This window comes from Galleria mellonella, unplaced genomic scaffold, assembly GCF_026898425.1.
Source record: "Galleria mellonella isolate WM207_F2 unplaced genomic scaffold, CSIRO_AGI_GalMel_v1 utg40, whole genome shotgun sequence".
NCBI classification, from domain to species: domain Eukaryota; kingdom Metazoa; phylum Arthropoda; class Insecta; order Lepidoptera; family Pyralidae; genus Galleria; species Galleria mellonella.
The window spans coordinates 2,977,201-3,250,163 of record NW_026442094.1 but is presented as its reverse complement, the minus strand read 5'-3'; the positions used below and the strand labels follow the sequence as shown (position 1 = coordinate 3,250,163).

The 272,963-nt window shown below is 32.4% G+C and overlaps 8 protein-coding genes across 17 annotated transcripts; 4 read left to right on the top strand and 4 right to left on the bottom strand.

Moving 5' to 3' along the window:
- Window positions 1-1,468: 1,468 nt before the first annotated feature.
- Window positions 1,469-7,997, bottom strand: LOC113520384 (uncharacterized). The gene is made up of 6 exons (XM_026905711.3): window positions 7,919-7,997; window positions 7,513-7,731; window positions 6,639-6,706; window positions 4,654-4,773; window positions 3,887-3,937; window positions 1,469-2,908 (listed from the first exon to the last, which is right to left on the bottom strand). Exons 2-6 carry the CDS (start codon window positions 7,697-7,699, stop codon window positions 2,822-2,824), a joined length of 513 nt encoding a protein of 170 aa, XP_026761512.2. The 5' UTR covers window positions 7,700-7,731; window positions 7,919-7,997; the 3' UTR covers window positions 1,469-2,821.
- Window positions 7,998-38,503: 30,506 nt separating this feature from the next.
- On the top strand, window positions 38,504-48,701 carry LOC113520391 (uncharacterized). Its single transcript, XM_026905716.3, has 2 exons — window positions 38,504-38,704; window positions 44,705-48,701. Exons 1-2 carry the CDS (start codon window positions 38,671-38,673, stop codon window positions 45,118-45,120), a joined length of 450 nt encoding a protein of 149 aa, XP_026761517.2. The 5' UTR covers window positions 38,504-38,670; the 3' UTR covers window positions 45,121-48,701.
- Window positions 48,702-50,388: 1,687 nt separating this feature from the next.
- Window positions 50,389-52,961, top strand: LOC113520394 (D-aminoacyl-tRNA deacylase). Its single transcript, XM_026905720.3, has 5 exons — window positions 50,389-50,600; window positions 51,046-51,136; window positions 51,555-51,681; window positions 52,079-52,187; window positions 52,688-52,961. The coding sequence occupies exons 1-5, from the start codon at window positions 50,558-50,560 to the stop codon at window positions 52,861-52,863; spliced, it is 546 nt and encodes a 181-aa protein (XP_026761521.2). The 5' UTR covers window positions 50,389-50,557; the 3' UTR covers window positions 52,864-52,961.
- A 2,462-nt stretch (window positions 52,962-55,423) lies between these two features.
- Window positions 55,424-221,578, bottom strand: LOC113520306 (microtubule-associated protein Jupiter). 7 transcript variants are annotated; one of them, XM_031914644.2, is made up of 5 exons: window positions 221,329-221,578; window positions 60,897-61,047; window positions 59,096-59,267; window positions 58,306-58,398; window positions 55,424-56,915 (listed from the first exon to the last, which is right to left on the bottom strand). In XM_031914644.2, the coding sequence occupies exons 1-5, from the start codon at window positions 221,385-221,387 to the stop codon at window positions 56,782-56,784; spliced, it is 609 nt and encodes a 202-aa protein (XP_031770504.1). In that variant the 5' UTR covers window positions 221,388-221,578; the 3' UTR covers window positions 55,424-56,781. The 7 variants fall into 7 exon arrangements, with proteins under 7 accessions (XP_031770504.1, XP_031770505.1, XP_031770507.1 ...); XM_031914645.2 differs by lacking the exon at window positions 221,329-221,578 and adding an exon at window positions 140,776-140,848; XM_031914647.2 differs by lacking the exon at window positions 221,329-221,578 and adding an exon at window positions 132,432-132,636 and having other exon boundaries at window positions 59,096-59,195.
- A 1,639-nt stretch (window positions 221,579-223,217) lies between these two features.
- On the top strand, window positions 223,218-227,199 carry LOC113520323 (inhibitor of growth protein 2). The gene is made up of 5 exons (XM_026905626.3): window positions 223,218-223,484; window positions 224,157-224,363; window positions 224,585-224,773; window positions 225,183-225,302; window positions 225,461-227,199. Exons 1-5 carry the CDS (start codon window positions 223,349-223,351, stop codon window positions 225,781-225,783), a joined length of 975 nt encoding a protein of 324 aa, XP_026761427.2. The 5' UTR covers window positions 223,218-223,348; the 3' UTR covers window positions 225,784-227,199.
- Window positions 227,200-227,315: 116 nt separating this feature from the next.
- Window positions 227,316-232,419, bottom strand: LOC113520304 (ras association domain-containing protein 8). Of its 2 annotated transcripts, none has more exons than XM_026905596.3 (10): window positions 232,153-232,419; window positions 231,924-232,034; window positions 231,713-231,834; window positions 231,264-231,458; window positions 230,141-230,372; window positions 229,768-229,884; window positions 229,401-229,603; window positions 228,995-229,109; window positions 228,574-228,700; window positions 227,316-228,358 (listed from the first exon to the last, which is right to left on the bottom strand). In XM_026905596.3, exons 1-10 carry the CDS (start codon window positions 232,222-232,224, stop codon window positions 228,258-228,260), a joined length of 1,395 nt encoding a protein of 464 aa, XP_026761397.1. In that variant the 5' UTR covers window positions 232,225-232,419; the 3' UTR covers window positions 227,316-228,257. The 2 variants fall into 2 exon arrangements, with proteins under 2 accessions (XP_026761397.1, XP_026761398.1); XM_026905597.3 differs by having other exon boundaries at window positions 231,264-231,455.
- Window positions 232,420-239,203: 6,784 nt separating this feature from the next.
- Window positions 239,204-241,904, top strand: LOC113520446 (dynein light chain Tctex-type 1-like). 2 transcript variants are annotated; one of them, XM_052898071.1, is made up of 3 exons: window positions 239,204-239,324; window positions 240,177-240,345; window positions 240,986-241,904. In XM_052898071.1, the coding sequence occupies exons 1-3, from the start codon at window positions 239,280-239,282 to the stop codon at window positions 241,138-241,140; spliced, it is 369 nt and encodes a 122-aa protein (XP_052754031.1). In that variant the 5' UTR covers window positions 239,204-239,279; the 3' UTR covers window positions 241,141-241,904. The 2 variants fall into 2 exon arrangements, with proteins under 2 accessions (XP_052754031.1, XP_026761582.1); XM_026905781.3 differs by lacking the exon at window positions 239,204-239,324 and adding an exon at window positions 239,597-239,768.
- Window positions 241,905-244,637: 2,733 nt separating this feature from the next.
- LOC113520307 (histone-lysine N-methyltransferase trithorax) lies at window positions 244,638-270,662 on the bottom strand. 2 transcript variants are annotated; one of them, XM_031914652.2, is made up of 13 exons: window positions 269,875-270,662; window positions 264,173-265,385; window positions 263,219-263,410; window positions 262,406-262,767; window positions 261,761-262,327; window positions 261,510-261,683; window positions 260,134-260,361; window positions 258,828-258,989; window positions 249,136-258,705; window positions 248,834-249,057; window positions 248,615-248,742; window positions 248,268-248,458; window positions 244,638-247,831 (listed from the first exon to the last, which is right to left on the bottom strand). In XM_031914652.2, exons 2-13 carry the CDS (start codon window positions 265,230-265,232, stop codon window positions 247,658-247,660), a joined length of 13,032 nt encoding a protein of 4,343 aa, XP_031770512.2. In that variant the 5' UTR covers window positions 265,233-265,385; window positions 269,875-270,662; the 3' UTR covers window positions 244,638-247,657. The 2 variants fall into 2 exon arrangements, with proteins under 2 accessions (XP_031770512.2, XP_026761405.2); XM_026905604.3 differs by lacking the exon at window positions 269,875-270,662 and adding an exon at window positions 267,811-268,628.
- Window positions 270,663-272,963: the final 2,301 nt, after the last annotated feature.

The window sequence follows — 272,963 nt, the reverse complement described above, 5'->3', positions numbered from 1 at the left end:
CGACAAAAATTCAATATCAGTAAAAAGACATGAGTTATAAAAAAAGAACTAAATATATTTTAAAAATTATATCAATATACACATAACTTTATATAAGACACAGTCAATATATAAAACGATCATACAAAAAAATAAATAAATAAAAGAACATGATTAATCGAAATACAATATAAATCTCTATGTAAATTTCACTAAGTATAAAAATGCAACTTTACAAGATGGACGGAATATTTCAATAGTAATATATCTAATAAATATACATTTTAAAAATTGTTACAAAAGAGATTGCTTCAAATTGCATTACCTATCAAATAACAAATAAAATTAATGAAATTTAATTACATCTAAATGTTTACCTAGATACATTTAATTTTGAATAGTTAATGCTTACTTTAATCACTAGGTGGCGTCGTCTTTACTAAAATATTATTTTTAATGTGCATTAAGTAATTTTTTATTTTTTATTTTAAAAATACAGTGCAAGCGTACTGAAATATGGAACTGAATGTTTTTCGCAAAGAAACATAGATCGAATGACTACACTAATTTTGAGCGCCTCATTGTAACAGGGCGCCTTCAGCTATCATGTTAATAATGGAAGCCTAAAACCTGCAAAGTTTTACCCTCCTTGTACTTTATTTATATCAACATTAACATTTTAGAATTTTCTCTTAGTTCTTCTTAGCTTCTCTTTTTAGAGAAAAAAAAAGATCATGAATGAAACATTCAAAAAATATTTTTAATAGAATATTTTTTCGATCCCAAATGATGGATTAAAAAAAATAACCTTCAATCCATACGCGGATCAAGACTAGGGTTTCAGGTGAACTGGGACAATTGTTTTATCGCCTTTCGACTAGTGTTTCTTTGCGGAATAAATATGAACACTCCTTTAGTGGTATGCCAGTAATTTTGATTTCACTTGTATAGACTTTGATTAAAGCTAGAGAAATCAATTTTCTTTCAAATATGACAGACAATGCAAATTATGACACTCTTAACTCAATTCTATCGCATTACCATAATGTTTTAATTATAACTACGGTGGGTATCGAGATATCAAATCTATTTAGACGTCTGTCAAATGCATGCGCATTAAAAAAAAATAATACAGACAACTAGAGTAAAATGTAGATGCTAAAGGATTATATCATACATTATTCTAAACATACAAAATACCCGAGAACTAACATCTTGATGACTACAAAAGTCGGCTATCAATTTCTGACAAAACAATTTAAACTTTACTGCTTTTAATATACAGCATTATTTTAAATGTCGTATGCATATTCGTTTAACAAAAATAATTTTGTCTATGACATATTGCCTTTAGGAATGTAAAAAATCCTTCTACACTTATATTAACCTTAATCGAATGTTTATAAAAATCAATGCAACATCAAGTTCAATATATAAACCGAGTCGAAACTTTTTTTAGATGTTACAAAACTTTTTTTTTTTTTTTTTTTAATTTAGATAGTTTAGTAAGTAGTTGCAGCATACAAAACTAATTACAAAAAAAATCCACTATTAAAACCATTCATGGGAGATAATTTGAGATAGCAATTAGAAGTCTCTAATTAATTAAAAAAGTAAGTAATGGTAATTTTTACATAGTATTAAAATAAAATAAGAATTCGTTTAATAAAAATAGGTACCACTTATTAAATAGATGAATTACAACTACGAGATATTATTTGCAATAACTTGAGACAATTATAAAAAAAAATACTGTTATAAAAACATTTAATGAGATGGTCAAGCTTATTTATAAGTGTATTACTCTAACAACATTTACACACGACGGTTTATAAGATTGGCATTTCAGGTCGACCTACACGCGATCGATCTAGAAACCATCGCGATTTATTTCATTAACTCGAGAGAACCCGTTACAATAGGCTAACTGACGTGATTTAATCCTTAACATTTCATCACATTCTCATCATCTTAACATTTCAGCACTTTATATATTTCAGTCTAGATGATATATAATTAATTACAATATGGTCAAAACTAAAATCAGATCATATTAAGAACTGTATACATATCATTGACTATAAAATATGACTGTATAAGGAGACTCTGAAACCAAATGAACCTAACTTTTAACTGACAGTTTTTTTTTTTTTATGTAGACTTACCCTCTTATCACACGTCAAAGGTCTCATAAATCTATTTTAGTTATTAAACTGTTTTGTCCTTTTCTTTTGTGTTAAATTCTCAATTTGAAAGAAAGTGACAAAACCGTATAATAATTAAAATAGGTTTGTAGAAGGTTTTAAAAGGAGATACCCAGATATTGATACAAAACAGTATAAACTACTATTCAAGAAGTTTCTACAATCACACAAATAAAAAAGAAATTTAATACTACTTAATTATTGCTTAATAAATACATGACTGGAAGAACAAAACGTATTCAGTGCCATTTATATAGCAAATAACAAGAGAGCAAAAAAAAAACCAAATGATATTAGGTAATACAGCAAATGTCCGATATAGTAAAACAGTTAATATCATATATTTGCATTTTTTATAAATAATTTAAAAACAACAACAAGTTGTGAAGAGTATAAACTAAAGAAATGTTTCTTATTTGAATAAATCATCACCAACTGTTCTCAATACTGTTTTTAAATATGCATTTGACACAGAATAAAAAACAATTCCATGCTACATATATACACATAATATATAACTCAATATCAGCTAGTGGCATTCTAGGCACTTATTTTTCCAGCATAGATATGTATAAATTTACATTGTTAGGTACATGATAAGTTCATTTTACGTCATGTTTACTAAAACTACTTCACTACTAATATTCCACTAAGATTTCTATATTTGGTGATTGCATTTCCAAAATTATTTGATACTGAGAAAACACACACAGCCAGCAGTAGATCTGAAGAAAGAAAACAGTTTATTTTCATTAACATTATAAATGGATATTTTATGTGTATTAATAGCGACTTATAATGATTAAATGGCTTACTCAATCACTATGAAATTTAATACACATGTATTATATGAGATGGAGAAGGACGTAAGGAGACTTTGTACAAAAGTTGATTGCTTGGGTACCTCTGTCCATTCGTGTTTTAACCGTTAAGCTGTTGTGTTTGCATGGTGTTTCGGTTTGAAGGGTGGGATATAGGATATAAGGAATAACACCCGAGTCCTCATACTTTTATGGCCATGGTATTGCTCATGTCTATAGGCGACGTAAACAAATTCTAAGTTGTATAAAAAAAAACTATTTATACCGGAAATATATACTGGCCACGCGAACAAAGTCGTGGGTAAAATCCAGTCCTTTATAATATCTTATCTGTTGTGTGTCAACAATCCATTCAACATTATTAACAAATTACTAAACTGACTTAGATGGTAAACAGATTAATTGCCTGTTTTGGTAATAGTAATGGAAAAAACTTCCTGTATCGATTAAATTTATGAAGTTTGTAAATTGTTAATTAATCATATTTAAACACTCAACCGATTTTAATAAAATTTGATAAATGACTAGGTTATATATTAACTAAAATAAAATGATATTATATAATTGGCAACCAATGTGACTCAAAAGTAAAAACATTGCTTTACAACCTGACCTCTTTAGGTTCCGAGTTCGATTCTCAGTCGAGAGCTAATTTAGAAAAGGAATTTTTCTATATTGCTTCAGGTTTAGGTGTGCTGGATTGTGCACCTAGATATCGCCTGGTTCCTTATTACACAGGAAATAAATACTCTAGGAACGAGTGATTAATCCAATTATGTGACACTTATATTATTTTTAATGATGTATACGGGCAAAGACATGGGAAATGTTTAGTAAATAAAAATAATAGATTGTTAATGAGGAATTAATATAAATACTAACATTATATGCCATCCACACGAAATCTATAAGTGCAGCAAACGTGGCATCCAACTGAAAAAAAATTGTAAAACAGCTCTCATTAGATTATCATAAATATATATATATATATATATATATATATATATATATATATATATATATATATATATATATATATATATATATATATACAAATTTATCTACAAAAATTTTGAAGACTGACTGACCCATATATCAATACACAGCCGAAACCATTGTATCTAGGATCTTGAAACTTTGCAGATCTATAAAGCGTAAATGGACAATATTTTGAAAATTCAACCTCTAAGAAGATAAAACAGGGTTGGAAAATTTGTATGGAATTGCATAAGTTTAAAAGTTACGAGTAAATACGTGAAATTTTAGATTTGGGCTCTCTTAAGACGAAATTTTAAACTTAGTGCCATTATCATCTTTTCTTAACAAAATTAAGAAAAATATAAAGTATTTGCAATATAAACAAACTTCATGCAGACAAAGAACCATTTAACTATCACACCTACAGCCTTTCTTTACTTACAAAAGATAATCTGAACAGTGCATCAACTAATCAGTTATTGTAATTTAATTACAAGTATTTGTAAAGATTCTTCACTATTAAATTTTAACTTCACTATTATATGTCAACTATAACTGCAACATAAATTGCAACATAACTGCTTGTTTATATAGTTCTATAGAACTTTAAAAAAAATTATCAATTTTAAATTCACATAAATAATAAATATAATAATATATAATTTACTTACATAAATGTAGTATCCACCAAGAAGCCACAAACCAAATATAAGTTGAAATGATATAATCAGGCCCATGATGATCATCCATGGCAACATCATACCTCGCATCCATATATTTATTCCAATCACCTGAAATTGAGAATATTTTTTTTAATAGAATAGAAATAATCTTTATTGAAATAGAAAACCAGAGAGAAACTTTGTACAATAGCAATTTGCTTGAGTATCTCTGTACAATTCATGTTTCAACCATGAATCAGTTGTATTTGCATGGTTGTTTCAATTCAAAAGATGGGATATGGCAGTGAATTTACAGAGTACAGAGGAATAACACCTTATTCCTAGGAATAGCAATGCATGGGGGGTATCATGGGCGAAAGAGTACACAGTTATGTCCATGGTACTGCTTATGTTTATAGGTGATGGTTACCACTTTCCATCAGGTGGACTATCAGCTTGTTTGTCATATTAAGTTGCATAAAAAAAAGAGACTACAAAATCTATATTTTATGTAGTCCTTTTTTATAACTCTACAGCTGGGTTCAGAATGTTGTTATCTATTGAGAAATATCCACAAGAAAATCGACATTTACTGAATAATTTATTCAGATTTTCATCCCAACAATCACTTTCCTAGGTAATAAATCATTTCAAGTATAAGTCATATCAAGAGGTAATGAGACTTGCCAAGTTATTATGAGGCAAGAGCTCCACTGACAAGAATACAGCTCTTAAATAAAGATCATAGAGTGGTTAATCAGTAACCAAATAAATTTATTTGGCTTCAATAAGTATGTATAAATGTAATAATAACCAATAATAAGTCTACTTGCCTTTAACTATTTAAACTTTTATTATAAAGAAAAAAATAAGTAATTAAAATTAAATAAAAATAATTAAAAAAAATAGTAGATAATACAGTATTAAGCCAATAATTAATATATAATTATGTCTTGAATCACAATCATATAAATAAAGTTGCCCTCTTTTCCAAGGAACTCAATATTCAACTAAACAAAATACTCAAAAATGCAATAATATAAATTACATGGAGTCTTTTCTAATCCTGACATTGGCAGTAAATCAATGTTGTTTTTATGGTGGAAGCCATATAAAAAAAAGCTATGAAGAAGTCATACTGAATTTTGACAAGTGAATTTTAAAATATTATATATTTCTACCATTCACTTTAATAAAATGTAATATTTAAACTAATATTGTGAAAATGAGTTTGTTTGTTACCTTATAGTGCTTTAACAGCTTAATCAATCACTGTGAAATTTAGTATATACAAACTATATGTGATAAAAATGGATATACTTTTTATATATACTGACCAGGACAGTAAACATATCCCTGACATGTGGACAAAGTCATGGGTAAAAGTGTATAATTATCTATACTTATAATAAATCTGTAGAGAGGTCAATTCTGTACATGAAATATATTTCCAAAATAACTATCAGGGGGTGATTAATGATCGATACTGATGCCAAAAATGCAATCAGTAAAATTTTTGTCTGCCTGTCTGTGTGTTTGTTATAGAAACAAAAACTACTTGACAGATTTTAACGAAAGTTGGTACAATTATTCTTATACTATAACCTGCCCAGGAATATGTTCCTGGGCAAGTTATAGTATACTTTTCATCACGCTACAATCAATTGGAGCTGAGCAGTGAAGGAAAATGTGTTTTTTTACATCAAAACCACTGAACCGTGAGGAAGGACATAGGCTACTTATTTTATGAAAAACGATGGATATGCAAACTAAGTCGCGGGTAATAGCTAGTCTATATTTATTTTTATTTGTAAATTTATTTTGTTAGACCCAATTCACCACCAATTACTCTATTTAGGGTTATGATTGACTGGTATAGTATTCCATCAAGCATTAAGCCCTTCCTGTAGACATATTTTACTGTATGCAAAAGTATAAATAAATAAAAGCTATACATAAATAGATACTTATTATCTAAATATATTGTAACTTACCATCAGAACCGAAGACACAATAAATGCCACAAATATAATAATGAAAATTATCCCAAATATTTGAAGTGCTGAAATTAAAGAGAATTTATATTATTAATATCATGTTGGCTGTACTTGTAATATAGGCTTAAGACAATTGTTACAGGGAAGAGATCATCTATGTCAAGCATAGAAATGAATAAATAAATCACATAAGTAACATTTTTTTTTGTATTCAACTTAGAATGGCAAACAAGCTGATGGCCCACCTGATGGAAAGTGGTAACCGTCGCCTATAGACATAAGCAGTACCATGGACATAACAGAGTATACTGTTTCACCCATGATACCCCCCATGCATTGCCATTCCTGAGGACTCAGGTGTTATTCCTCCGTACCCAGTAAATTCACGCCATATCCTACCCTTCAAACTGAAACACAGCCATGCAAACACAACTGCTTTACGGTTGAAACACGAATGGGACAGAAGTACCCAAGCAATCGACTTTTGTACAAAGTCTCCTCTGGTAAAAACATCCAAAAATAACACAGTATAAATCATTAAAAGTATTATACTACTGTCTTAACCTGAAAAATAAGGCAGGAGGATTGTTAATAAGGTTTACAAGCTGTAGTTTTATCAATATACACAGTCAGGTTGACCTCCAGACAATACTCTCTAAAAAGATTCTTTCTTGATGAATTTGTTATAACGAACCAATATATTCATCAGCATCATTTATTGATACCCCACTAATAGATAAACTTACTATTTCCGCTGTAAAGAAAAACTGAAATAACAATACTACTATTTGTATTGCCTAGACTGTAACATAGGACTGTAGTTTTATAGGTTAATTTACAATACAAAACTGAAAATCCAGTTAAAACTTACATTCTCTAACATCGGCTTCAAATAATGGATTCCATAGCTGCGTGGAGTCTCCTCCATCCATCTGGTAAGCTATAAACGTAATGAGAATGACACTCATAGCGGCGGTGTAGACTGCCACTGCGCGACTGCCCGTCTTCACATCGGAAGACCAGATACATGGTGACCAACAAGATTCCAATAAAGGCATCTTTGTGACTTAATTTCAAATTACTGTAGTATCTGTAAATGAATACTTCTATATATTATGCCTAAAAATAACAGCCACACCTAAATTTTTGGGAAGTATTATTAATTAAATTTTAAATTAAATCTTAGCATTGAGAATATACTGAACACTTCTCGTACAAAATAACGATTGTCAATCATATTTAAAAAATAATAAACATAAAATAAATGTAAAAAATACCAAAATTCAAGAAGACGTTATTTTGTTGTACCAACTCTGTTTGAGTAGGTAATTATGACATTGACAAGACAGATAGGCTGAGTCGTTTGACAACTGTTTGAACTAAATTTTTATTGCCAGCATTGCGTTGTCTTTACTTAGATAAATTATAGTAATTTACCTGAGGAGATCTTTACAAACAAATTCATGTAGACAAATTCCAAAAAAATCTTTTTTGTAAAATATTTATATAAATATATTATATAAAAATTTATCAACTTTAGTTTGCCATCTATCATGAAATAGAGTAACAAATAGCTACTCCATTCCGCTACCGCTATTCATATACAGATGTCACTATAAATCAAATGATTTGTTCCGAATGTTGTTTTTAAACAAATAATTGTGTATTATAGATATATAATTACTTATAAAATTGTCTTTAAAAGATTGCTTTCAGCAATAGAACCGCTTTATTTTACTAATACGAGCGGGGGTAGGGATTGTTAATAATGGGGACTAACGACTCCATTGTTGACAATATACCCTATCAAGTCGACCACCATTCAGTTCTCCCTGGAAACCATCATAGTTAATTTTTACTGAAACTAATGTCTAATTGGACTAGTCTAGTTTGTCTAATTAGACTACTATAGGTAATGTCGCATTACTAACAATCCCTACCCCCCCCCCCCCCCTCCTTCCTACCCTTATCCCAACTAATTATTGGGGGACGGCCTAATTATTATTATAGCCATTATACTTTTTTCGCAGTCATTTTCCGATTTACCCCTTTTCTGACCATATCAGCTTTAACACAGTTCATCCATGCCAATTATACTTTCTTAAAATAATAAATATCATAATTAAAGTTATTAATTATTATTTACTGCTGAATATAGACACTTCACATTTCCTATAATTTACAATATGAAACCTGAGGCAATACTTGCATCCACTTATTGCAACGTACTATCTGTGCGTTATCAACGAGAAATAATTTTAGCAATAATGACACGAGTATAGGCCACGTGTACGAATATCAGAATCTTGCGAGTGTCGACACAGCAACGTGATTATGCAGTCGCATTGCACTGTTTTTAGGGTTCTGTACCAAAAAGATACAAAGAACCCTTATGGTGCGTGTTTATCCGTCTGTCTGTCGGTCACAGCGTTATATCTTAGCAACTACTAATGTTATTGATTTTAAATTTGGAATAATTTTACATCTCGTGGACCCGCACATATTGCAATGGAAATAACACTTACTAGTATTATAAATGTGAAAGAGAATTTGCTTGTTGGTTGATTACCTTATAGCGCCTTAACGACTTAACCAATCAGTATGAATTTTAGTAAACACATCTAGATTGGGTAGAGAAAGCTACTTTTTATTCTGATCAGTGAACATATTCAGATCGTGCGGACGAAATCACGGATAAAAGGTAGAAAAATATTTTTAATTTCTATGCTAGGGTGTCCCAAACGAATACTCAGAATTCCAAAATTAACTTACTAGTCTAAGTAGGATATAAAAGGGCTTCATTTTTATAGTTTATACTGAATTTTATATATTTTTTTGCTATGTAATTTTTTTTATTTATTACTGAAAATTAATATCTAAAAAATTGGACGAAAATAACAAAAATGTGAAAAAATCCGTATCTCTGAAGTGTCTAAAGCGAAAAAGCTGATATTTTTCCTGTAATATTAAAAAATAAAACGATGTTTCTAACTAGCATCGTTTTTGAAAAATTATCAAAAATCTACCTAAAGCAAACTTAGTTTTGTGGTCCAATTTTTAAACATAATTATAGCCAAAAATAAGAAATTACAAATTATAGTATAAATAATAATAACTATTAGGCGTCTATGTCATATGGAAAATACAATAGAGGTCACTTTTATGTACTCATGTACGGAACACTCGGCGCGTAAATTCAACTCTCTCTTGACTGGTTCTTTTTAATGATGAAATTGAAATTATAGCTTAATTAATGCTGTTGATTTATATTACTAGGATACCAGTAATAGATGATAGGTGAAACTCATTAATATTATTCATGAATCTCTATTGTCCCTAAGAAGCATGATATAATTAAAATTAAATCAGAGATTTTAACACATATGTACTAAGTAAATACTCGTACGTATTTACGTGGTATTCTACTCTTTGGAGTAAGTTACTTAATTTCATAGACTTCGTCTGTGTAAACGGGACATATTTATTTTATTTATTTTACACTTTATTGCACCAAGTAAAAAGAAAAATAACAAATACAGTAAATATTAATGAGAAGTGATATAAAAGGCGGCAGGCGGCTAATCAATCTCGTCCATACAACCTTTAGGTAAAGACATACTGACTGACTAAGATAAAAATGTTCTGTCTTTTTCATAGTTAGGGATATTATATATATAGGGAGGTTAGCCTCCATTGCTATTAATATACCCTATCAGGTTGAACTGACTTGTTTTTTGACTCGTTTTCTCCCCTTATCACCCCTCACTGGTGCTCTGCCAACTTAAACTGTTAGCACAAGCATGATTATTACCATTCCATTATCATCCATAAAAAAAAACTTCATGACATTAATAATAAATAATTTAAATAATAACAAAATATTACGTAAAATAAATTGTCGAAATTCTACACGTGAATCACAATTGTAAACAAATCATCAAGCATCACCTGTATATACACACACACTTGAAATTAATAAAACTACGTAAATTAAACTCAATCTACTAATACTATTAAACAATTTGAAACAACCAAATATTCACTAATATGCGATGTATCCTGTAAGTGCGATGTATCCTATAAGCAACGCACATTTTTTTTAATGGGTGATAATAGAATGGTAACCCCACCCGCGTTATCGGTATACACCGGCGGGGCACCAGTGAAGGATGATAGGTGAGGATGAAGTAGGTCAGTTAGCCCATCGTGATGAATTCAACAAGAATTGCTCACGATGGTTTCCAGGGGGAAACACGTGGAGGTCGACCTAATGGGGCATATTGCTAGCAATGGGGATGTCAAACTCCCTTGCTAACTATCCCTTTCCCCCCAGCAACGCACATTAGGCTCCGATTTAAAAGAACTTGAGTTTTATTTAAAAAAAAAATCTTCTTGACGTTGAATACGTCACAATGGGCTAATTGACCTACTGCCATCCTCACATATCATCTATCACTGGTGCCTCGCTTGTGTATATCAATAGCGCAGGCGGGGCTATCATTCCATCATCACCCTTTAAAAATACACTTCACGACGGTTAAGAGGAAGGAAAGAGGTAAATAAACAGACATTTACATTTATTATAATTATATATTACACAAATTAACAGTAGGTACATAAAATACATGCCCAATTTTGGATACGTAAATCTATTATGTGATACGAATGACCGGGCCGGTCACGTTTTCTACAACGTGAATATGCGCGGGCGTCGCCTGACTGGAGGTCAACTCGCAAGTCAGCAAGGATCTTCCGTTTAAAAACATTACACTGTTGTAATAGTAATTTAATACTTGAATACCGTATTTGAAGTGGAGCAGTCACAAACATAGTCGAATGTTATCTTATTTCTATAATAAGACCTATATTATAAATACTTATTGCACATACATATATACATATTGTTTTATCTACTTACTTGTCTAACATACTGGGTACATAATTGATAAATAATTTTGTGTGTGAAACTTACAACCTACTCGCTCTCAAACCTAAAGACATTCTTGTTTCTTAAAAATATAAAGTAAATTTACATAAGTATAAACAAAGTTAAATTAACTCATTTAAGTAACTTTTAATTTTATTTTTTTACTAGCCGTATTGTTTGCAAGAACTAGGATATAAGTTACCAATCCTACGTATAGTCTTGAATAATATCTATGGTCAGTCCAAGTAAGTAGATCCAGATTCAAGTTCTACAGTAAACTAAACATGTTTATGTGTAAATCATTCTAACATCTTTACCAATCCTCACATTTATTACAATACACATATACGATTTCTTATCAAAAAACGCATATGAAATTCTACACAATTATTTATTACAATAGTTACTTACTACACCATGTCAAATTTCAAAAAATTTTACTAAGTAACTAGTTATCTCGTCATATTTGCACAGACTCATTGACAACATACTTTAATATGAGTATTTATCACGTGTAGTAAACAATAATATTAGATTATTTTAAGGCAAAATTACAGTAGACACACGCAATGCAATAAATAAACAACTCGTATCGCGTTTTATCAAATCATATTATTTTTTGACGTACTTATGTACTGTAAATTGGAGATAACTAGGTTGATATATAGGTAGTAATAATGTTGTACAATATACGTAATACTATACAGGTTGAAACAATATGGGTTGCATCTATTTTTAACCGATTTAAAAAAACAGAAAGTTCTCAATTTGGTTGTATTTTTAAATTTTGTTTGTTACCTCAAAACACCGTAATTTTTAAACTGATTAATTTTTTTTTTTAGTCTGAAAGGATACGCTTGCGGATTGATTTCACATAATTTTCATCAAAATTGGTTTAGTTGTTTGGTTTTTAGATCAAAATAATTGGTATTACCACGACTGAAGTCGGTGTTTTTTATGAAAAAGCTACTCGTTTCAAACTTTTACTCTTTTATCAGAAAATGAACATTTTTTAGAAAGAAAAAAACTATCAGAAATTCCGTACTAAACATTTTGAGCATGTTTCCAAACTAACTTGGCAGAAAGACTCGCTGCTTAGAATGGCAAACAAGCTGACGGCCCACCTGATGGAAAGTGGTTACCGTCACCTATAGACATGAGCAGTATCATGGACATAACAGAGTGTACTGTTTCGCCCATAATACCCTCCATGCGTTGCCATTTCTAAGGACTCAGGTGTTATTCCTCTGTACCCTGTAAATATACACGTGTCATGATTAAACCTCAAATTTCGTAGCTTTAGTTTCCCGATATATATTTTAGAAAATTATTTATGTTTTTAATGAATTTTTTATGTGTCTTAAAATGGCAAAGAAGTCGACGGCTTCTCTGATGGAAAGTGGTAACCGTAGCTTATAGATATGAACAATAAATACCACGAGCATCCGTTGTGTTGCCCTTAATACTCCACGTTGTCATTCTTTATGATTAACTCAGTAATTTAAATACTATATCTACTTAAAACATAACAATACAGAGACAACTGTTTGGGAGCAGATACAAATGGGGTTAGAGGTACCCAAACAGAGGACTTTGGTATAAGTGTTCCTGTGTTTCTTAATATGAATAAAAATTTAAAAGCTGAACGTATTCAAATTAAATTTGTATAATAAATAACTAAAGACCTGCCCCGCCTTCCCACAGGTGCACATTACATCACATCACCTCTACAACCTCTAAAATTATAAGTGTTTCTTTACTGTATTATGCATGTATTATACATATAAACCTTCCTCTTGAATCACTTTATTTATTAAAAAAAACCGCATCAAAATCCGTTGCATAGTTTTAAAGATCTAAGCATACATAGGAACAGATAGACGGGAAGCGACTTTGTTTTATACTATGTAGTAGTAGTAATATTAATATGGTAATATTTTTAAATCAATCGAGAAAAGCCGCGGGAAACTAATACTTAATATTGATAAATTTAAAATCTTTATATCATTTCTATTATAAATACACCTTGTACATATATTATTATGCTCTTTGTTTAGGCATGCCATATATAACAAATAAAACGTGGCATTCAACGTGACCAATTTAGTGCACTATGTAAGCAAACATTTTCGTCAATCTATATATATAGGTATATATATAATACGTACCTACATATGTGACCTTGGCGGTAGTTTAACTATGGACAAAAACAAGTAATGTTTTATCTAACACACATTTAACACACTCATTCCTATGTTTACTTGTTCGATCATTTTGAATTAATCTGGATCTTTTCTAGATATAATATTTCTATATATAATAAGTATATTTTTACAAAATAGCAGATATTTTAGTCTATAGTATCCATATCACTTATCATAGCATACTGTAACACTGTTTTTGTCAAATCAATAAATTAAACCTATTAAGAAGTAGGCCGTGTGAGCCGTGCCTATCCAAGAATCGTCTGGTGCCCACTGCAGGATGCGAGTGAAGCTTCTCAAAAAAATGTCTAAAAGTATATATGAGTATTTTTTAAAAAACCACGCCCTAGAAAATAATCTTAATTAATTATGCACCTAATTTAAGGCTACAAATTAATACGTAAAGTAACTAACATTTGTGATATCTGTCTATGAATATTTTTAGTTTTTCGTTTATTTTCTTACCTTCAGAGCAGCAGTCTTAAAAGTAAAAAATACCGATGCTGTCATGCTGATAAAGCACTATTTTATATCTATACAAAATGTCATCTAATCACTATTAATTTGGATTCCCAAATTACCGTAAGAGATGGACTACGACAATGAAGCAAAATGCATCATAATTTATCATAACCATAACGAGAAAGAGAACTGCATCCTTGGGGCTTGGATTTGTAGGGAAGCCTGACTATCCACTCCAAGGCCACTGGAATGCAATACACTAAAGATGGCCGACCTTACTAGACCCCAGATCTACTGTTTACTAACGAAACCCTGTGCGATCTACCAATTACATACTTCTTGAAATCTCAAATGAAACATCATAGTTCAGTACACAATTATAATAGTGCGCCACCTACTCTTTCTCTTTTTCTTAATGTCCTCTACCCAAAGGTTGTCTGGAAGAGATTGCTTAATAAGGCCGCCTTTTGTATCACTTCTCATTAATATTTACTGTATTTGTTATTTCTCTTTTTACTTGGTGCAATAAAGTGTAAATAAATAAATAAATTATGTAGTATTGTAATATTTTTTATTTTATTAAGAGGGAAGACATAGAACTGAAAATTTTTCTTAGTAACTACTTATTCATATTAGTGTGAGCATTGCGTCTGAGCATCTTCCGCTAGATTAGCAAAATATATTTTTGCCTTGCCATGATCAACTGGACTAATAGCCGCAATCGACCGGTTGGCCACCTATTCTATACAATACACTATTATGAATCCAGTGCAGCTGGAGATGGGCAGAGACTCCTATATGATTGAAAACATAACATTTTACCAGCATAGTTTTCTTAATCTTGTACTAATAAGATATGGATTTTGATCCGAATAAAGAAATTATTGTGACATAAAATATTCGCTGTGTTGTTCCGCCATAGAATGAGTGGCCCTTTCCTTTACCTGTGTTGTAAGAGGTGACTAAGGAAACTTAAATGCCTAAGGACGGGCAACAGGCCCTCTTCAAACAATACCAACGTTTATTAACCCGCCTGCCAAGTGTGGCAACTACTGGCAAAACTCCTCTTATGAGGGAGGCCTATGTTCAGCAGCGAACAATTAATAGCCTACTTTTGAATATCATACATATGAAGTTGCGAGAAAGCTAGTAAGTACATTCATATTTCAATCTTAAGGCTAAGATCTAGTTTACATTTATTTAGGACGGGGTAACGTCCTGAAACCAAACGAAACGTTTTGTTTCAAGTAGATTAGCAGTGAGTTTAATTATTGTATAATAATTTACTTTGTCATAAGTATTTATATAATTTAAATATTGCTTATAGTCGACTCCATATAATAACTAAATTAAAAAAAAATATTTCAATTGTGATAAAACTAGTTATTTTGATTGAAAAACTAAACTACAGAATCGATTTTGATTTTGATAACATTTGTATAAGACCAATCTAGTAAGTATAACCTTACAGATAAAAAAAAAGAATTTTCCAAATAGGTTTATGACTAACGAAGTTGTGAGATAACAAAACATAAAAAAATACAATTAAACCTTATTTTTGAAATCCGTTGAAAACAAATTTACAATTACAAACAACGATATTAGTTTGTAAACCTGTAAATAATACTAAGGATAGTCACGTCACGCGTTTGTTTGTTTCTCCATTTACTACGTCTAAATTACACAATATGCTACAGTACAGGTTTCATTGACGTTGAAGATTTATTTATATACGTATATTAAAAGCATTATTAATATGAAACTTTGTGATGTTCAATTCAATTCAATTCCATTTATTTATTGCAATTTTTTTTATACAACTTAGAATGGCAAACAAGCTGACGGCCCACCTGATGGAAAGTAGCAACCGTCGCCTATAGACATGAGCAGTACCATGGACATAACAGAGTATACTGTTTCAAGTTTAAAAATCGATTGCTTGGGTACCTCTGTCCCATTCGTGTTTCAACCGTGAAGCAGTTGTGTTTGCATGGTTGTGTTTCGGTTTAAAGGGTGGGATATGGCGTGAATTTACTGGGTACAGACTAACACCTGAGTCCTCGAAACAACAATGGGGGGGCCATGCGTACACAATCGATTTTTAAACTGAAACACGATATGGGTCCATGGTACTGCTCATGTCTATAGGCGACGGTTATCACTTTCCATCAGGTGGGCCGTCAGCTTATTTGCCATTCTAAGTTGTATAAAAAAAAAGGTCAGTTAGCCTATCGTGACGAATTCAACAATAAATCAATCACGATGATTTCCAGGGGGAACAACGAGGAAGTCGACCTGATAGGGTATATTGCTAGCAATAGGGTTGCTTATCCCCATTAGTAACAATTCCTCCCGTATGTGTCTTCAATTATTTTATATTATTTATGTATATATTACTTATTGTGTATAGGTATAAATTAAAAACTGTTATTTTTTTACCTATTTCAATAATGAAGTACCGCGTTCGTGATTCATTGTTCATCCCAAACCTTGATCTTGACTTGAAATGCTACTAGCATTAAGTCCGCCTTTTGTACCATATTTTCTTTTGATCAATAAAGTTATTTAAATAAGAAAACTAAATAAAAACAATGTGATAGGTTCTGCTATAAATAACACTTAGCTTACATCATGCTTAATTTAACATTATCTTATCGAACTTCCAAATAAACAGCAGTTGACTATTCGGGTACACGTGCCAGTTACAGTACTGACATGGGAATACATCAGTTTATAACAGAGTTAGTTTTATTTCAAGGTAATAAATTTGTTGTTTGTTTATACAGTAAAATATAGTCTGTGTAGGTGTGGAGACCCTAGAGCATAAGTTCTTGACGTGAGTGATAACGCCCCCTTGATGTCAGGGGGGAGAAGGCAGTAGAAGACCCAGATAAATATAATATTACACGTTAAAATATAATTGTGGCAATAGCTGTACTAAATTCGCGACAGACGGTAAGTAAAATTGAGATGGGACTCTAGGAAAAATCATATTGGCAAAATAAGCGATGGGCAAAATAAAGTTGAAAATCTTTGCTCTAACTAGAGAGTCTAATAATTATATTTACTCAATAATTATGTTTTTACAATCTCCCAGTTATACATTGCGGTTTATCTCGAAACTATAGAGAAATTACAGAACATAGAAGTGTAATAGACTTCAAAATAAATGTGGTGCATGCAATAGGCTGTTATTATAATTACCTACATAGACTGTGATTGATCACATGACACGCCAATATGTCATGAAATTTAAAATAAAACAAAAAAAAAATTAATTAGGTATTTACTTTTTCACCTACACTACTAATTACTAACCGACTTTCAAACGGGCTATATACTTGTTTGCTAGCTTAGTGTAAACAAAATTAAAGTTGGGTTTTTTTTTGTGAAACACAGCAATACTCCAATTTGGTTCTTAATTCGGTTGTATTTTTTTTTATGTTTATTTTATGTGAAAAATTCTTTTTTTATCTGAAAGCATGTAGAAATTTTATCAAAATCGATTCAGTAGATTGGTCCCAAAGAAATTTTATCAAAATCGATTTTTTAAGAGTTTAACTTTTAGAAATATATATATATATATATATATATATATATATATATATATATATATATATATATATATATATATATATATATATATATATATATATATATATATATATATATATATATATATATATATATATATATATCTAACTTTTGACCTCAAGGGTCAACTTTCTGATGGACCGTCAACCTATTCACCGTTTAAAATCTTATAAAAAAGCATATTTATTCCAAATCTTCACTATCGTTTTATTTGTCTCAATTTCTGTAATTCACTCTATATCTTTATAACGGAAGATTCAAATCTGCTTGGCAATATTCATTTTTACGAGAATCCCGTTATATAAGTAAGTATACTATTCTGCAGTGCCCTATTTATATTACCTAGTAGCCTGTTGCCCGCTACATTGTGCACGTGAATTACAGAAACAGAAAAACCAACGAGATTAATTCTAGATAGCGTATCAAGATAAAATTATACCAACTTTTAAGTTAGACGTCCAAAACACAACTATGAAAACTGCATTCAATTTAGTGCAGTAGTTTTTGCATGATACCGGAACAAACATATATACAGACAAACAAAATTTCTAAAACTTATTGTTTTGAGCCCTCATATAAGTTTTTCTTAAATGCCTCCTATGTACAGATATTATCTAGTTACAATTTTATTATTAATTTAATTATGATTTGGTGGAAATTTGTAAACTTTTTACAATACTTAGAATGAAAAATAAGGTGGTGAAAGTAGTAGCTATCACCTATAGACATGAACAATGCAATGGACATCACATATATTTATTTATGTACTTATTTTTTTTTCTCATCTCTAAGGATTATGCTATTCGCCATGTGGTCCCAGCATAGAACGGACCACCCCTTCCTTTGTAGTGGATGTCGTAAGAGGCAACTAAGAAAACTACATGGTCGAGGAATGGACAACAGCCTCCCTTTTAAAATATTATCAAAGTCTAACTGCAGTTGCCAACCCGCCTGCCAAACGCAGCAACTACTGGCAAATAATAGGAGAAAGCCTATGTTCAGTGGACAGTTAATGGCTGAAATAATAATGATGATGATGATGCTATTATGATTCTGTAACCTGTAATTTCAGTACTCTTTTGTAACATCTCATTAAGCTGCAAAAGTTACCCACAAACGTTATATAAGAACATGGATATATAATTTATTTGCATTATTTACAGTATACAAATAACAACAGAGGGTAAATGTATTATTAGTAATGGGGTCTAACTGACCCATTGCCAGCAATACACCTTATCAGGTCGACCTTCACGTGGTTCCCAATGGAAACCATCCTGGTTAATTCTAGTGGAATTCGTCACAATGGGCTAACTGACCTGCTTTGATCGTCACCTATCATCCCTCACTGATGCCCCGTTAGCGTATTATCACCCATTAAAAAAATAACAACAGACATAAAAAAACATACACAAAAAAAGAGATAAAAGTATACATTGTATACATTTTGCATGCCATTGTTTTGGCAAAACACGCCTGTTTCTACCATATTATTACTACAATCTGTATACCGTGTTTTTCAACAAATAAATATTATTATTATTACATGTACATTTAAAAAGGAAAATACGTAAAAGAAGAAACACATTTTTCCTTTCGTGCGTATGCCATAGCGACACAAAATGGTCACAACTCAGTTTATTGCTTCGCTCTCAAAAGAGCAAAACATTGATATTCTGTTGTAGCCATAAGTAATTCGTGTTTTTCTATTGCCTATGGAATCTTAAAAATAAATATTAGCCTAGACGATCGGGCTAGGATGTTTGTGCATTAACGGTACACGATTATGGTTAGTATCTAATGGTGACACGTGCAGGCCGGTCACGTGCTCAACACCGCAGCTCCTATCATCTCATTGATAATCAATATAATATTTTAAAGTCAATTTGGTTAATGTAACGTGATTCACAAGTTCAATTCAATAAATGGACATTATTAAGTGATACGAGAGTCTTGGGTCATGTTTTTAAATTATACTGTAAATGTATAGAGTGAAATGGAATTATTTATTTAGGCGTATTTAAAGTGGGCCGGGGTGAGCTGTACCCATCCCAGAATTATCTGGTAGGTACCCAGCCGTAGATGCGAACGGAGCTCAGCAAATATCAGGAACCAGCCCACTCTCCCTTGCCCTGGAAATAATTTTAAATAGGCTACTGCGAAATAGTAAACTGGTTGAACCACAAACGTAAATAAATATAATCAACCTTTGTGGTCGAAAATGACAAAAAAATATTCTCTCATTATAATTACGAACTTAACGTGTTCAGGTATTAATTTAGTGTGGAAAGCTCCAAATTTTTATCGTTCTTCTACCCATGGTTTCAATTTCTAGTTAACTTTTTGGTGAAATAAAACGAAGCGTAATTCAATGATTAAAAAATACTTTACGTACGTTTAATTTACCGATTTGAGAATATTCTCATAACCTGTAGATAATACATTACTATCCTGTGTCAACATCATCTTTCACTCCTATTATGAATGCATTTATTTTTTCCTTATCAGTATTAATTTACCACAATTATCGAGATTGGTTCTCTTGTCTCAGGTTTTAGTAAATACTATCAAGAGACGTTGGTTTTTTACGCTAAGTTAGACCATGCCTAATATCAATACCACTCCAATATCTATTTACTGGGGGAAAGAATCCCAGTTGTATATCAATGGTCGACCTCCACGCGGTTCACCCTGGAAACCATCATCATTAATTCTTGTTGAATTCGTCACGATGGGCTAACTGGTCTGCTTCATCCTCACCTATCATCTTTCACTGGTGCCCCGCCGGTGTACACCGATAGCGCGGGTGGGGTTATCATTCCATTATCACCCATAAAAAAAATCTTTTTACTAGATTTCTCTAGACACTGACGGTGGAAAAGTAATCATCCATTTCATTATTGTCCATATCAGTCCGATATCTATACTCATTTTCATTCGATATTATATATTGGATAACCGATATCTAATATATTGATCAAATATATGAATATTGTAACTACAACTACAAGTACTTGATATTGCTAAGCATTATCCTCCCTTACTATGAACGTCTATAAAGTAGCTATTAACCAAGCCAAAAACAATAATAGGTTCTTTATGGAATAATAAAATTTCTTTTTTGTGTATTTTTTTTTTATAAATTACAAAGTTTCTATCGACATTCAAAGTCTCGTTCGGTTTCTTTTAATGTTTCTGAAACTCGGTTCGCGCGTAATTACGCTTTATCTTTTTCAGCGAAGAATTACAATATTGTTTGTGCCGTTTGAAAATACCAATTAAAACATCATTAAGTGCTCTCTGTTACGCTGTTTTCAAATCGTCTTGGAGTATTCCGTTCATCACAATGACAATAGATAATCACAAACGCTTCTGACTACCCTTACCCCTTTGGAAATTATAATCGTATTCTTTTTTTTTATTTATTTGTTATATGTATGACAACAACCGGAGGAATATAGGATGCCATGCAGGATAGATGCGGCATAGTATTGTTTGCAGACGATACTTCATTGATTTTTAAAGTTAATAGAATGACTAATAATTATGACGATGTAAATAGTGCTGAACCAGAAGTCTCCCTATATCTAATTATACAACTAACAATCTTATGTTAAACGCTGGAAACAAAATGTGTTATTTTCTCTATCTAAAAGTTTTAATACTAATTGCAATATTAAATTAAATGACGTCTACATTTATAGAATCTAGTTTTTCTACGAATCACACTGATAATAAAACACAATGGTGACTCACTATATAACGTTACTGTATATGTATATATGATATTTATGTGTCTATATATGTGTGTGTGTGTGTGATACTGTGATTAGTCTATTGTGTTATTTTCATGTGCTCTCTTTGTGTTTATTACTATGTGTGTGTGTCTAGATATGTAAGAATATATTCATATATATTAAAACGTACATCTTGAATTATCCACTACTCATGAAATCGTCTTATTAAGAGAGAAATTAAAGAGGCAAATATTCTCACCGTTGCTTCTCAATTTATATATTCAAATATTCTATATGTTCATAAAAATCTATGACTTATTTCCAAAAAACAGCAATATTCATAATATTAATACTAGATTTAAAGACAAACTTGCTGTCCCCATCACTATCATTTAGAAAAAGTTATAGGTCTTTTATGGGAATAGGTATAAAAATTTACAATAAGATACCAAAGGATATGTTCATTGCGGCCAAATAAATTCAAAACATCTGTTAAATCATATTTACTGAGCAAAGCCTATTACACAAACGATTACTTGAATGACGAGTGTGCAATGGCAATTTTTCATCATTCAATTTTCATTAATATGTTAAAAATAATTCAATATATAAATATACATTGTAAATAAACATTGAGCAAAAAAAAAAAATACGTAATTCAATCTGAGTAAATCTTAATGGTATATTTTTTTCATGAATGATAATGGAATATATACCGAACTGGACGGTATGTAAAAATTTGACGTTCATAAGCGGCTAAAATGTCCTACATGAATAAATGATTTTTGAATTTGAATTTGAATTTGAATAAAAAAAAAACGAAATTTTGTTAAAACTAATTTAATTCTAAAAGTTACAGTATAAAATTCTTATGTCTAATTATAAATAAAATCACTGCCCAGTTAGAAGTGTGAACCAGAAGTGCAAACCCTATATCTAATTATAACTAAAATGACTGTCTGGTTCGAAGTGTGAACCAGAAGTGATTTTTTAAGTCGTCACGTTATCCAGCCTCGTGCTGCAGTGTCAGCAATTACCTAGTTACATTTACCCGAGTTTTGGATACGATGCGGTGTCAGCGGTCTCGATGGTGACTCACTATATAACGTTACTGTATCTGTATATATCATATTTATGTGTCTATGCGTGTGTGTGTGTGTGTGTGTGTGTGTGTGCGCGTGCGTGTGTGAACGTGTGCGTGCGTGTTTGTGTATGTGTGTGTGTCTATGTATATGTAACAAATAAATACGAATATATATTAACACTACATCTTGAATTATCCACTTTCATAAATCGTCTTATGTACCAGTTTATACATGACCAATCTAAATAGATTTTAACAATTTTAAAGTAAATTTTCAATTTACCTCAATAATAATAATGATAAGTAACACAGTATTTGTGAGGTCGGAACATCAGTTTACATTCGACTTTGTTCATTGCGGCCAGTCACGTGTACCTATGGCTCTCACGTGCGGTGCCAGCCCTGACACACATACTGTGCCAACGAGCACCGATCAATGCTTAAATTTTTCCTCATTCACTTCTCATTAATATTACTTCAAAAATAATTCGAATAATAATAAATTCTCTAACTCGTGTTATCGAAACATTGAGCAAAACAAAAAGTGTAGTAATACGAATACGTAGGGCCATATCTAGATAAATCTATAATGGTATATTTTTTTAATGAATGATAATGGAATGATAACCCCTCCTGCACTATCGGAATACACTGGCGGGCACCAGTGAGGAGTGATCGGTGAGAATGAAGCAGGTCAGTTAGCCCACCGTGACAAATCTAACAATAAATCAATCACGATGGTTTCCAGAGGGAACCACGAGGAGGTCGACCTGATTATATTGCTAGCAATGGGGCTACTAATCTCCATTACTAACAATCCTTCATTGTTCCATCCATAACAATACATTGCTTCATCCTCATCTATCATCCCTCACTGGTGCCTCGTCAATGTATACCGATAGCGCAGGCGTGTTACCATTCCATTATCATCTCTTACTAATATTATGCACACAATATTATACACACCTGCACCTCTGATGTTGCTGGTGCTCATGGGTGGCAGTAGTCACTTACCATCAGGTGAGCCGCATGCTTGTTTATCTCTGTGTTATAAAAGTAATAAATATGAAAATTTTTGTGACATTTCATGTCATTAAAATGGATATACATGTACTAAATAGAAGACTGTTTATATCGGTCAATAAACATATCCAGGCTACGTAGATGAAATCGCGTGTAAAAGCTAATTTGCAAATAAACACTAATCTAGCGATCAGGAATCTTATATTAGGATAAAGGTTCTTGGTTGAAAAATTTCATCTCCCGGGAACAGTTCCATGGGATTTGGATTCCTTCAGATCAGAGTAAACTTTGATTTTGAATATACTGCTAATAGCCTATTTTAGCAAACCTTTTTTTCCGTCTAACTCCACCTACTGGGCCTATATTTTCTTATCGGATTAAATACTATACTGTCTATCAGGTTGGAACAAACGATACATATTTACAAAATTTTATTAAAATCGGTTGGGCATTTTTGGAGATTAACGTGGAAGCGACATCGAATTTTCTATACTTTCTTCTACCCACCCAGACTACACAAAATTTTCGAAAAAAAAATTATGCCCAAATTATACGCCAATAATAAAGTTTCATATATATGAAAGAATTTTTAAAATCGGTTATGTATTTTTTTAGTTTATCCATTACAGAATAAAATATCTAATTGTTCCTTTTTATGATATTAGAGTAGAATAAGATTGATATGGCTTGTATAGCGTCCTACTAGCAATAAACTCACACATGATACTCATACATACTACTTTTCTCACTAAGAGACTAACATGCGCTGAATTTATGTATCATCATCATCATATCAGCCTTTAACTGTCCACTGTTGAACATAAGCCTCCTCTTTGGGACGTGTTGCCAGTAGTTACCACGTTTGACAGGCGGATTGGCAACCGCAGTCAGGGCTTTAAAGATGTTTTAAGAGGGACGCTGCTGCCCATCCCTCGCCCTCCCTTAATCGATTTTTACGACACCCACGGGAAAGGAAGGGGTGGCCTATTCTATGCCGGGACCACACGGCAATTTATGTATATAACACCATAAATATACATGTAACGGAAATACAATTAATACACTCATACTCGGAAACTCGATGACTGATGGGGGAAAAATATTAATTAATTCATGTTTGTTCTCTTAATTGTCATCTAATTAATTTAATGGAACGAGGAAACTTTATACCACGTGTTAGATTTTTTATTTATAATGATAAAATGAATATATAATTAATATACACAATTTTGTTAAATACTACTATAATTTTTATTATCGTATACAATGTATGCAATAAATTAAAAAATACCTAATACTACATATACAAATATATGACACTAACAAGTAATTACGTTTTTTTCTGGTATCTACGTCTTCGTTAGCAAATGGTATTTTATTAAAAAAACGTCTTTATCTAAAAGTTTCCTTGTGAAGATTATTTTCAAAAATAAGATAACAAATAACTTAACAAAAAAGTCGTTTGTACGTATACCGTATACGTACCTCTGTCCCATTCGTGTTTCTACTGTAAAGCAGTTGTGTTTGCATGGCTGTGTTTCGGTTTAAAGGGTGGGATATGGCGTGAATTTACAGGGTACAGAGGAATAACACCTGAGTCCTCAGGAATGGCAACGCATGGGGGGTATCATGGGCGAAACAGTATACTTTATTATGTCCATGGTACTGCTCATGTCTATAGGCGACGGTTACCATTTTCCATCAGGTGGGCCGTCAGCTTGTTTGCCATTCTAAGTTGTATAAAAAAAAAACTTAGGAAAATGGAATAATATTACTGTGGGAAATTTTGGATAATTGAGTTCAGACGTTTACTATTTGTAAACCATATATATAATCATATAATATATGTAGGATTGTAGGTAGTATCATTTTGGAAAAAAATCGTTGTAAATTTGGGAAAACTGAAAAACATCACATCTCGAAACGTTGAAGATATTTTTGTACTTAATATAAAAGCATTTGGTATTTTGTACTTGATATAAGGCTACGACCTAAAACACTTATTTTATCTTATCCAAATTACGTAATGTGTAGCGTAACTAAAGCATTCTCCTTCTGTCTCTCTCTTTTATAAACAAAACTTACTTAGTTTACATGGTTCATTCAGCTATTAAGCACATTAACTCTAGTTTTTTTTTTTTCCTTTTTCATCCCAAGTTTCTGTGAAAAAGTCTTTAATTGTACAATTAAAACAAGTTTTTTTTAATGGATGATAATGGAATGGGAATCCCTCCTGCGGTACGGTATACGCTGGCGGGGCACCAGTGAGGGATAATAGATGAAAATGTAAAGGCAGATTAGCTAGCCCATAGTGATAAATACACCAGGAATTCAGCACGATGGTTTCCAAGCGGGCCCACATGGAGGTTGAACTGGTAGGGTATATTGCTAGCAATGGATTGGTAGTCTGTACTACTAACAATCCCTTCCCCTCCAATTAGAACAAGTTAGAGCACCCTCTTAAAAGGATGTTTATGATTTACATTTTCTAGAACAACTATAGCAAAATGCAACATTGCAAAAAATTACCAGAAAAATATAAGGATTATGTTCTTACTTACGAAGGGCAGAACGAAAAGGCTATGCTATCTTTACAAGAAAATAATGTTTGGAAAATAGTAGATAAAACTGAACGAAAGGACACTTTCTAATAAATGGGTGTTCAGAATTAACAAAGCACGTGTATTTATGATGATATATTTAGTCCAGTTGCATCTCAAAATGCTATTAAAACTTTGATAACAAAGTGACCTGCTATTTTCTACTCTGTATTATTATTAAATATGATAATATCATTATTATTTAATATTATTACATATTATTTGGTTAAATATTAATTCTGTTTAATCTAGATATGCCTGAAACTATTTTATATCTTAGATAAATATAAGTTTTTAATATGTCGTTATGTATAATATCTAGTTTTGGGATAAAAGGGATTTTTAATTTTTTAATTAATAAGGTTCACCTACAACATTACATTTTACATGCTACTTAATCAATACCACAAAAAATAATTTTGCCTAATGTAAAAGTCTTTTACAGGCGACTTTATAAATTTATTTTACATTTTTAAAATAAGTTTATAAAGTCGTGTTATAAATAATTACGTAACAAAAACGTCTATTCGAAGTCATTTTGAAAAATATTTGCACTATGATTTTTAAATTAAAGAAAATGTTACAAATAGTAAAAAAATTGTCACATCATTCATACATGATCCACATTGAAACTATGCTAAATAAAATAAAATGTTTTATAAAAATAACATATAATGTTCAAATATATTAATTTGAGTATACATTTATATCAGTTTCAGTGGTGTTATTTATATCTGGGTTAAATATAGAATATAAAAAGAACGAAGTTTTAATTAAAAGGATGAAGTATGCAACGCCTACACAGAAGTTATGAAAATAACTGATCACTAACTACTAACGGTAAAACTAAATGTAGATTCTCAATTTAAACTTTCAATGTTTAATTTTATACTATGGATTTACTATGATATCTTTCCGTTTATCCAAAAGAGGTTTTTGTCTATAAATCCTCTTCTTTAACTGACAACTCAGTGGTTTTATGACAGCGAATCTCTTCTTACTATGTATGTGTTTGCCACCTATTGCTTGCTTGAATTTGTAACTATCTAGTTTCGATAGCACATGGTAAACACAATTTCCCGTAATTTTAGGTAATTCGTATAGCTTCGTATTATATCGCAATCTTCCGCCACCATTGCGTGCTAAAATACAATAAATACTTTTAACAAACATTATAAAGAATATTTACTAAACAAACAAATACCTATTTATTACTTATCTTTCTGTCCCTCACAGTCAGCGAGACTGTGAGTTAATAGATTTTTGATGGGGCGGAGCTGACCTATATGACTTTAGGGATTTCATTTGTATATTCATACACGTAGAATGGTTATATTTAATTTATTGATCTGCAAGCGATCTCACTTATTTCTTATCTTTTTAACTATTGTTTTTTTTGTGTGTATTTTTTTTTATTATTGTTTTAAAACTGTAAATTACCTACATCGTAATCATCAATGAAATCTTTGTGTGGCTTGTACAGAAAAACAGCGCTATGGCAGTAAATAAACTGTCATGGCATAATGCTGAGTGTTGGCCACGTGGGCAATTAATTGTATCAAATTAATATTATTGTCTTTATTTTGTAAATGTAATTGGATGTCAATAAAGCTTTTCTTTTTTCGTAATAGCGTCATAATTTAGACGTTTCCTAGAAAATCCGTGAGTGGTTTACCATACCAATATCTTCATTATAGAAAAACTAAAGATTATAGAAAGGATCTCATCGAGTTAATGAAAATATTTCAATTCTTCGACTATATTTTCAAAAAAGAAAGTCGTTGTGGCAAAGATGAGTTGAAGGCAAACGGTCTCGGGAGCGTTGTCCCATATCGCTGCACTGACCTTATTAAGTCGATCACCCACTTGAGCATCTGAACTCTAGTCGCATAATGTACAGACGCATCTCTACATAGGCAATCCAAGGCAAAGTGACCAATAATGAATTTATTACACCATTTATTTATCCACAATCACTGTTATGCAATAGGTAAAATAGTTTACCTGATAAATATTATGAAAGATTATCCTTAAATTTTTATAAGAATAAGCGAAGGAGCGACGGCTATCGAATGGTTAAATGAAAACATTACAAAACCGTAACATCTTTTTGTAATTCGCCCCTATCAAAGAAGGAAACTGTTTTGCTAACCCGATGACCTGGAGTCAGTGCGTTTGTTATTAAAATAGGGATAATGTCAACTGTTCCGTATTTCAGAACATACATTATTTATAACAACGTGCGCACACAAGGCCGCTGTTAAGTTTCATGACATGCGCGTGTGCGCATGGTGTAAACAATGTGATTGAATTACATTTAAACATTTAAAATTTTGCTCGACAAAAAAGGAATGACTTCTATCGTGAGAAAATTAATACGGGATTAACACAAAATAAATTATATCGATTGTATAAATAATAATCAAATTCAGTTTAGACAGATGCAAAGAGAGACTTTGTTTTATAAGTGTACTATTTAGAAAGAATGAAAGAAATATATATTAATTACAAAAATATTTAACAATAAACAAAAACGTTTGCTGGAACAAATCTCTTATTAGGTTTTTCCAAGAGACTACAGCATGGAGTTCTTCAAAAGGGGGGTAAAGAGGTTTCTTCAGGGTCGGCAACGCGCGCGTAATACCTTTGGTATTGCAGGCGTTCATAGGCTACGGTAACGGCTTACCATCAGGTGGGCCGTATGCTTGTTTGCCACCTCAGTGGTATAAAAAAAAACTCGCCTTTGTATATTATGTTTAAAATAAATAGTCATTCAGCTATAAGCCATGTTCTTTCGAACATGACGCTGATTCACAGTGAGACTGATTTCTTGGAGAGAGAGTACCACTTAAAATCAAACAACAAAAACAAAATACAGGACTGAGCTGCTAATAACAAATGGTATGCAAAGTACGTACAGAATTAATAACAGGAACTCTATTTCAGGAGGATCTTGGATAAACGTGATGCATGTGGTGAGATTTAGAAATCAATATTCCCACTATGTGTGTGTACCTAACGAAGAAAATGAGATCAAATCTTTCCTTTACAAATTCGAATACAAATCACCTTTATGGAAATAGACTATAAAGTACGACCATGTAATAGATACTGAACGTCAATCTGTCAAATCTATTAATATTTTTGGAGATCTTCATACTATTTTCTGTTTCACTCACTCACTGATTCTCTTTTGTATATGGAAATTTTTTAATCCACATTTTTTTTTTTTTTTGCTTTTTAGGATTATTCACAAAGAAAATCTTTCACACAAATCTTGTCCAGACAATTTAAAGAAAAAAAAATAACCAAATATGTGCAGCCATTCTGAAATTTGGCATTTGGCAATTTATTTTTATTTATATAAATTATATTAGCTTTTCTCCCTCTACTTTGTGCGCATAGTTTCCATAAGAAGGAACATTAATGAAATAGATCACTTCTGGACAGTGTATCATGATAAAATATATACCAGAATTTAAGTTAAAGTTTATGGAACACAACTCTAAAATCGCATCCAATTTGACGCAGTAAGTTTCGCGTGATGCCGGATTAAATATACAAACAGACAGATAAACAGACATTCAAAGTTTAAAAAAAAAAATATTGCTCTGGCTTCTATTGCCTTTATTTAATAATTTACTAATAGACTATTATTAAATATATCCCATATACAAACACCCACTGGCTACAATTTTATTAAATTACTAAAATTAGTTAATATACAAATTACGTAATAATTATCTAAAGAGTATTATTTTTTATAAAGGTAAATAAGTTATATTTTAATATAAGGAAAAAAGGTCAACAGTTTACTATTACATCAACTATTACTCATATTAATATTGTAATAAATAAGGCCCGATATCGTCTGAAAGTTCTGGATTTTTCTTTACTATTGAATGGTCCCACGATTGATCACGATCTCACCTGATGGTAAGCAATTATGTGATGATATAATTTTAGTAAACTTTTAAAAATTAACATTAGTAAAGATAGGCAAAGTATTAGAAATAAAATAAAAAAAATTATAAATACCATCTCCCACCTTTAATAAAAATTAATTTTGCAACAAAATGTATACCTCGAAAAAACCATTATATTCTTTATGATTTTTCGTTAATACCTACATACCTAGCTAAATAGTTATATATTATTAATTGTTAGTAATGGTGTTTGTAGATATTAATTTCCTTATTAAATTATATAATAACATGGTTTTAACATATTATATCCTTATATAAATTATGTTGACGCTATCTAAAGACACAGAGTAAAAAAAATATCCTTACCACGTGACTTACTCAATAATGTATCATTCTTCACGCCACGTGGGACTGTGGGGCAAATATTGGCGCCTCAGTGTACACAATGTAAGTACAAATATCATTGTCAACGTGAGGCGTGAACGGCCATGTGCACTTCCGAATCGTAGACACAACGTGATCTAGGGTTGTCACTCTAGATACAAATTCAAATGCATATTACATAACATTAATGTTGTGGTCTAGCTGAATGTTGATCGTTACAACCTACTTCTCTTCAATTTTTGGGTAGAGACAAGGGATATAAAATTTATGTCGAAAAATTTAATTTAAAATTAAATGCCCTTCTTTATTAACTAAATTTAAATATAAAGAAAAAATAAACGAAGGGCACAATGGGGGCAGTTTCTCCTATTGAATTGCCTTTGGGTGTACTAGAGCTTATATCACGGATTGTGATCAGATAATTTGCTCAAAATGATGCCCACAGCTACCTTTTCATCATCAACATCATCGCACTGCTCATCATTAACATGGAATTCATCCTCTCACGTTAGAACCTAAATAGTCACGTATAGTGCGGTTTCAGAAGTATTTCTTCCCGCGAATGCTTTAGGCTGTGGAATGAGCTCCCTGCCGAGGTTTTCCTTAGAGAAAACAGTCTGGGGTTCTTCAAAAAGGTGTAATAAGGTTTCTTTAGGGTCGACAACGCGCACGTGGCTCACCTAGTGTTGCAAGTGTCCATAGGCTACAGTGATTATTTACAAACAGACGAGCTATATGTTTGTTAAACACCTTTATTTTTTATACCATAAAAAAAAGAAACTTACCTATAAAAGTTATTTCCACAAATCAAACTTTGTATGAAAAGGTCCATTACCTTAAGGTTGTCTTGAAAAGATTGCTCTCAGCAATAAGACTGCCTTACTGTACTTATACAATTGTATCGTTGTATGAAAAGGGCTTATTTTCTAATTTGATAATCTAGTAAAAATTGTAACTAATGTACCTAATCGTATATAATGTTTAGACGATACTGAAACCAAATTAAAGTTTGACCATCAACAGTACATAAGGGAATTCGCTATTAGTCAAATCAGTGACTTTTGTAATTAAGAATTTAGTTTACCACTGACTTGTTTGTTGAGATTATCTGCTTATTTGTATAAGGTTTTTACCAATCATCTCTTCCAAAATCACATTAGAAAATTATAATATACTATATTGAAATCATAATATACCATATAATATAATACCATAAATACAAAAATTTGTAAGGTTCAGTATTTGGATGGATGTTTGTCATTTAAAAACTACTTAACGGATTTGAATGAAATTTGGTATACGAGTGGGTTATATCCTTACTTACCATAAAGGATACTTTATGTATTGATTTATGTGAGCAAAGCAGCAGAATACAGATATGTATAAAGGTGAAAAACAAAGATGAATGAAATTATGTAGTCAAGAAACTTAATAATTTTCCCCGTGGACATAATAAGACAGTTTTTATTTTGTGACCCTTATCATTACGGTCAATAGAGACAACCCTGTACAAATCATATTGCATATATTATATAACGAAGGTTTATTTACTTTATCACAAATCATTAGGCAATTTATGTATTAAAAATATAAGGGAATTTTCCAATACTCACTTATCGAACTTTAATTGAATCGAGTCAAGCTATACTTATGATTCGTAAGTCACAAGAGACCTTACTTCTTGGAATTAGGAAGTTGCTGAAAATGACATATCAGAGGAAAATTTTGTATAAACATGTCAACATAGACCTCCGCTCCTTTCATGTTTCTGCCGCAATATTGCTGCGCTTCTTTGGATGTGTTTCGGTTGGAAGGGCGTGATATGGTGGCGAATATACAGAGTGTGATAGTGTACTATTCGAGTAAGGATATCTCTAAAAGTTTCTAGACTGGCTTCGTTATACACAAAAATTACCGGTCCACGGCTTTACATGCTGTAAAAACAATTTAGGTTGAAAATCAATCTTGGAACGCCGGATCAGAATCAAGTATTGTCCAATTGAGATATATGATAGCACAGCATCAAAATACTAGGAAACTTCCATTCTTGAGTACTCAAATATTATCTTACTGTATTATACTTTAATCCCGATTATGGTAACGTATGAGGAGTACCATGAGAATCATAATGTGTTCAATGTTATTTTTTGGCAGCTTAAAATGGCAATATCAATGCCAGATCCTACCCTTCAAACCGAAACACAGTCGTGCAAACACAACAGCTTCACACCCGTGTAGCAGTTGTGTTTTCAACTGAAACACAAATGGGACAGATGTAACCAAGCAAACGACTTTTGCATAGTCTCCCTCTAGTGATGATGCCCATGGTACTGTTCATATCAATAAGCGACACAAAGACAGTATTTCCATTAAATGAATTATCAACTTGTTTGCTAGCATAGAATGCTACGTATCATAATAAAAGTTTAGATATATTCATTTATGCGCCAATCTGCGAGTTATATAAAATATACAAGAAGTTCAGAGGAGCATATAGTTATATGTCCACGTGGAACGCGTATTATCAACAGTCACTAATGTCACCAACAGCGCGATGGTGCCAACACGCGTGACGATCTGGTTGTTAACCTCGCATACATATGCAATATTATGCATTTGTGTGCACTTGGCTTGTAGTGACGCACCGTACTCCACATGCAAGAAAACGTGCACCGTCGGACGCAACGTGTGCGCCGTGACCTACCCCAACCTCGTAGTTGTACACGACACTATGCTATTTTATGGGGCATAGATGATAGAGCAGCAGAATAGATATTGGTTACTTCACTTCATAATTTTACCTATACACGTGTTTACCAAAGTACATTTGCATAAAGAACAGACATGGCGTCGATCAACTACCAATACCTCTTGACATTTATAAAGTAGACTTTAACTTACCTATCTCATTTTTTATATTCCATAGAGAATTAATATAAAAACAATATTTGCGATTAATGCATTTGTAATTATATATACATTATTAATAGGACTCTTCCTATTTTTTGACACTTTTTTTCGATTTTTTTTTTTTATTTTTAAGCAATTTTAAAAATAGGTTTTCTAAATGAACATTATAATACACCTCCATGTTACATAACATGTGTACATTATTTTTTGATAGAGTTATACTCTATCATGGGAAGAGAATGCTATAGAATTGCTATGAGCGTGTGCATTATGAAATAGCTATAGAATGGTGTAATGACACTTTTATTTACTTGTTTACTCAATGGAGTAAACAAGTAAATAAAAAACGTACCTTAATAACTGTATCCCTATTTCTGATTATTCGCGAATTTGAACGAGTACTAAGTACAGAAAAACTCGATTTTCGTCAATCCTTGGTTAAAATTTATAGAGATATCATGTATTATGTTTATGTATTATATGTGCATTTCTATATTGTGTATTGCCTTAATGTGTTACTATAATTGTCACATATTTTTCACCACATCTGCCCTTCATACGCTTTCTGTTTTTGACCAATGGTTAGCTGGTAGAGAATGCCACATGACATTAAGCTCGCCATTTGTACAAAATTTTATTGTGCAATAAAGAATAAATAAATAAATATCATGTTTTTTCTAAAATTCACCATATTACTTCTCATTAAATTTAACTATATTTATTATTTTATAAATGCTGCAATAAAGTGTAAAATAAATAAATATAATGTAAAATACTAAGCATTTTTAATCAATATAAATAAATTTTAATCGAATATATACTCGCATACAATAAGTCAAATAGCAGCTGATTGATTTGTATGATTGCCAAATAATTAGCGTCATCCAAAAATAAAAGCGAGCAAAGCAAGACAAAAAACATTTCCGATCTTCCTCATACTTCTGTTTGGTTTTACTTATAAAAATGTCTCGTTCTAATCTGTAATCCTATAAGACTAATCTATGCGTCTTATCAGTTGCAAAAAAAAAAAAATGTTAATACGGAACCAATATTTTGTACGAAAAAGAAAAACAAAGTTACGTACCAACCCATTCTGAAGATAACCCTGGTAAAATTTTTGAGAACAAAAAGAATTTGATCTTCCTATGACGTCTATTTTAGACCTTGGCACCCCATTTGAATCTCGACGTCCCCGGACGCCGCCCGACCTTCCCCCACCCTACTTCCCATTCCTAAGGACGATACTGAGCCCCGGTCTACCCTACATGTATATAAATAAAATTAATTCTAAAATGTGTTGCTAAGCACAAAACTCGAGAACATTTGGACCGACTCGGCTTATTTTTTTTTTTAATATTTGTTAAGGGAAAGTATTCAAGGAAGATTCTTATGAAGGAGAAAAGATAAAAATCCTTTTTTTTTTCATATAAAGCTTATAAAAGTTTTTGGTAAAAATATACAAACAATAATATTTTTTATACAATATAGAATGGCAAGCAAGCTGGCGCTTCACTTGATGGAAAGTGGTAATGGTCACCTATAGACATGAACATGGACATAACAGAGTATACTGTTTCGCCCATGATACCCTCCATGCGTTGCCATTCCTGAGGATTAAGGTGGTTTTCAAACCGAAACACAGCCATGCAAAGTGAACTGCGTCACGGTAGAAACACAAATCGGACAGGTACCCAAGCAAACGACTTTTTTTTACAAATTCTTGCTCTGCTATATATAAAAATACAAACTTATTTGGTATTCCTTAATTTATATCTCCTCTAAAATATTATATGAAATACTGTTTCTATGAATATATATATCGTGTTTTAATTGTGCATTTATTCCTCTTCAATTTTCCAATAATATTCATAAACAGCTCTTACGTAATGTGACGAGTAGGTAGGTGCTTAATACCCGTGCATACGCAACATAATAAGTCACGTTGCTATCAAAACCAATTAAAAAATTAATAAAAGTCTATACTTACCTACTTGTTATTTACTCATAATATTAATATTATATTTACTCGGTTATATTAAAATGTAGAATTAATAGGCTTTTAATCATTTCAGCCGTTACCTGTTCACTGCTGAACATAAGCTTTCCCCATAAGGAAAGTTTTGCCAGTAGTTGCCACACTTGACTGGCGGGTTACGAGGTTTTCAGGCGGGATTAAATGAATATCGACATAATCATTGCTAGCAATATATCCTATATTGCTAGCAATGGGACTGGTAGTCCGCATTTCTAACAATCCCTTTTCTTATTCCTTATTTATTTATTTTAACTTTAATGCAATAATAAAATACAATAAATACACACATACATAAATAAATACATAAAATATTACTATATAAAACAAATAAAACAACTGCAATAGAAGAGCAAATAGTAATCTATGACTTATGTATGAATAAAATAATATTACGCTAACTCCATAATTAGGAAAGGGCGGGAAAATAATGTGCTTATTTGTCATTCTAAATTGCATAAATAAAAAAAAAAGATGAATTTGTACACGTCTCATTTATAATTCTTTTACCGAACTTAAGCTTTAAACTTTGTAGTTTTCCTATAATAATTATTACGTAAATTTACAAGCAGTTTATAATCACAATACACAGAACAACAATCAACTTACAGGAGTAATTTTTCATAGTAAGTCATATATATGCAATAAGATTAGATAAACACGTTTCAAAATGTAGTAGGTATATGTAGTGCATGTCGATTGTGTTGAATATTGATAATGTTGATTGTTAACACTTAGTGGAATTTCAATTATGCAAGTAACACCTGTCACGATATGTTGTAGATGAAAATGACATAAGGTTAATGTGATTACATATAGAATAGAATAGAAAATAATAAAATAACATTTATTCGGCGTTCCACATAGAAATGCAAAATAAAAAAACATTTATGGTATTAACCATATCTTACTATTACATGGGAGATATTTGAGAATAAAATATATTAGAGGTCTTAATATAATCAATATAAGTAAGTAAGTAAGAAAACAAACATTTTTGAAATTTTTGTAAGTCTGTTTGTCTGTACGTTTGTTCTAACATCACGAAAAAGCTTCTAAATCAAATTCTTTTCTATATTACCCTTTAACTGTCCGCTGATGAACATAAGCCTCCCCCTTGGTTGGGGTTGGGTTTATTTGGGGTTTTTGCCAGTAGTTGTTACGTTTGGCAGACGGATTGGCAACCGCAGTCAGGCTTTACAGATGTTTTAAGAGAGATGCTTTCCATCCCTCGCCCTCCCTTAGTCGGCTCTTACGACCTTAAGGAAGAGGTAAAGTAAGGTAAATATTTAAATAAATAGGTAAATAATTAATTCATTTTATAATTAATATTAAATTTTGGTTACATGAATAAATAATTAACTTTAAAATTATTTACATAGACATGCACTGACATGGGCAAAAAAAATATTTTAATTTGGTAGATAGTTGTACGTAATCATTTGTGACGCGAGAGATCATTAGTCATTCAGATACGAGTCATATATATAACTGCACGTTGAAGATATTTACTTAACCACAGAGAGGAGACATCATGCATTTTATAGATATGACAAAAATACACACCAGATACACACGAAAATAAAAACATACAGACGAAGTAATATTTGTCTCATTTTGGAAATCGCTTATAAATTTCGTGTAACATAATAACATTCCATTAACATACATATATCTCCTAATGAAAGAAGAGGAATTAGAAAAAGATAAACACATGATAAAAATACTTTAAAAAAAATAAATAGGTACATCCGAATATTGTTTTACTTTGGTCTGCGTATAATTTGTAACTCTATGGAAGACAGATAAGGGGCAAACAATTTGCTGGCTTCAACACGTGTTGGAGCATGCAAGGCGTGTCCTATTACGTTGCAATGTGATTGCCAAATAAAAATTTTACAAACAATACGGTAAAAAATTGTATTTAATACTTTTTAAATTATTGTAATATGGAGCGATTTTACGTTATAATTGCACAGACTTTTAAATATTTATAACAGCTTTATTCAATAAATTAAATTAGTCGGGCATCCCCAAATTTTACATGTAAGCAAATCTGATATAAATAACTATAATACATCTCAAGATAGTTATTGTTTAACAACTGCATAGATTTTTTTATTTTCTCACGCCGACATCAATTCGCTTACCTTTTCAATCAATTTCCTTATTTCTTCTATATAAATGTACTTAATTACTTCCTTAAAGCTTTATTTGATCTCTAACTGAAATGGTCTAGTCTGGCATGATGGGTTACTTTTTAAATTGAATATATTCTTGTTTTTAAAATTTCGTTTAAAGAAAGTAATCGTTATGTGAAAATTAAATATACTAAGACAAAAACGCAGTATACTACAGAATTTCATTTTAGAACCGTTGCTTTACTACAGGGAAATTATAATATTGCTCTAACTTTTACAGATGATAGTGGGAACGATTCTAAAGCGTCATTTACCAACACGTATTTTTTTAAATAATATTTTAGTATCGAATTAAAATTAAAGTTTCGCAAAATATTGTTTTATGAACTATTAAAAAACAAAAATTATAATAATTTTGATTAAAAACTATTAAAAAATTAATTTATACTTATCCATAGAATAATAATTTCGCCGTGATATCAAATCGAAATTTTAATTTTAGAGATTTTTTTACAAGAAATGGTGCCTCAGAATCCATCACAATGCTGTATTACTTTTGACTACAATTGTCTTTTACTAAGCGAGCCACATTAAAATGGGATGCCTCAAATGGTATATATATATATATATATATATATATATATATATATATATATATATATATATATATATATATATATATATATATATATATATATATATAAACATTTCATAGACACAAAAATAATGACTACATCTCCATAGAGTCTGAATCTATATAAAGGACACTTGCTTTGTTATGGGGTAATAAATAGAACAGTATGACAACACTAGTCTGTCTCGCTTTGTAAACTCGCGACGGCGCTACGAGTTTTGTCTGCGTCCTGCGCATTCGATTTTCAAACACCATTCCATTCCACGATTGAATGTCGTCTAGTTCGCACACGTAAACACGTAATACAAATATTGTGATAACCGTTCGATTATTTTTTGTGTTTTGTTAATAACAACCTGTGTTTATACAAGATGTGTGAAAAAAGAACAAGAAAGATCAAAAAAGGTAATAATTTGCAAGTTTATTTGCTGTATTGAAATTTGTGTTAAAACAATTAAAATGCTTAATATGTCTATATCACAAACATTGACCTACCCCAAGCTGATAGTCCCGCTTGTCCACAATTTCAGCAGTGTACATTGTATATGTGCATACATTACATAGAGATGGAAAACAAAAAATAAGGTCATGTGGGAAGATATTCCATTCTTAATTTTTATTTATCTTCCTTTATTTTTTTTAATACCATTATTTTATATCTAGGCATTGCAACTTCATAAATATACCTACGTATTTTCTACATTATAAATTATAATCAATTTTCAAACTAAAGTATTATAAAGGACTTACTTTTTATTATTATAATATATAAGTCCTTTATAAAAAAAAATTAAGGATTATTAATATAATAATAATTTATAAAGGACTTACGTATACCGTTATAAAAACTGGATAACGTTTACCTTTACCTTATCCCAAAGCATAAAAAATTTAACTGACCTGTATAATTCTGAGGTGAATGTACATACTAAACGTGATCACCGCTTGAGTTTTCAAATTTAAAAAACATTTATTCAATGTTGCATACATCTACTTATACTTTTGATCCTGTAACAGCTAATCTTCTGAATTTATTAAATATTATTTCAATGTGTTTTTTTTTTTTTGTTATTTTCCTCTTTTTTTTTCTTTTTCTTTATAGATATAATTTAGGCAAGTACTTACTATCTTAGATCATAATGGTATTTAACAGGTAGGTCGTACGCACTCCAAAGTTGTTTGGTGGCCGTCTCGTAATGAGAGCTGAGCTTTCAGTTACGCGCAAAATGGGGCCAGATCCCCCTAGGTAATAATTATAAATACGCCAAGCATTATTGTAATCTGTGTAGTACAAAAGCAATATCTTTTTTTCTACTAAATTGTCTAATTATTTATGATTAAATTATTGATATCCGACTCTTTTCGCGCCAAATTGATTCTAAATTTTTTTTTAGTATGTTTGTTCCATTGTGGAACAGGCTAAGGTCGGAGACCATGCTGCCTAGTCTTCAATATGATAATTTGTCTGGAATTTGATTCTACATATTTTTATCACTTTTTTTTTTATTTTAACAGAATGACAAAGTGTCTATCTACCTATCTATCGGTCGCCCTGATAAATTAGACATCGTTGTTTTCATGTTCTTTTAATTAAAATTTATTTAGTTCAATATTCTAGTTAATCATGAGTTCTCGTTGTATTTTATTACTCCTATTTCATCCAGTGTCTATAGAATGTCCAGGTTTTACGTTTTATAATGACCATATTTGTTAATAATTCGTAATATACCACATTACCTATTACGAGAACCCATTCACGTGTTCGTAACATATGTAGGTATTCACATGTTTGATTAGCATTTGAATACAGGTTTTGTGAACCTATCAAATATATACATTATAAACTTATATTAACATACATTTGGCTTTTTTTACAAATGTATATACATCCTACTAATACCTATATGACTTCATCTTTACGTAGGTATCATCACTGAATTCACATGTCACGTCACACAACACAGTAAATTAAATGGTAGCCATTCCTTTTACCCCATAAATATGCAATCGTCCGTTGTATTTTAATAAATGCCTATTCTTTAGAAAATTTAAAAATATATTTTCATCTCATTGAAAGTACCTAATATTTTTTGCGTATAAACACGGAAATTGGTTAACAAAAATTATTTTTAAAATTGCTATACTTTTGCGGTGATTACTTCCAATCAGATGAATGGGTATTATTGATTTCTATCCAATACCTCCGTTGTTTACGTTCTTAAATACGGTTTATTTTCTTGAGCGTCATATTTCAACAGCCTTTATCTACGGTCTGAGTTATTTCATTTATTCGAAATGGCTGCGTGTTAAAGTTGTTTAATAAATAGTAATAATGTTTAAAATTATACAAAAATATATATATATATATATAAAGAAAAATCAATCCAAGAACGAGCATTAATAAAGTTGTATCGTTTACCAAGATATTTTAAAAAAAAAATAATAATAAATACTCAACTCATGTAAAGACCATATATAAAGGCAATTTTATAAATCACATATTTGAAATAAAGTTATAATTACTTATTAAATGGAGTGATTGACACAATTTTAATGTACGCTTTGAATTCTCTGTATTACCATATGGAAAACATTTCCGGCATCGTAATGTTAATACCTATAGAAAGATGGTAGATGGAAATTCTCACGGTAACAATTCATTATGTATGGCAATTTAATTTAGTCCTTATCGCCATCACGATTGATAATAATATAGATTGGTTTGATATGACGGTGGTTCTACTTAGGCTGAACAATATAGGTGATGACGAAACAAATTCATGGGTTGATGAACTCTCGCCGCCTACGCCGACTCCGTTGCACACAGAGCGATGCGAATTTTTTATCAAGGTTTAAGATAAAGGTGTTGCAATTTACTTCGATTTAACATTATATATCTAATGAGTTTATCATTACATACCGTGTTTATTTTAATGATATCATTTCTTGAGTAAATACCTATAGTACATTGTCATATCTCAACACCCTTCAAACTGGAACGCAATATGCATACAAGCTATTTGGTGGCTTTATGATAAAAATGAGTAGGTCAAACAATTGATTCTCTACGAACTCAAAGTCTGTAAAAAAAATTAAAAGTAGATAATTAAAAAAAATATCCTGAGAAGCACTGGACAGACCAGATATTACAAACAATTACTCTACCTGGATGAGCATCAGTCTCTGTCAATGATATTATGGCCATAAATATTAAATATAAGAATTTAATCTCATTATGCTTTTATAATTTATTGCTATATTCTATGCTTGCTACGAAGCATAGAATGATTGTAAAGAAAAATAAAATTAATAAATAATAAAAGCAAATTGCAAGAGGAAACTTTTAAATAAAAAGAAAGAAAGTAAGCAAAATGTAAACATATATAAATATTGCGATGTTTTTTTAATTTTCCGTCGACAATAACGTCATGTCTCATGATAAGGTAGACATGCACGGAAAATTAAAAAAAAAACCTAATAAGTACTTTAATTCTGATATGGTCTTAGGCGTTTACATTATAGCTCCTCTACCACAAGAATGATTAAAAATTTAATTAAGTATGTCATCACATTTAATTAATTTGAACACATTAATATCAATTTTGAGGTAATCATTTATTCATGTTTCTTGAAACATCTAAGTATTATATTAAATACTAGCGGCCCGTCCCGGCGTCGCACGGGTGGACAATTTAACATTTTAAAAAGTGGCCATTAAGGCTGCACATGTGACGGAAGCTTAAAAATGGAGTAACTTCTCCCGTTTTCCCAACATTTCCCTTTATTGCTCTGCTCCATTGATCCATCTTCATTGATCGTAACGTAAAGAAAAGGCCCTATAACCTGCCCAGGAGTATGAAGAAATAATTGTACCAAGTTTCATTAAAATCCGTTGAGTAGTTTTTGTTTCTATAACAAACATATAGACAGACAGACAAAAATTTTACTCATTGCATTTTTGGCATCAGTGTCGACCACTAATCACCCCCTGATAGTTATTTTGGAAATATGTTTCATGTACAGAATTGACTTTCTCTACAGATTTGTTATAAGTACAGATACATAAATACATACGTATAAATCATAATCATTCTCAATAAAATGTCATTATACTAACATATATGAAATTCAATATAATACTTTATTTTAATTACAATGACTAGGTCTTTTGTTAATTTATGCGAGGACATCACGTTTAACGGTTAGTCCATAAACTGAAATGGTACCGCGGCTCGGAGACTCACGTGGCACAGACACGCGCGTTACGTTTTTGTTGGCAGCTTTTTGAACGCACGCTCTGTTTTAACGTGACTATGACTATATTACATTGCATTCCGCAATTTGCTTACGAAACTCAATCTCTGCATACACATAATTTAGTGCAGTATCGAGTATTGAATTTGTTAATTTAAATAGATTCGCCACATTCAATAGTTCAACGACCGAAATTCAAACATTTTTATCTGACATTGCTATAAGAACGAAACTATATAATGATGTTAGTAATGGAGACTGAGAATCCCATTGCTAGCAATATACCCAACCAGGTCGACCTCCTCGCGGTTCCCCCTGGAAACTATCATGGTTAATTCCTGATGAATTCATCATGATGGGCTGACTGGCTTGTTTTCATTCTCATCGATCACCCTTTACTGGTGCTCCGCCAGCGTATCCCGTTAGCGCAGGCGCCCCGCCTGCCATACCATACCATTTTCACCCATTAAAAAAAAACTATATAATGAACACATTTGTCGTGAATTCGAATGTTCTAGATTGTCCTTCTAAATGTTCGTTAACTCACTATTAACATAACACTTGCTTGAGGAGAATTTTTTTAAATATATTTCTAAATGTGATAGTAACGAGTTGACACTTGTTTATAATTTTAAAACTTGATTAGATCCTTGGTAACACAATTTTCTTGGATAGTGATAAATTAAATGTTGTTTATAACAAATTGTCAGAATACGAGGTCGATGTGGCACACATGTATGTACGAATATGTACTCATAGTATATGAGTTATCAATATTACGTCTGGCCATTACGTGAAATGAGATATCACAGCACACGCGCTTCATAAATGTGAATAGTGGTATAATTAGGGTAATCGGTATAACTAATTACCTATTATCCTACTAGTCTAAGATGATAACTAATTTATTCATTATATTTTTTACTAGATGTTTCAACTGATCGGTTATTTTATAGCATTTCATTTGTAATTCTTTAGATTGATATATATAACTTTTTTTTTTATTAATGGATTGAAATAAAACAAACACTAAATGTTAAGTGGCGCAAACCGCAACGCATTAGTGAAAACCGCATTCAAATCGGTTAAACCTTTTTTTTATACAACTTAAAATGACAAACAAGCTAACGGCCCACCTAATGAAAATTGGTAACTCTTTTTCTTAGATTAACGTGCACAAACGTACAGACAAAAATTCAAAAAATTTTGGATTCTATTGCGTTTTTAATACCCCCTATAAAAAAATTTCCTCCATATCTTTTATGTACAGACAGCGATCAGTTACGATTTTATTTTATATATTGATATTCCAAACAAAAATAGCACAAATTGATTGACTAACAGAAATATTTCTTTATACTATATTATATTTCTTTATACTATATTATATTTCTTTATACTATATTATACTATATATATTTTTTCTATATACTAACAGAAATATTATCTATTTATCCCTAAATTAAGATATTTTAATGAAATTATTTTTCTTATACTTACAATCGAATAAATAGAATCAACCTACTATTAATAATCGTATATCACTCGTTTGGTGTTGTAAAGTTTAGTGACAATTGGTAAACTGATATTTATTACAGGAAACACTTGTGTAAACGCCGACAAGCACGTCTATTAATACAAATACTGTTTCTTCACTTTCCTTAGTAATATTTATTATGAAAATTTCTAGATAATATAAATTTCAAATTTATGTAAATAAACATAGTCATATTTCGAATAATTATGAATAGATCTACGATACTACGAGTACTATTATCAATTTAGCAAACATATCTATTAAAACCATTTCATTGATAATAACTGGATGTTCATTAAATGTATAAAAAAAAATCTTTATTGCACTTGTAAATTACATGTAATATAATGCATTTATAAATGTTGTAAGCAAGGGTAGACTTATCTCTGATAGAGATCTCTTCCAGTCAACCCAATACAGTTAGAAAGCATGTCGTTAGCGGGCAGCTGAAGTGCTACAACTATTAATAATTCGAATACATAAACAAATATACAAATTATGTACTATTGAATATTACAACAGCATACAATTCATGTAATGTATTACCATCATTACTTGATCTGTTACCAAATGGATACTATTCTTGTTATTATTATAAGATTGTATTTTTTCAGGTTCACACCTAGCACGTTTGCGCGAAGCCAGGCGTCTGGAAAGACTCCATCGGCAACCATCTCCGCCGACCAGCGAAGAGAACACTACGCCATGCCCACAACCACAACTACAACCTCAAGCACAACCTAAAGCCATAGTTGATAAAACAGCACAGAATCGTGTCATTTTAGAGTTAGCATGGCGAACTATTGGGCTTATGCATAAAAATAGACTAATCCAACAGAAAATAATTGAATTGCAAAAAGAAACATCTGAATTTATCACATCTGTAATGAGTAACCCAGAAAACCGAAGGCGGTACATCGAATACGTTCGCTTGTATGGTATACCACCGGAATTGAAAATACAATTTCAAAATATAAAGAAGAGCGATACGCCAACGAAAGTTGAACCTCAAACTCCGACAAATGAATAATCTGCGACTTATTGAATGAATTGATTGAGTGTGTACGTTGATTTATCTATTATAGTATCTAATCAACTTAATATCGGTCACACTTCCTTTTTGTGTGCACGCTATGTGTTTGCTTGCCTAGTTATAAGTATATAAGTTCTTGAAAGTGAATGATTTCAATGAATTTTTTGTCAGAAGATCTAATTTTCACAGCCAATAATGGAATATTGCCATATAATAATGGCACTTTATGCCATAATACTGTATTACACAAAAGTATTTTTTTTTTTTTTTTAATAATATGTTAATGCATTGTGGTATTAAATTTTTAACGTTATTTATATTGCGATATATTTCTCTTTTGAATATATTTTTTTACTCGACATATTAATGAGGTTATTTTATAAATTTGATCGGACAATACAAAAATGGAATTTACAATCATAAACTAAAAAAATAATAATTAAAGATCTCTTAAATACTTATCTATATGAAACTGAATATTTTACATGATGATAGATAAGTTTTCATACACAAAATTTCACTTACGGTCTCTTTCGCTCCTTTAGGTATCTGTTTCTTGAGTAACTATATTGTCAACCCCCCAAAAGAAGTGGCAAACGGATCTACATATGTGTTCAGTACCGTATGCATAAGATAGAACGAGATAGCATTGTCTAACGTCTTGTTCTTTTTTACGCACGCAGTTAAAAATTGTATTAAAAACTTTATATTGGTCAAATTAATTTGTATCCTTTTGCTGCTTGTCTAGGGGGCAAAATTCTATGATAATATTAAAAAATAACATTACGTTTTTTTAGCTTTTATTATTATTTGTAAAATAAAGAGAAAAAACTAGATATTCAGAGAGACTGGATTCGAATCTAATGCGCCATTTCTCTCCAAAATTATAATGTCAATTTGACATTACAGCGAAATGTTTATGCTAAGGATCAATATGAACTTTATTTCTAAAAGATTGGAGTCTAAAATAAAATGGCCCATAAAATAGTAGTATAGTAGTAACTCAAATTATTAGGTTATGAGATAGGTTTAGAGAAATCGCACCTTATAATCGAACCCGTTGAGTTTTGAAATAGGCCGTAAGGTTTGATTTTGTACTTATTTTATCTTTCAGCAATAATTATGTTGAATGCTGTGTCTTAAACAAAAACGTTGTGGTAACTGTAGGAAATCTGTTATTTATAAGTAAGCTATTCAGAGGTTGTAATGTAATGAGGCTGTTAATGTTTCTAAGATATTAATCTTCGTACCTGCCGTTTTCGTTGCGTAAATTTTCCAATTGGTAGATATGTCTTCGAAAGGTATTCTTTCATTCTGTAGCCTCTCTTTCTCTACCATCAAGAACAATCTAAAAATACTTATTCAAAATGTTTTTTACTCTTTAATATCACTTATTGTAAGTGATATTAGCAGTTGTTACAATTAAGACAAATCTAAACATCTAGATGCAATTTCTAATTTTTTTCATGTAATTTGAGTAAATATGGAACTTGTTTCAATTCAACAATTCTTTTAATCTTTCTCAATGTGAAAATCGATTTGAAAAATGTTTATAAGATTTTAACGATGGTACGGAGATAAAAGCGAAAATGTTGAAATACTCTCAAATTATAAATTAAGTTTGTTAAAAATTTGTTATTAAGCATGTGATTTTTCTTCACATTATTAAGCTAGGTGTGCACCTATGTAATTTGAACCAAGTTTAAGAAAAAAAAAGTAATAAGTTTAGATTAAAATTTTTAAAAATACTTATTGAGATCATCGCGTGACGCCGTATTATACCAACAGAGTTTTGTATTTAATTTTTTTTTTGCTTGTTTTTCTTTTAAGTTTTTTTTTTTACTTTCCTAATATATGCGAATTAGATTGTCAAACTTCCTCTTATATACTCATTCTCGATCTTATCCATCTTGTCACACTACACTTTCGTCTCGACATTCGCATCTCAATTATGTGAAGTTATTACCATCTCTTCGTAATTTGGTCATACGACTAATTCTTATAGTTTAAGTCAAAATGGAGATTTTTTTATACAACTTAGAATGGCAAACAAGCTAACGGCCCACCTGATGGAAAATGCCTATAGACATGAGCAGTACCATGGACATAACAGAGTATACTGTTTCGCCCATGATACCCCTATGCTTTGCCATTCCTGAGGTCTCAGGTGTTATTCCTCTGTACCCAGTAAATTGACGCCAGTATACCTAATATAATAAACTACTTACTAAAATGTTGTAAAATATTTTTGTGGGTAACATTTGTGGTAGAATTGGTTCATAATTACTATTGTGTAGACCGGGCTTAAATGAATAAGTAGTTTGCATTTAATAGAATGTAGCTGTAATTATCAATAAAAGCACAGATCTACCAAACACTGTGTTCATTTTAAAGCTAGTTTATATTTGCGGAATATTTATCACAAAACAATTAAGTGTTGCTCATATGCAAAACAGCTAATCTGTACACATGTCTCTGGATAATTTTCTTAACATAGATTTTTAAAATTCCTGCCTATTAATTAAGTTTTATCATAAGTTTTTCCTTTGCCATTAGACATAAGTGACTATTTAGTATCTAATTGATAGACAGTAGTCTTATTTACGAATAATTGTATGATATAGTGACATATTATTTCTAACAAATTTTTAGTATTTCTGAATAATTTGTTTTTAAAATACTTATTAGTACTTAATCCTATCTCTATATAAAAGTACTAGCTAACGTTGTTTTGCCTTCTTACCGCCGTTAACTTGGTCTATTTTTCTTAAGATAACTATCCTATCCTAATATGGGAACAATGTGTATATATTAAAATTTGTTAACCGGTTTCAGAAGTTGACTGTAAACAAACGTGGTGTCATGGGATTTTTATATATAGAAATGTAATTTAAGATCTGTGACTGAAAAAAAAAGAGCGGTTACTCATGCTCTTAGCTTTTTAATTTTCTCTAAGCTCCAAAAAAAAGAAACCTTTGCCCTAAAATTAAAATTAAGTCACTATATCATAAGTGTTTAATAAAAATAAAATGAAAGTCGAAAAAAATATTAAAATGTATAAAAAAAAGTAAGTATTATTTTAAATATGTTACCTACCTTTTATTAAAATATATTTTATCAATTATATGCACAATGCTCCCTGTTCAAGTATTTAAGATTATTCATACCAAAGCTTAGCAGTGTGACAATAACGGAATCGTCTAACAATTTCGAAAATACCAAATTCAGTAATTATCATTGAATAAAGTGTACAGAAACCCATTCGTAAAAGTTTTGCAATGCACCTACTTCATATTTTGTTACGTAAGTTTTAAATTATTTTATTGCAAAAATCCACATTTTAAACGTCAGCTTTATAATGATCTTGTTGCCTTGTTAATATTTTAATTCTCTAGCAATGTACAATTTAATCAATCTGATATATTGAAATTGTAAATTGACAGTTTTGGTATTACCCTCTTAAATAGGTAGGTGCAAAATGAGTTTTGGTTTATTATAATATATGAAAATCTTTATTTCCACGCATTGTCAACTCTAGTTATTAAGTATTTCTTAAAAATAAACTAGACTTTCTTTAATACCTATTTTTTATTTATTTTCTACGTAGCACCGCTTCGTATCTTTGTCCAGATGCAACGTGTAAACCACTGTCAAACGAATTTATCAATAGATATGTATTCGCCAAGTCAGTGGGTACCGATGGCTCGGGACCGTTCCTTATGACAATCTATGGAGGCGATCTATGTTCGGTAGTGAACAAATAACGATTGTTATGAAGTAGAGTTCGAACTTAGTAAATTTAAATTAGTTCAAAATTTATTAAAAGTTAAAAAAAATATATAGTTCGTATTTATAATAATAGAAATATTCTTAACATTTGGAATACGTAGTTAGATACCTACATTAGAACAAAAAACTATCTTATAGTAATAGCTATCTGTTTTGTAATATTTTTCATAAATATAATAAATAATAAATTTCTATTTCAACATAAATTATTCATGTATAATCGGTTTTAGTCATAGACTTAGTATAACGTACTAAGATTTTGGTAGACCATAAAAACAATAACTAAAATATCGTATAGAACCTATTAGCACATTCTTTTCACTTATTAGACAAACTATAGCTTCAAATCTACTCAATTTTACCAGCGAATAGGTAGTTTGATTGATCAGCCATCTAGTGTTGAGTAGCTATTACTAAATTGACATTTAATTATCTTTTTTGTTCATGTTGTAGGTAAATGCTCCGTAGATGACCAGAGGGCCTACCATGAAACATTTTCCGAAATTTCGGGGACGAACGAAAAAGAAATTTGATGTTAAAATTACATAATACATGCCATTTAAAATTATTAAAAATGTTTAAATATCGTTCCTCTGGACTATTAGGATAGGATTTATGATGAACGAAATGTTAAGCTCCATTTACTGGGTCGATTTCGGTACGAACAAAAACACGAAATTGAGCCCGAAATTTCGGAATTTCATTTCATGGTAGACCACCAGTTCAGTAAATAAAAAGCACGCTACTAAATTGTCTTATCAATATTGCTATTTGTAAGATCATAACAAAAGAGTGCAGCACCGTTCTCCGTAGTAATACTTAAAATTATTCTGTACGTAAAATTTTGACAAAATGAAAATATTAGTTATTAATAATACAAAAAATGAAAAATTGCCGGCAAATATGACGTAATTTTCTTGTAATTGAATTTAAGCCAGGTCACACTGACAGTGACATTCTGATAAGGCGATTGCGAATTGAATATTAATAATTGAATATCAGAGTTTCCAATTTACCAGTACTTCCACTTAATATAGGAAAAAAATCTGCACTACAAAATTTAGTAAATAAATTCATAAAAAAATCATTTTACACCAAATTATTTATTATTAATAATATTAAAATTACCACTTATGCAAGAATAATTTACATTACACTATTACGTGATTTATATATTTACTTACATATATTCAGTATTCCATCTGTTTTAAAATGTCCAATAATAAATAGATACGTAGAAATAGATTAATATCAAAATATTACTTAATTTACTGATATATTTTGCATTTTTATTGCAATTTTTCTTTGGTAATAATACACTGATATTATTATAATAAAATTGATCTTTTATCATATCACTATAAATTTATTCTAAAAGATTTATGTATAATAAAAATATCTAATTAAATAAATAATTAGTATAATCAATCACTGCTAATTATCGCTTTCTTAATATTTCTTGATTAAAATTTAGGGGTAAATATTTTTAAAGATGGTATCCTGAATTAACAGCTGTGTTTTCAATTTATCTATCCAACAAATTAATCTAAATAAACTATACATAAATATTTATTAATAACTTACCCATATAATTCTTTATTTGTATCTGTAATACTTATTTAGTTTACAGTATAAGTTGTTAAAAATGAAAGCACTAATACAACGAGTCATGAACGCTAGCGTAACCGGTAAGGAAGTATATATTTATATTCTGAAATAAATTACTATTTAAATTAATTGCTATATTAAAAATTTGTAGAATCTACGCTGAAGCGTGCTTTGCATTGTTTAGGTCCGATTAGATTCTCTTCTCAATCTGATCAATTTAGAATACGAATTTTCTAAGCCAGCTCAATTACCTGTACTGATACTTCATGACACAGGGTATCTTGATTTGATAACTAGGCAATCTGTACGGTTGTGTTTCTCTTAGTACAAACGTATTTTATTTTTGGAATTTTTGGAATTTATATTTGGAATTTGTAAATTTTTGTTTGAAAAGAGTACAGCCTTTTCAAACAAAAATTGTTTACTTTTTGAATTAAGTTATTTAATAAAAACAATATAAAAATAATAATACATATACTTATATGAGAAATGTTATTAAATACTTATCATTTAATATTTTTTTAGTAAATGGTCAAATTATTAGCAGTATTGGACAAGGAATATGTGTTTTAATTGGCATATCAAGTAATGATACTATAAAAGACATAGAATATATGTAAGTATATGGACTACCTGTAATGATTGAGTAGATAATTAACTCAGATTTTTAATAATAATTTATTAAATCTAATTAGGAATCAAACTATTACTTAATATTGATTTTCCTAAATTCAAAATATTCCAGCATTCATATACATTACAAAAAATATTTCTCCACAGTATTATGTATATAATAGAAATATATTTGTATTATTAAACAAATTTCTTTGTTTTACTGTAGGTATATAATGGTTTACCTCAATAAAAAATATTCTATTTGTTAAATCAGGTATTGATTTATTATCACATCAAATTTTACAAATAATTTTACCATTATGTATCTATGCATTGTAAATGCATAGACACATAATGTTATTGTTATCATACATGAAATGTTTATATTTAGAGAAATGTTATCTATTTCTGTATTGCAGCATCCGTAAAATTTTAAGTATAAAAATATTTGATGATGAATCAAACAAGAGGTGGAAGAAAAGTGTTGTAGACAAACAACTCGAGGTGCTGTGTGTGAGCCAGTTTACTTTATATAATACTTGGAAGGTTGGTTGAAACTATTACATTTTAGCAAATTAATAACTGTTCTAAAACTTAAATACATGTGTAAAAGGTTATAAGTGAACTCACTATGTTTTTGTTACTTCCGTCAATTGTGAAAACTTGAAACTTATCTTCGGCTGTGACAATTATTTCTCATCCAACATTTTTAATTTTTTATTTTTCTCCATGTATCGAATCCTATTATTATAGTTATTTGTCACCCAATCACAAATAATTAAAGAATTTTTAATTAAATTTATACTTCATATATATTAATACATGTGAGCAAAGTCACAGAATAAATATACTGAAAAGGCTTCAATTCAATTTTTATTGATAGAAAAATCTTTATAGTTGTTAGATAAGTAAATATTAAAAATATTTAAAAATAATATTACAGGGCACAAAACCAGATTTCCATAATGCTATGCCAGGAGAAAAATCTAAGGAATTCTATGAAAAATTCCTTCAAATGTTGAGAAATCAGTACATTCCTGATAAAGTGAAGGGTAAGATTTAAAATTAATATGATAAATAATATGATTTTATTTACTAAATCTTTTTGAAAGTAGTTAAAATATTTAATTATTAAATATTTGTACAACATCTGTAACAACATATGTAGTGTAGTCAGATGAATTAATTTTACAGAAATAGTTTTCTTTTTTAATTCTAAATGATGTACTGAAGGAGGTAAAGGATCCTACCATTTATTAAATAATTCAGCTTTTTAAAGTATCTAAATTTAATAATAAATTGTTCTTTTTAAAACAATTTTTTTATTAGTATTGGTTGTTATATGGGGTCAATTATGTTTACAGATTAATTCTTCATTGAACCATAGCCATATAAGGTATGGCGATTTTAGAATATTAATGTAATGTAATGTAAATATATATTTAATTCACTCACAAAATAACAACATAATAAAACTTACAGCTACATAGGTTACAAATTTTAGAATATTCTATATTTTAAATATTACATAGGTACATCTGCTTATTTTCAGATGGTGAATTTGGAGCCTATATGCAAGTGTCAATCCAAAATGATGGACCAGTAACGTTTGAAATTGAATCACCAATGACATTACCAAATAAAACAAAAGGAAATACAATCAAAGGGGAGAATAGCAATATATCTGAAGTCCAGTCGAGTAGAGACAAAGAAAATATATTAGATTAATAATTTAGATACTTATATAATTGTATATAAATTGTAAAGTATATTGTTGAATAGTGTATATGTAATAAGTATGAAATTATACTTTACAAATACACAAACTGAAGTTTTATACTGATTTGATATAATTATTATCATCCAAATCCAAGTCGCTTTTATCCATACTTTATTAGAACATTTTATTCTCTTACCTCACTATTCATAAAAACTATAACTTTCTACAAATCGATTTATTACACTGTTTTGCCACTTTCTTCCAAATTGCGTAAAAGAAAGAAAACAGTTTTCTTTTGTGGGATGACAATGGAATGGTAGCCCCGCCTACACTATCGGTATACACTGGCAGGGCACCAGTGAGGGATGATAGGTAAGAATGAAAGCTGGTCAGTTAACCCATCGTGATAAGTTCCACAAGAATTAACCACGATGGTTTCCATGGGAAACCATGTGGAAATCGACCCGATAGGGTATATCGCTAGTAATGGAGCTGGCAAATCCCCATTACTAACAATTCCTTTCCCTCCAGATAAAACAGTTCAATAGCTATAATAGGTTTATAAGACATTTACCGTTTTTATAAATAAGGGGTATTATACTTGCATGGCTGTTTTGGTTTAAAAGATGGGGTAAAATTACAAACTACAAAGGCGTAACATCTTACTTCTCAGCAATGACAATGCTTGATAGCTAGCATTTGCATTACTATGTATTTATTTATATAATGTCTATGGTGCTGTTTATGTCTAGGCAACAATAATTGTCTACAATCAGGTGGACCGTCAGCTCATTTCAGCTATTCCACATCCAAAATTCACATTGTTCTCCAGCAGCAGCATCTTTTCTTGTATCTTGTGCCTTTATCTTATATGAAGCATCTTCTTTAAATGCATTATCCCCATAAAATATAATCTAATAGGGTTGCCAGCTTCGCAAATTCCAAGTCCCTTGTTTTTATTTAATAAAAAAATTAATGTTACGTAACGAACCCCTCTCCCGCCCCTCCCTGTAACACATCGTAACGTTTTACAATAATGCTCTCCCCACCGCTACCCAAATTGCGTTACGTAATACTTGAACCTACTCTTGTTCATATCATCATAATATTACAACAGATGCCGATTGAGATATTATCAATAGAATTATGATCTTTGTTAGTTGTAGCAAGTAACAGTGGCTATAATAAATTTTTAATATACCTTTTTTACGTACACACGTACATGTATACAACATATATTGTTTCATTCTACTCATTACGTCTGACACCTCTTTGTAGACTCCTCTGAAGTGCTCCTTCTATCTAATTGATAGCTTAGCGAAAATATTGTGGTTTCGATGGACCACTAAAACTTAAATTCAAATTAGTTATTTTTCTCTCCTAAACTTAATCAAAAATTTTTTTTTCTCGTTTCTAGTGTTTTAAAGATAGAAAATAGCATTTCAAAATAATTACTGGATGCGATAAGAATGTATTAGATTTTCCTTCAAGTTCGTATACTCTATCTCTTTAGGGATTAATTTAAAAGTAAATTCCTTCTTCTAAATTCAAAGTTTTTTTTTTCTTTCAATCGATTTAATAATTTTGTCTCGGAAACTAAGAAAAAATACAAAGTTAATACTAGAAGGAAACTTTGTACAAAAGTCGTTTGCTTGGGTACCTCTGTCCCATTCGTGTTTCAATCGTGAAGCAGTTGTGTTTACGTGGATGTGTTTCGGTTTGAAGAGTTTTTTTTAATGGGTGATAATGGAATGGCAACCCCACCCGCGCTATCGGTTTACACCGGCGGGGCACCAGTGAAGGATGAGAATGAAACAGATCAGTTAGCCCATCGTGACGAATTCGACAAAAATTATTCACGATGGTTTCCAGGGGGAACCACGACCTAATATTGTTAGCAATGGGGCTGTCAAGCTCCATTGCCCACAATCCCTTTCCCCCTCGGTTTGAAGGGTGGCAAGAATATGGCAGTGAATTTACAATATATAAGCATAACATCTTAGTCCTCAGGAATGGCAACGCATGAGGGTGTCATGGGCGAAATAGTATACTCTGTTATGTCCATGGTCCTGCTCATGTCTATAGACGACGATTACCACTTTCCATCAAGTGAGCTATCTGCTTATTTACCATTCTAAGATCATACGTAAAGACTGGTGAAACTGGAGCATGAATGAGAATTTATTTACATTTACTGCCGTGTGATCTCAATTTAAAATGATCCATCTTCCTTTCCCATGAGTGTCGTAAAAGGGGACTAAGACAATTTAATTGCCGAGGGATGGCAACAACGTCCCTCTTAAAACATCATCAAAGCATAACTGCAGTTGCCAACCCGCTTGCCAAGCGTGGAAACTATAGGCAAAATCCCTCCAAAGTGTAGGTTTATATTCAGCAGTGGACTGTAATATGTGTGATGATGATGATGATGGGGTGTGATATGACGGTGATGAATTTATACATAATATTTTTCACTGTATCGTAATGTTATACCTTATGTTTTCTGTACAAACAATAAAAACAAATTTAACGGGAAAATACGAGGTAGAAGAATTATAAAAGACAAAGTTCAATAAAAAAACTTTATTTTGAAATAATGGGTTATTATCTATTAACAGTTTGTTACAGTTAGGCCTGTGATTATGCACTGTCATGTTAGAATATTAAAAAACATTTTTACAAAGATGATATGCCTAGGTTAATGCTAGACGAAAACTAACTACCTACTCATAGAAACGTTATCATTTACCTATTAGTAATCTATAACACACTATGGTCCGATATAATGTTAACAGATAATCTACCAAAATTCAAATCCATTTTTACAATTACGTCTAAACGAGTAGAAAATAAACTAAAAAAGAAATAAACTTGTATAAAAAGACAAAATAAATGCATTTCTATAAACCCTTTATTTTTAAACTATGATAATGAAATTCAACAAACGAGAAAAGACTTATATAGTGTTGAATATAATTATATTATAATTTTTATCATTAATTGTATCAATTAGCCCGTGTGCCGCATGATTACTATTTCTATACCGTGAAATATATAGACATATAATCACTTTCATAACGCTTAGACAACCGTACATCGAACCTACTTGAATTTTTCATCATCACCAATCAAGGCACTATCATTTTGGTATATTGCTGATACGTTTCCTCACTCCTAATTCTCAATATCCATGCGTTAACATATTCGTAAAAGTGTGAAAGAGTACATTTTTTCAATTTCTTATTATAATTATAGCTAACATGCATGAGTGACATTTGTCATCGTGACAATTTCAGCTTTTATATTGTCCATTTGTATGTATATGGATATATAGTTGCACGTTACGGATATAATAAAACAATAGGTATATACATATCCACAAACTTGATAAGTGTCTAATTTGTCATGATGACATTTGTCACTCATGCATAATAGCTCTTAGTAGTGGACCTTAGAAATATTTAAAGAAAGAGAGACACTTCCATAATCTAAGCGTCTGTAATTACATTCCATTAATCAATATCAAAGATCCACAAGATTCGATCGTCTTATAGATTTATAACTATCGAAATATTACTATTATAAAAATATCTATAATAATCTATTCTAAATTATTCGAATAAACTGTTACTGGGATAGGCTAAGGAATTAACAACATATACCCTTCATTTTATAATGGACGTTGAGTTCAGATGGTGCAATTTGCGTTACTAAAAATTTAACAATGCTACTTTATTTTAGTTAACAAAATGGTAGTTGAAATAAATGCATAGTCATAACACAAATAATACTTCATGGTGTTAAAATATCATAGAGTACTATTGGTGTTTAGGCGATTGGATAGGCTGGTCACTCGCCGGTTTTTAAATTTATTGTTTATGGTCCGGTGAGGTGGCATGGTGGGAAGTCGATCGAAGTGGGTTGGTCTACCAAAGACCTGATGAATAACCGCCAGGCGGCACGCGGTTGTGATGGATGCTGTTGGAGCCATTTAGTGATGTTACTGTGTTGATTTGGCCATTCATCGACTTGTAGCCATCACCGGTGATCGGGTTGCCTTCTGGAATGTCCATAATTAATTAATTAATATGTGACTAATGAAGGTTTATATTATCTAGGAAGTAAAGCATGTATCGTTGGATGAAAGCTACACTGTAAATGATTTAATTACAGGATATGATAAAATCCTATCATGCGAATTTCTAGTAAAATACTAAGTACTGGATATGATTAATAATTTTTTAATAATAAAAACCTATGTATATGTCAATAAAAAATATTTAAAAATTCTCTTTCTTCGCACAAGAATTTCATTAACTACGTGACAAAATACTATTATATGATGAACCTAACGATTAAAAGAGTATTCTAACTACAGTATAATATAATAAGGCAGGATATCTATTAATACACTGAAAAGATAGAATTGCGTGCTACAAGTACAGAAGACAACAATATAATTAAACAGATAAGAAATAAGAAACAACAGAAAATAATTAGAACTTACAAACACCACAAGAAGCATTTACAATAATGTTTCTTAATGTCTTTAAAGTCTATTTCATACACAAAAACGACATTTAAATACCTAACAATTGATAAAGCAGCAAATAATAAAACGGCAATGAGTGCTCAATTTGGTAATTTGAAGGAATCGTCTTATGGTTCTTCAAATAGTAAGTGAAAATACCCTACTGTAGTTGCGATACACAAGCTTTTATCTGATAAAAATATTCAGTACAGTCATTAGGGCAACTAGTGCAATGATAAAAGCATTCCTTCAATCTAAATTGAACACCCACCCATCTCTCTTCGGCGAACATAGTCTACATAGTACGTCTTAGGTCGGAAGTCCTCAGCATGCCGATTTCGATCAAATATGTACCCTGGGATGTATTTATGGAATATAGGTGGGAAACCTGTTAAAGTATGTGGACCAGGTATAACTTGAGTTGCCAATGGAGTGAGATCAGGTATTGGACAATCACGTTCATATTTAAATAGTGTTGGCGGAGGATCAGTATGAGTCACGAGAAAAGGATCGACGGGTCCGTCTAAAGTTGGCACAGGGTCATATTTATAATCAGGTTTAGGCCTGTCACCGAGGGCTGAAGTCATGCCAACAAACGCGTAAGGAAGCAAAGGATGATAAGGGACTTTATGGTCAGACGGTTCGAGGTAGTGTTGAGCAGGAAACGGAGGCCAATGCTTGTCAAGAACTGGCTGAGGGGAAAATGAATCGTTGTCTATTATTGGATGGATTTTTTGTGGGTCATCAGTTTTAAGACCGAGTAGAGTATAAGGATTTTTTGGGATGTTGGGAACTGGTTTTGTAGTTGACTCAACATAGTAATGAGCAGGACGAGGAGGCCAATCACGAGTGAAATAACGGTGAGTGGGTTGTGGTTCAAGGATGGATTCGTCGAGGCACTCGAGGTTTGTGTTGGCACCTCGCAGGCTGGCACCCGGGTGGCGACGGCGCGGCGGTGGCACCATAACTCCGTCCCCGGTCACTGGATTCCTCTTCGGTGGGGAGTACGTTGCTGATCATTTACAGAATACACGGTTTTCATTCGAACCTCTTACAGAATAACTATCCCTATTTATAAAATTTCTTGGATCGAATCCTAACTTAATGGAGTATAAAAATAAGTATGTAAGATAAATACATATTATATGAACGTGCATTCATTGTTAAACATTATTGTTTTAAATCACATGAGAGTAAGTACTATGTTATTTCAGTTAAATATATTTTTGTATAATCATGCTTCATTCTAAGCAAAGCACGGCTTAATATTACACTTCAATTTCTCTTCGTGATTTTTCAATTTACGTAAGTAGATTATATCACTCAAGTTATTATAATGACTCCTAGGATACATTTGTTAACTGTTATTATTGTAATTATTCAAATCTTTATATGACAGGTGAAAGAAATTGATTTTAGAGATTTATTTGTTCAGAAGCATGTAATCTTTGCGTGCACAAGTGCCAGATTAAGATTTAGAAACGCGAGCGCCATATTATGTAAGATCATATGTACCATAGAAACAATATATTTCTAGAGAGTTTATAAGCAAGATATTTTATATACAGTTTAAAACCTTTTCTAAAACAGCACATTTAAGATTTCCTTTAAAATCTCCTTGATCTACGTCACTTGAAATCGAACGCTCACGTTTCTCCCATTGCATTATTAGCAGTGCTCTTTTCGTGCCTACATTTAAATGAACTCACAGTGTTCCGCGAAGTCCCTCTCACCTCGACTGGGCGTCGACGAGGCGCTTCCATTGGTCAGATGTTTGGAGGGTGAGTGGATGGGGCTGCCGCCGTTCATCTGCGAATCCCCGAACTGGATGTTACTGCGTATGGTGTCCGTGATCATCGGAGTTACAGAAGTATTTACAGCCTGAAAGCATTTAAAGCAGTCTTCTTAAGCGGAGGCGAGCGTGTATATTGACAAAGCGTATGTGTATTTATTACAAGTTGTAATTAATTGCATTATAAATAGTACTGGCCGTATCTCACAGCTTCAGCCGTAGTGGTATCGTGATTTTAAATTATCTATAAGCGTCTTCAAGTAATGAATTATCATATGCAAAAAGAATATTTTAATTCCAACTGATAGTTTCAGAGTTTAGTTCAAATAAATAAATAATTTCTTACGCTTTATTATATAGATTAAGTAAGTTAGCGTCGCATACAGATGGCATTTGTCACTATGGCAATTTCATCACTATTATAAAATCCTTGTGTTATTGATTCTTACTTGATGTATATAGATATTGAAATATTTATTTAAATTTTGGCATATATAAAAGGCATTATTTGACATTATTAATTTGGCTTAATTAATATATAAATAACTAGCGACCCGCCCCAGCTTCGCACAGGTGCAATATTTGTTTGTGCAACTTTTTAACTGTTCAATATATTTTAATAAGACTAGTATTTATCAAAATAGACTGACTATATCTCCATGAAATTTCTATATTAATTTAGCTATTTGTTTTTATAAGAATTTGTAAATTATACGTCAAATCTGTATCCAAATTTAATCTTGTATATATTTATTTTACTTTTAACATAAAACCTGTTTTTGGCTGAGATATTAAACTTAGATATATGTTGTCGCGGACTTTTTTGTAAAGCTAAATGTAATTAATATTTTTGCTTTACATTTTATTTCTTTATTTCAAACCGTTCAGGCAGCGTACGCCACATTATACAATTTCTGCTGACTTCAATTACATTTATTGTAATTATATATATTTGCGTACGGTAATTTTTACAGATACATAAGCTATAATGTATTAAATTAAAAGTAACCTATTGCGTAAATAATAATAAAATAAAAGCTTGATTGTGATGCAGCATTAATTGCCAATATTGCACGATCATTTCGTAATGACCAGCTGTGGGATATTATAAGCGTCAATTGAAAGACTTCAGGTGAGCACGCAAGCTTGTTTTCGATCTCAATTCGAAAAATTTTCATATAAAATACACAAAACAAAATAGCATTGCATTATGTGATTTTCCAATATTTTTTTATCGACTTATTATAATTAAATGTGTTGTAGAGTTTGCATGGTGCATTGTGAGTTCTGAACACAGTTTCGAAACCATGTCGTGTCAAACTGCGTTTTCAATTATTATAAACTGAATTTCTTAAACAAATATATGATTAATGTTACAATGAAAGTGTTTAACATATATTTACATGCGTTTAAAGTGTTGATGTAAATTTAGTATTAAAAATTACAAGTTTATAATGTTATAGTAGCAGTTATCGATCATCAATATAGAGATTCGCAGTCACATTATTTTAAGCAAATCTTAAATTCATCAGAATACCAGAACAAACGTCCTTGTTTTACTAAACAAATAACGCGATATCTTTTTAGACGCTGACTGTAATTCTTATTATTAATCAAAGTGTTCGTATAGGTTTAAAAATATTAAAATAAGTCGATAAGAAATTATGATTATAGTGATGAATAATGATGTAAATATTTTGCTAAAATATTGAACTCACCTGTCCAAAAAGTCTGGAGTGTGTGTCGCGGGGGCGAGTCGGTGTATCGCGCACCACACGCGGGCGCACGGTGCCGTTTTTCACTGGGCTACTGTCTGTAACATCCGAGCTGAAGATCTCGGCGATGCAGCTCTTGGGAGCATTTGGCACCCTGGAAATTAAAAAACAAAAATTAAGGAACTTGCAGTAGAAAATAATAGATTTCAATTGTTGCGACAAAAATTACTTAGTTCATTTATCTATTAATCGAAATAATTAGTCTGATTTAGATTAAATAAACACAAGTACTCAGAACAATAGCTAGAAGAGAGAACTAAGTCGCGAATGTAAAAATGTGATCTTGAAACGTTTATACTAAACAAAAATTTAAGCGTGTATGGGTAAAAGTGAACATTCATTCAGACCCCCTAGCGAATCTAGCTAAATTTAAATTCAGCCTTTCTAATTATTTACGGGCCATGTTATCATGATATAATCAAAATAATTCATTTAGGTCACTTGTACGTAAGTAATATATTACGCTTACTATTAAGCTTATTTGGCTGTTATAAATTCCTTTTCATCATTGTTACAGCCTTTCATATACGTCTCCATAGTTTATCTACCATAAAACGAAAAGTCCTAATATCGATTGGCATTAAAATAATGTAAATAAAATTAAGACTTCATCTAATTTGAATAAGAAAGATGAACTGCATATATTAAAAAAAAAAGTATGACGATATAAATAATTTGATTTCAATCATAAAGACCAAGTCATATTACATGTTTACTTATCAACTTAAACCTGCAATTGAAATATAAAATTTTGTGGTTTTCCAAATGGTTTGCGTTACCTACGTACACCAATCGATTGTGGTTTGTTGACCACTCTCCCCTACCGGAAATGTGCATGTAATGATGTCCGTGCATGTCCATTTATGCATGTAGGGGGCGACGTAGTGTTGTCTTGCATTTCAATTAATATTGTATAAATATTGGATTACTTAATGTAAATTTCGTGTAACTTCTAAACGTATGTGGGGGTAATAAATCCTGATTAAAATTCGCTTATGACTTGAAATACACATTGAATTTTAAACGAAACCCATTTGATAGGTAAATACCTACACACGTTATTAAAGGATTTAGGTACAAGCAATATTTGGCGACCGTGATAATGATGTACCAATTTGACACTGTCCCATCGTCCGATGGTCGCGGGTGCAATTCCCGCATAATACAAATATATGTATGTATTCATGAATATGTTTATATTTATCAGGGTGATTTCTATGGTATTTCTTTAGTTGAATATACTTTACTCTTTCAGTATTCTATATCTGATCTTAAAATACATAACGAAATATTAAAATTAAAAAGGCAAAACCGGTAAGAATTTGTGTTTTGTCCATATTGTAAACAATATATTTATACCTAGATAAACATCAGGACGGAAAGGACGATTTGCAGATCTAATGAATCATGCTCAAAGCTGCAATATAGGTGATCCATTTGAGGCTGGTAAGTAATAGCAACTTGTCCCAGCTAACTCGATAATTCAGCAAGCTTGCAAGATGTTTCGATAATGATTTTGAAGCGCAAACATGTGGTTTGTATACTGGGTGTAGATAAGCAAGTGTGGTAATTGCAGTTACTATAAACATGTCAAATGGTGCTACATGCAATAACAACTTTGCTGGTCATACTCTAGCACTTATGTCTAAGTAAATAAAGACTAAAATTTAATAATATATTGAATGTTAAATTCGCTAGAGTTGCCTAATAGGTAATTGTTAGCGCCAAGTGCCATGTTAAAGGATTATCGCCTGGAGTTTAACTCGCGATGTATGTTAGATAGGTACAAAATAGGCAGTTGTTGTAAATCTAATATTTTATATACACCTTAGTCCTCAGGACGTGAGGTATCGTAGGCGTCACAGTGTTTCTATGATGACCATGGTGCAATTTTTGTCTATAGGCCGTACCACTTTTCATCAGGGGCGTCACAGTGTTTCTATGATGACCATGGTGCAGTTTTTATATATAGGCCGTTACCACTTTTCATCAGGTTGGCCGTCAGCTTGTTAGGTATTTCAAGTAGTATAAAAAAAGTATCTACTATCTTTACATGATTTATGTCGCGCATATAAAATACTTTCTACAACTACTACTTTATAATTTTAACAAATCTTAGGTAAGTACAGATTCTCAAGCTCATTGCAAGATTTTGAAGAGATATTGAGTCCACTCTGGATGATATACCCAATTAATAAATGGACTCAACTGGAAATAAGTCAATCAATACTTAGAAACTAAATAGGTTGCAAAGTAGGAGTAATAAGTAATTGAATTTTAAATATTTGTAATTATCTATTCACAATAACCCACTAACGCCTCACTGCCAGACACAAGTCCTTATATTTACCTATTAAACGCCTACGCGCTTTTAATAGGTAATTAAAAGAAAGAGTTCAAGAAAGGAAGGAGTTCAAGTTTCCCTTGCACTAGTGTATTACCTACATATTGCTTTTCTAGTCGTCTGTTACCACATTCTGAAGAAAAAATAACTCGCTGTTACCGTGTTCTTACTTCCACATGGAGATCACATCTACTATCCAATGTTTATATTAAACTAGAAACAACGGTAGAAATGCTTTTCTTTAAACCCCGATCTCCGTAATTTCTGCAAATTAGTCGCGGCCTTGAATTTCCTTTAAAGCCTATTGTTTAATACAAGAAATGTAGGCCTTCTATTGTTTGAGGACAACAATTCTATAACATTAGTAGCAGCAAGTATGGCCCGCAACCCAGATAAATGAATCGATACAGCGGCACTGCGTCATCTGTCTCGAAACTGTGACACAGCTGAGACGTTAACAATAACTTAGTAGTGCCTACCTATATATATAATACTAGCTATATATTTCCAGCGTAAATTTTTTGGTGTATAATTTATTCTATGTATAAATTTAGGTTATAATTTACCCATGTACCAAATTTTATTCATATCTATTCAGCCATTTAAGTGTGATTGAGTACCAAACATCCATACATCTAAACATCCAAACATTTTTACAAACTCTCACATTTATGATATATTAGAAAAATATATATGTCTTAGTACTCGTAGTTGACTATCATTCTACTATGCTACTAGTTCTCCTTATTTGTATATTTTGGTACCTAATTATTCCTTAATTAGTAATTTTGCTAGAATTTTTTTTTTTAACAAATGCTACTTAAGAAATAAGGTTAATATGCCAGTTGACAATCATTTAGTGCTCTTATGTTATTTGTAAATTCATCTTTTGAAAATAATAAACGAAAATTTAAAAAATATAATCTAAGGCAAAGTAAATACAAATTAAATAATCCCATTGATATCGAAAAGTAGAAAGAGAATAAAAATAACAGTGTTCTGTCAGCTATAGATAACATTTTAAAGACCAATCTTTACATTTGTCCGACAGATAAAATAATAGGAAACAATTACATGGTAATTCGAAATCAAATCTCTTATTTTACCCCGCAGGCCACAATCACATCGTGGGCGCGAATCGAATTGCACTTAGATACGAATTATAAAACAGAATACATTTTCCTAAGCGCGTGTAAACGAGTATAATTACGAATCTTTAAAACAAACCGTTTATTCGACCGCTCCTATAATTAGTTACGGGAAGAAAGTGTGTGAGAGTAAATTGTTTAATTGTATTATCCATAGCATTTGCTGCGTATGCGCCACACGCAACAAACACGGCGTCGACTGCTACGAAAATAAACAGCTGTCAAACGATTGAGAAAACAGCCGGAAGATATATAAACACAATATTCAAAAAGGAAATGTTATGGGAAGGAAGTTTTCGTTCGCTACAGTTAGATAGTCAATATCACATCTGGTTTCCATACGGCAACGTTCCCTTTGAAAGCGCAACAAAGGGCTCGATTCAATTAATTAATATTTTTTTACAACTTAAAAAAAAAGATTTAACGTTGATTGGGTAATTCCGGACCTTGCAACGTGTAAATTAAACGGCTTAATAAATTCAATAAGTAAGATGTTGCTAAAGTGCCATATGATAGGCTAAAATATGATGAATAGTTTATTTTTTTTTTTTTATTTAACTTTATTCTCAAGCAAAAGCTTCTTATTAAGATAAGAAGTAACCAAATAAGTATCCTCAGTCATACCAAACAGGTACCTACTAGCATTTACCTATACCAAAATTTTAGGTAGAGCTATTAAGACACCATGAAGTACTTAATAAATACACTCACTTCAACATATGCAGTATATTTTTAATATAGTAAATGATTGAATATTTCACATGATGTTATTTAATTACATATTTACACTCGTATATAATATGTAAATGATAATGATATTAACAAACGACACTTACATGTCGTTTGATAAATTGCAGTAAAATCTTTTAAGTTCTCCGTGTGTAATATCAAAAGTATTCAACCACTTAATGGTTTTACGCTTTGCAAATGTGCGGTGAGTTTGCTCTACAAACACCATATAATGAGACCATGTTAATGATATCTACAGTAATAAGAACCCACGTAACTTTATCATACGTGGAGCGACAAGAGAAAACTTCATTTTCGAACGAAAGGCGAGTAACGATTGTGCACTTTCACGATAGTTTACATTTAATAGCATCAATGACAAACTGACGACAATTTGCTGTAAAAGACATTTACTATCTAAATTTCATTATATTTATAGCCGGATAACGGTTTTCCTTTGTTTTATTAATTATTGGTAATAAAACAAGCACGGTTTTATAGATAAAATCAATTCAACGTATTAATTAAAAGCCCACGTTTCACGTACGTACCATCAAAGATTATATTTATGATATATTTATTTACTGTCAATAAAAAGTTTATTGAAACAAAGAATGCAAGCAGATTGAAAGCCGCAAAGATTAAATAGAAACATAAGATACTGAAATATAAAATTTCTTTATAAATCAACAAATTATCACCGTATATGTACTGAGACATAAAATTTCTACATAAATAAACAAATTATAACCGTAAAAAAAGATAATAATGAAAGCCACATTTCCTTCCGACATCACCGCTTGTGTCTCTACCGGACATTATCCAATGCGACATGAAAAAGTGATTAAAAACTGTTTCTGAAATTAAATTAAGAATACTCGTTTGTTATAAGAAACTAGACAATAAACATCTAAACCACAAAATAGAAGCCCCTGGAAAGCATTTTGCTTAACTCTTCTAGAATTCGTTACGATGGGCTAAGTATGGCTTTCATCCTCACCCATCATTTCTCACTGATGCCCCGCCAGCGTGCATCAGGAACAACTATTCCATTGTCATATTTATCACCCATTAAAAAAACCCCTCCAATGCAAACGTACTAATCCGTTATATATATATATATATATATTTTTTTTGATGGGTGAAAATGGTATGGTAGCCCCGCCTGCACTAACAGGATACGCTGGCGGAGCACCAGTGAAGGGTGATAGATGAGAATGAAAACAGGCCAGTTAGCACATCATGATGAATTCGTTAGGAATTAACCATGATAGTTTCCAGGGAGAACCGAGAGGAGGTCGACCTGGTTGGATATATTGCTAGCAATGGGATTCTCAGTCTCCATTACTAACAATCCCTTTCCCCCGATCCGTTATATTACATCTTTAACGTGGGAGGCCTATAAGACTCGACGGATTAAACATATCAAATCATATTATGGTTCGTGTTACCACTTAAGCATAGGTAAAATCGGTAACGCCACGACATCTATATATTAGGTTCCTCTGCACATTGCTGGCGGACAAAAAAGTCATTTTGATATCGCACGTATTAGTCGGATATCTATATTCATTAAGATCAGGTTCTTCATTTCTATATTATGTATTGGATAATCAATATTTAATATACCCGATACTGGACCAATATATAGATATTATAACTACAATATATAGATTGTGCTATATATTAGGCACCCCTAGTATAAATTTCCATCGTCCCCTATCTTTAACAAGCAGGTACAAGGTACCTAAATGAAACTTTACGATGTGTCTGTTATCATTTCCGAATTGTTTTAAGATATCGGCTCTAACTTAACGCTTTTGTTCCTTGAAATCACATAGCGAGTAAATCACAGTAACGAGTTACCGTGTCGACATTACTTTCATAAATAACAACTAACTACAGTGTCAGTAAACAATATGTAAGTATATATATATATATATATATATATATATATATATATATATATATATATATATATATATATATATATATATATATATATCACTGCAAAGCAACTTTGTTCACCCCATAGCAACTGTAAGCTGTAAGCTTGTTTGTAAGCATTCTAAGTTGCATAAAAAAAATACAATTCATCCTTGCATTATTCACTATTACTATCTTAATAATTGATACAAGCTTTTATATACTGTTTATTGACAGGGATAAAAAGCACACTATGTCCTTCTTCATCCCGAATAGTACGTATATATCAAATTCCATAAACGATTGGGTACGCCAAAAACGCTCTTTTATTATGTAATATTGAAAGGATAATGTTATATCTTGTTTAAGGGTAAGCACTTAACACACAAGTAATTTAATTTCAGCAACAATCAGTTAATCGAGTGACATGCATATAAATAATAACATTATATGAAATTCTACAGACCGTGCAAGATACGAGAATATCGCAATAAATTGAGGATAATATAAAGTCTCATATAACGACATATAATAATGTTATTTCCTGTGAAGATATTTATGTTTCAAGTAAAATAGCAACCTCCAATGGGATATAGATAATAAACATTCTATGTTATGTTGTATTCATTTGTCGCTAATATATAGAAAGGCTTTAATATTAAATAGTAGTTGCCTATTTGTATATCTTAAAAACTTTGTTGCCTGTTTTGGAAAAAATAATATTTTATAATAATATTTTAAAATCAATTAAATATTATTTGAATTTATTCATTACAAACAAACAATCAAATCTTAGTCTTTATAATATTATTTTAGATATACCTACTTAATATAAAATGTATGTAAAAGTATTAACCATATGTAACTCTAATCACCTCGTTTTACTCTAATAAATCAACCTTGACCATTATTACTTCATGTATAAAACGAAGTCAAGAAAAGTTATACGGTCACTGGTTAATAAATAATTAAATATTTTCTTGCGTTCACAGTTAACTAAAGAAGAACTAACTAGTTAAATGTTACTCGTCTACTTTACTGATGAATAAAATGTGTGGCCCAAAAAGCAGAGACGCTATAGACATTGTCTACCAGAACATTTTAGAGATGTTTGAGATACTTAATCGCGGCTCAGATATTTTATAGGTATTTTGAAAGTTTTCTATAATCAAATAGAATTGTCATTACTTTGTAATGATCTATAGTAGATATATTTAACAAAAACCTTTTTACCACTTTTAAGCACACAAATACGCCTACACATAAATGGTTACATTAAAAGTTTCTCCATGAGATATTAATTTTTATCATTCGAAACACTTAATTTTTAAATTTAGTAGATTACTTAGATTTCTAGTTCTAGCTATATGGCCTTTGTAAAAAAAATGTCTTATCTTATATACAGTATGGAATAACAAGATTATCAAGTGGAATGCCCATTCCAATCTGGTAGCATCGGTATACATATCTATCTACACGATAAATCTCTACTAATTTGTCAGCTGTGATACTAAGAAAACTGAAGACTGTGATTTATAATAGCCAATGTGACTTTTACTAGTAATTTAAGTCAGTCAAGACTAAATGAGATTATTTTTATGAATGAAATGCGAGGAACAAATACTTCCTTTGTATAGATTTTGTTGTTACCACAGAAAAGTATTATCGGGGTTAAAAATGGGATGTACACACAATTCATGTGTATACATAGCTGGTAAGCATGTAGTTTACGTACTTATGTTTTGTGTCAAAATTAGATTTAAATCAGTTTCGAACTTTTAGCGTCCCACTTTCTTGCTAAATCCAATTTCATTACTCGTTTTATTTATCCATACCATATCAGAAGACTCTTGTAAGTAGATAATTACATATTGATAAATATTGGTAACAAGATACAAGATGTTTCGTTAGTATATATTATATTTTGATATAATAGCTACCGGTTATTAGTCAGGCTCTCGCCGCGTCACAGATGCTCATGATTAAGGACCACGAATTGATTCCGAAACAAGTCAAACTGTTTCGATCTAATTACACATAAGATAAACCGGTAGTTATAACATTAAAATATACAAAAAGCTATCGCTGCTTTTAAGTAAATTAGAACAAAACAAGCATTGAGATGCGTGTTGTTGTTTCATTTATACGGAATACAAACATTAACAGCTTCGCACACCATTTATCATACCAGGTTACAGAAACGGACGCGTGAATAACAGCAATTTCATAATTAACCGATCTCTTCACAATGGCCTTTCGACTAAACAGCAGAAAGAACACGTTTCTAATCCGGCACTTGATAAAAAAACAATAAATTGGACGAAATTACACATTCTCTCTGTCCAGCTCTTAAATTACAAGCATCTCTGACCGCCATTTTTGGAGATCCACAGACAATGGATAAAACGATACTGTAACATTATTTTGTCATATCTGTCTAATAACGAGTGTAAATGTTACAAGATCACATTTCGGTCCTTCAAGAAAAATTTAATAATTAAAGAGTGTGTCCAACAACTAAACCGATTTTGATATTTTTTTTATGGAACCAATTTGTAAGTATTAGGTACCTTTCATATAAAAAAAGAATTTTCTAAATCGGTTTAAAACCGACAATGTTATGAGGTAACAAATATTAAAAAAAAATACAACTGAATTAAGAAACTCTTTCTTTTTTAAATCTATTGAAAATATAAAATTCCGAGACTCGCAAAGAAGAGTAATGAACAATTTTGTTTTTTTATGAAACCTCCCATTACTATCTAAATGTTCGGATTAAAAAAAATCTTAAATCAATTGAATTGTTAAAGATATTTTTAAACATAATCTATAATATATTTGTTTTCAATCTTGACAATTTACATAGATCAATCTGGTTTTTCTTATGTTAAAATGAAAAACATTTAAATATTATTACAGAACCCAACACTCTTTGGCTAATTATATTTAAATCGCTAAACAAAGACAAAGATACAATTCGACAAATAAAGATTTAGAATCATGTATAAACAGAAGAGACGTACTCGGCCGCAAATATATATTTGTTATGTTACATTTTGACATGATATGGTCGTTTCGTGACAATAATATATCATATTTCGCCATTCTAAAATGTAGGTGAGTTTAAGCAAAAAGCGATCATTATTGAACTTTCTAGAGAATTGTCTATTTTAATCCTACTACCTGCATGTTGTAAATTTTATTCCATTATAATTTCGTTTGATAGATTTGAGTGTTTACCATTAATAATATTCATTTATCTTACACATTTAAATTATTACCTGTGTGATTTATAAATCATTTTTGGAAAATTATTGTTCCAAAAAAATTGCGTGCCAATTTTAATTTCCGGTGATAGTCAAAACACTTTGAGTTATTGTAAAAATATGCTCGGAAGGCTTTGTTCCCACTGCTTTAGATTAGATTTGAATAGGCTTGGAAAAATGTAGATACAGACTGGGCAATTGAATAATAAATCTTTTCGGACATTCCGTGGCAATGGGCAAGTCGAATACTACATTCATTTGTACATTTATATGGAATTAAAGTGATATTTGTTTTTTTATAGGTTTTATTCATCTGTTAATATTAGGATAATATAAGGTAATAAGTACAAATGCTTTCCATACTAACTTGATGATGAACGCAGTGTAGTAGGGAGGGTACATTTTTTACCATTTTAGGTTGAAAAACGACAAAAAATCCTTCAGAAAAATGTGTAGCTTCATTAATAGAACTTTTTTTTTTAAAATATGCTAATTAATTTGATTTCACCCGTTAGGTACATAGGTGAAAGCATACAAACAATATCTTGCATTTTCTACAGAAACAACGCGCACATACAAATTTACCCTTTTTATACTGACAGGCAGGTGTTAAACTGCTGCCTTCTACCCATTCTTTGTTCCTACAGAATTTTCGCGCATTCATATTTCGCACCTGGTTCAGGCATTTATTCATTCATACAACAAAGAATTTTATAACCTGATTAATAAAGCTCAAAATGCAAAGAAACATTAATGTTTAGTCATTTCTTTAAGAAACAAAAGGTTTTGTCTTGAACATTAAGCATTTGCTAATGAAATCTAGTTGGTGAAAAGGCACCCATAACGAAGATAATTGTTGCATGAAATTATGGAGTAGCAATTTGCTAGTTAACAAGGTGTTAGGAAGTGGAAAATGTTTCTTAATGATAACTAAAAGAAACCAAAAATAGATATAGCGTTGGTCTTTACTCCACGTCTCTATATATGGTCCTAGTTATTGTTACTCATTTATTTACTTGAACTTAACTAAATTTCTATTGGGAGTTCCTATATAATATGTTCGAACTAGTAAGTAAAGAGGATAGACGAAAATGGAATTATAGATTACATATTTGAAAAGGCAAATTGCGATATGGTAACATCTGTAATACAAGAACAAGTAGCCAGGCCTGAGTTTGTGTTATGGCCACTAAATATGGATCCCAAATGGTCTCGAAACCAGTACGTTCTAGACATAAATACTTGTTTAGTAGTAGCATGCTATTTTCATATAGATTGAAGTACTTATTTTACATCGTTTGCGTTTTTTGTCTGTGTGTCTCAGGGACACCGATAATATCTATGTGTTGAAAGCTATTTGGCAAAATTAATGTAGTACAAACTTAATAAAAAAATCATAATCAATTTCGTATAAAACAAGTAAGTATAACTTCTTATATTTGTAACATGCGACAGAGCTACTAGGGTTCAATCACCCCTATTTATTCCACCCCTAATATTAAAAGTTTGTAACACATCAGCCGTATTACTGAGGTTTTTGATTCGTACCTTGAATTTATAACCTTGAAACATTAATTCCTGTAGTTTGCTATATAGATATATATTTATTATTACTTTATACATTTTAAACTAGTTAACTATAAGTTTTTATAACTATAGTTTATATAACTTTTACTTACTGCTATCTAACTATCATAGTACCTATATTATTTGTGATGGTAACAAATAAAAGATGAGATGATAAAATCGATTAACTTTTGAAATACAGCCGTTCTAGGAAGGTACTGATCGATTCTTTAAAAAAATATTCTACAAGAATGGAAGTATCTTCATGTTGAAACGTAATAAGGAAGTAGGATTGATTATCGTAGCTTTGTACAAAGTCTTTGCCCGTGTGTGCTGGTAAGAACTTTTATTTTAGTTTTATTTTTCATATTCAGTTTACATAAAATAGGTCATTTTAAAAACCAACTGCGAATTAACCTATTTTTTTACAAATATAAATAAGCAAGTAAACCTGATTATAAAACTGTTCAACACTACTAACTAATCTTCAATGTTCAATAACACCGCTTAAAGTATTAAGTTCATTCGTATATCTAGATACTTAGATCTACCTACTTTAGGCATGAAATGCGGTTATTAACCCGTCCGTCTGGGAGGCGTCTACGACCCTACCGCACTATAGTCACAAAGAACATTTAACTTCGACGTTGTTGTCCATTGCTTCTTGACATGAGCTATCGAAAAACGTTTTTTGAAGAAGGCGTAATGTACGTAAGCTTTTTCGATACAATTGCTGTATTTTCATTTGATTCATCAACTAGTGGGCGGCAGTGTAATGTGTGTGTATCAATCAATATGTTTACTCAGTGCATTATGGTGAGCAAATTTGTATTGTCGCGTTCGAAACGATGTTATGAAATTAAAGCTACTCAAATAAATACAACGTAAAAACGAAAATATTAACATCCTTTCTGCCAATAAGGCAGTGACAGTTTTATTTTAGACATATGGGTCGAAAAGTACCAAAAAATCTAAAGCCAAATATAAAGAGAAACTGAGGGACGGTTTCCCCATATTCATAGGACGCACTGTTTTAATATGAGAAGCACAAACATTTTTATCGTTTTTCTAACATGTTTCTTATCCAGCATATTATCATATTTTGACTGATACTATTATATTATATTTCTTTATTAACCAATGTAACAGTTTTCGTCGCACAATGGGAAGTCAATATTTACAATACAATTTACATTTAATATTATAAATATGAGCATATAAAAAAGTGTGCTATTCAATCACTCTGAAGCAGCTAAGTGGATTTAAATAAATTTAGTACCTACACTAATGGACCGTACCCCGTATTAACACAGAATATTTATAATAATTCACGAATGTAAAGTCACGGCTTAAAACCAGTTCATCGCATCATTGTAACAGTAAAATTAATAAACACTACAGATAATACTAGAATTAACTGTACCTGAGACATGATAACATTTCTATACAAACAACGGCTTATCTTGTTGTACTAATCTGCGCATTGAATTAGTTACTCCATTTTCTAACGTTAACTAAATGTATTTGAATACGAGTTAAGGAAACGCAAGCTTCGATTGCTTTGAAATAATTAGATTCAATTTCTAAATAGTCACATGTAGAGGTAAATTTTATATGAAGAAAAATATTATTAACCAATTTCAGACAAGATAAATTTCTTTCTAATATGTAAAAGTCAGCTTATTTATTTGTTACCCCTTGGTACCTTAACGACTCAATCAATTCTCACGAAATTTAATATACCTACACGTAATGTTTGGGAAGGAAAAGGACATTAGCTATTTTTTTCTCAGTCTACCAATATATTCCGGTCTCGCGGGTAAAAATTAGTTTGACTGTTTTTATCCTATGGTAATCGTTGTCTATAAGGTATGTATTTTATTACCATAAAACTGAAACTTTTACGTTACTTGAATTTAAAAATAGAAGTTTAATACCAAAATAAATTTTCCTCAACCACAATATATGCAAATCAATCAATGTCAATCAAAAATTTAGGACAAATTTTGAATCTAAGTAGATATAAGAGAGATACATGACGAATTTTTATGTAGGTAGATACCTACATGCGTTTTTGCAATGCTGATTAATCTATTATTGAATTGAAAACGGTATCTTATCTACCCACAACATTATACATGGCAATATTAGTAAGCTGATAGGCAAATCGAATATAATATGTAAGTAAGCTAGAATTTTTTATTATAATAAGTAAATATATAAAACAAAAAAAAAACAAATACATATGACCATATCTATTATCCGATAATATAATGTTTGTAAATAAAGTACAAAAGGAAGCTTATGGTAAATATGACATGATTTATTCATATAGCAAATAGTTGGACATTTGCTAAAGCTTCCAAAGCTTCACTTTATAGTCAAATTGCATCTAACAATGTTCGCCTCCATTTCTCTTATTTCCTCGCATTTGTGAATAATTTTGTGCCTTTTTTTCTTCTACTTTATCTAGATTAATTAATCTTATGTCTTGTCTCTTGTTATACAGATGGGATAATATTATTCACACATAAAACATCATTATATCAGCCGTCTACTATTCACTATTGAACATAGGCCAAATGATACTTTTATTCTAAATAACGCAGGCAAAGCCGCAAGATACAATTACTTATCAAATATTATACAAGGCGTTTAAGGATCTTATCGTTACAATGCCATGTTCTTATAGCATTTAGCTAATTTATAGTAACCGTATTTATTTTATTTTCGTCACTTTATATTGATTTTTTTACACCCATCAAGCTATTTAGGCTATAAGTTGCATCTAAGAGTCGAACATATCTACACATATAGCATACAATTTGAAAAAAATAATTTTAATCAGCAATCAACTGAGAATTAATTTGCATATTTTCTTTTTCTTACCCATTTAAAAAAAATAATGTACTTAGTTTATGCTGCCATATCCGTGTGCAAATTATACTTATATATTTAGAATACATTACCAAAATGGTTACAAATTATACCTTTTTCAATGCAAATAGCGGGCTATTTTTATTTTATTGATCCACAATAAGAACATAACGATCGCGTAGGAAGTTAAATAATCGCAACCGATACAATCGAGCAATCGATTTTATTCGATTAAGACTCGATTGTGACACTAATTGATCGCTGTTACATTAAACGGCCTTAATTAATTTATACACTCATCGGTATGTTCGGATGTCCGTATTTCATAAAAAGTAACGATAGTGGACGTCGAAAAGGCTTTCTATTGAGTTAGCTCGTGTCCAATTTAATTAGATAATATTTCATCTAATGCTTCCGTTGACAAACCGCGCTCCTTGGTGTCGCAAAATCGATATAATCGCAAGAGAACAAGATTTATGACGTTACAACTAACGTTTAAATTCGAAAGCGACAAAGAAAGGATGATGGAGTGTCTCTATTAGTTTATTAATTAACCTCATTCCCGTTTTTAAACTGATTAATTGACATTTTAATTTGTGGGCAATCTTTAACATCTTAATACATAGAGAAAGCTTATTGAGGGAACGTTTGTGAATAAATCACATTTCTTCCTTTTTTTATCAATAAAATTAATGTATAAGTAAATATTTGTAGAAAAAGGTCCAATATTTTTTATGTAACATCAAATAGTGATCAAGATGACAATCCACCTGATGGAAAGCTGTAACCTTTAAATATAGTACCCCTCAAGTGTTGCTATTCCCAAGAACAAAGATATTACGCCTGTATTATGTTAACCTTCAATTTCACTACTAAATTCCACCCTTTTTCTGTGTGGTCCCGGCATAGAATAGGCCACCCCTTCATTTCGTGGATGTCGTAAGAGGTAACTAAGGGAACATAAAGGTTGAGGGAGAGGAAGCATCCTTTTAAAACGTCATCAAAGCCTAACTGCTACCCGTTGCCTACCCGTTTGACAAGCGTGGCAACTACAGGCAAAACTCCCTTATGCGGAAAGCTTATCTTCAGCAGTGGACAGTTAACAGTTGCCATAATGATGATGATGGTCCCACCCTTCAAACCGAATTCCGGAACACAGCCACACACCTGCTTAATGGCATTTTTCATGGTTTTTAGTGAGTTTTTATATAACATCGATATCAATAAACTATAAATATTGTTTGCATAATATCTTTCCAATTCTAACAGTATCAGTAGGCTCTGTGGCTATGGCCATTTATTATTTATAAGTTCCTCATTAATGTCCCACTCAATAATGCTCCATGACAACTTCCGCTTATTAAGTACTTTATACGAACATAAATATTGCGAAACCGTGAAAAGTGCTTAATGTACTCCTAAATTAAATCAAGGGACCTTTTAATTAAGTAAATCGATACACTGGATTGTGTTAAAAGATCTTATCTCCGTGCAGTTCTTAATTAGTTGTAACAGTTACTTAAATATTTACTTAAACGTATTAAGGCGGTTGTTACATCGTATCAGTAATAAAATGACAATTTTGTTTCCTTTAAATTGAAGTAGAACGGATTTCCTATAAATAATTATTGACTATATACGACATACATTAATTATTAACTATATATATAATATATGGCCGTTTATCCCCGGAATAGTGCCACCCTTTCCTTTCCCGTGGATGTCGTAAGAGCCGACTAAGGGAGGGCAAGGAATAGGCAGAAGCGTCTCTCTTAAAACATCTCTAAAGCCTAACTGCAGTTGCCGGCTAAGCATGGCAACTACTGGCAAACCCCCTAAGGAGGTTTATGTTCAGCAGTGGACAGTTAAAGGTTAATATGATGATGATATAGATAGAGTTCTAGACATTTAAATATAAATAAATTTATACATATTTTAGGCGACTAATTGACTAAAACACAATGCCTATATCTGATCATGAGAAGAAAAGTAAGTTTTATTAACCTGGATGACACATGATGTGAAGATATACAGACAGATAAATAACGTTTTATTACTTTAGTATTATTACTTATACTGTGATATTATATTACTTTTAAATAAATAACTAAAATTAGATATAAAATAATTTATTATAATTCATTTGTGTCCTCAATTTAGTTATTATACATCCATTATAATTACAGAAAAGAAAACTTTTCAATTTAATTCACTTTTGTTTTAGAAATCTAAATCAAGATGAAGGAAAAACATTAATTATTTTAAAATAATTTATAACAGTTGTCGACTTTACTGATGTATACTCGAAATTGCCCAATTAATTTCAGTCTCGATAGAAACTCTCATTCATAAAGTCACACGATTCGAAACTAGTCCGGCTATTCCGAAAATAAAATGAATGAAATCATTTCAAATTAGTGTAAATTAGTATAATTTAACTCAGTTATTGCTCAACAAGAATTTGTTCTTTAGGACATTTTCAATAGTGGTATACGGTATTGTATGCATCTCTCAAGATAGATGCATGCATTCTCAAGAGGTCAAGATTCTAACCACATTATCCACCGGCACGTAATTTACAGTTCTACGATTCGCATTTGTTTGTCGGTCCGTCTGTCAGCGGGCCGTCACCTATGCCCCGGCTCGCGGCGTGATTAACACGTAGAAATAGACACGTCAGCGTAGGAAATTACTCGCGAATTGCATAGACGGGCGGGCACGCTCGAAAGATGGGCAGATCTGTAAAAGTTACGTAAATAGTAGAGGGTTTAGTGTCTGTCAATGGCCCTCGGATAAAACGTTATGTTATAAACATTTAGTACCTAATAATAAAATAAAATTAATTAGTGCAATTTATTCATCCGACTTTGGCTTTGCATCGAACCGAACTCATATCGATTCATCACGCTTACATAAGAATAATGGACTATTCCGTAAAAAAGTAAAAAAAAAATACAGAATGATGGATTTTGAAATGAAATGGGATGAAAGTTAGTATGGAAAGTCTAATATTTTTTATATTTCATCTCTAAAATTTCGTATATACTTATTAAATAGATTTAACACCTATTTGCTTATTAATTTCGATCCAAATTACATTAAAAGTCAATCTGGTGATTAAAAATGAGTCAGTTATTAGTATAAGATACTAATCAGAAAACAAAGATGGGAACCAGTAAACAAAACAACAACGCATGGTAACAAATTGCTAACGCAACAAGCACCGTGTAGTGAGTGAATTATGTTCGACCTATGACATCGATGTACTCAGTTTCTTCTCAATGGTAATAAAGTTCAACAAACATTGCATAAAACTCTTGGATTTTTAAGTTCTACTTTAAAATATGACTTTGAAAGTTTGTAAAGATTTAGGTGTCATTTCCTTGATCACGCTTAAACGGTTGGACAATATTATAAGATAGGAATATACAAGTTGTAACCCGTGACTTTACCTGCACATATTATACAAATTATCCTATGTTACATGTGACTAATTACTTATTATGCCTTATGTGCTAATACATATATAATCCACAGATAGTTTTATAATACCTTTGTAAAACTTTGTCACTTTTTGTTTATTTCTATGCTGCGGTCTTCAAGTTTTAATAAGAGCCATTAAATTTTAAAAAACCCTCGACAGTTACATAAATTATTTCCAGGCGACAGAAATCACGAGGACCAATTATTTCTACTGAATTGAAAAATTTAAATTTGTATTTATTTTTAAATGAAACTGGCATCTATATACTTATTATATCTAGCAAGAATCCTCCCAAGAATAGTCTATTTTTGTTCCCCATTGACAGTGATAGACATGTGTCATTAACTTACTGCTTTCAAAAAGTGTGAGAAAAGACGAGTGAGGTGAAAGTGCAAAATAGTTCTATGTCAGTTATAAATATCTACTTTTAAAACGCAATCGCGTACTAGCACCATCTTAATTTGTGTCTGTGTACTGGTAGGGTTGTCAATTTTATTACAAGTCACTGAAAATTTAATTCCACAATAAAATACAATTTTTAATCTTTAATACAGTTAGCATGAACATAACATCAATAATTAATAAAACCGATACCAGTACTTCCGTGTTGATTTTACCAATTATATTTTACTAAAACAATGTCATAATCGTTACGTATAGCGGTTATCATTGTAAAGAATTACCACAAACTTTTTGGACTAAACTATAAATTTTAACAATACAAATATATTTAAAATTTCAGATACAATGTATGATATCCTAATTTCGATCCAAATAAAGATGATAGTTATTAGGTATGTCAAACGTACCTATATATTTTTACCAGATTTAATAGACTTTGACAATGCCTTTTCCCTCTACATTCAATATATCCTAAATATGTGCATACTATAAAATCAAATATTAAATATATCTACTGACAACCCTAAAAGAAGTTACAATTCGTGGGCAGAGCTAAATTTACGAGTTCGATTGAGACCTACTACTGTGATATCGCAAATTAAACGCCAGCTATTAATTTAAGACATCGAAATAGCCGCGAGCTACGTGGGAATATACCCTGTTACATATGCACCACTCCCACGGCAGTTTTCCTACGAAACTTTCTACGTACCGAAAAGATATTTGATTCACTGGTTATCGTTTTTATACATACCTGAAAAAGAAAAAAAAACATGATTAAAATTTATATTGTTTATGTGCAGTCAATAAGTTGAAAAAAAATATTTATACTTTATTGTACTAATATACACAAAAACATGGCAGTGGAATGCACAAAGACGGGCTTAAGCTTAGCTTAGCTTAGAATTATGTCTATAGGTGTAATTAATCGTATGTATTTATTTAGAATGAAAAGGTAAACTCCTCGGTTTCTGGTGCTCATATAAACAACATTATTATATAAATGATCGGAATAGAGTTAATCATTACGACCTCTAATATCAATAGACATGTTATTAGACAAGTTGGTCAGTTAATTAACCATTTAAAGATAAAACAATAAAATAAGACATACTAATGTCAATTAATACACTTTTATATTAATAACAAAAAAAAAATTATCTTATACAAATTATGATAATAAGAAAGCAATAACCTAATAAATGTCATATAATTTCTGTCGTACTAATAAAAAACGACGTAATTCATGACAATTAATTTAAAGAAATAAACTGCGTGTATCGAAAATTAATTATACGGCACGGCTTTGCCGTAGTTGTATCGTAATGTCTAATAACCCTCTTTTTGTCTTCATAACCCTCTTTATGAAATGTGCTTTCAAATGCAAAATATATTTTTCAAATCTGAATTAGCGCGTTTAAACCACGTCTAAAATATAAAAAAAATGACAGACCCATATATCTATACCGCCGAAATCGCTGAAACTAAAATTTTGAAATTTTGTAGATAAGTTCTTTATATAGCGTAAGTAAACAATAAGAAAAGAAATTTAATAATTCAGCGCCTTAGGGGATAGAACGGGGTTTAATATTTGCATTTAATTTGATCACTTTAAAAGTTAGACACGTGAAATTTTATAGAACGAGAAATCGAATACCACAAGTGAACGAAGCCGCACGAAAAAGCTAGTATTAATACAGATATGATATCGAAGCGCATGTGCATCTAAATAGTTATATCCAGTTGCATACAATAACTAATTATCGTCGTCACGGCCGCTCGCTGCCGTCTAATCGGCCCGCTGTGAGCAGCCACTGAGCAAGAAACAAGAAACGGTACCACACCGTCGCGCTCTGAAAGATACCCGGCGAAAACCGAGCAAAAACTGGAGGCGTTGACCGAAAACTATAGCCAACTAAATATAACGCCCGTTGATAAAAACCGAAAGTTTTTAAGGAATAACAACTTAGTTATTGATAATAGGTTGAAACACTACGTTCCGATGAATCGATCCGATGGAATTCAAACCTATATCCCTCTGTTATGTGGGTTCAGTGTGTTCTCAATTACACCACGGAAAAAAATCTACCAAATGGAAAACTTTCAATCCCTTTCTTTCAAACGTCATTACCCTTGGATAGCAGACAGATGTGTGTTCGAATCCCATTGAATCTAGTTGTCTTTTGGTATTTTCTTAACCTAATAATTACTACGACCTATGATAAGCGACATGACCCTACATGGTTGCTCATATGTAAAAGCTTCAAGTCACTCACCGAGCTATGCTCAGAGTTTCTTTGCGTGACAAAATGCGAAATGAGGATATCTTCAAAACAACCAAAGTGACAGACATAGCTCGAAGGATAAACACATTGAAGTGATAGCCTGGTTACATAGCTCGAAGAATTGACAACCGCTATGAAAGAAAGGTTTTGAGTGGCGACCTCATACGGGTAAATAATAAAATGTAGGACGACCTCTCACTAGAGGAAGTAATGACCTTAAATGCATGCATATGCAATGAAGTTGCATAAAAAAAAATGCAGGGAGTCAGTGGATACGGGTGGCTCAGGAACATTTCTTATGGTAGTCTATGGGGGAGGCCTATGTTCAGTAGTCGATGGATAAAGGCTAATATGAATAATTATTAACCTATTAATAATTTTAGATTCTCAATAATTGTAAGGAACAGCAACGCATGTGGGACATCATAAGGTCGTAGGGTATCCTGTGATGTCTATGCTTTTGTTGTTTAATAGGCAATAGTTATTACTTTCCATTTTTATATCCTATTTCAAATTGCATAAAAAATCGCTAATAAATTAGTAAAACAATTGTTTAAACACTGCATTAGGTTATATTGATACAGATGGTGATACGGTCTTGGTATAAAATTTTTTAGAATTAGGCCACTGTCTATTTTACAAATAAAATATTACCTTCATTATTCAATTACTAACTTGTGAAATTTAGAAATATCTTTTATGCAACTTACGAGTGGCAAACAAGCTAACGGCCCACTTGATGGAAAGTGGTAGCGGTATAGACATGAGTAGTACCATAGACATACTCGTAACAGAGTACACTGTTTCGCCCATGATACCCCCCATGCGTTGCCATTCCTGAGGACTTAGGTGTTATTCCTCTATACCCTGTAAGTTCGCTGCCATATCCCACCCTTGAAACATAGCGATACAAACATAACTACTTCACAGTAGAAACACGAATGGGACAGAGGTGCCTAAGCAAACAATGGTATTCTATGTTTAACGTTAACTAAAATTATAAGTAATCCCTGTATATATATATGTATATATAGACATATATATTATAACTATGTAGTTAAGGTATAAGCTATCCCCATCACCCATAACAGGTAAGAGAGAATGCAAGATACCATTGCAGATGCAGACGCGATAGACTGGATCTCTCTATCGGCCATTGTAAAATGCAAAGGAAATCGTCGATTGTATTATACAAAACCCATTGTTCGAAAACGAGGTGGCATATTTAATCGAGGGTTTTAGTCAGCAAAAAGCGTCCAAGTGCGGCAACATTGAGCAACTACGATATTATCGAGACGAGTCTTATTATTGTTTACACGTCAAATAGTGGCTGTTACTTGCTTCAAAGAGGTACAATTATTTTTATTATCCCGTGAAGACATATTGGAATAGAATGTTCTTCCCCATCTCAAATCTAGCTATGTGCCAAATTTCATTATTATTAATTGTGTTAACATATTTCAAAGGAAAAAAGACAAACTTATTTTTGATTTAAAAATGTCATAAGAGTCAAGAAAATATTTCAATGCAAGAGAATAAAAACTCAAAACCTTATACTGCCTGGCCAACCTCAAAATAATTATAGGGACAATAACGGGTCATTGTCCATTAAGCAAACATTTATACATAATAGGAGCCACAGACAGCCCTCTATGTCGAGTCTGTTTCGACGCCGAAGAAACGGCTGCTCACGTAATCCTGGAATGTGAAGCTGTGGCCCATCAACGTTTAGAAATCCTCGGAACGGTGAGGTCGCTCCGTGAGGCCTGTGAAGATCCCAGGAAGCTTCTGTGCTTCTGGGCGGAGCTAGGTTGGCTGTACTAGCCACGACTCATACGCACAACGGCTCAAATGAGGGGCTAAGCGCGGAAAATAGAGTCCTTTTCACATTTCATATACTGCCTGATCAGCGTGCTGATTGTAAGCCCAGTAGTGGAGGATATTGATTTTCCACTCTACTACTGTATCTTTCACCATAAATTATTTTCAACAGAGACTTCGAAAGGGAACTGAAAAATTCTTATGCAGTAACGCTTTTTTGGAATTTTAATATACGATTACGATTTTTTAATATTACGAAGGTGGCAAATAATCATACAGCCTATCTGTTGGTAAACAGTCACTGTAGCATATGGACGCTAAGGGTGTCACGTGTGCGTTGCCGACCCTGTAGAAACATTAATACATCCTTTTTGAAGAAAGAAAGTAAGAATGAAAGATATGACTTATATATCTTGATATTGCCATATTCGTCATCGTCATCATTACAGCCATTCTCCACTGTTGAACATAAACTTCCCCATAAGGGCCATCCGTCAGGAGTTGAAGCGCTTGGTAGGCACATTAGCAACCGCAGTTATCGCTATATTAGTTACGTCAAAATAAACATTTTGAATAAGCAATCAAAGTAACTAAAGTACGCATTTCGATTTGAAAGTTCATCTCAAATAATATTTTATTAATCCATGTGAATACAAAGTGATGATGGACATTCATCATTGTATAGAATGTATTAAAAGAGTGCGTGGTGCATTTCTACAGAAATCCAAAGAAAGACATCAATTCACGCAGTCCTTTTATGTTACATCTTTTCCGCGTCCAAATAAGGAAGTCATCTAGCATGAGTCCATTGTAATTTCAGACACGTACCATGGTCGCATCCCGATGCATACGAAACCAGAGCGAAATCATTAGCTGATGTCAAATAAAGAGATGGAAAAAAGAAAAAAAGGGTGTTTGCGGATGCGGCGTAGTGGTTGGCAACATAGCAACACGAATTGCGTCCCACTGCGAATAATTGTAGGGTTGGCGTCTTGGTGAAATACATTTATGTAATTGTATTCAATCGTGACTGTATTAGATTTCAATGGGAAAGCGAAAAAAAGTATAATCAACTTTACTATTATGGTATTCGATATAATAAAAACTAAAAGCAGAGATGTTAGAAAAATAATTCTACTTTGACAAAACTACTTATCTGCAAAATAATTCAAAATTAATGAAATGTTTAAAAATGCTATAATATTTTTAAAAGTTAAAAAAAAATATACTACTTGTATTATATTATTTTATTTTTTTTCATAACTAAAACATTATTGAAATTATCTTCTGTGAATTTGTATTTGTTTGACAAAAAAAAAAACATAAAACATTTGCTTTTATCGACAAAGAAAATAATTTAATTTAAATATCAAGTACATAAGCTATATATATTATAGTTATTTCTATTATGAAGTAAATAAAAATGTGAAAATTACTACCAGTAAATCTGCGGTAACCCTTTTCATCGAGGCGCGGTATGTCAAAGCGTACCGCGTCGTATATGTATGTACGTGTAGGGTCGTCGCGATGTCGCACTAGGAAATGTCCAATTATACCATCACCGTAAGGGCATGCTCTCAAAACCCGCGACACAAATGTCTGAACAACTCGTCTGTAATAATTGCCCCAAAACAATCTGCCATTTTAATAAAAAAAAAACCTACTTTGCTTTCAAAACATTTTTTAAAATTAATATTAAAAAATCTCATTTAAAAAATGTTGAAATTAAAATAAAAATGCTCCGCTTTAATTTGTGTTATAAAAAATATATCATCATCTTCATTTCAGCCATTATCCGTCCACAGCTGGACATAGACCTCTCCTATAGACTGCTATAAGGAACGGTCCTGAACTTGCATTTACTGACTCCCTGCAATGCATTTGAGGTCGTCACTCTATCTAGAGGGGATCGTCCTAGACCGCGTTTACCCGTACGTGATCGCCACTCAAGAACTTTTCTTCCCCATCAGTTATGAAGAAAAATATAAACATAAAATTTCATATAACATGTGTATCTAAATACCAACATATTTTATTACTAAGTAGCAGGCAAGTTTTAAATAATCACGAACACATATTTTTTTAATGGTGTAATTAAGTGAAAATATCAGCAAATAACTTATGTAATAACTGAAATTCTCAGTTACGACACACCTTGTCTGGGAACGAGTGCCATCTAATTAGACACATACCCTGCTATAAATGACAACATTATATTGCGGAGCTACACGCCTGGTTCGTATCACCAGTATTAACTTTTACGTAGACACTAGATTTATATCGTCTAAATTGATATCTTGGCACCTGCGATTAATTACAAATGTCTCACATTTTTTTCATTCAAAATACTATCTATAATATTACTTACCTTAGTGCTCTAATATGTATAAATATAACGTAGAAAATGTAAGGTAATAAATTATTATTATTATGTCGAATAATTTGACGTATTTTAGTTGCAAACTTATACAGTAAATTGCAAATACAAGTATATAGGAGGGAAAGGGCTTGTTAGTAATGGAGTCAAATAGCCCCATTACTAGCAATATATCCTGTTAGATCGACCTCCACGTGGTTCCCCCTAGAAACCATCGTGAACAATTCTTGTCGAATTCGTCACGATGGGCTAACTGGCCTGCTTCATCCTCACCTATCATCCTTCACTGGTGTCCCGCTGGTGTATACCGATAGCGCGGGTGGGATTACCATTCCATTATCACCCATTAAAAAAAAATACAAGTATATAGTAGGAACCTTTCTACACTAAAATAGATAAAAAACAATATTAAAAACATTTTAACGTTCTTGATCAGAACTTTTAATGATTTCTGAACCAGATAATAAGTGTTTTAGAAATGACAACATACTAGGGGTATCATATAATCAGTAGTACTAGTATCTGTCTAGTATTAGATTTAGATTTATTATTTAGAGTACTTAGATTAGTAATGAACATTACCAATCCCCTTGCTAGCAATATATCTTGTCAGGTCGGCTTCCACGTGGTCCACCCTGGAAACCATCAGGCTGAATTCCAGGTATATTCATCACGATGTGCTAACTGACCTGCATTTTCATGCTCATCTATCATCCCTTACTGGTATCCCGTCAGCGTATACCGTTAACGCAGGCGGGGCTACCATTTCACTATTATCCATTAAAAAAAAATACCTATCTATGCCATAGACTATTGTAAACAGCATTATTCATTTCCAAAGGCACTAATTTAGTACTTTCCATTAAACCTCAAACTAGATTACCGTATATTTATACTTAATGTATTCTATTTAGCTGAATAAATTGCTTTTGTATAACAATTTTATTCGTTTCAAATGTAGAAAGCTTCGCCTCAATAATTCATTCAATAGGCAGGTAATGGTTATAAAACAGCAATAAAAATAAGAAACAGCAGCAAATTCATATTTACTTTGGTTTCATCTAGAGTATATTAAATTATAATTAATAATAGAAAACATAATAGTATATAACAAGAAGTAAAACACAATACATCAGAACAAGGGAAGAAAGGGATTGTTAGTAATGCGGACTATAAGTTCCATTGCTAGCAATATACCCTATCAAGTCGACCTCCACGTGGTCCCCCCTGGAAACCATCGTGCTGAATTCCAGGTATACTTATCATGACGGGCTAACTGATCTGCCCTTACATCTCACCTATCAACCCTCACTGGAGCCCCGTCAGCGTATACCGTTAGCGCTGACGTTACCATTCCATTATCATCCATTGAAAAAAAAATACATCAGAACAAGGAAAAAAAAACCTGTACCAAGCTGTTTAGTCAGTAGGCAATGTTCTTATTTCTGATGTTTTTAACTAGCGACTCACACGACTTCAAACGGTTTTTTGAAAATAAAATACAGCCCAATTTACTCGCTGATAATATAGCTTTCTGTAGGTGAAAGAAATTTTAAAATCTTTTAAGTATTTTTTGTAATTTACCCATTACAAATAAAAAAAAAACAAACATTTCCTCTTTATAACATTAATTTAGATAACTTTTTTAATTTTACAACAAAATATTTTATATAACAAAAAAAAATTATAGTAAAAATGTCTGAACTATGTCATAGAATTGTTGAACCCATAATTCAATGTACAATGACATAAAATTATTGTTCTCATTCTTTCACTACTCCGAATTATGTTCAATACTAGTTTCTACATTTGGCATTGAATTTCGTTTCCATTATGTTCGAGCGTGCCTGCCGATGCTCATGTAAAGGGTTTGCGGTTTTTACAGCATTTTTCAGCGGCGGGGACAACGGGGCCAGGCACGAGCCGCCTCGCGACCACGTTTTGTCAATAAGGGCCATCAAATCCGATCATGCTAACGGCTTATCAAATTCTCATGCTCGGTAAACTTAAACGCAAACTCGAAGGCCAGTTTTTGTAGACTATAATACAAAATAGATTGATGGATAATGAATAAATAAATCTATCCTACTTATAAATGTGAAAGTCTGTAAAGCTATTTAAACACGCATAAATGGCTGAATAGATTTAAATAAAAATTTGATGTACATATATCTGCGTAGAAACAGCAAATCCTAGATTTACATAAGTTACTTCTAATCTTTACACCTCTCAAACCATGGGCGATAGCTAGTTGAACGATATTACTTGTACTTACTACATTTTTTACATTATACATTATTTAATGGCGAAAAAATTGATAATGGGTCCAACATGAAAGTAAATTCTGGATATTAACTGTAAAAAAAATATACAGATAAATAGAGAACAACTTTTTGAAATCACTAAAGTAAAAAGTATGTTTTTTTTTTATAATATTTTTATCCCATTTTTCGATTTGATATACAATCACACAATTATGGAAAGCCATTAAAACGCATGTTAAGTAATAAAATTTTCTATAACTACAGAAAAAGTTGCATGACACCGACTTTTTCTTTATATAAATACTCGTACGTATCATTAGTTATTACATATAGGCTCTAATTGGCGTTATCGCTACAAAATAATTTTCTCGTATAATTTGTTCACTTTACTGCGATAATAAAATGATACGAAGTGCATATTTATGTAATATGAAGAAAATAAAAAGAGAAAAAGTGTCAAGAAAAACAAGATAAAAATGCTCCCTGTGGCCACTTTTGCTTTCAAATGCCACGGTTTTGTCACTCGTTATGCAAGGTGTTATGTTTATTATGGAAAGCAGTTATAAACTACAAATAGTACAATAAAAAATAGCGGTTATATCACGATTTTTGCTGCAATCGATCACGATTCACGATTCGATTATTCGATTTCATCGTCGCTTTTCTCGTGGACTTCGAGTAAATATTATGTAACTAAATTTTAATGTTTTTTTTTGTGATCACATTGAATATCTATTACTTATTATTACCCAATAACGAAATTGGGACTAAATAATGGAAGGTAATGTCGTTCAATTTAGAAAATAAACGTTTTAATGCATCTTACTACTCGCACTTGAAATGCAAAACAAGCTGACGGTTTATAAGTAGGACAGATTCTAAATACAGATGAATCCAATTAAACATACAAGAGGAGACATAAAGCTAGTTAAATGCAATATCCTGTAATGTTAGTTTTATTGCAGGATTGCAAATATTAATATATAAATTTACTAACGTAGCTACTCGCAACATGTGGTCGCCAGATGCGAATGGCGGGTGTCGAAAGCGAAACATAAAAGCAATAACTGCTAAAATTTCCGCTACAAGATACCAATATGTGTATATTAGATTCAGGATTTTGAAATTACAAAACTTACCCAAAAATAACAATTATAAAAGCTACTAGTAAGGTCACTATCTCGAATCCAAAACCTTGTTCATCAAAATTTGAAACAAAACATTTGATAATGTAAAATTAACGACCAACACTCAAATGATAGTGAATCTCTAGGCGATATCCCTAGCGGATGTTTCACCATAATAGGCTGGATTTAATTTTTTGCTCGGTGAAATATAGATAAATGTATTGTTAATTTCACAACAAAGCCAACTATTGATAAAACATCTACAATTGTATTTTTTTATACTTATTACAAAATTTTAAACAGTATCCATAATTTCATCTGCATAACCAGGACTTGATAAATAATAAAGTACATGTATGACAATTTTGAACAAATATTTAACAAGTATAAAAAATCTGCTTCTTAATTTATATCTAATAGTAGACGTGGCCCACGGCTTCATTAAAAAAATAACAAAATTAACAATAAATAATCGATAAGATAATTATAATAACCGTTTTGTTATAGATAGTACTAACAAGATTTTTACGCTCTCTTAATCTTAAGCACTTAATTTTTATGTTTCAACAGTATTAATAAATATTTTTATAGCCATTTCGCTTTAAAATGTTTACATACAAATGCCCGGAAATGTTATGAGTTACGAAACAACACAAATATCTACTTACTTTGAAACTATTGGAAAAGTGATTGCGTTACGTCACGAGCATCGGATGAATAATCAAGTAAATACATTAAGCCCACACAAAAAAATAATTAATTACCCGTATAATCGAAGATTAAAAATAAGACTCTAGTTATGTATGGTAGGTTTGAATAAAAATTCTGACATGTGTATATAAGTAAAAATTATTATGTTTCACAGCGATTTTCTACACTGATTTATTCGAATTATGCGTTGAAGAGACGACGTTTCTCAATTCGACTTAATTTTTTATGTTATGCTGTATCTTTACCATTTTTGAATAGTTTTAATTTTATTTTTTTTTTTACAATCTAGAAGGTTTTCTCTCTTGTTGGTACTAATAATTAAAAAAAAAATATTCAAACATATATTAGAATTGACAAAATTATCACGTACATACAAAAAAAAAATCTCAAGAGTACTTTCTGAACTGACTTCAATGTGTGGATTTTTAAAATCACTTAAGAAAATCACAAAATAAATATTTTTACACAGAATATAATATAATTAATATTTTCGAATTATACGCAAACAATAACTGACCTAACTCATCTAACACATCGTTAGATTTGTACTTCAACCAGATGCATATTATTTTATGTGGTGCACGAGATCCAAATTAAAAACTTAATGAGTGTAACATGTAGACTGTTTATTAACAGGTCACTATAATTGGATAACGTCTAAGATCGACGTCTATTTCTGATGGTGTTGACGACCCCGGCGCACGCGCACATGGCCGACCCATTATATCTTCCAAACAGCCCTACGCACGTTTACGGGTGATAAAAATATACACCAGATAAGGTTATTCATAACTTCCGTGACTTGAAACATGGTTAACAACATTAGAAGTAGTTCTAAACGGTTTTCCAATGAGAAGAAGATAGTAAAAGATAGGATTATTGTAATACTCTTATTGAAAAGGAAACTGAAATGTAATCGATGTTATTTATCCTTATGTTGTGTCTGTTAAAATGACTCAGCGTAAAATTGGAGGAATGATTTGAACATGTAATGTATGTAGTATTATTGATTAATTGGTGAATTGTTCTTGCAAAATAAACTTATTTATTTATCTACTGAGTTAGTTTTTATACAAAATCACTATAAAAGTTTTATATGTTACGATTAAAATTTTGTTTCATAATAATAACAATTATGTATGTCAATCGTAAAAAAATAATGTAAGGCCAACACGGAAATAAGCTCTATATAGTGCAATAGGAATAGCTGTTTCGACGCTGAAGAAACGGCTGCTCACGTAATCCTGGAATGTGAGGCTGTGGCCCATCAACGTTTAGAAATCCTCGGAACGGTGAGGTCGCTCCGTGAGGCCTGTAAAGAACCCAGGAAGCTTCTGCGCTTCTGGGCGGAGCTAGGTTGGCTGTACTAGCCACGACTCATACGCACAACGGCCCAAATGAGAGGCTAAGCGCGAAAAACAGAGTCTTTCTCACATTCACATTCACATAGTGCAATAGGAATTATTAACATGTAAAAAAATTGGCAAAAATATTGTATAAGTATATAACCCCTTCTGGAATTCACAAGCAACAAAAAAAGACAAATGTTCGAATTATAGCTAATGTAACGATTAACAATATGTGGTAGCTGTTAGTATTTTATTTATTACAGACTCAAAATTGGCAAAATTTTCTTATAATCACATACTTATAGCCTCTATATCATATACAGGCGATTTAATTATATAAACTTAACACTATGCTGCGAGTACTATGTTATTTAACATATACATTTAACACTTTTAGAGCAATAAAATTATCTCGAATCGTTTAATTTTGTTTATTAGACTGTTTGATTTTATCTGCGCAATGCTTGCAAGCAACAAGACCACCCATTTAAGCGTAATAAAAAAGAAAAATACCAAACTCACTTATTTATCTGTTCCATTATCTGATTCAGATTATATCAGTGCTATTTCTTAAACGAGTATTTATATTCTTTAAATACGTACAAATACTTTCTCGGTGCCATACAAAACGTCGATTCATCAAAGTAACAAAAAAGCTTTGGAATTAGATACCAGAAAAACCCAAAAACGGCTGACAGGTAACCCGGCGACCTCACTTTCACATCACCATCACATCGACAATAGTGCACAAAATCAGGCCGTTTACACACAAGAAAACCACTTTGATGGTCTTTCACGAATAGGTAGGTACGTACATACCTCTGGTTGAGAGATCTTGATGAATATTAATTTTATGCCGTTATAGCGAATTCACGACTCAATCATTCGATGATTATGCAATACGTCCATTACAGCTACAGTTCTCAGTCTATCACACCGAGAACTTTGAGTGGATACCAATAAACAGGTGAAGACATTGTTCGATTTCACGCTCGCCACGAACTGACCTTTGGCTGTGCTCTTTAATATTACAGAGTATTTTTATATTTCATTACTTAATTTCTTCAGATGCATTGATAATATATTCATAATTAGAAAACCAACGAGAACATTTAGTGTTGTTGATAAACACTTGCATAATATTTACATTATATTATTTTTATATAGTATGGTGAGTCACTTGTCAGAATAAAATTAAATGAAGTACTATGTATTTTTTTATTGATACATATAGCGATATAGGCATGTTTAAAGGGTAATCTAATGTTAATAGTTGATTTCTCATTTACAGTTATAAGCTCTTAATCTCAGTTTAGTTCCAGTTAATATTATATATAATCATTAGTTATTTAAACTACAATAATAAGTACTTAATAAATAAATATTTATTTTATAAGTATAAATATTACACTCTTAATGTTGTGTCGAAGTAAGAGCATAGTGTGGCATTACTCCATTTTATCTCCAGGATATCATAGGAGGCGATAAAGAGACCTAAGCACCAATGTAAAAGAAAAAACAGTCAAAATAAATCATATACCAAGCTAACTAGCTAGTATGATAATAATAAGCTAATAATCTATATTTAATTGCAATAAACAGTAATATCTAAGACTATATTCTAAATGGCATCGCAGTAATGATACCTAATATATGACAGAACAGGATCCACATTGTTATCTATTACTTTATGCCGGGTGTAAGAGATTGCTTTTAGTAAAAATGCCGCTTTTTGTATTTGCATATTCTGTATCAATATTTTTTGTATATATTTTGTTTGTATCTCGCAATTATTATTATTGTCTTCGCATTTACTAGATTTTCTCATAAAGGTTGTTAGGTACCCTATAATATATATATATATATATATATATATATATATATATATATATATATATATATATATATATATATATATATATAAAGTTAAATTTGATAATAAACGCTCAACCTACTTAATTTTGTTATTATTCTAATTGCTATGTAATAGAAAGCAAATTTACATTTGTAGATGTTAGATTAAAACAATAATGCAAGTGGAGCTCTCTTATTCGAGAGACTGCAATTACGCCATTGGCTTGATTGAAGATAATAGATGTATGGGCCCTTCAGTAATCAACGGTTACTACCAAGCGCAATTTTCACACTTACCTATTTTAAGAAATTATCAGCAATACAGGGGAAATGTATTAACAACGTGAGCTGGGAATATCATAACTTTCAAATGTTAATAATGAAAAAGAAAACTCAATTAATGTTACAACGAAAGTAATGTAAATAAAAAACAGCAGGGAGCAAGTATTCATTAAAAGAAATTCTTACCTAATCAACATAACCATATAAATCGGCCATTTCGAGAATTTTCTATACGGTAATCAAGAATTACGAACACAATTCTATAAATTATATGCATCAACATGGCTGGTACGAATAACTGAACTAATTGGCTAGCCTTCTTGATACTTCATTAAGAAGTTTAACAATACGTAACAAGATGAAAGCGATTACACAAAATCTAGTGAAAATAACTAATGCAAGAATATTTACATGTTTAATTCTATCTGTATTCCATTATTAATGCAACCATAACTATACATTTCACTATACAAATCTCTTTCTTGAATAGTAAACTAAATTGACGTACCTATAAACATAATTATACAAGAAAAATAAAATTTAATAACATCTCATTTATAGCCGAAGAAAGACAGGCATAGAGTGAGCTGTCACTTCTCCAAATAAAATTGTCAATAACATTTATCAGCTTTCTTTAACCGCTTAATTTTAGCGCTATTTAGCGAAGAAACATTTAAATTAAATTCGTCTTTTGCGAATAATATTTTTTAAAAAGTAATTTTCTAGTGATCCATCATGTCATCGGTACTAATTGATGCTTGTAAAAGCTTCCCATTACGTTGAATCATCACTCGCAATTCTTTCCGGCCATTTCAATAGTCAATACGAACTTCTAATTTATTTTACTACATTATAGTTACAATCCAAATTTGCATGCACACTTTATATAAGTAAATATATTTAAATATATTTTCTGACTGGTTGTTTTGGTGTAATTAAGTACCAAACATTTCGTATTTTTAGGACTAAATTACTAACAAATTTTAAATTTAACTTACATTTTCAAATTGAGCTATCATTAAGAGTATTTTCTTTTACATTATTTACAGAAATTAATCAAATGATAACAAACATCAAGAGATGAATTTCAAAATCGTAATGATTGACTATTAAAATGTGAAAAAGAATATTATGTAAAAGACATTTTAATTACTGAATCGATTCCTTCCTATTGTGTAAGTTGCAAGAAGGGATCACAATCCTTTCACCTCGTGATGCAATGCCGTGATCAGCAGTGCATGAATCCTCAATGACAATTACAACCTTTGGTAGAATACACAAGAATAAATATTTGCACAGAATTCGTATTCAATTGTGTTTTCTTTTTGTTATTTCTTTATAAGTAATCTTTTTGTAAAATAATGATTATATAATTTGAATTTATCCCAAATATCTATTATAATATATATATATATATATATATATATATATATATATATATATATATATATATATATATATATATATATATATATATATATATATAAAATCAAAATCAGTATCAAACTAATGAAGTAACGTTGGTAATTAAGTATAATCTTACTATTTTTATAAATAAAAATATATGTGAAGTTATTAAATTTTACATTGATTTTGTTCTAAAATACATTTATCCATTTATTAATATAATTTGTTTGTATACCAATTGTCATTTCTAAATTCTAAATTCACACATAAAACCAGTTTGTTTATAAATATTACGTTATCATTATTAATTAACACTATTCTATTTTTTTTATGTGTGAAAATGGAATGATAACCCCGCCTGCTCTAACGGGATACGCTGGCGGAGCACCAGTGAAGGGTGATCAATGAAAATGAAAACAAGCCAGTCAGCCCATCATGATGAATTCATCAGGAATTAACCATGATAGTTTCCAGGGGGAACCGCGAGGAGGTCGACCTGGTTGGGTATATTGCTAGCAATGGGATTCTCAATCTCCATTACTAACAATCTCTTTCCCCCCACACTATTCTATTACTATCACATAATATTTTGTCTCTGTCTACTCGATAGGAGATTACAGTCATGAGCATATCTTGTATTAATCTTCTTAATAGGGCTAAATATATGAAGTTTCTTAGATAATACTAATTAATTTTACATAGCACCGTTCTATACAATCGAGTCCCGTGAGAATTGCATACGTTTGCCGGTGCACGCGCACACGCACGCGCACGCATATCACGTCCGCTGACCGTGTCCACGGCATATTGTATGCGACGGAACAGACACTTACGAGTATTGTGTACTTTTATTGTATTTCCGTTAACCTAAGAAAGTATGGATATAAAATAAAATATATAAAAGTTATTGCATACTAAAAGACTGGACTTTGAACACCACAATATCCTAATTACTACGTCCGGGGGAAAGGGATTGTTAGTAATGGAGACTGAGAATCCCATTGCTATAAATATACCCAACCAGGTCGACCTCCTTGCGGTTCTCCCTGGAAACTATCATTATTAATTCCTGTTGAATTCATCATGATGGGCAAACTGACCTGTTTTCATTCTCATCTATCACCCTTCACTGGTACTCTGCCAGCGTATCTCGTTAGCGCAGTCGAGGTTACCATACCATATTCACCCATCAAAAAAAATCACTACGTCCTAAGATTGAGACTGCGTCATTTTTGTATTTATGTATTGGTACATCTGTTTGTATTGTATAAATTTTATTTTTATTTATTGAAGTAACAAAGACTCATTTTGTTAGTAAAACTTCGATCTGATATGTACATATTAAGTTCCACTGGACATTGATGGCGGAAAATTGGATTATTTTTTGGATAACAGACTTTTAACATATTAATTGTTCAAAATAAAGCCTTAATCCCTTTGTAACAAAACCCAGATTGTTTACAATATTAGAGTCCGTCATTATTATTTTTCTCCCGCCTTAGTTTAACTAAAAAAAAGGTACTGACTGAATGAAGGCGTGTTGCTCCTATAAAACAAATGTAATTTGTGTATTCTAAACTGTATGTGCCCTGAAGAACCTGTAAGAATTTGTGTGTGCGTGCATATAGAAGTAGACGAACAACTGCCGATCACCTACAGCAGAAAAACTCACGAAGCCGATGCCAGGTTAGTCCTCCTCGACAGACAAAATCTTTCCCTTATAAAACGCTTCCACTGCGGTGTTTTACCTTACACATTAATTATTGGACCAGTATATAGATATTGTAACTAAAAAAGGGTGAGTAATATATATATTGCTATATAAACTTTATTGATAAACGATATAAGCGTATTATTTATGCCACATACTACTCGATATGTCGCAGCAATGATTGATATGAGGGCAGACTATATGCTAAAGTATAAAGTAATAAAAGCTGCATATATTTATTTATTCATTATTATTTGATTTAAAAAAATATTGACATTAAAAAAAATTATGATGGGTTTAACATCGTATGACATTATCTCTTCGTTAACAATTATTACTCTAACGAAATCATGTACTATAATATTACATACACCTAACATAAACTTTCAATCGAATCAATTTCAGATATCTGATACTCTGTCTGAGTACTGAGTGCGTAATAGAGAATTTCTGATGAGTATCTTACGAAAGAAATTGATGTATTTGCATGTATTAAACCCAGTTGGTAAAACTGTCACAATCCCATCAACCCGGCTTTATCTGACGTTTATTTACCTTTCGCCAATAAATCGTTCAATTTTCTTATTAATCTAGCAACAATCCATGCGGCTTACATCGCGGGCGTGTCTCCAACGAACGATAACAATTTTAATTAACTTTTCGTAATTTATATCTTTATTAGATGTCTAGTTAATGGTACAACCTGGTTGGTAAAAGGATACCGACGAGGGTTGTCAATTTTTTTTTGTGTACCTACTTATTTGGGTATTATGAAACATATAATTAAATATCAAAGTTGCAATCTGAGGCATGAAACATCTTGCAGCAAAAATCACGTTTTACATTGCCAGAATATATGGTAGATCTAAGAATATGTATGCTCAACAACTTTGGCAGTCCATGGACAATTATTAGAAATTGTCTTGTTGAGAACTTTCTATACATTAATATAATTTCAGCCGTTAACTATCCCCTCTAAACATTAGCCTTTCCCATAAAGGAAGTTTTGCCAGTAGTGGCCACGCTTCACAGGCGGGTTGGCAATCGCAGTTAGGCTTTTACAGATGTTTTAAAAAGGACGCATCTGCCCATTCCTCTACCATTAAGTCCCTTAAGTCGCCTCTTACGACACCCACAGAAAAAAAAGAATAGCGAATTTTATGCCGGTATCCGCCAATTTCTACCCCATAATAAATCAAAGAAACTACTCCTTCAACCTCATTTATAAATTCTAGGGTGAAACAAAAATAGCAAAGGAAACACGAGTGTTTCACCTTTCATAAAAATGTAATTACCCTAATGTGGGCGTTATAAACACCGTCTACCTGTGACTTGTCTATAAAAATATTTACTACGTAATGATTCAAGTAATTAGCTTTAATGATCCAATTCAAGAGGCATATATATGTCTGAAATTTGAACTAAAAGTGGAATAAATACTACCAATAACCGAAGTAGCAGCTACCAACCCTACCACCGACCGATCACGATAAGGAGAGCACTGAGCTTTCTTTGCGGTATCAGCGTCACGCTCGTTGTCAATGGTCTGCAGACAAGCTTGTTCACGACTCTTATTGGTGCTATATTGTTATTCTTACAAACTGTAGATATTAAAGAAAAAAGAATAACGATAGGAAAATTGATGATCACATAGTAATATGAGTTTCTGGTTTAAAATTATTTTAATAACCATTTTTTATAATCTTAACTAGCGATGCTTTGAAAGGGTAGTAGATAGAAAAATAAATTAGTATTTTATATTAGCTTTACCAAGTAAGTTTTTGAATCTTTTGGTTACATAATTTTAATAATGTTTAAATCGATTGAGTAGTTTTTGAGTTTATACATTACAAACAAACACACAAAAATCAAACTCTTCAAATACATTTATATACTATTTTTTATAATACATAGGTATTTAAGTGAAACATACCTACGTGTATTTATTTAATAATTTACTCGAAAGAAATAAGATATCTATCTGCATTTTTCTTAGTATCTTAGCTTATCATGCTAATTAAGTCTAATTAGTTTATCTATCTCCATCATATATACTAATTAGATTAGATATATATCCATGGATCGGATTATATCAATCAGTACTTACACCTACCAAGTAATACTCACATCCCGTCTCAGATAACTGAAATGCACGCGTGAAAGTGCATTACAAACAATTCTACTGTTAACAACTATTAGTGAATACTCTACAATTTTGTATTAGTGGAGGAAATCTTACGTTAGTCGTGTCGCTGTGCTATGTGCAAGCTCTAATTGGTTGTCTCGTGCGATACGCGATTGACATGAGATTACCACGTCGACGACTCTCGTTCCATGTTCCGTTTTTAGAAGTTTATTTTCATACCTTCCAGATATTTCGACGGATTTCTATTAGTTTGGATAGTTGTTAACATACATCGATTATAAGAACCCTAACATTCTTATATGTATATTTTTATCTATCGGAAAACATTTTAGAATAACACTGTCGATAAATCGTAAATTATGTTAAATAAAGTTTTTGAATGACTTCAGGAAGGAAGATTCGAGGTTATTTTTGTGTGTATAATATTGTGATAACTTCACAAAATTTTAACCGATTTTTATAGATAATTCATATTGCAATCGGTACAATCACTACTTTCTCATTTATGAATTTGTTTTTAATGCCACTTAGAATGGTAAACAAGCTGACGGCCCACCTGATGGAAAGTGATAACCGTCGCCTATAGACATTAGCAGTACCATGAACATAACAGGGTGTACTGTTTCGCCAATGATACCCCCATACGTTGCCATTCCTAAGGACTCAAGTGTTAATCCTCTGTACCCTGTAAATTCACGATGAATTTCCAAGTTAATAACTTGAGAAAATCCATTATCATTATAGAGCAGAACCTTACATATAGACTAGTATATTATCTGTGTCTACAGGATGAAATTGGAATTATTAACATCCTGTAATCTTTAAAAATATTCTACCAGTCAATTTGAATAACTCCACCAATTGAACTTTGATGAATAAACTACAAAAATATGACCATCACATACTATCACAGCGTCTTGCTGTAAAATTTTTTGTTCACGACATTTCTGTCTTAATATATTCAATAACATAATTTAATACTTAGTTTTACGTACGCTTAAAAAGCTTTATTTTACTCTGTATAAGCGAATTGGTAGGCCATCAGTTTTGTCGTTAGATTGACTGTGTAATTGGCGTGTTCATTAGAAAATTGCCATATTGGCGCGGACTATAGAGTTCCCATATTAAAAAGGCAGCGCTCTTCGTATAATCGTCGGAAGTCGTCGAATTAAATACACGGTCTTGAGGTATAATTACAGTGATCGAATCGAATCGTGAGATTGAATTTATGTATCGATGTCACGCGGCGCCTGAGTGCGAGCCGGTCTCCCCGCGCAGAATACAGACAAGTCGTGTCATAGCAAAATTCGCAAATGCAGAAGTTCAAGTTTACAATATTTGTGCACGACGCACCTTTACGGTTTCATTTGATATTTTATTAATAAGTATTTTTTGTGATATGAAATAATTGTTATATTTTGTTTGTTCACTTTTTTTTGCTTTGTATACATATATTATATATATTTATATAATTATATTACCTTCCTACAGACACCATGTTTTGTTTTAATATGTTTTAGTAGCGAAGTTTTTTATTTCCTCAGGATATAATTGTAAAGTGTATTTTCCAAAGAAGAAATATCGTTTATATATGAGTGGGCAATAGTCAGTGCGACGTTTCTTCCTCATTGTGACAAAATCTGCAAACACTTTTTCGGCATAAGCCTGATTATTAAAACCTACTATAAATACATTGTGCTATTTAAACAATCGGTTTTTTTTAACCGACCTAAAAAAGAAGCGAGGTTCTTAACTCTGTTACATTTGTTTGTTATATAACTCCGTCAGTTCTAAACCCATTTGGATTTTTTTTTCTGAATGGATATATTTACAGTTTTAGAAATTTTAGCAAAATTGGTTAAGTAATTTAGTTTTTAAATTAAAAACAACTGGTTTTGTCTTAAATTATTAAACTTTAATTATTTTAAATATGTATTAACTATTTAAAAATACATTTTTCTTATTAATTGTAAGTAGAACTGATTTACTGGTTAGATTATTTTCACTATGGATACTTATAATAGAGAAGCCTTATTATCCATTTGCGTGATAATTTTTAAATTGCACGTTGCAGTAAAGCCTATAGGTATGGGACGCTGATGGGGACCATTTGTAGGACACTGTAGTTAGCAGCAATTCTTTCCTACTAGAATCCATTACATGAATATATATATATATATATATATATATATATATATATATATATATATATATATATATATATATATATATATATATTCATGTATATATATATATATATATATATATATATATATATATATATATATATATATATATATATTTAAGATGTAATAACATTTATAATTGAGAATATTTTCTTATTAAAAAAAATACATTATAAAGTGGAATGATTTGATCACTTGCTTAAGGGATAAACTCAAAAACTGCACAACCGATTTAAAAAAAAAGGAAACCTCCTTCTCTTAAAAGTCGATAAAAATTTTTTGATTATTTTAAAAAACGGATCTGTTAGTACTCAATTGACTTTAGGCTCTACCTATGTCATGAACAACGTAAAGAATTTATTGGCATTAAACACACATTTTGACAGATAACGGTTGTATGATGATGATGATGAAACACAAATTTACCGGAGAGAGTAGATGACCCAATAAAAAGTAATAAAAGTACCTGTCTGTTTAAAAAGTATGCTATTCTATTATTCTTAGTTACCAAAGCTATCTAATAATAGTGAAGATATTTAAATTATTCAATAGACTAAAACCGATAGGGGGACGAACAAAAGCCGCGTATCAATGACGAACGGGTTGACGCACTGTTACAAAACACGTTACAAAATATTGGTTATATTCGTGTATTCTAATGTCACTGTCAACGAGTTAGTACATTGAACTTTGTGTTTTTAACTAGTATCAAATAATATCGAACGCTTTGAACTGGCCGACTGTGAAAATGCATTTATGTTATCTTAATTGCGTTACACACTAGGTATATGAATAAATTATGGCAACTGATAATTTTTATAAATGAATGTTAATCTATATACTATAAAATCGTTAATGATGTCTATCAACACACAGACAAAAGTACTATATCTAAAAAGCTGAAATGTTGAACATAAGTTTTTTTTTTATTAAGTAAGCATCAGTCGCGAAAGGATTTCTGAAAATTTCAAATTAAAGATGAAGCACGACATCACGCATGCAAAGCCATAGGTAACAGTTAATAACAAATAATCTTTTAGAAATAAACTAGCGGCCCGTACCAGCGTCGCACGGGTGGACATTTTTACATTTAAAAAATTGGCCATTAAGACTGCACACACGACGGAAGCTTAAAAATGGAGTAACTTCTCCCGTTTTCTTAACATTTCCCTTCACTGCTCTGCTCCTATTGATTGTAGCGTGATGAAAAGTATACTAAAACCTGCCCAGGAATATGAAGAATAATTGTACTAAATTTTATTAAAATCTGTCGAGTAGTTTTTGTTTATATAACGAACACACAGACAGACAAAAATTTTACTGATTGCATTTTTGGCATCAGTATCGATCACTAATCACCCCCTGATAGTTATCTTGGAAATATATTCCATGTACAGAATTGACCTCTCTACAGATTTATTATAAGTATAGATATAGGTAAAAATGTTGTAAACAAATTATATCATTAATTATTTGTTAGAGAACTTATAATTATCACATAGTGCTTACATACTTATTTATACGATAATATTATAGTAACGAACTTTATATATACCTACATAAATCAATGGATTTACGACCTCGGTGATATGGCGGTTTAGCACACTGTTCTGCTTTTTTAATTGTCATGGGTTTGATTCCCTACAATACAAATATTTGTGTTTATGAGTTCATATCTTATTGTATTGATATGCGTATTTTCTATTTACATATATTTAAATAAAATAAGAATATCTAGTAGTACAAGCTCTGTTCAGTTTAGATTAGGCAACAGTTTAATATGTCCAAAAGTGGTGAATATGAAAAAAATGGTTATAATTTAAATTAATATTTTTTATGCAACTTAGACTGGCAAATAAGCTGACGGCCCACCTGATGGAAAATAGTAATCGCCTATAGACATAAGCAGTACCATGGACATAACAGAGTATACTGTTTCGCCCATGATACCCTCCATGCGTTGCCATTCCTGAGAACTCAGGTGTTATTCCTCTGTACCCAGTAAATTCACTCCCAAAGTATATCCTAGAGAAGAAGACAACAGTTTGACATATTCTAGTGTGTATTCTTATCAAGTATTATATATTATATAAGTATATTGTAGTATCTGTCTGTCCGTTGAGATATTTACAGGGGTTGTACTCTCTCGACTTTTCTAGAGAAAGCTAGTTCATGTTTGTCATAATTGACATTTGTCTAAAGATGGAGTTAGAATAGAAAAAATACAGAATACAGCAAAGTTAGTGCAAGAACAACGTCCAATAAATTTAGGGTTAATATATTAGATGCTTTGTTAAGTTTTACAGATTAAAACAAATGCCCAACAACAAAACGTAAGTGATTTATGTATCTAATGAACTCGGTCACTCGGTTCCTCGAACTGCTATAATAAGCTAGACCAAATAATGAACTAAATATAGAACCTACTGAAGGCCTACATTACATTAAAAACATGTATACGTAATACATTTAATGCGATATTCGATTATTAATTATGAAATTAGAGCACAGAGGCATAACAGCTAAGTCCTCAGGAACGGCAACGCATGAAGGGTATCATTGGCAGCACAGTATATTCTGTTATGTCCATGGTATTGTTTATGTCTATAAGCGACGGTTACCACTTTCCATCAGGTAAGCCGTCAGCTTGTTTGCCATTCTAAGTTGCATAAAAAAAACCGTCCAATAAAATCGACCGATTAGTCAATCATAACAACTTTTGCTGTCAAAAAACATGGCAGCGGTTGAATATTAACGACGCCAACTCAATTATGAAAAGTAGAAGCATCTGACAACATTAATTTTAATTATTAAACGTTTAAATGCTTTGACAGTGTTACTTGTAATCGGCTGTCATTTGTATGGCATAATTTTAATTTACTGTCATGTTATACTGTTTTAATTATACACGGAATGCATTTAAATTAGCGATGACAATCCGTAATTAGAATTTCCGTTTCAGAACCATATAGACAGATCGATCTGTTTTCTTTTTTTTTCAGATGTTTAATTAAAAAAATATCATTACAACGATTCGTGCTGTGATGATTTTTACAGATTTACTTGTATTACAGAAATGTCTTGAGGACTTTTTCTCAAATTGACTCAATGAACTGATTAATTTAAATTGAATAAGTACATATATTTAATAATGAAAAATCTAATGTATAGTCAGCTAAATTAATTTCTAAAGAAAAGTGCACTCGATCTCCACGCAGTCCTCTTTGGAAACTATCGGGATTAAATCCTTATGAATTCGTCAAAACCTATCATCCCTTAATGACAGCATAAAATATTAGCGTAAATGGAGTTTCTATTCCATTCGACCCATATAATAATAATTAAAAAAAACTATAGTTCCAGAAGTATTGTGTCCGTGAATATGGCACATAAAGAGAAAGGGCCCTAAAGTATTGACCCAAATATTTAGCGGGACCTACTAAACTAAATGGTTCTATAAAAACACCGTTATTTCGTGTAAAGGATGCAATCCGTACGTGATAAATTTTACTAATGGCCATTCATTGAGCTATTAATATTGAAAACGTAGGTCCATTGTCTGCATAGAGTTTATATTCCCTATGGGCTAAGGTTATTTAACGGTTAGAAAGTGTATTCAAACAATGCATATAATTCCAGAGCATTTATTCCAGTTAGGAAACGTGTGTCGATTATTATATAAGCTTTTTACCGTATTAATAAATACAACTAGCATATGAAGACAAAAATGTACCTATCTATTACTTCATTTGTTCCTATATATAGGGGTGACAATCATTAGAATCCTTTAAAATAAATGCTCTATGAGTTCTTACTGATACTGATGTAAACAATTCTTTGGGAACTAAGAAACGCGGATAAAAAAATGAGAAGTAAAAAGTTTTTTTTTTCCTTTTTATTTGCACCCACGATTAAAAAAAAAAATTCGAATTTCACCAATCGAACACTCCTTTAATTAGTTAAACCCTGTATAATGTTGACAAGTTACTGTATGACAAATACTATGAATACTTTTTAAATGTTACATTAATCGGAATTACTGTCAGCTTTTACGGTTGTTCCATTATCCCAATTTGCTGGGTCTATACAGACAAAAAATGTTTGCAGCTACATATAATTGTTTTCCGATGATAAATGTTTATACCTGTTCAGACACCCGTCAAATTAAGGTCATTACCTTAATAACGAATTAAGCTTTGCTTAAATTGGCATCGACAGCTTTTGAAATTTAAAAAGGACTCTAGAACTCGTATTTATAATACCTAACTGTTACTTGATTAAAGGAATTACTTTTTTTATTAAAATCGACTAGTTGTTCCCGAAATTAATAAGACTAAAAAATCCCCTATATGTTGAATTAAAGTATGGTAACTATGTGTAAGATACCAGATGGCTCAGTACCGTTCCTTATGGCACTCTATGGGGAAGGCCTATGTCCAGCAGTGGACGGATAATGATTCAGATGATAATGATGAACTATTTGTAAGGTTGAAGGGTGGGATATGGTGTGAATTTACTGGGTACGGAGAAATAACATCTGAGTCCTCAGGAACGGCAACGCATGGGGGTATCATGGGCGAAACAGTATACTCTGTTATGTCCATGGTACTGCTCATTTCTATAGGCGACGGTTACCACTTTCCATCAGGTGGGCCGTCAGCTTGTTTGCCATTCTAAGTTGTATAAAAAAAAGAACAAAAAAATAGTTACCATACTTCAATTTAACAATAAAATGAATAACTAAACGAACTGGTATCATTCCAATTCGTTTTGTCATTTAGCGTGACTGAGTACATATACACATGTATACTTCATATATGTACATATATGTATGTGTGTACGATTTAAACATCTTGCACAAGCGGCTCGTAGAGTGAAATTTATATCAGATAAACCGTCAGTCCTACATTGTACATATAATATTCATAGATTCTAACATCTTCGAACACGTGCGATAAACATCTTCGTAAGAGAGTCAAGTATCAATATATTGTTATCGTATTTGATCAGTATGTGGGTGAAATCGGTTGACAAATATTTTGATTGTTACCAAGTCATTCAATTAAATGAAATTCCTAAACACTGATACAAGAAAATAACAGTAGATACGATTATAAAGTAAAAAACTGCACTGAAAATAGAACACAAGAAATTATGTTTATGGAACACTCAGTAAATATCCTTATAAAATAATAACTGAGAAAATTTGAAGCAAATTCGTTATGATTACAGAAACAGTGGTTTAGTTAATATGATCTGTCTGTCCATTGAGATATTTATAGGGGTTGTACTCTCTCGACTTCTCTAGAGAAAGCTAGTTCAAGTCTGTCATAATTGACATTTGTCTAAAGATGGAGTTAGAATAGAAAAAGTACAGAACACAGCAAAGTTAACACAGAATTGGGTCTGTTGAGGAAGAAAGATTGGTGCAAGAACAACGTCCAATAAATTTAGGGATTATCCCTTGAAACAAAGTGTTTCCAATATAACAAAATTTATGTAAGTGGGACCAAATTGGGAGTAAAGAGGGCAAATCATATTGATTACGGAAAAATCGAAATCTCTTCAGAATTAACAAAAATACACACAAAAAAAATTGCTTAAAAATGTTCGCGAACACAATATTGACATAGTAGGCAGTGAACGAACATAATCATACTAGACTACAACACTAGCATCATCTAAATCTATCTTTATGATTCGCCAATCGCCGCCGAACATATGTCAAGTTCACTTACGAAAGCTTTACTAATAGATCAATCTTTGAGAGATATGGCGCAGTTATGATATTACTTATTGTAATTTAATATCGATGTATGACAATTACAGGTGATTGTGGTGGGTCAAAATTGCCACTTTAGATGAATCATCATAAGACTCATTTCGTATAATTCACAGATGAAACGGTAGTTAATGTATTACCATAAATAAGTGTTATATATGGATGGATTTAAGGGCAGCGGATGACCTAAAAATAGACTATGTGAAACATGAACATGACCAGAAACGGAATAACTGAAATATCCAATCATTAAATCAAAAAAATAAAGATGAATGGAAGAGATAATCATAGTACGTCGAACATAAATGACATGACGTAAAGGCAAGAAGATCATAATTATGTATAACAGTTTTTACCCGCAACTTCGTCTAACTTCACATGACTGGTATATATATATACTGAATGACTAGGACGAAAGTATCCTGTGATTTTCCCATCCCAAACTAAGTTAAAATTTAAGTTGCATTCAATAATTAGTAAGGATTATTTAACTACATACACATTGAAAATTATGAGAATAATATGGGATGTACCGTTTCTATTATTCTACTGCTTACCACAAAAGTCTGTAATTATAGATTGGTTGAATGCTTACCTGTAAAGAGAAAATACTCATTAGTTTTATTAAAAAAATCTTATTATTAGTAATTAATTTAGAATTTTAGAATTAATTAATTACTTTTCAATTTTAGAATTGTAAAATAATTTTAGTCCTACTACATTAACATTACTAAACTTTAAAAATATTTTTGACAAACTAATCGCAAAACCAAAAAATAAATTAAGATTTTACTCAGCACCAAAAGCAACGGCAACTAAAATCGTGACAAAATTAAAATGAGAGCAGTTCCATGCTACGTTCATCTCATTGTAAATCCTAAAAAAAACAGTACATAAATTCATCACGTAACGTACCTATACAAAAAAAAAATGCAAACTAATTGAAATCCTTCTTTGGAAGACGATCAGAAACGAAAAATTCGACATGAAACTAAACCGTTATTAAAACACAAATGTAAGTACCTATTTAATGTTTCTTGTACACCCAAAAAAGCATTATTTATACACGGAAGAAAGAACTTTAAAGCTACTGGTAATTAAAATAAACTAATAAGATCATCGTGATCTGATTAAAACGAATGATCCCAATTAGAGTCATTGTAAAACAAATTCAATTTAAAGACAAACAAATAGGAGGTATGTCGTAAACACAATGGCTATTGCCCCCAAACAATGAACGGAAGAGACGCGTACTTTCATTGATTAATATTGCATCTAGATATGAGTTAAACACGATATTTGCCATAGATAATCACCTTCGTCCGCTTTGATTTTTATCAAAATTTGACGAGCACACTTTACAAACAATACATCTAATTTTGGGCTTCTCGCTTCTGCTCAACGAACCGTATGTTTACAAAATACATCAACGCATAAACACAAATTGTCTATTTTTATTTCATAACCGGCAGCTTTCGAAAGCTCCCCCATTTTTCAACTACTCTCTATGGTAATTTATTGTCTAAAGCAGAATATGAGAATATTTTTAAAACAAAATATAATGTTGTTTAGTGGTTCGTTATGTTAATGGCACAAATGGTAAAATTCTAACATAGACATTGGTAATAAGTACATGTTATGTTAGAAACTTAATTCTAGGAGAGCTTTTTAATTAAGTACAGCTATTCAACCTACTTTAATGTGTGTACGTGTAAGTAATTTAAATGTAATAAGTACAGAACTATGTCCTAAATAAAAAATACACTAAAACTTAGTATTAGATTTTTTTTTCAAGTATTGCACATGGTGAATATTGAGTAGAGAATTAAAATTAAGTCATGAGTTAACGGTATTATCTACTTTTAGTGAAAGATCAAGGTCTGCTTAAACGTAAGGCTTAAAGGACTAAAATAAGTAGGGGTTCTTACATTACAGCAATGGACGCTAAGGTAATAAATAATATAATCATAATATTTGGTTGTTAGACAGAATGTTAAATTGGTACATACAAATCCGCCAAGTACTTATAAAGCACTGACATTTATGATATAATTTAGTCAATTTCTAGATACATATTCTTTGCATGATAGAATCCGAAATGTAGATATCCGCATAAGAACCAATGTGACCGATAAAATCTGAAGAATAAGCAAGCTAAAGTGATAATGGGCTGATCGTATAGCTCGAAGAACCAACAACCGATGGGGAAGAAAGGTTCTTAAATGAGGACCTCATACGGGCAATCACAGTGTAAGACAACTAGCTGGAGTGTCGACCTCAAATGCATTGCAGGGAATCAGTGCATGCAATTGCCTCAGGACCGTTCCTTATGGCTGATATAGACCTGTTCCACTGCTATATATATTATGCAGTAGAAAGATATCAGCTTATATGATGATGATGATGATAGATTCATATGTGTACCTAGTCACACACACACAAATGAAATCCCGTCAGCGAGGACCAATGTTTTTTAATTTCACTCCGTACAGCAATTCGTCGTGGCCCATTCAAACTAAAGGAACAATCGGTTTAACAGTAAATGTAACATAATTTTCGTGGCACACTTTAAAAGGAACCACTACAGATCCAGGTCAAAAGTTTGTACAAAGAAAGGCTACTAGACGACCGAGAACAGAGAGCCATGCTCGTTAAACCATCATTAATAAAGTCATGAATACATTCCAGTGCCTTTTAATTATACACTTGTTTATTATGCTCTTTTGTTGCCGATTCGATACGTTTGAGATTTGATTGATGGCTAATTTGATGAGTGTTTTTAATGAAATTATTTAATGAAACGGCTCCTCCAGTTCGTATTAAGTATACCTTTTTATTTTGATAATAAACTGAAATGAATACGCATAGTATGAGTATTAATAAAAAGAAATATGGGGAATTGATTATCAAAAAGTCACTTGTAGAATATTGTTATTTGTGATACACCATTTGTATTGAAATTAAATGAATAATTGTATAACGCTACATATTTTCATAGACAGTCATTATCATAATCTTTATATAATAATAACTGTTCTTGATACTTATGATAATGCAGAGCTTAACCCGAACAAAGCGTATACAAGAGAATTACGAGTATGCACTGTGGGCGGAAAATTACTTGTAAATACATAAATGTATACACCTATTATAGTATATTACCTAGCAAGCGATAGAAGGACGTAGTGAAGAGGTGTAGGGGTGGGGCGACTTCATTCATACTCAAGACTCAATGGAGCCATAAAGCAAATTGCAGGGCTGCACTGCAACAACGATGCGGAACAACGTATGTACAGTTCGGTTATGCAGAAATATAAAACATCGCAAAGGGATTTCATTCTACAAACGGTTGACTTGACTACTGCTTTATCTATTTTTATTCATTCACTAACTTCTAAGAATTATTTAGTTTTTTTTTTTGTATGAATAGTAATTCTTTTACATTTCAGTGCGAACTTGTTGTAGGAAAAACTATGTTTCTATCCGATTATCAATTTTTCCCTAGATTTTTACGCTTTTATTTTCGGGATAGTTCCAAAATACTTTCGTTGAAATTTAGTCAGTTTCTTCTTTTAATAAATGTTAAATAAGAATTTTTAGCTTCGTTGTTCGTAAAGCTAACAATCTTACTGTTTCCTGTGACTTTGTCCTCATGAATTAGGGTACAACCGTATTCCGTCTGTTAATCCAAAATATGGTTATAGAAGCCATTTAAATCCTTTCAGCCAATTACTACCCGTGTAAGAATATCGCTCTGTGATGTCAAAGGTACTACAATAGCAGTCATTTTGAGTGATTAAGTAACAAACATCCAAAATAGGGAAGGAAAGAATTTTTAGTAATGCGGACTACCAGTCCCACTGCCAGCAATATATCATATCAGGTCGGCCTCCACTTGGTCCCTCTGGAAACCATCATGCTGAATTTCAAGGAAGCAATAAAGCGAACAAAATAAAACTAAACTGACACAGTCTTCAAATTAAAAACAAAACATCTATTTAATAAGATTAAAAAAGGAACTAAAAAGGTGTGTCGTGCACAATAGTATTAAAATTATAATATCTAGCTAACTACACACAATGCGCGTCTACCAACTGCATCAGGTAGGAGGAATCGCGATGAACATCAGACGATCCCGTTGTTCAACAAATGCAAAACTAATCTCGCTCGGACCATTCCAACGTCATTTCAATTGCAAACTATAAACATAGGCTTGAATCATCCTCGTTCGACCACAAAATTACGGCATATAAAGCTACCCTGCATTGCAGTATCTACGCTGTTGGATTACTAACCGATCAATGCAATTCAATATTTTCTCGTGATAGTGGTAGTGTTTTATAAGAATCCTTTGTACGAGTAGTAAATACCACTAAAAAACCATTGCTGGTTTAACCGTTGTATATTGACATTTATACCCATAGCATTAACCAGTATTTTCTGCTTTATTTGTGGTGCCAGGACACGACAAATCAATATTTTCTATTAAAAACCAGCCAAATGCGAATCGGACTCGAACACGTAAGAGGTCCGTACAAAATGTAATTGAAAAAAGTTTTTTGTAATGTAAGTACAATGATTATTACAAATTTAGGTTTTCAGATTTCCCCCTTTCACACAAACTTCATGATTCTATGGTACATCCAAAGGTTGCCTGGAAAAAATTGTTTTTAGCGATAAAGCCGCAAATTATTTTCTCGCTATAATCGTTTCTTGTAATTGTTTATATCTAATAATAAGTTTACTATTGTCATATTTTGGAGAAAACAGTAAAGTAGTATCTATCTACATCAACGGGAAATACCTTTATAGATTCCCTTGTAAATGTCAAAATATAGACTATAAACGGTTGTATCTTTTGAATGCGTACAAGTTTGATTTTTTTCACAGCTTTAAGGAATTGTGGTTTTGAATATTTCATATTAATTTCAACTTGATACCTCCACGTGTTCCTAAAAAGAGTCTTAACAAATAGAAAGACTTTCCTTTTAAGGCAACTGAGGTGGGGTGAGTAACTCATATACAAAAAAAAAATCGAATTGCAAACTTCCTTCTTCTTTAATTGGGGTTCATATTGCATTTATTAGGGACGTATCATCTTTCTTAAGTCCTATTTAAATTTGCTGCACTATTATATCTGGCAAAACTAACCACAGCCCACGCCGACAACTGCGGAGGCGTACAGGAATTATCCATCTGGCTTATTACGTGTTTTATAGCAATAATTTTCTATCATCGCTTCTTGTCATCAAGACCCTGACGATAACTGTAAAACTGGATTACGATAGTAATGGAAATTCTAGATAATAATGTGCGGAAAATAAAAACTCCATTATATCTCTTTTCATAATAATAAGAGATTTAGATGTCCACTTTTAGCTGAGGATATTTAAATCTAGAATGGCAGTAACAAGCCTATCGCCGTCCCTCGGATTAATTTAGTATATTAACGACTTTTTCTATCACAAAAGAGTTATTTAATTTCAATTAACACAAGATTTCATATATCAAATATTACAATCAACATAACGGCATAACTGTCAAAAATGACTCGAATAAAACTTCGCAAATAAAGGCATATTTAATTTATAATATTTAATTTATTAGCCTAATTAAATAAATCTATAGTATTTTTTCGGACACATGACTAAGTTAGCTTAATGATCAGTAACTGTAACATACTGTAAACATACTGTACAATAACATACTGTAAAATCAGTTAATGAATGCAAATTTATAACGAAAAATATAAAAATATTCTAATCAGTAATAAAATTATAAACCAAAACAAACAAGTACGTAAGTGTATATTAACATGCATATGTTACGGTTTTGAATTAACAATATGCAAAATAAAACATTAATATGCGTATTATATTATTTGGATGACAGTGTAATTACAGGTGAGGACGTTCACATTGTATATTTTACTAACAAGATTAATAGTAGATAGTTATCTAAAAATAACTTAATAATTAACGATATAAACGAAATAACAGAATCGTATAGCGTATAATTAAATCACGACTCCGATATTAAAACAAACAATTAAAATAAGCTGTGAAAAATTAGTAGGTAAACAAGACATACGCATAGATATATAAGAAAGTGAGATTGAACAAATAATGTCTCAATTGCCAATCAATGACGGAGCACAAACCGACAGACGGACGGACTTGCCCACTCATTTTGGAATAACATAAAAAATTCGTTGTTGCTTTTTATTCGCATTTTCAAATAACCATAAGGAGTGAAAGTTTCGAATTCAGTTTCACTGATGAAGTGTATTTATATTGTTGTACATTGGAGGCCTATGTTTGCCAATGGACAGATAATGGCTGATGTGATGATGATGATGACATTGTCTTTTTGTCTATTTTATATATCGTACATTTTTAGAATATACTTGTATGCAAGTAATGAATAAAACATTATAACATTTAAATTGTACATGAACCAGTTCGAATGCATGCATAAATTAAAACGATCGCTCCAAATAAACACATACAAAACGAAGAACGATTTTAAGTGATTTTAAAAGACAGAAATACACAACCAAAAATAATTATAATTTGGTTCATTTTTAATCGAAAAGATTCAATCCCAAATACCTCAGTTCTTTACGAATGTTGTCTAAATTGAAACAAACTTTTTTTAATTATTTTTATTACATTTTATTTTTCATAATGTGATGTTTCTATTGTACCGAAAAATAACACCCAAATCTTGGGAAGTAGAGAAATCTTTATCACTTATCTTGTATATCTCTTATTATATAATTTAATTGAATAAATAGAAACGCAAAACATTCAGTATTGTGTGCATGATCAAGTTTTCAATTGTTTGTTAAACGGTGTTTTCCATAACGGTTATACTTTATAAATAACTAACTAGCGCTGTACCTACTATAGCGAATATCGTTAATCAGTTTATTAGTTCTCACGTTCGGTTAATGGATAGTCAATTAGATTTATTTATTATTTTACTACGAGTGCGTTATTAAAAACATATTAAAGAGGTTCGTTTATAACTGTTATTTATTTTTAATTGGAATATTAAGTAATTTAAATGAATGTTAACAACTCTATTCATATAACACATAGATACTGCATTTTTGAAAGTATACAAGAAAATATTTATCAAAATTTTCTCTTCATAATGTTGTATAATTAAAATAGTTATAACTAATACGTTATTATTTTATAATAATAAATCATCAACACTGCACTACATTTATATATATATATATATATATATATATATATATATATATATATATATATATATATATATATATATATTATTAAAAAGAAAATAGCCCTAATTTTTATAACTGACGACTTAACTATAACTTATAAAAATATATTTTAAAAGTTTTTCTTCCCAATAATTCACTCCGACTGGATTCAAATACGTGAATCTCTGCTAAATGTATTCTCAATTACCTACATCAACAAAAAAATATTGAAAATGTAAAATTTCAGCTCTACCGCTAACCATCTTTTTCCTCTTTGAATTTTATAGATTCCATTTGAAGTTTCCATTCTGAAGATCAAGATTATACTAAATCCAAACCATTTTCAAAGATCTTGGCTATTTATTCAAATATATATGATATTTACTACACTTTTATAAGCACCTAAATAAATACGGTTTCGGTTTGTTTTTGTATAATCAATGCCATTTAAAACGCACGATCAACACTTCTCTATATTATTTACCTAACTGTACCCAAGCTATTTGTTTTTAATATGTTTTAGGTATTTTAAATTAAATCCAACATCTAACGCCATTTTGTGTAATCGATCTCACAATTTACCACAACATTATCTCTAATAATACTCTATGAGTATGTGAACATTCAATGCGTAATTGGTCATAAACAATGGCTTATTTTTATGGCATCCCCAAAAGTTTTGCAACAATGATCGACGGGCGAGGCACATCCTGAAGCAATTTGTTCTGAACAGTAACTCGAGTGCATCCAATAAATCACTAGGTATTTATTTATCTTAAAAATCGGAATAGATATTGAAATATTGTTATTTTTTAATATTATTATTATTACTATATCATGTTTATATATTGCTTCAGCATGATTTAAACATACAGTGGAGATTTTTATAATTTTGACTGTTCCATTTGATTAACAGGATCATAAAATGTCGGTTTTCAAAAATATCTGGATTAAAAATTAATAATTGGATCTTATAACTATGGTTTATTAAAAATAGAAAAAAAGCAAATATTGCTTGACTTACATTTTTATAGCTTATATACAGACAAAGAAGAAAAACCGAAACAATGGCAGGTTAATATCCTCCTCATATAGAAAAAGAAATAAAGCATTTCATGAGTTCCATATATAAGAAAATGTTATAAAAGATAATAGAAAAGTGTTTAGAATGGCGTACAAGCTGATATTTCACTTGATGGAAAATATTAAACGTCGCCTAATAATCAATTTATAATCTTTAGGATACAATAAAAGGAATGGAGAGAAGAGACTGTTTGTCTGCTCATCTTTGACCTGACAGAAACAACAACCCACTATAAAATACAGTGAGAGATGTATATAATAGAGTGAACAATGAATGAGAGTCTAATTGACCATTATGAACAATTCTTGTTGAAACAACAACTCACTATATCATCCTTCACTGCGTAAAATTATGAAGAGCTCCATTCCCAGATAATGAGACAAGAGATGGCCAAAGACGCATTACCATGTGGTCTCGGCATAGAATAGGCCACCCCTTCCTTTCCCATGGATGTCGTAAGAGGCGACTAAGGAAACTTAATGGTCAAGGGATGGGCACCAACGTTCCTCTCAAAACATTTCCAAGGGCTAACTGCGATTTCTATCCTGCCTACCAAGCATGGCAACTATTGGCAAAACGTCTCCGATAGAGGGTTGCCTATGTTCAGCATTGATAAATTAACGGCAAATATGGCGTATGGTATGGACAAAGAAGTATGCATCCCTGTTTTAAGACTGTATGCGACCACTATTATTAATATAATTATAGAACCATTACCTGCACGGCAAATAAATACTGTTACGCGTGACACATAAAGCGGTTAATTTTTTTTGACGACGACTCAACGAAACCTTTATTATTGTCAGTGGCTTACTCATAGTGATTCTAAGAAAAGACAACTGAAGGAGGAAGTTGGGCAATTCAACAATTGTTAGCGATTAAACAATTATTGTAAACACAGGCGTATATTCGAGCACAAAGATTGTGTTTGGCCTTAATTTAAGGTACGACAATTACGGGGTCGTTTTAAAGAAAATTTGACGCAAGATTAATGGCGTTACTTTAATGATTTTAAACGGTTATACGCCTTGAAAAGAAAACAAAGTAAATTTTGTAGCTTCACTTGTACTCTACATTTTTTATTTTATTGTTACATCTGGAATCAACAGCTTATATCTAGAATTATTAAAAATATTATATTTACACCATACATTAGCCAATTACAAATTCCCAAATTGTAAACAATATTATGCTTATTTTGGAGGGTAGATTAAATTAAATAGAAAAAATAAATTAACTCTATTACCGAAAAAAAAATAGAATCTTCCTATACTTACGAACGCTGACAAACGAACAAATACATGTACCAAAACATTCGAATCATTAACACAAGAACATTACTAATTTCGATGACACCCATTGCACGCCTCATACGTTGCTAACACTGATGACTAATTCGTAAGTTGTCTCGTTTCATTGACTTGTTATTATACATTTTGTCGGGTCTAATTTTCATTTGACTTTCATTTCATACGATCGTATGATCGCGCACACAAATTGATAACGCACCATTAGCTGTGCGTTTACGTTACTTTACCGAATCCATCAATCTAACTGTCACTGCCGATCTACGTGACAGATACGTACATAACTCAGTGGTGTAATAAACCCTATTTATCTCTCAACAGATCATCTTTCTCGTGCTCAGGCGCACCTGTAAATTTAGACGTTGCATGCGCACGCGCCGGTCACGACCGTTTGCCCGTTAGATCCCATTTATATGGCCACGATCACTTTCCCTGCTGCCTAATGCTTTTTGGATGTATGGGAATTATATCTCATTTATAAAACGACCAGTCATCTTGACCACAAGCAACGTTTTTCTTGCATTAGAAAGTAAAACTTGACATATGGACAAGATGACAGCTACCTGATCTACTTGAAATTTCTTCAAACTTATTAAACATGTTTTCTACTAATTATAAATAACTGAATTTTGAAAATAAAACGTATCTTTTAACAAAACAAAAAGATACAAATTTATAAATAAAAACAGAACCTATATTTTGAACATTCACAAAAATATTAAATATCCCTTCTTTATAAAAAAGTGATATTTTGAAGAAATTTTATTCCAAATTGTTTAATTTGAAATAAAAATTGTCAAATTAATATGAAACATGGTGATTTAAAATCACCATGTTTAATTTGAAATTTAATATTTTTTTTTTAATTTATTTAAATAATCAGATACATAAGCAATACATATTCTTTAAGCCGCGACACTACTTTTCAGTTTGTCTGCAACACTGCGCTCTTGTTGTACAAGAAATACATCATAAATTATTACGTCAATATCTCTGTTACTCAAATAAAAATAAAAACATTGTAAGGTTGATTTAGATAAGCATAAAGAGCATAGAACAAGAGCAATAACATAGAAGTAGACAGGTGTAGACTCTACTAATAATTAAGTAGAAAATTCTTTAGGAATCCAGGAAAAACTAAAGAATAGGTACTCCTAGCATACCAATTTATAAAGTAAAAAGTTCTCGTAAAACGTTTACATTAAACGAAATTTGGAGGAGTGAAGAAATAACAGCCAACTCTTACAAAATCCAAGATTACAAAGATCGAGTTCAGTGAATTATCGCAATCACTGGTCCATTGCAAAGCCCTTTGAGATATTTCAGTACCATGATATCTTTATTGTAGTTCATAAATCACAGTGGAAAGCGCTGATTGCCCGACGAAAAAATATATAAGCAGTCATTAATCTTATATGCGATAAATCTACGTGGGCCAAAGCAGACCATGGCACGCACGATGCTACAGAATCTCTACGAGCATCAATTTTAAAACTTCACTGTATAAACATTTTTAATGTTTCTTATTGGGAATAAGGGAATTAAACTGTATTATTATATATTATAATTATTAAAATTTTAAATTTTCATCATGATAATTGATAATTGTCTAATTCATGAACAAGTTATATTTCTTATAAAAAACAAGAAAAAATTAAACTGTCAATTACATTAATTCTATCTTACAATTCATAAATTAATTTTCATAATCATTATAATGCAAATCATTAAACAGATAAGGAAAATTATGTTACAGACTATATATAGACTTGTAGCAGCCCATTTTTTTCCTATGTTTTAACCTTCTCTTATCAGAGAAATGCGTGTGGTCGACTATATTATTGAAACTCAAGCCGCTGCAAAACTACCGATTTGCCGTAACAACTATGTTTTACAAGGACAAAACGTAATGAATATTTATTTGCCATTTAAATAAACAAAATAAAAAAAAATCATGCATATGACAGTTTTATACAGCCTTCTGATTGTGGCTAAAAAGTTCATATTTCTTATAATTTATTGTAGTAATATTTTTTCCACAAACCTAACAAATTATAATTTTAAAATCATTCTTAGTTAAATACTTAAGTGCTTATTTAACTAATAAAAAACCTTCCATTTGCAATATAAACTCAGTTAACAACAATTTTACTTGAAGTTTTCTAACTGTAACACTATTAATAAATAATTACTTAAAAAAATACACTGCACGACATTTTAGTAGGACTGCCGATAAAACTCAAGAAAATCTCATAAAAATATACCAATGAACTTCAACTGTGAAGTTGTCAAAATAATTGCATAAAAAGAAAAAAAAAACAAATTGATGGAAAAACTGTTAGAAAAGGAAATGAGAATATTAGCTTATTTTACATTACATTATCATAATGGCCGCAAGTGACTTGGTATATTTTACGTATATCAAATTTTCCTTATTGGATGGCGTTATCATTTTGTAGTCAGTTATTTTGTAAATACTATCAATAAATACATTTAATGATTTTATTCTATACTATTGATACACACGTAAATTACTTTTCCCCTTTCCCACTTCATCATCATCAACCATTATCTGTCCACTGCTGAACATAGACCTCCTCCATAGTCATAATCATACCACTGTCATAAGGAACGGAGCCGTTCCTTATGGCAATTTAGCATTGGTGGGATTTTACCAATAGTTGCCATGCTTGGCAGATGGATTGACAATCGTAGTTTGGCTTTCGGTGATGTTTTAAAAGGGACACTGCTGCCTATTCCTCGACCTTTAAATTCCCTTAGTCACCTTTTACGACACCAACTTACTATACAATAAATATTCATGAATACGTAATGATTACAATTTAAATATGTAATACGCGCACTAATTTCTATGTATAACAAATACAAAAGCCGATAATGGTAACAATAATCAGATTGACTGCTCTATCATAGAAGTAAAATATTAGATAACATCTGAATCAGCAGGAGTAATTGCTTCTACGAGTAATTGAAAAGAGGAGAGAGACTTTGTACAAAAGTCGATTGCTTGGGTACCTCTGTCCCATTCATGTTTCTACCGTGAAGCAGTTGTGTTTGCATGGCTGTGTTTCGGTTTGAAGGGTGGGATATGGCGTGAATTTACAGGGTACAGAGGAATAACACCTGAGTCCTCAGGAATGGCAACGCATGGGGCTATCATGGGCGAAACAGTATACTCTGTTATGTCCATGGTACTGCTCATGTCCATAGGCGACCGTTACCACTTTTCATCAGGTGGGCTGCCAGGTCAGCTTGTTTGCCATTCTAAGTAGTATAAAAAAAAAGTTTTACAGCAAATTGAAATGCATTGTGCGTAAAATAATATAGTAAAATTAAAAATAATAAAGCAAGGTACACAATGTACATTCAATGACGGGCTAATAGATATTAACTATATTTGCTGTAATAATAAGTTTCTCTTTTCAATAATACACATATCATACTCAAAAGAAAAGAAATTAAACTATTATCTATACAATCATAAATGATAACAGATACAAGTTATTAAAATAACGATAATAATAATGATTTAAACATAAATGAAGCACTCTGTATGATAAACAGGAGTGATAACATTAAACAATCATCATTCCTCTTCAACAATGGAACAAAATACCATACATCAGTGTAGGTGTTTATTCACCTAACTGTAATAAAGCCCCATACCAAACCCCTGGCGATAGCCAAGGAGTTTCTAGTAATGAGGCTTCCCTTTATTATCTCCTTCCTCCCTTTATTTTCATTCACAATCTCCATTGCTAGCAATATAACCTATCAAGTCGACCACCACGCTGTTGTGTCTGGAAATTATCGTGATAAATTCCTAGTTAATTGGCAACGATGGGCCAATTGATTTTACTTCATCTTCACCTATTATTTATCACTGATACCCTACCAGCGTATACCGATAACGCAAGCGGAATAACATCCCATTTTTACACCAATAAAAAAATCCCTGACAAATATATCTACAGTTCAGAGGAAAGAATGAAAAAAGAAAAATCTATTACAAGCATTGACCTTAATTAATACGATATATTATACTTAGATACCTAGCACATATGTAATTGTGAAAAACATAAAATATTCATTTAACGAAAAAAGCCGACCCCAGTATACACAGACAAACTGCCCCACTAAACAAACAATTTAGTGAAGCATCAAGATAAAATGCGACACACAGCGCTCGTGTCAGCCTATTTGTAACATTTTGTTCACAATGGCTCATTAAACTGCCTGTACGCCCGCCAATGAGATCCAGTTTTACTCGCTTTCGCCGTATTTAACTCGAGTCCGCTACATTTCAAAGTTTTCAACAATATAACAGACAGGCCGACATTAACTAGACCGTCGTATGGTCAACGCTCATCAGCAATAGAGTACAAAAAGAATCTAAAGTTAGTAAAAAACCATAATGTATCAATGGATAAATATTTAAATTTCTATCAACTTCCTCTGTACCTCCACTAACCGGAGGTAACTCTCTTCGCACAAATTGGAACAAAAATTATCCTATGTATTAATCCAGTATAGGATTCATCTATGAAATGTATTTCACAAAGCTGATTCAGTAACAAACGTCTAAAGATGTTTGCTAACTTTTACGTATATAATAATAAAATCATTTATCAGAATACAACAACAATTATGAGGAAAAGAATCTATTTACAAAATGTTTTTGTTACATATGCAATATATATTTTCTTTACAATTTGTATATGTTTATTTTATTTTTATTCTATTTACCCTATTTTTTTGTACGTTTCCTGCACTAGATTACCCCTAATCACGATTGCACTGGGTTGACTGAAAGAAATCTCTTTCAGAGATGAAACCACCCTTCCTAACAAGTTGTTAAAGTAATCGCTGTAGCTTTTTTGTTCAAGTGCAATAAAGATAATAATACATATATATAGTATTAATCCGGATTTTCGATGACCATTCACATAGACCAAATCGACCAAATAGTCAACACAAAATAAACTCAAAATAATTCCAATAGAGAGGGAATCAATAAAGGTAAAAATTCAATAGCAGTACAAAATACATAAATATATAAAATACTGAGTTATATAAACTCAGTAGATACTGAGTGAAAGAATAAAACATATCGGAAGCGATATCAGACCGACGACTGCCTCTTAATAGAAACCACCCAGGGTTTCATCGAGCGCGCAGAATATTATCAATCAAATGATCCCCATTACAAAGTACCGCAACTTCGACCGGTTGCTTACATAGTATTCGGAAATATTCTCTATATATTTACAAAGAAGAATTATGAAATGACAACGGGATATGAAATATAAGCTAATGATTTGGTTCAATAATTACAGTTATACACAAAAATATTATTTCTGAGTAAAGAATAAACCTCTGAATTTGTGAGTACAATTAGTCATACAAAAATATTAAACCAGTTCTTGTAAATGACAAGTAATATGGAAAAGTTGGTCATTATCAGTCATATGCATAATCGTAACAATTGTGGACGGAATTAGAACTGCCATACATATGCATAGCCGGTTTCTATCAAGTTTGCACTGAATAACAAGAGTATATAAGGGATATTTATAATTACTTCTTGTCATAAAGATTATCCTTAGAAATTTAATTATTATATAATTTACCGTAATGAACCTAATAAATTAAACTAAAGATAATGTTTTGATGTAAGCCAAAATGGAAGCAACAACTACGCGGTAGTTAAACCATTAAGCGAAGTTTATTGACGATAAAAAATGCATGTACGATAAGACACATCCCGTCATTTCTTCTGAGACTATCATACAGATGTACTGCAGATAATTACATACAGTGTATACTTGTGAGTGCACAATTTGTACGCGTGCTATGTAACGGCTCGCGATAATAGCTAGGCGATAAAAAACGACGCAAGCGCATAACGGATCGCGATGCGCTCCGCCCGTCATCGCGACCGCATCGCACCACCTCGCACAAAGTTACGATTGTCTTATCGAGGCTTAAGGCAACAGCGAATTTCAATTAACCTATTGAACGTTAAGTCTCGGCTAATGAAACTTATCGTGCCGCTGATAGAATGTGTTAAGTGGCGCGTCTTGACAGAATCCAGTTTACTCACTGCACTTCATGACAAGCAGCGTCGTAGCACAGTGGCTTATTATTTGTGTGCTTATTATTCCATCTCTAAAAACCCTAAGATAAAAACATGATAAAGAAAATGTTGTTTATTTATCATTAATTATTTTTTTATATTTGGAATAAACAAATAAATAAACAAAAATATTATACACTAGCTGCTTACCCTATCTTCGCACACCCGTGCGGATCATATAGAAAAAATTGGGTGTTGTTTTAAATATTTTTTTCTTGCAAACCATGTCCTGATAAATACAAACAAAAAAAAGAATTATCCTACTAGTTGCAGCCGCTCTGAAGTAAGCGCATCGCTTTCGTACGATTGCACTTGAACGGCTGAACATTCGGCAATTGATTTTTATTTATATTGAAAAATTTAGATTACATTCCACAAGAAAAATCAATATCTATAGTAATAAAATGGTATATAAGGATCCCATCCATTCCCGCGGGAATATGTACCGTCGATTGGAAAAAGGATTATCAAAATTATTTCGGAATTTGCAAAAATACCGTGTTATCTTAAATCATGTAACATACACGCAAAAGAAAAATGTAGATGGATTGAGAGAATCTCCTCCTACTAGCAATCTTTTAAAAAATACGACATTTATATAATGGCATCATATCTCTTTAGTTAAGCAATAAAGTAACGTAATAAAATAATGAAAATTGATTATACTTTTCATATGTAAATATTGTAAAGCAATTTAAACAATCACGTAAGCTGTTAAATATGACAGTAGTATTATTATATTTTATACAGACGGTCTATAAGCTTTCTCTACAATATGCTATACGAGATCTCAATAGATTTTATATAAAATTGTTTTCACATTCGCAGAAGAAACGCAAATGGCAATAACTATAAAATATCGATGTTTAAATGAGTCTAATGGTTACCATAAATCGAGACATCAATAACTCTATATATTGGCTACTGAATAATTTGAACTTTGAGATATATTAGCCATAAAAAGACTATTTAGCGCACAAGTAATTTTACGAGGAGGCGAGTCGGGTTACTCTTGTCATAAACAAAATATAAAATTGTGGTTGTAAACTCGTATAAAATATTAGTTTCCCACCGAATGTGTTACACTGAAACTAAGTAAATCTGATATGATTTATTACATCGATGTTAACGCAACCAGGAAGAATTTTAACGCTTTCAAAATGTTTTGTAATAGCTATATTCTATTGAATACAATTTCGATAGATTTCAATAGATTCGTGGCCACTCGTCTAGGTGAGCTAATTAAACTTTTATAACCTTTATATATATATATATATATATATATATATATATATATATATATATATATATATATATATATATATATATATATATATATATATATATATATATATTAGTAAAGCAGGGTTTACATTTGTTAGAAGTTTATTTTTTATAACTTTGAATTAAAATAATAAAATATTAAAATAATGCGAGTTTTTTGTAATAACAAAATTTATGATTCATGGAAGTATATCCGTAATACGGGGAGGCTTAACAAAGAAAATGTTGTAAAGCCCTGTTCTACGAGGTTATGTTTTTATTTTTTCTTAATGCACTACCTACATACAAATTTTAAAGTTTTACTACGGATGTTTAATTATTTGAACATTTAATTTTAGACTTTGGATATAACGAATATCCAAATTCTCAGTCAAACATCGTTGAGTCCTTAGACAGCGATACATTGTAAGGAACAACCAGTTGTCCAACACCTTTGGCATTTTCTGTATAATTACATGACAATTCAAGACATTGTTCTGTCTAGTGGTGTCTGTTGGACGACTGGTATAAAAGAGTTCAACAGACTGTGGCTACGGCATCTTTTACTAGGCAGGCAGTCTATATGCTTGCCATCGTCGTAATATATATATAATTATATTGCATATATTGCTACACATTTCTTTCACTGAGTTAGGTCGAAACAATAGAATACTCCTCTTCAAACAGACACATATCTATAATATATTCAATTAATTAATATTAAAAACATAGAGAAAATTGGAAAACTATTTGAGCGTTAAAAAAAAACATAGGTTATGTGAAGCGTGTGCATAATATTATAATAAATTAATAAACTAGAACATAAGAGAAAATGATCTGTGAGAACTGAAGCATAGCCGATTTCCTTATACAAACACATGAGAGAATTGAACATTAGTACCTACGAGTCTATATATGTACATTGAAATAGAATCTATTGTTGCAAGTACCTTAAAACCATGCTTTGTGAAGAAATATGAGGGCTGGTCTCAGAATGGAGGTTGCGTTCAAAGCTATGGAGCGTTGGGAGGCCCTACTTTGAGACAGAACAATAATATAAATAGAACAACCGGAAGTGGATGCCGGGATGAACAGAGGGTTATACATTTTAGACGACATTAGGGAAAATCCACATAAACCCAGCAATGGTGGATATGATGAAAATGATAAGGGTTACATTCAGCTGCGAAAGGTATTTACATCGAATTGATATTAAGCTGAACGGTAAATATAAATTATAATTAAATTTAGAACACGATGATAGCAACATATTTATTATTTTTGGTAAAAACATATTTCATTCTCTCTCTCTATGCAAGGAAGTTATATATATATATATATATATATATATATATATATATATATATATATATATATATATATATATATATATATATATATATATATAATAGAGTACTAAAATATGCATGAACGAAACAAGAGATGTATATGTAGAGTATATCTTTTGCTTTGTCCACTTGCACAATTCGTCTCTAATATGCACGGAATTTTAAGATACTTCACTTTCCTCACTTAACGTTATAGTTTATATTATGTCACTTCACTTTATATGTAATAATTATGCATATTATATTATGTTTATAAAAAAAAATTAAGTATTTCACATTGTTGTCAACCTGGATGGTAATTTAAATAATTACAGTGTTCATATTTTCCACAATTCCAGACAATAGCGATATCATTTATCATACATAGCATGACACTTTTTACGATTTGGCAAAATATCACGATATCACAGTATTACAGCAAGAATGCCTGCTTATTTCCGTACAAATTTTGCAAAGGCACGCAAGAACCGACCTTGTTTTATTTTTTTGTTATACGCATTTTAATAGCTAAAATTGCTTATTTAATGATTACAACAAAATAGGTACGAATAAATAGATCAGAATAATATAGATATGAAAACAAGATATGATTTTTTCATTGTAGGTTATATTAAGATTTTTCTTTGAAGTTGAAATAGATTACAAAACCTACTTCTGTTTTAATATAGGGTACTTCTTTATTTCCTTGACATTAATAATCATTTCTCACGTTTTTCACGGTACAAATAAGCTTACGGTTCAACTAATACTCGTAGTAATAGCCAATGGTAAATAAATATTTTCTAGTAAGCATGCTTTTGGGCATTAACCTAAATTCCATGACTAACAAAAATATTCACATCTTGTGAACCATGCGACTTTATAGATATCTATAAACGTAGAGTTGCTACTGATTTGGGACGCAAAATGGAGTTTTTTAGAAGCCTAAAGGATCCGATACCTGCATTATTGAAACCAGTTACCAAATATTTATGACATCGAAATACTTCTTCAAAACTATAAGAATCAATTTACTTAAAGCTACTCTGTAAACCGAAGATTTCATACATCGACTCACTTGTATCTGTAATATAAATCTAGCTGTATTTTACCACTCGTCCGTTACTCGCCGCCATAACGTGCCGTACATGATTCGTGTTAGCTTAGTCAAACTTTTTGCTGGCACATTATAATGTTATGCTATACCTTGTTCGTTCAATCATTTCGCGGATGTATGCTCACTCTTGACATAAAGATTTTATATAATATACTTCTCGGGAAAGTAACGATCGCATTATGTCTTTTATAATAAGGCAAGATATTTCAACGCTGTCAATCATTATGAATTTATCGGATTATAAATATCAATGCTTAAAATATGGTTTATTCATTGTGGTGTCGAGTAGTGTATTATTATTATTTTGTATTGTATTAAAATGAGGAGTGACACCAATCATGGAAATAATTTAAGATTATGTTCCCGTTTTAAGAAACTTTCAACAGGATTTTCGACTCGTCTGATTTTTTTGTTTTGTTTTTTAATAGAAATTGGTTTTTTTGTAAAATAAAATAATATAAGATTAATATCAGATACTATACAATCTCATGGAAACAGTTTCATCCTATGTTTTTCTCAGTCAATTCACTCTAATAAGTAACAAATTAATCCTAAGTATTTAATTTTCAAACCAGATCTAAGCAGACAGAGAGAACTAATTACTAAAATATCCTTCCATATGTAATGCTTGAAAAAATTGATACCTATCTAAATATGAATTCCTTAATGTACAGTTATAATGTTACAGTGTAACTTTATTAATACGCTATTAAACGCGCAGAAACATGTGTCAAACGGATGCGATGCGGTGTTGACAATAATGTGGTTTGTACTACCACTTTTTATCAATATATCGATTAGTACAGTGCAATCGAGAGTTTTTTCTACGATTAGATATGTAACATACAATGTAACGACGTCTGATAGTCATTAGATTAAAAAATCTTCATCCAACTACTGTACTCAATAAACAGGATTTAAATAATTTATGCAATAATATAAATTATAAAATATATCTTTAATTTGTCGAGTTTAATATTTGAACGAGCAATTATAATAAATATTTTATCTATATTTATTTATTCTGTGCTGAACGGCCTAAATAACGTAATAAAAAGTTATTGTCTGACTCTTATGGACATTAAAAATTGACAATTTTTTAAGGAAATTTAAACTGTAAAAATTCTAATTGAAAACATAATAAATATTACTATTAGACAATTTATATTATATTACATATTATATTAAAAAAAAACATATAAGTAAATATTTTCATATATAAAAAATATATATATTTAGCGTCAGTTAAATATATATTTAATATATATTTAGGTATTCGTTTTTTTCGAGAATTACATGAGTAATATCCAAAAAATGTATTTCGATTACACGAGAGTCATGATTTATTAAAGCAATTAAAATTGTATCAATATTGAAGAAATTAATATAATAAAAGTTCTTCACTCCACAATAATATATATTTAACATTTCAACCAAGAACTATATTAAATTAGTAATATTTTCTTTACACAGTCTTAAATACATAAACTGTAACATTTACATACAAAACTATTTATATTACCATTAAAATCGTTGTTTGACCACTCATTAGTGTTTACGAGGAATTGCGAGTGGCGAAGCGAATAATAATATACAGTCACTTAATATTAACTTAGTGACGTTAAAACAAACGTAGCGAAAGTTGTCAGACATAACGTTTAACAACAAAAAGCTTAGAAATGCTTAACATCAGTATTTCAGATGTTCATTGACGGCACATAAAAGCAATCATTTTCTAATTCTTCATTGCTATTAATAGTTAGTAATGACGTTAGAATCACTATAATCAGTAATAAATTATAAACGAAAAAATAACTGCTAATTAAACGAAATATCACTTATTCATTAACTTAACGGTGCAAGATGTACTTAGTACAAGTTTCTCTTCTACATACAATATAAATATTAAACAGCAAGTTAATTTTTACCTTGTTAATTTTTCATATTTATAATGAACTAGATAAAACTAGCTGAGCACCTCGTCGTCGCACGGAGGGATCCTTTTCGTACAATTATTTAAACATTTTCTTTTGTACTAAAGTTATCCTGACAGTTACAAACACAACAAAAACATAATATAAGATTTTATTCCACAAATAAACACCGACTTCAATTGTAACAAGACCAGTTATTTTAATTGGGGGGAAGGGATCGTTAGTAATGCGGGCTACCAGTCCCATTGCTAGCAATATATCCTGTCAGGTCGACCTCCACGCGGTTCCCCCTGGAAACCATCGTGGGTGTGTTCATCACGATGGGCTGACTGACCTGCCTTTTTTCATTATTCACCTATCATCCCTCACTGGTGCTCCGCCAGCGTATACCGTTAGCGCATGCGGGGTTACCATTCCATTAATCATGCATTAAAAAAAAAAAGTTATTTTAATTTATAAAACTAAACAACTGAACCGATATTAAAAAAATTCTATGAAACCAATCTGAAAGTATATCCTTTCATAAAAATAATAACTTTGAAAAATTGGTTTATAAATGACGGAGTCTTGAGATGACAAACGAAAAATACTCATTTTGAAGTTGGTTGAGAATTAACCAAATAAGTGCAACCTTTCTGACGTTATGCGCTTTACGTGTAAGTGCATCTTTTCAACAACGACTTTTAAAAAATATTCTTTTTGGTATAAATAACAATCACGGTAGAACCATAACATCATATTAAAAAAAAAGAAAATATTTAGTACATTCTTTCTTCTTATATTATCGTGGTATATTTAATTATTACATACGTTGATTATTTATTCATTGCGTTTTAATTCTTGTTTATTTTTTGCCTGCGTTATTTTTTGCGTGCCTAACACCATAACCGACGCAAAAATAGTTATTAGTTACGAGTATTTAAGGCGCTCCGTAAATATGCAGTTAGCGTAGATTATCAGCGCCTATTTTGTTTTTAACGCAAACTAACGTTATATTCCCCAACATTAGTAATACATTATAATAAACGCAACGCCTTGTCACTTAATTTCTTCCAGAGATACTATGTATATATATACCTATAAAGGTATTTGCTTTTATGTATTTATTTTTTTCAATTTTACGTCCCTATTTACCGTTGCTAGTTGCATAAACTAACAAAAGTTAGTTCAATCAGTAACCGTCTCTTTACTATAAAATATAACTTGAAATTTCTGAACTGTAGTAAATCTTTCTCTTTTATGATTTTAAAGACAATGACCGTCTGTCTGTTTAACTCTAATTTCCTTCGTGACTTATTTCATAATCTGCGTGCATCGTGTAAGCTTTACTATATTATACTTCCTCTTGTTTGCGCACTGAATTATGTATAAAATTTAAATAGTAAAATTAAATCTCTCGTTCTTTGTTCCTTAGTTACATTGTCTTTACGCATCTTATATATAACAGTCCGCTACAGTAAGAACACTTTTTTTTTAGAATCGAAAGGACCTAGCCACTTGCCGCTTGGCAGTTAAAAAAATATTTCACATAGAGTTATTAAAATTAGAATTATTTTTTTTTTCTTCTTTCTTATTAAAACCTTAGCATTCCTCATGTAATAGCATATTTATTTTTAAATTTAACCCAATGATAATGCTAATAAAAATCTATCTAGCTGCTTATGGATAGGAAACAAAAGTATTTTAAATAGAGTCGTAAAAAACATAGTTATTGCTCATCAAACTATATAACAATTCTCATAACCTGACAAAAATGTTATTGAACCACAAACTTTTAATCGATCTTTTATTACCGTGAAGACGAAAGTGATTGCACATACTCAAAGATGTTGAAATCAACTGATGATACTCGAAATAAAAACCCAACTGTTTTACAATAGTTTAATCCATTATATACCCTGTAATTAACAAAAATAGTTCCGCGACGGGTTAAATGAAGGTCGTGATCCATTTATATATAGCGAATTGTACAGGACGTCGTAAAGGCGTCGGTGTGCGTCTGTCTGTCCGTCCGTAGTAATCGCACACTTCCTATGGATATGCTAATAGGGGCTGGTGGCACGCGAGCCCTGGCCACCCCTAGCCTTCACCTGACAAGTGGATTCGGCCGTCCTCGTTTTAATTTTAGATTAGGTATTACCCTGCAACATATGGTCTAGGCCAGGTTACGATCTGTTATCAAGTAACCTGATTCACAAATTTTCTAAACTAAATCAAATTTATGTATCTAACTCGTCGGATCTGCAATGTGCATGACACCCCTTACAGGCGTCTAAAATTTTTTATAACTATTTACCTTCAGACGAGCTATAGATATTGCTTGTTTGTGACGATTTTAAAAAAGGAACACCTTAAGCCCTCTTTACATTTTTAAACGACTTAAAAGAAATTGACGATCTTTTTTTCTTAATTCGTCTGCATTTTTGTAAATATATGTAACGCGATATCTTTGTGTTAAAAATAAACTGATTTTGTTCTGCAATCTATAACCCTTATTCCTTTGTTGGGCCAATAATAATTTCTTCTTATTAATTATTTTGAAATTCTAAACAATTTATTAATGTGTCGCTAAATCAACCCGTACATTATTTATCTGACTTTAACCACCTAACCAAATTACAAAATAAAATATCATACTCGTTCAGAGCTAACAATACACACGAAGTATTTGTGTATTACTTGCCATTAAGAGTATTCTTTTTATTTTTCGAACTACTCTATGGTGTTGTCGCAGATGGTCTTTACAGCTTCACCAGATGAAAAACGGAACGCAGACGGCACTCCAAACCCTCGTAAGGACTCCTGCCCAATATTCTATTTATGAATTTAGTATATGGACGAATATTTTGAACACAGAGTGGAAAATAGTCTGAAATATGAAAAACAGTGACAAAAATTGAAAAGGAAATACAGTTTGTTTTAACATTTGGAAGGCATGGATAAAAGAAAATTTACAGAAAAGGTATCCTGGGCGAATAAGATAATAATCAATAGAGATCATTCTAGAATAATGTGAAAACATTGACAAAACGACTGATTTGCTGAAAAAGGACCAACTTAAAAGTACTTATGAAAAAATTCAGCAATATGAAGAAGACGAAAAATACTTTTACAAAGATTTGACGTTCCATAATTCCTGTCCACCCCAATAAAAATAGACGTGATGATGATACATGAATATGATTGCACATGTATAAGTTAATTTCTCAGTATACGATATAGGTTTCATAATAAGAATAATAATTATTAGATTAGTGTAAAATAACATAAAACAATTTATTTTCATGGCGTTCTATGTTAAATTCAAATCATATTAAAATAGGTAGATAAGATCGAACTCTCACATAACTATTACCTATCTAAAAATAATTATGCATAAAATACGCTCCAACTGAACTAATTTAGGGATTTAAGAGGAAAGAAATTCAAATTCACCGACATTTTATGTGACAAATCACTATATTAATTCGTCCTATGTTAGATAATATTTTAAATAAACAAACAACATTAATTTTCTATGTTAATCCGATTACGTTGATGTTACTTTTTATAGAATATTTTATACTAAATTTACATTCTGACCAAACGATATAATTTAAACACGACGTAATTTAAAATTAAGGCAAATTATATTTGAAAATATTTTTAAATTCTTAACCCTTTGTAATTAATTATATCAAACTTTATGATGGTAAAAATATTTTGACGATTTTAGCGGTGCAATAACTGGTGTTTTATTTTGTATCGTAATATTGAAGGTAATGTTGGAAAATAAAGTGGGCCGTAAGTTGCCCAGTTGTTGTTAGAATACTAACACAGAGTATCTGATTGATGACAAAACTTTTTGTGTACTTGTCCAAATAATTATTAATAATTTTATAATATATATTTTAAGTTTATCTAAGGCGCTTTGCTAGCGGTGTAATCGTGAGCATTCATTTCAGGTAACGTTGCGTGATTTTCAATTTTATTACGGCTAGTATTACAATTTCGCATGTTGGATACACAATTTTATCACCGTAACCATTTTTGTTACGCTATAAATAATACCTGTATAAATTTATTTAGAAACAAATCTCACGTCAAAATTATTGATGCAATTTGTATGCTGAGTGTTACACCCAATTAAAATTTCTGTGCGTATTGCAATTCCTGGACACGTGATAATGTGATATTGTAATATTGAAATATATTATTAACATTTATTACATCTATATAACATTTATTTCATTACTAACGATTTTGCATAAAATAAAATAAAACTAAAATAATTTATATATTTATTAAAAAGTATTTTTTTCTAAAGCAAACTTTATTAATAATTAACTTTAATAGCTCAAAAATTAATAAATTTAACTTTTTTTCTAGAAACACTTCGAAACTTCTTTATTGGCTGAAAGCGTGAACGAAAATGCTGCGTGACCTCCGCATTATCGATGTTAAAGTTCAATGTACTTGTTTTAAAATAATAACAATTTTCCTTTGCTAAAGTTTTCAAGTGAAATTAGGGTAGGCACTTCCACTTCATTAAAATAAATTATATTAAAAAGACTTAAATTGCGTTATATAATTTATTAAATCAGTATGTAGATTTATGATTGGATATAAATTTATGGTATGAATACTTAAATATCTATACTAAATTTATAATTTTTTTTTTGTAATTGTCTATATTTGTGTATTATTCTAATTTCATAAATTTTATAATTTACTTTAACATTAAAGATTTTATTTTACTTTAATCTAAATATGAAGCTAACAAACTCCAAAAAAAATAAAATCACTACGACAATAACTTACGAGAAGGCAAACAATAAATTAAAAAAGCAATCTTTTTTATATACACTCGTAATAACACCGCTGACAGAAAAAATTGTACAAGTGGGATATGTGACAAATTAAGCTACGCAGATGCGATGTACCCCTTGACCTTTCACAAAACAAAGATCCGTGAGATCTCCTGAAAACTGAAGCAGCATCCGCAACTGAAAGAACTTGAAATCTCACCTGTTTTTTCCATGACCAATCTTGTAGAGTTCGACGTGCTTGAACTGGGCGTAGGTGGCCATTGCTGGGAGATTCTTTTCTAAACACGAAGATTATAACACTCGAAAGCGGGCACTGCGCGGATCCGACGCGGCGGATGATCAGATAGTGTCGACGCAACGGCAACCGTCAGCTGACTGAGCGCGCGCGGGCCAGTACCCTCGCTTAAGTCGATGCTGCTGCACCCTCCGCCCGCGCGAGAAAAGTAAACCGCGCATGCGCAGTCGCTTCCGCTACTCTTTTATTTTTTCACGACCGGCACCTGGGGATCGTGGCACCCTGTAACATATGTCGCACCATCTGGCACATGTCAACAGGACGAAAACAGGTTGCGAGCAAAAAGTCGGAATCAGCTGAATTAGACATGCCCGTTGTAGTCGCTGCTTCAGAAGCAAATGTAAACCAGAACGGGAACTAATAGATCATCCGTCGCCAATCCTTCTGACTGGGAGGAGAGATTTTTTAGTGATGGGATCTAGCGGGTCTATTACTAGCAATATACCACTAGAACCGCGTGGAGGTCGTCCTCCATGTAGTACTCCCTAGAAACTATATACAACTATATATTTAATCTGATAAATTCATCATAATGAGCCAACTGACCTCATTTCATTTCCACCTATCCATACTTCATTTATTCCCAGCCAACATATACCGCCACGCAAAGAAGATTCATTCATTCCATTTTCATCTCTAAAAACCCCACTTCGACCGGACATATAGAGCACTGAAAGTTTTATTGAGAACATTATTGCAACCATTAGGAACGTGGGAGGAATGCGATAATGCAGTGATAAAATTCAATGTTAAAATTATGATGTTGCCGGAGAAACAAGATAAGTGGCATCACAATCTCGGCGGAGCTAAGAATTGCCTACCATATCAATTGAAGCACTTAGCTGTAAATAACAGGAATATTTATCGACATAAAAAAAAGTCATTACAACATTCTCAACATTCTTTCATAGTGGAAGTCTGCAATAATTGTAAATGAACCGTAAGAACTTGACTGATACAATGACACACGCGATTTAATCTTCTATTGCAGGTTACGAGGAACACAAAATTTGGTATGGTATTACTATTTTAAACCTAGAACAACCATTAGCCACAGCCTGCCTTCCGTATTTTGGTAATAAATCTAGTTTAGTGCTTTGAGTAAGAAACTAGCACTTCTGGTTTCAATTATAAGTAGGTAGTTTCGAAGTTTTGAAACTGAGTAGTTATTTTCATCTTTGTGACCATTCTGGTAAAGAAATAAAAATAATATAATACCTTTAAATATAAGGTAATATGTGAATAAATAAAACCCACATCTTTTAATTTGTTTCAAATTAAAAATATATTTTTCCATAAAATAATAATAATAATTTAATTGCCAGAAACAGATAATATGATGTTGCAGTTTGTTTTTTAATGTTCAGTATGTTTCGCCTATAATATATTATAGAATGGAACTAAAGCGGTCAAATAATTTTGATTAAAATACATACACAAAAGAACATAGCTGAAGAACTCATTTATAAAATCGGTTGAAAAGCTCTCAAAATAACTAACTCAGAGCAATATTGAGCGCACGCTTTTCACATATTTAACCATAATTAGGACGGACACACACAAAAACAGCGCGTTGCGATGCGACATCGCTACAGCAACAAAGCCTGCGCGAACGAACGAAGTACATTTTATCCACAGACAAAATTTATATGTAACCACTAGTTGTTTACAACGGCTTTGCCTACATGAATCAATACATGTATAAAATATTCTAAGTATTAAATTAAAGTAGACCATCTATCTATCTATCTGAGTATCAAAATTTATTAAAATTCGTTCAGCCATTTAAGCGTCATTGGAATAAGAAATTTACAAACATCTTTACAAACTTTCACATTTATAATACTAGTCATATCTCCTGGCGTTGACCTCATGAATCGGTATATACTCGAATCGGTATTACTTAAAGTATCCTCTGCGTTAAGGTAGATAACCTATCCATGTATTAAATTTCATCCAAATCCTTTCAGCCGTTTAAGTGTGAAACAGTAACAAACATCTTCATGAACTTTAGCATTTTTAATAATAGTTGAATTAATAGGATTCATATTTACATTGCCGTGTGATCTTGCCATAAAATGAGCCACCCCTTAATTTTCCGTAGGTATCGTAGGAGGCAACTAAGGGAACTTAATGGTCAAGGGATGATCAGCAGTGTCACACAGAACAGTTAACGACTGATATAAAATGATATATGGTATTTACACGACACATGTACGCTATTGAATGCAATTTTAAAACCGAACTGGCGCTGAGGTTTAGCCCTCCTCGAACTTAAAAGCTCGAGAATAAAAGTCAAACATAAAGGGAAATTTTGTACTTATCTATGCTGGTTACCCAAAAAAAAAATGGGATGGGCACGATAGTAAACGTCACCTATTTTAGCGATGTGACATAGCATTTTATGTGCATCGGCATATAATGTGTCCACTCGAGCGATAAACTGTAAACATCCACTAACGTCGGCTACCAACCATCCATCTACACAACGGATAATGTCAAACACAAGAGAACTTCCCTATTTCAACATTGCATTCTAGAACATCAATATGCATTCCAACATTGCTTGTCGACATTCAACCTCGTTGGAGTATTAAATAATTTATGAGTAATTATAAAAAGTATTATTAATCTAAGATTAATAGATGGGTTGATATCTATACGTACATATATATACGTAACCCTTGCATCCCATTGAAGTGTCCAGAATACTCCAATTCAAACATAACCTTTCGCTTCTTCCTTCACTTGTTTGCCATGGATGTCTATTTGTATACTAAATTTTATTCAAATCTTGCAGCCATTTAGGCGTAACTAATAAAATATTTTATTTGTGTCATCCCTATTCTTTTCTTTTTAAGACTTGGAAAACACTAGGTAGTAGATCTAACAATTCAATCAGATGAACTTAATTATTACCGTAACTCTAAAGTCCTTTCTAACTTTTCTATAAAATTCCGAAATCCTAAGACTTTTCCACGGAAATCTTGGTTTCGTGGAAAACTTGTAGGGTTTCGTGGATCACTGACAATTGTAAACACAACGAAATAAGCAGCATGAACCTTTCCGAGAAGCAATTCACTTTAAAGTTGAACAAAATTCGTATAATTCTGTCTAAATGTGTACAATAAACATATTCGACTAACAATACACTTACAAATTGTACAAATTCGTACACAATTTGTATTCCGAATTCGCGAGCACGGTCAAATATATCTCGGTGTCCATTATTTATGTCTATCATATGAAATTTCTTAGAATAAAAAGAAATTACTGAGTGTACTTTGATGGCTATGTAAATTCGCCAATTTGCAATTTGCTCCTCAGAGCTATCACTTTTGGTTACAAATTGCAATTTAAATTACCCTTATAAATACATATCTAAATCGTTCTATATTTTTTGTTACTTTCACTGATTTATCTACGCACGTTTAAAACATTTTATAGTTACATTTTCATTGTACTTAATATATATTTTCCTACTATAACTACTGGCCTATATTGTTTATATCCACTCGTATTGTAGATGAATTTGCTTAGCGAATTTCAGAGCCTATTAATCAACGTCATATACAAAAGTAACTTATCATGACAGTGTAAAATTTGAGCTTATTATATATTAGGCGATGTCAGAAATATAGGTAGCATCCATACATGATAATATATTTCTATTGATGGGAAAAATCATTAGCTAAATAACATAAATTACGGTGTTTATTTTGTGTTTATAGACTTTTTCTTTTATATATTGCATGACTATATCACATGCATGGTGGTTTAGGACCATTCCTTATGGCAGTCTATGGGGGAGACCTATGTCTAGCAGTGGCCAAATAATGTCTGAATTGATGATAAAGACTATAAGTACTATTAAAGATAGATAATGACACTAGTATCTATATTATCTATTACAAGAAATAAGAAATACTTGATGTTGGTTTACTGTTAATATATACTCGCATAAAATAAAAAAATATAAAAAGTATTTAATAACAATGCCAAAAATTAATATTATTGTCTTTTTTGTTTTATAAATGCAGTCGATTGTCAATAAAGTGTTCTTTCTTTCTTTCTTAATATAATAATTGCACACATATAACATTTGAATTGTCATTAATTATATTGTCTGGATGTTAGTTACGGGAAATAAATACCAGTTATAAAGCGCAGCCTCTTAATGCCTTAACAAAATAATAATTATGAGGTATTTCTGAAGGGGCATAAGCTAAAATTTTATTTTTAGCAAGCACTTACAAACTACACACTACTTACACGAGTACTATAAGATCGTGTAAACAATTCAATAGACTGAATTTTATACAATTAATCAATCAATCAATTTACGCAATTGATCAATTTACACAATCTACGAATGTTTGACCTACGTTTGTGTGAGTATTATATAACGACTAACATTATATACACATACCTACATACCTCACCATAAGAGATTAACCCAGGCAGACAGAGTATTATTGTCTCTATTTTTTATGTTTTTGTAAACTCCATAATACTCCATTGTTTCTGCCTACCATAATGAAAGACAGGCATATAATAAGCATGTAAACTCCAAAATATTTTCATCATCATTATAACAGTCGCTAACATCCAATTCTGGGAGGAAGGGATTGTTATTAATGGGGAGGTTAGACCCCATTGCTATCAATATACCCTATCAAGTCGACCTCCACGCGGTTTCCCCTGGTAACCATCGTGACTAATTTATCGTTGAACTCGTCAAGTGGGCTAACTGACCTACATTTTTGTTCTCACATATCATCCCTCACTGGTGCCACGCCAGTGTATACCGATAGCGCAGGCGGGGTTAGCATTCCATCATCATTCATTAAAAAAAAACACTTCTAAACATGGCAGGCGGATTGGTAAACGCAGTTGAGCTTTGGTGTTGTTTACAGAAGCACGCTGTTACCCATCCCTCAACCATTAAGTTGCCCTCAGGAAAGGAAGGGATAGCCCATTCTATGTCGGAACCACACAGCAAAATACTCTGATACTCTAATTCATACGAATTACTTCCGCTTCCGTCCCATTCATCTCAATAGACTGTTATTTTATGCAACTTAGAATAACAAACAAGCCAACCGCCCACCTTATAGTAACCGTCGCCTATAAGAGGAAAGGGATTGACAATAATGGGGTCTAACAGCCCCATTGCTAGTAATGTACCCTATCAGGTCGACTTCTACTTGGTTCCCCCCTAGAAACCAAATTGTTTAATTCTTGATAAATTCGTCGCGATGGAATAATTGACTTGCTTTCATCCTTAGATATCATCATTCACTGTTGCCCTACCAGGGCGCCAGCGGAGTTACCTACCTATTCTCACCCACTAAAAAAACCGTCGCCTACAGACATGAACACTGCCGTGGACATCACAGAGTTTACTGTGATACCCTTAAAATCCTTCATATGTTGTCACCTGAGAACTACTTTACCATGCCTTAGTTTATAATTTTTCTGTTACATGAGATATATATTTCCGAGGAGCTTTCTCCCACGAATACTCAAGTTATAGAATGATCTTCCTGCCGAGGCTTTTCCTAGAGACTTTAACATGGGATTCTTTAAAAATAGCGTATTAAGATTCCTTACGCGAACGTTACACCCCTGGTGTTACAAGCGTCCATAGGCTACAATAACCCCGTTTATCATTAGACGGGTCGTATGCTTGTTCGCCATCAAAGTCGTAAAAAAGATGTAGAACCATATGTTTACCCTTAAAACTGAAATTTATCCATACAAGTGTAGCCGCTTTAGCAAAAACACAAGTGGGATAAAAATACCCAAGCAGACGGCTTTTGTACAATAAAAGCAACAGTTAATACATATTTACATAATACGGGTACATATATATATTTATCTAACACTGTACTAATATCACATCTCACTCTTCGTTCTCAAGATAACAAACAGCTGAGATCGTCTAGATATTAATTACTCCGCGAACTTAGACTTGTGGGCGTCTAGCCTCTGTCGGCTTCGGCTATCTCTTTAATGCAGTAATTACAACTGCAGGAATCAAAGTCAAGTGCGATTTCCTCTTCTCCTATACGAGAATAGGATGTATCCAATAAAATACATTCAATTAATGTAGATACCTGCCTAAAATTTTTTCTTAAAACGAAAGAGTAAAGACGCAATTATCGAGGAAAATTTGACTATATAATCATGTTCTTTCTGAGGTAGAAGTTCAGAGTCTCCAAAAATCCTGCGTGTATACATGAAACATGTTGTAGTTTTTTCAAATTATCACAGAAACATTTCCTAAGCAAAATTAGTTATTATTTATACTCCTCTCTCTTTCTTACTAGACTTATGGTTTGGAAGAAGAGATTGTTAGTAATATGGAGTGTATTACTAACAATCCCTTCCCTCCAACTAGTCCTATGGCTAGCAATATACTCTGGCAAGTCGACCTCCACGTGGTCCCCCCTGGAAATCATCGTGCTGAATCTCAGGTGTATATATCATGATAGGCTAACTAATCTGCTTTTTCATCTATCATCTTTCTCTGGTGTCCTGCCAGTATACTCCGTGAGTGCTGGCGGCGTTACCATCACATTATCATCCATTCTAAAAAAGTCTTATAGTTAGGGAGAGTCAATTTTTGTTTACATATTTATAATATTATTATATTAAATTCTACAGAAATAACTATACAACCCGGTTTCAGAATGGCATTATTGAGAAAGTCGTATACAATATCACATATCGCCCAGTCTCGTATCCCAGATATTGACTACTAATTTATAAATTATTCCACCAGCTAACTGGCACGAGTGGGTGTTTGTCGGACATCTCCTTTTATATAATAATTACGGCCGCAGGACTTATAGTCAAGTTCAATTCATGTGGGCGTATCAAATTAATTATAATCGAAAACTATTTCTGTTTATTTGTTGAGATAGATCTCGAAACTTAGTAACTTCAATAATAGAGAGAATCATGGATTAGTTAGATTTACTAACCCAACTCATGGATATATCTTATCTTTATACCGTTTAATTTTTTTTATCGGTCTTCTTGCCCGCTACTTAGCACGCATGGACTTCAAAACAAATATTTCTCTATAGAAACCGATAAAACTTCTAAAAATTATTATTATGGCAAATAAAAATGCAAAATATTTCCAAAACTTTAAACTTCTCATGGTAATTTCAAAATTTAAACCTTTTGATAATTCAATCCAATGCAAAATTCGACCACTCTCACTCGCATCACCTTAAAATTTTCATTATGATTTAAATTCAATATAATTCCCATTGAACCTTCGCCTTAAGTTCAACTTGGCCAAAATAGTATTCTATCTTAGATTATGTATTCTGTATCAGCATCCACTTCCTACCCATACCCCAATTATTATTTGGGGTCGGCGTAATATATTTTATATACCAGAGGGAGACTTTGTACAAAAGTCGATTGCTTGGGTACCTCTGTCCCATTCGTGTTTCAACCGTGAAGCAGTTGTGTTTGCATGGCTGTGTTTCGGTTTGAAGGGTGGGATATGGCGTGAATTTACTGGGTACAGAGGAATAACACCTGAGTCCTCAGGAATGGCAACGCATGGGGGGTATCATGGGCGAAACAGTATACTCTGTTATGTCCATGGTACTGCTCATGTCTATAGGCGACGGTTACCACTTTCCATCAGGTGGGCCGTCAGCTTGTTTGCCATTCTATGTTCCATAAAAAAAAAAAAAAAAAAAAAAAAAAAAAAATTTTTCTCTTCCATTCTTCTCTATTCGCAATCATTTTCGCATTCACTCCCATCCCGGCCATATCATCTTTTAGACATTATAGTACTCTATATATAAAATACCATTTCCATAGATAGGCAATCATATAAAATACGGACAATATACACGTATTACCGAGGATCCTGACAGAAGCAAAAGACCGCACAAAAGTTAATGGAAAAATACTAATAACAACTCTAATGTAAGCAAATGCATTTCGTAGACAATTTCCGATGTGGTAAACAAAACCTTCCACTTACTATCTATCCCCTCCTTTTCTTTAATGAAATAACATATTACTCTAGAAATGGTTTCTGTAGGCAAACGTAGACCATCATATCTGCGTACGTGCCCTCGCAACTAGTATCACCAAAAACTCTGCACAAATTCAACGGACAAGTGAATAATTATGTAACTTCGAACTAAATAAACCATAGCTTATAATCCTTTTTAAAATATCAACCACAAATTCGTATCATATTGTTTCTTACATGGGGTTGCTGGATGAAAGACTCCCAAAATTGGCGCTATCTTCATTCCTACACATTTTTCACCTTCAGACAATATACCTGTAATATTAAACAAAATACAAATTTCTAATTCATAATTAATCATGGCACAGTAATGGCTTATATTTAGTATCAAGCAGATCAAAAGGTATTAGACAGATATGAGGCATAAAGCTATTGACTCACTTGATGGAAACACTACGATATGAACAGCACCATATGCGTCACAACATTACTGAGACACTTATAATACCACCACGCATTGCCGTTTCTGAGGATAAGGAACAATTGACAGGTTAAAATGATAAATTAATAAATACTTAACTATTTTATCCCAAAATATGAAGCATACACATTGGTAACCTAAGCGGTGACCATTAAAACTTTTCCCACGCGCACTACAGGCCCGGCGATCACTCCGCAACGTTATCACAGACGCGTGCTCACGACGCCTAATCTCTACTATATGAGTGCAGTGACAAGTGTCCATTATAGCCATTAGACTGCACTTGTAACTCACGTTTTTTTTAATGCAACTTGGAATGTCAAACACGCTAACGGCCCACCTGATAGAAAGTGGCAACCGTTGCTTATAAACAAGAACAGCTATGAACTTTATAAAATTAGTACAGTATGAAGCCCATGGTATCCCTTATACATTATTATTACAATAATTGTGTGTACTATCCTTAATCTATGTCTGTGCCACTCCTCACTTCTAGCTGAGCCGTCAGTCTTTGTCAAATTGTCGCGGTTGACGTTTCGTTCCCATGACAACGAGCCGCTAGCTAACTGACGTCTTAAAAGGAGTTCCATTTTTAAATACAAGAGAAACAATGGCGATATTTGAATAGGACTCTCACTCGAATTCAATCAACAATGAGCAACTTCTTTTTGTAGCAACATTTCATGTAGCCGCGCGGTGGGAAATCCACGCAACAACCCGTCCCTGGATTTTAGGACTTAATTATTAAGACAGCATAATAGAGGGAGTGATTAAAATGGCCGCTCTATCTATTGAAATGTCCTATCTCGTTGATGATGCGGTCAATATAACTCTAATTAATGTTACAAGTGGATATATAAATATACGAAAAGGTAGTAGTTGACTGTTCGAGTTCTAGTCATAGCAACTAAGATTTTAAAAGACTAAAATTCTAAAAAAATAAATAGGTACAGATAGTTCGTCACCATAATACTGTTCTGACAGCGTATCCCGTTAGCGCAGGCGGGGTTACCATACCATTTTCACTTATAAAAAAAGAACTGTTCTGAAAGATAATCTTTATACAACCAAATTCTGTAAGAGATTGCTCTAGCAATAAGACCGCCTTTTGTACCTTTATGTATATATTTCAATCTATATTTATGTTACTGTATGTCACTTGAATTATTCACTTGTCATTGTATATTTTTATTTATGGTGCAATAAAGAATTAAATAAATAAATATTTTTATAAAAACATTGTGGAAAATGATTTTTTCTCCTTTCTCTACATTTTTTATACATTTTGGGATACCTAACAAGCTGATGCAAACACTTAACGAGATCTCACTATAATACAATAAAACACTCCTTATTCCGATATAAAAAGTTTGACATTCTACTTAATGATATTAATTTCAATGGATACATTTATTTTTAATTAATTATTTTTGTCCATTACATACTTACAGCAAATAGTTATCAAAATGAACCGAAATGAGTAATTATTAAAAGCAATTTGCAAGAAATGAGATCAATTTAAAGTGTGACCAGATGAAAGGTGTGGACGTTTCGAAAACCTGCTAATAACCTATTAAATGGTTTATTGCAAGTTTATATCATCACCCAACTACGTCATGTTGTTTCATTATTAAATAAAGCTGAATAATTTGTAGGGGCTTGAGTTTTTGAAAGTAAATTATGAATACGAAGATAGCAAGCTTTAGCACACTCATAATCGTACGTTTCAATTTATTTTATAATGACTGTGATACATTTTGTATTGATTTATATAAATAAAATTTTATTAAGTAACCCACTTCGAAATCTTAATCTTCTAATTGGCAAGCAATAAAGACATCTTTTACTGATTCTAATTCTACTAATAAAAATGCCATCTTCATAAATCATAACGGTTTGCACTGTTCAACATAATTAAGTTTTGGAAGAGTTAAAAAAAAACAATGGTATTGATGAACAAATATGATACTTTAAATTTTGAAACGACATCAAAAAGAGGCGTGATAATAATATGTCCATATTCATCATTTCATGTCTATAGGCGATGGTTACTACTTTTCATCAGGTGGGCCATCAGCTAGTTTGCCATTCAAAAAAAAAATTACATAACATTACATATTTGTCACGCCTGTCTCCCATTAGGGAGAAAAAAATATACGCGATATATGTATATTCGCCAGTTCTGTACTGATTTACATGATACTTATTACAAATATTCTATTCACGTGTACATATGTATCATACTAATTTTATCAACTTAAAAACATTCGCCTTAAAACAACGAGGCAAAATTTTTTGTGAAAAGATATTAAACAAATTTCTTAATAAAAAAAAATTGGTTAATTAATGTACTTAATTGAAAGTGCTGGAAAAAATATTTTTAGTAAACTTGTATTTATAGAACAGCAGTCCACTACAGAAAAAGTTCATTATTTAGAGATTTACAGTTGTCATCAGCAGATTCAGAGTAAATATACCTACATTTATGTTTATTTTGCAATACACAATAATATACAATAGGTAAATATTTATTTACCTACCTATTCCCCTGTAATTACCTTAAATCCACTTACGAAACCAAGTAAGTTAATTTTCATAAAGAGTTTAATCTGCCTTTAAATTATCCAGCCAAGTTCAAAGCCGAAATTAATGAGTGTGTTTTACCAGTTGCACCAGCGTCGGAAGTTAGGAATTCGCGACACAGCTAATATTAAACACACGCTGTCAAAAACGATATATTTGAGAAATCACGCGTTGGTTTGAGCGTTCCGGTTAAATTTCTTTGACTATTTTATACAACTTAAAATCGTCGTTTAGACATAAATAGTACTTGTTGATATTACAAAATACATAATAATGTCTAAAGTACCTAATCTTTATGTGTTATTTCTGAGAATAAAGGTATTATGCCTCCTAATCCAGCAACTTCCCTTTCATATTTCCATATATTACAAAAACCAAGAAACACTACCATGCAAGTATAATTACTTGATGACACAATGACAGAAACAAAATGACAGAATGACAGATTGATGGAGACTACTTTTGTAAGGAATCTACAACTTTATAATACTTTTGATGTTATACCTACATATGTAGATCAAACAAAAATTCAAGGTTATCATGTGGTTTCTTCCCTCATACAATACATCAACACTTTCGAAATGTTAAACGCCATTAACAAACCTAATTAATCCGTTCTACGATATAATGCTAAGCATATTGGAATCATAGGTTCTAATAAGGATTTGATAGGTTGTTGACCTACAAATTTTAATACTTTTATACTTATCCTATCTAGACATAAAATTGTTCATAACAAAATTATAAAGAACTTGCTGAGAAGGTTCATTATGTCGAAGAACTAAACTAATAATACCAGCAATTTCGTCCGCGGAATTAAAATATATTATTTAAGCCAATAAAAAGTAGTAAATTCCCTGCTCTATTGTTGATCCCGGCATAGAATAAGCTACCCTTCCTTTCCCGTGAATGTCGTAAGAGGCGACTAAGGGAACTTATGGTTGAGGGACGGGCAGCAACATTCCTCTTAAAACATCACCAAAATCCAAACTGCGGTTGCCAACCCGCCTGCCAAGCATAGCAACTACGACAAAGCCCACCTTATGGGGGAGGCTAACTAACCTAACATCATCACCTATCATTACCTCGCCAACATATACCAATAGCACTAAGGGAGTCACCTTTTATTTTATACTTATTAAAAAAATCATTACGCTTGACTGAGCCACATAGGCGTATTTAATAGGAAGCCGGGTAGACTGTGCCTACCCCAGAATTGTCTCGAACCCATCCCAGTTTGCGAGCACAGATTTTGACTATCAAAAATATATATGTAGAGTAGTGTTTTATAAAACATCTCTAAAGCCTGACTGCGGTTGCGTTTGGCTGCCAAGCGTGGCAACTACTGTTAAAACTCCTACCAATAGATGGAGCGCTATCTCCAGCAATGGATAGTTAACGGCTGATATGAAATGGAAATGTATGGATAAGTAATATGGAAATAATTTTCTATACTTATACATTACTCTGCCGTTTCACCATGACCGACAGTTCACGTTCAATTTGTAATAAAGAGAAATCCTTATTGCCATTGAAATCGTCATTTCTCAGGTAGGACGGCTCGCCGCGAAACCACAAATGACGTTAGATATTGCAAAAATTGCGGTACAGAACTCCTGTGTTTCGTGGTTAGTTATAAATAAAATTAGACAATTAAACCTTTTCAAATTCGAAAGCCATTGGTTTTAAAAGCGAAACGCTTGTAACATAAGCACAAGTCTATTATCTAGATATTATGGACAGTTTTCAAAAACCCATAAACCCATTAACTAATCAGGAGACTACTCTTTGCATTGATTTTATTGTTAAAAGCTTCACATTAAACAAATTTTACTTTAATGACGGAGAAATCGGTGGTGGTGAATAAACAAATATACGGTCAGAATATAGAACCTAGAATATAGAAGAAGGCAACGCGCGCGTAATACCTCTGGTATTGCAGGCGTTCATAGGCTACGGTAACCGCTTACCATCAGGTGGTATAAAAAAAGAACCTCTTTCTTTTTGAAATCGGTTAAAAACAACCGGTTTGGCTGGAGTTATGATTACTCACGATTAAGTGTCCCGGATGGTCCCGAATATAATTTACTGGGTTATATTCTCGACAAAAATGTAAGTCAATTCTATTTTATTTTTTGCCTAATTATCCTATTATTACGGGTAAACCCACAGAGATAACTAAGTGATTAATAATTAGAACATATCTATACGTATTTCACAATTTTTACCACGTCAATTTTATTCTTTATTGTACACAAACATAATATTAAGAACAATTAATTTGAAACGTAATGTACAAAGGCGAGCTTATCTCTAATAAGAGATTTCTTCCAACAAATCTTTTCAAGTGAATTGAATAATTTTGCAACCTTTATATTTATTACGATGATAAGTATATACTTAGCCTATAAATTAACTTATAATCACCAAAATATACTTAACAAGGAGACATTTGGTATGCCCAGTGTGGTTATTTTTTTAGTCATACTACATACATGATAATGTGTTTTCAATATAAACTAACTGGTAATTACTTAGCTATAATGATACTACAGATAATACAACACTGTACTAGATAATACAATCAACAATAGACACATAAAAAATATCAGTGAGGTTGATTTAATGATAAACACGAGAAAAAAAATATTTGGGAACCACTTAAAATGTGATCAGAAGATTTATTGTTAGACGGTAATGTATGTATGATGACTTGCTGAAATAAATTTCTAAGAAAAAAATACTTTTGTGCCAATGTATTTGTATTATCAGGCAATGTATGTTTTAATAGTGTCATGTCAAATGTGAAGGTCAAGGTCAGAACGAATAAAAAATACTTATAAGTAAGAATTTTTTACAAATAAAAATTAAATAAATGTCATAGAAAGTGCAAAGTACGAGTACCTACTTAGAATACAAAATGTATAGAGCACCTTATAGAGGCATAGCTTATTCTTTTTTTAAATAACAAAAGTCTTACTTTAAAAGATAATAAATTACTCGTATTACCCAATATTTTTTCCTTTAAAAAAATTACGACAAATTTATTGATGGCCAATCACATAAAACAATCGTTTTGAATTGTTTCGTTTCACACGTGGATAATATATAAGTTTATGCAGAGTTAATGATAAAATAACATTGTAATTAACATACCTACTACTAATATAATAGATAGACGCATCCAATACATTCATTAAAAACGAGATACTATTTATGAAATTGACAAAGGCCATAAATTGTTAAAACGTTAATTATCAGCGCAATTACAAGGGCGTAACGCGAAAACGGGCAGTGGCGCGTGCGCATTGCTCTCATACACCTTTTTTAAAGCCTCGTACACACTATAAGCCTTTGTAAGAAAATTGTGAGAATAATATCATACTATATATACTATATTACTGTCACCATCTTTAAAACTATTTAAAATGTTTACCATTAAAGTTACAGTAAACTTAAAGTATATTTCTTATATAAAAATATCTATTTTGTAATTAGTATATTACGTGCAAACTATTATATATGTAATAAATAACTGGATACACATTTATGTACATTTACTTGTGTACCTAAAATCTCAAAGTATCTTATTATTTTAATCGTTGAACTCTGGTCAGAATAAATTATTTGTAATAATTTCTATTTGTAACTATAAAACTTTGCAAAATGTATAAATGTTTATTGTCACGAATAAAAAAAAGTCTTAAACTGACTGACTAAATGCCTCAATTAAAAAGTTTGAATTTTCGATATTCACAAGTTGTTTTATCCATAAAATATCAACATGAGAAGCCGCAATAAACAACTAATTATAAATCAATGCGACAATTGAACTTCCCAAACAAAACTTAGAACATTTAGAGAGCAATCGAGAAAATTCTTCCTAATTTTTAATTTTATTAGGATTTAATCCCAGTAACATTATTAGTAAAAGTACTATTTTTATCTTTTTCAAATTTTATATTTTGTATCTACTACTTATATATTAGTCAGTATAATAGTCAGTGATAAATTTTATTAAAATTAATATAACGAAACTAATGATATTTATTTATGAATTTAAATATCTATCTTGCAACAAAATCAAAATCTTATGTGGGTACTAATGCATACGCGGTCTTACTCAACGTAATTACATCGAAAGCTCATGCGAGGCTGAAATTACAGCATTACAAAATAAATGTACTTTTAAGACAACAGGTTTGTATGGACCCATTCTTGTTCCTTTCTCAAACAATTTTTCACAACCATATCTAAGTACAAGGTTCAATAAAAATTTCATATAGATGTTAACATAACCAAAATAAACTTTGTAACTATTATTAATACTACCTTTAACAAAAGATATATATATTTACAGTTAATTGATAAATAAAGGCATTAATTATATTAAGATATTAATATTTGATCATATAATTCATATTGACATAATAATATATATTTCATTTGATTTAATAATAATAATAATAATAATAAACTCTTTATTGCGCACAGTAAAGATGTATACAAGGAGTATTTATACAGAACGTGCATATACAAAAGGCGGCCTTATCGCTACAAGCAATCTCTTACAGACAACCTGGCATAAAGAATGGATAAGTACAGAGAGAAAGGTAGATGGCGCAAATCAGACACAGTAAATGCATAAAAGGAATCAGACACAATGCAAAAAATTCTAAATATAAAAATAAGATTACATAACCTAAATAAACATACATATATAATAAAAATAATAATACATAAACATACATATATAATATAAATAATAATACATAAACATACATATATATAATATAAATAATAATACATAAACATAAATATACTAAATAGATCAAGATAAATCACACATAGTAAACGTCAAAGCAAATTAGAGAGATAGGAAATGAGATTTTACCTGCCTCTTGAACGAGGCAAGAGATTGCGCTGATCTAATAGAAAGAGGTAAGGAGTTCCAGAGACGGATAGCTTTTATAGTGAAAGAATAGGAATAGAATTTAGAAGAATGAATAGGAGTTACTAAACGAAGGGATCTCGCGCTGCGCAATGTACGACCCTGAGAATCGACATGAAACTCAAAGCACGTTTTGAGGTAATCGGGAGTTGAAGGATGAAAAAGAATAGTGTAAAGAAGAGATAGGATGTGCCAGTTCCTGCGAAGGCGAATTGGAAGCCACTTGAGTTGATTGCGGAAATCAGAAATGTGGTCATATTTGCGAAGATTAAATATAAACCGTATACATATGTTCTGAAGTCGCTCAAGTTTATTTAATTGATCTTCTGTAAGATTAACATAACAGGAATCAGCGTAATCTAGAATAGGAAGTAGTAGACAGTGTGCCAATGCAGTCTTGGTACCGACTGGTAGAAAGTTTCGCAGCCGATTGAGACTACCTATTGAAGCAAATATTTTACGGCTTAACTGAGATATTTGATAAGACCAGGTCAGTGTTTGATCAAAATGTATTCCGAGATTTTTCACACTAGTACTATATTTAATTACTTGACCGTTAAAAACTACTGGTGGAAGATTAATTGAATTTAATTTAGATATATAATGAGGGCTACCGATAATAAGACATTGCGTTTTTGATGGATTTACGGTGAGGCCGTAAGCTTTGCTCCAGTCTGATATACGGGAAAGGTCTTCATTAATGATACAAATTGCATCAGTGATATTACTAAAACTGGCTTGAGAGTAAATTTGGAGATCGTCTGCATAGAGATGGTAGGAAGATCGAAGATTATGTGTAATGGAATTGATAAATAATGCGAAAAGAAGAGGAGATAATACGCCACCCTGAGGAACGCCAGCAGTCGTGTTGCACCAAGAAGAGTTAATATCCTCAATACGAATACGCTGCCGACGCCCAGACAGGTAAGAACGAAACCAATCAATAGCCGTTGGAGATATGTTAAGAGAACGTAAAATGGCGAGTAAAATGTCAAAATCCACGGTGTTGAAGGCATTACTAAAATCCAGTAATGTCAACACCGTCAATTGCGACTTGTCCATGCCAAGCCGAATGTCATCAGATATTTTGATGAGAGCGGTAGTCGTACTATGACCTGGGCGAAAACCTGATTGAAAAGGATTTAGGAGACAATTTCGCAAAAGAAAGGTATAAATCTGATGATGCACAAGGCGTTCTAAAACTTTGGACAGAAAAGGGAGTATAGAAATAGGGCGATAGTCAGAGAAAGTCAATGGTTTATTATTTTTGGAGAGAGGTATTACATTAGCATCTTTCCATACAGTAGGAAAGACACTACAGGAAACAGAATTATTAAGGAGGGAAGTAATAGTGGGAAGGATAACATCAAGGATAGGGATAATCATGTTACGACTAACGCTGTCATTTCCAGTGGCATTCGACGTAATAGCCAGTATGTTTCTCCTAACATCACAATCGGAAAATTGATTAAATGAAAAAGGAGCTATATTAGGAGTTGGAAAAGATGAAAGAGAATTTAATGTACTAGTTTTGTCTTTGATATTGAAATCGACAGAAGAGCAGAAATGTCTATTAAGACTTTCAATGTCAGTATTATTATTATGAGAGCTTTGAGTTTTTCCAACTCCAAGTGATTTGAGAAACCTCCAGACTTTAGCTGGGTCTTCGTTTTCGACAGATGTATGGATGTGGCGACGTTGAGCCTCCCTACATGCTCTATTACAGAGATTCCTAGCTCTAATGTAATGGTCGCGATATTTATCAGGGTTTAATTTAAATTTCGTTTTTGCCTTGTTTTTTTTAGCCTGAAGAGCTTTAATATCATCAGTTAGCCAGGGAGCAGGAATATGCTTGAGACGCACCGGACGAACAGGAGCATGACGATCGTATAACTCTAGGAGAAAGGAGTTGAACAATTTGACTTGCTCATCAACTGAGTTCTGGCTACCAATCGTTGACCAGTTGCATGCGGCAGCATCAGTTCGCAACTGCTCCAAGTTCATGGTACCAAAACTGCGCTGCATTACCACTCTACGCTTAGGTTTAGGCGGGCGAATTTTGTAAGAAAGGTAAATTAAATTGTGGTATGAAAAGGCATCTGCAGGACACTGACCATGCCTAGCGACAAGATCAGAGGACGAAACAAACATAAGATCTAACAGGGAAGGATTACTATTGGGGAAAAAGTGCGTTGGCTGAAGAGGTAGGATATGGAGGTTACAAGAGACAGCAAGAGAGGTGAGACGTTTTGCGCGGAAGTCATCTTTCAGGAGACATGTGTTAAAATCACCCATAATAATGGTGTGATTATAGGATGGAATTAAGTTTTCTAGGGTATTTTCAAGAGAATCAAAATAATCGATAGAAGAGGAAGGACTATAAAATACGCCAAGAAGAACTTTAGAATGTGAAAGATTGACATCGATAAATAGGAATTCAGGTTCATAAGAAGGATTGGAATTATTAGAACAATTTATAATCTTGTAAGCAAAATTAACGCGAAGATAAATTGCGACTCCACCGCCACCTGCCAATGCTCGGTCATTACGAATAAGATTAAAACCAGGCAAATCGTATGAGGCAGATGACAGACATGGTTTCAGCCAGGATTCCGAGACTAGAATAGCATGTACATTATTGACGTCAAAAGATGCAAGTAGATCCGGGTAGTGGGCTGGAATACTTTGTGCGTTAATATGAACTATATTGAAGTTCTTATGTGTGCTGTCAAAATTCCATTTTAAAATCTCATTTAGAGGGATAGGGTCACTGAAAGTAGAATCATAACTAGATGACGATAAACAAGAAGAAAAAGAGCAATTACCTTGATCAAACATATAAATAAGATATTATAAAATTAAATAATAATTAATAATATTTATAGGTGTATAAATTTAAATAATCCTTTTAATTCTGATATCTACCTGCCAGTATAATAGCTTATTAAGTTTAAAATTCATATGTAAATAAAACATGGATCCAATCTAAAAAGAAACTAAGATATAAAAAAAAAAATAATAGTAATAATATTAATGTCTGCATTGATAACAACAAGCCATTTAACTGTATACATATGATCACATGCATACATACACACATACACACACACATACATACATATGTACACACACACACATATATATATGTACACATCATACATATACTGTAATAAACAGCAATGAACGTAAGGGAAATTGTGAACAATAGTAGTATAACATAAGAGCGAAGATATCTAATTACAAAAATATCAGACATGGCTATATGATTATAAAATGGTAGCAAAAATTAATGTATAAAAAAAAGAAAAAGAAATAAAGATATGAAGGAGAAATAAAAATTAATAATAAAAATTAAATATACTACAGTCGACTGTATGGGTATGGATTTTTGTCTGCTCTTAATAAGTATAAAATGTAATAACTCTTAATTACAGCTTAATGCTTTGCGTTTAGCAAATACACAAGATGCGAAGTCACTATAAAAAAGATCCTACAAAGAAATATAACAAAACTGTCATTTACAATACACGTGATGATATAATGAAATGACAATACAGTAATAACAATTGTAAACAAGAAATTTTGATCTACCATCCTTTACAATAAAATGACATCACAAAATAAAATAACACAAACGTGGGTAGAACACTTATTAAACAATTTAAAGTAGGTACTCTGTAAGGCAAGATCTGTTTTCAAGTGCATAATTTAATTGTAACTAATAACGCAAAGCAGTAATGTAGGTAAAGTTTGTAAATTATGCTAGAGCAATCACTACTTTTTTACGCGCTTTGCTCGAGACGCAGGAACCGTGGAACATGTGGATGTACTCTGGTTTGATGAAGCTTCTGCAGCCAAACTTTGCGACGAGTTCACTAGTTTATTTATCTCACTCATAGAAGTTATGCGATGCCTCGTTCCATCTGTACCAGTGATGATAACAACTCCATCATGAGTCCAGCATTTTTTTATGCCGAAGTGTTGTCTAGCAGCTAAAAAGGCTTCGTGTCTCACTGCCGTTAAGAATTCCGACACAGTGATGCCACAACCCTTGAGCTTCGTTTTAGAATACCACACTTCATTCCTCATCTCCAAGTCTCTAAATTTTACTAAGATAGGTCGTGATTTTTCTTTTTTAAAAAGACCTAATCGACGAGATTGGCCAATTTGGTCAGCAGAGAAGTCACTGATGTCAAGTTTCTCCACAATGATCTTTGATATCACTTGAGAAACAGATTCTCTTTGAGACTCAGGAATACCATGGAATAACAGCATTTTACGTCGACTACGCATCTCCATCTGATCTTGTTGGCGAGTAAGCAATTCCATCTGCTGTTGGAGGCTAGTAAGTGCAATGTTGACAAACTTTTGGAATACCTTAAAATTAGATTCCAGTGAAGAAATAGTGGTAGGAGTGGTACTTTCCTTTTGAGTTTGCAGTTCATTTTGAAACTCGGCCATTTTCTTATTGAAATGCTCCATCAATGCTGCCATTGTAGTGTGTAGTGCTTCCATAATAATAAAATCAGTGCAGAAACGAGAGGAGATAATAGATCAGCAGGTAGATATCACAGTCCGATTATAAATTCATATGAAAACTTATGAAACAAATAGTTGATATTAATTATAATAATTATTAAAAGTGAGACGCGTATTTTTTCGTGTTAGGCGTTGCGTAGCTACCCGATTTAGCCATGTACTTGCGACATAGAACGGGCCACCCCCTTTCTTTCCATTAGGTTTCGGAAGAAGCGAGTAAGGGAAATTAATGGTCGAGCTATGGGCAGCAGTATCCCTCTAAAAACATTACGCCATACACTTTCAATGAGGTATTTGCGAGTTCAAAACTGCACTTATTGCCAGGAAGAAAGGCGGTAACAAATTACTCAGAATCGCATTTTTAATGTTTATTTTTGGTCTTTGGTGAGCGAATTGGTAAGTCTGTGAAGCTCACCAAAATATGTATATATTATAAATAAATATTTATAATAATAATAAAAAAAATATGTCGCGACACTTCTTACGTATTGAACATAAATTAATCTACACTAACTTACAATTCTACGTTTTAAAACTCTCTTAATACGTACTAATCCCTACTAATATTAAAAATGTGAAAGTGAATTTGTATGTTATCTTTTGAAGACTTAACGGCTTAAGCAATCATAGTGAAGTCATAAAATTGGGTACCATGTAATATTTGGAATGAAGGAGGATTTCGGCCTCTTTATATCCTAGTCAATCTATAGATTTAGGGGGGAAAGGGATTGTTAGTAATGGAGACTGAGAATCCCATTGCTAGCAATATACCCAACCAGGTCGACCTCTTCGCGCTTCCCCCTGGAAACTATCATGATTAATTCCAGATGAATTCATCATGATGGGCTAACTGGCCTGTTTTCATCCTCATCGATCACTATTCACTGGTGCCCCGCCAGCGTATCCCGTTAGCGCAGGCGGGGTTACGGTTACGGTTACCATTCCATTTTCATCCAATAAAAAAAAATCTATAGATTGATTGAATAAATATATCTCGATCACTCCAACAAAGTCGCACATAAAAATAGCATAGACAACAACACAAATGTCAAATTACACAAACCGTTTGTCATACATTTGTAAAAGCAATGTTGAAATACCGAACGTTTATTAGATACACTGTACACCGGAGCAGGTAGAATCGAATAGCGACCTATAAACGCGTTGTAAATTAACGTTGATAAACAGAGGCGATACAAATTAACAACAATAATCGAGCTAAACAAGGGACCGCAATAACTGCGGAAAGTGTTCGTTGTGTAAGTACACTCGGTTACATAAATCAATACATATTTTTTTAAACAACTACACACTACTACAGGAATAGTCTCAATTTATATTAGTCATCTGGTCCGGCTTCACAGAGATAGACAACATTTTCGAAAATAATCTGTTACTCAGAGATAATGTACCACAGTTTAAGGGTGAAAGGATTTTTGAAATCGGTCTAATAGTTTTTCAGTATTTATTACAAAAATACAAATCTTGCATCTTTATAATATTAGTATAGATTTGTATGTGTATAGTAAGATATTTGAGTTATCAAACTCAATTTTAAATCAATACCAAAAAAGTCTATAAAAAAATATTTTGATAATTAATTTAAAATCGCTTCCTTTTCAGCTCCGACTTAATCTACACATACTCTCTTTTCTTTATAATATCCTGTATAATCCCATTGCACCAACATATCTTCGTGAACGGTTTAACTTTTTGTATTCGGCGGAAAACAATACTAGGACTCTTAATCGTTCTTTATTGCGAACTCCGATTCATTCTGGTTGACCAGACGCAGAGAGTCTGAATACGCTTGAGCGTATTCAGACTCTCTTGTTGTGGCTGCAATTAGATTATAGGACACACTTCCTCATGAAATTAGAAATAGCCAAAGCATTGGGATTTTCAAATCGCGTCTAAAGAATTATTGCCTCTCACAATACTGATGTACGTACTTATTATATTTGTGTATTATTATATCTATCTATTCTACAAAATAACTGTTATGATTAGCGTACGGCTGACTATCTAGTTCCTCGACTTAAGAACGAACTACCCACAGATGTACGGGATAATATTACTATTAGCAACATCAAGTGTGAATTAAAATAATACTTCTGGCATGATTTTAATACAAATTAAATAGATTTAATGTATTTAGTATTAATATATACCTATGTGGTTTCTGAATGCTAATGTAACATAATTTCTGCAACTGTTTTTTTTTTTTTTTTGTGACAATAAATAAATAAAAAAATATATAGAATTACTTATATATATTTTTATTCGTTTATTTATACCTATAGGTGTTTTCAATTGTAAAGACATTTTATTTATTTATTTTTAACTATAACATTACCTTATTATATATACAATATGTCATTTAATCTTGGTATATAACGCCACCCCTTTCTTTTCTCTTGGTGTCGTAAAAGGTGACTAAGGGACCATAATAGTCGAGGGATAGGCAGCAACATCCCTCTCAAAACATCACCAAAACTTAACTGCAGTTTCCGAACCGCCTCCCAAGCGGGGCAACTACTGGCAAAATTTTCCTTATGAGGAAGGCCTGTGTTCAGCAGTGGACAGTCAACGTTTAATATAATATAAATAAATATTTATTTTTGTATAAACCGTCATAAAATTCGTACAATAATGAAGCTCTCTGTACAGACAGCAACGACAAGCTGAGATAGCGCGTCCCAAGTGGAACTACAACGAATGGAGCGAACACACGCGATACCCACTACAGATACAACACTAGGTTCTGTTGTATGTATTTTGTGTGCGACTGTACTTAGTAAAAGATAATATATTCACAAACTCATAAAACTTTATTAGTTACATGACAAAGTCACAAAAAGAATATTTTTTGTCTGTCTATGAGCGCCATATTCGTTTTACAATCAATAAATAGCACTCCTACAAGTTAGGAACGATATAACGAGATCCATTTATTGAAATTTATCAAGCCGCCTAGACTGCATACACCATAGACAGTAATCTGCTTTCTTCGGCAGTCAGGCTTTATATAAAAAAGAATAACTTAGAAAGCCACTTCAAATTTGAAAAAAAAAAAATAGTAGGAGCATGAAGCTATAGTTTATATTATAAATGTAATCATCAACATTAATTCATTATCACCGAATACATAAAGTAAAGCAAGTTTGATTTCAACGCCGAGTAGGACGACCCCCTACTAGATAGAGTGACGACCTAAAATGCATTGCAGGGAGTCAGTGGACGCAGGTGGGTCAGGACCGTTCTTTATGGCAGTCTATGGAGCAGGCTTAAGTCCACTGCTGGACATAAGCCTGCCCCATAGACAATGGAGTAGTGGACCAGAGTGTTCTGATTAGATATTGATCCTTCTTTTTAACGCCTCTTAAGAATTGTCGTTATTGTAAAATTTCTGGTGAGACATCCCATCTAGATATTATTGATCTACGATACAATACTGTTGAAAGGATAGTCAAAATCATCACAGTCACCCAAGCATAAAACAGAACAGATGAATCAGTGTTTTCAAAGCGCTGCCTTTTGCCTCCTCTCACGTTAGACACATCCAATATCATTCGGGTGACCATAATTTTAAACTAATTAAAAAATGAAAAATTTCTCTATGTTTGCTTTAATTCTGAACCTATTTTGAAATAATTATTTTTGCAATTAATAGGGTTTAATGTTAATAGTTCCTATAATAAATTTGTTATGATTAGTCACGGATTTTTTATTTTTTTATTTTACAGAACAAAATCTTATTTATTTATTTTCACCGCTAGAATATACATAGAATCGGCTAGAATAACTGATATACATATTTAACGGTCATTATACAAATACTGGTCTATTAATGAGCGAATGCAGGTTACGAATGTTACGAGTGTATAAGTAAACAAACAGTACATCTAAATATGAGTAGGTTGTTATGTTTTCCTATGCAAAGTAATAACCAGTACAGGTAAATTATACCAGACAAAACAAGCTATGAAAGTAGCTTTGCATAGGCAAAACTTGTTGATAACATCTAGCGAGATTGTTTGCTTAGCATACCCTACGAATTATGTACTCAAATTTCGGTATGCAGTATGTAATACACTAAAACGATAATATATTTAAAGGACCAACATATTCATAATTGATTACTCTTACTAATAGACGCCTATCAACTATTGAATATAATCTATGAGCATGTCTCAAAAACTATTCAAAAAGTATGGTAATCCTAGCGATGAATCAACAAACCGCACTCATTAGCAGTTGAAAGTACCACGAAAATATTATATTCATGCACGCTACATAGGTAACTAGAATTGCTCACTCACCCTTCCTATACATATAATACAAAAGGGCGAAAGGCCAAATACATCAGCTAGAAATCAAACACGAAGCAAGCTAAATAGAAATTCTAAATCGTGTTGATTGAAACAATACAATAATAAATTGTCAATGAATAAATCAATCACTCGATAATATTGATTGATTGAAGATACCAAAGACGTCATCACAAATATAATATGTGAGAGTAAGGGGTCTATTAATAATGGGGAATAGTAACCCTAATGGTTATCTTGCCACCTCCTATAACATACCTTCTAGCAGTCTACCTTAGACAGCACCATGATTAATTACTATGACCAAAGACTATATATATATATATATATATATATATATATATATATATATATATATATATATATATATATATATATGGTATTTTCCTATAATAGTAACATGTATTGTCTCTGGTATGACCATCTGACTTTATCTTCACCTATTATTACATAAATACCAAATTCATGACAGTTACATGACAAGAGATGACAAACTAACTTACTTTCAAATTTTATCGTATTAATAACGATAGGAAGTATCACAACACAATAAAGTAAATTACATCTACAACATCTCATTATTAGATATTTGGTAATAACTCGGCCCCGGGGCTTTGTCGGCGTGAAATAGTTTCTATTCTGTATAATAAATTTTATTCATATCTGTTTACCCATTTATGCGTGATTCAATTAGAAACAACCAAACATAAATATGTAATCATTTTTAAAAACTTTCATATTTAATGTTAAATTCATGTATATATATATACATGATACCTACCTGTTACAGGACTAACAATTAGTTTAATTCATCAGATGATGTGACGACATAATAAATATATCGACAATAATGACCGAGTGTTTACAGTCTATTTAACCTCTTGGCCGTGGCGCGCCAAAAAGAAAGTTACATGCTGCGTTAAACACGGGAAATTCACCCAAATTACAGTTTAGTAGCGTTTTACTCTAATTGTGCGGATTCATCAAAAATAACGCATTGAGGACGCGCGGCCGCCATGACACCGGCTGACAATGACAGTGATTCGAGCGGGAAAAGTGCTGTAGTCTAGTTAAACTGCGACGAATAAATTGTGATGGTTCGTTTTATTACTTTTTTTATACGATTCGCAATGACAGTGTCACTTAATAGAGAGTGAAAACTATCGAATATTAAGAACCTAGTGAAATTTAATAGTAATAGGTTAAAATTACTAGAAATGCTGCCTCCCTTATAAAGGTTCTAGAGGGTCCTAGGTATAAAAATATCGGTTTAGATAAATCAAACTAAACTAGGTTAATAATTATTTGTATGGTAAATGATCAGCTCATCTTCAGAAATGGACAACTAATGATCGAAATAATGATGAAAAAATTTATAACAGCTCTCCTTTTATACAAAAGGATAATCTTACTTCCAAATCTTATAAAGTTAGTAAAATTTTACCATCAAAAATTTGTGCCTACATATTAGAAAATAAAAGTTGCAGCCTCATTTATCGTGCTGCAAATTGCAGACTAACGGTTCGTGAAATCCCCGAAATGACAGGTAATGACAGCGACGGGACAAAAAAACAGTATGATTTCAAATTGGCCACTGCCATTGCTAATGACTTTCGTGATCTATTGTTGCCCATTTAAACATAATATATACTTACATATCAATAGATAATTTATATCCTACTTTCCTACATATACCTATATATTACAGAATAGGCAGCCAGATTTCGAAGAAATGTTATGTTTTTGAAATGGTTCTGAATTTTATTCTGTTTGAATTTTATTCTATTATTATTGTTCTGATTTTTATTTTAATTTTCTATCCCTCTACAGCTAATATATATACATCCAATATGCCATTGTGTTTGGTTAACTGGAAGAGATCTTTTTTAGAAATAACTTCACCTTGCTTATATACTTTGCTTATATTGTTTTAATGCAATAAAAATATACATCCTCACCCTGAGTCTTGCATAATCAGGATGTACAATCATATATATTACAGTACAGGCAAACACTAAAATCAATAAGGAATTAGGTCTATCATAATCTCGAAGGCTATAGCCTTCATTAAGCCTACATTATATGACTTACAGCAATCTGTCATTAAATCTATCACAATGTTTCTGTCATAAAATTTTGTTGCATTAGGATATTTTTGAAATTGACAATAAATAGTTTGTATTATTATTACAAAAAATATTATTATAGTTAATTTATCAAGATCTAAGATCAAAATCTAGTTATTATTGTTATATACGTGTAGATTGTCTCTATCGATGACTATAATGTAAATATCACCGATATAAATAAATCAATATTTTGATATTACATACCGACTTTCGAAGACAATTCAATACAATTACAAGTGTCGAAACTAATACCATAATTAGTATTTATTACTTCATTATATAACAAATTATAATGTGCAAAATAAATCCGAAAGTTCTAATCTCAAAGTCGCAGTACGGAACAAAGAAGCTCATACTTTCTCCACACTGTTCATTAATCAAACAGAATTAATCTAAATCAAAATGAGGCCTTGATTACTCTTTATTTGAACAATAATTATTTATGAACCCATGTAATCGGATTACTCCGGATGGCGGGTCTTGATGCGATGCAAATTTGAAACGGACTTGCAAATATTTAAATTGAAATATTATCCAGCTGCGTCATAATGTTTCTAAACCGTTAAAAAGCGAACATCATGATCATCATCATATCGGCCTTTAACTATCCACGGCTGAACACAACCTCCCCTTGGAAGGTTTTGCCAGTAGTTGCCATGCTTGGTAGGCGGAATGGCAACCACCTGTTTTAAGAGGGACACTGTGGCCCATTCCTCGCACTCCCTTAGTCACCTCTTACGACACCCACGGGAAAGGAAGAGAGGGCCTATTCTATACCGGGACCACATGACCATAATAAAGTAAAAGCTAACATAATACTGTGTTATTTATAAAAACGTAATCCCAAGATTGTATTCATATTTTGTGATACTGCAAAAAATACTAAACTAACGTACCAAATGCCAACAATTTTGTTTTAGTTCATGCACACTATACCTATACTACGTTATTGTACAAAAACCACTTAATTTTAATTAAACTTAGACCATCAACAACATTATACGGTTATTACAATACAGACAACGATCTTAACAATATCTTAATTAAGATTTTTAATACTCTACCGTTTTTAATCTCCGACAAAAATAAATAACTTCTAACATTAGTAGGTACAAAATTATTGCAATTGTTTAGAAAACGTTAGTAATATGTCATCCCTGGTGGTAATAGCGTCTACAGGCTATGCCAACCGTTTGCCCTATCAGACGGGTTGTATGCCCCTTATATTTCTTATTGGGAATATCAAACTCACACCCTGTCTTATGAATAATTATAAAAAATAAAGAAAATAATAATTTTAGAATTGGCTTCTTTAGTCACTTTTTCCGAAATCCTGAAGAAAAAAAATAACATTCTTACTTCGTCACCGTATTAATTTACCGTTTACCATCAGACCGACCGTATGCTTATATGCCACGGAAGTAGTATTAAAAAAATAATGTATTATTAAAATTAACCAAATCTAAGACTGTTAAAATTAACAAAATTTGAAATATGGAGGTATCAATAAAGTGTATTTTTTTATTTGAATACTCCTATTACATTTAGATACAAATACATATATATGAATGAATACGAACACATGATAATATATATGTAAATGTATTGTGTAAAAAGTCAAATTCACTACTCAGACACACACACACACTTACACATACACACGTCCTTCACTCCACACATAATATAATGAATAATACATACATTCACAAAATATTATTGTGTATTTTATTATATTATTATATTTCATTTTATTTCTTATCATGACGACAGTTAGTGATATATTATTGATGTTTATTTTTGAAGAGGGGGGCCTGGTGATTTAAGACACAGGCAGCTCGCTGGTCAAACTAGACGCCAATCTCCTACAACTATGTTTAGTTTTGTTATTGTTGCCAATTAAAGTGTAAAATAATTGTGGTGGAAAAATAAAAATTATTATATAATATATATGATATTTTCATTGAAATCACACTGAAACTAAACGTGGTACGCTTATCTATTTTATGATGATAGACAATGGTGTAGGAAGAGAATGGACGCATAGTGTGACTTCTATGCAATGTACACTTCAAGTTACTTATCACTGTATCTATCTTTAAATGCAATACACGCAATACGAAAAAAAAGACAAGTATTATAATTAAAAAATGCTTACATTATTATAAATTTCGTGGTTATTATACTACGGAATTATAATAAAGTAATTGTTAATTAAATAATTCATAGTACCAGCATGATCGCGTTAATCCCCGTTTGTTAAAGGTGTTTTATCAACGAAGAATCAATTAAAAATTATAAATTGACATAAAGGTTTTAGTCCATTTATAATTTGTTGGCAGATTCAGATCAAAGAGATTGACATTTAAAAAATCACACTAACCACTCATATATTTATCATTTTAGTGACTAAACATTTTTCTTTAATCCAATATATTTTTATATCTATATTATTCAAAACATGTCTAAGTAATATCGCGTATTTCCAAGAGAATGAATTATTGCCTACGTTATAATAAGAAAAAAGAATATTGGAGTATTTCTCCTTATATTTTAATATTATTAAATGAAATTACACAAATATGTTATATTCTTTTTTAGAGTATTAGATAGTATACTTTAAATACTGATTCATACGGGCAAAGCCGCGGGTTATTGTTAGTAATTAATAAAAGTCACATGAAAATACGTCTAATTTAATTTATAACCCAATGATTTATTTTTATAATATCGTCCTAATCTTATTTTTACGAGAATCACAAATAGAAAGTACATACAGTAGCATAGAGTACGTAGCTATCTGTCTTTCATTATCAAACATTAGATACATCCGCGTTCCAAAGAAATGCAAGATAAAATTTTAATAACAGTATCTAATAAGTCCAGACTTCAATCGAGGACAGATGGACGAACATCAGTGCTGTTCATCAATACGGTACCGATCGATTCAGGAAATTAACGCTCCGATATGAAAACAGATAGCACAACATTTTCTACATATACAGGCTGACACTGTTAGTAACCTTTTATGCGAATGTTCTACCAAAACTGAAATTTTCCCGAAAAAGTTAATGGTGGAAATATTGAAAAAAAAAAATTTATTGTCACAGGAACCCTATTTCTAGGGTGTAGTAATTTTGATAGATGACAATGTATTTCAATTTTAAAAATAATTATAAAATATAATAAACTTAAATAAACTTGAAGTGGCAGTATGAGAAAAATTCACAGTTTCTTTTGTAATGTCCATGATGCTTATCTTGTATATAGGCGACGGTTATCACTATTCAATAGATGGATCGTCATGTTATTTGCTATATCAAGTTGCATTAAAAATTAATATATCTTTGTTCGACTCTACGAGTATTTCAAGATACTATTAAATTTTCGATATTATGTATAGTATATACAGCGATATATAAATTACTTATTGTCTTTTATTAACATAGATTTTTAAGCCTTATACTAACACGAAATGGATTATGATCCGATTAAAAAAATTACTAATATTGTTTTTTAAAAACAAAATTCACAACTCCGCTCTTATGGGAGAAATTATAATATTTAATAACATATCAGCCATCAACTGTCCCTTGCTAAACAAAAACCTCCTACTTGGAAGATTTTGTCAGCAAGTTGTCCAACCGCAATTAAGATTTGGTGATGTTTTAAAGGGGACAATGTTGCAATTGCAAGGGACAATGGTCACGATCATTAAAAATTGATTATGCCGAGTTGAAACTAAATCCGTCCACAACATATACATAAACCGCACTACACAAATAAGCAAAAACACTCAACACTCTCTTCGTCAATAATTAGTATTGATTAATAAAACAGATCTAATTAAGATTCCAACAATAGTTAACTCTCTAAAATGTATCAGTTATTAGGTTTCACCGGAAGACACAAAATGACACTTTGCATTCCAAAGTGACAGATTAGGTGAAGAAGAAATATTACGTCATAGATAAGATTTTCTCTTATATAGCATAGCCACCTTCGTAACTTTATCCGAAGTATCAATCAATATAAATCCAACATATTATAAAGGAACGAATCTTAAAAATTTTCAATAACTCATGTTATATTAGTACAATACATACTATATAGATGCATTACAAGGAGTCAGTGGGTACAGGTGGCTTAGGACGGTTTTTATGGCAGTCTATGGGGCAGGCCTATGTTTAGCAATGAACAGATAATGGCTGAGATGATGATGATGATATAATATAATACAACTGAAATTCGGTTTATGAAGCAAAAATGAAAGAGACAAAATAGAAAGTCTCAAACTAGAAAGTATCAAAAATAGAAAATCACAAAACGGAAACTCTTGATACCAGTACTAGGTAATTTTATTGACTTAATCTATTTAGACAACGTTGAAGAGTTTTTTTTTTTTTTTGTTTTTGACTTGTGGACATCACAGTCTCATTGCATCTTCATCTCTTTTTTTTATTTGCATTATAAATGATTCCATCACGTAAATACAATGCTGAAGTAAACACGTGACTCAAAACAGAAAATAAATTCAAAGACAGTATGGCTCTAAATGACATCTCAATTATATGTTTCCAACATAGATCTTAACAAGAGATTCTCTCTACAAATGCTTCTACAAAAACAGCCAAACATTTTTAAAAATGGCACGTTGTTTAAATCGTATAAACAAAATATTTATAATATACAGGGATCTAACTCACAACTATCGGAAGGTGATTAAGAAACCCTAACAACCATCATTAAGTAGGTACCTACTGTTACAAAACAAAGTAATAATTATGGCGAAAGGTGAGAGCAATATTATGCAAGGCATCCAAAGCACTCCCGTTTAAATAGGTTTAATAAACAATACCTACTTTCGAGAGAAAACGAGGCGCGATGTGAAATTATAATGGGTGTAAATTATTATTGAACAAGGCTGCATATACACGTAACGTAACGTTAGTAAATAAACTGCAAACTGATAAACAAAATACTTTTCATAGAGTGCTCAATAAGATTTTTTTTTTAAGTTCTGGGTCGCGTAAACGCCATAGCATTCCGTCCTCACTATTGGATACGGGCGACGGGTCAGCTCGAAATATGGAAGATGAACTCAAAAATGTATGGGCTGACCTGCTTCATCCTCACCTATAATCTCTCACTGGTGCCCGCTGGTGTATACCGATAGCGCGGGTGGGGTTACCATTCTATTATCACCCATTAAAAAAAAAGTACGTATACTATATCAGATTTCATAGCAATTGGTTTAACCGTTAAGGCGTAATAAAATAACAAATAAAAAAAGTAAGGGTAAGATTTTAAATACAGGATGATTTCATCACAATGTGCCAAAAAAGTATTACCATAAAAAAGCAGCGACTTTTGTCATGACGAAATTAATATGAGACCAACACTGAAGTAAACTCTATCGATTGCAAAAAGAGTGAACAAAAACGTTCTAAATTAGAGAATATAGATTTACAAGCACATATATAGACCTTTAGTCTCGTGTTTCACTGTTTATCCTAAAGATTAATTGGTAGAGAAATTTAAGTCCACCTTTTGTACCGTATTTTTATTTGTTATTATTATTATTATATAAAGTTATTTAAAGAAAATAAATACATCACTTAAAAACAATATTACGATCATATCATCTAAATCACGCTGTTACGCCACAAAAACGCATCAATCTCTAGATACTTTTAACAACTGTACATGAATGAATTATCGGGCATTAATTGTCTGGAACATGACCATCGGGTCAGAGATTTATGTGCGCGTGCGCAGATCCCTGAAAGCCGGCACTGCCCCACTATACAGCTCACTTAACGTACACGCATAATCAGAACAAATCGTATAGAAATACGAGTATATTAACACTAATTAATAAGTTAAATTATATTTATAAGTTTATTAACCTCTCATTACAATATGGTATATACAAAAGCATTTCGAAAATTCCTGTTGATACCTAAGTATCTACAATATTTATGTATATATCATATCAGCCTTTAACTGTCCACTGCTGAACATAAACCTCCCCCTAGGGGGTTTTGCCAGTAGTTGCCACGCTTGGTAAGCGGGTTGGCAACCGCAGTTAGGCTTTAGAGATGTTAGAGAGAAGGACGCTGCCCATCCCTCGCCCTCCCTTAGTCGATTCTTACGACACCCACGGGAATGGAAGGGGTGGCCTATTCTATACCAGAACTACACGGCAATTATTTATGTATATACATTGGTATATTATTAATTCCGTTTAGATGCTCTTCTATCTAATTTTGTTACTTCAAAATATGCAAATTATAAATTTCAAAATTGAGCTTTTATAAGAATAGTTACTAAATGAGGTCTGTACACGAGAAATATTTAAGAAAAAAATATATGAGGGGTATTAATAAGAGCCATAGAAGTCAAAACAATATTTTTTACAAATTTTGTCTGTCTGTATGTTTGTTTCGGCATCACGCATAAACTACTGCACAAAATTAGATGCAGTATATTAGTAATTGTATTCTTGAAAGTATAACCTAAAAACTGACGTATATTTTATCTTAAAACGCCATATAGAAGTTATCTATTTCATTGATTTTTTCTACTTCTAAATACCATGCAAACGAAGAAGCGCGCAAAAAGCTAATATATTATAAAATTTCTAAAGTTGGTATATTTTATATTATTAATATAACTAGTGTTAATATTATAAAATACAGAATAAATATTATGTTGAGGTTCATACGACGTTCATATAACTCCTTACTAACAATCGTAGCGGCACAATCTCCTTTAAAATATTACTAATTATATTATTGTCCTATATAATATATTATAAAAGTGATAAATATTTGGATATTTGTGAGTTAATTAACCTTAATCGGTTTAACGAATTTTAATGAATTTTGCTAAACAAATAGACTACCCTAGATTAATGTATACGAATAGAAATGTATATCAATAATTAGTAGTACCGCATTCGAGTATTCTGACACTTCCCTATGGTTGACTGGGAGAGAATGCTTTTAGCATTAAGTCTGCCATGTACACATATTTGTACTAATGAATAAATAAATAAAATAAAATAAATAAATAGAACACTTTTTACATTAATTCACGCAAACAAAACCAGGCCTATAACTATTATAATTAATAATTTATTCCATAAAAACGTCTATCAATAATTAACACGGATATCAAATAACTAAACCTTTCCATGGTAGATTTAATATTTTAAATTAGAATGCGCAATGATGTTCTATAAATAGATTATACCATTGCAACATGCAAATTTTTTTTATCCTTCAAATTTAGTTTAAAAATGGCGAAGATCAATCGCGTAACTTACAAAAAAAATACTTACTATTTGTAATTTCTTCCTTTTTGGAGTCTGCTAAAAACATTTACAATATTGTAAATTGGTAATAAATACCCTTTACCGATCTGAGACACTCACTACTCTGAGCATACTCCGCTATAGTTAAAATACATAAGTGACAATAACAGATGTAATCTAGTATGAATGTTTGAATGTGTGGATGTAAAAGCATTACAGTTACATCCATTAATAATAATGTTCCTAAGTATATTTAGTAGATACCCGTGCAGTGTTAACAGGTTGCCGCAGATGCATGTAAGTATCTGTATTCAACTCCTTTTGCGGGGTACCTACTAATGAGATTTAAACACGAACGTCAATTTGCGGAAGTGTTTACTAATACCTTTATTAGATATTCCAATTTATGTTAACTTGAAGTAGGAAAATCAATTTGCATCGGGATGGTATGAAAATACTAATGCAGCGAATAAACTGATGATTTATTTTAATTGAATATCTTTTTATTCTATATTTAGAATTCTAAGTTAGAACGATGTATTTTTTTTTCTTTACTACCTTGAATGCATTAATAAAAATACAAACAAAAATCCGAAATATTAATAAAAGAAATAGTGTTATTGTTACCATCATCATTATTATAATAGCCGTTAACTATCCACTGCTGAATAGTTGCTGTACATCCCAATAGGAGAATATATCTTCTAATAGGAGGAGGCCTATCCTCCTAATAGGAGGCTCTGTCAGTAGTTGCCACGCTTGACAGGTAGAATGGCAACCGCAGTCTCGACCATTAAGTTCCTTTAGTCGTCTCTTATGACGCCCACGGAAAAGAAAGGGGTGACCCATTCTATGCCCAGACTACACGGGGATATAGTTGTTATCTCTAAATAATCGCATTAATTCCCATCTCTTATAAAATATAACTACTGTTGTTTCTAAATGTGTTATTCTACTTGTACAATCATTTAGGTCTATAAAAATCATTAGGTTCGGATTATATAGACATTTAATTTAAATACTGATAATGGCGTTCTAAACAATCCATAACTAAACTTCTCGTTTTCTTTTGTCTATTAATTAAAAGAATAATAATAAAGAGACAAAAATTCACTTTTGCAAACATAGTTCTCGTTTATGATCACTTAGTGCGTTCTTAATGCAAATAAATTGTTATTTTATATGCGTAACGAAAGCTATAGCGAATAAAGAAAAAGTGCAATTTGTTATTGGCCGTTATAATTGCGCATGACGCCCATAGCCGAGCGCCGGCGTACTTCGAGAAGCAATTTATATAATTTTCTATTCGTTCGATCTACAATGAGATACCATTCAAAGTGAACGGCTGCATGGAAGCACGGCTAATGCCTATGCATTACTTTTTTTTACGATCACCGACAAAGGAAAAAATAGTGGCCGCAGTGAATAGTTGGTATAACTCGTTACGTAACGCATCTCTGTCCATAATAACAACGGAGCAAACGCCGTGCGAACACATGTCGAACAATTGGTTTATCTGATTTTTAATATAAATAATGGACGCTATTGGTCGAGTGCAAATATTTCTCACGCTGAAATATTCTTTAAAAAAATAAAAATCAAAAACTTTTTTTTAATAACTTCGTACCCTTTATTTAGGATCTTACTGCGCAGTAAATTCTAAAAAACAAACACATAAAAGGATTCAAAGTAAACTTATACATATATTTTGCATATATAATTCGTAAAGGCTCTTGAACTTAAATTTTAAAAAATTTAACAGAACGAATATAACAGGCCAATACCAATACTTAATAATAATATTCCTCAAATGCAATAACTTTCCTCAAGGAACATAAGCCAATATAGTCATATGGATATTCATCATCATCATTATCATATCAGCCTTCAACTGGCCCTTGCTAAACATAAAGCTCCCCTTGGGGGGTTTTGCTAGTAATTGCCACGCTTGACAAGCGGATTGGCAACCGCAGTTAGCTTTTTGAGATGTTTTAAAAGGGACACTGCTGTCCATCCCTCACCTCCCCCCCATCCCTCATTTAGTCACCTCTTACGATAACTACGGAAAAGGCCCCTCCTTTTCCTATTTCGTAGCCTATGCCGGAACGGCCACGGTATGAATAAATCATTGGAACCTTTTTAAATTAAAATACTATTATATATTACGACATATATAAAATACATGGTATATGTAGTTATATTAAATATTATTGTTAAAAAAAACTTTATTTAACACATTTAAACTTAATCGAAGAACCCACAGTCTACGAAAAATAATAGCTTTATTTCATACCTATATACATAGTTCTATAAACATACTGTATAGAAACCCACTGGACTTGTAATACCCATATAACATGCAACAATTCCTTCGATTTCGAAATAAAGTAACAAATTGGTCCATGATTATGCCAAGAGATACTTTACCATTGAGATGGCTATCCAATCGCTACATAGTAAATTACAAAGTCGTGAATTAATTCATTAAACGTCATACCGAGATGCATATCACATGAAAGGTCGCTCAATAAAATTAAGGGGATATCAGATCTAGATAGTTTCACCATTTCACTGAGTGTTTAAAATAGAAAGGTACCAATGATAAACCCGATAATCTAGTGTGCGTGTCACTCATTGTTTATCAAAACTGTCAATGAGTTATTCTATTGTGTAATTCCCAACTAGTTACTCTAGTTAATGATTGTCAAGACAAACAGACGGTCACAATATTTGTACAAATGTACGGTCAAAAGGGCCCTTTTGTTACCAACTTTCTAAGTCATAATTTGTGATTTACATTTGCATAAAAAAGAACAAGTAATTATAAGCCAAAAGTACATTTTGTTCTACTAGTCCATTGAAATGTTCTTGGAAAATTATCTTTCTTAATTGTAAGATAATTAAGAAAATATACAATATTATAAGGAAACAAATCAATTTATCTTGTATAGAATTTAACATAAAAAGTGACTTTATTTTTTATAATAAATTTTACCTATATCCTTCTCTAGCCCATATAGTACGTGTATACCAAATTTCATAGTGATTGGTTAAGCCGTTAAGACGTTATAAAGCAACAAACAAACAAATTCACTTTCATATTTAGAACATTAATAAAGATAATGTAGAACATAGATTCATTAAGAAAAAAAATACACGTAGTACAAAATCATGATAAAAAGTTATTTAAAATGTATAGGTATACATACACGTTAATATAATATTGATTACCGTGTAGTTATAAAATATAATCATAATTATTAATCACAATACTTTTATCTGTGAATTCACTCAAATTATGACTATAAAATATAAAGTAAAAATTTCTCATAACCAAAACCTAGGTACCTAATTAATTGAAGTCACTTTTCGTCACAGACGTCAAAACGTTTTTATGTACTTGCTATCATTTTAACGAGCCACAGATAAGAACAAAGTGCTGTTTCGCAACCAAACTAACCTTTATTACGCTACTTTCTGATGTTCTCGATACCTCCACAGTTGTTTTCGTTAGTACTATCGAAACTTTTCGAGACTTCATCATCATTGCAGGAGATCTACCATTGTACTACGTGGTGCAATTTTCAAGTCCATTCATCTTGAAATAACCGTGCGTTTTCTATTATGCAACATTCTGCTATTGGTTAAATGTGGGATGATCCGTAAAACAAATTTAAATTTAACTATCAGCTATCATTCAATAAAAGATCTGCACATAATTGAATATTGAATAACTGATCGCCGCTGTCTGAACAATTACAATATCATTTTCATTTTATAATTTCTATAAAAAATAATTGCACCATAAACAGACAATTTATTTTTATAAAGAAACATTGACAAAATCACATAGATTGAATAGATGACGCAAGTATGTCACCGCTTCTTTATATGTAGAAACATCAGCTCATCAAATGCATCAGATATTTCTTTATTTGCAAAGAATACAAGTATCTTCCTATTAAGAATGTATTTTTTTTTAAATATGTTTGTATGTTTATCACTCAATAACGCGAAAATGAATTTAAATTAACTTTAATAGACTATTCGGTAAAACTATTTTCTAGATACGTGTGTACTAATTTACAAGTGCAAAGTTATAGGATATGGCTAGTAGTACATATTAGAAACCCATAAACAATGGAATGATTTCGACATATCACAATTAGGAACTACACTGTGACCATTACAGTCATCGAATGCTGCAATACCGTCAATCCAGGAATTCATAGGATAATAAATGCCTAGTAATACACTTACTCGTTTATTATTACCAATAATTACGTACCGACACGTATAAATTGCTTGGCAGCTAATTAGTGTTTAGTCTAGATAGAAATTTTTAATTGCAGTACCCGTAGACTTCGATGATTGGGAAACTCGTTTCTGCAACTTCGTTCTTGTGAGTGAGACAAAAAGTAACCCTTCTGCGTCTTCGCCCCGAATACTATTTCAAACAAAACTACTCATACCAACTAAATCTTAATTCGTAAATCTAAATATAAAAATCATTACACCAATTCCAAAGGTTTTTTTTTATATATATAAAGCATAAAAATTGAATTAATCTTGTGTAACAGCTATGTTTTTTTAAAGGGCACTAGTCCACTAGGTTAATAATAAGATTATCACCTATCTATAACGAAATAAACGTTACAAATATCAATAAAAATTAAAGTACCAAGAGCTAACCACCGATTATACAACACAATGCTCCATTAGTTCCGCCTATAAAACATAATACTACTAAAATATCAATTAAAGAATATAGTAATATAACATTATTTTATGATGGCAAAACGTTGGATATAAATCAACTTTACAAAAACCATTAAGCGGGTTGTTGTATCGATTTTTATCTAAATGGATTAAGTGAAAACATGGCCCAAAGAGACTGGTCTCAATAAAATTGAAGATCGCAATCTTGACGATCGTTCTTCTTCGCAAAAGTACACTTTGGAGAGTTTTTGTTCATCGTTTGGAACTATCTATTGTGCAAGTCAGAATGTGCACTCCGTCGTTGGAATTGATAAAAATTATGAGCCACAGCTGTACATAACAATTGATTTCTACATTAATATTAATTTAATAACCTAATTTATATAATTAAGGTAGTTATTAGGGTAACAACCCCAACAACTGCATATAAATAAATAGCAATAACAAAACTTACTGAATCTGCGACGATAATTCGTGAAAATAGGTTTCGATTATTCACTGTAATTGAATAAAATCTAGTATTTTTAAAACAAGATCATTATATTCCGAAGTATTGCATCAGACTCTACATCTGCTGGCTGAGTATATCCACCAGCATTCAACCCGCAATATTCATGTAGCCTAATTTTACACTAATTAAATATTATATAACTTATATATTATTTATATACTTGTAAACGTTATTTTTAACAGGTTTTTAAATATTTATCTAAAAATATCAGACTTAGAATTTACTATGGGGCATCCCCCCAATAGCTATAACACAATCGGCTGACTTTATACGAAATTCTGGTGATTTTATAATAAATACACTTGTAGAGCGATTATTGTTTATTTTACTTCTCATTAAAAAATCATATATAGGTAAGCTCTATTATCACGAAATCGATCAAACAAACATTGTCATCTATAAAAACATAATAATCTCCAGGCCCGGTCGAAATAACCTCGATAGACACTAATCCCGACAGTGATTGGTCTCCGTTATCCACGTTTGTTACATGCTACTGCATTTAATGTATTAGTTCTCATTATAATGCAATCAATTGTTCATTTTTAGAAATAAAAACACCGCATGCTCCAATCGTTTGATTAGAGCATGCGATATTTGCATTGTTCGATTGCATTTATCTGCAAGATTAAAATAAAGGCACAACATTTAAATAAACTTATCCTTTTTTATTAGTATAGGCAATATACAGCAATATCTAAATATTTTAGTTGCACTATCTTTACATTAGTCTAATAACGAATAGGTATGTTAAAAATTGTTATGTTTAAAAGCTGTTATCCAAAAAATAATATTGAATAACTGACTTTTAATACATTCGAAAATAAATATCCGACCGACATGGCCGATATCAAAAAGGGTGATGACCTTTTTTCCACCAATGTTCCAGTATCCAGAGGAACCCAATATATAGATATTGGATCGCTATTTACGAATGTATTACCCATGCCTACTTTTTCTCCTATTTCCAAGTACTTAGAGTATCAATAGATACATTTGCTACTAACATAAAACAGCGAAACAAAAACCCGCTTGAGGTTTATCCGTCACTGTTTACTGTTTACTGTTACTCAAACTTAAGTAAACAATAAGATGTGGTACGAAAGATTGACATCCTCCTGTACTTGTCTAAGGTTGGCTCTACCAGCCAACCTTAGACAAGTACAGAAATACTGTCAGATAGATATTATATGTAATAAAATAACAAAAAAAAAAAAAACTACTTTCTCTTTTTCGACTTATTTTTGATGGTACAAAGCAAACTTATTTATGTATAAATCAATAAATCTATCCATTACACAATAGTCACCCATCTATTATTTTACCTTATCCACTTTCATAACTTGACTCAAACATACACGCAGGAATTCTATTTCAAAAAGAATTTTCTTCTTTATCAAAAAATATGATCTAACTTGATCATAACTGAGTATGCCGTCGCTCATTAACGTGTATTAAAAAAGAAATTAATTATTCAAAATAGTTTATCGTACATAAGTACATGCATACGTAGATTTGAATATAAATACATTCACTACATAATAACAACGAAGAAAGCAAATGTTTAGATCTGTAATTATTGAATTACATTGTAAGTTTAATGGTAATTGTCAGCATCTCGACTTTAATTATTCGGAATGCGAACTTAATTACAAAGCTCGAGCTAGTGCGGTACGGATATGCTTTGATATTTCATTTTAAATGTTACTATTTTCTTCTAATGGGTGATAATGAAGTTTTAATTTTTTTTTTTTTTTTTACAACACAGGGGGCAAACGAGCATGCGGCTCACCTGATGGTAAGTGACTATATATATCACCCACAACACCAGCGGCATTGCAGGTGTGCTGCCGGCCTTTTAAAAAGGAATATACTCTTTTCTTGAAGGTTATGTTGTCGTATCGGTTCGGAAATACTGCTGCTGGAAGTTGATTCCAAAGAATGGTTGTGCGTGGAAGAAAGTGCCTTGAAAAACGCACGGTGGAAGACCGCCACTCGTCCAGATGATTGGGATGAAACTTTAGTTTGTGGCGGGTTGTACGGTGGTGAAAATCAGCAGCAGGTATCAATCCGAATAATTCCTCAGAACACTCCCCATGATAAATTCGGTAGAAGATGCACAGAGACGCAACATCTCTGCGCAGTTTCAATGGGTCAAGTCGGACAGTAAGGCGTTGACTATCGATAATTCGAGCCGCCCGACTTTGAATGCGGTCTAACGGAAGGAGTTGGTACTGTGGCGCTCCTGCCCACAGGTGAGAACAGTATTCCATATGCGGCCTGACTTGGGCTTTATATAATTTCAGGCGGTGTTCTGGCATGAAATATCGTCTCACCCTATTGAGCACTCCTAACTTTTTGGAAGCTATCTTAGCCTTCTCCTCCAGATGACCGCAAAACTGGACGTCGCAAGATATATCAACGCCCAGAATTCCTAGACTTGACTTTTTATCAAGGGAAGTGCCCTGAAAGTGAGGAGATACGACAAACGGCGTCTTTTTTGCGGTAAACGCGCAGACTTGTGTCTTTTTGGGGTTAAATTGGACAAGATTTTGTTCACCCCAGATCGAAACTTGATGGAGTGAAGTTTCGATTTCAGACACAAGTCTATTCCGGCACTCATCGGTATGTGCCCGCGAGATCTTTGCATGACCGGTATATAATGTATCTCCTGTACTGTCGTCCGCATAGCAATGAATATTACTTATCTGTAACATATCATTGATATGCAGAAGAAACAGAGTCGGAGATAGTACACAGCCTTGCGGGACACCAGCATTCAAAGGTTTTAAATCACAGCATGCACCGTCGACTACGACCTTAATGCTAAGAAAACTGGCGACCCAAATGCACAGTCTCGCAGGCAATAAATCTATGCCACACCCGATCAAAGGCCTTCGCAATATCAGACTAACTGCTTCTCCTTACTCTCGAACTGCCCATCGGTGTGTTAAGTTAAAAGATCACCGGCCGAACGTCCCTGTCGAAAGCCATACTCGATCACAGATCAGCCGGTGCTCTTCTAGGTACCGGAGCAGTTGACGGTTAATGATGGATTCCATAACCTTCGAGAATAAGGAAGTGATAGCTATGGGCCTATAGTTAGCTGGATCTGAGCGATCTCCCTTTTTAATGCACCAGAGCAGTCTTCCAAAACTTTGGGACTATGCCCGATACTGAGTAAGCTAAGCCGAAAAAGACGCGTAAGAACCGGAGCCAACTCTGGTGCGCACGTTAAGCACAATTGGAGGAATACCATCAGGCCCACTTTATGGATTTCGAGAGAGAAAAGTGCTCTACGCACTGAGCTATGCGTGAATTTAATGTCAGGCATAAGCTCCTAAACACGTGATGGTCGGTGGTGGTTTCTCCCCGTCATCCAATGTCGAGTTTGACGCAAAGATGGATCCAAGAAGATCGGCCTTTTCTTTAGCGTTCTGGGCCAACGAATAACTTAAATTAAAGAGACCAGAAAGCTTCCCAGAGGGCAAACTAAGTCTCTTGCCAATTCTACTAATATGCTCTGACTTCGCTGTGGCTATCTTTTGAAAGACCTAGAGGCAGAGTTATACTTCTTTTAAGAGCACTGGTGTTAGGATCTCGCGACGCCACACCTTTAGCCCAGGTTAGGAAGCACTCCTGTTTCAGACGAGATGCTGTTCTACAGGAGGCTCCATACCAGGGCTGGGATTTCCCGCCGACGGGCACCACAGAGTTAGGAAAAAATAATTCCATTCCCTGAAGCACCACATCAGCAATGGAATCGGCAATAGCGTCGGGATCATCCAGTGTGAAGCAAACCTGCCTCCATGGGTAAGATGCGAAAAAAATCCGCATCTCATCCCAATCTGCTGACCTGTAGTGCCAAATGCGACGTCTACCCGTAGAACGAGGTGGAGTCGGACTCGTAACTCCGCACCAAACAGTGATCCGACGAAAGACGGAGATCACATAGTTGTCTGGGTGGGTGGTCAGCAGAAGGTCCAGCAGTGAAGGTGAATGGTCCAACACATCAGGGATTCGCGTAGGCGAGGAAACATGTGTCAGACCATTCATGAACAGATCTTCCCGCATAGTCGGTTGTACGCGAACCAAGCCATTCGGCATGGTGGGCATTAAAGTCGCCAACAATCACGACTTCAGCGGAAGGAATCTGCTCAAGCAGGGAATCTGTAGCCATTTGGACGTGCTCAATTAGTTGGTCGGTTTCAGTGTTACCGCTGTGGGACCTGTATAGGCACGCATAGATGCGGGGATGGTCATTGCAATCTACGCGCAGCCATAGAATGGACAGGTCCGTACCTTCAAGATCCCAAGGCGTCGACAGCAGATATCCTCTCTGACATACGCACATACACCGGCATATGTTCAAGCTTATACCCCGGGTAGGTCAGGTATGATGTTTCGTTAGGAGGGGATATCTGTGTCTCCGTGAGGAAGAGCAATGCCGGCCGCGCCGTTTCTAGGTGGTGGTGGACAGCGTTCAGGTTTGAATGAATTCCCCTAATATTACAGATTGAGCAAAGGGGATGCCGCACTTGCTCTGTTTGCCCTTGGTCCCATAGAGCGGAATTTTGCCCCCCCAGAATACGCAGGGCAGCCCGAGCGTGGTTGCTCGAGGGAGGATTCTCCAGCAACATGGCTGCTGGTACCTCCCTGGGGTACGTTATTTTTTTTAAATTCCACTGCCATGGTATTGAAAGATGGGGGGACGGAGTTGGGGGAGGATTTTAGGATAAGGAAGGGGATGGGTATAGGATGGGCCTCCGGACTCCCTCACTCACCATACGGAATGTGGTCGCACTAAAAGTGCGGCCACTTAGCGTCGGTATTCTGTGAGGGTGTGGTACTTCCCCGGTCGAGCCGGCCCATTCATGCTGCAATACCATAATAATTCCGTCTGCGCTACCGGTATACGCTGACGGGGCACCAGTAAGGGGTGATAGGTGACGATGAAAGCAGGTCCGTTGGCCCATCGTGACGAATTTCACTAGAATTAACCACGAGAGTTTCCAGGGGGAACCGCGCGGAAGCCGACCTGATAGGGTGTATTGCAGTAAGTAGCAAGAAAATAATGACATTACTTATCTAAAATTTTAATCAAATATTATCTAGAGCATATACAAAAAAAGAGTAATTATATTATATCATTGTTATAACCGTGTAATTTACTTAAAACAACAATATAGATAAACTCTCGGATTTCGTTCGCGTCACCCGAATATACTTAAACTAATTGGCCAGCTTAAAAGGTAGCTCTCAGCCAAATAATTATTAAATTTAATATAAATTTTTAGAGATAAACAAACATAGTTTTACATTATTATCATCATATCAACTGTTAACTGTCCATTGGTAAACATAAGCCTTCCGTATAAGGGGAGATTTGCTAGTAGTTGTCACGCTTGGCAGGTAGATTGGCAATCGCAGTTAGACTTTAGTCATGTTATAAGAAAGACGCTGCTACCCATCCCTCTACTATTAAGTTTCCTTAGTCGCCTCTTACGATACCCACGGAAAAGGAAAGGGCAACCTGCTCTGTGTCGGGACCACACGACAATTTAACACACATTTTGAAGAGAGTCTACTACTAGGAGGTTCCGGTGTACCTAGGTAGATAGTCAATTATTAATCTCTGCATATAGGTAGTATCGTATATTCAAAGTTTTACATTATAAACATAATTAAATAAAGATCGCTTTATATATTTTCATATATAAAGCGATCTTAATTTAATTAGGTTTAATTAGGACTCATTATTTTAGCAATACAGAATAACAAACTGATGGACTACCTAATGAAAAATATACAAAGGTAACCTGTGCTTATAATGCAAATATGAACAGTACCGTGAACATCATAGAATACATTATTAGAAGTGAATGGTACCCCTTATCATTATTATTCCTGAAAACTACGTTGCTATAATTTTCTGAACTAGATATTACAGAAGTCCATATCACTGGTTATTTTGTTTAGAGGTGAAACACGTGTCACAAAATGTGCGTGAACAAAATGGTAGTCGGAGATTGATGGTTAATATGGAAGATTGCGGAACTTCTAGTAATGGAATTAATAGTAGCAGAATAAAACAAAATAATTCTAATCAAATAACCTATGATGTTATGTTGCGGTATCCCATAATTTTACTTACAGTTACATACAAATATAAACGAGAATAAATATCTCACTTCTTCATTCAACCTGTGAATCAACTAACTAGATAACAACTAGTAGGAACATACGATATTGACAAAATCCTTACTTCCTTCTTTACTATTATAAATGCAAAAGTGAATTTGCTTGTTACTTTTTAGCATAATAACGGCTTCAAACTACATTAACCCATCACTACAAAATTTAGTATGCACGTACTATGTGAGATGGAAAAGGACATAAAATACATTTAATCCCGATGTGTGAACATATCGCGCGCGCGTTATCCAAATTGATATTAAATTATAATTGTTAATAGAAACTAGTAAAATAATACTCGTAAATTTTATCAAGGCAAGCTAGAAAGTTGTTACCTAACTATAAAAGTAGATGAACTATGTGTTAATTTCAATTAAAAGATAAGTTTATTTTAAAAAAACGATACTTTACCATCTATTTATAATAAAAACCACATCCACATTCATACATACAATACAGCGAAAGTGCAAAAATGGAATCTTGTGTGAAAGGTGCGAAGACAATTATGTTGCGTATCGGTAGACCGCGCCAGTGTCCAACAAACCAAGAAATACCACAATGCGATAAATAAGACATACTATTTTAAATATAGAATTTTTAGAAATTTCGATTTTGGCGCTTAATGTTTTAATCGAGAAAGTCGTTTGATCAACTTACTCTTGTATAGGTTATATACTTTTTGTACAACAAGTCTCAAATTATTCCATATCATTATATTTTGCCGGCAAATTCAACTATGTCTCTTTTTATTTCACAAAAATCATTATTACTTCCTATTTGTACCTACCCATATAAACGTGTTAAATGAACGATCATACTTATAACTAAAGTATTACATTATTTATCACATCCCCAGAGGTTATGTCGCGAATTATATATTTATCGCGGATGTAAAAAGCGATAGCCCTGCAGCGAACATCCGCAATTTAGTATTATTTTTACGTTTCTTCAGTACGAACAGATTGTAACAGTTGCCATATATTCTAAGATTATAAATAACTCCTAAAGGCTTTTACACTAGCATGATTTTGTGAGTAAAAAATAATTACTTGGCGACTGTCGTCGCCACAGAATTTATTACACCGTAGACAAAGTACTTACTGTTAATTTGAAAATTGATATATTTAATGTACCAGGATTATTATATTTTCTATTTGCATGTAAAAAGTATCTATAATTCTGATAAAATTAATGGAAAAAATAAAGTATATTCAACTATATTAAAAAATATATAGTATAGAAAAAATATAGTATTAGAACTAATCGATACAGATTAATTGATGACTTACAGAGAAGCCTTATTATTATTACTAACGTAGTAAGAATTTTGCGCGGAAGTTATTATGAGATATATGTAAGAAATTTTTTTATAAAATCCCACGATAACTATCACATTGACTCAAAAAATGCTAACCTTTATGTAATCATACTCGTTTATCATTACTGCTCTTTGGTAGTAGGTATAAAGTGCAAAACAACAAAATCCGATAAGGAATCAGTGATCCGATGATTTTTAATCGCCGTCACTGAGAGATCTACTTTCGAAAGTCGCAGGCGCATAGCACAGGCGTGAAATGCGACACAATACGGGATCGTGACCGCGAGATGCCGCGACAGAACGCGGCGGCTGCGGCACGCTACACGTCCAAATGTTTACGCGATTAGATAATATCGATGGGAGTCGATACTATGAGATCGAACGATTGCATTCGAATTTCGAATAGATGTCGGCCGGAGGATTTGTTGCGTGTCTTTGATAAATAATGACATACAATTGATAATCGTTTCTTAGTTATGTATTTATAAACGACATTTTTATTCGTTTAATTCGTATTTTAAAAAAATAAAATACAATGGTTAGATTACCTCCTAGTCATAAACCACTACCATGTGCCTAATTACAATTCGACATCTGTAGTGCAATGACTGACATGTTACTTAATGTAGATGAGGTTTTGGGTTCGAGATTACTTATGAGGAATCTTCCGAAGTAAATTAATCAGAGCATAAAAAGTAATTCCAACAACAATGGTTTTGTAAGATCTGTAGGTCCTCTAATAGCTATAAGTTTATACGATTGTAAAAGCACGCGCTGTCCCAGTCCCGTGATCCGACGCGCGCGCCGCGTATAAAAACGTCTTTGTTACCCGCTACTTCTCTCGAAAGCTCCAAATGCCATTCCTTAAAGTGCTTTCACACTATTTTATAAGCTTCCGCTTGCAGAAGCAATGAGAATAATTTACTTCTTACTGTAAATAATTGTAGATTGTGTCATATAAAAAGAACCAACTTTAATTGTGACAAAACCAGTAATTTTAATCTAAAAATTAAACTACTAAACCGATTTTAATAAAATTTCTATGAGACTAATCTATAAGTATGTCCTTTTAGATGAAAAAAGAATTTACTAAATCGGTTTAAATCTGACGGACTTATGAAAACATACTTGAAAGGAATAAAACTGAATCGGGAAACTTCCTTCTTTTTTAAATCTTTTTTAAGTTAATATTATATACTTGGCAGAAAATTAATACAATTCTATCGAATACACACATCTGTACACATATAATAAAACGGTAACTAGACGATGTCTGTACATAGAAAACATTTGAAATAATTGATGTGAACATTCTAAGAATAATAGAAGCCAAAACATTTCATTAATCTGTATGATACAGTAGTTTTCCTGAAAATCAATCTTAAAATCGAATGCATGTTTTTTCTTCTAGATGCTGTATCTTGATATACCATCTACAACTGATCTATTGAACTGATTTTCTCACTTACAAAAACCACGTGACGAAGTCGCAGCCAAAAATTACTTTAAAATAAAACATTGAAAAATATAAAAAGACATGCCAAGAGTATTTACTAATCGTGCCATTTATAGAAAACTAGATTATAGATATATATCCATATGTAGCCTCAACTCTAATCTGTGTAAACAAAGCTGAAACTATCTGAAACGATGTTTGCATAATAAAATGTTGAACATCTAATGAACCTAATATAAAACATCAAACGTATTTTAACTATTGAAGTGGTTTTGCCTGTTTGTTTCGAGCTAATCATAAATTCTTTAGTGACAAAACGTAATATTTAAAAGTTATAACAGATTTAAACTTTTTAGCTACAGCTATATGATCTAGTTATCAATTTAGAAACCTTATAGTAATTTAAAATTTGCTGAGAAAAACGCTATAGTTTCAATAGTGACAAAATTAAATAGGTACCAGTATGGGAGTAAATTATATCAATTGCAATAAAATTATCAAAATTACTTCTGTATTTTATACAAAAAAAAAAACAGGCGAGTTAAGAAGTTTCTTTTTTTTTAAAGTCAGTTTAAAATACGTGCACTAACAATAACATCAACTTTACGTCGTGAAAATCTTTTCTCGACGCTAATAAAAATACTTGAGTAAGATTTAAACATGCAATTAGAAAATACTCTGCTTTCGACATTTTTTACTAACAACTTTCAATTAACTACAATTTTATATCAGTCTAGATCTCTCTAGTATTTTGTAAATCTTAAATTTCACTTTCTACCATTATTTATATACTATTTTGTTCATAGTTTTCAAATTCAATTATTTATTGCACGAATATGAATACATACATTAAATAAAAATATTTTTTACATATCCATTATTCCATATTCTAGCATATCGGTATGTACAATATAGTTAAAATATAAATTTATTCATATAAGTACGTATCATCCTATTTAAAAACAAAGGCTTAGATACCTACAAGATGTCACGAAATGAGCACGCATATTAAAAAGTAGTTGCTTATCCAAAGACGACCTAATAACATTTTCTAACAGTTGAAGCTTTATCTTTATTCTTACATAAATTAGAATGAATATAAAATCAGACAAATTAAAAACGTATTTTTCTTATTTCGTTTAAAATTTTACTGTCTGATAGTTATTTACTGCCTCTAAGTATTAATATGACAGAGAGAAACAAAACACACCTTGATCAAATCACATCTATTTGTAGACAAAAACAGTTACTCGCCAAATATAATTATTATAAAAAAAACTAGGTGTACCCACATACATCACAAAAATAAGCAGGAAATTGGAGAGGAGGACTCAAAAAGTTTATCCGGATATTTCGTGTAGTATCAATATTTTGTCTTAGATCTATGACCACATTGTGTTACTGTGACGCACATATGAATCTAGTTTTGTGCTTATCTTTTTCTCTTTCTTTTCTATGCAAATTTATTATTGTTGTTATATGTGTAATGGAGATAAAAATAAATCATTTATCTATATAACAAGCATATTTTCTTGTAACACAAAATTACGATATCTATAAAATTGATCGATACAATATAACTGACAGAGAACAGACATTGTCATGTCTATTCTCTGTTGTACAGTCAGTTATATCACCAGAATGCCATTGCACGACGTCAACATAATGGTCTATATTCAGTGTGACATTATTGGTTTATAGAGAAAATGCAGAAGACTATAAACTCACGCATATCTCTCCTTCATCACCGCAGTGAATTTATCGTTTTATAGTACAAACATGCAATCGTAATATAATATAATATTAGTTTATTTCAAAGTAAATGATAAAATTGTCTTTAAACTAATGTAAAACCTGTACTCAATGTCCATATATTGTAAAAATCAGTTATACTATTTATTTCAATTATCTACTATGCAATAATCTATTTTACTCTATATTCCTGTTGCTACCACCGGAATACCTACCTACTGATCACGAACATAAAAATAAAAAACTATTCTTAAATAGGTATTATATAACATCGAAGCCAATTTTTAGATTAATTATTTATTATCCCATATACATATATATAGTGTCTTCAACTACACTGTTTATATTTTTATTGTAAGTGCTTTCATGACGTTAAATACTTTTCTGATGTATGGGCATTAGTTATTATGCCCTGATGACCCGTTTGAACTTTCCTACATAAAATTGCATAATTTATTGGAATCAGTGTTTATAAATTTAATTTTATTAGACAACGGCGTAACAAACAGCATTGGTCTCGTTTCACCAGAACCGGCGTAAAGTAGCTGTACACAAATAATAATACAGAACAATTCGAAAAATATTAGAGATATGAAAGTTGGTACTCATATCTAGTAAGATTATGTATCAATAGGTACTGAGGAACCAAGGTCTCAAATTTCTATAACATCGTCTGCGTAATAATTATTGTAAATCGATTCTTGAGCTGTCCAGGCTCTCTGCCAAATTTCATTAAATCGTTTTGGCAGTTTCGACCTAAGGACTTAGATATTCTGTGTTAACGACACAACAAACATCTGTTTATCCAGTCTCTAATAATTTGCCGATATTTTAACTTATTAAAAAACTAAGAAGGAAAATGCTCTATTCAACAGTGTTATTTATATATATATATCCGCGACTTCGTCCACGTGACCAGGATAAATAGTAGCGTACCTGTACCCAATTTCATGACGGCTTCTTTTTATAACATAGGGGGCAAACAAACATGCGGCTCTCCTGATTGTAAGTCACTACCGCCGCCCAGGATCACACGCAAACACCAGAGGCATTGCAGGTGTGCTGCCGGCCTTTTAAAAAGGAATATGCTCATTTTTTTTAAGGTTATGATGTCGTATCAGTTCGAAAATACTGCTGCTAGAAATTGACTGATTATGTTTGGAAAAAAGTGCCTTGAAAAACGCACAGTGGATGTCCGCTACTCAACCAGTTGGTTGCGATGGAACTTTAGTTTGTGGCAGGTTGTACAGCGGTTAAATTCAGCGGCAGATTAGGTCTTAAGATTAAATTAGACATAATTTCATATATATACAACATAAGAATAATAAGAACTAGGATATTAAAAGAATTTAACCGATATTTTCACCAAACTTACACCAATTTTAAGAGTTATTTTTGCAATCGACGGTATTTCACTCCCGTAATTTTGTTATTCATTTTTAGAATGAAATCTTTATTATGTTATGGATACCGAATAGGTTCCAGTCAAGAGATAAAACTATCACGCCATTATACCCTCGGAATGGGCAGCGTAAATCATTAGATTTAATGCAGATTTGAGAGCAATTCCAGCATGACCCAAAGTCGCATCGCATTACTGGTGAATTTGCTTTCATTACGTGAACAATCAAATTGCTTTTCGCTTTATAGATAGTTATTGGGAGAAAATAGAAAGGTAACCGATTCAATATCATTAACGCTGCCTAATTGCAATTATGAAGAGAGAATTGCATTGATTTACTTATTAAGGGGGCGTACGGTAATTGCGAATTTTTTAATTAGAATCCGCATGCCCCTTAATAACATGTGGTATGATGTGGTAAGACCTTATGCCACACCATACCATATTAGCCGTTAGCTGTCCATTGCTGAACATAGGCCTCAGGCATAAGCAAGTGGTGGCAAGACCTTCATCATCATCATCATATCAGCCTTTAACTGTCCACTGCTGAACATAATCATCCTCCTTAAGGTTGAAGGGGGGAGGGGAGGCGAGATTTGCCAGTAGTTGCCACGCTTGGCAGTCGGATTAACAATCGCAGTTAGGCTTTGGAGATGTTTTAAGAAGGATGCTGCTGCCCAACCCTCGCCCTCCCTTAGTAGATACACCCACGGAAAAGGTAAGCCCTTACGAGATGTTAAATAACTGACTTTATATAATAGTTAAAACTTATACCATTTGTGGATTTGAAAAAAATCATTATCTGATGTTTATTAGTTATATAAATATGTAATTCCCTTATATTCAATTATAAAACTTTAGATTCATTGAAATCAATTTATCTAGAAGCTGAAACTTCAGTAAAGTAAAAGCAAACAAAATCCAGTTACTTCTTTCTATACCTAGCTGTCACTACCAGAGGGAGACTTTGTACAAAAGTCGATTGCTTGGGTACCTCTGTCCCATTCGTGTTTCAACCGTGAAGCAGTTGTGTTTGCATAACTGTGTTTCGGTTTGAAGGGTGGGATATGGCGTGAATTTACTGGGTACAGAGGAATAACACCTGAGTCCTCAGGAATGGCAACGCATGGGGGTATCATGGGCGAAACAGTATACTCTATTATGTCCATGGTACTGCTCATGTCTATAGGCGACGGTTACCACTTTCCATCAGGTGGGCCGTCAGCTTGTTTGCCATTCTAAGTTGTATAAAAAAAAAACTATCACAAAAGCTCATCAAACCCTACAGAAAATATTAAAAAAAAATTGCTTCTGCCCTATAAAACAAACTGAACTGACGATTCGTAGCACTCACTTAAAATAAATCTCTGGCCCTTCGCTTACTGCAGCTAATACAAGCTAATGGTGGCTTCAGCACGAACCGGCCCAACCGCACGACACCAATTAATCAAAGAGCCCGACATTATCGATAAAAATCACGACACTTCATTTAATACTCAGCGTTTACCGGTGCGCCCGCGCCGATAAGCGCTTTCTAACGCCTCGATGAGACTAAGTCAGTGGGAAGAGGGTCATAGTTCAACAATTTGCTCCTGGGCGCTGGACAGGTTTATCTCCCCATTGCATTAGTGAACTCAAATAAAGTTGCATGTGTGAATATAATAAAATGCAATTGATTGATAATATTAGCAAATGAAATGAAATTAATAAGAAGAAAGACGAAAAAGAAGATAAAAAGAGAAAAAAGAAAAAAGAACAAAAAGAAGAAAGAAAATCAAATTAAACAGAATTTATATACCATAAATGTACATAATATTTTTTTATTTATATAAATTTTTAAAGATGTCTATATACATACAGAATTTTACGAAATTTTAGTAAGTTTGTCGTTTCCGACAATTATTTCGACTTCAACTGGAAGTCTTCTTCAGGGAGCGTCCGGATAAAACTGAAACAATTGTCGGAAACGACAAACATATTAAGCTCATAAAATTCACCTAGTGCATGTTTATAGATAATGTACATTATATTAAAAAAGGCTATTAGATACAACATTTATTAAAAAAAAATAAGCAAGGAAACTCCAATCACCATAAAACACAAAAAAAATACCTAGAAGAGGCACATCTCAATCCTTCGCGAAACCCAAAGTCACTCCGAGGCTACCTGCATCCTCCTCAGAGTACACGCAGATCATCTACACCCTCCGAGTCCTCTACACCTTCCTACTGATTATAACGACAGGCATCGTAACAGGATATCATAGACAGATAGATAGATATCTATCTATCAGTGGGAAGAAGGTCATAGTTCAACAATTTACTGGACGCTGCACAAGTTTATCTTCCCGTTGCATTAATGAATTTGAATGAAGTTGCATGTTTGTACGCAATAAATTTCAATTAATTGATAACATTAGAGCGGAGATGTGATAATGTAGTTGCATGTTGCCGTGGTTCGTAATTATCAGAGCAGCGGGCGCATCTACGTGTAGTTTGTGCACTCACCAACGTGTTGCCTGTTTTATTTAATTAGTATTCTTGTGGTTGTTTTAATAATAAAATCAAATATATTAAATGTAAATAAATTATCAGAGGGAGACTTTGTACAAAAGTCGATTGCTTGGGTACCTCTAATCCAGTCAACCAACCGTAAAGCAGTTGTGTTTGCATGGCTGTGTTTCGGTTTAAAGGATGGGATATGACGTGAATTTACTGGGTACAGAGAAATAACACCTGAGTCCTCAAGAATAGCAACGCATGGGGGGTATCATGGACGAAACAGTATACTCTGTTATGTCCATGGTACTGCTCATGTCTATAGGCGACGGTTACCACTTTCCATCAGGTGAGCCGTCAGCTTGTTTGCCATTCTAAATTATATAAAAAAAATGTAAATAAATTGCCGGAAGGGGGCACTTTTTACAAAAGTCATTTGCTTGAGTATGTTTCTGCCGTGAAGCAGTTGTGTTTGTATACCTGTGTTTCGGTATGAAGGGCGGAACTGTAAGTCCTCAGGAATAGCAACGCATGGGTATCATAGGCCAAACAGTATACTCTGTTATGTTCATGGTACTGCTCATATCTATAGGCGACGGTTACCACTTTCCATCAGGTGGGCCGTTAACTTCTTTGCCATTCTATGTTGCATAAAAAAATATTTATATTTCTTGAGTACGCTGCCTCCATATGGTGTGTTGAGAACTATTAGTGTATTCTTATTAATATATAAATGTTTTTGATTGTAATAAATATATTATGAAAAAGTAAAAAAAAACAATCTATATTCTGGAATCCACGAATAATTTAATATACTTAAATAGGATCATTGTGAGCTATAAAAGAAAAATTCTTTCAATCGCCCTTATACAACAACATTAGAAATAGTGGACAATCGTAATGGAAGAGAAAGTCATACCTTCTTCATCATTAACATTACCATCATCATCATCAATTTGTATCTAACTACTGCTGGACATAAACCTTCCCTAATGGTTTCCATTACGTAATATCAGGAATGGGATGAATGTAGAAATCTTCCTTCTGAATGACTTCTTAATCCTAATATTTTTTTTTTATATTAGTCAACCTTATAAAGAATTTTCAAAATACACCTCAGGTATCCTTATTTAACTTGGCAAGCTCCATAAAGCAAGAAAATATAATAAATTCCTCACCTCTAGGAAGAGCGAGCGAAACGATCACCCATCGAAAATATTGCTGAACTCGACATCGCCTAACTTCATTGACCGACAATATAACATTTAAAATAACAGAAGAGTAGGCAGTAATTTCTTTATACGTGAAATTTATATAAGATTTCAACTTAACGAAACCTATAATTATCTCATTGCGTGCCCTCCGGAACATAAGTATCTAAGTACCAACCTAATACAGTAATTGTACTCTTATTATTAACATGTAGGCAGCTGTTCATGTAACAACCATTTATTGACGTGTTAAGTGAGATTATCACAGTAACTATTACTTAGAGCCCGCGGAAAAACTTTCATCGTGATTTGATATCATGTAACTTTGAAATGGAGTAAACGCAACGACCGCATTTGTCGGCAATTGTGCCGCCTGTATCCAATATAGAGATTATATATGCATATTACATTTATTAATACATAATTTATAATGTGCTAAGAATTTTCTTTGAGCAGTTTCATTAAAGTCTACGTTGTACTTGATACGCATGATGTAAATTACACAATGTGTTTAAAATGTGGTAACTTTAACCATTTTTATTACATTATCTTTTAGTTTTGAATAGAGATTAAAAATTTACATGCGCTGTAAGACGTCATCACAAGAAAATTGTTTCAACAAAGTATAATAAATGAACAGCTATTAATTTAACTGGTTTTTTATCAGAATTGTTCAAGAAAATATTGTGTACCTATAGCGCGACCACTGTATTATCTGTAGATCTTTATAATCGGATAATTATATATATATATATATATATATATATATATATATATATATATATATATACTCTTTATGGCACTAAAACATACAGTAACAACAATAAGTTAATAACAATGTTAGCATTATTATATTTAGAATAAATCTCCTATTACTTAAAATTATGTCTTTACAAATTAAGTTAATTTCAACTAGCACGCTGAGGAAGTCGCAGTCAAAACTGGTTATAAAAATAAATACTTATGCAGAACAAAATAAATTGTCAATCACATGACCGGAATGTTGCAATAAATCAAACTACGTTCCGAGTGGCAAGCGAAACAACAGCGTATGGTGACAAATTCGTTATAGGTTTCTCGCGATACATATTTTCTTATTTGTATCGTTGGCAGCCATTAATAACTTAGGTTGCATCAGCGGAGCGTGCGCGGACACATCCGAGTCGCTCGTAAAGTTACGAAACTGGACGTAAACAGAAATAAACTCAAGCCAACAAAGGGCCGCGGCAGTTTGAAATAGGATGCCAAGTATTACATGCAGGTGGCGGACTCGAGAACTATATTGTCTACCAAACTTAAACTGTCCTTATTAGTTTGCCTTAGTTTAGGCAACAATAAATTCAATTGATTCTTTTAAATATAAAATTAAAATGAAGTTTCGCCCTTAAATGTAAGGGATAACGGTTTAGCAAGAAGCTCTATCAGCGCCATCTTGAACGGCAATAATATATGAAACTGTTCGCTTCCTAGTGGATCTGAGAACGGCGCCCTAAAATTAAACATGGGGAGATTTGCGTCAGTCACATGCGCCGGCGCATTTAAGCTTCCGCGAACACTCTGTAACTTTCGCAATCAATTTCTATTATTATCGTCTCAAACAATATACCTATTGCCGTTGCATACTGCGGACTCCACTTACCTGAAAAAGAAGATAGAAACATGAATACAATGCATTTATTACACACGTGAACTCTAGGTACTGAAAATTAATTCAGTTAAGGACTTCCGAATAATCATAGCTGCGTGAAACAAGATTGCTTACTTGACCGACTTTTTATTTTTAAATGCAATCCAAATGAGCTTTGTTGCATCCGCCCGATACATCTAAGTCGGCCGATGAACTATGCTTTGTAAAATTATAAAGTAATAAAGTTTCCTAAGAACAAAATTAATGCTAATAGCATGTATAACTGCATGCACGCGTTGAGCCGATTTGAATATGCGCCGCAATATCTTAAGAATGTATTCCACTCATAGTGTCATCTTAACAATTTATCGTTCAGGGATGTATTCTACCAAACAGTAAAAACTTGTAAAAATGATTTTTCAAAATTTTATTAGTGATTCAGAACCTAAGTGGATTTGAATGAAATTCGGTACGTTGACTAACCGTATTCTAGATTAACACATAAGATACTTTTTTCATCTAACTCCGTGTATGACAACTGTCATTGCATTACATTTAAAAATTATTTATACAGTTTGAAATTTTTATTGTAAAGTTTTGTATGCACAATACATACCCACAGTATTTGTTTACTTAATTGTTATGTATGCACCTAATTAGCCTACGGGATGATATAAGATAAATAATTTTATATATAGCCTATTTGTCTCTAGATCAAGCCTATTTATTAATCAAATATTTTCTTTGAAATGCTATATTTGACTAGATAATCACATATAGGTACGTACTATATATTTTGTAGATATATGTTACACAATATCTTCGCCAATTCAACAATAGCCAATTTATTTTTTGTTGAAAAGGTTTATTCTCGTGTCTCCTTAATTATTATTTATTTATTTAACACTTTATTGCAACAGAAACATAAAAATATACAATGATAATTAAATAATTCAAATATAATACAGCAAGTAATTACGTGAATTATGCGCAGACTAAAATCTTTTTTTATAATAATAATAATAAATAAAAGACAACCCTGATGCAACAAACTGATAAATAATCAAATATTCAAATGCATAAAACATTGAAGTCTATATTGAGAGCTACATTGCATGTAGGTACTGTTAACTTTGTAATTTATAGACGAAACAATGACTAGACTCTGTAGAAAATGTGAGATTCAAACACATAATACTGAATATTGTTCCATTATTAATTTTCATTTCAATTGTAAAACAATAAATCTGCGATTTCACCTACTTGAAGAAAATAAACTTTACGATAGTCTTAAATAGTATTAATTAAATTGATTAATTCGGAAAGTTGTACCAAGTTAAAATCTATCATTTTTAGATTACTTAATGGTATGTAATAAAATATATTATGTAAAAAATGCCTTTAACTCAATCGAAAGTCTCACTTTACGGTGAATGAGCAGAACTATAACCTCGCCTTTTAAAAATAATATTGGATATAATTGAAATAAAAGTTTTACATTTTAAACAACCTTTTTTAAAATGTAGAATTTTTGTTTCATACTTTAACAATGGTAAATATTCACCTAACATAATTAGCAAATAAATAGTAAACATATAAAGAAATGACGTGTTCAGAAATAAATATATTTTGCACATTATTATAAACTAACAGAACTCAATAAACAGTTATCGCCGAATTTTTCGTAATTTATTTAGTTAGATCGATAAGATATTATTGATAGCAAAATAATTAATATTGCGCATTGGATAGAGAGAGTAGCAATACTGTTGTATTATAAATCAATGAGGTTCGTTATACCGTACATTAGTAGCCGCTGAACACCTTCTGTCCATGGGGTTTGAGTCACATAGATTATTATGATTTATGATATTATTGCATTGAGTATTTTATAGAGGTACTCAGTAATTCTGATTTCAATCAGTATTTTTAATGTCTATGTAAATTGGACTCTACTATGCATATCTGATATCATTAATCTTATTCGATATTTGAAATCTGTAATAAATATTCTTTCTTTTAGTATGTGTGGAATTTTAAATCAAAATTATATATTCTAGTTTAAATTGTTTGTAAAACGTTGACAATTAAGGATATCCTCACTGCAAATAATTATGTTATGAAAGACATACGCAAGTGCGTATGGTATAAAAAATACTAAAAAAAAATAAAGACGCATAGTGCACTCACCACACGACCATGTCGATTGTTACATCCATCAACACATCTGTTAAAGTTCTCTTTTGAGTTGTCATTGGTCTTTTTGTCTATGACACATTATGAAACAATAACTTTTAAAAATAGAACTGTTCGTTTTTCACCATCTCCATACATTGTTGATATTTTTAATATGTTAAGTCTTTTAAAGAGTTTTTCTCATTTAGCATGTTTTGTAAGATAGCAATGGTTTACAAAAAGTTTCTGACTTTCTGTACTTCAATTTAAAATTAAATGAAATGAAATCATACCAAAGACGATCTATAAATTCGTGTTATAATGTGTAAAATTGCTTTTTAAGAAAATAACATGAATTAGTTATAAACCCTAAAAAATACTGTGTAAATTAAAAAGTAATGTGTTATTCTTTTTTGTAAGATAAAATAAAAATAAAAAATAGATACCTACAATTAGCACGTACATTCAAGTATTTGACCGTGAAGAAAACCATCTAAGAAGGAATATATCAAGATTATGGACTACACAAGTAATAACTCCAAGCAATCGCTTGCAATTGGACCGTGACTATTGGTATTATTTGCCATCATTACGTGATAAATAACTTGTCTAGATTTCTCGAACTTTGGATATGACCCGTACACCTATTTGGCACAGGGTTGCTACAACACAAACTAATGACAGGTGAAATAATTATTGTGCTAAAAGTGATAAAGTATTCCTATGGTTTTTCTATTCCAGATTTCTCAATTTGAGTATGTACATATCTGATTAATATACCTCCTTCTACATGGCATTATTACGGGCGGTAGGTATTCTGTGATACCACAGTGTAGGTATTCTGTGATATCCGTTCTAGTGTTAGCTCTACCAAGTGGCATAAAAAATAAGTAATGTTAGTGGATGCAAAAACTCATTTAGTACTTTTTTTTTGTTTAAAGATGGAATACTTATAATAGCTTACTTATTTTCAATCTATTTAAAAAAAAATAGCACAGAATCACTCCATCACAGAACAAATAAAAAAATAGCTGTATAATAAATTTCTGTTTTTTTAAATTACCGTAAAGACTGTAAAGGTTACTAAACCATAAAGCCCATGTTAATTATATTATTATATATTCTGCGCTATGACATGAAATGTCTTCTTAATTAATGATAGAACTCAGATAGCAAAACTATATTGATATTTATTTTGACATAACATAAACTGAGTCCTGCTGCCTGCTGTATAGTTCCACTAACACGCCTGTTTCATTTGTAAATACTTATCGGAACTCGTTTGTGATTGATGACCGTAACACATCTGATGTACGTGTGCTGCTACCAACAGAGCTAGATGGAACTAGTGATCATCAGGAGTTATGCAAAGTGCATTTTAATCAGCATGATAAATGTTTGTTATGGAATATCTCACTCATTTTTTAATCAATTGATTTATAGCGCATGCTAATACTAAAATTAAATATTGTGCAATCATTTCAATATAGCTGACTAATGTTTTGTTTATATTTCGACCGTGCCTATTCATAATCGAATTATTATTTTTTTGCTGGATGAAAATGGTATGGTAACCCCGCCTGCGCTAACGAGATATGCTGGTGGAGCACCAGCGAAGGGTGATAGATAAGAATGAAAACAAGCCAGTTAGCCCATCATGATGAATTCATCAGGAATTAACCATGATAGTTTTAAGGGAGAACCGCGAGGAGGTCGACCTGGTTGGGTATATTACTAGCAATAGGATTCTCAGTCTCCATTACTAACAATCCCTTTCCCCCCAAGCGCGAATTATATATTATTTATCAATGTTTGTCGACTAAAAACATTAGTACACTTATACTTATGATGGTCACATATAATAACATAATCAAAGTAAGCGTTAGAAAATAATTTCTCAAAATATCCACGAAAACGGTAATTTATTGTTTAATTAGTAAAGTGAGACTGTATATTATTTCTTCAGAATAGCCAAAAAATATTTATTTACACTTTATTGCACCAGTTATAAAAATAATTAATACACTTAATTATAATGAGAATTGATAAAAAAGATGATCTTATCGATTAGCAATTTCTTCCAGACAACCTTTGGGTACAAAAGACAAAGGGTAGGCATATGCATATATACACAAATATATACATTAACATACACATATTTAATAGCACACATACAACAAGAAAGAATGATAAAGGAAGATAAAGAGAGAACATAGGAAAATAGTATTTATAGGGGGAGATAGTAAGACTTAACAAAAGTTTTGAAGCTAGCAAGAGATTGAGCGCACCAAATAGAGGCATGTAGTGAATCCCACAGGCTTTATATTTAGCGATATAATCATAGATATTCCATTTACTGACTACAATTTTATTATATTACACCTACATAATAATTATAATAACTGATTGATCCAAATAAAAATCATTATTATGCCCGCGGGTCAGTAACCCACATGCGCCGATGCATTGTTCCGCGAATGCATCCGAGCTCACCGATGCCGACCTAGCACTAACATGGATAAAATCATTGTATGGATCAGTTGTTCTCAATTAGATACTCTACATCTAACAAATGCCGCTAGATATCTGAATTAGATTTGCCTATACATACCTGTTAAACAAAATAAATATCGATCCAAAACTATTACTTCATTTACATCCGATTCCAAAAGGAATAAAATTCTTAATTCAACTTAAATTTTGTTTATATATGTATATGTTACACATATTCTCCAATTTGAACAATACTGTTGATAATTTTATTGAAAGGTATTACTCTCGTAGTTATTCAACAAATTTTTATGTGTTCTTTTTTTTATCAAAATTCTATTACTTACAAAATAAAATCACCAAATTTCTGTTTCCGCATCGATTGTGTAAAGAAAAAAAAAATTAAAAACAACATATATCAGTTAAAAATAAAATCTCGCATTTCTTACATATATTTCAATAATTTATATTCAGAATTTAATGAAATACAATTTCAGGTAAATATTATACATTCTTGATATTTACGCGATGCAATATGCATCAAAACATGAAATCATATAGCATTAATTTCTAAAAATAAATTTAAACATATGCCAGAACCACAAATTGTCTAATAGTACAAGAAGCTCAATTAATAAAAATGATTTAGTAGGGGAACAGTTTTCATATATACGAGTAATATAATCTTATATTGTATTATATTATCTATGATATAATCGAACCAACCGCAGTTTCCCTGTAAGCGCTGCATCTGTCGAAGAGAGCTATTTACGGCACAAATAAAACTAGTTCGCTGCGTCCAACTGTCTCACCAAATTCGTCGCTGTTGATACATTACACAACTGGCAAAATACCAATGATTCCTATTGTTATAATGGTAATTACATCAATGTAAATATTTTTTTCGCTCACGACATATTATAGGTATCTTATAAACATTTATTGCTATAACATTACCATGGACATCTTAGATTACAAAAATAATTTTCATTTTGTTTCATTTCTATAATGATGTGTATGCCTAAATGTACATATGTAATGTATGTAAAATGTACATATTTGTTTATTACACTTTCACGACACTGCGAAACTACTGAATCGTCTTGAATACAATAGAGCAAAGGGATAGCTTGAAGGCCAAAGACGTATTTGGATAGTAGATATATGTATCAATATGTAGTAGATACTACGCCTGCTACTACTATCTGTTACTTAAAATGTGCTGAAAATTATGAACAAACAATGAATCTATTACCAAAAAGGAATAAAAAATACTTAACATGGAAATTAACTCAATGGATAAAAATACTTTGCTGTATCATGTACAAAAATTATATTAATATATCCAATTACAAGTTAATCTGTTATCGTACGAAAGAATTATATCTAAGATGAAATGAGAACCTATCGTCATTTAATTTGGTCACTCAAACATTACGTTGGTCACCATATTATTATGTAGGTACGCGCTTATCTTTTCCATCAGATTGAGAAAGCCTCAGGCATGTACAAATGTCGAACATGCATCATGTAAGATTATAATATAATTACATATTTTATTATAATAATTATTAATAATATATTATATTTATAACGTAATAATGAAAGTCGAGTAAGTCATTTATTCTTCAATATTTTAAAAAGTAGTGTTGTGATGGTAATAACATTAAAAAAATATTACTACTTGCGCTTTATTGCTATGTGTCTAAATTTATCGTAGATTTAAGTTTTTATGTTATAATCATTGTTTAAACAATTATTATACTTATTCAGTAGCACTTAGCATCTAATTGTGCACTAATTTTATTTTTTATATACGACAATACTCTTTTATAAAAAAATTATTGGTGAGTATACTATTTTATTATTAACTGGCAATCCACCCCGCCCTCACACGGATCAAAATTGTAACCTTCCGTGAACAATATCTAAATAACAGTGAAATTAGTATCAAAATACGTTGTATGGTATGCTTAGAAGTAAGCGAAGAAATAGATAGACACGGAGAGCGACTTTATTTTACACTATTTAAAAATTAAACATGTTTTTCTGTTTTATATCTTCCTAAAAAAGAAAATAAAGTATAAAATAACTAGAGCCTGAAACTGAAGCTCCTTTATATATATCCCATTTGCTAAATATTGGACGGTACTCTAACCAGTAACCTAGAAAATTTAAAAAAGAAAAATTTTGTTATTGTTAATTTTAGTTAAGTAATCTACAATCAGGTCTAGCGATGAAAGCAATTTGATGCGATTGATAAACCGCAACGGACGTCAATTGAATTGACCGATGGTGGGTCAAGAAATAACAGATCATGCATCTAAGAAGATAATAATTCAACAGTTGTAATTTCAAAACAATGAAAACAAATCTAGAAAAAAATAAAAGGATGAATTCAAACCGACTGTGACATGTTGACAATTCCAAAATAATGTATATTTACACCAGGGCTTCACGAAACAACTAAAAAAAAAGTAAAGAAAACAGGACGCTCTTTGGTAGTAGTTTCAAGTACCGTACATTTCTAGCTTTATCCTCTCTCATAACTCGTTTTATGCGTAGAATTAAGAAATAAACTAAAAAGTATATAAAATCTTGTAAAAAGTTTTACAATTTAACTACATGCAATCATTAATGTACACTAGATGGAGTGACGACTTCAAATGCATTGCTGGGAGTCAGTGGATGCAGATGGCTCAAGACCGTTCCTTATAGCAGTCTATGGGGGGAAGCCCATATTCAGCAGTGGACAGACAATGGCTGAGATGATGATGATGATAATTAATGTACACGAAATTAATGACACCTATGATCATAATTTATTAAAAAGAATCAATATAAAAAAATGCTACCCAAAGAAAATTTCGCATTCGTTTGAGATTTATTGTTTATTTCGTAAAAAAGCGAAGCTTCTTAAATTTTTAAATTTTATCGGACATTTTCAATAAAATTTTCTGAAACGTGGTTAACCAATTAATTGTGAAGACCATTATTTATCTTTAAATCCGATAGTTGCGAGCAATAACTTACGGCACAAATTAGTAACTCCACGGCACTGGAGAAAATAATTCATAGTATTAACTGAAGATCGTAATCTATCAATTTACTGTCTAATCTTCTTTGCATGCAGAATAGATTAATGCTACACTTTAATGCCAGTCGCTTTCAGAGGAGAGATGTTGACGGTCATATTCTGACTGAGCTTCTGGGATTTTTATTTATACTCGTATAATAAGAAAATATTTCCAGTAGTCTATCATACGTACATAATTTTTAATTAAATCACAGTCTAAGTAATATGTTAAATTTGGATACATAGTTTAGATGTAAATGTGCCATAATGTAACACAAATATGTATTTATAAACATATGTGTTAAATTTGATTGCTAACTAAAACCATTAAACTCCATAATAATATATTTGATCCTAAATGGTCACGCACAGTGCGGTTTCAAAGGAATTCTCCCGCGAAGTCTATGGAATGAGCTCCCTACCAAGTCTTTCCCTAGAAACTACAGTATGGGGTTTTTCAAAAAGTGTATATTAGGATTTCTTTAGGGTCGACAACACGCACGTGACATCTCTAGTTTTGCAGGCGTCCATAAGCTACAGTAACCGTTTACCATCAGATCGACTGTATGCTTGTTTGCCACCTTCGTGATATAAAAAAAAACTAATTATACAAATAGAGGTAGTCTTTATTATTCGTAACGACAAAAATAGAAAGTTAATACTTCAACTATATGTTATTTGCGTATATGTTACAAAGTCTATACCAACTTTGAATCGATTTTAATATTTCTTTTTGTAATCAATATGATCTATTCCCAAAGAAAAATTACTTGTGATACAGAATAACAACCCAACAATAATTTAATCCTCAGTCTTCCCTTTTAGATAACCGAGATTATGTCACATCCATCCAGTATTATCTATCTTGCTAGGAAAGTATTATATTAGTTATACTGCTTATATAAGAACTAGTACGCATAGAAAACGCCGGCACATCGCTTGTAATTGTATAAAGCTCAAGTCCGACCACATATGAAATATTCTTCTCACCTATAAGCAGGAGCATCACAATACCAGCTTCTTCAGCTGAAATATGTAATGTAATATTACTAATATTACATTACATATTTATAAAAGTCTCAGCAAAAAATAAAAAAACGTTCTATCCAAAATAGCCTTTGGCTTTTACACAGGCCTTCAATCTGTCTGGCCACAAATCTATGGATTTACGCAATGTTTCCAAGGGAAATTTCGCCACTTGTTTGCTTGCTCCAAAGATTTTTAAGACTCAATGTCGCCGTGTCGTTTAGAGCAGGCCATGTCCCCTAAAACGAACTATAATTTGAAGTCTAAAGGGTTGATGTCTGGGCTAGATGAGGGCCAGTCTTCAGCTCTTATAAAGTCGGGAACGTTGATTTCAAGCCAGGTTTAAGCAGTTTGTGCCTTGTGACCAGCTGCAGAGTCCAGCTGGAAAGTCCACGGTATATTTTTAAAAAGTGTATTGCTAAGAGGTTTTACAACACGAACCAAAACTGTATCTTAATACACTTTGGCTGAAGTTTTTACTGCTATTTCACAAAAATGTAGTTTTGTGACTCCTTGATAAGACACTTCCTACCAAACCATCACTGACGCAGGATAACCACGTTGTACCTTTTCGAGCACTTGAGCAGCTTCTTTAGAACTGTGAGCATATACTTTATCATTTTGCTTATTGTAGTGTTCTTTAATCGTTAAATATTTTTCATCGGTAAAGAGGATATTTCTGTGCCTTTCACCTGCGTATTGCAATAGAAGGCATTTTGATCGATCCACTCTCTTTAATTGTAAAGATTGATTTAGGGCATCTCCTGTATATCGACGATAAGCACCGAGCTTCAGCTCTTATTTTATTCACGTATTAACGCGACAGAGTCCTAGCGAGAATCTTCATTTCTTGCGATAAGATTTTTTGCTTCCCAATGAGGTTTCGACGAATTCTGACTTTAACAGCATTAACAGCCTTTGTAGGTCTAACTTTTCGCTTCAAAAAGCTTTTTGATACAACAACGCTTCGATAGAGGAAGTGTTGTTGTATCTGTTGATAGTACGATAAACGAACATACGACAGATACCAAGCTTTTGAAGTGTCTGGAATATAACCGACGGCTCCATACCTACTTTATGCAAGGCGATCACTGCAAGCCTATTTTCTTTAACACCCCATTCCATATTGTAACTTGATAATGAACACGAAAAAAAATGTGAAATGGCGCTAATTCGAAAGAAGTTTTTAAAATAATAAACGTGTTCCAAATTCAAAATAATTAAAAAGTTGAAAAAAAAAGAAAAGTTTTATGTAACAGTATTTATGGTCAGACTAATTATTACTTTATTAACTTCATACACAGTGACAATTCAATACCGTGTATAAAAGGATTACCAAAGGAAACTCTACCTTTTTAAAGCATAATATTTTTTTTAAAAGAAAACCGCGCATTTAAAGGCCGGTTCGAATTGACCGTGCGCAGTCCAGAATCCAAGGGGAGCAATTCCAGTTATGTCAAAAACGTATCTGAGAATACATATGCACCTTAGTTAGCTGGAAAATAATCTTAAAGACGCCAATTTCCAAATATTCACCTCTTATGAGAGATCTGTGCTATGCCTAGTAGTAATAATTCATTAACATCTGGTTAATGAATTATTATGGAACCCAAACTTATAAGTGAATTTATAATTGTCAACATGAAAATAGAATGGAGATAGGTGCGGCAGAGAAAACTAGTATAAGTATTTTAACTTAACAACTTGAATTCTATGTTTCGATACCTGATATTCTCTGCTTAGTTTGTTCAAAAAATCAAGTATGTAAAAAGGTATATACTTATTTTGTAATCTCACTCGTAGTTCAGCTCACCACTTCCTTCCTGTTTTTATGGTTGCCAATATAAACTTTCAAAACGTTATCTGGAGATATAATTATACACTGCTCGTTAGTAGTGTAATATTTACAAATCATATAAAAAAGAAAGGCGAAATATTACTATCTTAGTCATTCGATATCTCGACACAATCGAAAGTCGGCAGCCGCATCCAACCGTGAAGATCGTCTTGATTTGTGTAAATACGCACTGTGATAGAAACACTCCTGTTACGGAGTTATAGTTCGATACTGAACATAATGCTTTCTCTACTTATGTACGCAAATATATATTCCATACACAGAATACCATATAAAACATATATATATATATATATATATATATATATATATATATATATATATATATATATATATATATCTGTAGAGAGGTCAATTCTGTAGATAAAATATATTTCCAAAATAACTATCAGGGGGTGATTAGTGGTCGACACTGATGCCAAAAATGCAATCAGTAAAATTTTTGTCTGTCTGTCTATATGTTTGTTATAGAAACAAAAACTACTCAACGGATTTTACGAAACTTGATACAATTATTCTTCATACTCCTGGGCAGGTTATAGTATACTTTTCATCACGCTACGATCAATAGGAGCAGAGCAGTGAAGGGAAATGTTGGGAAAACGGGAGAAGTTACTCCATTTTTAAGTTTCTGACGCGTGTGCAGCCTTAACGACCACTTTTTAAAATGTAATAATATCCACCCGTGCGAAGCCGGGACGGGCCGCTAGTATATAATAAAACAGTAATTAGACTGTGTCCATGAACACGCATCATGCAAATATTAATAGGAAAATTTTGATGAAATTTAGTGTAGTGTTAACTTATATCTGGTTCAACATATTGTTTACTTTTATTGAGATAAACATTTTTTATTCCTATAAAAAACAAAAACATAAAATTTATGATGCGAACAATATTGTAAGCGTAGTTAGTGCAATACTTAACACCGATAATAAACCAAACAGAAGTGGTAGATTAATCCACTGTAACGTTTGATTCTAATATGCTCAGTGGGGGAAGGAATTGTTAGTAATGCGGACTACCGGTCCCATTACTAGCAATATACCCTGTCACGCTAACTTCCACGTGGTCTGGAAATCATCATGCTGAATTCCATATATATTCGATGGACTAACTGACCTGCCTTTTCATTCTCACCTATCATCCCTCACCCCACCAACGTAAACAGTTGGAGGGAAAGGAATTGTTAATAACGAGATTTAACAACCTCATTGCTAGCAATACGCCCTATCAGGTTGACCTCCACGCGGTTCCTCCTGGGAAACATAGTGGTTAATTCTTGTTCAATTGATCACTATGAACTAAGTGACTTGCCTTCATCCTCACCTGTCACCCTTCACTGGCACCCTGCCAGCGTATGCCGGTGGCGCAGGCGGAGCTACCATTCCATTATCATACATTAATAATATATATATTCTCGGTGAAATGTGGGCATGTCGATTGTTACGGTCACCATAACGGTAGCAGTAGATAAATACCTCTGTTAGGGGGGAAAGGGATTGTTAGCAATGGAGTTTGACAGCCCCATTGCTAGCAATATACCCTATTAGGTTGAGCTCCACGTGGTTCCCCCTGGAAACCATCGTGAACAATTCTTGTTGAATTCGTCACGATGGGCTAACTGATCTGCTTCATCTTCATCTATCATCCTTCACTGGTGCCCCGCCGGTGTATACCGATAGCGTGGGTGGGGTTACCATTACATTATCCCCCACTAAAAAAAATACCTCTGTTAATCTCATTAGAGAATATAATTATGAACATATTTTTTTTACAGAAATGTTTATTCATTTAAGGAATCTAATGTTTTCAGGATCCATGTGTGTATGTGTATGTGAGTTTTTTATTCCACCATAATTTCCAAATACCTAATTAGATCCAGATTGTATGGTATATTGTTACAATTCTCACATCATTCTGAGTGGCACTGAGTATAGTTTTTTTTTTTAATTGTCTTCTTTTGATAGGGTAATTGCATTGCAATGGTAACAGCAAGATTTACATTTTTATTTCATCTTTATTTAATAATTAAAATCACTTTGTATAATAAATGAAGATGAAATCTAACTAATCATACAATCACATTGTTTAGACTATTTGAACAGTAACCTTTAAAGAATGTAATAGAACACTAATTAATGCAGGCATTGTTAACAATGACCTAAACAAGAAGCGCCAATAAGTCATTCGAGCGAGTGACACGACGTTACAATAGCGACCAGCATTGTCTACTCGATTCTCATCGAAAGCGTCCGAGCCGCAACTCGGAACCGTCACATTCCGATGACATATGGTGGAAACTTAAACATGCAATTGCAAATGGATGTTTTCACACATGAATGAGATTTTATTATTTATCTAATAAATATTTGGATATGTGAAAGATTAGGATCGTTTATTTTTTATATATTGTTGTTCAAGACATATTGTCCATAAAGTAGCTTTATATGTTTTATTTTTAAATGTTACACATGGCAACAATAGCAAAAGTTAAAAATCACATATACAGTCGAATTGAAAAACCTCATTCTTTTTTGAAGTCGGTTAAAAAGTATATTGTTGAGAAGAAAATGCTAATCTAGACCACCTGATTAGAAAATGATACCGGTTTGAAATTAACAGATTGATGGCAAGTGAATTAGAAGTCATATGTAAAAAGGTGCCCTAGGGATTTATAATAATTATTACGTGACAGTAAATTTTATAAACACAAGAGTTTATAAAATTATTTATTATAAGTAATTATTTATTATATGAAGTTCATAATAACTATTAATAGTAATAGTAGTAATTAATAGTAAATATTACTAACAAATAAAAATAACAAATGTGTGGTAAATACGATCGAAAAATTATAATGTAATGTGGACTTGTGATACATATTATTCAGTAAATTTATTGTGAACATGATAAATTTCTAAATATTTCAGTTGGGCTCTGAAGGACTAGTTTCCAGAGCAGTTAAAGACTACAAAAAAAAGTAAAAGGTATATTTAAAACTGTCAATTTCATCCTTTCCGCTTCGAAACCGTCCTATGTAATATCTGTAACCTACCTATTAAAATTATTTCCGATGAAAATAGCTACAGTCAAGTTATATTTCAAACTGTTTGTTGTTTAATTCATCTAACTAATAAATTTAAAAATGCTCAAAAAATAAATAAATATATAAATAATTCATTCGTTAAACACAGGGTAAAGTACGTACCTAATAGAATCTACTGTGTAAATCCGATAAAACTTCGTAAATCATTAAATTTCAGTCTACCCACAATCACCGCAACTTCCATATCCAAAGCATATCGTGTTTACTCAGGTTTCAGACTTGTGTTTAAATTATGCTATCAATTAATATTAAAATAATAATATAAAACAAAGTCGCTTGCCATCTGTCTGTCCCTCTGTATGCGTAGATCTTTAAAAGTACGCTACGGATATTAATGCAATTTTTTTTTAAATAGAGTGATTCAAGAGGTAAGTTTTCATGTATAATATAGTAAAGAAACGCTGATAATTTTAGAGTTATCTAATGTGTGTGTGTATTGTGCAGACGTGCGAAGCCGGGACGGATCGCTAATATGGTAATATACCTTAAAAAAGACAAATAAACTGAATATTTTATGTTAGTATCTGTCTACTATAAATACTACTTCCGACTAATATTATAAATGTGAAAGTTTATAAAAATTATTAAACGTTTGGATGTTTGTTACTCAATCACAACTGAGCGGATTTGAATAAAGTTTACTATATTGATGACGAGCATCATGGATTATAACTTTTATATGATGGTTTTTAACATAATTCATACAAGTCAGGCCGTGCGATGCAACTAGTTTATAAATAATGCAGACAATATTTCAAAATTACAAATCTGTTTATAATTTGAACGTGACTGAAGCAAATACAAATTTACATACAGAAATGATAGTAAACTCTGACCCTAGTATAGTTATTAGCAATCCCATGGAAAAGAGATTTATCATCTGCTTTTAATTACCGTAGTGACGAGTAACTAAACGACTGGCTCGTTTTCCATCCTCGATACCAACGTCAATATGACTGATATTGCAGAATTAATGGGAAATTACAGTTACGTAATAAACAGGCAACATCGTAACTTATAGACATATAGGAAAGCCCACGAAGGCGATAATGTGAATTATGTTGTAATTTATCATACAAATATTATGAATTTGTTTATGCGAAATAAACACAAAGCCAATTACAATCCTTATGTTTAAAGTTAATTCTAATAAGTACCTAGCCACATATACACAGTTAATCTTCGAGGTGGCGTCTTTCAAATAGAATATAATCGAAATCAGCTCTCAAAATTACCACCAAAAAATTCTTTACATGTTTGTATCGGTTCTAAGACAATCAGTGACATAACGACTGACGTCGACGTGACGTGACGTCACGAGTCCTATCAACTAACGTGACGAGTACTATCTGTGACCCGTGGTAAATTCTTCAGATGCCCCCCCCCCCTTACCTAAAAAAGCGGTTGCAGTTTTACACTAAATAAATATTACAAATGATTATAAATTTTGTAAATATATATTAAATAAATACCTATTATATTTTTACTAAACAAATATGCATATTTGTCGATTACACTATTACAATTAATGTGTCTATTTTTGGGTTCATTTTAAAATACCTTGTTGAATTTTTTTATTTTTAATTAAGACTGTAATTCTTAAAGTGATTTAATAATTTTTCTTTTACAAAATTATATAATAATAATAATTCTTCCTGTGCTCATAGCTCACTCACACCAAGAGCCCCCAAAGACAGGGAGCCCCCCTCAGGCCATGGGGCCGTGGCATTTTGCTCGCTCTACTACCCTATTTTTACAGCATTGATGACAATTTTGTTCGTACCCGATTCCTCGCGTAACAAATCAAAAAGAGTATTTTCTGTATAAGTATGTAGTTTAATTTTTTTTTTCTTTAATTAATGATAATGGAATGGTATCCCTACTTGTAATATCGGTATACACTGTTAGAGATAATAGACAAGAATAAAAGCAGTTCAGTTGGCACATCGTGAAATAAAAATTAAAAATATTTATTTCCCTAACAAATCGTAATGTTTCCCTGACAAATCGTAACAAACCACAATTAACTTTATATTAAAATATTGCAAGATGTTAATTTAAGATTTGTCACATATTTTTCCCCAAAAAGATACTATGCCTACCTAATAACGATGTTTCCCACATTATAGAACTTGTTCATACCTTGCTACTTTTTAGGTGCATACGCGACATTTTAAGTACAATCCGCCGTACATTTCTCGTGCGCAGAAGACTGTCAAAACCGTGGGGGGTGCGCAGACGCAGTTATCTCACGGGAAGCTTCTTCGAGCGCTCTCGTAAATTCATCACCGTCAAACGATCTACAATTAAATCTACGTACCCACTCGCGAGAGCCTCGGGGATTCTCATCGACTGTTTCTCGTATCAATTTATTATTTATAAGTTATTATAAAGACAATTTAGACATAATTTAGAGCTTATAAATTAATATACTTTACTAAATAAAACAAGAGTAATAAATTAATTATAACATCGCGCCAATATTTTTTTATTTTTCATTGACTATGCTCGCGACTTCGTTCTCGTGACCACGATGTACCTGCCTACTACATGTAATGCCAAATTTTATGAAGATTTGATTGAGTCATTCAACCCAACATAAAATATTATTGGACAGTACAACTTTTCACTGTAACACTAGATTTAGCAATGCTGATCTCCAGGTATGTATATTTAGTCAAAAAAGTAAAGAAGGAAAAATTACTCGCGTGCTAGATGTAAAATTACCTAAGGACAGGCTGCTTAGTGTTCAATAGGTATTCAGCCCACCGTATATCATGTATACCTACATTTGCTAGCCATATTGATAAATTAGCTATGTTCGTACATATTCAAGCAGCGCCAGAGGCTAAAACTAGTCATTTATGAAAATTTCTGATTCCTACCTCAATACATTACTAACTGTCATCAGATACTTAAGAGCGTTTTAATTACGCCCCCTAGCGGATTTATTTATTTATCTAGACTACTAATGCAGCTAACAAGAACAACCTGAGGGTTGTTACATAAAATATACAAAATGTATTTGAATACAAGAAAATTATTCCCTACACACTAAGAACTCGATACATTTTAGATTTCAAACAGACAGCTATTTTCATTTCTATATTAGGTAATTCTTAACCGATTTTGATAACTCTCTTTACAATTAATATCATTTACTTCCACGTTAATGTTATATAAATGTTATTGTAAATGAAGACACTATAATTGTAGCGCGAAATCTTAGATAAATTATTTCTTATAAATTTACACGAAACTCATTAATTAATTAAAACTTACATTTGCAATTCAGAAGCAAAAATACATTTTTTATACCAAAAATAGAAATATTGGTCTGTCTTGCAAATTTTATTTACTGAATCAGGTATAAAACCTCTTTAATATGTCTCTCTTATCAAACACTGATAGTAATCAGTAGCACTTTTGAACAAAGATCTTACCCTATACAACAAAGATCAAAATTACTTACAACGGTAATAAATTATCAATAAACTCCTCTTATCTCATACTATCTGGTATTTAGATACAATGCAATCGTGACGTCACGCACACAGCGTGAACAAGTGCACTAGCCACTAAACAATTTGTAAAACGTCCCTTCAGGCTCATAAATATTCAACGACCAAATAACGAGGATTTGCATAGTCTATTATACATTGCGTGTATGATTCAAAATAGATAGGCCGCTCGCAGTGTTTGAAGGTCATTGTAGATTGAAGAAATATTATTTTCATAATAATTTCTTGGAAATGTCTGATTATATTTAGGTGGAATACGGCTAGAGGCGAAGGTTTGTCTTGAACAGCACGTGCGGGAGCTAGTCACGACGAACAACGGAATAAGTGCTAGTTATTGAGGCACATTACGAATAGTATCTAGGTGGATACATAATATTTGCAGGCAAATAAATTCTAACAAATATGACATCGAAATGTAAGGCTTTGCCGGCATTCTTGGCTCGGCTATACCTTATATTTTCTGAATTAAGTACAGTAAATTAACATTACTTATGTTTTCTTTTATGTTATAAAAATATTATAAAAATTTACTTAAATCTTGACAAAGTTTCTTTTTAAAGCTAATTGTTATTTATGAAAAAAAAAGATTAAAAAATAAATAAATATCGAAAAACAAATGTACCTACGAGTAGATAGATAACTCGTAGTTCCAAAATAATCATAGCTATTAATTTAGGTTCCAAACAATTGATAGAGCTATGTTAAATACGTACATAATATGTAAGTACAAAAAATTTAAGCTTACATACTAAATCAATAGTTAGACGTGCTGTGTTATAAAAAGCACATTATTGTTCATTTTAAGACTCACGTTTCTTTAGAAACAATCTGCAGTTAGATAGAAAGCTGATTGAAAGGATTCTAGTGGTTTTGATTTGACTTTATATAATAAAAATGTTCTAAAAAGTTACATATATCAACTTAATTCATAGAATTACATGTTAGGTATACTATTATAAGTAATAAATGATTAATTATATCACATTTCACCGCGTCAAGAAATGCGCACATTCCACACAGTATCAAAGGTATCCGTTTCTGTAATGAATAGCTGCCGCGGGCCCTAAATGCCGTCATACAATTAGTATCCAATTGACTTTTACTCTCTCTGCAAATTAACGACTTTTTAATTGCACAGGAAGGGATTATTCAATTAAACTACTCCGGAGGGACTAATCATAAATTACGTATACGTTTCCAAGGATTATTGTGTCAATCAAATTTAAATCGAATCTCAATTTTGTTTCATGTAACGCAAATTTTACAAAATATACGAGTACTAAAAAGTTCCTGCTTATTTGAATATTTGATCAGTGATTCTATCACTGATCAATATATTCATTTCAATTTTACAGCTCAAACATTCACTCCCACCAGCAGTATTTTCAAACCGATACAACATCGTAACCTTCAGGAAAAGAGCATATTCCTTTTTAAAAGGCCGGCAATATACCTGCAATACCTCTGATGTTAAGAGCGTTCATGGGCGACAGTAGTCACTTATAATCAGGTGAGCCGCATGCTCGTTTGCCCCTGTATTATAAAAAAATGAACATATTCAGGGAATGATTTTTGATGGATTATTGATGACCACAATCCATCCAAACGAAGTCACGGTCAAAAACAAGTTATATCAACATAAATAGTAATAAACAAACTAGGTCGCCATAACTTAATACATAGTCGATCAGCAAGTGGGTTTCTGATCCAGGTCGGTATCAAAGAATCGCAACAATAAGTGGATTGCAACAATTGCTCGCCTCTGTTCGAGTCATCAATCACACGAGCATATTTGTTTTTATCGATCTATCGAAATTCGGCATAAATAGGGATTGGTGCCAGTCGGAGACGGGCACGTTTCTTATGTTCGGGCGAATTTTAGCAATGTCACACACTTGGTACTCAGTACCAGCTTACGTAATGTGGGTGAAGCGAAAATATATTTTTATATAAATTTCTGAAGTAAATATTCTCTTTGTGTTCTCTTTAAAGGTACATCGCGAAGATTTTAATTACCAAGGAGACATTCGTTGACAGTCTTCATAATAATCAAGACCACTCAATCAAGCTAAAGCGAGAAAAGACAACCTTCTGCAAGTAAGTATATTGTAGCACGAACTCCATTCAAGATGAAGCAACAACATCAAGCGTTATATGGAGTCAAGGGATGCAGGTGGCTCAAAACTTTATTTGATAGTAAAATATAAGGGGGTCCTATGTTCTACAGTAGACGTTTGATATTTCAAAATGACAATAATGATGATATTCATCTCAATAATTTACGTTTCCGTGAGCTAATTTATAATCGAAATCCATCCAAAGTCGCGAACTTTATCTACAATTATACACATATAAATTACGATATTAATCTACTTAGAACTTATAACTACCAAGAACCTATATCCCTTTAATTACATACCAACTTGATAGATCTCATGTAAAGTATCAATCTCACGTGATAGCAATAAAACAGAGCCGTAAAATCTGTTTTACGAGGTCTGTCCGGAAAGTTCGTATAAAAGTGTTCTGGAATGCGAGAAAGAGGAGTGGGGAGGCCAGGTAAGCGCAGGACCCCTTCCTTATGTCCCTAACAATGCTTCAGTTCTGGTCTGACCGCCGTGCGGTGCGAACTGGCTTGTCACGCCATCTGTGAAGTTACCTCTTAACGAAACCCCGTCGGCATGGAGCCCGCTTCCGTTGAAGAGCAGCGCGTCGTAATCAAGTTTCTCTCGAAACTCGGCAAGAATGGCCGTGAAATTTTTGCCGATCTAATTCGATAAGACATCCGGGGAACCACGAACAAAAAAATCAAGAAAATCCCGCTCAAATGTCAAGACAATGTTGATTGTTTTTTTCGATGTTCGGGGGATTGTCCATCAAGAATTCGTCCCTCCAGGCCAGACAGTTGATGGAAAATTCTACGTCGATGTGCTCAGACGCCTCAAAGCTCGTGTGGCACGAGTTCGTCCAGAATTGGTGCGAGAGGGGCGTTGGATTCTTCACCACGACAATGCCCCTGCCCACACCTCTCTTGTTGTCCGTGAGTTTTTGAGTAAAAATTCCATTACGGTGACCGAACACCCCCCTATTCGCCGGATTTGGCCCCGTGTGACTTCTTCTTGTTCCCAAAAACCAAATTGGTACTTCGGGGGCGGCATTTGGGGGACATAAATGAGATAAAAAAAGCTACGACGGGGCAGCTGAGAAACCTACAACCAGAGGACTTTCAAGGAGCCTTCTCACAGTGGAAACGGCGTTGGCACAAGTGCATTATGTCACAGGGGGAGTACTTTGAAGGGGATAAAATTGATTTACCTGAATAATTGTAAAATAAAATTTTTAAAAAACTTTTATACGTACTTTCCGGACAAACCTCGTACAACTTTCCTAGTAAAATCAAAGTAGTTGGAATTGAAATCAAGACATCTAATAAATACATAACTTATATTTACCTAATATTATAAATACAAATTTTTATTCGTTTAATTCTGCCTACTCCAAAGGTAGATTGGCGTGACAGATATGTATATCTATATGTTACAACTTGACATTTTAGAGGCTCAACCATACATTATGAAATCTTCTATACACGCAATATTGAGAAAAAGTTATGGAAAATTGCTGAAAAACAGTCTAGTTTTTAGGACCGTTACACATACGAAGTGGCGAGTCCAGCTAATTATTAGGTACATTTATTACTTAACACAATATACTTGTGTATAACAAACAAAACAATAAATTTTATATTGAATAATTTAATTACCTAAATTTGGATGGTACTTAGCTTTTTTATTGAAGAAAGAACTGAGAAAGCTCGAAAAGACCTTGATTCTGACACGGACACCTCGACTTTGAATATCTACATACTCGTAATTCAACTCTCTATATTATCAAATACTAACAATAAACCAATATTGACATCAATACTGATGATTGTTAGTATTTTATTAGTCAGTAAATCACAGTACACTCAGCCTAGATTACAAAAAGATGCTGTGTCAAATCTTATCGCATCGAATTTTCAGAAGGCATTCTTCCAACCTATTAAAAACTTAAGATACCAATTTCAGGGTTAACATTTAAACCTTTTTTCAAATATATTAACATCATTGTTTTAATACTGGCTGCTTTCACGCTTTTAAAGCATTATCAAAGATTTATTTCTGTACGATATTTACTTAAACCTCACCAAATAGTCCTCCAATTCTACGGTATTAAGCTCACCTATACTACGATACTTTGACAACGTTCTACAACAAGGAAGGGCAGGTCAGGACAGGATTGGAAAAGGAAGTGATCAATAGAAGGCTTAAATACGCATATAGTTAATTTTCAATAAAATTGGCTTTTCCTAAATAATATATAATTTTATTAACGGGTAACATTAATTTATTGTTACGTACATATTTAATTGTTATTGGATTGCATTCTACTAACTAATAATATTATTACAAGAACCTCAGTTTAATTCCCAGTTATGTTAAAGAGTCTATTAATTTTCAAATATAAGTTAAAATGATATTAATTTCAATTAAAGCCCCGTATAGTAGAACATAAAATTAAATTTTAATTTACTACCTCCGTTAATCGTATTCTATTAGCCTACTGCCGACTTCAAAGCTCCTGTGACGATCGGCGTCATAACTCGTACGGTTTTAAGGCAACCGCGTAGGCGTATGTATCTATATAAGTAATGAATTAATAACTTACATTTACGGTAGCGCCTACTTTACAATGTCATAATTTTAATAAAAGGAGGAAGTATCAATAAATTTAAGTATTGTAATAAACGCATTATCATGTAGCTACGTCACTGAAACGTACTTAGCCTCCGTTTAGGTGCAAATATGGGTATGCCCGCGTATGTTATTTATCTAAATCATCAAAGCAATGGACCTATTATTTAATAACAAGATAGCTAATAACTAGATAGAAGCAGGCGTTAAGGTAAACTGGTAGTTATTAACCAGCTTGAGTAACATTGACATTATTCTCTGAAAAATGTATAATTTTGATGCACCATTTTACTGCAGAAATTTACGAAATAAAAATTCCCGTGCTTTATATTCTAAACTCATACTCTCTCCTAAAGCAATCTGAGCTTGCTTCTATCACGTATTCTCAAGCAATGAAGATTCAACTCGAAACAAGCTGATGACCCATGTGATGAAAAGTGGTAATCATCGACTATATACCTTTAACAGCTTTATGCACATCTCACAAAATACACTGTGACGCCTCCCTATCCCTCCTGTATTGTATCCCTCATGAGATACTATTCTTGAGGGTATCTAACCCTTTAAACCGAGACACAACTGCTTCGCGACAAAGTCATAATTGTACACGAGTATTAAAGTTTGCATACTTTCCTATTATTAAATTCTAAAATAAGTAAACGAGTAATATTTCAAAATAAATAAACGGAAAACATAAAAGAACTCTTCCATTTCATCTCCTTTCTTCGTACATTAAACAAGACATTTTCTTTCGTCCTTTAGCAATTTTTCAAATTATACGTTACGATAGAAGCTGGCATCATGAAAATCAATCACCTGCAACCATTAGTCGATGATTAGGTTGTAATATAGGGGCAGGCATCGGGTGCAGCCCCGCGGCGGCCACGTCCGGCGCGGTAGCGTGAAACCGCATCTCTATTGCAAGGGTTGCCAATATTCTGCAATATCATTACCTTCACAAACTAATAAATAATTAGAAAATAGCTAGCCAGTCAAATATTATTTTTTCGAATCAATAGAAAATTAATTTTATCAATATTATCCTAAAACTAACATATGCCACACAATTACAAAAATAATATTATTTTTTATTAGAATAATAGACTACTACTAAAAGACACTAAATACTCTAAATAAATTTCGAAAAACTGATAAAAAAAAGAACAATAAATGATGGACGCAACTCGAAACATGCAAAGTCAAGACAATTCGTTTCCTAAATTGGCCGACTGTAACAGAACCATAAAGAAGATTACTAAGCTAGTAATGGTTCTAAATGGTGAATTCATTGATAAAATAATCGATTTTAATTAGTCATTTTATTTTTTCAAAAATATTCAGTTAAAAATCAAAACTGTTAGTATCATTCACAGAGTACTAGTGAAATGAACATTTTAGAGAATGGGTCGAGAAAGGCCATAAAATATTTTGACCCTCCTGTTCCTTTTTCAGTATTCGACCCATTAATTTTTTTAAAAAGTTTGGGTATACTGTTAGAACATTCACATAAAAGTATGCAATAGACTTTGACTTCGGCCTATATAATTCAATCATACATATATTTCCCACAACCCTGATTACAAGTCACAGCTCATTAGCAGTGAAACTTAGCGATTTTCCGGCGCATGAAGACCACTACACCCTTGAACCGTCGAAATATGGAGACCACGTCGAGTACTAGTACTTCTGACGAAGCACTGGGGATCAGAGTACAGTGGCCATCAGTAACAGGTGGTTATCAAATATAATAGATCCAATTACACGCGTTACCTCCTGCGACATGGAATTGCATTTATATTGCTAGTAATATTATGACTAAGTATCTCTCATTAAATTGCAAATTGTTATGACTTTTACTTTATAAATTAATGTTATAAATGCAATTCATATTTCTCTGTATCCGATTAAATATAATTACTACTTGCTAACTATATCCTGTGGCTTTGCTCGCATGAAATTTTATGATAAAAACAATCTATGTGTCAATTTAGTATATGGTTTATCTGCTTATTTAATTTCTTTAAAATATGCTGAATAGTTTAAGCGTGAATGAGTGACAAACATCTAAGTATCTTTACAAAATTACCTAATATAATTATAAATATTATTATCCATATTTTTCAATTCTATAAAAAGGCGACACTACACTTTTTGTATGTTATAAAATATAGAGAAAAACCATGCAAACTATGTGCTTATTAACTGTTACCTTAAATACTTTGTAGGAAATCAGTGGATGCAAATAGGTCAGTACCGTTCCTCATGGCAGTCTTTGAGGGAGGCCTACATTCACAGGCAGTGGACAGATAATGGCTAATATGATAATGATGACATACTTATTACATTACATATTTATATAAGTACGTCAACATCAGCATATATAATTAACCTATTTATCAAGTATATAGTAATAATAAGAGTCCAACGTGTCAGCATTCCTGTCTCCGGGATGACATAAGAAGCGACTAAACAAAGTGCAAAATAAAGAAAATTGAAAAACAGAATATAATAAATTATAAATATTTGATACATTATTAATATTCTCCTCTTATGGGCGAAGACCAATTTCGTAATGGAATGTTAATTAAATCCATTAACATTCCATAAATGATATGATATAAATATTATATAACTGATAATGGTTAGAGAACACTCATAATATCTATCATACCTATAGCTTTTTATAAATAAAGTAGATATCGTACAAAAATCATTTATCAGATAATTTAAAACGGTTTTCGTGCCTTACCGATTAACCGTTAATAAGAATATGTACAATCACAAGTCTTTAATACTAAAAGCATAAGATTCAAATTGTCACAAATTTACGTACACGTAGTAACATTAACCGTATAACTCTTGCTCGTCTCCCAACACCTACGCGTTCCTGTCGGAGCGAATTAACGCCACAGGCGATCGACTCCGTGTTCCTTATTAAGTACAGTTAAAATTCATAAATCCTAACTTGTACCTAGCTGTACCCCTCGGCTTTACCTGCGTGAATAAAGATAAAAATCCCCTATATTATGTTAATCCTAGTTATAGTCTATCTATATACCAAATTCCAATCTAATCTGTCCAGCCGTGATCTGATAACAAACATGCAATCATCTATAGCTACAAACTTGCACATTTACAATAATTGTTTATCTACCTTTTTTTTATTTACAATTTCTCGTATAAAGCACTAGAATAGTTTGCACAATATTTTTTCAAATGAGTAGGTCAATAATATATTTACTCGTAAAATTCGTGATAAAAATACTTCAAATAATATATTTGATTTTGTGGCAAGATAGCCCTGCAAACAAACATAAGTATGTTGGTATACCTGTCTTAACTTATTGCTTTACTTGCAGATTGCATAGAAATACATGGTATCAATATTTTAACTATGTTTCTGAGTTACTGATAATGTGTAATGCAATCTCTTTATAAAAACACTGGATTACACAGACTTACTAGGAGACTTTATACAAAAGTCGCCTGTATGAATAATTTCATCTCATGCACATTTCTACTGCCAAACAATTGTACCTTCATGGTTGTTTCCCTTTGAAGGGTGAGATATCACAGTGCAATATTAAGGTATAGAGGCATAACATCTTAGTGTTAGGGAATTAAAATACATCAAAAACACTATGGGTAACACAGTAACAGAATACTATCCGTGCTGCTGCCATTATGTCTGAAGTGACAGTTGGCACTTTTCAACAGATGGGCCGTCAACTTATTAATATTCTTTATTGCACTAAAACGTACAGTAATAATTACAATTAAAAACAATGTAAGCAAGGGTGAACTTATCTCTAAAAGAGATCCCTTTATTTTAAACTACATAAAAACATTATTTAATTTTGCATTTCCATATTTAAAAATAATATGGCCGCCTGTACTTCATTTCTCATTCATAATCTAAATTCATTGCAAACGAGACAAGCATAATAACAGTTAGTGTCATCACAAACAACACTATGTTACCACAAGAAAACTCCCATCATAGTACTTATATGCAACTAGGCTTCTTATGATTGACGATTAGACTTATAAGACCAGAATGTATCATTTTACGAAACGGCATCTATTCATTCCACGAACATCACTTCTATAATATAAACGAACGTAAACTTGTGAAACAAAAACCATACTCTTAATACACTTATTAATAATATTATAAGTTTATAAAAACTTTTAGATGTTTGTTACACTGTAAATATAGTACACAGATGTGTAGATATGTCCTACATTAACATCTATAGAATATACATTTGTGTCCTAAATCACATGGATAAAACCTCGGAATACATTTAATATAAAATAAAATAAACAATTAAAGTAAACAATTTGGACTAATTATTAATAAATTTCATTGGAGTAAAATAATTTATTTTAATATAAGTACTTAATTGTTATATTCAAATATTTTTTTGCAGGGATATATGTAATTTCTGGATTTTAAAGCTTATGCACCACGTTCGGTAAATGAACATAGGAATTTTGAAACAATTTGTAAACCATAAACTCGCGTTGGTAATACTGATTTTACCAATTTGTTCAACGAAATAAACAAAGCCGTGTCGGTTGGTATAACCACTAATTGACACTATCTGTCTTTATAACCATTGTATCGAACCCTCTAATTAACAGATATCGTAACGGGAAAGGGGCACGGAACAAAACAATCAAAAGAACATTTCTCCGGAAGAAACGGGCTTTTATAATTGCTAGCTGTGTTGACATTAACGCCAATAAAAGTAATGGATTTTAGTTTATCAACGAACACTGTCTTAGGAATTAGTGAATTGGTATTATAGTTTGACTTGATATAGCTCCATTAGAATAAAAAAATAATATTAATAAACACTACAGGACAATTAGATATTTTTAATTATCCTTAAAGATATTGAATGAGTTTAGTGCTAGAGTGGTTTTTAACTACTTAGACATCATACCATACCGACATATTAACATTCCGCTATTAACCACAGATCCCTACCCTTAAAATAGTGTCATTACACTTTATATTATTACATAAAATTTATATAGGAGCATCTAACTCCTGTCGAATGCAAAAAAATATCATAAATAAAAAATTAATTAGATTTTGCCTCACAAAAGTATTCAATTGTCGTTACCTAACTGTACAAATTTAATATAACTTTTAATATGAACATAAAAACTTTCTAGAATTAGTTTATATAGCATTCACGGCTGAAATAGAAATTTTGTTTTGTACTTGTGCTCGTTTGGTACTAAAAACTCTGTTAGTGTCTCGTCCTATTAAAATTGCTTGTGAGGTAGATAGTTTCCAATATTACTTGGGTGAAAATTGTTGTATGTGTAACACAGATATTAGACAGACTAGTCATTATTCGATTACACTGTTTCGACAGGCTCAACCACTATTATATGGTTATAATATAATTCAATATGTTAGTATTACTGGCCGGTACCGAGGGCGAGACCAGGATCGCAGACGCCGCAAGGAGTACCGGAGCATGTAATAGCGAGCCGAGCAGCTTCCGCGAGGGTGTGCCGCCATTGTGTGGCGAGCAGACAGTTCGTGCGTGACCGTCGCGTCGCCGCCGCCAGCCGCCTCCGCTTCCTCAGAAGCTTTGATTTTTAAAGCTATAGATACCTATGTACCACTCAGGTATATCTTTATATTTTTGCTAATAAATTTCAGTATTTCGTTAGACTAACATAACTAATAATACAAAATGTAAGAGAACAAAATTAACAGAGAAAAATATAATACTAGATGATAAACAATGGATGAGTAAGTAGGTAGTTAGCAGTTATTTATCTTCGCATCATCATAATTAGAACTTTAAATGCGAATAAATATACGTGGTCTAAATATCTTTAAAATATTATTTAAAAACTTGATGAATTTTTATGGATTTTGTCATCATATTTTGACTTAGACTTCGAATAGGGCTTACATATTTGACAATAGCGTGTACATAGAATAATCATAATGTAAAATAAGTGCCACACAATAAAACCTATCAGCTAGTCCCCAAGCTACAATAGAATACTCTGTGTTATAAGAAGCCAGGCCACAAACATCTGAAGGCACGACCGAGTACACCAAGATCCGGGAGCTAATTTACACAAAACAACGTCTTCACTATACATATTCAATTCATATACAAATAAAGAATGATAAATATAGACATTATAACAAAATAGACGATCTCACCACCCCATCATTACAGGTTGCATTGCATTACAAAGCCGCCAAGATACTATAAGGCTTCCCGGAAAACCAGACTATCCTGTTACAAACTCTTGACTAAGCCAAAATAATCCTATTACGTGATACCGCAACCTGCAGGCTGCATGAATTGGTATAATCACATTTCCTTTGACAAGTTTTTTGTCTTTTATAAGAGAGCGAACTCCTTTATAGGAGAGCGATCGCGTAATAGCCTATTTGCTTTTGGAAAATCCTTAGCTTATTTACGAATGTTTTTTTTTATTATCAAAGGTACCAACATACAAAAAAATAGATGTATCTATTTATAGGGATATTAAAACCTCTCTTTTTAAAACTTGCTTAAAATACGTGTCATTAAAAACTGTACAATTTTATCTTTCGGGATGATTAAATAATGGCATAAGTATCTAATATCTATCGTCCAACGAAGAATGCGTTTTGTATTGCACAACTAGCTTTTTGCCCGTTACTTCGTAAGAATGGATTTCTGAAGTAGGAAAACAACGAAATAAACAACTTCTAGGTGGCGTATTAAGATAAACCAGATTTTAAGTTAGAATATTAGAAATACAACCGTGAAAACCGTATCTAATTTTTGCATAATGCCGGAACAAACATACAGCCAGTAGACGACGTACTCCAAAATGATACTACTTTATAGTTCCACTAATGTTTTTTTTTTTATATATATATATTTACATATCAAAATTATAGTTATAAAACATTAGATGAATCTTTTTTAAATATACTATATGGCTTCTTTCCAGCCATTACCATACAGAGAGACATTTCTATAAATTATTGATTTGACTGCCATTACCCTTATTAAGAGCCCTTACATAATCTTTTCTTAATTATCTCTCATATACAGACATAGTCAAGTTACAATTTTATTATATTACAAAGATTTTTAAACAGTTATTACATTAGGTATTGTTGATTTGCCTAAGATACACTTACTATTGCACCAAATTAGGTAATGGGAATTACAAATAAATACACAATTACTCAGAATACATGGTTAAATAGATGCAATCAAAGGCTAGTTGGTGCATAGACTGCAGCAATAATATAATGCATATAATAAATTCAACTGTACCTATATAGAAACTTTAAACGAAAATAATGTAACCTATACTAATTTTATTCACAATCCTGGCTGCAATTCTATTGTTTGGTCCGTTGTTCCTTTTATTCTTGCTATTGCATGAGAATTAGCGAGGCGAATTATCAAAGCAAACGGACCGACTATTCCAAGACCACATCGCTGTGGCGTAATTTTAATAACACGGTGACACCTGGAAGTATGGCTTTACAATGCTCGAGAACAATACCAATTTCATTTTGTGCTAAACAAACCGGTGTTGACATTGAGTATATTTCTTTATCGATATTTTGGATAAAAAAAAATATGTTCGCAAAATTTTTGGAGAAAAAATAAATAGGCTTAGAAAAATTTCAGCTTTTTATTTTTTATTTTGGTGCTTATAAAGATAATAGTTGCAACATGAAATGAGGGCGTTTTTTTCAGCGCTCGCGTAGTATTATCAGTTATTACTCGCAAAGTGGTTACATGGCAAAACGTAGTGAAAACTAGCTCAAGTTTGTGATTGAGTAAAAAGAAATCTTATAAATCTGGAATAAATAGTATTTGCTATTTACGTAGAAATCAAAGATCAAAAATTACATCTGGCAACACTGAAAGGAACCAACAAGGCCAACAAAACGTATGCACTAACCAAAACATTGCACAATAACTCCTAATTTGAACAAATAAACCATTAAAACGTAAGCAAGCCTGTCGTTCGCCTTAATTGGAAAACTCAAGGCGAATGCGCAAACGCCGCCTACGTGTGAACTGGAATAAATCTGGACCAACCTACAGCTTCAATTAGTCTGAAGAGGTATACTAAATGAGCATAACATATCCTGGTCGTGTTGATATAAGTAGATAATAGATACCTACTACTTTATGTCAGGTAGTCTTTAAGAGATCGCTGTTAGCGATAAGGGCGCCTTTTATAATTGCACAATCTGTATCCATATTCTACTTATACATCTATTTTGTGATATTTCCAATGTAGACAAATAATACATAAAAAGGGAATCTTTATAGAAAAATGGTTTGCATGCGTAAGTGCAACACGTGATTCTACCTTCGAACAGCTGTGCTTACATGGCTGCGTTTTAGCTTGAATAATGGGATCTAACAGTGAAATTAAATAACCGTAGTGTTACTCATAAACGTTTGTTTTTATGAGGTGGTCAGCTTGTTTACCTTTCAAATGTTGCATTGATAAATTTACCACTTATTTAGGGATCTCCTCTTAAGTGTTTGATGGATGTAAATGGAATATACCCTATGCTAATGGTGTACAATGGCAGGGCAGTTAATCTTTAACTGTTATTTTTTTCCCCCTGTCTTAGTGTACTTGATTACCTTGCCTTTGCTTGCTAATTTATATCCAGTTTGACTGATTGTTATTTAAACTTTTAAATATCATATAACGATGTGTGTATATGTATTTTCATGTGTTCGTATTGTATCTGCTACGCCTAACAACTTTTGTGTATTCCGTTGTATGTATTACCATAAACTGTTTCGTGCCAGGGAGGGGTCCTGGTGACTTGTGATACGGGTTCTTTGAATACCCAGTTCAGGCACTAGTTCTCTATAACTTTGATGTATCTATGGTATATTATTTTAAATGTTTAATTGTACTCAAAAAAGTTGTGAGATAAATAAATAAACATTATTATTATAATTAATAATAAAGATAAAGATGGATCAATTGGTCCATCGTGATATATTCACTAGGAATTATCCACAATGGTTTCTACAGTAACCGAATGATAGACGACCTGACAAGGTATCGGTAGCAATTAATAACCTCATTACTAACAATCTCTTCTCTCCCTAATATAGGTATGTTACGCACATTAATATTGCTTATACTGGCTTATATTTCTTTTAGATGTTCTTACAGTCACCCAAAATATATCCTTAGTTACTACTTACAAAAAACGGTTAAACAACCTTAAAATATCTTTTGTAATACAAAATCATATATATTTATCGTGTATTACAAAAGATATTAATAATACAAAATATATATTGTTATATTTAATCAGTTTTTTTAATGGATAATAAACAAATAGTAACCTCACCTGCACTATCTGTATACGCTGGCAGAATACGAGGAAGCATTTTCCAGACGTTAAAAAAAAAGGTTCATCGTAACAAATTTAAGAATTAATTACAATAGTTTCTGAGGAGAATCACATACAAGTCACCTCACAGTATTTATCTGAATGAAATTTAAAGTATTTCTATAACGTCCTATCATAATAAACAGGTGCTAAACGATTGGGAAATGAAAGACAAGCCTATCCACCTAATTAAGAGGCTATTTTATTTAAAATTCTTAAACATTTAAAATGCATTGAAACAATATTCTAAAGAACCTTCTCTCGACCTCTCCACATGAGCGGTCAAATTTACAATCACGTATTTATTTCATATAACTTAAATTAAACTTAAAATAAGTAGGTACATACTTTGTAATTGAGCTCTTTGAATCCTCCGGCAACCCCACAAATATGAGTGTGGATGACATTGGTGATTAAAACACAGATTCACTGAGAATTTACTTAAAATTTTGTCCCTCCACCCGAAAACTCAAGGGATTACACTGTCAACAGGTCACGTCAAATCTGTGTCACGAAAAGTTCATAAAAATCTGTGTCGATATAACTTACTTAATTGCGTGCCAGTACTGTGAGTTTATATGGAACACTGCGTTGTACAATTTAGTTTTATGACAAAGAAGACGTGGGTGAAATTACTGTAGGTGTTGAACTCGGCCTCCACTCAAATTGGACTCGTATTAGATAAAATTATAGTTTCCTTTTTCTCGTACATTCTAATCAGCTAGCTAGGCGGCATTTTAAAAAATATAGTAAACACTATATTTCCTGTATTTTAAAACAGAAAATATAAAAGTATCAATATTGGCAATTTCAATTATATAACATCTGGATTTAAGTTTGTTTATTTTGATTTATTTTATAATACCACAACATAAACCTTCCCCATGACTGCTACAAGAAACGATCTCGAGCTACCTGCATCCATTATATATATTAAGGTTTAGAGGTATGCATGGCTTTTGAAATATCCTCATATTATATAGCCTTCATTTCATCATCAAAATGTGCCACGTGCCCAATCATATATACCTGTATAATCTTTAACGAATACCTATTTATTAGTTATTCTGGCTACCAGGTACCACTCTTGCTGACTCGCTCTCGATCTTTAAGATATTATTAAAGAGGGACTTTCGGACGATGAACTCAATAACGCTATGGGATATTTTTTTACAAATTGGGAATCCTTCATAAACTGTTCGTGTAATATTTTACAGTTTTAGGGTGTAGAATATTTACGTAAAGTAATATACCTACATATCTACGTCTATGACACCGAGTTCTCAAAATTTAATAAATTTAACTTTTCCTGTGATAGATACAAAGGTCTCATAACTATGAATTACGCAATTGATACTGATAAATACTTATTATAACTTTATATAAAGTTAAAATTATTAGCATCTTTTTAAGGGAGTGTTCTACCCGCGAAACTAATTTTTTTCTGAAACTTTTCTCCAGAAAACATGCCCGTTACAATCACCTTTATTTTTTTTTTATATTTTTCACCCCTTTATTATTCGATATGTATATGAAATTAATAGTACACATTTTAACACAGAAACCAACGTTTCTTTTCGTAATATATTTTGTGAAAATTGAAAAACAGTATATAGTAATAGTAACCATTGCAATACCAATAAAATATTTAAGCAGACGACTTTTGTACAAAGTCTCCCTCTGCTAAAAATTTCTAGTATTACTTTCTAATCGCTAAATGCGTTAAATACATTTTTCTCTAACGAACAGCACCATTTACTATTTAATTCGTAATGGTACTTTTAATTCTTAAATCGCTTAACAGAGGCAGCACCAACGATTATTATCAAATAATATTAACTGTTAAAAAAAAATTACAATAAATATGGTATAGTTTTCAACTTTTCTATTTAAATTTCAAAAAATAATATCCGGGTCTTTTAAAATCCTTAGTAAAAAGAATTTCATACCGAAAATTTATCGTATGTTTTATTATAAATTTTTACATAAAGCAATTTAGGAATTGAAAATACTGTTATATTTTTTTTTCTTTTTATTACATTTTATCCGTTGCGCAATTAAAAAGCAATCACTGCTACTTAATAATTTTTTTATAATTAGCAGTCGTTCACGACTTTGTGGAAACTGTTCTGTTTTCTTTATCTTAAAAACAATGACAATACTTATATTTCTAATTTGATCGTGTACAGAGATCATACTGTTTTTTTTTTTTTTTATCCATTGGTCATGTTTGTTTCTGAACGACGACGATGCTTGAAGAAGTTTGATTGACGGCTATTCGCTGTTGAACTTGTTATTCATTTTGAAAGTAAAATATTCTTCATCTTTTTGATATTGTGATGATAAGAAATATAGTAAAATCTTAAACATGCTCAGTCAAACTTCTACTGAAGCGTTGCTTTCTGCGACCTACGTTGAAAATTACCTAGATTGTGTTGAAAATCTACCGAATGACCTGCAACGACATTTATCGCGTATGCGCGAGCTTGACGTAACGTACAGAGGTAATTCTTTTATTTTCGATTCCTCCCTCAATTTACTTTAATTGTGGTTATCTTTTAATACAATAGAAGCAACATGTAATTCATGAGAATGCTTTAAAAATCTTGTGTTGACGTTTGTCATTCAATCCTATTTTATATACATGTATGTATGTATAGATATAACATCTATGTTGTGGTTAACAAAAATAACGTAGTTATGAGCTATTATTTTTTCTATCGCCTTCTTTTATTCAAAAATATTATGTTAAGAAGTAACAATATTATACCTATTTACTTAAGAAATTGGAAATAACCCCGTTTAGAATGAGAGGGTATGACAGATGGCTATATGTATCTGTAAAAAAATACAATATCAAATGATTTTATGTTAATTTACCATCATTTACATTGTATTACAAAAACATTTCATAACAATTGTACATTATATATGTCTGGGTAATAATATGTATGTAATCTGTAAATAATGAGAAAAAAATTATATGATCAATTATACAAAATGTCATTCAAATTCAATTTTATTTAGCTGTTTAAGAGTGATTAAAAATCAAACATTTTTAAAAATGTTTTATGCTATTATATATATATACTAGGCTAGTAAATGTAACTAAGTGTAATTTGTTATTCAATAAAGACTAACTGTGACTAATAGTTATTATCTCAATCTATTAACAGAATGTGTTCGAGATGCAGAGACACATATAGCTGTTTGCATTGCTGCAAACACTGAAGAAAGACGCCGTGCCCGAGCTGCAGCACGGTTACAGGCAGCTCTTGTTGCTGCCCAGGAAATAGGAGATGAAAAACTACAGGTTGTGCAATTATTACAAGATCTCATAGACAATAAACAGAGATCTCTAGATGCTGACCACAAGAAACTAGGTAAGATTTATACCTACCCTTAAAAATAGCAATATTTACTTGAATATTTTTTTAATATATTAAAGATATTTACCCAATGTAAGTAAGAAAAAAGGACAGTAATATAATGTAAAATAATTATCACATTAGATGAATATATATCATATTTCTATTTATATATTACTATTTACTTAAATCATAGATCATTTTAATTATATTTATTTAAAAAAATGTTCTTACAGTTTCATGTCTTGATGTGAACACAAATGGCACAACAAAAGAAGAACCTACTACTCCATTAGAAACTCCACGAACTGTGGATAAAGATACAAGCTCATTACAAGTCCAACCCTTGAATGTAGCCCCACCACCACCACCTGAACGCACTAATGAAAAAGAAAAGGACAAAGTGGAAAGGGAGAAAACAGGAGGTATTTTATTATTATTTATTTTTCTAAAAAAAATAACTATAACAGCTTAAAACTTCAAAGATTGCTGGTTAAACTTAACTTTGAACTAAACCCCCCTATGCTAGAACAGTATATTCTACCTTCTATTCAATTTAACATTTTGTGCAATTTTTCTAACAAGTATTATAAGTTTAAACATTTGTTTAAATTTATCTGGTGATAGAAACACCATTATCAAATCAATCCAAGTGACACCTATAAATTCATCCCTTCTATGTGCAACTAAAATTATATGCTTAAAACAGTGTAAACATGTTGAGTCTTAAATTTTTAACAATTATTATTCTACTAGAGATTACATTCGTGAGCATGTTTATTTTTAACCTTTTTTTATAGCTTTCCTAATCTTTTATGTTTATTATTATGTTAGGTGAAAGGTGGTCAAAACGTGCACGACGATCGCGTACAACTGCCGGTGCTGCGACAGATGGTGCAGATTCTAGTGAGCGAGACAGTGAAAGACATGCACATAATACTTCTCATAAGAAAGGTATTATAATTCTTAGAAAAAATTATCTAAAATTTTTAGAATATTTAAACCTAAATCTCAAAGGATGTGTCAACTAGCTAATTGCTAAACAAAACCACAACTGATACATTATAGTATTAATTTTTTTATGTATATATTTATTATTTAATTTTTTTTAGGTATAGGTAAGAAGAAGAAACGCAAAGCTAGACAAACAGCTCAACGGTCAGAGACCCCACCAGAGGAGACAGACGCCATTGATCCTGATGAACCAAGGTACTGCCTCTGTGATCAGATATCATTTGGTGAAATGATTCTTTGTGACAACGACCTTTGCCCCATAGAGTGGTTTCATTTCTCTTGTGTTTCACTTACGACTAAGCCTAAAGGAAAATGGTTCTGCCCCAAGTGCCGTGGCGATAGGCCCAATGTCATGAAACCGAAGGGACAATTTCTTAAAGAGCTTGAACGGTATAACAAGGAGAAAGAGGAGAAAGCATAGTGTCTATTTGGACAGTGACTTAAAGTAACTATAGATACAGAGGCAGCACACAGTGCAATCATATGCAATCAGCAGTACAGTTCTCTTCACAATTGCGTTTTAAACATCTCTTTCCAAAGCAGATTAACAGATAAGCACTGTAAATATAATACTGATCCAAACCTTTGTAAATCCCAGTGAAAATGTATTCTCCTAATTCATATGAGAATTGGCTCATTTTCTACCTAATACTCTTTAAAGTATTTGAAATGTAATTTCAATTACATAATATCCAATTATAAGCTTTATTTGTATAACGAGAGTCTTAGTTCCAAGTTACAATTAATTATTTAGAAGAATCTCTATTTATGTTTGAAATTATAACAGAGTGAATTGGAAAATTAAGATAACTATTTTGATTAAAGCAAATGTTTTAATGAATAAATTAAGAAAGAATAATTATTGTATGTAATTATTTTTTCTCGTCATCACCAAGAAAACAACTTGGGAGTTCTGCATTTTCGACAGTTACTTTGTAGAAAACTATTCTCATAGGATAGTGTTGCCAAAATTGGAGCGATTACGCACATTTATTCCCTCGTTCCAACAATGTGATAAATTGTTTAGATTAATACATGTGGAAATTGATGTAAATAATTTAATTATAATATAGTTATTTACGATTATTTACGAAGAATAAAATGCGCGTAGTCAACTCTTGTCAATAAGTTGAATATAAGTTTAATAATAATCAACTGTGTTTCAATTATTATAATTCAATTCTCTAATGTCATAAAAGGTAATCTGCGCCGTCAAGTAGATAATAGAATGAAATCGCCAACAAATTACAAATTGTGTCTGTTATCTAACAAACAGTTATAACCATTACACAATTTGAACAATTTCTTCAACACTAATAACTTTTACAAATGTAGCATCACGTTTGAAAATTTATTTTGATATTTGAAAATTTGATCAACATTGACAATCAAAAAAGATTTCAAGTAAACATACTTCCCTCTTCCTGCTTGAACCTGTTTCAATCTCAACCATCTGGCTTTCATAGCTCTTTTGGTTTAAAAATTAGAATATGACAGACAATAACAATAACACTGCTGACCTCAAGAATGACAACGCTGATTAAGGATGATGATCATCACAGTATATTCTCTATGTCCACGGATTTGTTCATGTCTATTAGCAACAGTTACCACTGTATACTATCATGTGCTGTCAGCTTGTTTACGGTTCAAAGATACATAGCACAGAATAAACAATTGTGTATAACACATTCAGACATACATAAAAAATTGCCTTACGATCAGCGTAAAACATTAACAAAGTGATGATCAAACCATCCCTCAGAATAAATATACCATGATAGATTAGGCCTTCTCCTACTGTACTAATATTGTATTTTATAGATATTATGTGTTATACATATAAAGACTAGCAGCTAGTTATTTTAAGCAAATGTCAACGATAAAATCACAAAAATACTAGATTTCTGTAAAAACAAAAACAATAGGCATATTCAAAATAAAATAAAATCCCTAATTTCAAATCATTTAATACGTGAATTAATATACACAAATCTTCTAACTACTATTAGTAACCATGCAGAGTAATAATATTCAAAATTATATAAATATACTTCTGCAATTTTCACCAAGAACTTTAAAAATTATATCTAATATGCTTATCTAGATCTCATAATTATAATATACGTACTGTATTATAAATGCCACAAATTTTCTAATGAAGTACATGAAGATTTATGTTGGTATAATATTGCAATGGCTTTTATTTTCGACTAGATTATTATTATCAATATAATTATTTCTATATTGCAAATTAACCATAAAATGTATTCTTCCTCAAGTACTATTTAAAATCGTAAAATAAATGATAATAATATGTAAAATATTTTAAATAGTATCATCTTTCTTAAATACAATGATCCTATGAGTTTCAAATGGTAAAACTGATTAAACAATTAAAATCTAAATTCTCTATTATATTTAATAATGATGAGTACCACTATGTCAATTCACGAAATAATCACAAATATAAAACATTTACCGAGTACCAATAAAAACAAAAGTACCATGACATCATCAAACAAGTCTAATAGACCATGGCTCACTAGATCCTACGTATTTTCATCGTCGATTAAGTTAATTACCTATGCATTTTTAACACGTTCACAATATCCGAGTGAGATATCGAATCATAATACTAAACAATAAACGGCAAGACAAGATAATACTTTCATCAGGCTAAAATATAAATTGATACCTATTTGTAAAATTATAACTACACAAAGTTAAAATTACAAATACTTAGCTTGTGACAATAAATTCCAATATGACACTAATTTGAACACAAATAAGAATAAATTAAACTAACATAAGATCAGTTTCAATATTGTCACGCGTGTTGTTTCAAATATAAGATATGAGATTGCTTCATTATTTTCTGGATCTTCTTAGGTATTATACCCAAACACCGTGTGGGTTTTTATTAGTAGGGGCTGCGTTCTCCAATTGTCGCGGAGAACCTATAATTCTTCGTGCACTACCTGCTTTACACAACCCTAAAATAACAAATGCAGTATTAACATATAGACAATATTATTATAAGTTATATATCCTCATATTAATATTAAAGAACAAGGTGTAATATTGGAATAATTTAAACACATTTCGTGATTGGCTAATGTACAAAAACCCAATTAAAACTTTTTTGCTTAAATTTTTTTGTTTGTTTAGAAAAATTCTAGTATAAACCTACAAAATATAAAAAAATTACCATCTAAAGGGTGACGTAGTTCATCCACGCTTCCTGTCAAGCTCTGAAGATTGGCTTCCTTCATCTCCTGAACTAACCGTTCTACCTGACGCTTTTTCTCCATTATTGCATCTTCTAATACACCCACCTGACGAATTTATGTATAAATTAATAAATATGCTACTGAATTTTCGTTCGTATACGACACTGTGTTTGACTTATAATAAAATACTTTTTGTTTTTTTTATAATTGGTAAACCCTATCCATTAAAAAAAATTGTAAATAATGTGTTTAAATTGGGCAAACATATCGCGTACATATATAAGAAAAAAATGCAGATTAATTAATATTCTTTCTAAATGTTGACGTGTAGATTCCGTGGCGGGTCGATAAAGCTCCTAAGGTGAATGAAACCTTTCTAAATAAATTATAAAAACAAACCTCTCGCTTCAAATTTTCAGCTGTAAGATGATTTATTTCGGTGGCGTGTTTTGCTTGTTGTATCTGACTCTGCAGATTTTCCATTTCGGCGAGCATTGATCTCTCCAATGCTTGTCTGAAATAAACAGACAGTTTCTGTTATTATACGGATTATCTTAAAAGGAGACAAGGACATTACTACGCAATAAGTATTATTTATTTAAAAAAAATAGAAGGATTGAAGTAAAAGTAAAAACAATAAACAACTGCACACGCCTGCCAGTTTCGGTTTAAAGAGATTTGCTGATGCTCGACTTCTACATTGCTCTCTTTGGGCCCAAACCTTCCCAAATCTCCTGTTAAGGTCAGTACTGGTATAATGCAAATAAATCATATTAATTTGTTTCCATCATGAGAAAGCCATTACCTGTTTTCCTGCTGGCGACTATTAACTATACGTTGTTCATTGTGAATCTCCTCCATAAGCTTACGTATCTTGTTCTTACATTGCAAAAGTTCAGTCTCACAATTAGCTAACTTCGAACGTACTAGCACTATTTCAGATTTCAGAGTCTTCTCGTTCTGCTTTACAATTTCGCTTTCCTCTTCTATGTAGTTTAAGGCTTGAACCTTTATTAAATGTTAAAATATTATTAAAAAAATTGTTTAAAAAGGTTTAAATAACAAAAAATCACATTGTTTATAAAATTACGTTAATTTCAACTACCAAGCCGACAAAGTCATAGGCATAGCTAGTAAAAAAATATAATTGAACTTTATAATTAAACTTTTACCTGCTCAGTACTAATGCGTAGTTGGTTATCAGCAGAACTAATTTGCTGTTGCAACAATTCCACCTGACGATCCTGTTCACGACCTTTGTTTTCCCAATAGCCGATTTCAGCATCATACTATTGGATATAAGGATTGCACAATTATTCATTGACTTAATAGTTAATCTAAATACTAAATGTAACTGTATGCAGTAATTACAAACAAGAAATCATTATGACATTTAACAGAATTTCATAATATTCATTTACTTATTTAGAACAACTTCAGCTAATGTAATATGATACCATTCTTTTATGAAATGAAATTTTCTTCTTATTAAGCAGAAGGAAATAAAAATGAATCAACGGAAGTCAACAAATGGGATTTAAATACCTTAATAAGATCAACTTGTTGACTTGACAGTTTCTCCCTCTGATAGTTAACAAGTGAAACTAGCTCTCTATATTGGCTGTTGTAACTGACAGCTTCAGGGCTCCTATCAGCACCCTCATCAGGCAAGTTAACTGGTGACATGTGAGCTGAACGATTGCCACGCATACGATTCGGAGACTTCCGTAAGGCTTGTGATGGTGGTGGTGGTGAACGATATGGTGGTGGTGGTTCTCTGGTAAATTAATATAATGTTTATAAAAAAATCTTCTCACCAGTGTGGGTAATATAGGCATATCAACTATTTGCCACAAAAGCCAACAAATAAATGTATAATATATTTTAAGAGGGTTTATACTGAAACATACCAGTGTGGCAATCTTAAATTTATCTCTAAATTTTAATTAACAAACAAATGCCAATATTTAGTCAAGCATATGTACAGCCACAGATTATAGTTTTTATGTATATGAAGTTTGTGATAGTCATTGTATTCTAAGTGTGTAAAAAAGTGTGATATTTGTTGGAAACTAAACTTTTAAACTAAAGCTGAGTTTCTTGTTTATTCTTTTCAGCCACAATTGTATTAGGAACTGGGCTGTAGATTTATAAAAAATAACTATTTAAAAATATTTATAACTAAGTTTACTAAAATCTTTGTTTATTATTCATTTTTTATTTCTGACTCATTATTATAAAAAGTGCTCTGAGAGGGAACTAAAATATTATTAATATAATAAGATGCACATAAACCTATCAGGAAAAGTTTTCATGTACTTCATATTTTACTTTGAAACCTTTCGAATACTTTTTTGCTAAAAAATTAAAATATTCAGACAGCTTCATTTTATTATTATTTATTTATCTTGCTGTATAATTAACATTTTAATTTAAACAAAGAATTTTTTCAATAGCGAATAAAAAAAATATTTAGCATTATTTAAATTTTATTGAAAATTAACATTGATTTACTGTTGAATTCATCATAATGGGCTAATTGACCTGCTTCATCTTCAGCAGTGTATACCAATAGTGCAGACGGTGTTGCCATTTAATTATCATCCATTAAAGAAAAGGCTCATAATACTTTAAAATTATTCAGACAGGAAATACTTATACACATTACCTATAAGGTGGGACATCTTTCAACACAGGACTATCAGATTCTAGTGTCTTGGTTTGCTGCACACCCTTCACCACTCCAACAGGGTTACCCGGCGATGTATTACTTATATTATTGTTATTGTAAGTTGGTGTTGTATTTATTCTATTTGGTGAGTTTTGACTTTCCAGGATATTTGGATTTGATGTGTTATGGCTGCTAAAAATATAATTATTATTATCAGTAGTTTTAATACATTAGCAATGGTAATAATTAAGCATTGTAAACAGAGGCTGTTAGAACTATAAATAACTAAGAACTACAAGGAATAATAATAAATGTTTAGCTCTTAAGGATCGAACAAGAAGATCTATCTTGTCTATTGTTTATTTTTTACAAATCATCCAAATAATTATAAAATTGTATCAACAAATATTGAAATAGAACATTGAAACTATAAGAAATACACAAACCCATTTCCTATAGGAGATCTGGTATTGCTGGTGGTCTGGAGAGGTTTCTGGTTATTGCCAGAATCAGATCTTCTTAATATAAACTGTATGTCATTAGAGTATTCACCCCATTTAGACAAAATCTATAAAGACAAAATGGGCATCTCATATATCACTAGTTTTTTTTCTGCATAACTTCAATTTAATAATGACTTAAATAACAAAACATTACCTTGAGTGGATATTCTTGAGGGGCTAGAAGCCGTTCGTTATTTCGCCATCTCTCTATCAGAGTGAATCTGCCCACTTTGCCCGTAGCATGGGCCAATGCAAAAACTACATCCTGCAAAACGTAAAATGTTTTCACACTCTAAGAACTTTATACGCACGGTAAAAGTGAAATTGAGTTCCCATAAAATAAATAACACAAAGATCGGAAATTAAGTTTATGATATACTGACCTGACAAGTAGTAGTCTCCGTGACCCCACAAACAATCCTTTGTATTCCTTCGACCCAGACCTTCAACTCCATTAATTTATTAGAATTTACACAGCATATAAATGTCTGCAAGACTACGACATTATTAGAAAATTTAATCAACCTGCCTGCGTCTTTTTTCTCACACAAAACAAGATAAAATACGACACAAACATGCCAAAAATACAAAAGAAAATAGATGACAAAGTGGGTTAGAGAAATTTCGTTCAGAAACAGACACAGATTAGAAACACGTTGTAGGTATTCTTTATTTTTTATGACAGACAAACTGACATACACAGACATAAGAAGATCGTAGGTACTATCCTTAATCTGTGATAGGACGGTACTTTATGACTTGATGTATGAACTTACGAATGTCACAAACGACTATTAGGCGCCTTAAATAGGTTCATTATTATGCCTGTTATGTAATGGATGTGGAGTTTTGCGGGAGACTAATAATGTTATTTTTTATATTTAAATATTTTATTACGTACGACGTTACAAAGAATATTTTAGTGACCAGAAAAAAGTATTTATTTTTCTAATTAATTAAGCATTAGGTCTATGATCGTGTACGACCTCCTTCTTACCATATAATTTACAGTTTTTATTTCATCATTCATTGATACAAAAAGTGTAACAGACTGAAAAATGAAAGATATTTTCTGTCCATCTTCATTTTCAACCGATTTCAAAAAGACGAAGGTTTTCAATTCAGTTTTATTTTCCACTTGGAAAATAAATTTTAACCACATCAGTGATTGATGCTGTCTGCAAAACTATTTTGGATCAAAAATTACAATTACTAATTAGATTTGTTCATAATATTATTATATGCTATAGATGTTCTATATGGCAGAGCAGGCAGAATGGTTTATATAATTATTATTTTAAATAAAACACAAAGTAACTTCGGAGCGTCCATCATTTTATTTTCTTAAATGTTTTAGTGAGTTCTTGGGGTTACGGGCCAAAGAAAACGTTTTTTATTGTGGGAATATACTTTTACTGGAGGTAAACATATAACTCGTATTAATTATTGTAATACACAAAAAAACATGGACACTCTTAAAATAACCTTACAGACAGTACAGACTAATTAACAAGCAGAGACAACTCATTCGCTAATCTAGAGTATACAATCATGGAATCGAGCTGGGAGGCGGCGCTGGCGGCCTCTGCTCTCTCGAATACCGAGAGTAGGTAATCGAGTGATGGCTACAGACTCCCCCTCCAAGTCACCGGTACGTCCCGGAGGTGGCTTGGCAACCGCGAGTCGGCCTCTTTTCTTCAAGGGCCTCAACGTAGCATCCGAACCATGATAAGGAGTTAAGGCGCTAGTATGATACTTGCCTTTCACAATGCCTTCCTTTCCTACAACCTCGAAAGTGGTGGGACTCACCTTCTGTCTAACAACGAAGGGTCCTTCTCGTCTAGCCGCAAACTTATGGCTAATACCCTTAGAGGCGTTGCTCGGGATATGTGCTTCGACCAGCACTCTATCACCAACAGCAAGTTCAGGAGCAGGACGGCGACCTTTATCAGCATATCGTTTTCGTCGCTCTTGCTCATTCCGGATTCTTCTAGTTACCTTCTCTAAATTCTCAGCGAAATGACGTAAGTAGGGTGTAATCTGCTCTACATAATTATTAGAACTTACAACTTGACGGATATCGTCGGCAAGATGTATAGGAGCACGCATCTCTCGAGCGAACGTCAAGTAAGCAGCGGATTTACCAGTACCTTGGTTTGGAGCGTTATTGAGGGCAAATCTTATCAAGGGTAACTTACTTGGCCAGTCCCGATGATCGCTATCAGCACTAAGAAGAATAGAGAGCATCAATTTCATCTCTCGGTTCTTGCGTTCTGCCGGGTTTGCTTCAGGGTGATATAAGGGCGTTAAGTTCTGATAGACATCAAAAGCAAGCATTACCTTTTGCATCACATTCGAGACAAACTGGACGCCGTTATCGGAGATAACTCTACGGGGCAAACCGTAACGTAGGAACACTTCTTCGACCAAGACCTTGCTGCATGATTCAGCAGTAGCATCTATGAGAGGAAAAATCTCCACCCATCTACTTGCTGTGTCCTCAATTAAAAATATCCAGCGCTCACCTTTAGGTCCTTCCGGTAAGGGTCCGAACAGGTCCATGGACAAAACTTCGAAACGCTGCTGAGGTGTTGGGGTTTGTAAAAACCCTGCGCGTTTCAAGTTGGTAGGCTTATACTTCTGGCATAGCTCACAAGCCTTGACATATTGCGTAACTAGTTGTTTCATATTAGGGAAATAATACCTTTCTTTCAGTTTCAGGTACGTGCGCTCGATTCCAGGATGTCCAGCTGTCGGCGCATCGTGGAGTTCCTTCATCACCTCATCATGCATGGTAACAGGAACGACAAGCAAAGGTTCCTCACTCTCACCTTCGGGGTCAGCTCGGTATAAGACACCTTGCGTCATATAGTACCCTTTATTAGTCCAGAGAGTCGCGCGCGTAGGATCAGCATCCTCGAAAGCCAGGATGATCTTCTTACAGTCAGGATCAGCCAGCTGTGCATCACGGAGCGTCTTTGGATCTCGATGTGGTAAGTCTAAAACAACAGGACATACATCGCACGTAGAATTCGTTGACTCAGCAGGACGACTAAGAGTATCAGCAACCACGTTAATCCTGCCGGGAGTATATTCAACATCTAGATTGAAACCTTGTATCTTCAGTGCCCAACGAGCTAGACGTCCACTGGGGGTTTTCAGAGAGAACAACCACTTCAGTGGTTGATGATCAGTGCCGATACGTACCTGGGCTCCCTCCAAATAACCTCGGAACTTTTCTAACGCCCATACTACGGCCAAAGCTTCCCGCTCCGTAGTGGTATAATTACGCTCAGCACTGGTGAGTAACCGGCTGGCGTACTCAATAGGTCGTTCGGATTTGGGGTCAGGTCCCTGCATCAGTACGGCCCCTATGGCATACGCACTCGCATCAGTCCTCAAAATGAACGGCTCGTCGAAAGCGGGCTGGCGGAGAATCGGGGCAGAAGCTAGGCGAGACTTTAGTTCTTCAAAAGCCCTCTTCTGCGGTTCCTCCCACAGCCAAGATTGTTTTTTTCGTGTTAACATTGTAAGTGGTTCACTCACCTTTGAGAACTCCGGAATAAATTTTCGGAACCAAGAACAGATTTGCAAGAAGGTTTTCAGTTCCTTCAGATTCACCGGCGGTTCCCGATTTACGATAGCATCCACCTTGGATGGATCCGGCTCTATCCCTTTCGCGGAGATAAGGTGACCTAAATACTTTACCTTCTCACGACCAAATACACATTTCCCTCGATTGGCTCGTAAGTTAAAAACACGCAGTCGATCGATCACCTGTTGCAGGTCCTGCAGGTGCGACTGCAGATCAGAGGAGATCACAAGGAGATCATCAAGATATACAACGATAGTTACCTCCTTTAGTCCGGCCTTGATACGATCCATCATCCTTTGGAAGGTTGCCGGCGCATTACGTAACCCAAACGGCATGCGGCGGAAACGGAACACACCGAAAGGCGTGACAAAAGACGTCTTGTCTCTGTCATCGGGGTGGACCTCGATCTGCCAGTATCCTGACTTTAAATCGATCGTAGACATGACTGCACCAGCCTTGGTAGAAAACAGGATGTCATCAATGACGGGCAATGGATACTTATCTGTTTTTGTGATGGCGTTTACGTTTCTATAGTCTATAGCAAACCGCCACTCACCAGGCGACTTCTTTGGAATCAGCACTACCGGAGATCCCCATTCAGACTCTGCTTCTTCTATAATTTCCTCTTCTAACATACGTTCTATCTCCTTCCTCATAATTTCTTTCTTCCATGGCGAGACACGATAAGGCGGTACAGCTACAGGAGCATGCTCACCTGTATCAATCCTGTGGACTGCGAACGTTGTAGGGGCTCCCCCTGGCTCGAAGATGTCCCGATTGTCATGCAGGAGAGTGTTAAATGACTCCCGTTCCGAAGCTGAGAGGAACGCACCTTCCTCGTCACGAAGAACGATGGCTGAAGCTGTTGCGATCTCACCCACTGGATCAATCGCCTCATACCTAAGGTTGAAGTGCCTAGAATCAGATTTAAGAGTATACAAGTGCCTTTCAAAATTCAGTATCATACCAGCTTCCTGTATAAAGTTCATTCCTAATAAGGAGTCTGTAGCATCGGGTAATACTATAAACACAGTTGGTATAATTATACCCTGAACCTTTACATCAACCTTAGTGGTTGCAACATTCATTAATTTACTAGAGCCATCGGCTAATTTAACAGTAGTATTTACAGAACTAAACACATGATTTCGAGTTCTTAAAAATGTATATAAACTTTTACTAGCAATAGATTGTTTTGCACCGGTATCAATTAATGCGGTACCACGTTCACCATATATCTCAACATCAAGTTTCGGGCGTGCTCGTGGGTCTATATCCTTATTTCCCAAGGCAGCAACCGATTGGAAAGCAGTGGATGATGTTGATGCCGTTACTGGTATGGTCGGCCGCTTCTTGCACGTGGGGCAATTTGAACGGATCACTCCCGGCGCACCACAGCCATAACATGTAATTGTTGGAGGTGGAGGATATTCCTTAGTGTTTCCCTCTTGCTTACCTCTTTGTCTCTGTCCTTTCGGACATCCTTCTGTTTTATGACCAAATTGTTTACAATACCCGCATCTCGGTCTGGTTTTCTTCATAACGGGACCCTTAGATGCAGCAGCGGGTGTCGAGAAGGCTAATTTACTGGGTGTTGACATCGTCGATGTGACAGGCGTTTGCTGGCCTTCTGCATACAGTTCTTCAACAATGCGTGCTTTCTGAAGCAGTTCGGCAAATGATGAAAACGATATTCGAGGTACTTTCTCTCGTATATGACAACTAAGTAGACCATAAACCATGTCCAGCTGAGTTTCTTCTGAAAGCGTATTTGGCGGCAGCTGACCAGCGCTCTCGCTTTAGTTACAAAAATATCAGTAGCTTCGTCTCCTTGTTCTCGTTCGAACAGGCGTCTATACACCTTATGTGGCGGTAATTGAACACCATAGGTACCTTGAAGTAGTTGTATCGCTTCATTCCAGGTCGTCACCGAGTGCTTGATCCCTTGCCACCAGGTTGCTGCGAAACCTGTTAAAAGCATTGGTATACCACGAAGCGCTATTTCATCTGAGATACTAACACATTCTTTATATATAAGAATAGCATCCACAAAAGCTTGTATATCTCCCGTTCCATCAAAACGTGCAGTACACCTGGCAAAATTACCTCCAACAGTAGCAGGTTGCGTTCTAAGCGCACTCACAATCTGAGCTAACTGACCATCAGTGATTACCAAAGGCGTAGGTGCAGCAGAAGCAGCAGTGTTCGATGCACCATCGAGGTAAGATTGATGACTATTCATATTATTTACAGGTGCAGGCACCGTCGGCGAAGGTAAGTATCCATCGGGTGGAATTAAGTGTATGGGAGCATGATGTATATATGGCGGAGCATACATAGATGGCGAAACATTCGTGTGCGTCTGGGTAGACCATGCAGGCATGCCATAAAATGCGGCTGAAGTGGTCGGAGCCGTAGGGATCGGCGGGACTCGATGTGCAGGATGCACATGCCAACCAGGAGACATAGCATATGGTAACTGAATAGGTACTTGCGGACACGTAGTAGCTGTGGCCTGCATTGTGGCAACAGGCGTTGTTGTGGGCACGATGTGATGAATCTGAGGCGACGGCACGCTATGCACGCCAGGTTCAGCAGGTGCAACTGTAGTGACCGGCGGGGGCAATCTCGACATAGTGTGCATCCCACCAATTTCGCCGGAGCCAGGCTGAAACACGCTGTGTTGAAGTGTGTCATCAGCTGTGCCTGAGATGACAGGCGATCGCGTGCACTGCGTACTCGCGACAGGCACAGCCGGGTTAGCCGATGTCACCGAACTGACAGTTGTAGTCAAAACCCGTGAACTGTCCTCACTCACTAAACTATTAGCTCTAGAACGTGTAAGAACCATTTTAAAGTTCACAACAAATAATTTATCATCAAATCGATTTTCGATAGCGACTCGTACTTCACTACATTTATCGACACATGTACATCACTATTTGTGACGTAATGTTGGCAATATTGTACTGTCAACATTCAATCCCAAAATTGTCCGTTCCTTCACTCTATATTGTCTATAGCAGTATGACAAGAAGAATTTCGAATAAAAAACGGAAATTGAAAATTCCAGACAAATTATCTTTTTGAAGACTAGGCAGCATGGTCTCCGACCTTAGCCTGTTCCAAACGGAACAAACGTACTAAAAAAAAAAAAAAAAAGGAAATTGAAATATGACAAAATTATACACACTACAATATTGAATTTTTTTTGATTTGATGCAACAATTACTTCGATACACTGTAAATACTTGATACTGTCCCAAAATGTCCATAAAATACGACGTAACTATTATATGGAATGTCTTTACCTCAAAATCTTTTGTAAAAATATTAAAGTTTTGAACCAGGACTGTCCATTTGTCGAATGTTCTAGCCTTAATGATTATGGATTAGGCTGTACACTAACACTCGGCAACAAACAAATGGTTTTCACAGACTTTTGTTCACAACTTGCACCACTTTTAATTATTAAATGTTCGGCCTCGCGTTGGGCTGCCACTTTAGTGAGTTCTTGGGGTTACGGGCCAAAGAAAACGTTTTTTATTGTGGGAATATACTTTTACTGGAGGTAAACATATAACTCGTATTAATTATTGTAATACACAAAAAACATGGACACTCTTAAAAATAACCTTACAGACAGTACAGACTAATTAACAAGCAGAGACAACTCATTCGCTAATCTAGAGTATACAATCATGGAATCGAGCTGGGAGGCGGCGCTGGCGGCCTCTGCTCTCTCGAATACCGAGAGTAGGTAATCGAGTGATGGCTACAATGTTGTCATCTATAAATGTATATAGCATCGCTATGTCCAACTAAATGACATAGAGATGCTATATGTGCAACAATTGATACGTTAAAAATTGTATTATATTTCTATATTTATTTAAAAATAAAATAATTTTCATCATGCCTCGGATCAAACTGTCTACAATTACTCCTCTCCATCCAAAGGTTACCTAAAAAAGATCGCTTTTAGTGATAAGACCGCCCATTATTTTCTCAGTGTGAACATTTCTTGTAATTGATTGTAACTATAAGTTTACTCTTTTAAAGGAAACAATAAAGAATAATCTTTATATATCTCTATCTAAATTTTTAAACGATTCCAATAAAAAACTATGTAGATTGAGTTAATCCACAGATATGGATAATAAGAAATAGGATAAAGGAGAACATAGATGTATGGCAAAAATTCTGGCTATATGTGCTATATAATTTTTAGTATTATTATTTTTTGTTGCTTTTGATGACATCTTTTCAAATTGAATATAGGGTACCACTTTGAGTACCACATACTCAAATTGTAGTAAAAGTCATTAGGATTTTTTTATAAACTAGTTCAAGTTAATAAATAGTTACAACTAACAAAATATGTCCCAAGAAAATGATGAAGAGGTAATCCTTACTTTTTCAAATAGGTACCTGTATATAATAGATACGGCGTATAAATGTTAAATAAGTACTTAGTATGGACAGCTAAGTACGAAATACACTGTCAAATCACCTTTCTCACATTTCTCCTAAAAAGCATTGGGGTTAAGTCCTAGAGAATTCGCCACAATAGGCCAATTGATTTGAATTAATCCTCTTAAATCAGTGCACTGGTACCCCGTATGCACAAACCAATAACACAGACAGGGTTACCATTCCATTGTCATCCAATAAAAAAAAACTTACCTTCTTTAAGCGCATTTTCACCGAGTTGATCATAGAGATATCATGGTCAAGAACTCAAGAATAAAAACTGTTGTATCTTTTATTAGTTCTTAATTTGATAATAAAATTGTATGATATAATTTTCAGGATTTAGCCTTTAATGTAGAAGAAGTTCAAAAGATTGTAAGAGATAACATTGAATTGTGCTTAGGTGGCAACGTGTACAGCCACTCGCGTACACCGCAATGGATCTCTATTATTACGGAAAAAACTTTATCGAGATTGAATAAACTTAACAAACCATTCAAATACATCAGTAAGTAAATAATCGTTGAAACTTTGTGTAAAAAGTAAAAAAATATTAAAATTGGAATTGATCCTGACGTCGTTACGTTTATCTTCATGTTACTTACAACACATTGTAAGCTGGGGTAATACACACTGTATATAGTCGCAATATATATATATATATATATATATATATATATATATATATATATTGCTTAAAAATTACAAATCTATATACAGACTAAGCAAGAAAACTGCACATGAGATATTATATCTTAGAAGCGACATACATACTAGGGCTGGATAATATCGGCAACACATATATTGGACTTTTCTGAACATTGATGGCGGACAAAACGCTTTTATATCAATTGGATATTTATATTTATTTCAATCTGATATTTATCAGAGGAATAATACCTGAGTCCTCAGGAATGGCAACGCATGAGGGGTATCATGGGCGAAACAGTACACTCTGTTATGTCCATGATACTGCTCATGTCTATAGGCGACGGTTACCACTTTCCATCAGGTGGGCCGTCAGCTTGTTTGCCATTCTAAGTAGTATAAAAAAAAGGTATTTATTCAAAATTAAACTTTTATCTTGTACGTTATCGTACGCCTACTTCTAAGATCTCGAATGATTTACTTTTGTTTTTATTGCCTAGTGCGGATTATAATTACCCAGAAGAATGGTTCTGGTTTACACACAGCGGCGGCATACTATTGGGATACGGCGACGGACGGCACGTGTACCGTGCGTTGGGAAAACAAGTTCATGTACTGCATTGTAAACATATGGGCACTAGCACTTCAAATATAGTGTAATAAATAATATTGTAATAAGTTTATTTCATTTACCAACATTGTATACTTCAACGAGTCGGGGCAATAAGCCGAAGCTAGTACATAGCAAATTTTAACTTTCATAGCATCATTAGACCACTACACTATAATTTGTTGTCTACTACAAAAACTGTTATAAAGCGCACAGTTAGGTTCTCGTTCCAGCTTCACATGACTAAGGATCCTGAATGGTCCCGAAAGTAGTCAAACATTCTTAACTAAAAAACATATAAGTCAGACCAGTTAATCATAGAGTTATAGTTAAAGATTTCGTTCCACAAAATTTAATTGTGACAAAATCAGTGCTTTTTATTTTAAAACTAAATTGCTCAACCGATTTTGAGAAAATGGGACCAATTTGTAATTATATCCTTTCAGTTAAAAGTTTCCCAAATTTAGAACTGATAAAATTATGAGGTAACAAAATAAATACAATCTAATTAAGGATCTCCTTCCTTTTAAAGCCGGATGAAAATATTTTAAAAACACTATTGAGACTTAACGCGACGAAAAATGAAAAAAATTGGATGAAAATGTTATAAAGTTGTAACCATCATCGACGTAGATACATAAACAATACCACGGAAATATATTGTGCAACTATGTTGCTAAATTGTTCTAAAATTATTTGGAAAATTTTGCTAAATTTAGTTTTATTTATATCTACACTAATATTATAAAGAGGAAAGATTTGTATGTTTGTGTGTATGTATGTTTGTAATGAATAAACTCAAAAACTACTTTTCCAATTTCATAAATTCTTTTACCATTACAAAGCTACATTCACTCTGAGTAACATAGGCTATATTTATTGCTAGAAAAGATTAGGGATCCTTACTAAAACTTTAGTAACGTAACTCAAGGTGTAAAAATATACTATGTACTATGAACAAAAGTACGTTTTACAGTATTGAAGAAAATATCAATAACTACAAAAAACTTCGCGATACTATATATCCAACTGTTATCGTTGTCACAATAACCACTTTTTACATTTTAAAATTTGATAGAAATATCGACCAAAATTAAACCATGTTATTCATACTTCTGTTTAAATCCTTATCCAAATAAATCATATTGTTTTCAAAACCGTTTCAATTTATGTAGTAGTCTTTTTGAATTGTTCAAATCGGCTATTCCATTCAATAGATATTACGCAATTAATAAGTCATAGAAATAGAAAAAATAACGCTGTCGCGTTGTACATGTTATTTATACCTATTTATTAATCCTTGTCCAATTAAATTATTTTGTATTCAAAATTGTTGCAATACCTACAGATTACTTTTGAATTTTTCAAATCGTAATTCCATTCAAAATATACTATGTTAAAAATCAAATATAGTAAAGGCGCCGCCCGCCGCCCGCGCCGTGTAAACCGCGTGGCTAGCTAGCCAGGCATTGTAGCGGTGCGGGAGAGGAGCAGGTGGGGGCGGGCACGTCTATGAAATAGGTAGCTAGGTAGGATCAGATAAAAATGTAAAATGTTGTAAAAATGGCCACACGTGCGAAACCGGAACGGGCCGCTAGTACCTGTATAATTATAAAATCAATACAAAATCAGACTAGTTACTACATACTGACCCGTATTTTTTGTTGAAATACTTAAATCCTTTGAATAATTTTGGTACTTAGTCTTTGTAGTTAAATAAAAGAGTATGTAAAGCACATTTTAGTATTTTTATTTTTGGTAAAATTTACCACAATACAAAATAATAATAGAAATAAATAAAGTAATAAAATGTATAGACAGGTCATAGAACTATGCATTGTAAAATTGGTGCTTTTAAAGCAATTGAATATAATTTATAATAATATTAGGCAAAATGGCATTGTGTACATTAAAAATAAAAGCATTATTTTTAACACAAAATAATATCAAGAGCAGATGTTTATACTTAAAGTAACACAAAATTATTAATCACTTGGTGATTTTGGTCTTTTCAAGAAATTTATTGTATAGGTACAGAACTAATAATTACATAATTTTAAAGCATCTTATTTCCATTTTATAATATCGCTTATCAAATAAAATCAACGATAATAATGTCAAAGGGATATTTTACAAATTAATTATAAAATAAAACACAATCCATTGATATTTCCTTCCAGACAACTGATATAAGAAATATACAGAAAGACGAAAAAGAAATTGATGTTAATTATTATGTAAAACTAATTTTAAAAATATATTTTAAATAGGTACAATGATTAAAATTACCTGTACTTTGTATTATTATCGTAACTCGATGTAAACTAATTTCGACTAACTCTCGTATAAAATGTGTAAAAGAAATAACAACCATTTATCAAAATTAAATCGCAACTTTCTCCATAAGTCGACTACGATTATTGATATTATTGATTCAAATACAACAGAAAAGAAGACTAGTTTTAGGGTGTCGTCTACCTGAGGGAGAACTTCGTAACCCTATAATATGAAGCAGGGATGATGAAGCTTTAGATGTGTAAGATAAATTGTCCATTGACTGCAGATGTTATTGCAATTATAGAAATGAATTACATATTGAAATATAAAAATATCTATACGATTACTGTTTTAAATATAGCATTAAAAATTAACATAAACTGTCAATTTATTTCACAGTCAAATTTTTTGTAACTGTACGTCCATTTATTTGAAAGGGAAATATAAAGTTTTGGTAATATTCGTGTAAACATCTATATATAACTCGAAGTAAAATCCTACGCTAAGCCAGCATGGAAATAGTAGACTATATAGACAATATAGTTTAAGGGAGAGAAACTGGTGCCCACTAGTGGAACTTTGTTGAGCTATTAATGTAACTTACATATATAGATTAGAAGATTAGAAACAAATTCATCAAGCAATGTTCAATGACTTGTTCCAGTGGAAACGTTTCTAAAACCACGTACAGAATTCAAAGTCATTAAATTTATTAGCATTTTCTTTCCTACGGTATATCAGTTAAGAAAGGACATATTTATAAATAGCCTTTGGTACTTAAAGAATTGAACTTAAAAAATTGTCTTATACCTAATAAAAAATACATTTAAGTCGGCAAGTTAAAATTTCATATTATAATCATTTTGTTATATTGATAAAAATAATTAAATAAAAAATATTAATATGGGTAAAAAAAATCCCAAAAATATAGTCGCCTTTTTAAAACTATACAAAGATATGCCATTTTTAATTCATCATTAGACACACATAACCGATTATTTTTTTTATTTACGTGGTTCTCATAATCTTTGCAGTGTATCGAAGTTCTCACAGAGGTATACTTACAGTCGTTTTGCATTACGATGTACAGTCACCGTCACAAGTGTACACCTAAGTACTTTGTCACGGTGACTTATAAACAATTTTATTTTTCATAGTAAAAAAACTACTGGTTGTCATACTAATCTAATTAATGGCTAATGTGACAAGATCTAAATGTGTACACATAATTAACATAACATACTAAATGTTCATTGATAATCCTGTTTAAACTATCGTGACCTAAAAAGTTTGTATAAAATATTGACGTACCAACCATTATCAAACAATATTATTTAAATTATTTAGTGATATTTTTATTCATTTTCAAGAACTTGCATTTTATTCCCAGAAATTCGAAAATTTGTCTGCATAACATTGGATACCAAATTAAAAATAAAATATGTGTTAAAAATTTAGCGCCCGTACTGGTGAGAATAGATTATGAGTATTTACAGTTTAGACCAGGAGTAAATGTACTAATGACCAACACATTCGAGAACAAAGAATTATGCAACATTAATTTTAATATACCGAAATAAATAGCACTAAATAATTTCCTAGTAAGACCTTGGCAATGACTTAAATGATTTTTTTTAGTTATATGCCCTCTTAATTTCGATCTGCTGTGTATGGAGGCTTGATACTTGCGTAAACATTTACTATTGCAAATCCCATATACATATGTGAAGTAACATTATATTTAATAACAATTGTGATGGCACATACACTGTTATTTGAAGTGTAAAAATAGCATAGTTTTAATGTTAAGCTGCAGTTTGACAAATACCTTGCAATATTAATAATAGACTTCAAAATAACGCTGTATACATCCACTCTCAGTATTATTTTGATTCTATTAAAGACTGTATCTATACTTGGCAAAATTAGTAAATCTTGGCATGTATTAAGTTTTTGTATTAATTATATATTATGGCATATTATTTGTTTATTTTATTTTTAAATAATAAATTCTGCCAACTATAGAAAATATTGAAATTTGAATTTAGTAGCAATCATTTTTATATTTACAATGCCATCTACTATTACGACATCGGTACAGTATGACTGTAATATTTGTATATATTTGCATTGTATATATAAATGTATAACAAAGACCCAAGGACAGAAGATACGTGAAAAGACTGTTTTAAAAAAAATAGGAAAAAATATTTTTGAAGGTCTTAAAAAGCAGAAAACAAACTCATTATTAATAATATTCATATAGAATTCCTTTCAATTATTTCTTAATTTTCTGTGTTTAGGGCTTCTCAATAATAGGGATCTATTTAAAAAAAATATTATGTATATGGTGGTCAAGTATGTAATAGTAATGTATAGTTATTTTTATTATTTGTATGTGATGTTATCTTTTCAGTCCTTAATAGTAACTACAGTATTTTATATATACACTACTAGAAGATACTTAGATATAAACTAATAGATTTCATATAACTATTCCACATGTTTATGAGATTTGATTAGTATTACATATATATATATATATATATATTACGGAATATAAAGATTTTATTATAAATTCTTCTGTTTTAAGCCAGCCAAACAATTACTGTTGCATTTTGTTCTTGTGTACAAATTTTGAAAAGTTTAAATCTATTATTATTTCTATATTTTTATCTCTTTATTCTACTCTTAAAATCTGTTCTATTGATTTCGTCTATAAAATACTTGAGGACAAATATTAAGTTATTTTAATACTGCCATTATTAGATGCAGTTACAATTTTACTTACTCAATTTACCCTATGGCATTTGCATTAATTCATATTTTTCAATTTAATAATAATTTGTTTCTGCATCTAATTATTTTATTACTAAAATTATTATGAGTTATTTGCAGTATGTTGCACTCACTAGTAATTTGGTAGAAATCTGTGATGATTAAGTTCGGATTGTGATGATTAAGTTTGGATTGTGATGAAAGAGTTCAGTCTATAAATGCTTACAAAAAAAAAATGCTAAAATATCCCACTTGCCAATTAAAAAAATTACACAAATGATAATTTACATTTAAATTAATAGTTGAATTATTTTGTAACATAAGCTGTGTTGTTACAGTATTAAAGCTAACAAATGTGCATATCATGTTAATTCGTGCTACAATAATGGGAGTCATTCAACAAATCTCATGTTTCCTTTTGGGTCCACAGTTGCAATAAACTATCTGGCCACACTCTTGACTATCCCACTTAATATATTATTTACACAGTAAAATATAGTCTATAAAGTACAACCTACTACTATGACTACAATAAAACAATTTGTTTACTTAACTTCATTATTATGACAGATAATTTCTCTTATTTACAAATTTTCTATACAATACTAATTAAAATTATTAAAAAGTAACATTGTACTTGTAACTTTGCTACCCTTTTTCGAATGTACTAATATTATTATCAATAATTAAAATACGACCCTATAAATTATATTTACACATAGTACGTTATGTTAGTCGAGACTTAATTGATCACATATGAAGACAAATAAGAATAAAATGAGGAACAAATATACAATATGCAGTAACCAATCTCGTACCCAAAATCCGGGGCTAAAACATATCACATCCAAGTTTAGTGTACACACTTAAGCCGATCGCGAAACCTCTAAACAGTAAACATTCTATTAAAACAATGCAACTAAAATTATATACAAAATGTATACTTATCACAAAATAATTCTTAAATAAATCTAATTTCAAATTATACAATCCAACAATTATAAACACTGGGCAGATTCAAGAAAGAGATCATAACAAGATTCATGTATTTCTCAGTGTATCCAATGCTATTCATGGCACTGAAAAAGTCAAGATACGAGGTGGGAATAACGCGATATGTGAATTTAACTTATTGTCTTACATACACAAATATATGTACACATAATAAACTGTGCTCAACCCAGTATTTCATGCTTACACACACACTTCCCCACACTAAATTCTAAATGCGTATGCTTAGAATTCTTAGGAGATCCATCAATTTACTATACCGTGATATTTCTAAAAATAATCCAGTTCCAAATTTTTTTATTATCAAATCTTAAGTTTGTTGTCTCGTTTTGTATGTACTTTTTTAATAACAATATTCAATACACGAATGCAATACTCGTCGTCCACTAAAGACATTTACAAGGTGTATTTCGTTAATTTGATAAAAGCTAAACGTGAAACCACATGAAACTTGTCTTCATAATTGACACAAGGTAAACTTACTTACGCGTAGTCTTTAATTAAGGTACTTGCGACATTTTTTGGCGCCGCAGGTGCAGGGTATCTTGACTTCTTCGAATGGGAACTTGTAATCATACGTGAGCTCTTCGCCGACAGTGATACGTCGCAGGGCAAAAATAAGGATGTGCTTGTGGCCGTGGATATCCACCACGCGTGAGTAGCAATTGGGCTAAAATAATAATGTAAGAAAATTATTATTATTTGAATATTTACTTATAAAAATATCTTACAAATATTAACATTAATAGTAAACTGTAACAACATATTAATGTGTGACATCATATATATATATATATATATATATATATATATATATATATATATATATATATATATATATATATATATATATATATATATATATATATATATATATATATATATATATATATATATAATTCTTTTAAAGCGTACATGGTTTGTAAATACAATTTAGTTTATTCAAAATCATCAAACCTTCAGAGGAAGGCCCTTTAAATGTCAATATAAAAAAAATAGAAATACACTTATTATACAATTTTTTTTATTTTTCAGTTAATTGTTTAGTGGCAACAGAATAATGCATGTTTTACAAAATGTTAATACAATTTAAATATAACACTTACATCGCAAGAATGGTTGATGAATCTAGCAGCATTCCCCTTGAGCGTGGCATCTACCACTAGATTGTCATCGATACGGAACATGTAACAGCCGCCAACTCCACGTCGCCCGCTCATCGCCTCGTACCGCTTCTCGCGTTGATCAGCTAGAACCGCGCGAATCACTTCACCGGCATACTCTATTACCATATCCCCTAAAACATGATAACAAAATACATGTATCACATATCAAAAAATAATTGTGGCAAATAACATTTGTTTTATATTTTTTTTCTATATAATATATTTAAACTATATAATATATATTTGTTCTATTTAAAATAAAAGTCAAAGTTAACTATTATAAATACCTTCTTCAATATCACGTTTGCAGAATAAACCTCGTCCGTGAATATGAGATCTATACACACCCACAGATACTTTTGAAGTCTCTTTTAATTGTCTGAATCTCATTGCAGGCGGTAGTGTTGCCAAACGTCTAAAATATATAAAGCAACAGTGTAACTCTATATGAAATACAAAAGTATATTTTAATCTAAAAAAATATATAAAACAAGTTCCAATAGTACCTTGATATAGAACTTTCTCCCTCCTGACCACCAAACGGCGGAGGTTCCTCTCTGAATGGCGAAGCCATCCAACTAAACATATCATGATTTGGTTTCCTGGCCACAGGTCCAGTGCGAGCGCTTCCCCATGGACTCTCTTTAAATCCCTCGCTTAGATCCAAATCATTATCCCAACTATTTAATTGTCGACCTTGACGTATCTTATATTTGGTACATCGACTTGCCTGAAAGATATTTTCATTAATTAGAATACATTGAATCTATTACTGTCATAATAAAAAATAGAATAGAAACATACTCACCCCAGGCAATTGCTCGATTAAATATCGCAGGGCATTATTATTAAGTCCCAATAAATGTGCTCCAGATAAACTCGAAGGTAGGTTATATTGTATTAAAGGTAATCCAGATTGTTTTCTAGCGTTTTGAACAGCTTCCACTACCTTCGCCCAGAGGTCTATTAGTGAAGACGATGTATAACTAAAACCATCTTCAGATGTCACTTCATATATTAATTTGGGACCATCATCTTTGGGAGGATCTGGTGCTGGTTTCGGGAGAGATGGCTTGTTCTCTTGGCCTTTTAATTTTGTTTGCTTCTTTGCTGTTATTAACTCAATTTCGTTCTTTTTGTCTCCTAAAGGCCTTTTCATTAATTTTGCAGGTGCATTAGGAACTTTTGTAGGTACTGGAGTTCTATTTATATCCTTCTCTGTTAATACTTTTGGAGGATCTACTTCAATCATTTCCGAATCTAAATTAGGTAAAGAAGGCATTTTTGGAACAATTTCAACAGTTTCACTGGTACGGGTCGTTTCTGTCTCTATTGAAGCACTGCTTGTGTTCGCTTGATGCATTTCAGTAGATAACTGCAAAGCGCGAGCTGCATCTCTCTCCTCTTTTTCCCTCTTAACTCTTTCTAACTCCATCATACGTTTAGACTCTTCAATAGCTTTTTCCAAATCACTGTCGATGGTTTCATCCTTAATATTTAAATCCGGCATGTCATGACTCACTGGCCTTTGCTTTGGCACGGCAGGTGATTTACTGGTAGTTGAACTCTTTGAAGATTTACTCTGGCCTTCTCTATGTAACGGTAGTACTCTATTCATAGGCCTCATAGACATAGGATTAACGACATTGGTAGGGATACCAGATTGTTGAGTTGGAGGAGCCTTCGGCAACGTAATGCTTGTACTATTTTGTGTTGGTAAGTTTATCGTATTGTTCTGAACAGGAATGCATATCATGTTTCCACTATTGTTTTGGTTTGGAAGTAAATTAGTATTTGGTTGAATAGGGAAGTTAATATCAGTCGCGGCTTTTGAAGCAATTTTTGGGTCAACAAGGTTATTTTGAACTGTGATATTAACAGTATTATTACTGGAGTTAACGTTAATATTCATGGGAGCACTATTTGGTATTGCTTGGAATGGTACATTGATCATAGTACTACTATTCTCATTCTTTTGCTGGTATGCTAGTGGTTCTGTGCTAATTCCAGTAACGTTGTTATTAGTATTATTAGTCATAACTCTTATATTATGCTGTTGGGGCACATGTTGATTCAAATTGTTTTCCAGATTAGCACTACTCATCCTGCTCCTCTCGGGGAGATTGATTACTCTATTATTCTGTGAATTCATTTGCATATAACCTATTTGATTGTTCACTGATATACTATGATTCTGCTTTTCATTCCCTACCATATTCACTTTAGCGCAATCATTATTAGGTAAATTTGACATAGGCAAATTCGGATTAGAGGATGTACCCATAATATTTTTACTTCTCAAAGGTTCCTGGGAAAATTTAGGCGATTCATTTACAGACATATTATTTCTGTTAATTTGGTTATCCATATTAGTCAATTGATTTTGTGAAGTACTGCTCATACTGCAACTACTGATATTCATCTGTGAATTATTAGCAACTTGAGGACTTAAAAGTTGATTTTGATTCGAATTAGCATGAGGCTGAGAGTTGTTCATCATCATATGATTAGAGTTGCCTGACATAAGATTGTTAACACCATGATCTGATGAGTTGTTGCAGCTCATTAACATCTCATGACCTGTCATATTGTTTTGACTGTTTGCACCATACATGGTACTACTGTTTACAGAGTTCATCATCATGTTATTAGGCATATTGGAGTTGTTAACATTCATGTTATGCATCATGTTTCCAGTACTGATGTTCATATTATTAGTGGTATTCATATTTGAACATATGTCAAATGAATTCTGATTATTAGAATACTGTGAACTATTACTAGGACAACTGCCACTGCACGCATTTTGAATTTCATTTTTGATATCAGGGATATTAGGGACATGCATCAAGGAACTATTCATAGATTGATGGTTTGTATTGTTAATTTGCATAGAACTATTCATATTACTGTGCAGATTCATATTGTTCATTGAGTTCATATTGTTCATTTGGTGCTGCATCATTGACGTGTGTTCCATTGATGATCTGCTCTGTAATTGGCTCATAGTGTTAAGATTTTGCATCCCTATTGAATTGTTGTCATGCCTGTTAGTATGCATATTCGACATAGCATTTGAATTATCTATTTGATTAGCCATATTCATATTATTTGTATTTCCTGGCATATGATGCATATGCATAGTGTTATCCATTGATTGCCGGTTATGCATTTGATTAGATACATGTTGATGCATCCCCATTAAATTATTATCCATATGAGAACGACTATTTTGCATTTGCATTACGTTTGGTATCTGATGCTGATGATGATGTCCAATGTTATCCATTTGCCTATTCTGTTGCAAAGACATTTGCTGATTAACATGCATATTATTGTCCATTTGAGAACGATTACTATTATTCATATGATGATTCATTTGTTGCATTGTATGCAGTTGTGAATTATGAATGTTTTCCATCGATCTATTAGAGTGCATCTGATGACTCATATTGTTCATGTTATGCGATTGCATATTCTCCATCATCATGCGATTATTTTGCATATTATTCATATTAGACATAGGTTGCTGCATGTGCATATGATTTAAATCGTTGAGATCGTTCCGATTTATATTATGACTATTTCCTAAGGCATGTATGTTCATAGATTGACTCATTAGATTGTTGTTATCTGGCGTACTGCGATTAGAAAGCATACTTGTTTGACCTCCAATGACATTGTCGTGGAAAGATCTATTTGGACCTTGATTCACTTGTTGAATTTGATTACTAGTATCTGGTCTATTATGTTGAATTTGACCATTCATAATATGAATCTGATTAGGTGTTGATAATTGATTGTTGTCATGTGATATTATTTGCATATTACCATGCGGTAGATTGGACGTATTTGGTGAAGAACTAGATATTTCGTGTTGATTATTTTGCTGGTGATTATTTTCAGAAATATTCATAGTCATTCTATTATTGGCAGATTCCTGACACGACAAATTCATATTTGGCATAGAATTATTTCCAGAATTCAATAATTGCACTTGACTATGAGATGAACTATTTGATATAGAACACATTTGGTTTTGACTTGAAAGCGATATCGTGTTTTGATTACTTTGCATTGGCGAACGCATTATATTGTGGGGTATTATGCTAATTGCAGGAGTATTATTCATATTGCCAACTACCTGACAACTGTTCAATTTGTGTACATTCATTTGATTATTAAGTCCATCTGTATTATGTTTATTGTCATTTGTTCCCATATTTTGAAAGGTTTTGTCGTTTTGAGCATGTTGTTGGGAATGTGAAGCCATAATTTCTTGGGAAAAATTCAAATGGCCACCTTCTGCTTTAGATAGTGCGTTAATCTTACTCAATTTTAATGTAGTATCTGCATCAAAGTTGCTATTCATTACAGAAGAAGGTGGATATATATTGCCAGCTGTAATCTGAATTACATTGCTGGATGAAGTATGGGTCGAAGAATGATGACTTACATTCAAGTTTGAATCAAAATGATGTGAATGTAAATTCATACTAGATATTGTATTACTATTATTCTGTAGAGGCATTAAACAATTCTGGTTGATTTTTTCAGATTCATTATGAGAATGTTGCCTGCCAGTTAAATTGTTTTGTATATTCATTGAGCAACTATTGACATTAGATGTTTTGATAGATATATTTTGTAAATCTAACTTGTCATTATTAACATTACCTTGTGTGTTCATCTGTCTCCAAGGCGTTGGAGATTTAATACTCTGTGTCACGCTTATAGTTGGCATACTACTTGCATTTGAACCTTCATGCAAATTACCACTTATTTCAATGACATGATTTTCGATTTTTATATTACTTTTACTAGCTGAAGGTGCAATTGAACTAGACACGATTGGTTGAGATAGAGGTATTGATGACATAGAAAATGACGTTACAGAATTCGGCACAGATTGTGACATAGCCATGACCGGTTGTCCTATTGACGACACAAGAGTAACATTAGGCGACATCGTCACATTGGTCTGTTTTGATATGTTATTTCTCTGTAAATTCTGTGGTGTACTTGATAACGTCATACTGTGTATCTGAGAAGTTATCGGATTAATATTCTGACGACCTGTTATAATAGTACCAGGTATGGATTGTGAACCAACTGCAATTGGAGTCGAACTCATTTGAATCACTTTAGGGGTCTGACGATTGTTATTAGACGACTTATCAGGTAGAGGTTGCAATGTTAGATTAGGTACACTTGTCTTGCTATTCTTTATAGATGGTGGTGACGACTGGACTGATTGTGCTGCCACTACATTAGGTGTCGATGAGGCTACCTGCGTCACTCCATCGCCTACGTTATTGACTACTACATATCCAGTAGGCACTTCCACTATGGGTTCTATCTTACTAGCTTGAAATACTTGAGTGGTAGTCGCTGAGAAACTACTATTTTGTGCAAGAACCCCTTGCATAGCTGTAGAGACAAATTGCTGCGATGACATCACTGTATTCTGAACTATCGTTTCCAAGCCATAGTACACTGGTTGTGTTGTTGTTAAGTACATACAACCAGATGGATCTGTAACCATCTCTAACGTAGGCGTCGACCCAAGTAAAACTTGATCATTGCAGAACTGAGGCAATAAAGTTCCTTGGGGCAATATCGTAGCACCAGGAGCAGATGAAATTAATGTATTACCTTGTGATGGTAAAGCATTTGGTATTATAGTAGTCTGCCCATTGCCAATTCCACTTTGTGGCACTACAGTAGCACCTGCAGTCTGTAATGCATTATTAGGCAACAATGTTGCCGTTTGTGAAGTTATGCTTCCAGGCGTTAATCCTTGAATGGTTCCTTGTGGTATTATTGTAGTACCATTCTGGGTATGAATAGCTTGTGGTAAAATTGTTGGACCATTAGGGCCCTGAGAAATTATCCCTTGTGTTTGTATAGCACCTTGAGGCAAAATAGTAGCACCTGGTTGAATAGTTTGTGGTATAATGCCAACATTACCTTGAGGTACTAATACTGGAATCCCACCACTAGCAACTGCTACCAATCCACCTGATTCTGTTTGTTGTATCTGAAATGTTTGAGGTACAAGTCCACTTTGTGATATAAATTGTGGAGGCCCAGTTTTAAAGTCTCCTTGAGGAGCAATAGTGGCTATATACTGCATATTTTGATTCTGCTGTTGAGACAAAGCTTCTACATATGCAGACATTATATTCTGGTTTGCCACTGGCACTATTATAGATGGCTGGCCAGTCTGATTATTAGTTTGCAGTTGTATTACAGTATTCCCAGGTCCAAGTGGCGATTGATTAATAGTTGTGAATGTTTTTTCCAATTTCGTTTGTCTCTTTATAGTTGCTGGTTTAGGAATAGGACGACCTCTGCCTCTATTAGCCGCCTGAAAAATGGGCTTGGGTTGTACGGGAGCAGGTTGTTTTTTGGGCGATTTCTGGTTACTGCCTGGTAATATAATTTGTTGTTTATTTTGTGAATTTGGTGAAGACAATCTTTGAGCCGTCATTGCAGGAACAACTATTGTAGGATTCCCTTGTATTTGTGGACGAATCATTGGTTGAATATTTGGAATGATTGAGGCATTGGGCATTCCTTGTATAGAGTTTACTGGCAATGCAATTGAAGTTGCGCTTGCCATATTTGGGAAATTTGTCACTTGATTTTTTCCCTGTATCATAGGTGTAATATTTCCCGTCTGATTTGATGGTATTGTCAGTACTTGATTTGAATTCGACGAAATAACTTGTATACCACCTGATCCTGAAAGTAACTGTGCCATATCACCTCCTTGTATCTGCTGTATATTAGCATTCCCATTTGGCTTTACACATATATTATAGGGAAGAAGGCTCGGTTGCGTTATTATTTGTGGCGTCATAATTTTTTGCCCACCTGCAGAACTTGTCTTAGGCGGCAATATCATCTGTGGTGTCACAACAATTTGTGGTGATGACAGCATTTGTTGATTTGTTGACACTTGGACATTTGTGGTTTTAGTCTGATCAAAGATGACTGTTCCCGATTTCATCTGTTCAGTAATTGTCATAGTCATTTCATTTGATGGTCCAGGAGATGGTGTTTCGACGATAGTGCCGTTAATAGTAATCTGTCTCGTATTAATTGAAGTCCTTCTGGCAGATATGCTTTCTGCTTTCACACTATTCTCACTACCACTTACAACTCCAGCATGAATAATCATGGGCTGAGCAAAGGCCCCTTGAAAAGCATTTTGTAATGTAGTCAATGTCCTATTTTCTGGAGATTTAGGATTTTCACTCTCACTTTCACTGGTTGACATCGAATCACAATTTGGTATATGTCTGTCATAAGATTCTTTATTTCTATAAGTACACTGACATTTGTCACACCTAACTAGTTGTTCTATCTGTCCATTCCCGGCAGATACTTCATCCAATGATCTCATGACCAATTCGGGTTGACCACTTATTGAGTTTCCAGCTATAGTCACAGTGTAAGTACTTTCAGTTCCACTTGCTCTATAAAGGAACTGGTTAGTTTGACCTCTTTGGCTATTATCACCTGGGTGATTTTCTTCAGCACCATCTAATTGCTGTATCGGACTAAAATCATTGTCGCGAGGACTGTTAGGTCGGGAGCTACACGTACTCTCTGAACCTGACCAATCAGCAGTACCATCTAACTGCGAAATGGGGCTGCATTGTATTTTAGTATAAAAGTCTATAACATCTGTGTAATAACCTTCAGTTTTATCACTCTTATCATTACTGCTATCTTCCTTTTGTTTAGGAGAAGTTGTGCGATAATTGATTCCCGATGTATGTGGGGTCTCATCGCATAAAGCAGTACTGTTGGTGGACTCAGTTTTTAATTTTTTATCTAAGTTAGTAGCTTCTACCTCTTTATTGGTATCTAGAGGATTTTCTATCAATGCTATTCTTTGAATGGGGCTAAGTTTATCAGTTACTGTTGAAGTTTTTCCCATTTTACACCTTTTTATTGTTGATGATAAAAGGCTTGTATCGAATTTATTATTCCACGTCAGGCTACTGGACCTTTGTTGACCACGACCAGTTGTTAAAGTTTTAAGATTATGATTTTGTAAAAGCATTTCTGATTTGCTTCTTTTCAGCTCTTTGCTTCCTGATTCTAATCTAGCATTAAGTAATTCATCAATGAAATCGGACTTGTCATTGCTTCTGTCATCAGATTGACTCATAGCACAATAAAACTCATTTTTGAGATCTTGAAATATATCTTGCATAGATATACCATCCAGTAAATCATGATTAAGATCTTCGAAAATAGCGTCCTTAACCTCAGGTGGGAATAAATCAGCCGTATTTTGTGGCTCTTCCTCATCCTGCTGTTCTTGTTTACAAACATTGTCTAGTAAATATTCCACTACTTGTTTCACAGCCAAATCTTCTAAAGTCATGGTATTCCCAAATTTTATTGGAGATTTGTCACTTTTTAACATAAGGACTGCCTTACTAGATCCAGTTTCTAAACTTTCATGCCACGCTCCAATTTCAGCCATTACTCTATCAACTACTTGAACATCCATAGTATGATCAACAGTTATATTCACGCCAAAATCAAATCCTGGCATAGGTTCTGCCAGTATTAACTTTGTTTTAATAGTATATCTCACAATTTTCGAAGGTTTTTTACAAGACCAAAACAGACGTGTACACGAAAAATCTACAGGCATCAAAAAATCTTCATAATCTGACACAGATGGTACTATTTTTCCAAGACTGTTTACAGTCAAAGATCCGAGAAGGAATTGTACTTTATTAATTTCACTATATCTTTTCTTCTTTTTGTCCAGTTCCACATAGACTGCTCTAGTTAGTTCAAAATCAGTATCTTTTTGCAAACTTTTCTTTGGAACTTCTTTGCTATGTGTAGGACAGAAAACCCTTTTATCATCCATAAAAGCACAACTTTCTTTTCTAGCACAGGCATAGTGATAAGTTTCACTACAATTTTTAGCACAGCAGCCAACACTTGCACCCTTTAGTTCACAAGCTGCACATTTTATCATTTTCCCTCTAGATATTGCAGAATGAACATTTTGTAGAGAGCCATCTATTTCTTCAAAAACTTCTGCAGACCACAAAGCGCAATTAGCATGAATCCAATCGTTTTGACCACAATACAAAAGGCGTCCTTCCATAGATGGTAAACCATCCCCTACACCTTTACAGAGGACACACATCCTTGAATCCACTACAGGATAGAACTCTAACAACTCTTCCTCTAATTTTTCTCCATCTGTTTCAAATTTAGGTACAATTTGATCTAAAGGTCTCTCAACAGACACTGTAGTTTTGTCAGTTCTATTTTCAGCGATGTCCTGGTCTTTTAGAGACTCAGTATCATCTTGTTCACCTTCAACTTCTAAATTTGGTTGCAAACAGTTATTTTCACAATCAAACCAAGGAAAAGTTTCTGTGAATAAATCCTTATATATCATTTTAAGATCAGCACATGTAGTTCTCTCAATAACTTCCTTCATATCATGATTAAATTCTTTTAAAGATAAATATTCGTCATTGTTCACTCTTTTTTTAATGTCTAACAATGAGGGTGAAACAATTCTATTTATGTCATCAATAATATTATCGAAACTACCTGGTCTCACGAGAGCAGGGCTCAAGTCCTGCTCACTACGAGTCTGAGGAAAGCTTTTCATTGGTTCATCATCATCTGATATTGCTTCATACTTGTCATCATGTATTGTAGTTGGTAGCATAGTTGTTGCTTTCTCGATCTTATTTGGAGGAGGATAATTCTCATGTACTTCCACACAAGGTGCATCAAACTCTGTTTTAGTGTCATAAAGGCCAGTGGAGAAACAAATTTCTTTATTCTGCATAAGCGGCTCTTGTAGATTAACAACTTTGTGCAGAGGGTGTGGTATATCTTCTTTCTCCATATCCACGTCATTCAACAATGAGGAACAATGCCATATTTGAGATGTACTTGGATCATCAAACTTGTTCTGTGAAAAATTGTTATTTCTTCTACCTCGTGAAGTATTTCTATAGACTTTGGTCTCTGTTGTATTTTTCATGGAGTCATCCACACAATCAAAGTGTAATTTTCGAATAGCTTGTGGAGACATTAGACGATATGGTTTGTTTGGAACTGGAGTATTTTTGTGTGGTGTGAGTTTAAGTAATGCACAAGCTTTCTTATTCTTTGCTAATAGTTTGAGGAGATGAAGAAGACGACTTTTGAGGTGATCAGTGAGCATCTTTCTCCATGGTGGGTCATTAGGCATACATTTGCAACAAATGTACTCAATTGATGGTGGTAGAGCCGACAAGAGTTGGTAACCCTCACCAGACAAACCTTCACAGCTGGCATGCACCCATCTTCCACACCAACCACACTCCATCATCTGCAATATAGTTAACACTTACTACATAATTCTAGGTATTGTTAAATAGTGCCAAATTTCTACTTTCAATACAATAGTTATTATTATATAAAAAAAATTAACATTAATTTTTGAAATCTTACCTTACTGTCGAAGTCATTGTCTCTATAACACGCTTGACATAAGGGACAGTAGTTACCCTTTTGTCTTAACTTGAAACAAGGTCCACAGAACGGTAGACTTCCGACAAATTTGCTCACACGAGTACTGTCACAGCTCTTACACTTGAGACAGGAACTACAAATCTATAAAAAAAAAATTGGAGATTTGTATATAAAAAATAAATCTAAAAATGCCTAAGATCTTAAAGGAAATTAAAATGACTAAAAATGTATTAACTATATTCATTAGTCAAAATTTGCTGTAATAATGAGTTTTCAAAAAGAAAAAGGTTCTAAATTTGGTGAAAATCTCTTAACTCCGTTAGTTGTAAACCAATTTAAAAAATTCGTTTCTTATTTGAAGGAATATATTTACAGATTAGTCCCACAATTTTTTTATCAAAATCGCTTCAGTACTTTAAGTTTTTTATTAAAATAACTAACTTTTGGCAAAAATTTAGTTTTTCTTAAAACGCAATTTAAGTTATACAATTTTAAATTATGAACTCTAAAAATATTTAATGTTGATTTTTTATTTGTATTGAGCGCACCGATATTGCGACCCCATAGCAAGAGTTCTAATCACGACCTGACTAAAATATGGGTAATGACACTTTAAGGTCTTGTATATTCGTGAATTGAAGTTCAGCAAAACTTATTTTAAAGAATATACGAGGGTCGATAGTGAGGATTGTCAGAAATATTACACGGGTGAAATTTTAGCAGTTAAAGTGGGAGTTAGCATAAATATGTTTATCATGTAAGAAACACTGTACACACATTTTATTCATCCTGTTTGATACTGTATAAACTATTACAGTCATGATTGATCTTGAAGAGTTTCTACCGATAATAAATTGCTAGATTGAGATAAGACAGAGATTTACAACAGTGTACACATTATGGAAGGACTACGGATGGAGAGAGAGGGAATTGAGGAAAGGGAGAGAGTGTGTGACAAAAGAGGACAGAGGTGACAAGGAAGGAGGGGGAGAGTGACAAGGAGGAAAGGAGGGGAAGGGAAGATGACAAGAAGGGAAGGAAGGGAGGGTGACAAGGAGAAAAGGGGAGAAGGTGAAATGATGGATTGGGGCGATGGAACGGGGAAGAGGATGGGAAAAAGGAGAGGGGAGGGAGATGAGGCTATGGAAAGGAGAGGGGGATGGAGTGATGGAGGAGACGGGGATAAGGAAATGTAGGAGCGGGGAGGGGTTGATAGATAGCTATAGACAGAGACAGGGAGAGCAAAGGTAGGGAGAAGGGTGAGAGAGAGCCGAATAAGACGCACCTGAGGCCAGTCGCCACGGTCGGGCAGCGCGCGGCGCGGCAGGCACGCGGCGTGGTGCGGCGCGAGGCACGCGCGGCAGCGCAGGCGGGCCGCCGCGCGCGAGCACGCTGCGCAGGACGCGCAGCGCGCGCACCGCCAGCCGCGCCCGCCGCCGCCCGCGCCCGCCTCCTCGCCCGCCTCGCCGCACCACCGGTGGTACCACTCGCAACACGACCAGCACACCACCATCTGTCAGGGGGAAGGAATTATTAGTCATGGGGACCAGCCACCTCATTGCTAGCAATATACTCTTAAAGATTGACCTCGCCATGCTTCTCCCTGGAAACTTTCATCACGACAGGCTGGCTGACCTGCTTTCATTCTCACCTATCATTTCACCCTCGCTGATACCCCGCCGGCGTATACCAATAGCGCAGGTGGTATTGCCATTTAATTATCATCCATTAAAATCTGTGAAACAGATCTTTACTGACATAGACTAACTTGAGGAAAGGGATTGTTAGAAAAGGGTAATAGAGATTAGTGCTTGCTGCTAGCAATGTATGGTAAGATTGACCTCCACGCAGTCCCTAGAAGCCACCGTAGTTATTTTCTAGCGAATTCGCCACGAAGAACTAAACTGACATGATATGAAATCATGAGTCTTTGGAGTGCCAGTGTATGTTAGTAACATAAGTATGGGGTAAAAATGTTTCATTATCTTTTCATCCATCTGTATTCTATACAAACTGGAATGGCAGATGCTGGAGTAGCACAATATATTCCACCAATTTTAAAAACAAAGTACCATCACTAAAATCAGCCTAAAAAGTATACTACCGTGTTGATTTATTTATGTAACAAATTTCAATCAAATCTATTCAGTCATTTAAGAATAAACAAGTAATGAACCTCTTTACAAACTTCCAGTTTTTATATTGGTAGGAGTACACTTACTTCTAGTATTCTTTAAAGCAGCAACTCTACATAAAATTATTTGACAGTAGTTTTATTTTATGTATATCATCATCATATTCGCCGTTAACTGTCCACGGCTGAACATAGGCCTGTCCTTGGGAGGTTTTACCAGTAGTTGCCACGCTTGACAGGTTGCAGTTAGGCTTTGATGACATTTTGAGAGGGATGCTGGATCATCCCTCTACAATCAAATTTCCTTAGTCTCCTCTTACAACACCCATGAGAAAAGAAAGGGGATGATCCATTCTATGCCAGGAACTCCACTTTTGTGTTTATACTACATAACATCTTCATGTTGTTTTTTTCACTACTGATATTTTCGGAAATGTGTTCAATTTCGCTAGTTAAAACTATCCATAAAAAGATAGTAAGATTTCAATTCCACTCTGAATTTTAAAATGTGACTTGTTTTTTAATACCTTTTCTCTCCCAGCACTTCCACATAAGAAGCAAATTCTCGCAACCGTAAATGATGCAGTCCCGATCAGGCCAAAACCTGAACTGCACACTTCATCAGGATCATAACTCTCCCAAAAATCAACACAGATCAATTCTGGACGATTCTGTCCACATTTCTGTGACCGATTCCGCATCTGTGAAAAAAAGTATATTAAAATAAAGGATACCTATTAATATTATCATAAAAAAAGGAAATGTTTTATTTACGAACATTTGTAATATTAGTTAATGGTTTTATAAATGATTTCTTCGGCACTAGATCCATTACAGTCTCATCTTCACTAGACTCAGCTCTCTGTGATTTAACTGGTACTACTGGTTCTAATTTCCTCTTTTTAGATTCCAATTGTATTTCTGTATCCACTTCCTTCGTGCTTGATATCTCTGACTCAATTGTAGTTACAATGTTGGGTATTTTATTTTCAGAATCTCCTTCAGACTCATCATTTGATAAATCAGGAGTAGGAATCTCCTTGTCTGCAATGGGGATAGAGCTACTATCATCATCTGTTGTTGGTAATATTTTCTCTTGTTTTTCTTTTTCTTCTTGTGTTGGGAATGTTGCAATAGGTTGTCCTAACACTATTGATGCACTACGACATACATGTTTAACTCTTGGTCCTTTCAGTTCTACTTTCTGTCGTTTAGGATCCTCCATTTGTTTTGATTCACTTTTATCTTTCTTCCTGACTTTAATTCTTGTCAGACGACGTTTTTTGTTCCCAGCAAAGTCTTCCTCAGCATCTTCTTTTTCTGCAATTTCTTTTTGTGGCTTTTCCTGAAAACATTAAAAATTAAAAATTATATATAAGGAATATATTTAAGAAAATGATAAATTTTTAACAATAATATATACCTCTTTTTCAACAACTTTTTCAATTTCTTCATTTGGTTTCTTAGTTGTTTTAATGGGTCCAAAAACTTTATTTTCATTTTCACTGCTTGGTAATGCAAAAACTGGTTGTACTGTGGTACTAGTTGTAATATTAGCGGTTTGACCTATTCTTAATGGATTTACTTGTGTTAAAGGAGATACAGGTTTCACTCCAGTTTTCATGTATGGAGGCAACATGGCAGTCAAGCCAGCTTTTATACTTGGTGGTACCTGGAATGCCTTGAGACACATCTTGAGCCAACATGCTGGACATCTAGCTTTATTTGTGCATCGCAATAGTTTCCATTGCTGTGACCTAACTATTGGAGGAACATGGCAATTACCTAAAAAAAATAAACATTAATAATAAAAAAAAAGTATTTATTTTTGTAGGGGAGTAACTAGGAACATAAAATTGTAAAAATCAAAGGCTGTATTCGAGAGTTTTTATTTATAATAATAAAATACATAATTAGAGTCTCTATTGTACATCAAATTTTTATTACAATATGATGGCAATACATATATTACGGAAATTAAAACAAGTCTCTTATTATGTAAAGTAATGAAAGGAAAAAAATATTTTATTTATATATTTAAAAATATTAGTATTTTATAATCGAGTAGTTTAAATTAACAGATTCTGAAATTGGAATTTATCAACTGGATAATGAGATGTAAACTCGACACTTCAACTGTACAAGATTGCATAGAATGTAGAAATTCTCATTAATAAGAAAAAATCTACTAGTACTCAAAATCACTAGTGTAAGGTAATAATAAATTACTACTAACCTTCTCCTTTCAAACACTGCATGACTACAGGACCTGTCCTTTGTGACATCTTTTCCTTCTTTAACATTTTTGAAATGAATTTACGACAAGATTCACAAGAATAAATCCCAAATTTTCTGGCTTGCTTAACAAATCTATAAAATCGCACCGCTCCACATACACCACAAGTGACAGTGGTTGGAGGATTTGTAGCTGAAAATATATAAAAAAAAAATTATTGCAATTATTCTCATATTCTATTTGGAATATGTATATAAAGTACTAGTGATCCAGCCTGGGCTTCATATTGGTGGATAAAATTTTTTAATATAAAATATATAACCTATGTTAATTATTGGCAATGTAACTTTCTAGAGATGAAAGAATTTCTAAAATTGGTTAATTAGTTTTTGAGTTTATCCATTACAAAGAAACAATCAAATCTTTTCTCTTTATATTAGTATAGATATTTCATGAATTATATCTTTCCTTTCAAATATAGTACAAGTTGTACCCAAGAGTATATTCTTTGTGAAAAAATATGTTCTTAACTACAATCCCTAATGGGGTAGTCAAAAGCATTTGTTGCTTGTTATAGAGGTAGTGAATACTTGATATGCTTTCATTTCATTCAACATTTGTTTATGACTAAACAAATAAAAATTTGATTCATTAAAAAATAAAAAAAATCTTTAAATAATAAATTTATAGTATATATATATAGTATATAAATTTTAACTCATACAATTATTAATTAACACCATTACATGGACTGAATAATGTTTAATCACTTTCACTTAGACAAAGTTTTTCATTTTTATGTTAAGATCACTAGGGATTAAGAGTGACTATATTAGTAGTTAGGGAGTTTCAATCAATCTGTGACAACTAATGTTATTCATGTTTTTACATAATACTTTTATTTAATATAATTGAACTAACTGATTTGGTCTAATGATTTTTGTACATACTTACATGATAATGCAGTAAGTGTGGAAAATGGTCCATCTAAACCAGATGTAGATTGCGTCGGAGGATTGAGTTGTAATCTTGCTTCTCGGATAATGACTTTACCTCTCAAAAGCTGGGAGGCAGATGATTTCTCTTTTTCTGGACTAGGTGGAGAAGTCCTTTCTTCATCATCCCCACTTCCACCAGGACTATCACTTTCCCAACTTTCTTCAGATTCTGAACTACTACTGGTACTACTTGAGCTGCTGGCATCAGAAATATCCATCAATTTTCTCATTGCATGCCCAGTTCTATCCTCCTTATTTGTTTCCATGGTTTTAAGTTTTTCCAGACTTTCTACATTGGAATTTTCATCTTGTGAATAATCAGGTTCTTTTTCATAGGAAAATAAATCATGCACTGTCTTTCTCGAGTTTGTACTTAAACCAGAGAATGAATTTGTTGTTTTATCCTTAAATAGGTTGGATGATTTCAACAGATTTTTATCCTTATCATTGAATTTGTTAGGCTCTTCTTCTGGTGTATCATCATCATCATGTAAATTATTAAACACCAATCTCTTTAATTTTGGTTTCTTAAGAACCTTTCCTGATGATATGGTACTACTTGTTAACATTGTTTGTTCCTCACCATCGATGAACCTCTTGTTTGGTTTAATAACTCGAGAAGAGTGGCTGCTCCTGGCTGGTAATACAAATTTTGAAGAAGTTCCATTATCTTTATCTATAGGTGATGTGTTTCGAGGGGGTGGTGACATACAACGACTTTCACTAAACTGTGTGAATTTGTTCATAGGTTTTGACAGAGGATTCAAATTCTTTCTCATGTAACCCTCTTGATGTTCTGATGCAGATTTAGAACTTAGATCTGTTAATTTAGCAGGTTTAAGAATGCTAGAGTATTCTGTTGGTTTAAGTGCAGATTTCTTCTTAATGATAGGAACCAGAGGTGCATGATGTTTAGGAATCTTCTTCAGTGGCAAGAAGATATCCTCACAACTCTCAACAGTGCCAAATGTTACAGTTTTCTTCACTGGTTTGGGTTTCTCTTTTGTGATCTCCATTTTGTTCTGTGATCTAGTACGCACTGGGGACTTCGATGATTCACTGTTTTTATCTTGGTTGCTTTGTGTTTGATCCACTTTAGTTTGAGCTATGTTATTTTCACCAACTTCGTTGATGCCATTTTCATTATTATTTTCTTTCTTTTCTTCCTCCTGCAAAAAATAAATTGTTTTAGATAAATATTTTAATAATATCACGAATATCCACAGTAGAATACACATTTCCTTTTAAAGATTGTATAAATATTTTAACCAAACAATTACAATACTTATTTCTTAAAATATTATTTACTATGAAAACCAAGACAAACATCTTGAGTCACTGGTCTAAGTAGTTACAAATTATTTTTCTAAATAATTTCTTTAGAATTAAAATGAAATCCTCATTTTTGTGAAAAAATGTGTCCTGGCTGATCATTAAAAAGATTATTCATAAATGAGTAGCTATATGAAGGAACAATCATTAATGAAATTTACTAATTGTTATAAGATGGTGCCATTAGGTAGGTATCAAGTTATTGTACAAATTCTATCTGGATAGTAACAATATATTATTTATTTCTTATAATATTGTAATATACTTCTAACATTATCTTATTGTATTTGAAATCTATTTAGTCCAAACTAGTATAGGTCTCGTAGTTAGTACTTGTATACTTCGAACCCTGGATTGTGTATCTGTTTCCTCAACCATACAAGCAATGTTTATTTTATAATGACACCACATTTGCTTATCCTTTCTCATTTTGATACATATTCTTTCAAACCAACACAAATATTACTATAATCTGAATTCTACTTTATGTGTCATCATGCAATCCACTGTAAAAAGGGTAAAGGGATTGTTAGTAATGGAGACTGAGAATCCCATTGCTAGCAATATACCCAACCAGGTCGACCTCCTCGCAGTTCCCCCTGGAAACTATCATGGATAATTTCTGATGAATTCATCATGATGGGCTAACTGGCCTGTTTTCATTCTCATCTATCACCCTTCACTGGTGCTCCGCCAGCGTATCCCGTTAGCACAGGCGGGGTTACCATACCATTTTCACCCATCAAAAAAAAAAATCCACTGTAAAGATGTAAATTAATTCAATCACCATTTGCTTTCAGAGTATATTATTTGAATAAACAAATATTATATGGTCTTAAATACAATAATGAATTAACTTATAGCCTTTTCTATACCATAATAACACACTAACATCTCAGTGCTGAGGATGGACTTATCCTTAAAAAAAAATATGCTAAGATTATGTAGTGTTTCCTTTCTCCCTAACAGATGTGTTGTGCTTTTTGCCTCTTGTTCCTTCTTTTAATATCCTGAGATTAAACAATTGATTCAAATTTATTTTTACATCATCACAACACCAATGCCTTACTCAGTCACCACACAGGCAATTATTCAGTGGAAAACAAAATTAAATCATAAACAATCATTAGCAAATTTAGAATGAAAAATGGTAAGAACCAAAGGTGGAATGAGAAAATTTAAGTATTGAATAGGTACAATATTATTTATTAGGAATTAAGTGAAATATTTACTTTACACAGTTTAGCTATAATTATTTTAAAAATGAGTGTACATGTTCAATATAAATGCCAAAGTAATCTACAGAATGATTTTTGGCACAATCGAATTGAGATAAAGTCATAATCACATAGAACATATATCAATTCTTATACAGTAACCTTCATTTTATGTTTTCATTTATGTGATCTTGCTTTGGCCTATTTTATTATATATAATAATCACACCACTATACAATAAATTTCATATTCCAAAAATTGGGCATATTGGTGGTATACTTGAAAAATTGTGCTAAACAACTAGTGAAACAAATTCAGCATCAATTAATATAATAAAACAAAATTTGGAACTGAACTCTATTCATAATAATGTAATGGCAATAATCTATTATCATTAGTGTATTAAACTTGTTATAATATATATTTTGTTAAACAGGGTCTTACTATTCATTTCATTGAATGTATGGTTGTACAACTGATTATATTGTATATACAATTAAAAGGCCTTAGTCTCTTGGTGAAACAAGTATCAATGATTTAATTACGCTCCTATATTTTTTGTATTTACTAATAACGAAACTAGAAGGTAGTTGTCATTATTCCCATAATGAAAAATTAATAAAATTTATTAATTTATGCAAAAAACTATTAGACCTTGTTCAAAATATAACACAATACATACTATACTGTGAGATTATAATAACATTTTCTATTGTTTGTGCACTATAATAGGTTATGTGATATACTACTTATGTACAGTCATGAATTAATGCTGTATACAATAAATAAGAATATTTATTATTTTGTCACTTATTAAATTAATAAAAATGCTATTATAAGATAAACCACATATTTGTTGACATGAGCAATATTGAAATGTCAAACGTACAATGTAAGATTGAATGTACTTGACGCTTTTGTACAAAAGGCATTTTGTGCCCATTGCATCTTCTAGCTATTACGTAAACATAACAAATCCATAACTTATCTATACTTTGTGTAACAAATATGAAAAAGGAACTGTAATAAAGCAAATAGGCTTTACCTCTTTCTCCCCAGCAAAATCATTGGTCGTCGCACCACGGGTGGACGGATGACTCTCTGAAGTAGTCTCATGGTAAACAGTGCCCGATAAAACACTAATACGTTTTCTGTTCTGGAATTTAAGCGGTTTTCCAGGGAATCTCGACCTTCCCATTTTGATGTGCACGTAAACGAAGGACACTCAGTGCGTTCCCAGCGATTGCAAGGAAACTGGCGCGCATGCTCCGGCCCGCGCGCTCCGCAACGCCATTTCACTCGTAAATGCAATGTGTACAACTAAATTACGACGCAGTTTTCATCAGACACACACGCGGAGACATAAACATTAATAGCACTCTTCACATTATTTACTAAAACGATCACTTCGCACTTTTTTTGCAAAACACAACATCATCCATCATTTTAATGGTTGCCTGGATGTTAACGCCGTACATAAGTCGTAACGCTTCCATTCAACGAAGCGTCATGCTAGTAATGAAACAAAAGAGAATGTAAAATTGTACACGATCCTGCCAAACGAAGCGTCGGTAGCACTAGTGTCCGCGTTTTGTTCCATTTGATTACCACAAACAAAACGAATTATAGGTAATTGAATCGCCGTAATTTGACAAAGATGGCTGTTCGCCGCGCTTTAACAATAGCGTACACGAGTGATTAACGAGACGAGGCGCGAGGCCGCGGTGTGAACGACACCTGGCTCTCGGAGGCCAGTTATGGATTTTGAACCAATCGCGACGTTTAATTCGGACCGGTATGAAAACAAACATGTCGCTCGTTACATCTTGCCTCGCATTTACTTTTTTACTTTTACTCGCTCTAATCTATCAATAGACGCTTCACTCACTTGGCTTTTCCATCGATAAAAAATGTTATGATCTTTGCGCGATCGCGGTTATGATAATATAAATACGATATCCATATATTTGCGTAGTGGGACATTTATAAGATGGAAACAATAACAAAAATAAATCGAACTGTTACCCGAGAATTGTGAATTTTTTAGGTATCGAATTCTATAATGTTTAGCGTATCTATTGAAGATTACTGACTATTGATGAAGAAGGTTCTCAATTGCGTCGTTTTAATATGCGTTACGCGATTACATAATTATTTATGAACCAAATGTTATTAAATCTCTTTAACATTTTGCAATCAGTAGGCTGATCCTACATTGATTTTGTGAGGATCGAAGCTTAAAAAATAAATTTAGAAATATAATAACTTCAAGCTTCTTCATTAGCACAATTATGCAAAGATTGAACCCGCTACCATCAATACATATGGCACCGTTACTAACAAAGTTCATCTAAATTTAATTCTATATTGTATAAATATAATTTAATTCTGTGCTATTCACACGAGTCGAGACCGTTCCTTATGGTATTCTATGGATAGGCCTATGTTCAACAGTGGACTGATCGATTGTTATGATGATGATTTTGTTGTACCTATTTTTAAGAATTAAATACCAATTGAGACTATTGGTACGTAGGAAAATAATTATAAATACTAATTTTTTTAAACCTACTAATGCAGGTAAGCAATAGTTTCAAATAGAGTCGATATCCAATATTATTTATAAGGACGATATAATATTTACCTTCAAGTAAATATGTAAATAGGTATTATAAATATTATTATTTAAACGAAAAATTAATTTTGTTAATTTTATAAAATTATAAATGTTACTTTTTACTATATATTGTAATTACATTTTCAGTAATAAGTACCTACTACTTACTTGTTTACATAAATTATGCAATGTTAACGCTGACTTGATATAGCTAGGGTACTTACTATATGCTTAATGTTTATAGTACCTGCCTAGCTTTGTATAATACTGCTGCCCAGCCCGCACCCTATCTACATAATGAACCCCAAAACTCTCGGTCGATCATGCGTAAGGGGCGGAAAAGGGATGCTAAAGGGAAGAGCGTTCGGTGCTTGAACCCTAGCTATATACACGTAGCTATAAGACTACAATAATGACACATGAAGTTTATACAGATAGCGATATTTTATATTAATTTACTAACATTTCAACTTTGTTTTGATCAATACTGACCTCTAGCGTAAGTTATGAGAACAAAAAGTTCTTTGCTGAAACGCTTCCTGAAATAGGTACTCATAGAGAGCGGGCGGCATTTCCTCGGTCTCGGATCGAAGTGAAGCAAGCAATTTTAACTCACAATCACTTTTTTAACATTTTATCACATAAAACACACATTTTTTTCTTTAAATTCTTATTCACTTCACTAATATAACTTAATCACGTTTTGAAAATAACATTCCATGTGTAAATATTATGGTAGGAGTATTATTTACATCACATTCATTGCACTGATGTTCGTGCGTGAAACTGTAGTAACAAGACTGACGAAGAGGCGCCGCGCATGCCGCGAGGGACACGATGTAAATATAAAAATGGACAAACTCCCCTTTTGGGGGCTCACCCGAATGAATCATAGTCATCCACTCACCTCTGTGTTGCTTGGTTTTTTTTTTAAGATTTACTATAAAACCACAACCGAATATATCGTTTATGCTTACTGAGTTGGCTTCGCGATTCAAATTTGAGCGGTATTTAATTACGATGCAAACTTCCGTGAAGCTCTTAACAAAATATTGATCGACGCGACTACCACGGTCTGTGTACATTTTTCAATGATCTTTACTGTCGCTCGGAAGGAGGATAATCGCTGAAGATCAGTCGCTTACTACCCCGCGGCAAAATTTTAAGAGACCCTCTTCTATAGCAGGTAGATATTTTTTGTTACTCGGGTCGCAGGCTAAAAGAATTAAGATAATATAAAAAAAAATATTTATACCTACAAACAGATCGATTTATAGTGTTTCGCGTAGTTATTATATTTCCATGATAGTTTAAAGTGATGTGTTCTTAAAAAAGCTATTGAGACTATAGGTAGGAACATAAATAAGTTTGAAAACAACAGAGTTACAAAAATATAGTGCTGTATTTACGTATCATTTGTGCATTCACGTGTATTAATAATACATAAACACATTAATAGACACTACACTAAATGTTAAATGTAAATTTTTTTAATAAGCAAGAAGAACTTTAATAATATTTTCGACTTTAGACGTGATATTAAGCATCAAAGCTCCTGCTTAAAATTATTTAGAATAATAAATAATACAAAATTATGTACTTAGCTTATTCTTTAATGAAATCCCAGATCAAAAATGTCTCTTACAGCTAACATCATCATATTAGCTGTTAACTATCCACTGCCGAACCTAGGCCTCCCACTACTGGCGGATTTGGCCAGTAGTTGCCAAACTTGTCAGGCGGGTTGGCAACCAAAGTTAGGCTTTAATGCTGTTTTAAGAGAGACGCTGCTGCCCATCCAAAAAAAAGTTCCCTTAGTCGCCTCTTACGACACCCTCAGGAAAGGAAGGGGTGGCCGACCTATTTTATGCCGGGACCACACGAAGAACTGATTACAATTATAGGTATCACTAATGTGCGCTGGTTGGGGAGAAAGGGATTGTTAACAATGGAGTTTGTCAGCCCCATTGCTAGCAATATGCCCTGTTAGGTCGGCCTCCACGTGGTTCCCCCTGAAAATTATCGTGAACAATTCTTGTTGAATTTGTCACTATGGGCTAATTGACCTGCTTCATCTTCATCTATCATCTTTCACTGGTGCGCCGCCGGTGTATACCGATAGCGTAGGTGGGGTTACTATTTCATAATCACCCATAAAAAAAACTGTGTGCTGGTTCGGCAGTAATGCTCGAGACAGAATAACATAGAACCGTGGTCATGGTTCAAAAATGCTCTTATTAAGTTCTAAACTAATCGGCTTTATTATTTAACAATATTACTAACTGTTGATAAGTCGAGCCGTATACCTGATTGCTGCTATTGGTGTATGATAAAAATATAGATTTTATAAATCTATCTACTATTGGTAAGTAATACGCGTACCTTTATTATAATTAAACTGCGATTTATTGTAACTGGCTGCCTGTCAAGTTACTACCTTACTTATCAATTTTTTTTTTTTGAGATATATACAGATAGAGAGTGACATAAGCTGAGCTTCTTCGTATTTCAAGTTCATATTCTAAAACCCTAACTTATACATTTAAAAATTGGTTTTATTTATTTTAGTATTATACTAATATCATGACATAATAGGATACTATGGGCATAATAGTGTATTCTGTAATATCCATGCTGATATTCATGTCTATAAGCGACGGTTCCCGCTTCCCATCAAGAGGACCGTCAGCATATTTACTATTCTAATCATAAAACATACTAATATAACAGGTTACTTACCTGTACCAAAAAATGGTCGAAGAGACTACTCGCAGCCTAAGCCTAAGAGACCAGTCTTACCTCTTTATTCATCAAAACTTTGGAAAAACTACCAGATCAGCACATATGAACCTCTGTCCTCAGTAAATCTTCCTTGCATAGGAATCAACATGTCTACCGTATGAGACAATCAACTGAAATTACCTTACTCGATATTACCGATATTACGCTCTTGAGAATAAGCAATTTTTTTTTAATGGATGAAAATGGAATGGTAACCTTGCCCGTGCTATCGATATACACCGACGAGGTACCAATGGAAGATGATAGGTGAGAATGAATGCACATTGCATTCATTCTCACCTTGATGCATTGGCTCACCATGATGAAATTGACAATAATTAAGATGGTTTCCAGGGGGAGCCGCGTGGAGGTCGACCTGAGAGGATATATTGCTAGCAATGTGGCTATTAGACCATATTACTAACAATCCCTTTCCCCCAGAGAATAAGCAATTTATTTATTTAGAGGATTACCAACATAAGATACAGCTAAACATTTCAATACAATACACTAGTGGATTAGATGTAACTGTTCTTATATTTATAGGCAACCACAGCATGTCTTGTGTCTGATAAACATTAAAATAGAATTAAATTATTAAATGTCATTAAATAAGTAAAGATATTAACAATTAGCGCTATGTGTCCTTTACATTGAGGGTGCATTTAATAATATCCCTATTGACTCTATTATACAAGGTCTCTCTCGAAAAGGCGTCAACGAAACATCCGTCCAATGGATAAAATCAATGTTTTTCAACCGAATAATAAAAACAAATCTTCATGGTTATTCACATGAAG

What these genes read in the sequence shown, in the direction of transcription:
- LOC113520307 (XM_026905604.3), bottom strand. Translation starts at nt 267,963, where the DNA reads ATGGGAAGGTCGAGATTCCCTGGAAAACCGCTTAAATTCCAGAACAGA. An exon ending in CAAACGTGATATTGAAGAAG is followed by an intron (nt 248,459 to 248,614) that starts GTATTTATAATA and finishes ATCATGTTTTAG; the next exon opens with GGGATATGGTAATAGAGTAT. An exon ending in TCATCAACCATTCTTGCGAT is followed by an intron (nt 247,832 to 248,267) that starts GTAAGTGTTATA and finishes TTATTATTTTAG; the next exon opens with CCCAATTGCTACTCACGCGT.
- LOC113520306 (XM_031914642.2), bottom strand. Translation starts at nt 132,493, where the DNA reads ATGGCCACCTACGCCCAGTTCAAGCACGTCGAACTCTACAAGATTGGT. An exon ending in ATTGGTCATGGAAAAAACAG is followed by an intron (nt 61,048 to 132,431) that starts GTGAGATTTCAA and finishes TTTAATTTCCAG; the next exon opens with GGTGCCAAATGCTCCCAAGA. An exon ending in CCCGGGTGCCAGCCTGCGAG is followed by an intron (nt 56,916 to 58,305) that starts GTGCCAACACAA and finishes TGGACATTCCAG; the next exon opens with AAGGCAACCCGATCACCGGT.
- LOC113520384 (XM_026905711.3), bottom strand. Translation starts at nt 7,699, where the DNA reads ATGCCTTTATTGGAATCTTGTTGGTCACCATGTATCTGGTCTTCCGAT. An exon ending in TGAAGCCGATGTTAGAGAAT is followed by an intron (nt 6,707 to 7,512) that starts GTAAGTTTTAAC and finishes CTTTAATTTCAG; the next exon opens with CACTTCAAATATTTGGGATA. An exon ending in TTGGTGGATACTACATTTAT is followed by an intron (nt 3,938 to 4,653) that starts GTAAGTAAATTA and finishes ATTTTTTTTCAG; the next exon opens with TTGGATGCCACGTTTGCTGC.
- LOC113520304 (XM_026905596.3), bottom strand. Translation starts at nt 232,224, where the DNA reads ATGGAGTTGAAGGTCTGGGTCGAAGGAATACAAAGGATTGTTTGTGGG. An exon ending in CTCAAGAATATCCACTCAAG is followed by an intron (nt 231,835 to 231,923) that starts GTAATGTTTTGT and finishes TTGTCTTTATAG; the next exon opens with ATTTTGTCTAAATGGGGTGA. An exon ending in TACGCATTAGTACTGAGCAG is followed by an intron (nt 229,604 to 229,767) that starts GTAAAAGTTTAA and finishes CATTTAATAAAG; the next exon opens with GTTCAAGCCTTAAACTACAT.
- LOC113520446 (XM_052898071.1), top strand. Translation starts at nt 239,280, where the DNA reads ATGCCTCGGATCAAACTGTCTACAATTACTCCTCTCCATCCAAAG. An exon ending in TTACTCCTCTCCATCCAAAG is followed by an intron (nt 239,325 to 240,176) that starts GTTACCTAAAAA and finishes TATAATTTTCAG; the next exon opens with GATTTAGCCTTTAATGTAGA. An exon ending in CAAACCATTCAAATACATCA is followed by an intron (nt 240,346 to 240,985) that starts GTAAGTAAATAA and finishes TTTATTGCCTAG; the next exon opens with TGCGGATTATAATTACCCAG.
- LOC113520394 (XM_026905720.3), top strand. Translation starts at nt 50,558, where the DNA reads ATGAAAGCACTAATACAACGAGTCATGAACGCTAGCGTAACCG. An exon ending in ATAAAAGACATAGAATATAT is followed by an intron (nt 51,137 to 51,554) that starts GTAAGTATATGG and finishes TCTGTATTGCAG; the next exon opens with CATCCGTAAAATTTTAAGTA. An exon ending in CATTCCTGATAAAGTGAAGG is followed by an intron (nt 52,188 to 52,687) that starts GTAAGATTTAAA and finishes GCTTATTTTCAG; the next exon opens with ATGGTGAATTTGGAGCCTAT.
- LOC113520323 (XM_026905626.3), top strand. Translation starts at nt 223,349, where the DNA reads ATGCTCAGTCAAACTTCTACTGAAGCGTTGCTTTCTGCGACCTACGTT. An exon ending in TGCTGACCACAAGAAACTAG is followed by an intron (nt 224,364 to 224,584) that starts GTAAGATTTATA and finishes ATGTTCTTACAG; the next exon opens with TTTCATGTCTTGATGTGAAC. An exon ending in GGAAAGGGAGAAAACAGGAG is followed by an intron (nt 224,774 to 225,182) that starts GTATTTTATTAT and finishes TTATTATGTTAG; the next exon opens with GTGAAAGGTGGTCAAAACGT.
- LOC113520391 (XM_026905716.3), top strand. Translation starts at nt 38,671, where the DNA reads ATGTGTGAAAAAAGAACAAGAAAGATCAAAAAAG. An exon ending in AACAAGAAAGATCAAAAAAG is followed by an intron (nt 38,705 to 44,704) that starts GTAATAATTTGC and finishes GTATTTTTTCAG; the next exon opens with GTTCACACCTAGCACGTTTG.